The 288,358-nt window shown below is 36.5% G+C and overlaps 2 pseudogenes; both read right to left on the bottom strand.

The window, feature by feature from the left end:
• Positions 1-70,330: 70,330 nt before the first annotated feature.
• Positions 70,331-78,793, bottom strand: LOC149183790 (chromatin remodeling ATPase BRAHMA-like; annotated as a pseudogene).
• A 241-nt stretch (positions 78,794-79,034) lies between these two features.
• On the bottom strand, positions 79,035-186,249 carry LOC149183789 (uncharacterized; annotated as a pseudogene).
• Between the last annotated feature and the right edge of the window lie 102,109 nt (positions 186,250-288,358).

Here is a 288,358-nt window from a genome sequence, read left to right as displayed (position 1 = left end):
GCATACACTCAACATATACACATAGTGTAGCAAAACACCATCACAACTCCATAGAGTGCATGTCATGTTCTTTCACTCATTTTTTTTTGTGGACGCTTGTAAGCTCAGAGTGTTTTTTCTTCATTGTTACATATTTCTTGTTTGTTAGTTCACAGAGTTGTCTTGTTCATGAACCAAGCCATCACCAACATGGGTCTACCAACACGTCAATGGCTTCATTGGAAGTGTCACTTCATGTGAGATGACCCATGCACTGTGAGCTTAGGAGTAGGAATAGTGTTTGTTTCCATGAATGTTTTCTTCTTTCTTCATGTGTTTGTCTACTTGCTTGTTCATTTTCTTACTCTCTTCGCTTTTGTATTTGCTTCTTATTCTTGCTCTAAATAAGTCGGGATCCGTCTTCTTCTTATGAAATGAATAAGTGCTATGTAGAGTTATGAAATTGAAAAATGAAAAAATTGAAAAACTGAAAAATTTTGAAAACATGAAAATTGAATAAGGGGAGAGAAGAGACAGGCTTCCTGTGCAGAGAGGTGATGAAAGTAACTCCACCTGGGTATTGGCCAAGCTTTCTAGTAGCGGGGTGATGCTTGTGTTCTTTCATGACTCCATCGGGGTACTATCCAGGCCTACTGGCAGTGGAGCAACACCAGAGATGAAACCAAAACTCTGACAACTATACTGCTTGTGCACTAACATACCCCTCAACCCCAATTGGAACAACTGTGTTGGATTGTCTTGGAATGATTTTCGACCGTCCAAGGGCTTGGAAGATGCTACATCTTACAATCAAGCAAGTATGGAAACCAAGATGACCAAAGAACTAAACAATACTTCTGGAGGTGTTAGACTTGCTTTTCATGAACAAGGTCCATTGGGAGAGTTGGAGTTCTACTAGTGTGTTTCCAACTATTGTAGCAGCTACAACCACCCTCCAAATTTTTTCCTTAGCTTCATTTTGGACCCTCCCTACCGACCATCTTCAGCAGCATGTGTTGCATTATCAAGTACACAAGCTTCAATGGTTTTCTAGCAGATTTCCAGCCTATGCAAGATAGCTTGTTGCATTCCCCTTAGAGGTTGTTTCTCCGAACATGGTCCAGGTGTAGGATGAGCAGCTCCCTCAATAAATTGCACAATTCTGGAGGGGAACTAGCCCTCCCTCCAGAAATTGTGCAATCCTATCTGATAGTGTACTGGGCTTCAAAAATGCGTTATCGTGCCTATCAACCTTCACTGGAAAAACTACGCAATCCAGCTGAGCTAGACTGCTGAGGCCATAAATTGTGCAATTTTGGGTAGCAGTCAATTTCTCAGCCCAGAAATTGTGTAATCCCTTTGGGACAACCATCCTAGCAGCTAGAAAAAATGCGCAAATCGAGCCAGGTAGCCTGCTGGGCTCAGAAATTGTGCAACGAAGGCAAACAAGATTCCTTGACAAAATTGTCACGTATAACCCAGGACAGCTGCTTAGCCCAGAAATTGTGCAATCTCGGCAAACAACCACCTATTCCTCCCACAAATTATGTAATCCTTCTGGGGAAGCCATCTCTGCTGAGCCCAGAAACTGCGCATCTTTTCATCCTAGGCTCACAGATGAATGTATGTGCCTTCAGGTTGACCGGTTCCCCCAAGGACTGACAAAAATTGATTTGCATCCATGGAATCCTTCTCACAAGGCATCATGAAAAGTAATCCATTGATTCAAGGATCTATTTTTAGCAGTTGGAGGTTACATGCAAGGATCATTCTAGACACCTCCCACTGAGTGTCGCTTTTCCAAGATTTCTGGTATGCGCGTCCCAACACATATTTTGTCAAAACACATCAGTCAAATGTTGCAGAGCTCATTCCTCACATTGAACTTGCATCTCTAACATCCCACATTGCATCTAGGAGTCATTGACACATTCAGCTTAGTTGTTTCAGGGTAAGCCCACTTTTCATGTCTCTCACTATGTTTGTGTCGCTTTTTGTTTTTTGCTTCGTGTGAGTGTTGTCTGCTTGATTTCAGTGAGTGCTTGTTCATATTTTGATGTATGTTATCTTGTAGAACCACCCTTTCAGTTTTCATTCACATCTTACTGATGTCATATGCATGAAAATGTTTTTTCATAAACAGTCGTCATTGCGGCAACTTGCATCATGCATGCTTTCCCATTTTTTGAATCCTGCACTTGTTTTTTTCATGTTTGATCATTCACTCTTGTTTTCACTCATCTCATCATGCATTCACACTTCTCATGTTTCAGGTTGTCCGATGGCCAGCCTGGGTTGCCTTGGCCTAGACCGTGCCTTGCTCGGCTAGCACTGCGCATTTCCAGAAGTGAAGGCTCTACCTTCCCTCCAAAAATTGTGCAATTCTACCCCAGCACTAACCTACAGACTTACATTATCCAATTATTGGAGGCAATGTACTGTTGGCCCTAGAAAATACGCAATGCAGTTTGTTGGTTGCATGTCACTATTGACAGAAATTGCTCATTGTGTAGTTTCAGTCCTTAGCAGGCCATGTTGGAATGTGCATTGCACAGTTCCAACAGTTAGTCAACCTCCTAATAGCTTGGACTATGGCTTGCATAGTTTTGGTAGTTAGTGTCCTGACCTCTTGGCAGAAATTATGCGACCTTCATGATCAGTCACACAGGTATGTTGCATGTAAGTTCTCAAGTTTGTTTTGGCTTTTGATTGGTGGATTACTTGCCACAAGTATTTCCATTTCTCCAGGTATTGCAGGTGTTCATCTGCCTCTTAGCAACATAGGTACAATGGTTTCTAGGAGAGCAGAGTCGAAGACACCGTTCAGATCACACTTGGGGATGCAGTCAATCAAGTGTCTATGAACTTGCCTACCCACGAATACACAAAGTTTTTCATACACAAGGACATCAAGATATGATAGCAGCAACATCACAGTAAGGAGCACCATAGGAAACAACTGAAGGCAGTATACTAGATGCAATGAATGAAAGGAGAAGGTTTTTGACAACAAAGAAGCAGAACAAAGTTGTAAATTGAAGCAGATCCACTTGTGATGAAAGGAACTTCGGAGACTTAGTTTATGAGGTGAGGACGTGACATGGAGATCACACAAAGGCAAAAAATGCAATAGAAGGACTTTCATGTGTTGAAGCAACAACTCAAGGAAGAACATGAGCTGCATAGATGATAGAATGAGTTGTAGTGGGAACAAGTACACCAGGGGGTGCAACATGCAATCATGGATGAAACTACACCCATACAATTTATAAATCCATCCCAATAGCTGGCATAGAGCAAACAAGGTGAGAAGTAGTGTTTATCACATGCAAGGGAATGCAGTAGAATGCATGTCATTTTGCACATGCATGCAATCCCACCCATTCAACACATTCACCGAGGCTAAGACAAGAAGCAAGTTTGGCTGGAACTGAACATGCAATTGGCAATTGATTCACATGACCACTAGCACACACTGGAATATTAGAATGGACACTATGCATTAGTGCGTTATCGGTTCGGTCACACCCAAGAATACCATGTGCATGCTAGCAGATGATTTGGATGGATGATCCATACAATGCACCCCGATGCAATGGAAACAAGAGTTTAGTTCATCAATATGTCACCATGGAGCACATGCACACCATTACCGATGGCCAAGCTCGGCATTAGCTCACCACCTTTTACATCAAAAGCATGTGAAAGAGTTGGTCTCACCACAACAGACCAAGTGTCAGTGATGTCTTCCATGGCTTGCTCAAGCCATTTTGTCTCACATGGGCACATGTGCATTGTAATGTAACGCCTTGTCAAGTAGAAGTTCAAGTGTTGATAGTTCGATGTAACAGGCATATAGTAGATGAAGAGTCATGAGGTTAGATCAACTATCACAAAGGGGAATGTCAAGGGTCACCCCAACCTTTTATATAAATAGAACCTCATAACTGATTGTAAAGGCTTTTAGATAGCCAAGCTTCCTATAGGACTCTCTTAGAGAGAGCTTGGACAATACTGTAACGAGCCTTGGCTTCTCCACTACGCAGAGCTTGTACATATATTTGGAGGAGCAGGCGGTTGTGGCTATAACATTCCATTGTCTGAATTAGTGGTTGGACATGGATCCATTGTATGACTGGAACTGACACTTATTAATATAACAAGATCCAACACCTTTCATGCATATGTTCTATTGTATTTCAGGTATCTGTTTACTCTAAATGTTAAGGGATAGATTTGAAATCATAAGGTCTATGGTAACTCTAAATTGAAAGTACAAACTCGAGATCTAGAGTTTTCTAGACAATCTGAAGTATAGACTCTATGTTTAATCTAAATTCCGCTACATCTAGTATGAATATCTTGTAGTATCATTTGAAGTTTCCTATGGTAAATATTTCAATTCAAGGTGAGATTTGAACGTTCTATGATGTAATATTCGAAATTTTGTTCTTATGATGAAAAACATGTATAATTGACAATATATAAAAGGAAGATGATGTATGGCTTATTTAGGGATCATATTAACAAACTCTACAGAATTCGAGGATTGTATATAATCTATATACATATGCCTTGGATTTTGATTATAGTGGTTTGTTTACTGACACTATACCTTATGGTTCACTTTATATTCATTTTTTGGTTCATTGACTTGAGGTTAATGTGAACATCCTCCTTAAGGTATGATGCAAGTTATTACTATGACATAATGCTACTCTAACTATGACAAAAAATTAAAATAAGATTTCAATTGCGTTCTCTCAGCAAGACTATGTTAGTGATCTCTGGATTAACTTCATTAACATAATAGTGATGTGTATTATATGAATTCTTTATGAGTTTGAGGTGTAATTCATGTGGAGACCAAGCTTGAAGGTTGAGATGGATTTCTATAAAGGTCATAATATGATCCATCCCAGTGAAACTTCTCAAGAATACTACTAACCAAGGTGATCATGTTCTCAAGTAGCTAAGTTGGAGTAAAGGAGGGATATTTATTTTGTGATCTAGCCAAGATTGTAAAGGACTTGTCTATACATTGAATCTGCCTCTCAGTATTCATAAGTTGATTATTTTTGGAGAAAATGCCTAAACTACTACCAGAATTATCTCTATTGTGAATAAAGAAACGGGGGTGCAAGCTTATAGTTACAAAAGGAAGGACGAGGCACTTGGTTACTGGATAAATCAGTTGAGAATGCTATAATTTATATACACTAAAGGTGTAAGTAACCTTGGGAAACATTGAGGAAAAAAAGGGTCTATTGGACCATCAAAAGAGCTATCCTAAAATTTATCTTAAATCAGTCAAGAAAAGTGCATGGAATGGGAGGTTGAGACTCTAAGTGAAGTAATTAATGACTGCAATATTTGGAGGATATGTTGATCTTCAAAGGGGCCATATTTGTTCTCACAGAATGTATTAAAGTGACAGTAGATTGGTAGAAAAGAAGGGAAGGAATAAATATTAGGCTTTAGATAGAGAAGCAACCTATGTACAATAATTTCAGGACTGTTAGTGGTTCTTAAGGAAGCTCTATGTATTGTAGACCAGGGGAATAATTATCACAACAACTAGGTTTTACATTGATTCCCTGAGGATTAACTTTTAGATAAACTAAATATTAGTCAATTGGCTTGGTTATCATGCCCTCGATCAGTCAAGCATTGACTATAGTTGGAAAAATTTGGAATCACTAAGAATAATTGTTGTAGTGAAGTTGGAAGGATGTTTAGAGGACTAACTGTACAAATCCTATATGTAGCATTTTTTAATAGCAATACTGTTAACAAGATGGGAAGATATGAAATCCCCGAGGAAAGTGATAGTGGAGTTCACTTGTCATAGAGTCATAAGAGGGAAGATATGGATGATCACAAGAAGTGTACGATACATATAAGGAAGCATTGCAGGATGTAGCGTTGGATGTTTTAAGTACATCAAGAAAAAGATCATGAAAGAATGAATCATGGCCTGTTAGGAGGTATATTTGGATCCCTAGTTCAAGGGTTTCAGATGAACAAACATAGTGATAAACTGGTTGATTGAGGAAGCTACAATAAATATTCATGGAATAAATGGTAGTCGAGGTAAGGGAAGTATGAGTACTTCCAATAAAATTTGAAGCTTTTTGTTGTATTTTCCCTATTTGAGAGGGACGAAATATGGATTTCTCCTCTTATATTGAGAGGGAGTAAGGTTGGACACATGGTTCTCTTTAAGTTAGGTATAGCAACAATTTAGGATTAATATCCTAAGTCAAGTTCATGGACACGGATAAGGATAATGGTGGATTGGATAAGTATCATGGAAATACATTTTTGTATCATGTGGATTGACATCCTAAATAAAGTACATGGACTTGGATAAAGAATGGTCCAATGGATAGACATTTCCTTGAAGGAAATGGTCCAGTGAAGGAAATACCCTAGGTATCATAGGTGGAGTATATGAGCCTCATAGAGGCAATGGGTTGTTGTATGGAATTCCTCCTAGTAGTCTACTCTAATATGATGGAGAGATAGATTCTAGTTGTTAAGGTGATGGTAATGTGACAATGTTGGCTATGATGATACTATCATCATTGATTCTTATCAATCTAGATATGTTCTTATGCCATTATTTCAACTTGAGATGGACCTATTGAGTCATTTTGAATACCTCCCTAGTTAAGATAGAGTGTTGGAAAGGTAAATAGTTTTCATATTCATAATTATATTTGTACTTATATTAAAAATAGATGAAGAAAAAAGATACATTTATAATATTATTATTTCTTTAGTCAAGCATGTTCTTCATGCCTCTATGATTTTTAGAGTCAAATATTTGAAATTGATTCAAAGTCCATTTGGATTTTTTGTAAATAAAAACAAGAATTTTTTTTCTTAAGTCATAGAGAGTCAAATATTCTTCCACAATTCCAAGTCGACCCTTAGGATGGATAAGTTGGATTGCAAAAATGTTGTGACCCTTCATATAGATACACAACTATATATTGGCACATATTTTCTTTCATTTTGGAAATTGAAATTTGTGGAAGTTTTGTAATAAGATCGAAGGCATATGCATGTTTATTATGTGGAAACAAATGTGAAAAGGATGTGAATTTTTATTATATATAATGTAAAAAAGGATGTTATTTCATGAGGAGATATGCCAGCTACTAAGCTTTTCTCTATGATGTCATGCGAGATGTTGAAGGACTATAATTACTATGATATACAAGTTGATGAATGATTGTAATGGATATGTAATGTGAACTAATAGAGGACCTTAATGAATATCGCCAGTGAGCTAAAAGAAGACTACAAAGTCTGTAAAATACCAACTATAGGAAGGGCAAAGGATCATTATCGGACAAGTCATGTTGTGACAGATTATCCATTTTATTGAATATTAATCATGATAGAGGATGGAGGGATGACTTGGGGAACCTTTGGAGGTATTTTTCTTGGTCTTGGGTCTTGATATTGAAAATGATATCATTCTATAAGAACAATATTGCTTGATTTTTCCCCAATTGTGGGGATTTTCCTTGGCCTGGAGCCTAAACCTGTGTTCTTTGTGTTCTTGTGATCTTCGTGCATTTTATTTTTTTCTAATTTATTAATGAATAATAAATAATAAAATAACAAAAGGATATCAAATCTCACAACTAATTATCAAGAAAGGATAATCAAACTTTATCTATAATTTCATTGATTTGCCAACAAAATGCAGAATCAACATCAAGTTGTCATGGAGTGAGAAGGATTACATCAACATGAATACAATTAAGAAAAAAAATATATGGGATTCTAGAAAGGAGAATGTGGAATAAACAATACAATAAGATGGCAATGAAGCAACTTATTTCAGCAAAACAGTTACAACATAAAGTCTAAGATCTAGGAGGAATTTAATCATTTTATGGAAGCACATGGTTAAGAGACCATGAATAATTTTCACCTTGGGAGTACAATGTAAAAGCATCAAACATCCAAGTCAAATACAATTTTTACTAGACCTAAAGGTCTTTCAGAAAGTAGTTGTTTCCATAATTGTTAATTATTTGTAATTTTCTATGTTTTTAGGAAGATTGTAATATTTACCTAATTGATAAGGAATTAGATCTTCTACTAAGAAGAATTCTTGGGAGGTTGAGTGAGTTAGAGAGATACTGAGATAGGATATATTTCTTGACAGGATTCTTAGGAGTTTATTACTTGAGTGAATTATGGATCTAAAATAACTCTATTTTAGGATCCTTTTATATACTTTGTAAGACAAAATGCATTAGAAGATAACAATCACAAGGAGGAGAGAGCGCTGATGGTCACGAGGCCAATAAGGGCCAGGGCCTTCTATATATATAGACAGAGAAAGAGAGATTTGCTCACTAATAGAGGAAGGAATTTTCTTTGGGAATTGAATGCATGACGTTGGGCCTATACAAACCACTATGAATGTTTTTATGGAGTTGTTGTTAGTCATATGTGATGGAGATTGAATGCAATTAATTTCAGGAGGGATTTGAGTTTAGAAGTAACCTGTAAGAGTATACAAACATCATAGATCATGTGAACAATATAATTCTTCCTCGAATGAAGCTAGAGTAGTGCAGAAGTAATGTGGAGGGTAGAAATGGGTGAAAATAAGTCATGGAGAGAAGTGCGTGGGAGTCTGAAGAATATAACAAAGAAAGAGTGGACTACTTAGTTTAATTCGATCTCACGAAATTTTATCACATAAGAGAAGCCAGGAAAATAGAACTCAAGCTTTTATTAGAAAAATATCATTAAGAGACAACTCCAAGGTGACATGTCTCAAAAGGTCTTCCAGGAAGAACAAAGGAGAAGCATTCAAAGCAGTGCCAGGATGACTGGGCATCAGGCGGATATGGTAGTAAAATGATGTGTAAAGAGTTGGGATGATTTATAACCATTCTCTTAGATATAATGATGAACATCGACCCATGGGGAGTGTTGAATCCTCCCAGTAGTACAAGCCAATTGCACATTAATTAAAGGGGCAAGATAACGTGGAAGACATCCAACATGTAAAATGTCATGGTGATGCAAAGTTTATTTATTGGATGTGAAAATAATTGTCACGATGACTCAGTTTCGACATGACATGTACCACTGATGATGTGGAAGAATATAAAATGAAGTAGATCAATTGCATTGGATGTCAAACAAAAACAAAAAAGGTTACGTGGGAAAGGTTATGCATGCAAGGAAAGGAACCAGGTTGCGTCCACATTTTAACAAACTCAAGTGTTGTAAATAATATGAAATTTCACATCTCGAAGAGCATCTCCTTGAAGGTAAGTTATTGTGGACTTTTGGAGCATGCTCGGGTAATGTATGTCTGGGATGACGTGTCCTTATGGGTAAAAAATTGTGCGCTAAGGAAAAGGTCAAGGAAGAAGTCATGAGGTAGTCACATTGCATGAAGTTGAAGGAAAATTTTAAAGTGTAAGGACCTAATAGGAGTGAGGTTATGATGGTATATATAAATAGAGATTGAATCTAATGGTTTTTGAAAGGGTCTAGACTATACACTTTCATCTCGTCCTACTTGATTTTAAACAAATCTTAAAATGAGATTATTTTCTCTTAATGGGGATTAAGGAATCAACATTTGGCTTCTGTTTTTAACTGTAAGATTGGTTTTAAGATGACATATTTGCACAACCAGTTATATGTCTACATCAATGGATATTGTTAATATATAGATAGGGTTTGCTACAATACCATGGTTTATCAATAACACATACTCAAAAACCATAACACATTTCATATGATACTTGTTCATATGATTTCTTTTCAATTAATCAATTTAATTAAAATGGAAAATTGTGCATAACTACTTTTCAGAGAAATATTAAATTTTAATTTTTATACTACCAAGATTATTCTACAATATTCCATGGAAGTTAAATCCTAACCATCTGCCCAATAATTATTGCTAACTAAACTAAAATTCCAGAAGCCTTCATCCAAAATACACATGCCTATCTAAAATCTAGTTTAATTATCAATAATTATTATATGGATGGTAGGGATTTAACTTCTATGGAATATTCTTAGTCGTATTCACAAATAGAAATTTAAGATTTACCTTTCAATTAATTATAATAATTTTTTAATTGATTAATTAAATAAAATACAATTTGAACCAGTCCTATATGAAAGGTGTTATGTCTTTATGTCATTTTTCAGTTTCTCTGGTCCACTCAAAATTTAAAAATAGGTGTTACTTCTCATAGGTCTTCTTTTACCTCACTATCGCTCTCATTCATTTCCTACACCGAGCTTCTTAACAAATTTTGAAACAACAGGTCGTGGGCGTTGAGCAGGCAGTGATTTTACCAAGTTGGCTGCATAGCAAGCACCCTTTGCCGCACGCGCAGCAGCTCGAGCTCAGCAATCTTCAGGCTCGTTTTAGGTTTACTTTCTACTACTTTACTATGGCTAAGAAATTTGTATTATTTTGATGGGCCGTTGTTAGCTAACTTCTCTTTTGAGAAGATTTTCATTCAGATATTCTTCGAGTAGTTTTTCTGTGCTTAGGGTTACGATTAGTGGTCATTTCCATTAGATCCATGCATGTTTCGTTACTCTTTTACTCTTACGGGCTTGCACCCATCCCTTTTCATTATATGACTGGCAATATTTGATGTTATTATTGACGTCAAATAATTTATCACGAGGCTATATGTTTGTGATCTGTGATGAAGCTCATCATGATATCTAGTGGTTTTTAGTTTTAAATGAATGTTTTTAGTTTTAAATGAAAACCCAGAGCTTTCTATTTCTGCGAAAGATTCTAAAATGCTTTCCAAACATTTTTTTTATACAACACACACACATCAATAATTTTTGTTAGGCGTTCTACTACACATCTTTAATCATATGTAGATTGTGAAGGTTATGCCTAAATCCATTCCCATAAGTACACAAGCCTTTATACATTTTAATATATTATATCCTCTTATCCATTATTTAGGTTCTTCACACTTGGTCAGTTAGACTTCAGTACGGAATATCTATGAATAACACTCTATGGTTTATATGCAAACTAATATGCATGATAACATAAACTAATATATAATCTAGCCAATTGTATGTATGTATTAAATAGAAAAAATTGTTTGAATTTAAATATTGATAGGTAAGACTTTTGGGAATTTGAATCAGTGACTTATCACATGGAGTGCTTTAACAATGTACCCATTCACTGCCAATCCAAAACTCCATAGATTTTGTTGAAGCATACTTTCCAAAACTCCAAAAATTTTGTTGAACCATACTTTACTACAATGACTATTCTTCCTGTTACTTTTCTATGAATTTAGTCATCAAACTGTTCTTTCTCTCAAAATTAGATCAATAACCCTATTATATCTGAACCATTGTTTACTAGAAGTGTTGTTCCTGCTCTTATTTTTCTAAAAAATTAATTATCCAATAACTCTACTCTATCTGAACCATAGTTTACTACAAGGATTATTCTTGCTTTTAATTTTCCACATATTCAATCATCCCATCTCTCTCTCTCAATCAGTTCACTAACTCTACTCTATATCAGAATTTGCCTTAGAATGCATAAATACACTCAAACACATACAATTTACTTCCTGTAATATCTATATCCATCAAACAACAATTTCAATAAAAATCAATTTAGTTTACGAATTTAAAAAATAAAATATAATTACATTATCTAATCAACAACCGTACTATTTACTTCCTGTAATATCTATATCCATCAAACAACAATTTCAATAAAAATCAATTTAGTTTACGAATTTAAAAAATAAAATATAATTACATTATCTAATCAACAACCGTACTAGGGTTTGACAAAGAATCATCCCATGCAAAGAAGTGCCAACTCAAAAATCGGAATGCGCTTCTAAAGACTCGATGAGGATCAACAACACCGGAGATTACTGTGTGCTTTTCAGGCGAGCTGTTGCTAGGAGCAGCAGCAGGACGAGCGTTTTTAATAGTTATTTCAGGCAGTGGAATTTCATACATTACATGATCAGTGTTGCGAACGGCCCTAATTTTTGGCAAGATCCAATCAAAAGTATCGTCGCTCTTCAAACTGTTGCCTAATACGATAATCTTATTGAAATTGTCAGGCGTCCAGTTCGCCTGAAATAAATTTTCGTGGAGAGATACTGGGCAGTGAGGCATGAAAAATAGCGTGGGTCTGTCAACAGTTCGTCGGGCGTTTTCATTCACACGAAGAGATGTGCAGTTCGATTCATTTATGACTCTTCGCTCCAATGGCGACAGCACTGGATCGTACACCTCTATATCATTAACCCATGAAAATTTCTCTCTCAATAGAATCGCGAAAGCAAATTGCATCCGACTCTGCTCCACACGCAGGTGTCCAATGCCGTAGAGAACCAGTTGTAATTGTGAATGAAGGGGGTCTGTGCCTATCACCCTTTCTAATCGTGCCACCAACTCTGGGTTCTGCATTTGCCTCATAAATTCCTCAAAAAATAAAGATTTCTCTAACTTCTCCCTAGCTAGCTGTATATCTTCGCTAAATTTCTGAACCTTCACGTCGAATTCAGTTTGAACTCTTGCGGCTATTTCTGGGTTCTGCATGTGTTCATTAAACACTCCATAATATTGCAGACACTGATCGTAAGGGAGCTGTAATATTCTCATAATGTTCCGAACTTTTAATATAGTGATAAACTCCTGAATTTTTTCTTTGATTTCTGTATCACCAGAAGCACTCTCCATAATTTCCTGAACTTTTAATATATCGATAATCTCCTGAGCTTTTCCATTGATTTCGGCATCAGGAGCACTCTCCGCGATAACTTTTAATTTATCGGTAATCTCCTGAATTTTTGCTTTGATTTCTGCATCATCAGAGGCACTCTCCATAAACTCCTGGACTTTTAACATATCGATGATCTCCTGAGCTTTTCCATTGATTTCTTCATGAGAAGCACTCTCAATCTGGCTCTCCCTCTTAACTCTTATTTGATCGATAATCTCCTGAATTGTTCCATTGATTTCTGCATCAGATGCAGTCTCCATGATTACCAATCCAAACCACTTAGTATGTCGAGAATGAAAAAATGTGTAATCAAGTGCAGGTTGTTCTATTTCCTTTTGTAGTCAACTCTAATAATTTCGGAACGTGTACAGCATAGGTATCCGTCCATTCAATGTGACTCTTTTCCAAGTACACACAAAATATTGTCGGCCGATTAAATTAATATACAAAATATATATATTTATAAACCAAATAAATATATAAAAAATAATATATTAATTAAAAAAATATTTTATAAAAAATAATAATGGTTCATAAATACAATTTGATAAACATTTATTCTACACTAGTTGTATTAATTATTAACGTTATAAGTAAAATAAAACAATAAGCTACAAGATTAGGTATTAATTTTAAATTTTAATTAGATCAATAATATTATTGTAAGAAATTGAAATATATTACTGTAAATTTGATTACAAATATTATAAAAAAAAGTACTTGCAATATATTACGATATGTAGAATTTTTGTGAATAAAAATTGAAAAAATAATGGAAAATAAAAAGTTGGAGAAAGGAGTAGATAACATGTATTTAAGAAATATCATTAAAATATATTTTTCCAATATTAAAATTATTAATAATATTATCATAATTAATTTTAATGTTACAATAATATTAAACATTATTAACTTAATATTAAAATGGTTAATAATATTATCACAATTAATTTTAATGTTACAATAATATTAAAAATTATTAATTTATTATAAAAAGAATAGAAAAATATTAAGTTATTATAAAGAAAAATTTCACTAGAAAAATTGAAAATTAACTATATTTTATTGTTAATTATATATATATATGGGAGAGGTGAACAAGGGCTAAAATATTATGGTAGGATAAAATTTGTAAATTTTTTCGTTCTAAGAAAGTCTAAAAGGAAACACATTTTCTATTCAAATATTAGAACTTAAAGAAATTTAATTCATTTATTTTATTGGGAAAAAACATTCATTTTTTATCTTTATTTTTATTGAAGGTCTAGCAATCATTAGCATTGCAATATTGCAAATATTTTAAAAGTGATTCCTAGTATGCCAATGGTAAGGGAATTTTATGATTAAAATGATCTTGCTCTACTCCCTTAGTATCACAAAGATTGAAAAGATTTTTACTACCCCACTTTCACTCTCACGCAAGTGAATGTTCGTTTAAGTTGGAGAAAGGACTATACATAGTGAATATCTATTTAAGAAATATTGTTAAAAGATATTTTTTTAATATTAAAATCATAATAATATTATTACAATTATTTTTAATGTTACAATAATATTGAAAATAAGAAAAAAAATAATTTATTATAAAGAATATTTTTACTAAAAAATATATATATTATATAATAATAATTTTTTTACTCATATATTTTACAATAAAAGGGAAAGATGAACTAGGTCTAAAGTATTATGGTAAGATAAAATTTATAAATTTTCTCATTCCAAGAAGTTCCAAGAGGAAACACATTTTTTATTAAAATATTGGAATTTAGACAAACCTAATTCATTTGTTTTATTGGATAAAGCACTAATTTTTTATTTTTATTTTTATTGAGTGTCCACAATCATTAGCATTGAAAATATTGCAAATATTTTAGAAGTGAATCCTACTATGCTAATGGTAAGGGAATTTTAAGATTAAAGTGATCTTGATCATGCACTTCCTTAGTATCACAAAGATTGAAAAGATTTTTCCTACACCCACTTTCACTCTCAAGCAAGTGAATGTTCATCTATTTTTAATTAACTTTCTTTTATTCTCTATTTCTTGAAGGAACCATAATTTTTCTTTAAATGTAGCTATTATAATTCTTATGATCTAGCCATATTTTGGGGAGTGGAATCCTCCTCAACCCTTCCTATCCTCGCTTTCACTATTTTCATGCCCTAGAGTCAAGCGCACCATTAAATGAGGTGCCCACCATGGGCAACATCTCCAATGCACGATTTATGATGAAGGTATCATAATAAATGCAATGAAAGTGGATGTTAGACAAGAGTGCGCCAACACAAGGTGTCCAAGAACTCACTTAGGGCTTCCATGTGTCGCATGTAGGAAGCTTTGTTGCATGGTGGATGTGAGTGACTGAGTTCATGACATGGCCTAATGATGGGTGAAGAAGCCTAGGAAAACACAACGAGGAGCAATGTGGACACCCCTAAACATGGGTTGAAAAATAATAGACAAGTGACCAAATGTTATGTGAGGTCGACCCACATGAAGTTGGACTCAGGGGAAGAATCCATAGTGGAATGTATAGTGGGTCAAGTCCCTAAGATGAGACAAGTCGGGTTGAAATTTAGCATCGACCAAGTGGGAGAAGACAATTCGAGTCAAAATTCTGCATGGGGAGGGTGAGATGAGATAGGCGAGCTGAAATTTGACACCAATCAATTAGGACAAGTCATGCAAGACATGGGCATCGATGGAGACAAAATGGGTTTAACGATTCATATATATACATCGATTGCACAATGGAACAATGGGACAACTGAGCAAGGACAAAGAGAAGATAACAAGGAACAAGATGAGTAGGATCAAACAAAGAGAAGATGAGTAAGGGAGTCAAAGGGAAGTCACAACTAAGTCTTGCAGAAGTGAGGGGATCTAGAGCAAGCTCAGATATGCAGTCATGTAGGGCCTAAGGTCATCTTCAATGACCTAAAAACAATCACACCAACCTACCTTGGGAAATATGACTCACACAAGTGGTGGAACAAATAGTGGTAGGGTGGAAGAGTGACCTTGTGTGGTCCTAAGGCTATGAAGATAGGTTCTTTGAAACCACTTGGGATTTCTGGGTTCTGTAAATTTTTGGATGGAGCCTTTGTCTTAGGTAATTTTTGTTATCTATCGTTTTAAGGAAAGTAGAATGTTAAAGGGTCATTTCATTTAAAAATTTGTGCATGTGTATGATGTAATTGATGATGTATTAATGTCTTGCATATAATGCCCATGTATTTATGAATTAAAGAATTAATTGAAGTAAAAGTGATAGTAAGGTTGCTTGAACTATATCAACAAGTTGTAATTTTATTCAATGTAACTAATGGTATAGATATTACAGAGGTAAATTTACTAGGAGGCATAGTCTAAGTGAAGCAGCTCTATACTTCATGAGTCAGAGATGAAACACATGAGTTACACATGCTTAATGGATCGTGATTCACCCACAAAGGTGCCTTATCATTGTAGGAGACCCTCAACTACTCAGAGGTAGTAGTAGAGTTGATACCCACTTTATAGCAAGAGGTAGAGGAGCTAGCAAGATATTTCTTCTACCACCGAGAGGTGGTATCATAGTATACCACTCTACGTGTAGGATATACTAAGGGAAGTAAGGCTAAATGATGATTTCAAGGACATTTTCCTTATCTTACAAGTTATTGGGAGAAGGGGATTTTGTAGTCAATTGTCAAGTGGGTAAAGGGGATTTGGCTATTATCTCTTAATAGAAGCCAAGGATGGATGGTTCCTTGAGAGTGGCTCATGAAGGTTCATAATGGGAGAAGGATGTAGAAAAGTGATTGATGAGTATCCAAAGTATTTCACGAAGATGGTCCAAACAATTGGATAAGAAGAAAGGAATGGAATTAGACATATAGGATTTCTAGAAGGAAGTGGAGGAAAGGATGAAAGTGTCCCCTATTGTGTCAAGGGAGATAAAAAGTAGCAAGTGTTCAGTGGAACACATTGAGGAGTTTTACCCACACATTAAGGAAGTATTTGATAACTCTAGAAGAGTCTAAGTTAATGAAGAGAAATGAAATTTGAGCCATGCATAAGATGATTGGTTGAGTGTTGACCATAACTGGGAGGTTTGGGTCAACCAAGCAAGCCTTAAATCAAGCACCTACAAAATTATGCAAAGAAAGAAGTCATGTGAAGAGAAGATAACGAAGTTGAGTTATGTTATAAGCATAATTCGAAAGAAGGAATAATTAATAACAAGTAGTGAGGATATGTTCCCCATGGATCAACCAAAGAAGATAGTAGATAAGTAGTTGCATGAAACAATGATAATTATTGCAAAAACCATGAAGGTTAATGGAAGGATGAATGGCGGATCAGGTTTTCAATTATTTCAAGCAAAAAATAATGGAAGAAAGTTAGTAGCTCTTATGTATTCAAGAGAAACTCATAGCATTATGAGTGAGAGGAAATTCAAGTCCATATGACATCACTGAGATCCTGAAGAAGGTATGTTCAAGGTAGTTCATTTAGAAAAAAGTGGAAATACATGTCTTTAAATTAGTTCATGTTATAGTAGCACGTTAGTTTATAAAGATGGATGTAATGATAGTTCCATTAGATTATTGTGCCATGTATTGGGTCAAAATTTCTTCGAAGAAACCAAAGTAACACCTATGCTTCCTAAAGCAAAGTTGGTATTTCTAGCAGAAGGAGTAACCATACATGTTCCACTAATAAGGAAGAGCATGGTGGGCTATCGACCAAGCATGATATCCATCAAAGTATAGTGTCATCGATCATTTTCATCAATAATTCAACAAGAAATGGGTTATGACTTATTAAAATAGAGAAACCAAGTAGTAGAAGGTACCAAATATATTTCGAAAGGACTAGCCTTTCAACATAGAAGTGAATATTGATCCAAGTTTGGCTGTGACAAAGGAACCTTCCAAGACCTTTTACTTTCGTGATGTGTTAAATTGCATTTTTAAGACAACATAAATGAATACATCTGCATGTTATAAAGAAGAGGAACATGACAATCATTAGCAACATAAAACACAAGACATTGATAAGAGAGTTCGTCTAGGAGGGACTACGTCTCCGAGCCCCAATGTCAAGATGGTGTAGGCCACTACATTTAGTGTTGTCAATAATGATGATGTACATAAGAGGTGATGTCGCTATCATATAAGGAAAATACCCTCACGCAGGGGTGGATCCAAGAGATATTCCACTATTGGAACTCTTAGTCAAAAAAGACTCCTATCAATATGACATAAGTTCATGCATGATGACCATGAGCATCCTGCCAACATGGCATAAAAGGGATCTCAATGCAAACATAGATGGTGACAACATGAGTATCCCATCAACATACAACAAAGGGATCTCAAAACACAACACGACAAATCATGACAACAATTACATCACATAGATGATTATGCATCACATCAAATAGGAATCATGAAAATGAGTAAGAAACAAGGTCCCACATCAAGCATCAAATAGGGATCTGTGTAGCAAAATGCATAGAAAAAGAAGTACATGAATACACTGCATATACCTCACATCCAGGGGCCATCTGAAGAAGTGGATGTCAAACTGCTAAAGCTGTTCAGACCATCGATCTCATGGCATCAAATCGCATGGAAATGACTTCTTGCACATGAATGTTGACACCTGCATTCCATTTAGAAAAATGGCCAAAAAATATAATGAGCAAATAGAAAATCCGAACACAACATCAGATTTGTGGCATCGCGTAGTGTAGAATCAACTGTCAAATTTCTAAATTCTGATAAAGTGAGAATCTGGGGCTTAAGGAATATTTTAGAATTGCCCTAGATTAATCAAAGATTCCCTCCTTTGGGTCCTCTACAAATCTGTTGCTCAGATCAGGAAACTCACTACGCCATCGGGTTCATGTCATTAAGAGGCTAAGATCGAAATAAAATTTGTCCAATTTGGACACTGCAAAAATTTCACCTTCTTGGAAATTTCGCTGAGTGATGGTTCCACCTACATAAAAATTAAGTTAAAAGATTAACTCTGACTCATTTTTTGTGCCCTCTCCTGGATCCTTCATCCTGTCTCAGTGCACTAGTGAAACAAAGGCTTATATAAATGTTTAGGGTGAAGTTTATAAGAATGTTGTTTGGCACATTGGTAATTATAACAAGTTTTTGAGGAGGGGTCGGGGGATCAAATCTCGCCCCTCCTTTTTTTGATACATTATGGTTTTAAAATTTTTTAACCAAATGTATTTGGGGGTTGGGTCCACATTGGGCAGCCTGGCCCCACACCCTCCATAACCATTGGCATGACGTGCTGAGTTATTAACATGGTGCATTAAATCAAAGTTTTTGGTTATGTATTTTATGGTATGTACCACATGGGTTTATTGTGGGTGCATCATTTTATTTGTGTGGGTGCCCAAGTGGTGGGTTCGCGATTCTGGCCAGGCGGGTTTGAACCCTGCTACCCATGGCTTAACATGTGGTATCGTTTGGTGGGGTTTCGGCTGAGTCCACAATAGGTGGCCCGCCCAATGCCCGGAGTTATGTGTATTACAGGAGTTTGGAGGAGAGTTTGGCAGGGTCATGGTCGTCAGACCATTTAATGTTTATGGTTGTAGTATGGGGGGAAGGCCGACGGGGTTCATGGCCCATCGGGAAAATTAAAATTCAATTTGGTATTTTGGTTGAGCAGGGCTGGCGGGGGTGGTGGCCCACCACCTCATAATTTTTTTTTTTTTTGGTTTTGATTTATAATAGAGGTGTCTTTTCAAATCTTTAGAAAATAAGGGATATTGGACAAATTAATGAGCCCACCATTTCGACCGCTTTCAGAATCTAGGTTTCATGCCACGGGGTTGGTCAAATTGTAGTACACTTAAACCTCGCCCATAACCCAACTTTGACCATAACTTTGACTGGCTCATTCTCCCTCATATGAGCTCAAATTAACGAATAGTTCGCACGGTTGTGATCAAGACGACGACATATACACTTTGGTCCTGGTTTGAAATCATTCTAGTCACTTTGATTTTCGAGCTTCCATAAGCCCTTTTTGTCTTGTGTTATAGACATTTTTGTGCCTTACAGCTCCAAGCATGAAATGTCCATAAAATAAGGGCTCCTAAGTCCTTAAAAGTGTTTTTATAACTCCTAAAGGAACAAGGTCAACAAATTACAGCTTCTCCCAGAAGTTCTCCACCAGAAACTGCTCAGAACTAGTCAAATCAGGATCATTTCAGCTGCTCCACTAGCTACCTGCGTTGCAAAGCACCCAAATACACTAGCTAGGTGTGTTGCAACGCACCTAAATGCACTACCATGGTGCGTTGAGCAAGAAATGACAAGTGGCAGAGTCATTCCACGAGGTGGAGAGACAATGGAAGCTTCCAGAATCTTCTCCAATGACACTTGCCTCACTGAATTCGTCTAGGGATGAGTAAGAGGCTCTCAGTCTCCAAGTGGAAGCAAGAACTGACAAAGAGAAGCCACTAGTCAATTCATGAGCTGACTCATCCTCTTTCCATACATCTATATATGGATCCCTCACCAAGAGATCCAGAGGCTGGAATATTGTACATTGCAGAGAATTGCTGTTGGTTTTGAGATAGATATCAGAGTATTGGGTGATTTATGCTTTGTTGGAGGTGAAGAGGGGCTTCTCTGCTGGGAGGTTGATGCTGGATCAGGAATCATCGGTTGTAACTCCTCCTGGATCTTCTTGTTATATCAATAAAACTATTTGAGTTTCTCCTACATGCTTGTGTATCATTGATGTTTGTTACATTTGTATGTTTAGCTTAAATCTGATCCTAAGCTTTTTATGAGTATGAACCCATGTCTTTGTATAGTTTCCTTCTTCTGTGATCTTGCATGTATTTGGTGAAGCTGGGCAAGTAAGGGAGCAGGTAGCTGGGAGCTATCAAAGAGAAGAGAGATTGGATCAAAGGACTAGTGCAAGACACAGGTTGGTTCATCCTATTTCTCTTTGTTTATAGTTCATAAGGGAGAATACAAAAGTAGTTTTCTCTGTTTCTTTCTAAGGTCACTGTCACACCTTAGTGGGATAGGGTCGTTCTGAATAGAAACTTTTCCCGTTAACAAAAGGGCGACTCCACTGGGGACGATCGTCTAGTTGGTTTGTTTGTGTTTCTCTGGTTGTTTGTTTCATAAACTTAGAAGTAGCAAATCGAACTGCATTTGCGATTAACAAATGCAAAGTAGACATCTGCTGCTTCAATCCATTCACTGGATCTGTTTATGATTTGAACAGCTGATCCACAAATGATCTGATTGCCCTCTGTGATAGCTCTTAAACCTTCATTAAATCTACCCTCTGATTGTGCAGTACTGATTGCTTTTACTCGGCCAAAAACCATAGATTAAACTGCAAACTGTGACCCTGAACCCGGATAGAATTCTTGTTTCTACCCCAGCGCAGGTACTATGAAGAGTTCCTGCATTTCAGCGCAGTTCCCGAGAGGGAAACCTGCATTGCAATCTAGTTTCTCTGTGTAGCAGGTGCGTTGATCAGCTGACCTTGTGCAGCTAAGGTTCTTTGCTCAATTTTTTTAGTTTTGTCTCTGATTTTTGTTGCCTGTGATGAATGTGTGTGTCTGTTTAAAAACCCCTTTTCTTTGTTGATATTCCGCCTCAGTTGTATAAAAGAAACTGTAGATGTTTTTGTGTGTTTGTTACGTCATTTAGAGTTTTCCATTGCAAAAGTAGAAGAGTCATACTGTCGTCCTTTGATTTAGATCTGTCGCAAGTGTCGATTTTGATCATAGGAGGGAGTTTATTTGCTGTTGACAGTTGATTATGCTTTTAATTTTTCCTTTGGTTTGAATTTGTGACTTTCTAGTGTCAAAATGAGTGTTTATTTCAAAATCATAAAGTGTCGTAATCGTCTCTACCTTTTGATTTCGAAAAGAAGCTTGTTTGTGTTTTTCAATTGAAAGCGAATTCAGATTTGTACAACAAATTTCTTTTTAGGCATCAATATTAAGAAAGTGAAAAACAAAACACATGCATGTGCATGTGCATATTGACAGTCTGTTTGGCTCGATTTAGGAAAAGTGCATTTACAGTGTGCTCTTTGCTCTTTGCGAAAAGATTGTGTCTTTCTTTTCCCTTGTAGCTAGGATTTTCATTGCTGAAAAGAGATAAAATCTTGTTTATCATCTTTAGATTGCATTTTAGGAATTACATATACATCTCATGGTGATCCCAAAAGGCAAACTTCATAAGAAAGATCAACTTAAAATAAATTCAATGAACTTAACAACGCTTTGTAACTTAACACACAACATTTAGAGGTCTAGGCTAGAGACGTATTCCGGCGTCGTAAAGACTCGTAACTATTGTCCTCACTGATGGTTGGGTGATTCCTCCACTTTGAGACGATAAGTGCCAGTACGGACTTGTGCTCCCACGTACCGTCGAGTATATATTGGGAGACCCCTATAGGCTTAAAACCTTTTATCCATAGGAAGCCGTGTCGGCCGCCCTACTGATCGCAATGCACCGAACACAACATTCGGGAAGATTGACTGCCGTGCCGTAAAAAGTATTCTGTAGTTTTGCGATTGGTTTGGTACTCCCTCTACCTAGACCTCCAGAGCAGTCCCTTTCGTTCCTTTTCAGACTCCTTAACAAAAAAGGTCCATCTGAGCACTTGTCACTTCAGGCTCATTAAAAATCGAAGGAGACTAGAGTCATCTTTTGTTTTTTCTCGACTCTTTAAAACTGAAAAAACAAGTTGTGTCAAAGCGTGTTAAAATTTATTTTAAATGAAATATTCATCCCCTTTTGCTACGTTGATATTTGGGTTGAGAAAATGGAGCCTACCAACCAAGGAATTCCCCTTGGTGGAAATCCTAGTCCCTTCTCCTCTTGGGGAGATGTTGGTGCGCCCCATATGGCCACATTGTCGCTTCCAGGACTGACGATTGGCTTGCTAGTATGGCTCTTCTCAACCAATGTCGTTCAGAATACCACTATTCTTGAACAATCGAATCAGCAATTAGACGAGTCCAGAGTTACCCACCAGCCTTCTACTTCCTCTAATTCTTCCTCTCCTCCTTCCTCTTCGGTTGATGGAACTGGTAAAGCTAAAAGACAAGCTCCTAAGGAGAAGAAGGAAAAGAAGAAGAAAGGGAAAAAGAAGAAGGAGCCAAAGGCGGATGGGGGAAAACGAGTGTCGTCTAACGAAAATCCACACACAGCACCGACGAGGCCTAAATCGCCATGTGTCATTTACAAAGGAGACAAATTTCACAGAGATTGTCCTTGCATCCCCCGGATGCTAAGGGAATGGTCTCCTCGTTTGCACAATTCAGTGTCATCAACCTCTGGAGATCATGTTGAAAGCACACCGTCAACTAGTGAAAGTGAAGCCCCAGGACAAAAAGGGAAAACCAAATTTCCTTGTAAACTATGCAAATGTGACCATGCTCTCCACCGTTGTCCCTCCTTAGACGAGGCTAAAAGAGTTTTGGATGATCGTCCAGTTTCACTGTTACGACTTCCTCCTGGATATAAAAAACTCTTGCCGAGTCCGTCACGAGTTGAGAACCCAGCTGGCCCGATCAAGTGGTCGGCTGAAGCGCCTATCATTGAAGATAAACCAACTGAATCCATACCAGACGAAAGTGAAAGGGTCGAGGCGGCAGTTGACCCGGTCTTGCCTTCAGAGGTTTTATCTTCAGATGATACAGTCACTGAAGAGAACAAGGATGACACCATCCAAATTCTCTTCATCAACACAGACTCAGACGAACATGGGGCCAATCCACCCGTTCCTTTACCGCAGGAAGGAAGTTCGTCAGAGCCATACCCGACCGTCTACTCGGTCCCACCTCCAAGCAACCTAGTCGTCTCCTTCGAGTGGAATTAACTAGGCAAACCCCGCCTACCAGCAAGTGTACAATTCTGAATTATTGTTCAAATATATAGAATGGTCATGGATGGTACCATCATAGATGAGGGGGCTTCTGTGAGTATCATTTCCTCTATTGCTTGGAAAGCGCTTGGTTCACCATCGCTTTTTCCTGAGATGAGAAATCTGACAAGCTTTGATAAAGGAACGAGTCGACCTTTAGGGATCCTTCCCGATGTGCCCATAACATTGAGAGGGAAGACAGTTCGCATGAACTTCATGGTAGTTCAAGGACCCTTGGATTATAACCTACTCCTTGGACGAGACTATATTTATTACATGGGAGCCATCGTCTCCTCGCTCTTCAGAGTAATGTGTTTTCCGCACGAAGGAAGAGTGGTCAAGCTCGTGGACCAGCTTTCATTTCCCGGATCACGCATAGCAAATAGTCATATACCGTCCCTAAATGGTCTCTTCACGCAAGAAATGTCTCAATCCCCAGTCCGTCCTCCCGATGAGCACGAGTAATTCGGAGGGATATGACTGAAACCCAGGGGGCATGCGTCCTGGTCTGCTTCGGCAGGAAAACTTCGGGTATAGGGTAGGTTTCCGCGGGAGAATATGACTAGTTTGTACCCCGTCCGTCGGTGGAAAAGGGCTTAGTCTAGAATAAGATTCTCTTGTCAAAGTTATGTGAGTTGGCAGACGTCGTCACTCGCCTTTGTTTATCTCGGTAGACATCGCCGAAGAAGTGTTTTGTTTGCTGTGTGAATAGAACAATCTTTGGGTAACCTGTAAGAGGTAGGCCTCTCTTGATAGAACAAATGTTTTGTCTGCAAATTGAGGGGTAACCTTGAAACCATATTTTATACCTGGGGGCATGCAAACCTTTCGGAGTGCAAGCGAGGGGAGACTATTTATTTTTTAAATTTTTAGGTCCTCCCTTTAAACCCATAGGCTAACCCTTTAAACTCGTAGGATTAGTCATCACCAAACTTGCATAAAGAAAGGATGAGGGGAAGAAATCTAAAAGTTGTCGTTTTTATATGAGACATTATTATCATATGACTGGATTAATCGAGCAGTTTTAGCACATATTTCAAGCTCGTTAAAAAATAAACATAAGACTGAGCAAATGTTTCCACCCGCGTTTAAGCTCGTTAAAAAATGAACTATCCCCCTGGTAAATAACCACCATGAATGAAACATTTCAGCCATTAAAGCCTTGGTCGTGTTTGCACCGTCACCTCCACTTTTCGATTGGCCGATCATTCACCTCCATTTGATTGTTTACCCATTTTGAGGAACAACTGCAAAGAGTGATTTCACTAGCCATCCTTGTGACACTGCCGTGATTGGAAAATTCCAAACCTTACCTGGAATCAGCTACTACCGATTTTATCACTCATTCCTCAAAAGACGAGTCTTCTTTAAGCTCTTTTCATATGACTCGTAAAATATGAAAAGATTGTCGAGTTTTGGCCTTCCAGCTTGTTAAAGCGACAGGAAGTGCTATCCCTCCTCTAGATTTTAATCTTTTTGGACCTGAGGGATTATTGCACAAAAAGATCGGGTGCTTGTTTTGTTTGGCTCATTAAAACTATTGAAAATTCATCCCTTCTATATTGTTTTATACTTTTTCGGACTTAAGGGATTAGATGACGAAAAAGGAATTTTGGAGTTACCTTTACGTACCTCTTCAGACTCTCTAAAAATGAAAAGGACCGAGTTATCTTTGTCGTTAGACTCGTTAAAAGGATTAAATAGCGACAAACTTGTCTTTAGACGAGAATGAGTTTCACTATCGCTAGGCTCGTTAAAACATAGCGATGGGTTTGCTCGAAGGGAAAATTATAGAACAAGAATATGTTATCCTCCTCAAGCTTGACAAAAATAAAGCGGTACTGGTCAACAATGACTGGGGTAAAATTGGGAAGAAAACTCAAATAAACTTTGTTGGTAGCAAGTCGCTCTTGAACATGACACTTCCACTCCGTGCCTGAGTCAGGTTGGGTTGTTTCATTCACCGGTCACATCACCATGGTCACACCATACCATCCACATTTGGGGTAAATGCTACCAATCCATCACATAAGTGTCGCCGACATGTTCAAGAGAAGTCATCCAGAGAAGTCACCTGTGTCCCATCCACTACCATACATTATACTTCATTCTTTCATGACCGCCACCCTGAACCATATGTCATCAGATCGTTTTCACCTCCATCAAAATCGTTTGCTCCGTTCCATGTCATTGATGTGGGATTCATTAAGGCCCTCCTTTGACGGATCGCTTCTTGTCGACATCAGCTCATTATCCAAGAAGTTGATCTAGGAACACCCCATTCAGTACTTTGAAGCTTGCATGCCTCAATGGCAAGTTTCTCACTTCCGGCGACAGGTATACATCAATGACCTTCGACCGAACAATTTTGCGTGGTGTTCAATGCCAAGTCCTTTATTCACACCACGTGAATTGTACTGCAGTACCTTGAGGGTCATTATCATTATCGGTGATTCCTCTCGCGCTTGTTAACAGTTTACATCATTGACTGGTAATCAAGCGATGTATTTCCATGTTCGAACTCAAAACATTTCTCACATGGATCGACTTGTACTTCAAGTGAAGATCGGACGAGATTGAAGACCCCAGATCTAGTTTCATCCATTCGGGCTGCGATATATATTCAGGAAAAATAAAGACATTGAAATGTACAGCATTGCAGCACAGATAATCATCCTACCAAAAGGATGATGACTCCATCAGAATCATCAGTCTACCATCAGACGATTGTCTGTCCTATGTACATGAAAATGAATTTATAAAGCTGACCATGGGAATGCCCGCCTCAGCTAGATCATGAAAACAGTATGAAGATAATGTATTGTATTGTATCTTATTACAGGTCTCCTCCCAGCATTGAAAGAACTTTGGATCCTCCTAATAAAGCATTTCACCCGATAAACGGCCTCATACTTTAGGGGGAAACTGTTATAAACATTTTTGTGCCTTACATCTCCAAGCATGAAATGTCCATAAACTAAGGGCTCCTAAGTCCTTAAAAGTGTTGTTATAACTCCTAAAGGAACAAGGTCAACAAATTACAGCTTCTCCCAGAAGTTCTCCACCAGAAACTGCTCATAACTAGTCAAATCAGGATCATTTCAGCTGCTCCACTAGCTAGCTACGTTGCAAAGCACCCAAATACACTAGCTAGGTGCGTTGCAATGCACCTAAATTCACTACTAGGGTGCGCTGAGCGGGGTATGAGAAGTGGCAGAGTCATTCCACGAGGTGGAGAGACAATGGAAGCTTCCAGAATCTTCTCCAATGACACTTGCCTCACTGAATTCGACCAGGGATGAGTAAGAGGCTCTCAGTCTCCAAGTGGAAGCAAGAACTGACAGAGAGAAGCCACTAATCAATTCATGAGCTGACTCATCCTCTTTGCATACATCTATATATGGATCCCTCAGCAAGAGATCTAGAGGCTGGAATATTGTACATTGCAATGAATTGTTGTTGGTTTTGAGATAGATATCAGAGTATTGGGTGATTTATGCTTTGTTGGAGGTGAAGAGGGGCTTCTCTGCTGGGAGGTTGATGTTGGATAAGGAATCATTGGTTGTAACTCCTCCTAGATCTTCTTGTTATATCAATAAAACTATTTGAGTTTCTCCTACATGCTTGTGTATCATTGATGTTTGTTACATTTGTATGTTTAGCTTAAATCTTATCCTAAGCTTTTTATGAGTATGAACCCATGTCTTTGTATAGTTTCCTTCTTCTGTGATCTTGCAGGTATTTGGTGAAGCTGGGCAAGTAAGGGAGCAGCTAGCTGGGAGCTGTCAAAGAGAAGAGAGATTGGATCAAAGGACTAGCGCAAGACACAGGTTGGTTCATCCTATTTCTCTTTGTTTATAGTTCATAAAGGAGAATACAGAAGTAGTTTTCTCTGTTTGTTTCTAAGGTCACTGTCACACCTTAGTGGGATAGGGTCATTCTGAATAGACACTTTTCCCGTTAACACTTGTGTGTGTCTTTGGAGCCACCTAGATTAATCCCCCCCAATGAGGAGCCTCTAGTCCTCCAAAACCATGAAAAATAATCTGCAACCTTTTTGTACCTTGTCGACATCACAAGCATGCTGAAAGACCTCGCTTTCATCTCCTTCACCTTTGTTGTTCAGATCCTTAAGAAATGAGCTGAAACCTACAACCTCTGCAACCTGTAGTACATTATTTCACAAATTACATGCTTGACTTTCATGACCAAATATTGACCCGAGCATCCCATACTTGCCATGAGTTTATAACACATACTCGGTGGCCAAGTTTACATTAAGATGGACGAAATACCCCAGCTATGAGAACAAGGCCAACATATAATTGTTGCTCCAACAAGCGATGGAAAACACATCATCACTGCAAGACATGATTTACAAAGATAAGGACAAAAACCAATTTTGTTTTGACAAGTGAGGGAAACACGACATCACTTTCACAATTTATCATACAACTCAAAATAATACCAGACATCCTTGTTGTTGAACAATTGATGGAAAACGCATCATACTTTTACATTTTAAAATGCAACAAATGATTTACAAAAGCACAACCATGACAAGACAACATACTTAGAAACCATTTTTCACTTATCAAGGTGAATGGGTCACCTCCCTATGGTGGTTTTTCTTGTCGAACAACTACTTCACCTGGTTCCTACACCGACACATTGATTTTAAGACAATACTTTGGATGGAGCCTCCAACATGTGGCTCTTTGATGACCACTTCTATAGTAATGACTGCAATAGGTATTCTTCCTCCAGATATGTTTAAAATGTTTCTTTGCCTATTTTTGAGAGGGTGTTTCATGCCTCATCATTTTGTGTGCTTCCAATCTTTTCCAACACTTAGAAAATGTATGGTTAAGTAATCCATAAAAGGTACATGTTTTTCGATGCCATGTTTTACATTCATCATTAAAAACATGATTATAATCGAAATGAACATTCGAATGGCGAGACTGGTTATAACTTTCCTTGCTATCTCTGGTGTAATTATGGTGATGAGATCTTGCCTCACCCCTTTCCCTACAATGGAAACTGCCATTGGATGATGGGGATGTTTTCCCATCATTCTCTTTCCTTAATGATTTTGGTGATGTCTCGAAAGCATATGACACCTTCAAGCATTCTCCCTTGGTGTATCTCAAGCATGCAAATTGAGGACTCTTCACAATCTCCAATGGTTGAGTTTTTCCTTGGTTATTAACACCAAGTTCTTTTTCCTTCTTGTGCCTCATCCTTGTCAGGAGCCTCATTTTTATCCCCGTAATTGGGATCTCCACATCTCCAACAGAAATCATACTATGTGAAGATGAAACCGAAAGGAATTCAACATCTTTTACCTCCTCTGTCAATTTGGAAAGAACTAATGAGGGCTTCTCATCATTTGTTGTCGGTGGTTTGCTAGTTGTCTCGGTGCATTCCCCAACTTCCTTTCTGACATACCCAAGTCCTATCTCATGGGGTAATTCCTCCACTTTTATGTCGTTGACAATGCCTTGGCCATTAATGCCCCAACCTTTCACTTCATACCCCATTTTCTTCAACAATTTAGAGCCAATTCCTATTGTATAATTTTCAAAAATAGTGAAATCATCATCAAGACACATACATGAATCTAGAGAATTACTTTTTACCTCACATGGGTCATGCTTTAGTTTTTCCAAGGCCTCACCCTTTGCTTGCAACTTTCGTAGAAAACTATGTTTCTCCTCTTTCTCTTCATGTAGACGCATCTTCAATTTAGTTTTCTCTATTTGAATATCATGTTTATTGTGCTTCAACTCTTCCAGGGCCTACTTTGTGGCTTGCAACTGAATCTGCAATCACTCCTTTTCCTCTGTCTCTTTCTATAGAGTTTCATACATTTTCTCTACCCTTTGGGAAATTTTGAGCATGGTTTCGTACATAACTTTTTCATCCTTTGTCACTGCACGTTACATTGTTCACACCTGTAATTTACATCCACGCAAATACCACTCTAATACAACTTGATCGAGGTTCAGGTGTGATAAAGGACCCTTCTTACTTTCGTGATGCGTTAGATTGCATTTTTAAGATAACATAAATGAATACATCTGCATGTTATAAAGAAGAGGAACATGACAATCATCATCAACATAAAACTCAAGACATTGATAACGGAGTTCGTTCAGGAGGGACTACGTCTTTAGGCCCCGATGTCAAGATGGTGTATGCCACTACATTATGTGCTATCAATAGTGGTGATGTACATAAAAGGTGATGCTGCTGTCATACAAGTAAAATGCCCTCAAGCAGGAGTTGCTCCAAGAGATCTTCCGTTACAGGAACCCAGTCAAAAATGACTCCTATCAGTATGACATAAACTCATGCATGATGATCATGAGCATCCCCCCAACATGGCAGGAAATGGATCTCAATGCAAACATACATGGCGACAACATGACTATCCCATAAACATACGACAAATGGGTTTCAAAACACAACATGACGAATCATGACAACAAGTACATCACATAGATGATTCTGCATCACATGAAGCAAGAATCATGCAAATAAGTAAGAAGCAAGAACCCACGTGAAGCATCAAACAAGGATCTGTGTAGCACAATGCATAGAAAAGGAAGTACTTGAATACACTGCATATACCTCACATCCATGGGCATATAAAGAAGTGGATGTCAAACTGTTGAAGTTGTTCAGACCATCGATCTCACGACATCGAATAACATGGAAATTAATGCTCGCACATGAATGCTTACACTTACATTCCATTTAGAAAAGTGGATGAAAAATAGAATGAGAAAATAGAAAAGCTAAACACACCATCAGATTTATGGTGTCGAGTAGTGCAAAATCAACTATCGAATTTCTCAATTTTGAGAAATTGAGAATCTTGGGCTTAACGAATCTTTTAGATTCCCCCTAGATTCCTCAAAGATTTCCTCCTCTAGATCCTCTGCAAATCTGCTACTCAGATAAGGAAACTGATTACTCCATTGGGTTCTTGTAGCTGAGAGGTGTAAGATCGACATAAAATTTGTCGAATTTGGACACTGCAAGAATTTCACCCTCCTGGAAATTTTTCTGAGTCATGGTTCCACCCACACAAAAATTAATAAAGAAAAAAATCTGTCTCATTTCTGTGCCCACTCTTGGTTCCTCCATCCTGCCTTGGCGCACTGGTGAAATGAAGGCTTATATAAATGTTTACGGTGAAGTTTACAAGAATATTGTTTGGCATATTGGTAATTATAACAAGTTGTTGAGGAGGGTTTGGGGGATAAAATCCTGCCCTCCTTTTTTTAAAACATTATGGTTCATAAAGATTTTAACTGAAAGATATTTAGGGGCCGGGTCCACATTTGGCAGCATGTCCCCACACCCTCCATAACCATTTCCGCGTGGTGCTGAGTTATTAAAATGGCGCATTAAATGAAGGTTTTTTGTTACGTATTTTATGGTACGTATCAATGGGTTTACCATGGGTGCATCAAGGTATTTGTGTGGGCGCCCGAGTTGTGTGTTGGCCATTCCAACCGAGCAGGTTTGAACCCTGCTGCCCACGGCTTAACATGTGGTATCATTTGTTGGGGCGTGGGTCGGTTCCACCGGAGGTGGCCCTCCCACTGCCCGGAGTTATGTGTATTACGAGAGTTTGGAGGATGGTCCGTCGGTGTCATGGCCGCCAGCCCATTCAACATTTATGGATGTGGTTGGGAGGGGAGGCCGACAGGCCACCTGTCGGCCAAATTAAAATTCAATTTGGTATTTTGGTTGGGGGGTGGTGGGGATGGTGGCTCGCCACCTCATAATTTTTTATTTTTATTTTTTTGTTTTGATTTATAATAGAGATTTTTTTTCAAATCTTTAGAAAATAAGTGATATTGGGAAAATCAATCAACCCATAATTTCAACCGTTTTCAGAAGCTACGTTTCATCTAGCACACATAAGAGGTCATTTTTGGAAAAATAAAGTTGTTCTAATTACAACATAACCTCAAACCTAATTTCAATTCTATTGCTTCTTAATTACGCCAAATTTTTACATAACTCGCATTCTTAAGATTCCATGTAATCATATCTCTTTGAAATAATTTTTCAAACCTATCTTGTGCATCCTCCACACTTCACATTCTTAACATTTAATATACATGTCCACAAACTCATTTATCAACCAATCATATAGATCAAACTCATTCCTAAAGATATATTACGCTTGCTCTCATGAGCTTGAGAATTCTTTAAAGCTCCAAAATCTACACAAATCACATTATATCAACTCGGTTACAAAGGTTTTTATCTATGTTCTAGTAATTTAACAATGGAAATATTGTATATGTTTTTAATAAAAAATTTATTTAATTTAAAATTCCCAAATTTTCTTTTCAATTGCTAAAAAGGTATAATCTAATAAGCCATATCCATTCATACTAATAAGTCATAACAATTCATATGGATTTACCAAAGAAAAGATTAAAGGAAAAAATACTTTGGATGATTATCATAGCTAAATCAAACAAAATAAAAAAATAAAAAAATTGGTAAAAAAAAATAAAAATTGAATGATTATCATGACGAGAAAAAAATAAAAAATAGCACATCTACACTAATAAATGTGATTGATAAACTCTAATAGGATTATATCAACCACACTTACTATTATTAATTTATATATATTAGCATTAATAATTTATATTTAATAATTTTCAATTATTAATTACTAATAATAATAATAATCATTATTGTTGTTTGCTTCTGCTACTGTTTTTGTTGTTGTTGTTATTAGTTAATAATAGTTTATAATTATTAATAATTATTATAATTATTTGTATTTTATTAATAATTTTCTATATTTTTATTTATATTATTTTTATTTGTCATCGTCGTTGTCAGAATTAAAAAAAAAAAAAAATATTAATTAAAATAATAATAATTATTAATAGTTATAAACGTTTTGGTAACTTGTAATAATAATAGCAATTAAATAAATAAACAATAAAAATAAAAAATAATTATTAATAATTGTAATTATTATTAATAATTGTAATTATTATTAATAATTATAATTATCAATAATTATTATAGTTATTGTTTGTAACGTCATAAATATTATAAAATGTTATGAAACCACCTCACAAAAAGATAGAAAAGATAGTTTAATGCCTTAGAATTCAACCTCTTCGAGGGGGCAACCTCATTTACATTACACAAAAGAACAATTCTTCGATGACACAAATGAAAATACCTCCTTTCTATATATAGGAGTCTAAGGGGTCATAATATAATCAGAGCCGACATAAAAATAATAATGTAAGGGCATAATAATATTAATAGTGGGCTTCTATGGGGCACAATAGTAACGATATGGGCACTACATGGGTACATCAATATAATAAAGGGGTTGTACTAATAACAATAAGGGGTTATACTAGTAGTATAGGGCCCTAACATGCCCCTCTCCTTCAAAAAGTGTTGTCCTCAATGCTTGAGTAGTTCTTGATACTTTTGTATAAAATTCTTGTCCTCCCATGTGGAATCTTCAACGGGTAAGTTCTTCCACTTGATTAGGTACTTTGAAACTAATCAATTTCGTAGCTATCAGGTTCTTGTTTCTATGACTGCTCCAGGTTCTAATATGATTTTTCCTTCCTCTTCAATTTCTGGCAATATTGTTTGAATTGGCATCTTTGCAAATTTTGAATAAGTGACCATACTTCTTCATCCTTCTTCCATTCATCCCTTGCTTCGTTTATCCAATTTGCTTGGATAATTGAAATAGCACAAAACAATGCTTCCACATCCTCATCCTTTCTTGAGAGTGCATCTGCAACAAAATTTTACTTCTCTTTTCTATAGATGATATCAAAGTCATAACCCAACATATTTGTGACCCATTTTTTTTGTTCTTCTAAAGATAATAATTGTTCTAAAAAGTATTTAAGACTATCATGATCCATGTTTACCTTCAAGTGTCTTCCCATTCGGTTACGTCGCCATTTCTTAAGTGCATATAGTATTGCCAACATTTCCTTCTCATAAATAGCTTGCTTGAGATGTAGCAGTAAAGTACCTAATCACCTACATCAAAACACTTTTCACTACAATGTTGATCTACCTATTGTTTCATTCGATTTTGCACCAAAGTGGCATTATCCTTTAAAAGTTGGAGAACTTGTTGTTGATGCTCGATGTCATCTTTCACTACTTGAACCTTTTTCTTCTTGATATGTACTTCTATCTTTAGAGTTTGAGGAGTGGTAATTTCTTCCAATCCTTTACAAGATATGGTCAGATTCATTTCTTGATGCTCGATGTGATATTTCACTTCTTGAACATTTTTCTTATTGATATGCCCTTCTAACTTGATAGTTTGAGGAGTGGTAATTCCGACCAATGAATTACAAGATATGGTTGGATTCATTTCTTCTTTCTCAATGTGCCCTTTCACTTCTTGCACCCTTTTCTTCTCGATATGTCCTTCTATCTTGAGAGTTTTGAGGAGTGGTAATTCTTACCAATTCTTTACAAGATATGGTCTGATTAATTTCTTGTTTCTCTGGGGTTGGGTCCTGGCGTATATCCTCTTCTTTTGATGTTTCTTTATCCTTTTCTTCCTCCTCTTCATACTCTATGTAAAGTAATTTCTTCTCAGCACACTTATGACCTTTAGTGCATTTGATATCACAATTGTAACAAAGCCTTTTTTCTCTTTTTTCTTCCAATTGTTGTGGTGTAACCCTTGTAGGTTGTGGAAGGATAGAAGAAACAACACTTCCATCTTAATAGTTGTGAGGGTTAGACTTCCTTTTTTCCATAATTTTACTTTCCATTGTGTAACAAAGCCCTTTTACTCTTTCCAATTGTTGTGGTGTTGCTCTAAACAAGCTGTTGCTCTTTGTATCCTTATAATGTGCTATCATTTCCTCCATGAAAATTGACCACGTAACAAGTTGTTTACGAGAACAAAGCCCTTTATACCATAAAAATTGATCCTATTCTAAATACGAAGATGCAATACACACCTTTTGTAACAGTGGTCTGAAGTGTCCAATTTACTAGATCCTTGCCATCAAACTTCCTCATCTTGATTTTTCTTGATTTTAGGAGTTCAATATTGAAACAACTGTAACTGTGTACTTTTGGATCTTTAAGTTTTGAAATTGTGACTTGCAGTAGCCCTCTGCGTCCTCTTTCAAATGCCACCAGTCTGATCCAAATTGGATTCTTCAAGGAAGATTTATGCCAAATCTCCCACAGTGACCTTCTTACAAAATTTCATTCTGGTGCTCAGAGAGAAAGTTATGACGATTTTCCCCAAGTCACTTGTTTATAATGTAATTCAGGAGTCTGCAAAAAGACCAACTTCCTCATATCATATCTCTGCAAATATAGCACAAAAAGCCTTGAAATTCAGACCCGAGGTTCAGTGCAATTTTGTCTCAAATGGGTTTTTTTTCACTTCTAAAACGTTGCAGAAAAAAGTTATAGCGAAAATGCCACGATGACATATTAGGAGCAGCGAAACCCTAGAATCCAAAGCTTTGATACCAAATTTTATGAAACCAGCTCACAAAAAGATAGAACATATAGTTGAACACCTTAGAATTCAGCCTCTTTGAGAGGGCAACCTCCTTTACATTACATAAAAGAACAATTCTTGGATGATACAAATGAAAATACCTCCTTTATATATATACGAGTCTAAGGGGTCATAATATAATTAGAGCTGGCATAACAATAATAATGTAAGGGCATAATAATAACAATAGTAACAATATAGGCACTACATGGGCACATCAATATAATAAGGGGGTTCTACTAATAACAATAAGGGGTTACACTAGTAGTATAGGGTCCTAACATAAAACAATTGAATTGACACTATAAACAATGGTCATATTAATAATAATTAATTAATTATTAAAAATTAAAACTTATAATCAATAATAATTATTAATAATTATAATTATTGTTTGTAAAAGAGATAAATATTATAAAAAAATCAGTTGATACTATAAATCCAATAGGTTGATAAACCCAATTTATTATCAACCCAAGAGATTTAGATTGAATCATAGGATTAATATTATAAACCCAGGTGATATAAACCCTAAGGAAAATATTATAAACCCTATAAAAAAAATCAAATGCTAACGTTAATATTAAAAACATGAGGATTAACAATATAAGCATAAGCAATTAATAAACCCAAAGGATTAATATTCAAAACCCAAGGGATTTTAAACCCAAGAGAATAACATCAAACCCTAGGATTAATATTAAACCTAATAATAATATTACAAACCATGATTCTACAAATTGTAAAATCAATATTAAACTTTAATATTATAAACATTGTATTAAAAAACAAGTTTCGTAATGTAACAATGTCAAATTGAATAAATTACAATGTACTATAACATTGTGATAATGATTATTGGACTAATTTTGATATTAAAACAATGTTTCTGACAATGTGATGTTCGATGCATTTTTAAATTTTTTATATTATAAACCCAAGGGATTAATACTAAAAACAAAAAGGATTATAAACCTCAAGGGAATAACATTAAACCTAAGGGATTAATATTATAAACCTAAGGGCTAACACCCTAAGATAAATAATATAGAACATGAAATAAAAATTAAACCCTAATATTAATATCATTAAGCTTATCATTAATATTACAAATCCAAGGGATTAATATTAAAAACCCAAGGGCATAACATTAGACCCTAGGATGAATGCTAAACCTTAGGAATATAAACCCTAAAATTAGTAAAGCTAAGGGATTAATATTGCAAACCCTAGGTTTAGTATTAAACTTTAGGAATATAAACCATATTATCAATATTATAAGCCCAATGAATTTATATTATAAACCCAATGGATTATAAACCAAAGGGATCTATATTAAACCCTAGGATTAATATTATAAGCCGTGTGAATAATATTATACCCTAGGAATATGGACACTTATACTAATAAACCCAAGATATTGATATTATAAACCCAAGGCACTAATAAACACAATGGATTGATACTAAAAACCCAAATACCCACGTGATAAATATTGTAAACCCATGGTATATAAACCGTACGATAAATATTATAAACCATAAAACAAACATGGTTGACTATGGTTTATTTTCATATCGAGACAATATTTGTCACATGTGATATAGACAATGGTTGATTATGGTTGACCATGATTTATTTTCATATTGAGAGAATCTTTTCACAATGTGACATTGGACCATCATTGACCATGGTTGAATACTAAACCCTACGAGTATAAACTCTAAGGCTAACAAACCCAAGGGACTAATATTGTAAACCATATGATTAATATTAAACCCTAGGAATATAAACCCAATGATTGATATTATAAACCCAAGGAATTTATATTATAAACCCAATGGATTATAAGCCAAGGTTTAATATTATAAACCTATCAATAATATCATACGCTAGGAATATGAACCCTTAGATTAGTAAACCCAAGGAATTGATATTATAAACCCATGGAACTAATAAATGCAAGGGATTAATACAAAAAACCCAAAAACCTAAAGGATTAATATTTTAAATCCAAGGTATATAAACTCTAGATTATATATTATAACATTAAAACAAGCATGGTTGACCATGGTTAATTTTCATATAGAGAAAATATTTGTCATAACACAACATTGGACCATGGTTGAACATGATTTATTTTCACATTGAGAGAATATTTTTCACAATGCAACATTGGACCATAATTAAACATGGACTACCATAAAAATATTATAAACACTAAAATAAACATGTTTCACCATCGTTTACCATGGTTTATTTCATATTGACACAATCAACAATACAATGTTGGACCATGGTTGAACATGCTTGATTTTCATATTGAGATAATCTTTGTCACAATGTGACATTGGACCGTGATTGAGCATGATTGATTTTCATATTGAGATCATCTTTGTCACAATGTGATGCTCGACCATGGTCGACCATGGTTGATGATGGTTGACCATGGTTTTCATAATGCGACATTGGACTAAGAAAAAATATTCGTCACAATTTGACCATGATTATTAGCCATGGTTCACCATGGTTCAACATGGTTCACCATGATTAACCATACTAAAGCATGGTTGATTTTCATAGTGATGCAATATTTGTCATAGTACAATGTTGCATCATGGTTGGCAATGGTTGACCATTATTGATTTTCATATAAAGAGAATATTTGTCACAATTCAATGTTTGACCATCATTGACCATGCATAACCATGGTTTATTTTCATATTGAAAATATGTTTTACAATGTGACGATAAATCATGGTTGACCATCGTTGTCACAATGTGATGTTGGACCATCAGAAAATCATTGTCACAATGTGACCATGGTTATTAACAATGATTGACCATGATTGAGCATGGTTTATTTTCATATTGGGGGAATCTTTGTCGCAATGCGGCCTTGGACCATTTTCGACCATAATTGACAATGGCTGACAGTGATTGACCCTCTTTAATGATGGTTGATGATGATTGGGGATGGTTTATTTTCATATTGAAAAAATCCTTATCACAATGGGACGTTGGACCATGGTTAACCATGAATGACCATGGTTTATTTTTATATTAACCATGGTTGACCATGATTGATTTTCATATTGAGATAATATTTGTCACAATCACACATTTGAGCATGTTGACCACTGTTCAACATGGTTGACCATTGTTGATTTGAATATTGATAGAATATTTCTCACAATGAGAGGTTGGATGATGGTTGGCCATGAATGTAAATGGTTGATGATGGTTAACGATTGTTGAACATGCTTGATTTTCATGTTGAGAGAATATTTTTCACAATGGGACATTGGACCATGGTTATAAACTCAAAGGATTTGTATTAAGCCCTAGGATTAATATTATAAACCTAGGGGATTGATACTAAAAAAACCAAGGGATTATAATTCTAAGGGAATAATATTAAACCCAAGGTATACAAACCATAAAATAAATATTATAAACCCTAAAATAAACATGGTTGACCATCGTAGACCATGGTTGACCATGGTTGTCCATGGTTGATTTTCATATTGGGACAATCTTTGTAACAATGTGACACTAAACCATGGTTTATCATGATTGAACATGGTTGACAATGGTTGACAATCGTTAACCATGGTTGATTTTCACATTGAGACAATCTTTGTCTTAATGTGATGTTGGTCCATGGTTGAACACAATTTAGTTTCATATTTTGACAATCGTTGTCGTAATGAGATGTTGGACCATGGTTGACTATGGATGACAATGTTTGATTTTAATATTGAGACAATGTTTTTCATAATGTGACATTGGACCATGGTAGACCATGGTTGACCATGATTATAAACCCAAGGGATTTATACTAAACCATAGGATTAGAATTATAAGGCCTATCAATAATATTATAGCCTAGGAATATGAACCCTTAGATTAATAAAGACGAGGGATTTGTATTATAAACCTAAGGGGATAATAAACCATGGGGACTATAAACCCAACATAATTAAATATTAGACCTAAGAGATTAATATTATAAACATAATGTACATAAACCCTAACATAAATACTATAAACCCTAAAATAAACATGGTTTACTGTGGTTGATTTTCGTATTGAGATAATCTTTTCCATACTGCGATGTTGGACAATGGTTGACCATAATTGATTTTCATATTTAGAAAATCTTTCTCACAATGCAATGTTGGACCATGGTTGACCATGGTTGCGCATGATTAATTTCATAAGGAGACAATTTTTGTCACAAAACGACATTGGAATATTGTTGGTTTTCATGTTGTTAAAATGTTTTTCATAATGTGACGATGGAGCATGGTTGACAATGATTATAAACCCAATGGATTTATATTAAACCCAAGGATCAATATTTTAATCTCTATGAATAATATTATACCCTAGGAAAATGAATACTTAGATTAATAAACCCAAAGAACTGATATTATAAATCCAAGGGATTATAAATGCAAGGGAATAACATTAAACAAACAGGATTAATATTATAAACCAAAGGCATATAAACACTAGGATAAATATTATAAACCCTAAAATAAACATGCTTGACCATGTTAACCATGGTTAATTTTCATATTGAGACACTCTTTTTCCCAATGCAACGTTCGACCATGGTTGACCATGGTTGATCATGATTCACCATAATTCACCATGGTTGACTATGTTAGACCAATGATGACCATTATTCACCATGATTGGCCATGGTTTCCCATGGTTGATTTTCATATAGATAAAATCCTATGATAACCCCTAAGATAAATATTATAAGCCAAGGTATATAAACCCCATAAGAAATATTATAAATGGTAAAATAAACATGGTTGGCCATCGTTGGCCATGGTTCACCATGATTGATATTATAAACCCAAGGGAATAATGTAAACCAAAGGTATATCATTCCTAACATAAATGTTATAAACATTAACATAAATATTACAAACCATAAAATAAACATGGTTGACCATGGTTGACCTTGGTTGATTTTCATATTGCACAATTTGTGTCACAATGCAACATTGGACCATGCTTGACCATAGTCATAATGATTTATTTTTATATCAAGAAAATCATTGTCACAACAACACTTTCGACCATGGTTGAGCATGGTTCATTTTCATATTGAGACAAACTTTGTCACTATGTGACATTGGAGCATGGTTGACCATGGTTGTCACAATGCGATGCTGGATCATGGTTATTAACCATGGTTGACCATGTTTGACCAATGTCGACCTTGATTGACAATGGTTGATAGTGGTTGAAAATGGTTGAGAATTCTTTGATTACTAAATATTTATTATATTATATTTATCAATATTATTTAGTTATAATAATATTATTATTATTTTATTATAATAATAATGTTGTTATTTAGTTATAAAAATATTATTATTACTTGGTCTTCCATTCCAATTTATAGACATTATCTAATAATATTACTAGATAAATAATTATTATATTTAGTTATTAATATTGTATTCATAGTGTTATTAATGTTAATGTTGTGATATATTATTAATAATATTAATATTATATTTTTGATGTTATAAATTATTAATAATATTTTTATTTTATGAATATTATTAATGTCTAAAATAATAATCTTATCAATACTATTTATCAATATTTATTTTAATACATTTCATGTTAGCTATGTTTATTATTTATGTTAACTATGTCTATGTTAATATGCTAATAGTAAATATATTAATAAACCTAGGGATTATTAATATTAATAATCTTATAGGGTAGATAATATGGATTTACTATTCTACTAGTATTCATATTAATAAATATATAATTATTATAATAATATTATAAGAATAACTATTATTTTCTAAATTATACTAGTAAAAAACACATTATATTTTCATAGCATAAGTTTCAACAAAATACATCACTACTGCAACAAAATACAATGTCACAAGCTTAAGAGTTGGCACAAGACTTGATCCAAATAGTAAGAACCCTGAAGAGCAGCCAAAACAACTTGTGTCTTTGGTTATTACTGACATAAAAGAGAAAAATTACATGTCTCAGAATTACACATTAAGGAGGAGGATTGGGAGGAGATGCAGGAGGTGCAACAAAGAGAGCAGGACGTTCATGCATATGGTAATTAATGTGTTCCACTCGAATCTCAAGGGATGAAGATGGTCATTTGTGCGTCGGTTATGACGTCGAAGACCTTCCACAGAGTTCAAGGTCTCATTCTGCATATGTTGGAGGTCATTGAAATAAGCAACCAATTCATTCATGTCCTCGTACCTTTGCTCCCTCAGTGTACCAATGTTGAGCTATATGTTATGTAGTTGGGCCGCGATGGAATCCAAGTTGACCGAAGCTTCTACGTGTCTCGGGACTGACTTAGAGACATGGCCATATCCACAATGGAGTGGCAACTCTGAGTTGACTCAGAGTCTGAGCTAGGCTTTCCATGCTGTTGTCGTTCATCCATACTTTGGCTGGAACCCACCCTATAGGGATGTGCTCACTATCAAGGCATACAACCAACACCACCACCACTAACCACACCAACATGGGAAGTTTATTTCCTGATGAGAGAAGCACACCACGAAATACTCAGTTGACAATGGTGAAATAAAACTCCACTTACTATACCAGAGCAGTTGGACAACATTATGCAATTAGGAAAGAGCCTGAAGTCTTGAGAACTAGCACCATAACCATGGGTACCAAAGAAGTTGGAAGGCACGCGACAAGTATTGTGGTCTACAAATCTCATACCATGGAACCTAAATTCGCTCTCCACAACAAATTGATGATCAAGTGGAGAAAACTTGAACCAGGGATAGAGATAGCGTAAGGAAAACTTTGTCTCTTCTCCCGACCTACGCAATCCAGCCCTGAAACCAAATAATTTGTCATGCCCGATAGAGAAATCTTCTCCTGGATTCAATGGCCATGTTTGATGCATGTGCCACTTCCCCTGCCAACTGAATTTGACTGTCTCATCCTATTCTGATGCCGCAAGGGTAGCAAGCCACATCCTGAGCGAGGACGTAAACAAACCACACCTCATTCTCTCCCATCACTTTCTCCTCACTGCCTAATGCATGTGAATGACCTCCTCCATGTCCCTTTGTGGTATTGAACCCAGCTCACGGGCAGTGGGGTACGAGTTCCAACTCCTATTCATTACATACAAGTAGCGCATGGAGTTCCCTCTGGCTCCACGATCCAAGGCATCATAAAATGGCCCCTTAAATTATCACCCCATGGGGGATTATAAATTATACTATTATTATTATTAGTTCATCATATTCTTTAATAATAATATCTAACAATATAATGAAAAATTCAAATCTATCAATGACGAGCTTCTTTCTTGGATAATTACATAAGAACTATTCAATAATTTGGAGATCCTAGGTGTTATCACCAAAAAATTAATCATCTAACGTAATTTACTAGATGGATCGAAGTACACCATGTAAAGCCAATTTTACCATAGTAAAATTGATTTCACTATGAGAAATTACTTAATAAACCACCTTTGTTAAGTAATTTATAATCAAACCCATGAAGAATAATTAAATAAATCACTATTTATTTGATTTTCTTCTAGGAATAATTAATTAAACTATTGTTCAATTATTATTCCTTGTCATATTTGACCCAGTCATGAAAAATAAAGAGATAAATCATTAATTATCTTATTTTTCTCTAAGAATAATTAATTAATCACTAGTGAATTTTTTTTTTTTTCAAATTGGACTAAATCACTTAGGAATAATTAAATAAATCCTTATTTATTTACTATTCCTTAACCAGTTCCTTGAAATGACAAATAAATCATTTTTTTTTCTCAATAAAAGTTTAAATTCATTTTCCCTCCTAACCAAATATAATAAGATATTCGAAGTCGTTATTCCAAGAATGGGGTTGATAATATTTTATTATTACTCATTATTTTGTTATAAATAGAAGGGTTTTCCATTCATTATTCACTTTTGATCATTTTCATTGTTTCATTCACTGTTGTATCCCTGATTATTTTCATTGTTGCACACCATATTTGTGTTGGGTTTACACGTTGTAGAGGAGAGAGACTCTACACAAGCTGAAGACGTTTGAGGATAGCCAAGAACCCATCCCATAGAGGTGGACTAGTAACATTTATTTGTTCCCCTCATAGGTGTTATAATAAAACTATTATGTTTATATATTGTTTCCACTCGATGATTGGAGTTATTACTATTTCTTTTAAATTGTTGTTTAACTATGATTATTGCATAGATATAGACTTTGGAAGGTTTTGTTTATATCAGTTGCTACAGATCTACAATTTTTAGTAGCCAATTATATTTTTGAGATTGTTTTTCATCCATAATATTTAGTGGGTTCTTTTCGTACATCTTTGAGAAAAAAACACTACAACAAAATTGGAAACTCCACTTGGGATTTTCTGATTGGTAAACTGGTGACTCCGCTCAGTTTTATACTCTCGATCCAGAAACCTCGGTGACCTTCAATTCTCAGCTTAGGGTTTCTTCGTTATTCAGTTCTCTTAATGATTCCTAGTTTTTCAACCCTATCTGATGCGGGAGCATGTGGCTCAGAGGGGAAAATCTTCCAAATTATTCCAAAAATCCAAAAAAAATTACAGGCAAGGGAGTGGGGTCCTTTAGCCTGCAATTTCTATGCTTTCTTAGTTAAAAATAGAATAAATTCTAGCAATAAATCATGCTGTTTGTAACTGAGCTTTCAAGCTTTAAATCACCTGTAAAGCATGCTTTTCTTTGTATCGGATAAGGATGAGAGGGCCTATCCTTAGTTATAAATAAAATAGCAGCAAAGCTCTTGTCAGACAGAGGAGAGGGGCGAGTGCCTTAGTCTTACTTTGGGAATTTTTATTCTCTCGATGTCTCTTATTTAATGACTCTGTAAATTGCTTGCATAGTTTATTTTTATTACACCTTAATATTGTTGAACGATTCTGATTCCTCACGCTATAATACTATCTATTAATCAATGAAGGTTCCTTTCCTTTCACTCATAGCTATACAACTTTGATTCTTATTTCACTGTGGCGTATATATCTTCTTGGTATAGCAAAAACGCTTGTAGTTTTCATTAAGTAGCTGTAGCAGCGTTGAGAATTCATAACTGAAGTACTGACCATATCAGTCCAAGACCATATCGGCGTCAAGAAGTTCGTTGAACCTGTATTGAGTGCCGCTTTACAAAGCATTCTGGTCTGAACAGAGCATAACATGATTAAGGCGAATTCTGGATTTAGCGAATTGATATAAATTACAGTATATACTTATCGCTGAGTCCATCATTCGGAGGTGGAGAACTTATTAATTGAACCGACCAGTGACAAGCGGAACTGGCGATATATTAAGGCTGCGTAATAATGTATCGGGTCCGTTGAGAACCATCGTTTGAGCGATCGCCGGATGGTATATACATCGGCCAAACCCAACGAAAAGGACGGAGGTATATATAGCCGACTGATATATATATATATATATATATATATATATATATATATATATATATATATATATATATCGACCCTAAAATCGTATAAAGATAAGAGATATATGTAACCGTCGGTCATAATATAAGAGCCTTTGCCCATGGCAAAAGCTAGCGCCTAACCATCACCGGTGGAAAAGGAGGTAAGGAAATTCCGTGGGTATATATAACGAAGGCATATATATGTTGCGTGGGCAATTATAATGTATAGGTATATATAAATAGAAGTCCACGATATGTGGGTCTTTGCCTATTGTAATTTCCATTATGTATTGCGTGGGCATATAGATAAGTGGGTATATATACCGTATATGTAATCCACAGAAAAGGGATATCGCTTTTAAGCCGCCACAGAGAGCCACAGTTAATTAATACAGCATGATAGTGGGACTTTGGAAATGAAACATCAGTTTAATGGCTGATGCGCCCAGTTCAGAAGAAAGGGAAATTAACCAAGACATAGAGGAACTTGCTGACAGATTGGGGAAATTGACTCTAATGGCTACACCCACGCCATCATTAGTGGTATTAGAGCCAACAACTGACATTGAATTGAATCTCAGGAGCAGAAGAAGGATGGCTTTCAGAGTTGGAAGAGGACGAGGACGTGGTGGAAGAGGACGACCTGTTGCAAATGCTGAACTATTGGAAACAGTGGAAGAGCTGCGAGCTAGAGTGGATGCATTAACTTCAGATAGAAATATAGATGATGGAGATGTCAGTGAGCCCGAAATTGAAGTTGTTGAAGAGGAGGAAGCTATACAGGTTACTCCTGAGATGAGATTCTTTCAGTCAGTGTTGAAATCCACAGCCAGGCCATGGAACCAATTAGTACCAGTATATCAAGGAGGATTGAATCCAGAAGAATTGATCGACTGGATCAACAACATGGAAAAATTCTTCGATTACGAGGAAACAGAGGATGGCAAGAAAGTAAAGTTTGTTGTCACCAAGTTAAAAGGCCATGCAGCACTCTGGTGGGATGGTGTGCAGGCGGAAAGGAAGAGACTTGGTAAGCAGCCAATCAAGAACTGGAGCCAAATGGTAGCAAAGTTAAGAGGTAAGTTCTTGCCAAGTAATTATCAGCAAACGTTGTTTAGACAAATGCAAAATATTAGACAGAGAGCTTTAACAGTAAAAGAGTATACAGAAGAGTTTTATAAAGTAAACATAAGAGCGGGAGAAGCCCAAGACACATATGAGAATGTGGCTAGATATATGAATGGCCTCAGGATGAGATAAGCATGTTGTCTCCTAAAACAGTAGAGTAAGCTTATCAGATAGCGCTGAAAGCAGAGGAAAAGCTCATAAGGAAGCAGTCTGCCAAAGGGAGAGGGACTTTCAGAGGAAAAGGAAGTCAAGGTGGTAGAGGTAGATCTACAGCACCTAGAGATGGAGCTAGCAATAGCTCAACCCAACATGCACACAGAGAAGGTGATGCAAGAGGCAGAGGGAATTTTTCCAGAGGAAGAGGAGGCAGAGGAAGATGTAGAGAAATAAGATGTTACAGGTGTAACAAGCTGGGACACAGAGCTTTTGAGTGCCTAGAGAATACAGACACAAAGCAGAGGAATGCAATTTTTGCTCCAGCTAAGAAGAGGCACCAGCGGCAGCAGTAGCAGAAGAAGAAAATACACCAGAAAGAGGAGAATCTCTGGTGGCTAATAAAGTTTTACTTAAGCCAGTGAAAGAGGTGGCTGTTGAACCACCACAAAGGAAAACTTTGTTCAGGACAGTGTGCAAAGTCCAAGGGAAATGTTGCGAGATGATCATTGATAGTGGCAGCACTGATAATTTGGTCTCTATAGAAGTAGTGGAGAAATTGAAGCTGAAAACAATCAAGCATCCAACACCTTATAAGGTGTCATGGTTACAAAAGGGACATCAACTGTTGGTAAGTCAACAGTGTGAAGTGGAATTTCAAGTGGGCAAGTACAAGGATAAAATTGTTTGTGATGTGATGCCTATGGACGTGTGTCACATATTGCTTGGGAGGCCTTGGCAATATGATAGAGGAGCCATACATGACGGGAAGCGAAACACCTACAAGTTTGGAAAAGATGGTGTTAATCATACATTGTTGCCTTTGCAAGAGGAAGACGTACCGGAACGGAAGACTAAAAAAAAAACTCTGTTGCTTGGAGGGAAGGAATAGTTGAAGCAGATTGAAGAAAATGAGGTAAATTTTGCTGTAATTTGCAAGCCCAAGGTAATATTGACTTCTACTAAAATTTATGAATTACCCATTGAAATTCAAGAAATGCTGGAGAATTATTGTGATATTATTGTTGATGATTTGCCTAATGAATTACCGCCAATCCGAAAAATCAGTCATCATATAGACTTGATTCCTGGAGCAAGTCTACCTAACAAAGCAGCGTATAGAATGACTCCTGCAGAGAATGAAGAAGTTAAGAAACAGGTGCAAGAATTGCTTGACAAGGGGTTGATTAAAGAAAGCCTGAGTCCTTGTGCAGTGCCAACAGTGCTGAGCCCGAAGAAAGATGGAGGCTGGAGAATGTGTACAGATTCAAGAGCCATCAATAAGATTACAATCAGGTACAGATTTCCATTACCCAGAATTGAATATTTAATGGATTGTTTATCTGGCTCAAAATATTTTTCAAAGTTAGATCTTAAAAGTGGTTATCATCAGATAAGGATAAGAGAAGGGGATGAATGGAAAACCGCTTTTAAGACCAATGAGGGATTATATGAATGGAGAGTGATGCCTTTTGGGTTGTCCAATGCACCAAGTACATTTATGAGGCTTATGAATGAAGTCCTTAAAGAATTTATTGGTAAATTTGTAATAGTATATCTGGATGATATATTAGTCTATAACAGATCCAAGGAGGAACACTTGAGGCATTTAAATTATGTTCTACAGAAGTTGCAGCAAGAAAAATTATTGTTGAACCTGAAGAAGTGTTTATTTTTGAAAGAAGAGCTGGTGTACTTGGGATTTGTTATCTCAGCTGAAGGATTTAAAATGGATCGAGAAAATATCAAAGCAATTGTGGAGTGGCCTTCACCCAAGAGTATTTTTGAGGTAAGGAGTTTTCATGGTCTTGCTAGTTTTTACAGAAAATTCATTACGAATTTTAGTAAAATTAATGCACCTATTATTGAGACCATAAAGAAAGATAAATAGCCATTTAAGTGGACTGCTGAAGCAGAGAGAAATTTTCAGCTGTTAAAGAGGAAAATAACTGAAAAGCTTGTTTTGGTTCTTCCTGATTTTAACAAAACTTTTCAAGTTAAGTGTGATGCCAGAGCAGAAGCAATTGGAGGAGTTTTGAGTCAAGAAGATAGACCGATAGCTTACTTTAGTGAAAAGCTAAATGAGGAAAAAAGGAAGTATTCTTCTTATGATAAAGAGTTTTATGCAGTTGTACAGGCACTAAAGAAGTGGAGGAATTATTTAATGTCGAAAGAATTTATTCTTTACTCAGATAATCATGCATTGCAGTTTACAATGCAGCAGCCAAAACTCAGCCACAGACATGTTAAATGGGTAGAATATCTTCAAGGCTTTCATTTTGTGTTGAAACATATAACTGGACAGTCAAACAAAGTTGCAGATGCCTTAAGTAGGAGGAGTATATTGCTACAAGAAAGTCAAATCCAAGTGTTGGGTTTTGATTTTCTTAAGGAATTATATGAGACCGATTTAGATTTTAAGGAGGCATATGAGGCTTGTAAGAATCCTGTTTTGGCAGACAGGAGCAAGTGGCTGGATTATTTTATACAAGATGGACTGTTATTTAAGAAAAATCAGCTGTGCATACCCAACTGTTCAATGAGAGAAAATTTAATCAAAGAGAAGCATAGTGGAGGACTTGCAGGACATTTTGGTAGAGAGAAGACCTTTGAACAACTCAACAGATTTTACTTCTGGCCGAAAATGAAATCTGAAGTAGAGAAGTATGTAAGGAATTGTAAAGTCTGTCAGTATGCAAAAGGAAGGAGCCAGAACACAGGGTTGTATATTCCATTGCCAATTCCATATAGGCCTTGGGATATGGTAAGTATGGATTTTGTGCTAGGATTGCCAAAGACTCAAAGAGGCTATGATTCAATTTTTGTGGTAGTGGACAGATTTTCAAAAATGGCACACTTTATTCCACGTTATAAAACTAGTGATGCTTCTCATATTGCTAACTTGTTTTTTAAAGAAATTGTAAGATTACATGGATTGCCCAAAAGCATTGTTTCAGACAGGGATTCAAAGTTCGTTGGAAATTTCTGGAGAACACTATGGAAGAAGCTGGGAACTAAATTAAATTTCAGTTCTGCCTATCATCCACAAACCGATGGATAGACTGAAGTTGTGAATAGAAGTTTAGGAAATATTTTGAGGCGCTTTACTGCAGAGCATCCAAAGCAATGGGATCAAGTGTTACCACAAGTTGAATATGCATATAATGATTCACCGAACAGAAGCACGGGACAGAGCCCATTCCATATTGTTTATGGAATGCACCCAAGGGGAATATCTGAATTAAGGAATCTGGGAAAAGAAGAAATAAGAAGTGCAGAAGGTGAAGACTTTGCTTCAAGAATGCAGGCAATACATGAACAGGTGAAACAACAGTTACAAGACAACAACATTCAATATAAAACCAGAGCAGACATGAGGAGAAGAGAAATGAACTTTGAAGTTGGAGACTTGTTTTTAGCACACCTCAGAAAAGAGAGATTTCCAAAGGGAGAGTATAATAAATTAAAATCCAAGAAAATTGGACCATGCAGGATACTGAGGAAATTCTCTGCAAATGCTTACGAGATTGAATTACCACCTGGTGTGGGAATATCACCAATTTTTAATTTTGCAGACCTGTACAAGTATGAGAATGAAGCTGCAGATGATAAAGCACAAGATCAAGAGACTCCAGATATCGACTGGGTAAAACAGTTACCCACAGCCAAGAATTTACAGCCAGAAAGAATTCTGGACAATAAAGTGTATAAGAAAACAAGGGCACGAGAGTATTTCCAGTATCTGGTGAAGTGGAAGGAACAGCTGATTACTGAAGCTACTTGGGTTACAGAAGACATTCTACATAAATTGGGCAAGTCTGTAGATGAGCTCATGGACAGGAGCCCATGAAGAATTTTGTCCTCAGGAGTTTGATGCGGGAGCATGTGGCTCAGAGGGGAAAATCTTCCAAATTATTCCAAAAATCCAAAAAAAATTACAGGCAAGGGAGTGGGGTCCTTTAGCCTGCAATTTCTATGCTTTCTTAGTTAAAAATAGAATAAATTCTAGCAATAAATCATGCTATTTGTAACTGAGCATTCAAGCTTTAAATCACCTGTAAAGCATGCTTTTCTTTGTATCGGATAAGGATGAGAGGGCCTATCCTTAGTTATAAATAAAATGGCGCAAAGCTCTCGTCAGACAGAGGAGAGGGGCGAGTGCCTTAGTCTTACTTTGGGAATTTTTATTCTCTCGATGTCTCTTATTTAATGACTCTGTAAATTGCTTGCAGAGTTTATTTTTACTACGCCTTAATATTGTTGAACGATTCTGATTCCTCACGCTATAATAATGTCTATTAATCAATGAAGGTTCCTTTCCTTTCACTCATAGCTATACAACTTTGATTCTTATTTCACTTTGGCGTATATATCTTCTTGTTATAGCAAAAACGCTTGTAGTTTTCATTAAGTAGCTGTAGCAGCGTTGAGAATTCATAACTGAAGTATTGACCATATCAGTCCAAGACCATATCGGCGTCAAGAAGTTCGTTGAACCTATATTTAGTGCCGCTTTACAAAGCATTCTGGTCCGAACAGAGCATAGCATGATTAAGGCGAATTCCGGATTTAGCGAATTGATATAAATTACGATATATACTTATCGTTGAGACTGTCGTTCGGAGGTGGAGAACTTATTAATTGAACTGACCAGAGACAAGCGGAACTGGCGATATATTAAGGCTGCGTAATAATGTATCGGGTCCATTGAGAACCATCGTTTGAGCGATCGCCGGATGGTATATACATCGGCCAAACCGAACGAAAAGGACGGAGGTATATATAGCCGACTGATATATATATATATATATATATATATATATATATATATATATCAACCCTAAAATCGTATAAAGAGAAGAGATATATGTAACCGTCGGTCATAATATAAGAGCCTTTGCCCATGGTAAAAGCTAGCGCCTGACCATCGCTGGTGGAAAAGGAGGTAAGGAAATTCCGTGGGTATATATAACGAAGGCATATATATGTTGCGTGGGCAATTATAACGTGGAGGTATATATAAATAGAAGTCCACGATATGTGAGTCTTTGCCTATTGTAATTTCCATTATGTATTGCGTGGGCATATAGATAAGTGGGTATATATACCGTATATGTAATCCACAAAAAAGGGATATCGCTTTTAAGCTGCCACATAGAGCCACGGTTAATTAGTATAGCATGATAGTAAGACTTTGGAAATGAAACATCAGTTTAATGACTGATGCGCCCAGTTCAGAAGAAAGGGAAATTAACCAAGGCATAGAGGAACTTGCTGACAGATTGGGGAAATTGACTCTAACGCCTGCACCCACGCCATCACTATCTCTATTAACTTTCTGACATTCGCAAACTTTCTGGTAGTTTTCGCAAGTCATAGGAACTAGTCATGAAAAAGGTGACAGTTTTTTCCGAGATTTGTTGATCGAGATCCACGGAGTAGAAACTGCACATTTTGGCACAAAAAGTGTGATATGGAGGCCAGAGTGTACTTATTAGCCCAAAAGGTGTGATCCCACCTGAAAAAGAGGTCAATACCTTTGATTTCTTGGTTTTAGTGTTTTTCTCAGATCTCTTTATTGGTTTCACACAAAGCTATCTATTGGGTTGTTTGACGCCTGTCTCATCCCACTCAGGCCTTGATATACTTTGGTTTACTCGTGGAAGTGGAATTTATCCTCCCTAGGGCTCCTACTATGCTTCCACCTTTACAGGAGGAGTTTAGCTGAGTGAGTAGTCTGAGTTTCTACAGTGCTTTCAGCCACATTTTCCAAATATGTACCCTTCTATTTTATATCTATAAAGATAGGTTGTTACCATCCATAGTTTCACATTTAAACTTGTTTTTTCATTTGCCTTAGGGTCCCATCATTTGAACTAGGTGTTTCACCCATCTCCCTATCTTTTTGCAGCAATCTTCTCCTTTGGTTTTTTTTCTATTGGTGCACCATTTTCTAGTGGCTTAGTGTCACTTCATCCTAGTCACACAGACATTTAGATCTCTTGACCATTTTAGTGTCTTTTCTGTCGATTTAGCCACCAATCAACACAGTTTTTACAAACCCAGTGTATTTTTCGTGATGCTTGCTAAAGTGTTCCTTTCATATTTCCAGTTACCTCTCCAGTACGACAATGGTACGGAGATATTGATTTCATTCCATCTGTCCTCCGCCACTCACCTTTCCAACCATGTTCAAGAGTGGCATCAAAGGAGGAGCACATGTTGTGTCCCTCCTTTCAAGGACCATGTCTATCTAGATTGCTTTTTTTAAGAGCCTTTTATCTCCCATTGGAAAAGATGTTGTGTCACATTTTCCTAAGACCAAGGAAAAATATCTCCACACCGCTCTAAGATATGACTTGATTTATGCACAATCTGATTATTTCTATACAGTCATTCCAGACCTCCCTCATCCTGGAAGTGCCAATGCATCAGTGGCATCTCTTGTCGCCGACGGTATCACTGCAACCCTTTCATACCCTTCTCCATATACTCAACAAAGTTATGGATATCCATAGGGGGCACCAGTTTCTCCAAAACCTATGCCCCTCCTGCTAGAAACATGTTTTCAGGGTCCCAACCTATCTACCAAACCGTTTTTCCTTCTTATGCACTGTCAAGCGCTCTAGCCCCTCAAGCATTAGCACTGCAGCTTCCCATGCATCCTCAGCCCAAGTAGTCACCACCACCTTAGGGTCAATTTTTTGTATAGAAGAGTGCTACCAATCCCCAAATTTTGAAGAAAAGGAATGAGGGGAAGGGTAATAAGGGTAAGCAGGGTAATCAAGGTAATCAAGCCAGTGAACTCCAGGGTAACTAGCCTAACACCAACAACTAGTAATAGGGAAACCAAACCAAGCAGAACAAGGCTATTTGTATGAATAAGCCTTGTGGATGTTATGGTGTACATGGCCATTATACACATGAGTGTCCTCTCTTACCCCTGATGTGCCAAATGTGGGAAGCTCAAGTAGCTTCTAGAGGTCAATAATCACCTCAAAATCCTCTGCCATCTCAACCAGCAGTGCTGACAAATCCTTTCCCTCTGCAAGGATTTGTTGTTGCTCAACCTCAACTAGGTCACGTAGCCAATCTCACCCAACCTTCTGGTCATGGTGACTACCAGATCCTTATGATGAATTCTTATGAGGTTAATCCCTTTGATATAAACCTGCAGAATTGGTTGCATCAATATGATAAGCCATCGACTTCATCTGCCACTGAGTCCAAAACCAAAGCATCTTATGAAGCTCTTACGACACCAAATGGTTAGTTATAAATCCCTCAACCTAAACTTGAGACAATTCCTAAGATCCTTAAGGGACCATTATGCTTTAATGCATGTTCTAACCAGGTTGTCCATACATACAATATAGTAGATGACTTTTCCCAATCACCTATTGCCATGTCAATGTTAGAAGTACTCCAGTCATTCCCATCTCAGAATAAAGCTCTGCTAACTACATTGGGCATATTAGATCCTTCTGATGATCGTTGGTTATACTTCCCATTTGATACATCAGAACATCCCCCATTTCCTCTATCCACTTCTTTCTAGATACCAGTCCAAGTCTGCAATGCTGTCATCTCCTGATGCATTATTGATGAAGGTGCATCCACCTATGTGATGTCCGCTTCCATTTCGAAAAAGTCACCTAATCTATCCCCCTCCACCATAACTTTGTGTGCTTGGGACAAACAATCGTTCCAACTTCTTTGCATGTACTTTCTAGTGACCCTTGCAGGCAAGACTAACCATTTAGACATCGAGGTTATTGATTCCCCTTTAGATTACAACATTTTCTTAGTTCATAGTTACACATATTCCATGTCATCCATTGCATCCACGATGTTACAAAAGATGTTCTTCCCCCATGAAGGGAAGATCGTTACCACCGATTAGTTGACTTACTACAAGCCAACATCTATGACCTCCCCCTAGTCGATTATCTCGTCGGTGTCTGATAAACAATCTTCAACTCCTCTCACTAGTGTTAACCCAAAAGTTTATAAATACTCCTCATTGTTAGGTTATTTATCTCGTCCTCCCCCTCCTATATAATAGCATATCTCTATGAGTGTTTTCACGTTACAAGTGCCACATGCTTCTCTTAGATAGTCTCATAAATCCGATCAATATCGAGCTCCATAGCACCATTCTCATGCCATCCTAGTTGAACCCTCTAGATCCACCACCCCAGGACCTCCTCCATTTCTTGGTGTCGCTCCTATGTTTCCACCAGGTTTTGTTCCTCCAAGTCTCAACCATCTAGGAACTATTCTACCCTACAAGTCACATAGTGTTCCTATTTCCTCCTTCGGGAGTATTTTTTGTACCTGTCATGGCTTCGCTGGTCCTTCCTAACATGACTTTGGGGATCCCAGTATGGTACATTGATCCCCTTGCAAGCATTCCACCTAGTTAGCTGAGATCTTATCATGCTTTGACTGTGGTTCAACTAGTCCCTAAGACCCCTGCCATTGCTTCAACTCCATCACAACCTTAATAGGAACCAACTCCTGTTGTGAAAGCATCTAGATAGGTGGGTAAAGATAAGAGGAAATAACCTAAGGACAAGGCTCCCTAATCTACTCTAGCCCCTAAGGCCCCAAAGCCATCACCTCGGTGTGCTTTTTGTAAACTTGTTCAACATGCCACCAATAATTGTCCTAACCATCCTCAACTTAAAACTTTGGTTCATGAAATGTTCCTCGAGTGAAATATCCCTGAATTCCATGTTAACTTTCTGTGTCCACCCAAGAAAATCAAAATTTTGTGCACAAATCACCCTTGTAACCTGCATGATCATCGTGGTCACTATTGCCATTGTGACTCTCATCTCAATTAATTTCATGACTACCTTGAAGTGCTTCATGAATATGAGGCCACTCGTAGTGAAACACCTACTCCTCTACCCATGGATTCTGGAACCCCTAGTCAACTAGAATAGGGGGACTCTAGTCCCACCATTGTGATCCCTCCCACCGATGTCAAGATGATGGACACCACAAGCCATATCCTTTACCTATTGTCATCCTTGAGTTCCTCGTAGGAAAACCTTTCTAAGGTATCTGTGCGCACTTCTATCAAACCTCATTCGACATAATCCCAAGTCTCAACATCCTTAGATCCTCCATCTACCAGCTCATTGTAAACCATTGTGGATGATGCATATCTAAACCTTATTTCTCATGTTGATGCACCAGCTAATGCAGACACATCATGTACTCAACCTTCCTCTCATCCACACATATTTTGGTGTTATGAGGACATCATGAAAGTTATGTCTACCCCTGATTACCCTTGCACTTAGGAAAGGGGGCATATTTTGGAGGAATTTCAAGGCCATTTCCTTCCTAATTCTCCCAATGCACTCTACCTCAAGAAATTCCACACATATCACATCCATTTGATTTGTGTGTCTTTATTTGAGCCATGTTGTCACGTAGATTGCATCATCTCATCCATTATCTTTTTCAACTTTCAGATGGATCCATCATCCACATGGTATATTGGTCATGTTGATGGTACGAGTCGCTTTTCTAGGAATCTAACCTCAGCAGCCTGGGCCATTTTTACCCCCTTTCATACATTAGTACTTTCGAATAACGTGTGCATTGGATCTGCCACCAATAATCAAGCTAAATATGATGCAGTGATAGGTTTTCTAGTCGATGCCCCCGCTCATCGAATCCTTCATCTTCATGTTTATTTAGATTCCTTGCTATTTGTCATGCAATTGAATGGTGTGTATCATGTTCATAACCAAGGCCTATTTAGAAAATATCTATGAGTTAAGTTTTTAGTACATAAATTTGAAATCATTACGTTCAATTGTGTTCCTAAAGCCCAAAATAACTATGTAGATGTTATTGCAAATAACATTCTAGATTAGGATTTATCGCATGTATACCATAGTAGATAACCATAAACAAAACAAATGGTAAACGATCATTGTCATATAAAATGCATAATCATATTATGTATCATATAAATTTTTAGAGCCATAGCTCTAAATACATCTAACATGGCCATAACATGTTACAAAAATCAAAATCAAAGGGACCCACATGTCCCTACATCTAGTCACTCTCCGACAGATCTTGCACCAAAAGTGCTACTCCACATTCATGTAGAATTCGTACTGTTTGACCCGACTTCGACACGTGCTGCATGATATCTCGCTACTCTAAGGGAAGACCGATGCACTAATGTGTGTACTGATCCTCTAAATCGTGCCATTCACCCTCTGAAACTCCAGCTAAGAGTACATCAAACCTACAATGAAAATCATCAAGCAATGCAATATCCTCTATACCCTAATGTGATAATGATGTCCCCCGATCTACAACACCAGGCACTACGGCTCGACCTACATATGCTACTGGCTTTCTCTGTGCTATGTCTACATACAACATATTTTACGCTCAATACCATATACATGTGATAGGGATATGAAATGCACTAGAAAATTAGCAACTTAACACTTATGATCTGGTCCCCATGCTCACTCGGGAGGAAGTGGCAAGCCAGGATCTCCCTGATAGTTCATCCCGCTAAGGGTAGTCGTCAATGTAGAGGAGCATCTGATCCCCATGTGTGAAAAATTTTGGTTGGAACTCCTATCCGACTACCCCTCCTCCTCCTCTCCACAATAGTTTCCCCCAGCAGCGCATCCTAGGCTCCTCTGGGCCCCTATCTCGGATCTTTACATGAGGACAGATAATGGGTATATTTAAAGAAGAATGCACACAGTACTATACCAAACGTGCAGTCACAATTCACTTGCCTCCTGCAAGGACTTAACTACCGTTTCACCGACAACAACATCATCTGGGCCCACCCACAATAGGTCCCAACTAAAATAATCTCAACCAACATCATCTACCCACGAGTGATATGGTGGAACGTCTGGCTTCCCAGGACTCATAGCATAGGGGCGACAACAACCTGTTTCTCTAGCCTCTCTAGATCAATAGGTGGGATAGTCGTGCCCTTGAGACAAACACCCCATTTATAATGGCACTCCAAAAACTCAGTAATGTTCCTCTCATGAGCTAACACCCGATGAATATCCCCAACCAATCTAAGAGGAGGCAGTCCGGTCAAGAAATACATATCCTATAATGTGAGCTGAATCTTCTGCCCCTGCATGATAAAGACCTTCTATTCTAGATCCCAATAACTCACATTTCTCGATAGCAAGGGTTCACCTACCCTCATTAGTGGGTTCTCTACCAACTTGAGAACCCCATAATGAGCCAATGCCCCTTGAACCCCCTCGATCTCGGATCAAATAATATTGCATTCGCATTCATGCCAGATGATTTTCAGCTTTGCCATGCCTACAAAACACCACATTTCATGTTAGTTTAGAGAAGAAAACAAAGGTCTAGAATAATCAACCTACAGCCCCCACTAGGCCGACAGACCAACCCTCTCTCCAACGTCAAATCGCAGTTTTTAGGTTAGAAAGTACGAGCTCGCAGGTTTCTAGTTGTTTCTTCCAAGCTAGATCACATTTTTAGACGCAAAAGGTGTGATGCCACTGTGAGCAAGAGTAGGGGTCTCTCAAGGAACTGCGAGGTGCCAAAAATCAGGAAATAAACCACTAAAATTGAAGAGATGAATAAGGCCACCTACCCCATAGTTGCAGATCTAGATCCTGATGCTCAGTTTGTTTGCTATGATCTCCACAAGATTTACGGCCTTTTCCTCCTCCCCGAATTCACCACAGCTCACTTAGCAAATGAATCCAAATTGGAGGGAAAAGGTCCTTTCATAGAAAAATCCCCAGTTATTCTATCGCCCATTGTGGCCAGACTATATCTCAACTTGAGAAATCGTCACCACCATTGGAAAGCTCTCATCAAGTACTATAATGGGACTTCCTTAGTTTTTGATTTTTTGACACTTCACAACGAAGTCATTTTCCCAAGAAGGGTCATTTTTTCACCTCTCAAAATCATATTTCATCATAAAGAAACACTTGTAATTTGAGGTCCTCCTCCTATGATTACTTGTCATACCGGGCCTAGTCTGTGTGGCAGTGTCATCAAGTCACCCTCATTGAGAGCATCTGCGATGAGTCAAACTTTGCATTCATGGATTCTATTTCATGTCCCATTATATCATGTCACAATATTCCATCCATATTTTCATATTGTTCATCCCTTGTTGCTCATTTTGGCCTCCAGTCATATTGTCCACATCCCCTCTAGAGTTGATTTAGTTGCTCCGATGTCAACCATGCACTTTATGCTGTGACAAGGGAATTCATTTATTTGTCCCTCAGTCCCACTTTTTCCATTATCCCTGGTGTGAGTCCATTAGTCACATTATTATTTTCCCTCATGCCTTAGTTTAGGATCCTCATTACCTCATCTATCATGGGCCCTATTCTGTCAACATCACCTCATTTATTCCAGAAGAATAACCTAGAGGGTAGTGTATCTTGGTTCCAACTTCCATACTCGTTGGACGCTCACGATAAAGCAGAGGGACTCATTATTTCCCTTTGACTTGATTGTTTCATGTTCGTGATTCATACACTTAATGGTCCAGTGATGCAACAGATTGTACGAGTGATTCCCAGGTGTGTGTTATATGGTTCAGATCTCGTGAGGGGGTGTCCCTCATGGTAGCCCCCCACATGCCGAGATGCATTCCTACTATGATATAGCCTCAGATGCAGTTCCTTTGATTTGATGGGTTCGGTTCCCACTGATCGCAGTGTTCATAGCATGCATGTCTCCTTGAGCTAATACATTCAACTTTGCAGAGCCCTTCCCTATCCAAGAAGGCTTCTCAGGTTGTTCTATTCCCCCTCCCGCCCATTTTTTAGAGAAGGTTAGAACAATCGGAGAAGTTGTGCTAAACATCAATATTGTAAACTACTCTTTTATATTATTATTATTATTAATATGGTAAAAAATAAAATCTAAATAAAATTATTAAACCCTAATTATAATAACCCTAATGAATATTATATCTTGATTATTTATTTTAATGATTAATATTAACTACTTATAATTAATATCAAACAATAATTAATAATAATATTTAATCATATTATACATGCTAATTATTAATATCATTTCATAATTATTACTCTTAAACCTTAAAATTTAATATTAATAAAATCAACATGATAGTATTTAGGGAAGCCATTGAAATTGAAAAAGGTCCTAATAATTTTAATAGAAATGGGGGTTGGAAAATGAGTAGGTGCTGGATTACAACCCTGTGCTCTTAGCTTCCTTCCATTTTTCTAAATTTTCCCCATGAGGTTTGTTCATTTATCCCATTTTTTATCTATCTATTAACTAAAAAGCAATAGAATAATAAACAAGTAAAATTAAATAAAATTTGTTTTTTTTATTCTTCTTCTAGTAACTAAAAAACAATATAATCATAAACAAGTAAAATTAAACAAAATTTGATTATACATATCAAAGTATAACCAATTTAATAATTTTTTTCCCTTTATAACGAACTATTTTCTCCATATTCCATTTAAATTTAATGTTTAACCTTTTTAGTTATTTCTCTTTTTATTACTTATAAGTAATATTGTTTCCTTCTAATTTATATGTTTTCTTTGACTCATTGTTGTTTTATTTAATTATTTTCCTTTTTCCTATTATTTTATGGGTCGAGTTAGTTAGCTATTATTATATTTATTAGTGATTCGAATAAAATCAAATAAATAAATAAATAAGTGTATATAGTAATATTAATAATAATAAATTAATAAACAATATTATTATTTGGTCCTTTTTCCGGTGAATCAAAATTAGCCATTTTCTAGTGGTTTTTTCCCATAGTTGTTAAAAGGTTCTCGCTCCTTATTTATCCTACTGCTAAGATCTGATTTTTCATCTTGTCTTGGTGATTGACCACGCTGGTTGGTTAGAAAAGCATTGGCTTAAATATACCAATGGGATTTCTTCTTAAATTATTTTCAAATCAAAATATAAATCACAGAAGCTTGAATTTAAATTTGATTATGATAATTTTTTTATATTAATATTTAATTTTAACTTATTTAATAATATATAAAATATATTTAATAATATTAATTAAATATAATAATCATAATAATAATAATAATAATTGATCAGAGATGTTTCATTCAAACTTATAGACATGAGTATTATAAATTTCGTTATTATAAACTTTAATCTTTGACTTTAACATCTCTTGATATACTTTTACTGCATCTCCTATTTAAACTTATAATAAAAAGTATGGCAGTCTTTGTTTGAACTAATATTTGCCTTGCCATAAAATTACCAGTGCAGGATAATTACACAAGTAAATAACTGACCTGATTTTTATCTAAGATATCCAATTACATTGGAATATTGGAATTTCAGTACATTCCTTTTTAAGTGCAATCTTTAACAGCGAGAACACATTGATATCCAAAAGAAATTATTTATCATTTCAAAAGTATAACCAGATTTGGTTTCTTTTTATTTTCATTCAAGGAATCGTCAATGTGCACAGAAGCGTAAAACTTTGAAACTAGAAGAACATTATTATAACAATCTGAACCTTACTATAGAAAGCAGAAAATGTTTGATTTTCCATTTTTAATTTTCAAATCTAATTGCGACCTTTTTTTATTCCAATTTCGTTCGTTAATACGAAGCTTACATATCTTGATTTGAATGGTTTCAATAGATTAACTGTTTGCAGCAAACGCTTGGAAAAATAAACACATCTGAGTACATAGATCTATAGAATTCTACAGTTATGCAACTGAAATATATACATTACTTTATTTATTCCAAAGTTTTTCGTTAATACGAAACTTACATATCTTGATTTGAATGGTTTCATTAGACTAACTGTTTGCAGCAAACGGTTGGAAAAATAAACACATTTGAGTACATAGATCTATAGAATGCTATAGTTATGCAACTGAAATATATACATTTATTACTAAATGTATATATTTTAGTTGCATATCTATAGCATTGTATATATCTATTCATTCAGCGTGTTTATTTTTCCAAGCGTTTCACTAAAAATTGTTGACCTATTACAACCATTCAATGAAGATATGTAATCTTAGTTAAATTTCCGTAGGAAGTTGGAATCCTCGTTGTCATGCTCTTATATCTGAGCAGTTTCTTAACTCCAAGGCCTTCAATGGCAGAAGATTACAGATTTCTTTTCGTAACTGTCATATTTCCATTGAGAAAAAATTTCTACTTGTCATGGAAACTTTCCCCGTTCTTTTAGTTTCAAAGTTTTCAGTTGCATAACTATAGGATTCTATTGATCTATGTCCTCAAGCGTGTTTACTTTTCCAAGCGTGTGCTGCAAACAGTTAATTTATTGCAACCATTCAAATCAAGATAGGTAAGTTTCGTATTAACGAAGGAATTTGGAATCAGTAAATAAATAAATAAAGGCCACAATTAGATTTGAAAATTATAAATGCAAAATCAAAATTTGTATACTTGTTATGTTCTCATAGTTTTGCAAACTATCACTTCCAGGTGCGTTTGTACTTTATTTCGCTCCGTTTTGCAAACTATAGCTCACTTCCAGGTGCGTTTGTACTGTTGCTTTTTCAGGCTTTTGAATTTAGCTTTTTCTTTGATTCACTATTGTTTACATGTTATTTTTTCTGTCCCATGTGTTTCTTTCAGTGTTGTTGGCATATGACAAGTGTTGTTTGCACTTTTCTCGTCAGGTAGAAAGTGTCATTTTTTGGGTGGGAATTATAACTTATTGGATAAAATGAAATTCTAGCTTGCCTCACTGGGAAATCAAAATGAAATTCTAGCTTGCCTCAGTGGGAAATATTTATGATAATGATATGTTCTTATGATGTAGAGCATTTTCCTACTCACTTCCAAATATTCAAGCACTCTACTACAAGTGTAGTCACTTTTGTGGCAAAGTGTATCTTTTGTGTCACACTTGGTAGGACTCTTCTCAAAGTTGTTGCATTAAGGAGGCAATTTTTTCATATGTTCTAATTGTTCCTTATCACATCATTAAGTGATCTATGTGTGTGAATCATGCTCGAATTCTCCCTCCTTCTCATCTTCATCTCACTCATCCAACACTAGTCCAACTCCGAAAACTCCCCAACCAAGAAACTAAACCTCATTCTGTCATTGCATAGTCTCAACCCTCAAGCAACTCCTTTGTCTCTTGGCAACGTGTGCAACACATAGTCTCCACCTTTTAGGACTATGAAATTCACAATCACAATGCTCAATCTAGCCTCTCATCTCAAAAACTATATAATTTCTCTCTCTTTCCTAGTGAGTACTACAAAATGCACAATCTTAAGGCTCAAGCCTAAGCCGTGAGCTCTTGAACTATGAAATTTCACAATTACCTAGGCTCTTCTGCCTTCTAGAACTATAATCTAGGAGAAAACACTTCTTAAGCCCTCACCGTAGCTCAGTGAGCCCCCGAGTTGCCCTATATTTTTGCTCAATCCAAGCCTCAACAACACATTGTGCAGTCTCAAGGCTCAAGCCTCACCGTTGACTACTTGAGCTACACAATTGCATAGTTACTGAGCCTCTCCCTCATGGCGCCACCCGTTTCCGATTCCGTTAGTGGATCATCATGGAGCATCTTATACTAGGGGTTTATTAGAGTGATCTCCTCATGTCATGAGTGAATTGCAGATGTAGGTACTCTATCATATTATGAAAAGATGACATTGAAGGAGGTTGAGAAGGATACCATACTAGAAGACACTTTATTAACTACAAAGGCAAGTTGATCAATCAAGAGAAAGAAAAGGGACATCAAATTGAGACAGTAGTTGGAGATCAAGTTCCACCCAAGACTACTCATCTCTATACCATTTGGAGGACAAAGAAGAAGTTCATTACCCATATTTTAGAAGACACAAAGAAAAAAGTAACAAATAATGGCTTGACATTGCCATTTCATCATGCAAGTCCATGTCATGAGTGTCATGTCACGTGATGAGTAATCATATGGCACATTATTCTTGTGGATTATGTAATTATCTATTTGAAAATTTAATGTAAAGTGAAATTCCAAGAGTCATTCATGTAATGTAAAAAGGCATGTAGCAATTCAAATGGTCATAGAGAAGTCGAAGAGTCATGAGGGTAGTCCAAGATTCATAAGGGAGATGAAGGATCACTCCATTTGTTATATATACACCCTCATTGTATAAATAAAGGTAATTTCACCTTAGATTTTCCCACAAGGCATGAGAGAGACAAAGTTAGTTCTTTTGGGGAGTAAGTCATGGCTTCAATGCTCCAGTATTGGAGATAGTGACATTCGTTGTATTCATGTATCTTGGGACTTTTACGTAATACTGGAAGCCTGATAGTCGACACATTTGCATGCATGGAGTGTGAATATTTGTTAGACTTTTTTTTGAATGTTTATGATTCATGGTTTCTTTCACTTGTACTAAAGTAGTTGAATTATTTCATTTATTTTAGTTCTTATCTTGTTGAAAATGTGTTGCAATGTTTGTAACAATCGTCGCATCTATGTGGATTATTTTTCTTGATGTTAGATGATTCAATTTTTCCTGTGTGCCCCTCTACTAGTGTAGTACTATTACTTCTCTCTTAGAGGCTCATATTTCCTCCCTCTCTAGTAGAAGAAGCTTGATATACCTACAATCAAACATTCACGAGGCACACTTACTTGGTTTTTTGAAAGGCACATACACACTTCTCTCTCTTTCTCACAAGTGAAGCTAAGGAAAATCTATAAGAATATATGGAAACTAAGACGATACTCCAGATGGGGCTCCCATTCTAAATCGTGCAATTTAATCGGGACTTCACATTGGGGAGAACCCCTTGGATGACGTATTTCTAGCACCATTGACATGTTGAGAATATATATATTCGCATTAATGTTAATAGTAACACTATTAATACATTATTAATAACTAAATATCATAATTATTTATCTAATAATATTATTAGATAATATCCATAAATTTCAAATGGAAGAACGAGTAATAATAATATTATATAATTAAATAATAATAATATTATTATACTTAAATCATATTATTAAATAATTAAATAGTATTATTAAATATAATATAATTAAATATATATTAATGAAACCATGTCCAACCATCGTCAACCAATGGAAACCTTGGTCAATCTTGGTCGACATTGGTCAAACTGGTTGACCATGGTCAATTACGGTAAACCATGGTCCAATGCCACATTGTGACAAACATTCTCCCAATATGAAAATCAATCATGGTCAAGCATGGTCTAATGTCCCATTATGAATAATATTGTCTTAATATGAAAGTCAATCATGGTTATCCACAATTAATCATGGTCAACCATGGTCAATAACAATGGTCCAATGTCACATTTTGACAACCATGGTCAACCATGCACATATGTCACATAGTGATAAAGCTTGCCTCATTATGAAAATGAGCCATGGTCAACAATGTTACAATGTGTCGTTGTGAAAATGATTGTCTTAATATAAAAATAAATCATTGTGAACCATGGTTGAGCATGATCCAATTTTTCATTGTGACAGATATTGTCACAACATGAAAATCAACCAATATTAACCATGGTAACCCATGTTTAGTTTCATGTTTATAATATTTATGTTAAAGTTTATATATATTGGGTTTATATTATTCTCTTGGGTTTATAATCCCTTTGGTTTTAGTATTAATCCCTATGAGAAAATTATATATTACATAGTAATATAACACATAAAATATTGTGGAAACACAAACACAAAAAATGCACAAAATAAGAGAGACACAAATATATGTGGTTCACGTAATTTGGGTTATGTCCACACAGAAATAATGATTCCTTCATTTTATATCATCCAACAATATGAAGAGATACAACCTACAACAAATCCACTAAAATTTCCTCTTTGATCTCACATAGTCCCCTCTCTCTTTCTCCCTTGGAATAATAATAGATAGCTAATACAATTTTGCGATATAAACTAAGGGCTTCCTTCTAGCGAAAAAACCCTAAATTAACATAACTTATAACATTATATCATCTACCTAACGAACGACCGAGATTAGCTACGAAATTACAATATTTTTTAATGCAATAGTTCATATATGTTTAGCTTCCGGGGTACTTCCCCGAAATGCCTAGCAAGGGGGTGGAGGGTTTCATAAAATTCATCTTTGATCCACCATCCCCCCCTTAGACCCCCACGATAGTGATTAAATATGCGTATTTTTTGTCGCATTAGGAAATGGGATCCATACATGGGTGAAAGAAAAACCTCTTAGTCAGGAAGATAATTAGGCTCCACACCCAACAATCTCCCACTTGAAGATTGGTTATATAAACTCCATCATTGCTTCACTCACTTGACAATGATCCCACTTAGAGTAGTTATTTCTCATTTTCACCATCATACTTGAAGACCAATTGAAACTAAGCATAGTCTGAGTTTCTTCCTCGATATAACTTTTGTTAGCATATTCACAAGATTATGTATAGTGTATATCTTTCTGAACTTCAATTATCCATCTTCCAACAGTGACTGTATGAAATGGTACTTGAGTTGTATATGATTTTTCTTTGAATGAAATATTGAGCTCTTTTCAAGATGAATCGAATTATAGTTGTTACTATATAACTTTCCCATCTTCTTCTTCTTACCCATTTCATCTATCAAACTTTGTAACAAAATCATTTCTTTACTAGATTTGGTAACACAAACATACTCCACGTCTATTCGTTAGAAGTGAAACAACATTTTTCATTTTTGAAACTAAACTCATAGTTGTTCCACCTATTAGGTCTCCAATTTCTCATAATTTTGTTGATGAAACCATCCATTTTCACATCATTCCATTCACCCATTGTCATTATTTTTAACCATATTTCTTAATAAATAGACTAAATTCCCTCATACATGTTTACATGGTTTATTATTGTTATTTTCTTTATTTTTAATGAAATAAGAAGATTTTTCCATGATTTTACTAATGGCACTTTAGCAAGTTCAAGTTTTTGCAGTTTTGTCATGTTTTTGTAGCTATCTCCATGGTTGAGATATTAGCACCACTCTAGAAGGAAATATGGCACATGGAAATTGTTTCTAAAGTTTCCAATATGGATTTTTATTGGTAAAATTCCACCCAGCTTGCACGTGTGGACATTGAGTATCAATTCAAGGGAAAAATGGAGCAATTTTGACCAGTCAACGTAAAGCGCATTTTCTAACCAAATGAAAGTGAATTTCTGAAAATGAAAACATGGAATTTGTTGAGCTCTAACCCAATTAGGGGTTTTACAAGTTGTTGTGTCAAGTTTGTTACCATTTGAGATATTTTTGAAGTTCTTTGGATCTTTATTTCACAAATTACGTGGATAAACAATTTTTTAGTTTATAATTTAATGCACAATCAACAAAGAGGCCAGAATGAGGTTTTATTTAGAAAATTGATGGAAATAAGATCATTATGAACATATCTACGCTAATATTTTATCCTAAAATCCTTAAAAACATATTTGATTTTATACTCAAATTGATTTTTTGAGATCTCATGATCATAATTCATCACTAGTACAGAGAGGGGTGTTTTAAGAAAATATTCAAGAATTTTTTTTAGCAAATTATCTTAACTTGAGACAAAAGAAAACTTGTAAATTGTTTTAAATATTTTCTTTAAGGGTCTATCAAGTTATTGTCTTAAAAAATTGTCTCTCTAAGGACAATATACACTACTATACATAAAAGAGGTTTTAGGACAATATTTGAGACAATTTTTGAGGAAATTCTCTTCACTTGAGAGAAAAGAAAATTTTGTATTGTCTAAAATATTTTCTTTAAGAGAGTGTCTCAAATTATCGTCTCTATGAAGACAATAGATATCACAAACATTATTTTCTCTTAGAGACAATTTCATTTTTGTCTCTTGTGAGACAATACTTGAGATTAAAGAATATTTTCATTATAGATACAATATGTCATTAATCCCAACTATTCCCTCTCTAGAGACAATAAAAAATTATATTTAAAGAGAATAACATATTACGAGGAAAATATCTTACCATTGAAATAGATAATATCATAATTATTTAATTAAAAATAAACTACAATGCCATTGATTGATTAATGTTAGGGCACAGTGGAATCAAACTACCAACCTCCTGCTTATAAGATAAGTTCTCTTCCATTGAGCTATATCCCTTTAAAGAATTATGTGAGAAGTTATGGCATTCATTGAAATTGAATATATAAACATTCATTTAAAAATAATTCTTAACACATATTGGCATAATCTTTGTAAAGCATGTAATCATGCAACCCCTATTTTTAACTCAATAAAAAATAACTTATCAGATCCACAAATCAAAAACCAACAATCCAACACCATGTTGGAATTATGTTGTCCATTAATACTCACCTTTCTGATCCCTTTTTTTGTTAGAGACAAGTTGGTGCAAACACAAGGAATTAATTTTGATATCAATGTTTATTTGGAAATACGTAAGATTTGTTTGGAATTCGGCACCTTGTAAGTCACAAATGAACCTGAATAAATGGTCACCTATATAAATAGAAAACTTTATAAGCATTCAATTAAACAACATGAAAACATAATATGCAATTGGATTTACAGTTCATTGCAAGTTATCATCAATGACTATGGAATAAATAACAAATTATTCCTCTTTTTAGGGAAAGAGAGAAATTATATTCTTTTAGTGAACCATCTATACCAGTGTTGTATATATCTTCTATTTCTCTCGAGATTTTTAGGTAGATCATTTGTTTAATATTTTCAGATCTTCATGTCTAAGCTTTTTCATTTCCAATATTTTCCTACAATTTCTATCATCTCATTTTTTTTCTTATATTTCCTACAAGTTTCTTTCGATATCCTCTTTGATTTATTCCACAAAACAATATTTGTAACAATGATCTATACTACCATTATGTGATGTAACATTTCTAGGGTGGAATTCTTCCAACAAATGGAGTTTTCACCGAGTTTTTTGGGACGAAAGAGCCTTGGATGAAGGGGAAAAATGATATATACGAGTATTTCCTTTACATAGCTTGAACTTACTCAAATTAGTCAATGTCATAGCAGTGACAACACTTGCTACTATAACCGCAGTTTTTGCTACCAAAGAAACAACATGACATACTCATTTTTGAAATTTGTGTATGCTATGCCATAGAACTCTAAATCGTTTTCCTTTAACACTCTGTATGGTCATTTTTTATGCATAAATCAAGAACCACTCCCTTGCAAGTTAGGTTTTATAAACTAGAAAACATTTCTTCCTTGACCTCTTCTCTCCTTTCCAATGACTTGATGGCATCATTCTTCAATGAATGGTCCATATCTTCAATAGGATTTGGCATGTTCCTTATATCAGTGAGCAAATCATGCAAAAGTGTTGAGAAATAACAAAATAGTAAAAATAATGGAACCACACACTATGTATGTGTGAGGCTCAAGGGCCCAAATAGAGGAATGATTACAACGCTACACATGTCCTAATAGTATAAGAATCAAACGGAAATTTAAAAATAACATCTAGAGACTAAGAGAGGCTCTTACTAAGTCATAATTTTGGTAGAACGACCTTGCTCCATATGTCGATGGTAACTTCTCCCACAAGGTGATTCATTATGGAACCTTGAAAAACATAAACCATTTCTTCCTTGGCCTCTTCTCTCCATCCTAATGACTTGATGGCATCATTCTTGAATTAATGTTCCATATCATCATAGTATTTGGCACATTCCTTATTCGAGTGAGTGATGCATTTTTTGGCGAGAACATAGGGTTAGATGGTTGGTGTGAATTATCATTTTCATGCACCGTCTCCCATGAAAATGCAAGTGCCTCCTCCACAACGTCCCTTTCCAATCCTTGATGATGCCTTTACCCATTCCAAGACAATTTTTATTCTTTCCTCAAGAACAAGCATAGTTTCATCCCTATTAGCTTGGTATTGTTGTTGCAAAAACTAGAAAAACAACAAAATATATTATTTACATACCAAGGGAATAAACATAAACAACTAAAACCATATTTGATGAATAATTATGTGAGCACTTGTTGATACTAGTCCCCTATCCAATTTATTTAAAGCCCCTTCCAATGCTTTCTTTTATATAAAAAGAAAATATTTAAACCCACTTTACTTAGAAGGGTCTAATGAGTAAATGAAAAACTACATATATTCCTTCACATCTCTATCATGGTAGAAATTTGAACCAACTTCTTTGTTTGAATCATCCCATCTCTATAATAAGTATTTGATACAAATTTCTGCCATGATAGAAATTGGAAGTATTTGATTGGCAATGACTTCTCCCAATGCGCGAAGGAATCGAAGGGGCATGAAAAAGCATTGTGTCCTCAATCTAATGGTGATCGAATACATTTGGATGGTTATACTCTCTATTGTGAGAATAATAACTATTATATTCATGATGTTTGCCCTAGGGATTATGTTTATTGTGCTCCCACAAATTTCATTGATCCACAAACATTCCTTAAAGCGTGGAGGAGTTATCCACACATTCTGCCTAGTAATGGGATAAGGGTTGCACATTTTTTATAATGTTACATCATACTCTATGTTAAATTATGACACCATGCTCAACCATAACCAATTAATAACAACCCATTAGTATTAGTGTGTTAAAGCCCCACATGACCTCATGCTCTACATAATGACAGTCCAAAGAATTAAATATGTCAAGCATCATGTTAAGATGAGACAACTTTTATGTTTGTATATGAGTAGGCTGCAACACTACTTCATAAAATTCATTCATGCAAGTCTCGTAAAAATAATAAAGTCATAATTGGCATGACTCTTAGTCTAGTTAATGTTTATATATAAGTAGTCTTGCAACACTACTATGTCGAGCATATCTAAAAGCTCATTTTTGTTACGATATGGTTTTGTATCATCTTATGACTCTTGACAAATATCATATTTGAGTATTGACATTTGATGTACCAATTCACTTCCTATATATCAATTTTATTTTCATACTTATTAAGTAATGTGTTTGTTTGATGTTGATGTTTCTTTCCATGTTTAAAAAAAATATCTTTTTTTAAGTTTCACAATAATTTTCGATATTTTCCCAAGTATTGCCAATAATTAAAATCTCTAACCCTATTGATAAATTGCCAATAACTATAAATCTAACACTAGAAGAGATATCTATACAAGGTAAACAGAATATGGATATGTGATTGATGATCCCAAAGGTATACCAAATTAACAAAATTTAATTGACCTGTACAATCTTCCCAAGGCCCATTTCATTCGCAAGAATTCCATTTAATTTATTGTTATACAAGGAAATCATCCATTGCAACCCAACCTCCAATACTATTAGCTTAAATTACAAAATGAAAGATAATCAAGAGTTTTTGAATAATGCAAAAGAATAAATACAATAAAAAGAAGTTAAGAAATAATTGAAATTCAATCTACACTTAAAATCAAGTGGGAATGAGATGACTTTATCCATGAGAATGACCTAACAAATATAATGACACATTATTGTAATTTTTTATGGGATTCGATGTAAGTAATCTAAAAAATAAGCACCTACAAGATGATAACCTCTCAAAGTTCCGACCCACTGCATGGATGGTTGTCTAATGATATTCTCATTTACAACATGTGCCAAATTATAGTACCTAAATGTAAGAAAACAAATATATAACTCTTCCAAGTTTCATTATCATTGCAGAAAAATGCATAAACTTAAAAATAACCCTTCAAATAAAATTTTCTATTACAGAAGTGGCATATACTCACCTGTTTACTGACATGTTGTTATTAGAAGAAATCATTTCTTGGAAATTATTTTTTGTCATGACCACGTGTGCTCCACAAGTTTTCGTTGCTGCAACCTCTTCTTTTGATGGACACTGTAGAAACATATAATGTATATGGTAAAATATGAAAGAACAATGTTTTCCTTGTCAAATAATAGAAAATTAAAAGCACAAAATTTTTGCACCTAGGTAAATTCAACATGCCTGTGCTCTTTCCATTGCAATTGCAGTCATTTCTCCTTCTTCAACCTCTTGATTATTTTTTACAGCTATAATTTTTCCTCCAAGTTTGTGAAAATACTCTTTTGTTTGTGAAAAGAAGGAAGATTGAACCAAATAACGTTCTTGAGCATCAACAGTAATCTAATTTTGTTGTTCTAACAATATTTGATGATACCTGTCAACATCATTATTTTTCAAGGCATCCATTCTCCTATTCCGATCTTCATCTTTCCTTCCAGAAAAATCCTATAACATATTCTCATGATATTTAGCAACTCCTCTGTTGCAAGCATTTGTTGCATCAAAAATCACCCAATCTTCTTTAAGTAACCTTTTGCACCATTCAAACATGACTTTCAATTGCTTCTCTTTTATTTTATTTTTGGAAAGTTTAATTTGTCCTCTAGATCTACCCATTGGTATTCACAAAGGCGAACAAATTTATGATATGGACTATTAGACATCTCCAATATTTCCTATTGTTGTTGATCAAATTCATCTCTTACTCTAGCTTGGAGATCTAAAAGATGCAACTTCCACTCTTCTATTTGTATCTTAGATACAAGATCAGGTTTGATTCATTTCCTATCTAGTTTTACTACTGGTAATCACACTATCTTTCTGTTAAGTCCCTATACTACTAGTGTAGCCCTTATTGTTATTAGTGAAACCCCCTTACTATATTTTTATGACCATGTACTCCCCATATTGTTATTATTGTGCCCCATAGAAGCCCACTATTGTTATTTTTGTGCTCTTAGAATTTTATTGTTATGTCGGCTGTGATTATATTGTGACCCCTTAGACTCCTATATCTAGAAAGGAGGTATTTTCATTTGTATCATCCAAGAATTGTTAATTTGTGTAATTTAAAGTAGGTTTCCCCATCAAAGTGACTAATTTTGAAGTATTTGATCTATATTTTCTTCTATTTTGTGAGTTGGTTGCATAACATTTGGTATTAGAGGTTTTGATTCTATGGTTTCACTGCTCTAAATAGGTCATCATGGAGTTTTTGTTATAACGTGCTCTCTATGAAGTTTAAGAAGCTAAAATTAAAACCCATTTGATCTTAAATAATCATGAATGATAGGTCCAAATTGTAGGTATTGTCTCACTATATTATCGAAGATATGATCCATGGAAGTTAGGCTTTTTGTAGGCTCCCAAATTACATCTAAAATAGGTGACCTTGGGAAAATCATCATAACCTTCTCTCTAAGAATCAGATTGAAATTTCATAAGAATTTACAGAAAGAGGAAGGACTGTATTTTTCGTTGTATCATTTGAAAATCCAAAGGTAGAAATAGTGACACGTGGCATGTCATACAAGTCCTCTCTACTCAACCATTCTATAATTAGGTCATCATGGGAGATTTGACATAACTCTTTCTTCAAGAATCCGATAATGATCAGACTGGTGGGGTTAGAAAGATGCCTTAGACAGCTACCTTAGGGTGCAATCTTGGACCTCGGGTATTTGAAATTAAAGATATAAAATAGATTCATTGTTGAGGTCCTACAAAGTGAAAATAAGTGCGTAGTTGTTTTTTAAAATTTGCATAAGTTTGGTTTGAAAAAATAGTTTGAAGTGATTCAAAGGGTATGGTGAAGCATAATCATCATTAAATGATTCCCCAAAGAAAGAAAATGGAAACACCTAGTAATCAACCTAAAATCTCTACCATGACTCATGAAGAAGAGTAAGAAATGAAACATGATATATCGAACTTACGAGACCAAGTGAAACAAATTCCACTCTCACAAAACATAAAAGAAGCTAATATGGATGGTTTAAAGAAATGCATGGAAGCTAATATGGATGTAATGGAAGCTAATATGAAAGCTAAGATGGATGGTTTAGATAAAAAAACTAAAAGAAAACATTAAATATTTTAGGAAAGACATGGAAGGTTTGAAAGGAGGTTTGGCAAAGTTGCTACAAGAAATGCTTCCTAGTGGTGAAAAGGCAGTAGAGGAAACTCATGATGAGAACAAAAGTAATATTAATCATGATATCATAGAATCTAAAATTGGATTGAATACTCACGATGTTCCAAATATCAATGTGAGGAATTTTCATGGCAAGGGTCATGTAACAAGGATACTACATATGAAGAAATATTTTGATCTCCATAATGTCCAAAACACACAAAAGGTACACATTACAACTTTATATTTGGAACCCAATTAGTTTATATAGTATTGATGGCTTTTCTCTCATAAACAAATTGTCACTTGGTCAATTTTTAGGGAGGAAATGGTAACACATTATGATGATACAAAAACAAACACCTTCTTTAGCCAATTGATAAATATCAAACAAAAGGGTTCAATGATGGAGCATATTGTGGAGTTCCAAAATTAAATATAAGGGTAAAATATATTTTCAAGGAACATAGGATTGATGTGTTCAAAGGGACTTTAAAGGATAACATCCAAAATTAGGTTTACCTTTGGGAACCTGATTCATTGGAGAAGGCATTTAGGTTGGCAAGAAAAAATGAAAGAAAAATTATGGCAAAAAGGAAGCATACCACTCACAACTATAAAGATGTAAGTGTTTATGCCCCTAGTCTTCCAAAACCTACAAGGTTGACATCACAACAATTCGAAAAAAAAAGAAGAGAAAAATGGCTTTTTTATAGTTATGATAGAAAATACACTAAAGGTTATAAGTGTGCTCAGAAGGAATTATCTTACATAGATTGTGAGGAGGAGGAAGAAAAGGAACAAGAAACATCAAAAGAAGAGGATACCAAACCCAGAGAAAGAAAAAATGAATTCAACTATATCTTGTAATCCATTGGTAGGAATTACCACTCCTCAAACACTCAAGGTAGAAAGACATATCAAGAAGAAAAAGGAAATAGTGTTGATTTATTCAGGTAGTACCCATAATTTTATTCATTGTAAGATAGCCAAGGAATTTAATTTCTTCCTATATCTAGAACTAGAGTGTCAAGTGATGGATTCAAATGGAGGAACCATAAGTTTATTTGAAAAGTGCCATAATATAGGGATATCCATGGAAGAAAACGTTTTGAGTAGTTCGATGCTTTCCATTCCAATGGGTGGTGCTAACGTTGTAATAGGAGTCTAGTGGCTACAATCTTTGGGTACAATAGCTTTTAATTTTCAATAAATTTTCATGAATTTTTTTTGGGAAGGAAAGTAATTTGAATTAACGGGCATTGTAGGGAAACCAGGAAAGATAATAAGCTCTAACAGCATGACAAAGATTCTAAAATAAGAAAAATGGGGCATAATTTCATAACTATGTTCACTATAGGTTCCCACATTGAAATCATCTATTTATCTAGATCTCCAAAGGGTTTTGGACAATCATTCAAAGATATTTGAGACTCCCAAGGCCTTCCACCTATTCTTTATCATGATCATGCTATTCATTTGATTCCAGGAAGTGTACCTCCAAAGAGTAGGCCTTATAGATATCCATATGCCCAAAAGATTGAAATTGAATGTATGGTTACAGAAATGCTAGAGGATGGTATAATTAAACCTGGTCAAAGTTCTTTCTCTGCTCCCGTAGTATTGAATCACAAGAAGGATGGATCTTCGTGCATGTGTTTGGATTATAGGGAGCTCAACAAGCTCACTATTAAAGATAACTTTCATATTCCTATCATTGATGAATTATTGGATGAATTGCATGGAGAAATTTACTTCACCAAGTTGGATATTCAATTGGAATATCATCAAATCAGAATGAAGACTTAAGACATTCTGAAAACAACATTTAGAACTCATGAGGGTCATTATGAATTTTTGGTGATTCCTTTTGGCCTTTCCAATGCACCTTATACATTTCAAGTTTGATGAATTCCATTTTCAAACCATTCATTAGAAAAATTTTGTTAGTATTTTTTGATGATATAATAATATCCAATAAGTCTTGGAAGAATCATGTCCAACATGTTGACAGTGTGCTTGAACTATTGAACGAGAAACAATTATATCCAAAATCCTCCAAATGTTTCTCTGGAGTATGAGAGGTTGAATATATGGGTCATATTGTATCTCATGAAGGTGTTAAGGTAGACCCCAGAAAAATTAAAACCATTAAGGAATGGAAAATACTCACACACATGAAGAATCTCCGAGGATTTCTCAGTTTGACAGGATATTATGTCAAGTTTGTTAAGAATTATGGGAGAATAGAAGCACCACTAACAACATTACTAAAGAAAGATGCATTTTCTTTGACTCTCGAAGCAACGAAGGCCTTTGATCATCTTAAAGAGGCAATGTGTTAAGCATCGATCTTAGCTATGCCAGATTTAACAAAAAGCTTTATTGTGAAGTGTGCCTTAGGAAATATAATTGATGTTATTTTAATGCAAGAAGGAAGACCCATTTCTTTCGAAAGTCATCCAATCAAAGGAAAGTATTTGCATAAAGCTATTTATGAGAAGGAAATGTTGGAAATACTACATGCACTTAAGAATTGGCAACCTTACATAATGGGAAGACACTTCAAGGTAAAAATAGATCATGATAGTCAAATAATTTTTAGAGCAAAGATTATCTTTAGAAGAACAAGAAAAATGGGTCACAAAGATGTTGGGTTATGACTTTGAAATCATCTACAAAAAATGATGAAAATTGTTGTTACAGATGCACTCTCAAGAAAGGATGAGGATATGGAAGCATAGTTTTGTACCATTTCTATTATCCAACAAGGTTGGATAAACGAAGCAAGGGGTGAATGGAAGAATGACGAAGAAGTTTGGAAACACATTCAAAAGTTGTAGAAAGATCCTAGTACATTTGATACATTTAACTGGAAAAATTATTCGTTATGTTACAAAGACCACTTATACCTTTGTTAGAATTCACAACTCTAACAAAATATTCTTATGGAATTTCACACCTCTCCCTTAGGAGGGCACTGAGGATTTTCAAAAACTTACCATAGGGGTAAGAAGGAATTTTATCGTGATAGAATTAAATATGATATTCAACATTTTGTGGAGGAATTTTTGGTTTACCAACAAAATAAGGTTGAGACAATTAAGACCCCACACTTCTTGTAATATGTATCCATTCCAAGTCAACATTGGGAGGAGGTTTCAATGGATTTTATCACCAATTTTCCCAAGTTTGAAGGAAAGACGTCATCATGGTGGTAGTCGATGGAATTTATAGTATGCACACTTTTGTGCATATCTCATCCATTTAGAGACAGTACAGTTGCGACTACGTTTGTGGAGAAAATTCAAAAGCTACATGGAAACCCAAAGATTATTGTAAGCGACAAAGATTCCATTTTCACTAGAAATGTTTGGATATAATTATTTTCTTGTCTGGGTACTCAGTTAGATCATAGCTCATCTTATCAACCCCAATCTGATGGGAAAACTAAGATAGTGAACAAATGTTTGGAAGGATATCTTCCTTGCTTTGTATTTGATTAATAGACATAATGGATCAAGTGGTTGCCTCTAGCTGAATGGTGGTATAACAATTCCTTCCATAATGTAGCAAAAATGACCTGATTTATGGCATTTTATGGATAGCATCCATCATCCATCACATCATATTTAAGAAAAAATTATACGGTTCAAGAAGTGGAATATCGCATCAATAATTAACAACAAGTTATCCAATTATTAAAGGATAACCTCACTTTGGCCCAGAATATAATGAAACAACATGCAAGTCAACATTGCAGCGAAATATTTTTTGATCTAGGTGACGGCATATTTCTACGACTACAACCATCGAAAGAAATGTCCCTCAAGAAAGCTAAGAATAATAATAAATTATCACCAAAGTATTATGGTTCATAAAAGGTGTTACAAAATATTGGTACTATGGCATACATATTGGAGCTTCTTGCATCTTCACAAGTGCACCCAGTTTTCCATCTGTCATGCTTAAAGAAGGTTATAGGGGACAAGATCCCAATTCAAACAATATTGCCAAAACTTGAGGAGGGAAGAAAAATCATATTGGAACTTGAGGTAGTCACAAAAACAACAAATCGAAAATTATGAAATCGATCAATTTCAGAGTTTCTCATCAACTCGAAGAACTTATCCACTGAAGATTTCACATGGGAGGATGAAAATTTTATATATAATCATCCATAATTGTGCAAGCTTTGAGAACAACACCTTTTTGAAGGAGATGGGCATGTTAGGTCCCTATACAACTAGTGTATCCCTTATTGTTATTAGTGCAATCCCCTTATTGTATTGGTGTGCCAATGTAGTCCCCATATTCTTATTATTGTGCTCGATAGAAGGCCACTATTGTTATTGTTGTGCCCTTAGAATATTATTTATATGTCAGCTCTGATTATATGTGACCCCTTAGACTCCTATATATAGAAAGGAGGTATTGTCATTTATATCATCCAAGAATTGTTCATTTGTGTAATGTAAAGGGGGTTTCCCCCTCAAAGAGGCTGATTTTGAAGTCGTTGATGTATCTTTTCTTCTATTTTGTGAGATTGTTGCATAAAACATTTTCAGACACTCGGTCCATCTTTTGTTGAGAACATCCATTCCCTCCTAAAATAGCAAATATTTCACATAATATCCTATTAAAAATGAAGCTGCATTGTTGCCAAAATTGAACGTTGTTGACAAAAGAGAATTTGACTTCTACCCAAATGGAGGAAAGTCAAAACGAGGACCATGATACTTCCTTATAATGTTCATGTCCTTAGAAGGCTATCCAGCATTTTAAAGGTTGCTTCTTGACCTGGGCACATTATCTGGAGGATATTTTTAAGGAGAAATCTTATTATTGTCTGCAATCAAACCATTTGTTTCAGAAGGCTTAGCCTGTATGACTTCTTCAAATTCTTGTTCAATTTTTAGTACAACTTTATCGATTTTTTCTTCTTTTGCAGAAAACCAGCATTTGTGAACCTTCCTTTGCAGCAACTGGCATCCCTGGAAATGTGTTGGGCATTGGTTTCCTCTCTTCAACCATAGGGGACTCTTTCACATCTCTTTCCTCTTTAATCACAATTTTCCCTTTATTTGGAGGCACAAACTGTTGTACTCTGTCACTTCTCTCTACTGCCCTTGGTTGATCTACAACTTGTTGACCAAAATCCTTCTCATTAGAAGTGGCCTCCGGACCAACTTGACCTTGCTGAGAAAAAAGAGGAGGTGGAATAATTGCACGAATAACATCCGGAGGAAGTGAGCCTTCACCACACTATAAAAAATATATAAGTAAAAAGTTGCACGTGTATATTATAATAAAATTAAATATTTCCTACAAAGTTGTTTTCCTTAATCATTTGAGCCTGAGCATATTAATTTAAATATGCGGAGATAAAGAAAAGTTGAACTTGCAAGTAATGAGAGTCTCAAAGGGATTGCAAGCTTGACCAAGTTCTTACCTTTAGTCATCTAAAGGCCATTATTTGAGCTTTAGGAAGATGCAATTGCTTCCTTTTAAGTCCATATTTTTGATGTTTCACTAGTCCTGAATGATTGACTTGTGGATTTTCAATAAGCATTGATTTTGATACTTCATTTGAACCGTCTAGGTTTAAGGAAGGTTTGTTTGATTGGAGTTGTATGTAGTATTGCATCTGTAATGACTCTAGAGAAGCCTGCATGTTCTTTCCAATTGAAGCATCTCCTATCTAAGTCACAACAGTAGCTGAGGAGGAATTATCGTGCATAGAATCCATCGTACATACCAAATAGTTCTGATGCATGTATTCTTGATTAATGTGATAATCTCCACCTTGGTCAATGAGGTGTTGTTATAGGATTACTCATTTTTGAATATCTAGTTGTTGGTACTACTCCAGTTGTAACTCTTGGCCTTGGTTTTGTATACAAAACCCCGTGAACAACATTCCCTTTAGGAATAGAGTTTCCATGTACAAAATTTCCATTCTTTGGTCCTACATAATCCTGGACTAATGATCAAGAACCAATATGTGGCTTTGCTAGAAGCATATGTGATTAATGTGCAACATGATTACCATCATTAGCTTTCTACATTACTACTAAACAAGCTCAAATCTGGAGAAAAAGTTGAGGAATAAGATACGCATTAATAGGAGATGAAATATCAATATTCTTATCGAAGGCCCAAGATTGAAGAGTTTGTATATGATAAATATTAGCATACTAGTTGTTTGTAATATTTTGCATTCGATGTTGGTTTTGCAGCCCTTACCCTAGTCTTCCCATGTTACCTGATAACATGGGGGATTCACTCAATTAACCTTTGACATATCACGTGTGTTCATGGCATATTAAACAATACCCTTAATTTGACTACATATTAGAAAATCCCTCTAAAAATCACATTATTTAACCCCTTATCAATATGAACCCAATATAGTTTCCAAACTTAAAAAAACCCTTACTTTCACTAGATATTGTAGGTATCCATATTTTTCATTAACATTTTTTATATCCCCTTTATATTTTTTCATTAACTTTAAGCTCCATTTTTTATATTTTCCAATATAAAAACCGTTTACCCCCTATATATCCCCCAATATATTATGTCAATGTTTCCTCAATATATATCCCCCAATATGTTATTTCAACTTTTCCTCAATATATATCCCCCAATATATTATGTCAACTTTTCCTCAATATATATGCCCAAATATGAACCCAGCTCCAATATATTATGTCAACTTTTCCTCAATATATATCCCCCAATATGAACCCAGGTGGTATGATATTTCTCCCCTAATGAAGCCCCTTGTGCTTGATAACTGAGCCATCTATGCCTGTTGGGACTTCATTTCAGTTCTCAAGTCAATGTTAGTTTGTCATTTCTCCATATGCTTCTCCATCTATACAATATGATGAGGTGAATTCTTAAACATAGATGTTTCTACTTGGCTTATTGCTTGCATCCTCATAAGTTCTTGAAGCTTCAAATTATTAAGTTGATTTGGTTCTACTATAGTCAGACCAATCAAACCTCCTTTACCCTACTATTAAGATTGAATATTAGCATGAGACTTATGTTGGGATGCCTGAAGAGCATACTATAGGTAGGAGGCTTTAGCATGCATCTGATTTTGAGATTTTCCCTACCCTTCATCTTGAACTTGAGAAGAAACCTTTGGTTGTTTATCTATATCCATGAAACTTCTAGGTTGTTGGAGCAATTAAATTCAACCAGATGGCCCAAAAATACTACTACCACCCATAATACCTTCGAGGCCACCTACTTTAGAGCCCAGGAGAGCTTCATCTACTTGAGATATCCAGATAAGCTAGTGTTGTAGAGACTATAACAAGAATGTTATGAAACAATAAATTTGTACACAATCATAGATATTATGAAGGTATTTTTTTAGCTATATCAAAATCTCAAACCACCACATATAAAAGGCATTGAGAAGGCCATAGATAAAAATTAAATTGAAACCAACCCTGCTAGATATAAATACCAATTGCAATGACTTCTATTTCTTGCTCAAATAAATAATAAAATTAATAATATATCCCACAATTTAGTTTCTTGCTCCAATAAAAAATATTGATAGAATATGATGCAAAAGCATATGGTTATTAGACGATAAGTCACACTAACTGTCATTAGGGTTACACTCTATGCATGAAGATAATTTAAATACTATACTTGAATAAGCATACATAGATCATGGCATAATGTTATGAGTGAAAAAAATAACAATGCAATCTAAAGCTATAGAAAATGCATACAACTTATAGTTTTCTTATTTTCTATGGAAGAAACCAAAGTACATTTATACCCACTAATTCAACATCTTTTCTATGTTATATACTAATAGTTCGGTCGTCCATAAATAGTGTATCAGTAAGCTATGAGTTGTAGAGCATATAAATAAAATAAATAGTATTGTGTAGTCCTTGAGGAGTTCATATGAAAATAGAACAAAATAAATACTAGATCCATCAAGTGAGCTAACCATTGTGTAGTCCTTAATGAGGAAAGAGAATATTCACTAGTAACATCGATATTACAACATATTTTATGCAAGGAAGAACCAAGAACAAATTTATAATTGATCAAGGCCATCGCGTATGTGAACATGGTTCATATAAGATAATACCAGGAATAGTATTATGGTGTGCCACAGTCATTAGTATTTGTCAATTTGTGCATACATCAAGTTGTTTCCCTCTAGATGACTTTGGATTACTAGACATCCTTCTCATGAACTATGTTTGAAGCAACAAGGGTAGTTCTTTTCCTGATATTCATGGTACTTGGTGGCCCAATATTAAGGAGACATGAGGCTTTACATTATTGATCATTCCCTAAGAACAATACCTAATCCCTTACATCATATTGATCACTCCCTGAGAAAAATATTGTAACAGGGTGAATAAACTATCTAGCTTGTGGGTGTATCTTTAGCGTATGGGTTACTAGCAGTGCCGAAAGGTATTGAGCACCTCCTACCATGCCATTTAGTAAGTGTTGAAAACTTATAATACTGGTATATGATGATTTGTTTGGAGCGAGTAAGATACTTGAAAATGGGAATTGGGATAAGGCTCTTAAGTTTCCTCCCAACCATTGACAAGATTACAATGGGCAGATTCCACCACCTAACTTGTGAAACCTATCCCGATGTCCATACCAAGGATTCTAGAGGTATCCTTTATGCCCACGCCGCACATAGTTTCTTAATCATAGGCTTGTGCAGGGATTCCAAAGGTAATTTTTCCTCCATCCCTCAACTGATGATGGAATCTATAGGTGTAAGTTCCTAACCTTGCTTATTTTAGGGATTCCTAGGATATGCCTCCATTGTGAGGTTACTCAACAACTCCACTTAATGTTGGGAATTCAAAGCATACTAGCTCTGAGCATCCAACAAGAAGACTAGCATAGGGCAGTGAGAGGCCTCAACCCTTTAGCCAATGAGGGGCTTTAGAGATGAGATCTCCACCCTTAATCAATCATTGTGGCAATAGAAATAAGGAATTTATGACCCAACTATTTCCCACCAACTAGTTGGAAATTAATTGGGTCAAAATCTCATGACTACCAATTATGTTCTCTCAATGGCAATAATAGTCAAGCAAGAGTATTTCCACTAGTCTACATATAGAAAGGACATAGTTACATGTTTTCTGCCCTTGAAAGGGTAAGGAAACTCAATTAAATTCCTTACCATAGTGTATTGCATAGAGTAGGTATTAATGCTCATAACCCAAGTATAAAAGGTAATGCAAAATAGCAGTTGGGGTTGACTTCATAATATTGGATATATATCTTTGTTAACAAGACGTTTTCTATGGGAATACACCCTAGGATACAACATACATCTTAATTAACCCAGTTCTCGATTAATCATTGTTTGCAAAACTAAATCCTAGTCTTCAGACACTAAATAGGAAAAATAAATCACAAGAATCTAACCCCAAATTATTTGCAGGTTCCCGTGACTAACTTGTAGTGTTACAGGTCCCCCTACTATGGTCATGAAGCTCACCACATGATTTCAAATTTGTGTATCTTCTTCCTTAGCCACCAATTCTTTTCCTTGAGCTCTCCTGATGTTTATTCAATAATTATAGGTGGCCACCTTAAATAAGTACCACTATGTTAGTTGTTGAGGCCTCGTTAATGGAGGTTCAATCAATGATTAGGATTTTGATCAATTAGACACTATTTATTATTATATTTATAGGCATAGTATATTTATAATCTTCCGCATGTATACAAGGATATGAAGAAAGTGTTTACTATAATCATGTGAATGAAACTTCAATAAGTACACCAGGATAACAAAAAAATATTTACCATATCTATAAAAATGCAAGGTGGCTAGGGCGATAATTACATTATATACATGAATGTACTAAGAATGGGACCATTAGCACCATATCTACATATTTACAACATGACCAGGGTCATTATAGTTTATTTAATCTCTGGTTAGAATTGTTTACCCCCATAAATATTCAAATGTCTTCCTTTTTAATGTCAAAAAGTACCTTCCAATTGATGTCAAAAAATAAAAAAATTGTTTTCCAAAATGGTAGCCAAGGGAATAGATCCTTGGTGTCCCTTGTGCTACACAAAATACTTCACCGACACTCCTTGAATAACAAATTTGTTTGCTAAAATGGAAGTCAAGGGAATAGATCCTTGGTGTCCCTCATGATCCATAAAATACTTCACCAACTCTCCTTGAATTGAGAAGTAATAAGAAAAGAAAACAAAATAATTTTGAAACGGGTCCCAAAATAACAAGAAATATTAATTCATCCTATCTATATTATTAATTAGGAGGATTCCTTGGGCAGCGAAGAGACATGTTGGTCCTTCACAGCCAAGTAAAGATACATTGGAAGACTATAGCAACACATGGTTGCAAGGTACTATAGAAGGGGCATGTTTTGGAGATTGAGAGGTCTAATCAAATGAAGATCATCACCATTGGAAAGATGATGGACTAGGTTATTACAACACCAGATTTCATATCTTGAAGTGCTACAAGTGTTGAGAGAAAGGTTGTACAAGTTAGCTCTCTCGACATTGGGTCATTATTCAAAATATGGAAAAAAACTTTAAATGGACAATTTGCAAATGATCCTTTTAACATTTAAAGAGAACAATTTCAAGGAGGCACCATCATCCATTAGTACCTATCACAGAGCATTACTTCTAAATTCTAATCATAATGGAAATAATGCCCATGGTTCAAGTAATCAACTTAATACTCAACCATCTCACGTTGACAACATATTGGCCAATCAATTCTCCCCATTCTTATGAATATTAATGAGTACTCACAAGTATGATGACTATATCAAGTTCAAACAAGTATCAGTCTTCTGGTTTTCCATTGGCAGTTAGTTACCCGTGTTAGTGTTGATGTCCATTTAGTGTTAGCCCTTAGGTACTGGGTGCTTAGGCTATAAAATTATGTTATGGAAACATTTAGTGTTAACCTTTAGGTATTAGTTGCTTAGGCTATAAGATTACGTTATGGAAGCATTTAATGTTAATGTGATGTCCGTCATTAATTGAATGTGTTTATATAATATAGTCAATCAAGTTATCATTATTAGGTCAGCAGTTAAGAAAACCATAACATTAAGCAAATGAGTAGGAAACATTGTCATGTTTATGTATGCAATTCACAATTAATAAAAGAATCAAACAAGTATTCTCTTCCCCTTCAATATTCCTCTCTCCTGTCTTGTAAATCTTTCAATATTGTAAATTTACTTAACATGGTATCATAGCACAAAAAAATGAAATTCTAGGAAATTTGTACCACTGTGTATGACCTAAGATTTGAACATTGGCTAAAGAGAATTATAGAAACTAATAGAAGAAAAAACCTCTTGAAGACTGTGAAAAGTACAGATATTAGCAAGAAATCGTATACACATGTATGGCAACTCTGTATCCATGTGCATAATTGTGCTAAGAGGATGTTAATGCACTTATAAAAAAATATAGTGATCACAACACTCAAAATTGGCACTGATTTTGCTAGAGGAAATGGAAAAAAACACGAGTTTGTGAGGTGAAATAATGAGAGAAGGAAACCCAAAACTTATATGTTAGAAATGTGGATTTTTGTTGGTCCAACAGTTATGTCAATATCTATATATCAATTTTGAGGAAAGAAACCCTAGTTTAAAAAAAATATATATCAAACTTGCATCTAAATTTTGAAAGATAGATTTGTATGAAGTTATTTTGTAGCTTTCATCTCTCTACAATGAAGACAATAAAAGATACAAAAGTATGTCGATTGGGCTATCATCTAGTGGTAGATTGGTGAGAGAAACACAATTTCTCAGGTTTGATTGTCAGTGCACCCTTTCCAAACTCTACCAACAAAAAGGGTTCACTTATGAGAATAGAAAGAAGAAGAAAAGAGGCTAATCTCCAATGATAAGGAAGGATTCTTGATAATACCCAGGTTGAAAATTAGTCAGGAATTGTCATGTCTAAGTTGTCTCACTGATCTCGCAGTGGAAATTTTACCATGTTGAATCTTGCCATAGGAATTAATTTTGTAGTAGAATTTTACTCATGGGAATTTGTTGGCATTATGAAAAGGTTTGACGCTATGACATAGGTTTTGTCCTTGATGGCAACTCACTCAAATGACAGATCATAGTTTAGGCTCTCAAAATGAAAGAAAAAGAGATATACGCAGGTTCCTCTTAACCAACTTGCGTATACACGTGGGTTAGATGATCAAAAGGCACGTATACGTATGCACACACTTTCATGCAAGGAAAAGTGCGTACATGTGGGAAAACTTAATTTTGGTCAATGGTATTTATTCCTTGGTATTTGAACCTATGGTTTTGGACCATGGTATCTCGTCTGAAGTGTTGAACCCAGGTATTGGGTCCATGGTATTGATTCTCTATGGTTTTGGACCATGGTATTGAGTAAGTCCTAAGACTATGAAAGGGGGAAGAGATCATTAGGCAAAGGAATTCACTCAAGCATTGAATATCTTATGAAGAGAAAGATCTAGAATTGGGTTATGGTGCATAGCTGGATCTGAACCAAGGAGGAACCTGAGTGCTAGAAGAAGGATAAGTTCTATTGATGGGTCAAGATCATAAGGCTTGAATAGTAATATCTATATGTGATTTTGACTTGTTATATTTGGTGCATGATTTGATCTATAAATCTGATAATCTGGGTATAACTAATGTCTGAATAATTGAAAAGGGTAAATTATCTTTTATAGATTTGTACGTAGGTTTGGCACAGCAAAGGCACGTATACACGTTGGTTGAGTAAGTCAAAATAGCTTATACTCTGGTTGGCCTTAATACAGTAGCATATGCACGCGGTTTCTGCATATTGATGTAGTGTATGTCTCATGAAATATGTTTTAGCTACTTCTGTTTATTGTTGTAGTGTTCTGGGTTCAGGATTGGTTCTAGTTATAGTTATTGTATTCTAGTTAGAGCTTTTGGAGAAGTGATTAGATTGATTGAGTATTGGTTTGTACAAAGGATATTGGTTGATGCATATATACTTGCTGTTTGATTGATGTTATTCATGGATCCAGTCTGAAATTTTATGAAATGTGGTTCTTGGAAGAAAAGAGAAGGTTGTGGCCTTCTGTAGGTCATCATCAATGTACTAGTACCTCAGCTAGTACAAGAGCTAAGGGGGTTGTAGCTCCATTCGAGGAGAAGCTGGAGAATGAGAGAAGGTTGTAGCCTTCTACAGGTAGTAGCCTACGTACTGGTATAAGATTGCACCAGTACAAAAACATTGTAAAAAGAAGTTTCTAATTAAAAGAAGATAGAGATGAATTGTAGTAGGTGGTTTTCACCCACATTGGGTTTCCACCTTATATCTTGTGTTCTTATGTGTGACCGCCTGTTCTGCTTTATTGTTCCTGGTTACTATTTATATGGTTTGATGCACAGATTAATGATCAACATTTAAAAAATAAATTAAATTACAAGTCTGCAGGATATATGCTAGTTTCCTTAATTGCAGTTGCGTACATACGCAGTTTTTACTAACTGAAGTAGTGTATACAAATTTGATTGTGAAATGATAAATAATTGACTTGATAATACTTATTCACCCCCCCTTCTTAGTATTATTTCCAACAATTGGTATCAGAGTGAGTCCTTCAGAAGAAGCTTGATTGCCTGAAGGAAGATCTATCATCATGAGCAACCACGAAAAGGAGGAATCTATCAGGTCACCAATCTTTGATGGGAGAAACTTTGTCTATTGGAAGGTAAGAATCACAACCTATCTTCAATCTCTTGGTACAGAAGTTTGGGATATCGTGGAAGCAGGATACACATTTCCATTAGCAACTCCTACAGAGACAGCTAGTAAGAAGCAGTATGAAACAAATGCAAAGGTTATAAATACTCTATTAGGGAGTTTATCTCAATCAGAATTCGTCAAGGCTATGCAGCTCAAAACCAAAAAATAAATATGGGACAAGATCGTTCTAAGCTATGAAGGAGACAATCAGGTAAAACATGCAAAACTACAAACTCTTTGAATTCAATATGAAAATCTCAGAATGCACAATGATGAAAGTGTGGCTAATTGATTCTTACATATAGATGAGATTGTTAATCGTATGAAAAACTTGGGTGAAGAGATAAAAGAAGTTACTTTGGTTTAAAAGGTTATAAGATCGTTGTCTTCTAAGTTTGAAACAAAAGTTTCTGCCATAGAAGAAAAGCAGAATCTACATAGCATTACCAAGTGACAGTTGCACGAAATCCTAACTGCTTTTGAAATGAGAAAAGGGGGGCCATTAGACATGAGAGAAGATGCATTCAAAGCCTCAGGAAAAGGAGAATACAATGAGTCAGGACATATGTCAGAAGGAGAGGAAGAATCAAACTTTGTCAAGAGCCTTCAACGGGGCTCTAGAAAATTCTGAGGTAAGCTACCTTTTAAATGCTTTGCTTATGGAAGAGTCAGTCACTATGTAGCCAAGTGTCCTCATAAAGATAAGCTTGACAAAGGTAAGGAACCAGTTAGATGGAACAGAAAACAAAATGTAAGTAAGAAGAGCTATTATACACATGAAGACAGTGATGGATTTTCAAATAGTGATGAAGATGAACAATGTAATGATTATAGACTATTGATGGCTTTTGAAGACAATGATTTATTGGATGCTATAGATGAAGAACATGTTTATGAGGAAATTTCTAAACTTAAGATTTGTTTAGAAGAAAAGAATATGATTATAGATGCTTTGACATTCCAACTTGCTGAAAGGGAAAAACACAATGAAAAGTTAGAGTGTGAAATTGTGGGACGTAGAAAAGATATTGAGAAAAAAAAAGCTCTTAATCTAAGATTTGCTAAAGGATCTGAAACTTTATATGAGATTATCAAAGTGCAGCTTTCTCCTCTAATCAAGACAGGTCTTGGATATACTGAAGAAGCATCTACTGCACAAAAGCCTTCCACCTCCAAAAGTTATCTTGATGTAGCAAGAAGAAGTGAACAGGGTGAAAATCGATAGCAAAGGCATAATGCAGATAACCAGGTAAATCACGAACAATTTACGTCAAGGATGAACAGAGATCACCAAGTAAATCAGGGGCAATCTACTTCAAGAATGAACAAAAGCTACAACCAACTGCAGGTAAATCATTCTAAATTTGCCTCAAGAATGGATGTCAATGGAAGCTACAATCATTTGGTCGGTAGGTTTGATAATCACAGGAATTTCTTCAATGGCCTATGTTTCGCTTTTCATAACTTTGGACACAAAGATTCTCAATGTGGTGCCTACAAGACCATCATGACTAGAGAAGCACAAAAACAAAGGAGTATGACTGGGATCATGAAAAGGACCTACAATAACTTTTTTGCTCTTGAAAATGAAATAGAATGTTCTATTTGTAACAACTTTGGTCATGAATATTTTGAATGCAAGAGTAGGTTTCGACAAACAACTCAAAAGGAGTAAGCTTCATTGAGTCCCAAAACATGGAGAAAGAAAGAACTGCAACCAAAAAGATGTGGTATAGCCTTATATGTGGAAGGGTAGGAAAATCAGTGGTACATCGACAATGGATGCTCGAAACATAAGACAGGTGATAAAGAGAAACTTCAGTCATATAGTGCCTTAGAAAAGGAAAGGAAGGTCTCATTTGGAAATGACACCCTGCACTCATAAAAGGTAAAAGTTCTGTTCTTTTGAAAGAAAAGGTCAAAGTTGGAAATGTTATGTATGTTGATAGCTTAAGGCATAATTTATTGAGTGTCAGTCAAATGTGTGATCAAGGAAATGAGATAATATTTCGATGAAATGGATGTATTTTTCGTGAGCTTGATACAGGAGAAACAATGATCAAAGTCATAACAACTCCAAATAATTTATATGTACTCAAGGGAGGACAAAAACAATGCTATCTAAGCAAGAATGATGAACATTGACTATGGCATATAAGATTAGGGCATCTAAGCTTCTCTCAGATAAGGAAAGCATGAAAATATTAGGCGGTTCGTGATCTCCCTGACATCAAAATTCCAGACAATACAATATGTAAATCATGTCAGTTTGGCAAGCGAACCAGAACTAATTTCCCTGAGAAGGAAGGATCAACTGGTAAGCCACTTGAACTTGTCCATACTGATGTATGTGGTCCATACAGGAAAAGGTCACCTCAAGGAGAAGAATACTTCATATTGTTCATTGACAACTTTTCTAGGATGTGTTGGATAGGACTTCTGAAGCATAAAGATGAAGAGTTCGAAAAATTCAAAGCATTCAAAGCCTTGGTTGAAAACGAATCAGATTATAGAATCAAATGCCTTAGGTCTGACTGAGGAGGGGAATTTACCTAGGATGATTTTTTTTCTTTTGTGAAGAACATGGAATAAGAAGGGAATTCTCTACTGCAATGACTCCTCAGCAAAATGGAGTAGTAGAAAGGATGAATATAATGGTTCAACAAATGGATTGTGCTATGCTTGATGAGTCTGGAACTCCTGCAACCTTTTGGGGTGAAGCTGCATTTGTTGCCATTACTATTGTTAACAAGAAAAACCTCTGAGTGAACAATACTCAGACTCCTCATGAACTTTGGTATGGTAAGACTCCTACGGTAAAATACTTCAAATTTTTTGGAATAAAATGTTACATCAAAAGGACTGATGAAAACCTTGGCAAGTTTGAACCTAAAGTAGATGAATGCATTCTCCTTGGTTACTCTCCCCATAGCAAAGGATATAAGTGTTACAATAAAAGACTTGGAAAAATTGTTGAAAGTATTGATGTAGTGGTTGATGAAGAAGGAAGCAATCTAAGGCAGGTAAAATCTGAAGATTTCGAAGATGATGAGGACTATCCTTCTACATCAATCAGACTTATGATGAAGAAGAAACCTATGAGGCACCAGAATAATAGATAAGGATAGAAGAGAAGACTCCATCCAGTTACGTTCAGAAAAATCATCCAGAAACTCTAATTTTGGGGCAGAAAGGGGCAGGTGTACAAACAAGAATAACTATTTCAGAAGCTTCAAGCTATCTAGCATTGCTCTCCTCCACTGAACCACAAAATGTAAGTGAAGCATGCAAATATGAATGTTGGGTCAAGGCCATGAATGAAGAACTTGAGCAAATTGAAAAGAATAACACTTGGGAGTTGGTTCCTAGACCAAATGATATGAATGTCATAGGGACAAAATGGATATTCAAACAATATGAATGAAAATGGAGAGGTTATTAGAAAATGGGCCAAACTTGTTTGTAAAGGGTATGCTCAACAAGAAGGTATAGACTTTGAAGAAACCTTTGCACCAGTTGCCAGGCTTGAAGCCATAAGAATGTTCCTTGCTCTTTCTAGCTTTCAGAAGTTCAAAGTATTTCAAATGGATGTGAAATCTACCTTTCTGTTGACACCTAATCCGAAACGGATGAGGTGAAGCCAGACAGTCATCTAGAAGATGAATTGATCCATTTTGTATTTGTTTAAATAAAGTGCTAGCTAATGAATAAAATATCAATCAGTGTTTTCTCTCGTTCAATTGCTGGAGTTACCCTAGCCTGACATGGTATCAGAGCACAGGTCCCAAATTGGTTGTAACTCCTGGTCTGTTCTGTCCTGAACGCCTCTGAGACTGACACTGCCCTCTCATGAGACTGCGCCCTCTGTTCTATCATGAGACTGCGCCCTCTGTTCTGACATGAAGACTGCGCCCTCTGGTCTGACATGAAGACTGTTGATGCGTTTCTGCTCAAACCTATCTCATTCCAGCAAAATGGCATATGCGTTTCCACTGTTAGGTAAAACCTATCTCACTCCAAAATTTCGCTGGTGTCTGAGTTTGTTATGACTGTAATTTCGCTGCGTCATTGCTCTTCTGAAATCTGGAGCTGCGTTTTTTTTTGTAAGACTGAGACTGAGACTGCGTTTTTTGAGAAATACATTGGGAGACTGCGTTTTTAAAGAACTGTGGTTTGAAGTATGGTGACTGCGTCTTCTTATTAACACTGTGGGTATATGGTGACTGGTATATGGTGAATGGTGATTTGCTATCAACGCTGTGGGTATATTCATTGAAATATTCGCTATTCAATGATGAATGGAATACGGCCAACCTTCTGGCTCTTTGGCATTCCAGTGAAAGCCTGTAATGTATCGTATTGTAATGGTCACTGCTTTTTGTAATGGTCATCGAAGACTGCGTTTTGTAATGGTCATCGAAGACTGCGTATTGTAATGGTCATCGTTCTTGAAATATCTATTGAAGACTGTGTTGATAAGACTGCGTTGTATTAATTGAAGACTGTGTTTTGTAATGGTCATCGAAGACTGCGTATTGTAATGGTCATCGTTCTTGAAATATCTATTGAAGACTGTGTTGATAAGACTGCGTTGTATTAATTGAAGACTGCGTATTGTAATGGTCACTGCTTTTTTAAAAATGCGACTGCGTTTTTTTTTATTATTGAAGACTGACATTTTTTGCCAGAAACCAAGATGCCATGCGAAGGAAGGAAAGCTTGTAAAGTGATGCATAAGAATTCTTAAGGTAACCAAGCAGCGGAGTTTAAAATACAAATGCCATCTGACAGTGATGTAAACTTGGAGCGGAGTTTTATTACAAATGCCATCTGACAGTGATGTAAACTTGGAGCGGAGTTTTATTACAAATGCCATCTGATAGTATACTTGGAGCAGAGTTTTATTACGATGTTTTCTTAAACAGTCTTTTGCATTAATATATATATTGAAATGATATATGAGATCCCTTGAGCGCCTTCTTTTTTCAAACATAATGTTGTGGCATAAGATTTTTTTTCCAGCAGAAGACTTGCTGTGACATAAGGATTTTTTTCTCAGCAGAAATTTTTTTCTATCAACAGAAGTGTTTTTGGCAGAGATTTTTTTTACAGAATGCATTCAATCATTTCTATGGTCGGAATAGTTCTCACTGGCAAGGAGAACTATTCTGAATGGTCTCGGGTGGTGAAACACACCCTTATCTACAATGAACTGTGGAAAGGAGTGTGTGTTGGAGAAGAAGACAGAGACCCTGTGCAGCCCACATCAGACAAAGAACTCGCCATTTGGGAAAACAAGAACAGAAAAGCCTTTGCATTGATCGCAGCATCTGTAAATGAGGAAGTAAGTCATCATATTTCATCCTATTCCACTGCCTTTGAAGCTTTACAAAAGCTGAAAGAACTCTATGATACACATTCTGCACTTGAAGTTGTTCAGCTCATGATTAAACTCTTCACCCTTGAACTGAAAAATAATGATCCTCTTACTCTTGCTTCTGAAATAAAGTCTATAGTGCATGATATTAAATCCACTAAGGTTGAGATGGATATCTCTCTTATTGCCTTTCTCAAAGCACTCTATCCTACCTACTCTAACTATCTTGAGTCTTTACAAGCAAATGGAAATCTTAAAGATATAACCTTTGACACTCTTGTGAAAATGTTTGCTGAAAGAGAGAAAGCCTTTGGAAAGAAAACAGTCCCTGAATCTTCTGAAGAGACTGTTTGCCTTGCTCATAAAGAAAAGCAGCCTGCTCAAGATTCTACAAGAGGAAGAGGTGGACGAAGAGGAAGAGGAAGATACTTCAGAGGCAGGGGGGCAGACATCCTCAAGCAGAAAAGTCAGATCTGCATTGCATTCACTGCAAACGAAATGGATCACATGATGCTTCTACATGCAAGCTACCATGGGACAAGGTTGAGCAGAGAAGAAACCAGCAGAAAGGTAAAACTGATGACACAGACAAAGGTAAAGCACCTGAATCCGCTCACTATATTGAGGCACAACGTAACATTGGAGTAAATGAAGACTTGTTTAATGCTTCACTTGCTTCTTCGAAAAATGACTGGTTGCTTGATTCAGGAGCAACCTGTCATATGACTTATAGGAAAGAATTTTTTGAAGATTTCACTGAAAATGTTGATGGAGCAGTATACTTTGCAGATCAGTCAAAAATCAAGCCATCAGGGCTTGGCACAATCAGGCTTAAACTGCCTGGTCTTCCAGACTTTCTTCTGGATCATGTTCTATATCTCCCACAACTGAAGAGAAACTTGCTGTCCCTGGTCCACATCCGCCAGCAAGGTCACTCCATTCACATGTTTGATGGCAAGCTTGAGGTAAGAAAGGCATCTGACCACTCACTTGTCATGAGGGGTATAGAAGAAGAAAGACTCCTTAAACTGCAAGGAACCTCTGCTCATGCACAGCATTTCTCATATATTTCTCATCATGAAGAAGGTGCACTTCCATCAAGTTTATTATGGCATGCTAGATTTGGACATTTAAACTATGATAGTCTCCGCTTGTTGAAGAAAAATGGTGTTGCTGGTTTGCCTACAATTCCTAGAAAACATAAACAATGTGATGCTTGCATTCTAGGAAAGCACAGCAAACAGTCTTTTCATGATTCACATTCAAGAGCACATAGGAAGCTTGAACTTATTCATTCAGATTTATGTGGTCCAATGCCTGTTTCTTCTGCAAATGGAAATAAATATATCATGACATTTATTGATGATTACACCAGAATGTGTTGGGTTTACTTATTGAAGAACAAATCTGATGCTTTTCAAACATTCAAGAATTTTCATAAATGGATTGAAAATGATGCACAATCTCATATTGGGTCTATTCGCACTGATAATGGAAAAGAATATACATCAAATGAATTTGAACACTATCTTCGCCAACATGGGATTAAACATCAAACAACTGTGCCTTATAATCCTCAACAGAATGGTGTAGCTGAAAGAATGAACAGAACAATTTTGAATATGGTACGATCCATGCTTTTCTTCAAAAATGTAAAGACAATGTTTTGGGCTGATGCTGTTCTATGTGCTGCATATATAAAGAATAGATGTCCATCTAGTGCTATAAGAAACAAGACTCCTTATGAATTGTGGTATGGACATGTTCCTTCGGTAAAACATCTCAGGATATTTGGTTCCACCTGTTATGCTTTAATACCAAAGGTACAAAGAAACAAACTTGGTGCTAGAAGTCGTAAGTGTATCTTCCTGGGGTATTCAAACACATCTAAAGCATACCGCCTTTATGATGAAGTAAATAAAAAGTTTGTTTTATCTAGAGATGTCATTTTTCTTGAATCATCCAAATCTGACAGTGTTGTTGAGCGGCAACTTGATCGCTTGGATAGATTCACAAAACCGAAATCATTTCAAGAGTTTGATAATCAGATTCCACATCTTGAAGGGGGGATTCCTATACTAGATCAACATGTGGAATCTTCTTCTGAAGAACAATCTCCCCTGCATGACACTCCAACAACGGATGATGCTTTAAGTGATGTAATTGATAGAATTGGGAGACTCAATCTTGATTCAGACCCAACTCAATCAACAGAACAGCCTGGACCATCTCAGAAAGGTCCCCCAAAGTGGCTGACAAAGACACTTGAAAGTGTTCATCCTGATGAAATTGGAAAAACAGGAACCAGAAATTCAAACCGACAAGATGGAGGTGATGTAGATAACTCTAATTCACCTGTTGATATGGATGTTACTTATGATTGTGAAGTGAACTTGTCTACAGATTTTGAACCAACTTCCTTCAAAGAAGCTACTTCTCATGATGAATGGAAAGAAGCGATGCAGAAGGAGTATGATGCCCTCATAAAGAATGGCACTTGGAAGCTGGTTGATCCTCCATTTGGAACCAAACCAATTGGCTGCAAGTGGGTCTACAAGAACAAGTACAAAGTTGATGGCTCACTTGACAAGCACAAAGCCAGGCTTGTGGCAAAAGGTTTTGCATAGAAGGAAGGGGTCGATTATGAGGAAACTTTTGCTCCCACAGCAAAATGGGCCACCATCTGGACACTCTTTGCACTATCTGCTCAGAACGGTTGGAAAGTCCATCAAATGGATGTAAAAACTGCATTCTTGAATGGAGATCTAAAAGAGAATGTTTTTATGTCCCAGCCTGAAGGATTTGCTGTGAAAGGACATGAACACAAAGTATGCAAACTTGTGAAGTCCTTGTATGGCCTCAAACAAGCACCACGAGCCTGGTATGAAAAACTAACTGAGCATCTTCTGAAACTCAACTTCAATCATTTTGATCTTGATGATGCAACTTTATTTGTCAAGAAAGTTGGCAAAACAGTTGTATATCTTGTGGTATATGTAGATGATCTTTTAATGACAGGGAACAATGAAAGCTATATTGCATCCATAAAGAAAGAATTAGGAAAATTTTTTGAAATGACTGATTTGGGCTATGTTCATTACTATCTTGGCATTGAAGTAACCCAACATCCAAAGTCCATATTTCTTTCTCAAAAGAAATACATTGGAGATTTGTTATACAGATTTGGCATGACAGAGTGCAATCCCCTTTCTACTCCAATGGAACAAAACTTGAAGCTCACATCTACTGAAGGAAAGGAATTTGAGGATGCAACAAAGTATAGACAGCTTGTAGGAAGTCTCATCTACCTCACTACTACCAGACCAGACATTTCATTTGCTGTTGGAATCCTCTCCAGGTTTATGCAAAGGCCTTGTGAGGGACATTGGTCTGCTGCAAAAAGATTTCTAAGGTACTTGAAGGGAACTCAAGACCTTGGAATCAAGTATACACAAGTGGACGACTTCAACTTGATTGGATACTCTGATTCAGACTTCGATGGAGACAAAGAAACTGGGGTATCTACTTCAGGATATGATATGAGTCTTGGATCGGGAGCTATCTCCTGGAGATCACGCAAACAATCAGTACCAGCAGATTCCACAACAGAAGCAGAATATGTGGCAGCAGCTGAAGCAACGAAAGAAATTGTGTGGCTCAGGAAAATTCTTGAAGATTTGCAGGTAAAACAAACACAATCAACTCCACTCATGATTGATAACACATCTGCAATAAAGTTGGCCAAGAACCCAAAGTTCCATGATCGTACTAAGCACATCAATACTAAATATCATTTGATCCGACATCATGTTGAGGCCAAAACAATCCATCTTCGTCATTGTTCCACAAACGAGCAAATTGCAGACATCTTCACCAAAGCGCTTGGAAGAGAAAAACTTGAAAGATTCAGAATGATGCTTGGACTCACCAACATCCCTTCAGATTAAGGGGGGGAATGTTGACACCTAATCCGAAACGGATGAGGTGAAGCCGGACAGTCATCTAGAAGATGAACTGATCCGTTTTGTATTTGTATAAATAAAGTGCTAGCTAATGAATAAAATATCAATCAGTGTTTTCTCTCGTTCAATTGCTGGAGTTACCCTGGCCTGACACTTTCTAAATGGAAACTTAGAAGAAGAAGTGTATATTGAGCAACCATATGGATTCATCCTTGGAAATGATAAAAAACTTGTATGAAGACTTAAGAAGGCACTCTATGGTCTTAAACAGGCTCCAAGGGCTTGGTATCATCATCTGGACAAATACCTCCATCAACAAGGTTTTTCAAAAGGATCAGCAGATAGCAATTTATATATAAAAATTGATAACGATAAATTGCTAATACTTGTTGTGTATGTTGATGATATCATCTTTCGTAGCAATGAAGAATCCATGAGTCAAAACTTTGCTTTGGTGATGCAAAAAGAATTTGAAATTTCCCTGCTTGGTGAGCTGACATATTTTCTTGGTTTACAAGTCCAACAAAATAAAGACGGTATCTTTCTATCACAAACCAAGTACCTGAAGAAGATCTTGAAGAAATATGGCATGGAAGAGTCGAAACCAGTATGTACACCCATGGTAACAAGATGCAACCTCCGCGCAAATGATGATTCAGTAGCAGTACATCAACCAACCTATAGATCCATGATTGGTAGTCTGATCTATCTAACAAGTACCCGACCAGACATTACGCATGTAGTGGGAATAGTTCGAAGATTCCAGGCAAATCCAAAAGAAGCACACCTTCCGGTGATTAAAATGATTTTCAAATATATTCAAGGAACACAAAACTATGGCTTATAGTATCCTAGAGATACAGATCTCACACTTCATGCATATACAGATGTAGATTGGGCAGGAAGTGTGGATGACATAAAAAGCACTAGTGGTGGTGCATTCTTTATGGGTTCCAGATTAGTATCTTGGTTCAGTAAGAAACAAAGTCCAATTGCTTTATCTATAGCTGAAGCGGATTATATGTGGTTGTTGCATCTTGCTGCACACAACTTGATCCAGGTGGATGTTGGTGGCCACCCACCTATCCCATTTGGACCCCCATAACTCTCTTTCAACTTTTCTAGTTTCCTAAACTGTAGCACAGTTTACTATTTTTAGCAGTTTTTCGGGTCTTGAACTTTTGAAGCCATTTTGAGGCACTAAACGACGTTTTTTGGGAAATCTGGGGCAACATGTGGCCATGGACTAATTTTGCCTCCCAAAGTGGTAGTTCTCGGATAGATCTTTCTAACGAGCTATTGTATGCGTCAAATGGAGATCGTATGCCAAAGTTACGACCCCGACAAATTGATGTACCAATTTACCCAAACAAGGCCCACAATTTGGTGTTTCATCTTCTAGGGTTGGGTTTCGGGATGTGAAAGTTTTTCCATTGTTTCTCAACAATAAATAGGCCTTCGAGCCTGATTGTAACATAGTTCAGAGGCAAGTAGCCACCACATCTCTTCCCAGAGATAAGCTACCATCGCCCTAGCTGGTTTGTTTCCATTACTGTTTGTAAGCATATTTCAGTATTTTACATTAGTGAAATGAAGTATTATTTCCGCTGCATATCTGTGTTTATGGTTATCTCTGTAATTTGTTGCGTTCTTGTTTAAGTCTGGACCAGTGGTATCAGAGCGACCTGCTTGTTCTCTGTTTTTCTTTGCATGTCCCCAACGAGGTCAGGATATAAGGAGTTAGGGCTTGAACTGGTCGAACCTTTGCAAGACAAGCCTCGCAAATCCTGATGACCTCCCATGGCGGATGAGAAGAAAAGCGAGGGGGCAGGAGATCCTATAAAAATCTTGCTCGAAGAAGCCCTCGAGTGAGCATGGAACGCGATGATGGACAGCTTTTCCCAAATCCTTCAGCGACTACCCAGAAGCGATGCATCGGCTTCCAGCAGCTACTCTAGAAATGCCACGCCCTTTGAGGTACAAGTTAATTTTGAAATCCCCATATTCGAGGGTCAGATAGACGCAGATGCTGTAGATAAATGGTTAAATCTGCTAGAGGGTTATTTTTCTGTTCATGAATTTTCGAGACGGGAAAATATTGTTTTTGCTCTTCTCAAAGCAGCCCCCCACGTCAAGTACTGGTGGGAAACCTACTATGAGCAGAAGAATGAAAGTACAGGCTCACTATTTTCAGCCACACCCACTTGGAATGACTTTCGGGATGCCAACAAGGAGCAGTACTACCCTGTCAAACGCTATGAGGAAAAATACATCAAATGGACCACAATGTAGCAGGGACGATACCAAGATGTGCCGGAGTTCACAAACATTTTCCATACCCTTCGCGAATAGTTAGGTATCAAAGATTCTGAGCTGCATCTGGTACTCAAATACCGCGGCTGCCTACACAGATACATCCAAGAAGAGATGGAGTTCTTTAACATCTCCTCACTTGGCACAGCATACCGATATGCTATCAAAATCGAGCAAAAGTTCAAATAGAAGAAGCGAGACTTTGGATCTGCAAATCAGAAGCCCAAAGCCCAAAGGACAAAGTCAAGGTGGGGTGACCCAAGACAACCCATCGAAGCCGCAAGAAAAGAACAACACCACGAAGCCAAAGAAGGACATAGGAAAGTGGTGTGAGTTCCACAAGAGTCCCACTCATAACACAAGTGAGTGTCAGACCAAGCAGTCGTTGGTGGCCGAGTTGAAGGCTTCTGAATCAGATGCATGTTCTGACCCTGAGCCAGAACTCGACAAGGGGAATGGAAAAGGGAAGCGGATCATTGATGCAGATCCCAGCGCCACTGTTGCCACTACTAAAATCCAAAAAAATGAGCCCGAAAATCCAGAGGAAGGTGAGCATCTTTTCCACTCACAAATGTGGGTGAAGGGTTCACCACTGCATTTCATTGTCGACAGTGGCAGCCAAAAGAACCTCATTTCAGTAGAGGTCGTGAAGCGGTTGGGCCTACCGACTACACCACACCCACAACCGTACAGTATCAGGTGGCTTCATGGACGGGATCTCAAATTTTGCTAGCAGTGCCGCCTTCCCTACAACATCAAGCCCTTCACAGATGAGGTATTGTGTGTTGTTACACCTCTGGATGTCTCTGATGTATTACTAGGCCAACCATACTTGTGGAGGCGACATGCTGTGTATGAGTCAAGGCCTCGTGCTGTCAATATTTCTTTGAATAATTAATTATACAGGATATCGTAGGTAGCCCCACCTACTGCCACATCTTTGATCACCACTAAGAAAGGTACCAAGCTCATCTCCCAGACCAGGAAATTCATCTATCTGGTTCACTCCCAAAGTAAGGGGAAGATTGTCATCACATCCATGACCCCCACGAAGGGTTCCTCCATGCAGCAGCAACAGCAAAGGGATACAGTCATGACAAGACACAGGAACAACTTTTCCTCACCCACAAGGGTACCACACAAGTTTCAGGTGGGAGACAAAGTTTGGTTACATCTGCAGAGAGAACGCCTTACCAGAACCCATTAGAAACTCAGGTGACTCCGACATGGTCCTTACACGAGTACCAAGGCTACGGCCAATAATGCTTTGAAGCACAACATTCCTCCATTCCTTGGCTTGCACCGAGTGTTCAATGTGGACCATCGTCAACCATGCTTCCCACCATTTCTGGACACATCAAATATTGTAGAACAACTCACCAGAGACCCAACTCAGCAGAAGCTTCCTCATCTCAAGGAGGAACTCAATGCAATGGGGACCATTGCTTCCTATGGGGGGAGGAATGATCCAGGTGGATGTTGGTGGCCACCCACCTATCCCATTTGGACCCCCACAACTCTCTTTCAGCTTTTTCAGTTTCCTAAATTGTAGCATATTTTACTATTTTTAGCAGTTTTTCGGGCCCTGAACTTCTGGAGCCATTTTGAGGCCCTAAACGACATTTTTTGGGAAATATACGGCAACATTGGTCCATGGACCCATGTTGCCTCCCAAAGTGGTAGTTCTCGAATAGATCTTTCTAACGAGCTATTGTACGCGTCAAACGGAGATCGTATGCCAAAGTTATGACCCCGGGAAATTGATGTACCAATTTACCCAAACAGGGCCCACAATTTGGTTTCGGGATGTGAAAGGTTTTCCATTGTTTCTAAACAATAAATAGGCCTTCGAGCCTCATTGTAACACAGTTCAAAGGCATGTAGCTACCACATCTCTTCCCAGAGATAAGCTACCATTGCCCTAGCTGGTTTATTTCCATTACTGTTAGTAAGCATATTTCAGTATTTTACATTAATGAAATGAAGTATAATTTCCGCTGCATATCTATGTTTATGGTTATCTCTGTAATTTGTTGCGTTCCTCTTTAAATGCGGATCACAACTCCTTTGGATGATGCAAACTTTGCAAGACTTTCAAATCACTTGTACTCCACCTATCTCCATTTTATGTGATAATACAAGTGCAATCAATATTTCAAAGAATCTTGTCATGCATTCAAAGACCAAGCACATACTTATCAAATATCATTTTCTCTGGGAACAAGTGCTTGAACAAAAGGTCAAATTGGAGTATGTTCCCTCCAAGGAACAGGTTGCTGATATACTCACCAAACCACTGCCCAGGGAGACATTTGAACACCTCAGACAGAAGATGGGAGTAGTTGATGCATCATCTTTCTGTTGAAACTTATCTGTTTTAGAGAAAAGTTGTTGTACATGAGTTTCATGAGGAGCATCCACGTACATATGCCAGTCTCTGTGGATGAAATCGCGTATATGTTGGTTTGAAGACAATAGTGGGCCAGGCTCAGGATGAAAAGAGTCTGATATGGGTCTGACAGAGACCATCTGGCATAGGTCCAAGGGGAGCATATATAATTCTAATAATTCATTGTTGGCATTATCTTATAAGATCTTGGTTCACGTTCACTTTGTTTTTGGTTTCAGGTGGAACAGGTGCAGAAGGAGAACATGGTTGCTAGTCTGAATGATGATTAACAAATGCTCTTGATGATAGTTGTTGATGACTATCATAGTCTTGTTGTAGATATTTCATCTCTATGTCATGTATTTCTTTTCTTATCAAGGTCATGTAACAGCCTACTTTGGTTTCCCCACTATGCCTGGGATGGATGATGTAATGTTCTTGTTTTATCATGTGTAAACTTTTGGTGTATCCCCACTTGGTTGGGTGGATGAGTCAATATTGGTATATCCCCACTTGGTTGGGAGATGGATGTATGTATGAGTCTTTGGTGATGGGAAGGTCATTTATGATGTATAAAGTCATGTTTCTTCTTGTAGAACATCTTCTTGCAGACCTTGCCTACAGTCAGGGGGAGCATGGACACCATAACATAGCAGAGATCTCAACATGTACTTAGGGGGAGCATAACCCTTTGCACTTGATGACAAAGGGGGAGAATGACTTTGAGTGACTTGGGGTTGCCGTCAAGTCCAAAGGGGGAGATTGTTGGCATTATAACAAGGTTTGGAGCCATGACATAGGTGTTGTCCTTGATGGAAACTCACTCAAATGACAGATCACAGTTCAGGCTCTCAGAATGAAAGAAAAAGAGATATACATAGGTTCCTCTTAACCAAGTCTCGTATACACGCGGGTTAGACGATCAAAATGCGCGTATATGTATGCACACACTTTCATGCAAGGAAAAGCATGTACATGTGGGAAAACTTAATTTTGGTCCATGGTATTTAGTCCTTGGTATTTGAGCCTACATGGTTTTGGACCATGGTATGTCGTCCAAAGTGTTGAACCCAAGTATTGGGTCCATGGTATTGATTCTCTATGGTTTTGGACCATGGTATTGAGTAAGGACTAAGACTATAAAAGGGGGAACTGATCATTAGGCAAAGGCATTCACTCAAGCATTGAATATCTTATGAAGAGCAAGATCTAGAATTGGGTTATGGTGCATAGCTGGATCTGAATCGGGGAGGAACCTGAGTGCTAGAAGAAGGATAAGTTCTATTGATGGGTCAATATCTTAAGGCTTGAATTGTAATAACTATATGTGATTTTGATCTGTTATATTTGGCACATGACTTGATCTATAAAACTGATAATCTGGATATAACTAATCTCTGAATAAGTGAAAAGGGTAAATTATATTTTATAGATCTGTACACAGGTTCGGTACAGTAGAGGCACGTATACACACCGGTTCAGTAAGTCAAAACAATGTATACGCTGGTTGGCCTTAATACAGTTGTGTATGCACGTTGTTTCTGCATATTGAAGTAGTGTACGTCTCATGAAATATGTTTTAGATACTTTTGTTTATTGTTGTAGCGTTCTAGGTTCAGGATTGGTTTTGGTTATAGTTACTGTATTCTGGTTACAGCTTTAGGAGAAGTGATTCGATTGATTCAGTATTGGTTTGTACAAAGGAGATTGGTTGATGAAAATATACTTGATGTTTGATTGATGTTATTCATGGATCCAGTCTAAAAATTTATGAAACGTGGTCCCTGGAAGAAAAGAGAAGGTTGTAGCCTTCTGTAGGTCAGCACCTATGTACTAGTACCTCAGCTAGTACAAGAGATAAGGGGGTTGTAGCTCCCTTCCAGGAGAAGCTGGAGAACGAGATAAGGTTGTAGCCTCTTGTAGGTAGCAGCCTGCGTACTAGTATAAGACTGCACCTGTACAGAAACATTGTAAAAAGAAGTTTCTAAATAAAAGAAGATAGAGATGAATTGCACAGGTGGTTTTCACCCACATTGGGTTTCCACCTTATATCTTGTGTTCTTATGTGTGACTGCCTATTCTGTTTTACTATTCCTGGTTACTGTTTATATGGTTTGATGCACAGATTAATGATCAACATCTAAAGAATAAATTAAATTACAAGTCTACAGGATATATGCTAGTTTCCTTAACTGCAGTTGCGTACATACGCAGTTTTTACTAACTGAAGTAGCGTATACACATCTGATTGTGAAATGAAAAATAATTGACGTGATGATACTAATTCACCCCCCCTCTTAGTATTATTTCCAATAGAATTTGGTGACAAGAATCAGTGTAGGGATGTGATTAAAGGTTTTACATGGAGGGTTATAAAGGATATTTAGCTACTTGTATTCCCTAATATTAATTGATTACGAAATGGCAGGGCGAGTTCTTGAAATAATTCTTATTTTGACTGTAGATATTACAAATGTTTGAAAACCTTCCAAATCTGCATCCACTATATTTTTCCCACTTCGCTCATGGTTGACATTGCACACAACGTTAATATGACGCATAAAAATAAGAAACAAAACAAAAAAGAGCATACTGACCATAAGGGAAAATACAATAGAACAATGACCTAATTGAGGATTAGATTTCCTTAATGCAATATCCAACCACACAAAATAGGAAAGGAACTATGTTCAGATTATGAATCCCGACCACCATCAGAAAAATTGAAAATGCAAGAAGAAAAATATGAGAGAGGATACATGGATCTGGGATCTCAGACAACATACTTACCAGAGAAGTCTTTGTGGTGAAATTTTGACCTAGAAATAGCAGGAAAATGCCACAAATCCCCTGTTTTCTCTATTCTTTCGTCAATCTACTAACCTGAGCATGTGAGGCCTTCAGAAAGACTTTCATGGGGGCATTTGAAACCAACGGACTTATATAAATGGTTGTGACAAGACCTCCACAAACATAAACCATCCCTAAATTTTCTCTATAAAATCTCCAAGAACATGGGGCACAATGAACCAATCCTTGTATTCCTGAACCTAGAGACAGAGCACTCCATCATCAAGTAGAAAAATCATCATATCTTCATCTGAATGGGGGTGTAAGTTCATTCACCATATGTGGATGAAGGAAATGAGGTTAATAATTGATTCTCAGTCATAGAATGGATTCCTTGTTAAGGATTTGGATACAATTTGGGTACAGCCCCAAACCCTCAGAAAGAACCCAACAACTTTTCTCTAAGCCCCATTACCTCTTCCCCATATTTTTCATTTGGTTCCTTTCAAAGAGCATACAATAATGTATCAGAATGGATGCAAGCTCATTATAAAGGTTTCAAATATCTACTCTCTATGTGTATAGAGTTGTACCTGTATGTGGAAGGAGAAAAAGTGTTGGATTGTTTTAACCCAATCCAGGACCATTTCATCATCAAAGAACCAGTCATAACCTTCAAGCAAGTGAATACCAGGCCACATAGGGCACTTTTTTCATTTCTTGAACCCTATTCCTAGGATGCTTGGGCTATTTTTCTATGCAACATGTCTGGTAGTGGCTTTGATCCTTCGGCCATCTAGGTTTTTGCCACGAGGAGGGACTTCTTAAGCCATCATGTTTGATAAGAAAGCGAGATTCTTCGACAACCTACAATCGTTCTAGTCTATTTTTGAGTAATCCCTTAAGTTTATCAAACCTTTCATCAAACCCATATTGTGTGCGTTGTAAATACAGTAATCCCTTAAGTTTATCAACATTTTATCAAAACCCATATTGTATTATGTGTGTCTTAATAAATAATTTAAGGGGAAATAATTTCATCTTAAAAATTGTCTTAAAATACTTTTTTAGGTAGCGCTCATATTCAAAATTCTAAGACAAAATTAAAGACGAAATTAAAATATTTTTTTTAGGTAGCACTCATATTCAAAATTCTAAGAAGAAATTAAATGTTTGAGACAAAATAAATATTTTTCCTTAAAAAATTGTCTAAAATTCACCTTCGTGTAGTAGTGTTATGATGTGAGGAAGAAAACTAGAAATTAGCTTTAATAAAGAGGTTATCTTCAAAATCCCTTCTCTCATGTTTGAAGGAAAATTTATTGAAGTCATCGATAAACAATTGGATTTATTGTCTAGGAGTCTACCCAAGTTGCAGCGATTATGCCAATATCCTGTCTACGCAAATTGCAACCATTGTGGAAATATTCCATCCTTGTACCCTAATGAGTAGACTTGCATGTACATGGAACCTTTAAAACTATCCCAAATGTTGATCAAAGATTGGTGGGCAGTTGTGAGGAGCTAGTTGGGAGTTTGTCACCATGTAAGGGCTTGTTCTTCAACATGCACCTCAACTATAAGGATCTTCTAAAGATTTGTCAAAGTCGAATGAGTTTAAATAAGGCTTCCAAACTATGAATTCAAGCATCAAGCTCATGACCATTTAGGGATCTATTAGAATTAGGAACAAAAGATTTTTGTGTCCAACATAAAATAAAGTTGAGCAATAGGGGTACCTATGGAAATATTGGATTGTGATTGTGTTGTAGGGTTTGGTGGAGGGTATGCTCTAAGGCTTGTTGTTTAATGGTTATAATTCACTGAAACATAATCAACATATCTTCAAACATTTTTTCCTGCAACTCCTATTGTTGTTGGGCATGTTGTCATTGTTGAATAGCCAGGGTTTCCAACAAGAAACATCATTGCTCCTAAATTTGATCTACCATAAGTTGCACAAAATTGGAAATTGTAGAATCTCATAGTTAATAGGGTATTTATGGGGAAATTTAGCAAAATAAATGGCGTGATTATCACTTTTGAAATTAGATGCAGTGATCTATAGAGTGGGGAAATCAGAAAAACACAAGTGAGGGGTCATTCCACTAGTTTTTTGCAACAAAAATAGGTTAAAAACTAGTAGAATGGTAAAATGAAATATACAAAATCTATATAGACATTGGGGGATTTGTGGGGAGCCTTGGAAGAATAAAGGGTGTCAAGATTCATCACTTTTTCAATTAGGAGTAGTGACCCATCAAGTGGGTAATTCAAGAAGAATTCAAGAAAAAAATCTAACATGGGGGACCATTCCACAAGTTTTTTCCAACAAAACTAAGCTAAAAAAAAGTTGAATGATTTGAAAACTAACAATTCAAAGTATCATAACCAAGACCCATGAAAACAGACTATAGAAATCAGATCTGAAAGTACACATTAAGCATGTTGAATCAGTGTACATTCAACCTAGATGTTCATCACATCAACATGATAATATGGATACCTATTAAGCCTAGTAATTACCATGGAAATTATGACCTGTAAGTGAGGAGAAGATCTGAGATGGAAGTCAGAGTGTGCACCAGAAACCCAAATGGGAGCTTCTCTAAAGGTCCAAGGGGTTCGAACAACAAGAGTGGAAAGGTACCTACAAAGAAAAGGGGAAAAAGAAAACTAAGTTAGATATTAAAAAAAATTAATAATAATTTCAATGTTAAGCTAGAACCATTACAGACTAGGGAAAATAATTACCTATGGTAAATGAAGAAAGGTGAATCCATTATTTACCTGAAAGAACAACCAACAAAATACATTGTTAATTATAGCTAGACAATGGAGTATGAGGTCTAAAAGCAATTATAATCCAAAGCACTAAACAAAATACCTCAAAAAAATGTCAGGAGCTGAGGTGCCACGTCAAGAAGGGAAACAAAGCTAATCCTTAGTAAACTTTGACAAACTCTATAGGGTGAGAAAACCCCAACCATATACTACACGTGACACAAGTTGGTAGACCTGTCCAAATGAGAAAAGGTTAGCTACATAAAAGAGTGAAACCTTGAAATTGACAAAATAAATCGATTGCATGCAGGTGATACCTAAGAGGGAGGTGAAGTTAGTGGCCAAATAGTCATGAGGTAGAGACTAGAAAGCCCAATTGCTAATGACCCAAACATTATTGTTGGTTGTGAGTGTCCTAGCATTGCTTGTTGCTTTTCCATAGGAAAACTCTTGGCAGAGTTAAGCCAATTAAAGTAATAGGAAAATACCATAAGCTTAAATATTATAAAGAAAAACAAATGTAGAATGAAACCCAATAGAAGACAAATACTTACCTTTATCCACTAGTCACAACTGTATCTTAATGCCATACAAACAATTAGAGAGTCTGGAAGGACACAAGAAATGATTTGGGAAAAACAAGGTCAAAGGTCATAAGTTTTTCAATTTATGAGCATGGTTTAGATATACAGAGTGTGTTCTCCTCCTTTCAGTCTAATTCTCATAGCCATGCCAGTGAAGTAGTGGTGTCCGAATAAAAGTATGGGATCGAGTACCTTTTAATGGATAAAGGGCTCAATGGGATAGGAATTGGTCTCGATTAAACCCAGATTACACTTGTAGTATCTCATGACTATGACTATCTTCTTGCAACTGAAGCACTTAATGGAATCCATTGCCACCATTGTTGAATGCTTAATTCCTAATGATCCTCTCTGTCGATTTCTCTTTGGCTTTCCTATGACCTTCAACACTCACAAAACTCCAATCCCATGCGAAACATTTTGCAAATATAGAAGAAAAAGCTAGGCTAAGTAACTTGATATTTTGAAGCCTTGAACCTAGAAACTATAACACTCACACCACGAGAGCTCGAGTTCTTTATTAACCTACGTTTAGGGTGGGGTGAAAATGACATCAAAATTATGGCTTATGCTACCATGCAAACCCTCAATTCAAAATAGCATCATGATTTTGGCTTTTGCTATCATCGAAACCCTCAATCGATTTGTCTCAGAGAATAAAATAACATATCAATTTGTCTCCCCAATGTCCGTTTCCATCGAAATCTTCAATTGATTTCTCATGGAGAATGAAGGGATTATGTCTGAGGGAAAACACAACACAAATATCATTCGATATAACACATGTTTTATATTCTCATGTTTGATACTCTATATGCACCATAGCAACTCCCTACGCCACTCCTTTCATAAAACAATTTTCACTTAGTTTACTCGCTTAGTTTAAGACCTTTTTTTCTAAGACAATTTAAATTTTAAGACCAAAATATTAATTTATCTTAAAAAATGTTTTAAACTACTCTTGCTATAGTAGTGAGTTCACAAAAAAATTAATATATACTTATGATTTTCATGTATTACCATTTTTTATGGATAATAATATGACAAAAACTATCCTATAGTATAGTAGTGAGTTCACAAAATTTTTAATGTATTATCATTTGTTATGGATAATAATATGACGAGTGACAAGTCAAATTGTATGCATATAAACTTAAAACATTGTGTATAATTCTCAACTTATATTTTCCTTTAGTTTATACATGTAAATTGTGTAAATTTTAAGCTGGTGTATTCAAAGGAGATTTTTGATCATTTATATGAAGCATATGTAATTTCTTTAATATTGATAATTGTCATTCAAAAAGTATATTAATGTAAAAACTTACATTTTAAAATTTATTTAAATAGAAAACATTTATATAAACTTTGTATGAAAATAAAAAATTAAAATTATTTTTTAATGTAATTTTTTAATTATGACATTTTGAAATATGCTTTAAAAATATAAATAAATTATTTATTATATATTTTTGATTAAAAATTAATTTTATATTAAGTTTATAAGGAAATTATTTTAATATATACTTTTAATAAAACATTAATTTTAAAGGGGACGATCTCAAGAGGAGTGAGTGTTTATGAGTAGATATGCTTAGGGTTCGGCGTTGATGGTGTTTAGAGGGGGAGGGAATGTGGCTCCCTCTTATCGGAATGTGGTAACAGACAATGGAAAGGGGTTCAAGGCAGGATTTTGGGTCCCAGAAAAGGGTGTGTTACGAAATGTCCAAGGTACGACTAGATTAGGTGGGACTAGTCAGAAAAGAGATGAGGACAAAAGTAAATCAAGGAATCAAGGAGACTAGCAGAAACAAAAAATCGAAAGGAACTACATGACCATGCAAGGAAAAAAGACATAGTCATCCCAATGAAATTAATCATTAAACCCAAGACACAAGTCTTAAGGTATCTCATGATATCATATGTAGTCATATGCAAGTTTATGGGTCTCTAGCCCACAAAAATAATTTGTGTGATTAGATCAAATACCATGACAAACCAAGAGGGAGGATAGAGCTACATCTAGGTTCTAATGGATTTTTTATGGTGGTCTAACATGAAGGATAGAGACTGAATCTTTAATGGTGGAACCTACTTCTTTGTGTCAACGGGTTTATTCATGTGACCATGGATGGAAAATTTTACGCCATAGAAGGAGGCCTTTACTAGAGTCCCAATCAAATTCTTGGAATTAAGGATGAGAGAGAGAAAAGCTACGAACAGAATTAGGACATTGAACAAGTATTGGTTCACATGAGTTTCATAGTAAGCTCAGATGAATATTGTGGACGTTAGGATGTTAGAAGGATTTGAGGACCAGATAAGTGAATAGACGACATACTAATTGTGTGATGAGGTGCATTTGCAACCTTAGTATAGGAATACCAAAGAGGAATTTAGATTGAGAACAAATATTATTGGGGGTGAGTCACCATACAATATTAAGTGGATTGTGTAGGAGTTTGATGGAAAAATTGGTTCCAATGTGCCTCTCCTCATGTATTTGGTGGGGAGGTATGATAGAGCTTCCCAAATTGTGGTGGACCAACTTGAGCATGGATGCGATGATGCATGTAACCATCTCACTTCATATTCATAATGCATAACAACATGGTTTCTTGTGACCACAAAGGTAAGAATGAGGCTATCTGAGGTGTCTTTAAGGGGAGGTGTTACAATGAGTTTTATATATTATAGATTAAGGATTTGTGAGCATTGACCTAATGTGGAGAGGAAGAAGTGTGTTTGTATGGCAATGTCAATTCTTATGAACTTTGGTGTGTTGGAATTATCGCTCTAGTGGTGTATTTGCTAAAAACCTACTATGATGTCTACCCTATCTTGATGATCTCTCATATATTATATGAGTTAATGTCCATAGTGCATGTCTGATGTACCTGTTTAGAGCAAGATAGTATAGTTGAAGGAACATAATATTCACCATGAGACGTATTAGAGAGTTAAAAAATGTTTTCATGAAAAGTTGAGTAATGTATGCTCATTTTCTTCCACATAAATTTCCTAAACCTTAAGTATTATTACATCAGTAGTATACCACTGACAAGCCAGATTTCCATAACCATGGTTAGGTGCGACTGTTGCATGGGGAAAAGTAATAACCACATGTGAAATGGAATAGGAATCATATTTTTGACTATACAAGGTGCCAATGTCTTAGTAAGTAATGAAAATTGCTATATAAATGAATTGCATATTCTAGGACTTATGGGTAACCAATAACAATATATGTCTAAGGAAATTTTTGGTGGGGTACTACTCATCTCCCTTTTAATTCCTATTTAAATACAATGGTATCGTAGGGTGGAAATGTAATTCGATACAACTATAGAAAACAAAAATTGCAATATAGGAACAATGAAAAATTTAAAAGAGGTTATGTACTTGTGAGACTATTGTTTTTTCAAAAAAAATTGGTAGTGGTGTGCCTATGTGTACAACAGTAGCTTTAAGAAATCGAATTGTTTACTAGAGGGTGACATCACACTCATATTCCTAGCAAGATCTATAAAAATAACAAGCATAATTATTGGAAAGTGCTGAAAAAAATAAACCCAATTAATTTAAAAAGCATCATGTATTTCTCAATGTTGACATGTATTACCATTTGCACATTTTGATATCTAATGAAACCTGTATATGTCAATGTTCACGTGTCATAAAAAATATAATAATAACGATAAAAGTTGAAATTTATTCAATGGAACATTATTGTGTAAAAAGAGAAAAATAATCCTCTCAAACATCAAAGGAATGCCTCTCCAATGTGACAAGAATGACTCTCTAGCAGGGAAAATTTCAGATCCAAGGAAAACACATTGAAAATCAACTACAAATGGGATTTCTTATCTCTAGAGCAATTCCAAAAACCAAGTTATTTCTGAACACCAACAAACACTGAGAAATGGTGAAAGTGATTTTACTTAGGGTTTGCACATATTTTAATATAGGGAAGACGACATGTAAGACCCCACAACAAATGGATGGGACCCAGTAGAGGTTTTTGGATTTTTGGCATGATGTGAAACTATAGGTAGGGGAGGCATAGACATCCCCTCATCTAGCATGGTACTTCCAAGAATCCAAAATAGGCCTTACCTAGTAATATTTAGGATGTATCCATGTTTCCACCACTCCATGACCATCCATGATATGTACCCAAGGTACAAGTATGTGTCCCAATGTAAATTTATGTGTCCCAGACATGCCATAATAGGGTCGTGATAGAAGAAACAAAAGAAAAAATTGTGTTTGATACAAGGTCCAGGCAAGGGTAAAACAAAAGAGTGTGCTCGACTGAGAGAGTTGACTTTGTTAGAGACTAGTTGGGCTTGTATCTGTAATTGGAAATTCCATAGATAGACCAACCCATAGGAAACCCCACTGTGCTACAATTGTATAAGAAAAAAATTTAGCCATGTGGATGGGATTGAAACAAAATTTAAAATGAAAACATGGAGTCAAAAATCATAGTTCTATCAATAATTACAATGCCAAATGAAGGCCATCATAGGTTACGTGTATATATATCTATATCTATATCTATATCTATATATATAGTATAGAAAGGATGTCCATATCCATGGTTGGACTATATTTTTGCACCCCATGCCCATATACGACCATATTTGGTAACTATATTGCAAACATCATTGGCTGACATAGAAAACCATTCAAAATTCATGCTATAAATGTTTTTGTTAGACTTACAATAGAAACAAAATCTACAACAACAAATCATAACATTTTTCATCTATGGTGGACATTAAAAATAAGGACAAAAAATGAAAACAAAAATAATATGACCATAACTATTCTCAAAACAAACATGCTTAGTCAAAATTCTATTCTTAGCAAATTTCTAGTCAAATATTTTGGTAAATATATAAAATAAAATCTAGCAAAAATACTCTATATGTTAAAAAAGGAGATAAAAATGCCATAAATTCCATTTCTCTAGAATGAGAGCTTGAACCATGGCATGTAGGAGGTATGCTAACATTGATATCTATGTCAATGTCATGAGATGCTTCTTACTATTATCCTTCTTCCTCTCTAGGTTTCTCTCTCCCTTTCCCTAGTGTTAAAACCCACACTATTACATATTTCTCTATAATTTGTGTTATAATTTTAGCCTCTACAATTTCAGTTGTATCTTCCCCTATTTGTGCTATAGTTATTGTTTTCTCTGACATTAGACTCTCTTCCCTGTCTTCCAACTTTTATAGAAATGTGGGAATGCCTACAGGGTCACCCCAAATGTGACCCACATACTCTAATTCTTGCATGACAAGAGGTAAAACATTGTACATTTGGACACTCAATACCATCTACTACAACATTTTCCAGAAAAAGAAGGGTGATTTTACCAACCTATGGTGTTGTAAATGGTTCAATAGCTTGAAGTGGTATAAGAAAATAAAGTCATGTTTCCCTTTGCAAGTGAATTAATTTTGAATGAAGTATGTTATATTGGTCCATGGTAAGGGTAGGGACTTCTGTCAAACCCATTTATTTTCTACACCAGCGCCTCCCCAACCTACAAAACTTCATTCTTCACTTCTAGTAGAAACAACTTCCTAGAAAACAAATATTATCCATAATGAGGCAATCCTTTTAGTATTGATCTTCATCCACTATAATTACGAGTTCTTCAAGTGAGATTTATCTTGAATTTAATTAGGAAATTTGGAAAAGGATTGCAATATGTGTCTCATTTGCATACTTTCCTTGAGATACAAACAATTTCCCATCGCCTTTCCATACTTCCAACCCAAGGAAGTGTTGCATGAGACTCATGTCCTTCATTTCAAATTCCCTTGTAAGGTCCTCCTTGCAAGACCTCATCAATTACTCATCACTAGTTAAGATAAAATCATCAATATATAAGACAAAAATAAGAAATTTACCTTCTACAAAGCTGTCATATAGGTTTTCATCAGTTTCACTTTTGGTGAAGCCCAAACTAGTGAGATTGATATCAATCCTGGTGTACCAAGCACGAGACTCTTGTTTGAGACCATACAATGCTTGCTTGAGTCTACACACATGAGACTCTCGATCAAATGTCTCAAAACCTTATGGTTTCTTGATGTACACCTCCTCCTAAATAACCCCATTGAGAAATGTTCTTTTTACATCCATCCGGTGGATCTTCCACCCCATCTTCATAGTGAAAGCAAGAATTTATGTAATAGATAAGTACATATCTATAGTAGAAAATGTCTCCTCACAGTAAATTCCCTTGACTTGAGAGTACCCCTTAGCCATAATTATGGCCTTATACTTCTCTATGCTTCCATCGGTTGCCTACTTCACCTTGAAGATCCATCTTGAACCCACTATTTATTTATCTATTGGTCTTGGGATGACTTCCCAAAGATTGTTCTTTACAATATATTCGTATTTCTCCACCATTTCATAAACCATATAGGTTTCTTCATTTCTTCCTCAAAAGAGGATAATTTAGTCCCTATAAACTCATTCATTAGTTCCATGTAGCCAATGTACCACTCAAGTGACCTACTTTCCCTCCACAAATATGAAGGAGCTCCCACATTGTCCCTTGCATCCTGCACAAGTCTATCAACATCCTTGGTTATTTTTCTACTTTCTCTGGATGGTTTTGTTTGATTGAATTTTTCCACTCTCTACCCCTCAATTTTTGGTTGTTCCACAACTTCCTGAGGCTCCTCCTTTGGAGATAAAATATCCTCTTTTGGTGGGATCTAAATATCCTTCTCAAGAAAGCACCACATCTCTTTATTCTCATCAAACTTTACATCCCTTCGTAGCACTATCATTTTAAGGGATGGAAATTACACATGGTAGTTGTAGGGAGTTTCTGTGAAACCCAAAAATACCCCCAATTCTACTGACGAATCAAAATTATTCCTTTATTATTTGGAGACATTGCATTAAATAGAATCTCCTAAATTTCTGAAGTGCAACACATCTCACTTTCTCCTTGAGAAAGCCTCCTCTAATGTAATCATGCCAAGAATTCACTGAGGACTCGTGCTCTACAAATTGACTGTTCTGTTGCATTCCTCATCCCACAAATGTAGAGTTAGACCTTAGTCATGCAACATCAACCTCATTACTCCCAAAATATTACAATTATTTCTCTAAGCCACCCCATTCTATTATGGGTTGTGTGATGCTATCAGCTCTCGTCGAACGTCTTCTTTCACACATTAAATTTTAAATTCATTCAACATGTACTCACATCCATTTTCACTCCTAAGACCCTTCACCTTTTTGTCGGTTTATTTCTCAACCAGTGCCTTCAATTCTATGAACTCGAATAATTTCTCATCTTTCTTCTGCGTGAAGAAGATCCAATACTCCCATGAGAAGTCATTAATAAATATGGAAAAATATTTGTGTTTGGCAGTGAAGGCTGTCGAGAAAGGTCCACGGACATCAAAGTGAATCCTTTCTAGGACTACATGTGCTTTGTTGTCCTAATCATGGAATGTGGATTTTGTGTACTTCTCCAACGTACATCCTTTGCATACATCCTACTACTTAAGTGCTCCTTTAGGGAGACCAATTTTTATTTGTTGTATAATCTTCAAGGTGCCATGATGAAAATGACCATGCCTTTTGTGCCAAATTTCACTAACATTGCAGCCCTACACTTTCTCTGCCTTAGTGCTTAATGCATAATGGTCTTCCACATCTAGCTTATATAGGTTCTTCACATGAACCCCAATATCTTTCACGTATATTGTGGCAATGAGTCTCAGGAATGATTTTCCTTTGATGAAGATCACATCATAACCATAGTCTTCCAAAACTACAAGAGAGATGAGATTTTTCTTGAGGTCTAGAACAAACATGTCATCCTTGAGCCTGCGAGGGGAGCTTGACTCCCTCTGAAAGGTGATTGTACCAATAATGGTCACATTATACCTTGTTTCATCCCTTAGATTGATGTGCATCTGGAGATATTTATCCTCCAAGTCACTAAACAAATATCTACACCTTGTCATGTGGAACGATGCACCTGAGTCCAAGTACCACATGCTCCCCATATTTTTTCTAGACATGCATGTGATAAGGATAAATTGAAGACCAAACATTGAGGCCAAGGATTCACCTGTTTCTCCTACTATGGTATTATTTATTTCCTTTTTTGTGTTGACACCTCATGGAATAATGGTCAAATTCATGACAATGGAAGCATTTAATTTTTTACAGATATTTATTCTTTCCCCCTTAGCTAGATTTTGGTTTTGTTTGAGATTTCCTTCCTTTTCCCTTCTCTCCCTTTCCAACCAATGTAATATTTTCTTAATCCTTACCGTTGGATGAGGTCCCATTTCTAGTATTCCACCTTTTTCCTCCTGTACCAAATCATACCATAAGTGTTCTGAATTCGGTAGTTTCTCCCTCCCATTCATTGAATCTTGATAGTTATACTAGCTCTTGGGAAGGCTTAGATGGGCTACGCATACCAAGTCATCCTATGAAAAAATAACACCAACTCCTAAAATTTGATCATGAACTTGTGTGAAGCTTCCTAGATATTGTGGGATATTTTCATTCTTCAACATCTTGACATTTTAAAGTTTATCCTTTAGTGCCAACTTCCTGTGGTCACTACTATTCTGGAATAGATCTGTTAGTGCCAACCACATTGCATAAGGATTTTCTTCCCCATGTATATTGGTGACAAAGTGGTCTCATACTCCCTCCAATAGGTCAAGTAATCCCTCTAATATTATTTTCCTCATCTTGGCTACATCATTCTTCCACCGAGTAAGGTTCTAGTCATCAGATTCCACTGGTTTTGCAACATCTCTCTTAATGTAGTCTAGCAATCCATTGTCATCAAATACCTCCTCCATGTGATGAAACTAGAGCTACCTTCTAAGGAATACTCTATCGTTAGTGCGTTGAAGGTCATATTCTCAACTTTGAAGAGATTCTGCTACACCGAACTACAAATTTGAACCTCTAGAGAAGCAACTTTGAAATTTTCTCTAATGTGAATCCTTCTGTGATACCATGTAGAAATTATGTTGTATATTTGCAAAAACTCATGAATTTTTAATTAAAATCATAAGACACAAACCTACTCTAGTTCTCTGTAGAAGTTAATTCACAACTTAGAACAAAACTTTCAGACATCCAATAAGAAATAACACACATGCACACATTATTTTTCCTGGGGAAATCGAGTTGCTAAAAAACCTAATGCATGCTTATATTAATATGATGAATACAAATGTATTATAATTTATTTTCTCAACTGAGCACAATCTGCAAGAGAATAACCTATCTCTCTACTCAACATGAAGCTCTAGCCCTAACTTAGTCAATCTCTTCGTCTGCTATTAAAAATAGCAACAAGAAATTCCAATTTAATTTGTCCTTGAATTAAATTGTGAATTAAATTGAAATTATATTCTCATAGCAACTTGTAATAATTAATTAAGTTAAATTGACTTAATTGACTTATGAAATTCGAGTTGGGAGTCTATCCAGAGTCATGTAATGTGATTCCTAAATCCTAGCGGTCTAGGTTGAGTTATTTTGAGTTGTAACTAGATAACTCAGTCTTGCTGAGTTATAGTCAATTAAACTAGTTCTAACTATTTGAGGAACTAGTAGGAGGTCTAGTAGTGTTGGAGTGCAGTAGTGCATCCTCAGTGCCACACCAGTTAGCTAAATATTAAGTCATAAATAATTCATGCATGTCAATTCAAAGGAATACCCAATTGAGTTTAGAGTTCAGGGAAAATGCACTATCAGTTGTATAATTTTCTGAGGTGTACTGATGGTGCATGCAATCAGAGGAAGGGCTATGGATGGATTGCATCGTTATGGAGATTGGATTTCCCAATTAGTTATGCAATAATTCTCTCATGAATTGCACAAGGAAGTATGGGCTTGGTAGGCAACAAAATTTTCGAAGTGTTGGGATGAGCTAGCTTGTGAGGCAAAGAGATAGACTGTACTTATGCAGGAATTGTTCTGGTTGAACAAGAATTGTATTTTATTCTTCGATATTCTAGTTAATGCAATATAAGTAGTCGCGGTTTTTAGCAGTTTCTTTCCCTAGATAAACAGTGTGTTATGTGCGATTGATATTCTTCCTTTTTTTCTTGTTGTTTTCATCGATCAATTTTGGTTTCTGCTGAAGAGTAGAGTAGATTATTGTCTTATGTTCTAGCATATCACATAACCTATTGAATCTAAAAGTAAAATTATACACGGTATCATAGCTGAAGATATTATAGAATAAGAGAATTGGAGTTTTTTGTGCAGGTCAAAATCCAATTTGTAGTTCATACTTCAGAGGCAGTAATGTGGATTTCTATGGTTTGAGACTTCAGTATGCCTTGGAAGGCATCTCAAATCACATAGCCTAGAAGGAAATGATGGAACCAGTGCTATAATAAAATGGCCTCAAGGAATTCATAGATCATGACATTCCTAAGCCTCCAGCATTGGATGCTAACAATCGGGCTAAATGGAGAAAGTGTGTGGAAAAGGTAATGACGATTATCCTGGTAGGAGTTTGAGACCACATTGGCTTAAGTCTCCAAGCTAAATGAAATCCATATGTAATGTGGAAGGAATTGACCATAGTAAATTATCACTAAAGGAAAAACTCAGAAAGATCAAAATGGAGAAGGGTGAGTCTATTCCAAAGTACTTAACCAAGTTCACCCATTGTTGGGATGAGGTTGGAAGTGTTAGGATTACTCTTACCTAAGATGATATGGTGAGCCTAGCTCTTCTAGGAATTCCCAAGAGTTGACACAGTTATCAGGCCTCTATCAATGGGAGGTAGAAGCTACTAGATTGGGAGTAGTTATGCTTAAATTTCCTATAGGAAGAGATTCAGAGGAATACTAGAGACAAATCCTCATCAAAGACTGGTGATGAGGAAAATTGTTCCTTAGTGGGTAACGAAAAGAAAGGGAAGGGGAAGTCAACCCATTCCAAATCATATTATTGTTAGGGTGGCAAGAAGAAGGACATGTTCAAAGTCAAGTGATTTCACTGTCATGAGCTAGGACATTTTTTGACAAAGTTTTGCTCAAGAAGGTCAGTAAGAAGCTCTTAGGAGCAGCAGTAGGTGAGGCTCTTGCCTCACAATTTGAACTATACTTTACCCTAATCATTTCTATGGTGTCTTAGATGATGTGAGGTGTATGGTACCTAGATAGTGGAGCTTCCTTCCACACGATTGCTAACAAAGAGCTATTTAGTAACTTGGAGGAGAAGGATCTCCAAATGCATATTGAGATGGGTGATGATGAGAGGTATAATGCTACCAGTATCAGTATAGTTACCTTTCAGAGGGAGTCAGGTTCCTCCCTCACTTTTAGAGATGTTATGTATGCTCCTGGTTTGAAGAAGAACTTCGTATCTATTGCCATGTTGGAGGATAAAGGATATGATGTGATATTTAGTAAGAGAAAGGTGTTCCTTCATCACATAGACACAAGATAGGTGATGAAGATAGGGTTGTGAGTGAAGAATCTCTACAAGATGGAGTTAGAAGGTTGTACTGCCTTGAGCACAAAAGAAGAGAAGGTACAAAGCCAAGACATTGGTGAGTTGTGGCATAGGAGGTTGGTTCACTTGCACCATGGCGTTTTGAAAATCATGCAGAAATTTCTACTAGTCTTCCCAAAGGTACACTTGAGTAGGTTGACACGTGCAAAGGGTGTACTTTGGAAAAGTACACCAAAGATTCCTTTCATGAAAAATCCAGTCGAGCATAAACAATCCTTGATCAAGTCCACGCAGATGTGTGTGGTCCATTATAAACAACATCCACATCCAAGCACATGTATTATGTGATATTTATTGATGATTTTTCTCATAAGTGTTGGATCTTTTTCATGTGGAAGAAAGATAATACTTTTGCAAAGTTTTGTGAATTTAAAGTATTGGTCGAGAAAGATACTAGCTAGAAGGTTAAAGCTCTATAGAGCAATAATAGTGGAGAGTATGTGACAAATGAGTTTAAAAATTTCTACGCATCAAAAGGAATTCAATGAGAGTTGATAGCACCTCATAATCCACAATAGAATGGGAGGGCTAAGAGGAAGAACATGAGTAGTATGGGAGTTGCATGTGTGGTGTTGCATGATTATATCCTACCACTACACTTGTGCATTGAGGCACACAACACAACTATTTATTTGCAGAAAATAAGCCCTCATCTAATTCTTGGGATGAGTACACCAAAAGAGAAATTTTTAGGGAAGAAACTAGATGTGGGTCACTTCATGATTTTTGGTTCATCTATATATTTCCATGTAACCAAATATGCATGAAAGAAGCTTAATCTAAAAGAAGAATTGTTGTAGCGCCCACCTCCCACATCCACCTAAGTGACCATGAAAATCCAGGTAAACATGAGACAAGAGGCTAACATCGTCAGATTCAACCTCCTAGGCGACCTTAAGGAAGTGGAATTGATGGAACGTCACACAAGGTCACCAAACATCATCAGCATAACCTTTACAAGACAAGTTAGCCACTTAGACAAACTGTCCCTCGGTCTCACTACTATTTTAACCGGCTTAGGTCAGGGTAATGCATCGTAGCAACAACCTAGGATAGTTATAGTGCTCCACAACCTTTAGCCAAATGCATTAGTCATGTGTTAGTCTCTAGGCTAATGCTTTTTTGGCTAGAATCCTAGGCTTCGAGCCACATTTTATGGCACAGAGTCGAGTACACTTCCCTGAATGGAATGATAACTTAAAATTAGCAAAAATAATGGGGAAATAAGGATGCAAAATCAATAAGCTGAACAAGACCATAGCGAGACCCGTACTAGCTATGGAAGTCATTTCATCAAACATATCATCAACATGTAATCTGCAGGTGTAAAAAACATAATTAGGTATAGGGATCTCATATTTATCTGACAATCACCATGAAAAATAGTTTCCTCATGTCATTTGTTGCCTTATCATTTATTAGATCATAGATACATTCTCCATTCACATACAAGTAAAAACATGTTGAGATCCATACATAGTTGTTGTCACAAAATAAACATATAACCAACATAATAGGAATAAGAATACCATAAACATATCAACCATCAAAATCCACATATATATTAGTACATTTGGACATTAAAATTAATGGAATGAATTTCTCATTAATGAATGTGATGAACCAACCAGAGACGAAACTGCCACAATCCACCCGACCATACATTGGTTGAGCCGAGTCTCTTTTCAGCCAATCACCCTAGTGCCATATTGTAAGAATGAATGTAGGACTCACAAAATAGATCAAAAACACCAATCAACATGGATGCCACTAGAGTTCTTCACCTACACCGTGAGGAATTTCAGTGCCTCCTAGTCTCTCAAGCTTTACTATGCATCCACAGTTTGATCCAGGAATCACTCGACCCTAGACCGAGGCATACTCTCCAGGCTTTACCATGCATCCCATCATGGGATCACTAGGCTCAGTAGAGAGAAAATCCACCTCTTGGCTTTACTGTATATCCCTTCATTCAGCAGTAAGGATTCCTAGGCCCACCAAGGAAGACAATATGGCATTACCACAACCCACAGTTTGTTTCAGGGGTTGCTAGGCTAATGGGTTCATGAAACTCAGTCTGGCTCAGGGACCATTTAGACCATGTGTTTTTCAATTTGGAGATTCACTGCACTTAGCTTCGAATCCAATCTAGCCATCCCACATAAACTGAATGAGCGAACCGATGGCAAGGCTAGGTTGAAAATACTATCACACATAAAAAAACCCATGGCATGGCAGAAAATAAACGCATGCAATCCCATGCATTCCAAATATAGCAATGAAAATACACATACAAGTCGATCCCTGCAATGAAGCCTAACTTAGCTACTTGATCTTGCCTTTCTCTACTCAATCTTTGCTTTCTCTTGCCTAATTTTCCTTTCTCTCTTCAATGCAAATGTGCTCCAATAAAATGTTAGGATATTACAACACATAGGAAATTGTTAAGTATAACTTGGTCTAGTGTAGAGTTAGGTAAAGTGAGTTTCTTTACTTTGTACATTTGTAACTTACAATCCGATAGTCACGATATGTTCTAGACATGAAGTGATCTAACGGTTCACTCTCTCTTCGGTATTACCGACACTTGATCTGTGGCTTAACACCCAATTGGTCCATGATCTCTATTTAAAGATCATGGAGGGTCATTTGTAGGGTAACCATTCATGAGAGAAGCTTATGTAAATTTTCATTCTTTTATTAATAAATTGCCTGAGGTGGCCACGTTGGCTCAAGCTGTGGACTGTTTCCCTCTTTGAGGGTTTTAACCATGTCAAGAATATTGGTGTATTGATCTGTGATCTATTTGTTAGTGGTGTCCTTTGATGTTCTATCTAAGGAGCTTACCTTGTAAATTCCTACATGGTATTAAAGCTATTTGAGGGGCACATTTTTTGATGATCCAAATCTGAAGCCGGTAGAACTGCATCTGACAGTTGTTTCCTAGATCTACTATTTCTGACTCCTTTCGGGCTGCTTTATTTTGTTAGGAGCATTTGTGCCAGTGAGGAACCCCTTTTGTTTGATGTGAAAAGGTTTCTGGTAGCCCTAGCTACGTCATTTTTAAGAACTGGAGGTATACAGTGTTTATTTGCAGTTTTTAGTTATTCTCTCTCTGTTTATTTCGGTTTATTTAGCTTTTCATTTTTTTTATTACCAAATCTATACATTTCATTTTTGCATATGCTCTTTGTTCCACGACTCTGTGTGATTTGGGAAAATCAGAAACAGAAAGGAAGGATTTTTCTCATGCATATGCACTTTTCCGTTGCACCTTAGTGTGATCTCAGAAAATCAGAAACATTGAGGAAAATATTTAGTTTCGAGCTAAAGTTGACCTCAAGCCGTAAGGTTTGATTTTTGTATGTCCGTGTTGGGTTTTGTGTTTTTTTTTTGTAAGCAAAATTGAGCTTTGTCAAGTAATCATACACCACAAAGCTTTAGTGACCAACAAAAGAAGAAAAAATCCCCCCTTCCTCTTTTCAAAAAATTACTAACCTTTTAAACTAGCTCACTTGGTCCAAAGTTACTTTATTAGAATAGAGGTCTTCAATTCAAGTCTTTCTTTTTGTTGAGTTAATTTTTCAAGAAGAACATGTAACTTATGTTTTAAAGTTACTTTATGTAAAAGTGTTCTCACTCATTAGAAAAAGTGAGTCACCTATAATTCTAAACTCTCTTTATCTTTTATTTAAGTTATAATTTAGTGGGTGGCTCATAAAATACCATTGTAAAAGTGACTTTCACTTATTTATAGAAGTGAGTCACATAAAACCTTTTTTTAAGTGAGATAATTATATTAAGTTTGGAAAAGAGGGGATTTTTTTAAATATAGCATTATCATTCATTTCCACACATTCACACACTTCATCGGCATCTTCAACAACATTTATTCAAAAAGCCATAACTTCTTCATCTAGAAGCCATTTTTAGAGCCATTTTTAGAAACTATGATCCTCTTCAAACAGTTGAAAACATTGAAAACCAAACACATTCCCAAGATAAAGCATAGCAGTGTATTTTGTCCATTCACCTTGATTCATTTAGTTTTAGAAGAGAAATATGGTTTTGGATACATATAAAACATAAAAAAAACTCATTACAAAGAAGAAACAATACATAAACTCATTATCACAAGAATCCCACAAAAATAGTTGTGAAACCTGGTTTTATTTCTTGCCAAACTACTGATACAAGTATACAATGAGTGAACCACTTCCAAAAGAGTCCAACCTTTACAAATGACTAAGAGAAAACATAGTATAGGCATCAAAAAACTCATGCTAGTCATCAGGGGTCGAATCCATGAGTCAAGGCACTGTTTCAACAACATCTAAACTAGGAACAAGAAAATAGGCAGTGGAATAGCTTGCCACTAAAACTAAGGAAACTGATACATTCAGTCTAAAACCACTTTTGATTTGATGTATCTACCCCATCAAGTGTTTTCCATCAATATTTACATCATATTACATCATTTACCATGCAAAATTTACCAAGAAAAGAAGAAGAAGTCAACTGCTGAAGAGACTAGGTGAAATTTGACTTTTAGGCAAAATTAACAAAATTTGCCTAATGCGCAGCGCCCTGAGCCTGATGCGCAATGTCACTTCAAGGCTACTTTTAGAGGCCTTCCACTCATCCAAAATCAGGCCCAAGATAGCTTGTTGGGAAGCCTTTCCTGTCTAGTTTCTGGAACACTTTTAGTTTTCTAATTTCAAGGTCATTTGCCCCTCAAAAGTGGATTCTCTGAAGACTATTTCCTGTGTGTCCAAAGAGTGGCAGAGAGGGCACTTTTGAGTGTCTTTTTTTCCATTTTGGTGACCAAGATCTTGTCCAAAATTGATGAAACTTTCTGGGTTTGCTTATTTTTTTATGTTGAATCCAAATCTACAAGCCATTTGTCAAGAGGATGCACCAATTCAATGCTCAGCACTGGTGGAACTACACATTAGCCGTAATTTCTTATGTTGCGTAATTCAAAAATTGGAAAATGACAAAAAAATTTCAAAATTTGCCCAATTTTGGCTCAAAGCTGCATCGTGGGTTACTTTGTTGGGAAAGTGTAACATCAGCCAATATCTCAAGTTTGTCACCCTTCTTTTTGCTTCTTAAGGCCCTCCTTAATATTTCCTTAAGGTGCTTAATTCTCATGTTACCTATCGTATTCTGGGTCAAGTAATGGTAGGCCATATGCCTAAGCCTCTTTTTGTCTCTGTTGGATTTCTTTAGAAGACCCTAAAAGTGGATATTTACCCTCTCAAGACATATTTCTCTCTCATTAACCACTTATTGTTCAACTGGAGACTAGGGAACCAGATGCTTCTCTACCATTTCAGAAAAATCAAAACATGACTGATGTCTGAAGCGTGAGGTGGTTAATGGGCAAGCAAGCAGTTCACTCATACTAATGGGCTCCTCCTTGATAATCTTGCCACCTTTTTTAGGCTTCCTCTACTGCAAAATCCTTTCCCTAGAGCTATCACTAAGGGTGTCCTCCTCAAAATCAGGCTCCCTGTCCCTCTCCATGCTTGTCTCTTTGGGATGGTTTGATGAATGATGGATAATAGGTGGGAACAAAAAGGTGAGTATGAAGAGATTTTGTAAATGGAACAATAGTAATGAGATGAGGTAGGGGAATGAAGGGAAGGATTTGGGGAGCTAGGGTTTTATGGAGGGAGTTTAGGGTTTGATAAAGGGGTTAATTTTAATAGGGAAAAGGGGAAAGGGAATATGAGTGAAGTGAGATAGGATTAAAAGGGTAGGTTTAGGGCAAGTGAAAATGGGAATATTGAAACAAGGAAGAAGATTTTGTAGTGGTGACAAATAAGATAGGAAAACACACTAGGATTTTGAGTCTTAGAAGATAAAAATATAATTGAAGCATAAAAAACCCTACCTAGGCTCCAAAGTGAGTGTACTTACTTGTTAAGAAGGAAAATGAAGCATTTGGGAGGATTTGAGATGAATTTGTTTGGTTTTGAAGCCTCACTTGCCAGTGCACAGTGCAATGAGCCCAATGCACAGGGCTTGCCTAACACAAAGCGCACTGAGCCCAATGCGTAGGGCCTACCTGACGCACAGTGTCAGTGTATTTTTACATAGGAAAAAGCTGCCTAATGTGCAACGCCCCTTTGATGTGCAGTGCCACTATTCCTATGCGCAGCACCAACTTCAATGTGAGTTTGGAGTCTGGACTGCCTTACTAATGCTGAAATTGGGTGTGTGATAGCTTGTTGGAAAGAATGTTGAGTCTAATTTCCAAAAAATCTTGAATTTTTCAATTTGGAGCTCATTTTCCCTGTCAAAGTCAAATCTCCCAAGACTTGTCAAAATGTGCAGAAGGCGACTGCCTGAATGCAGACTGCTATTGTAGTCCACTTTTGAAGGTCTTCCTCAACTGCAAACTGAGCTCATGATAGCTCTTTAGAAATATATCTCTATCTAGATATCATTTAAATCATCAAGAAATTAATTTGAACATCCTAGCTAGGTGAAATATTTATTTTTCCAAGGTCGCTCCAGAAGTGCATCAATCCTCATAAGGCGAATGATGTTTTCGACATTTCTCCCAAACCATGAAACCTATGTAAAAACTGAAAGAGGTTTCTCTTCTTGGGTCAATTATGGACAAAAATATCTCTAATTTTTTTTCAAATTCATCTTTTCTTTCTTAGAAAAATCATTTTAATAAAACCTATCCCAATGTGTGGAATAGGGGAGTTGTGGAAATGAAGGGAAACAAAGGGGATAAGAGGCTTCTAAATTCTTGAGAAAATCTTAGGAAGTAGGGTAGGATGTTAGGAATAAGGGGAAAGTGAAATTTCAAAGATTGAATGATGGGAAGGGGTCCAAAAGGTCAAAACATAGGCCTAGCCTAGAAAATTGTCAAATTGTAGCAATAAACTAGGGTTTGTGGGAAAATGATGAATTTGAGGGATATGAGTGATGGGAAGTGTTTAAGAAGGTATATTAAGGATAGGGGAAGGTGTATGAGCATCATGATACAAGTTTTGTTGATTATTTGACCATCCAAGAAAAATTACCTTCAAAACCCTAGGACAGGGAAATGAGGCTTACCCAAGTACAACTGAAGCATGAACAAGGTGTAAAATGACCCATTAGAACCTGAAATGATGATGACAACTCTTTGAATGATGGTACACTAAGCTGAATGGTGACATGGATGAATACTTGGAAGAATTTTGAAGGAGTGAAAACAACCCTAGACCTAATACCTAGTAACCAAATTTTACTTGAAGGCTCACTGAAATGAAAAAATTTGACTTTGACACCCTGAGACCACTTTGTAAGAGAATGTTTGATCATTGGTGGAAGGCTTCAAAGAATGACACTAACATCTACAACTTCAGTTTCTATTAAAATTTAAATTCCATTCCAAGCTATTCTAGACAACACCAACTACTTCTAATGGTGGTCCTACATTGTGGATTTAATTGGAAGTAAAGGTCTTTACAGAATAGCCTTAGGCCAAGAAACAAAACCTAAAGATGAAGACAAGGCAACCAAATGGGAAAATAGGCAAGATCAAGCATGTCGGTTGATAGAGATGTCTATTTCTCCATACCTTAGATTCCATATCGCAGAACTTGATACCCCTAATGAAGGAATGAAGCAACTCACTAAAGTTTTTGGAATTAAAAATGAAATTAGAGCCCATCAACTTGAAAATGAGTTTCTTTTTTCTTCTATTGAAGATTTTTTGTCCAAGTTCAAGACCCTTAGACTTCTCTTGGAAGGTGTTAAGGTTAAGAAAGAAGATGGTAGCCTTATCTATTCCATTGTTACTAAGTTGGGACCACCCTACTGAGTGTTTGTTTCCACCTTCCATTCTACAAGAGAAACCTTCATTTCTCAAGAACAAGACTACAAGTCCCCTTCCTTTGATGCCTTTTGTGATTCTTTAATAAGAGAACAAGAAAAACTCTTACATCTTGGTTTTCTTAATCTTGGAAAGTCTTCTAAGAAAGCCCTAATTTCCCAACAACAACCAAACTCAAAGAATCCTAAGAAGTTGTATCCTAAAAAGAATGGTCCTAAACCAAACAAGGATCCTAAGTAATTTTTAGTCTCAAAATGAAATATCATTTCAAAAAAATGATAAGGAAAATAGAAACAAAGGGAAGAAGACTAATAGACATTGCCTTTTGTAATCGAGATGGCCACTTAGAATCCAAGTGACTTAAGAAGATGGAAGCCTTGGAAGCAACAATGGAGAAGCATAACATCCATTTGGAGCACTCTTCAACTTCAACTTCATCTTCAGGAATAACACTTTCTGCATGTGGTTATCAAGCATCTTAGTCTGGATATGCACTAAATGTATCTTCTTCTTCTCATTCTCATGAGTGGCTCATTGATTCTGGAGCTTCTTATCACATGGCCAAAAACAAAGGCATGTTTTCTTCTTTAAATGATTGTAACAACAAAAATATATATGTTGGTGATGATAGATCTCTTAGTGTTGTAGGGACTAGAACTGTTCATATAGACAATGATCAATTTAATGATGTATTATGTGCTGCAATCTTATCCTACACCCTTCTATCTGTATATCAGATATCACATTCAAGTGAAGGTAAAATCGTTGAGTTTTCACCTCACGATGTTGTAATTAAGGACCTAAGAGATCCTAGACATATTTTAGCTACTGGCATTGCTCATGATTCTACAAGGCTGTATAAGTTTAACAACTTTGGGTCATCAAATCTTCCCTCGGTATTTGTTGCTCATAATGATGAAGTGAAAAAACTTTGGCATGAGCGATTCGGTCACTTAAATTATCGCTCCCTTCAAAATATATGTAAATAAAATATGGTGACAGGCCTTCCAATGGTATCTTGCAGAGATGGTGTTTGTTCTGGATGTGTACTCAGAAAACATCATCGGGATAGTTTTAAAAAATGTGCCTCTTGGCACACCTTAGCCCCTTTACAGCTTATGCATAGTGATTTATGTGGTCCACTTCCAGTTGTTTCATTCTTTGGCTACAAGTATTTCTTAACTTTCATTGATGATTTCTCTAGATGCATTTGTGTATACTTCTTAAAACTCAAGAGTGAAGTATTTAACATGTTCTTGGCCTTTAAGGCCTTTGTTGAAGAACAATCTGGACATCAAATTCTTAAGCTAATATCTGACAATGGAAGAGAATATGTTAACAACAAATTCATAAACTTTTTCACTAAGAATGGAATTCAAACGCAAAAGATTGTTCCATATACTCCACAAAAAAATGGTGTAGCTGAAAGGAAGAATCGTACCTTAAAGGAAATGGCTAATTGTATGCTTCAATCTAAAGGACCTAGTCTTAATTTTTGGGTAGAAGCAATTAACTATGAAAATTACATAGTAAATCGTACTCCTACTAAGGCTTTAAAGAATATCATTGCAGAAGAAGCATGGAGCTCAATTAAACTAGATGTAAGTCACTTTCGTTTTTGGGAGTGAAGCATGGGCCCATATTCCAGATGAGAAACATAAAGCTTTAGAACCTAAGAATGAAAAATGTATTTTTGTTGGATATTCTGAAGATGTCAAAGGATATATACTTATTCCACTTAAGTCCAAAAATGTTATCATTAGAAGAGATGTAAAGTTCAATAAAAATATATCAGCCTACAAGCCTAGTTCGGCAGATGTTCCACCTCTCTCTATCCCTTCTACTTCTGAAAATATTTCTTGTTCAAATGATGACAGTGAGGATGACAATCCTCCCCCACCTTCTCAGGATCCTCCTTCAGCTCCTCAGCTTCCAAAATCGGTCCATGGTACTCTGGATGTAGCAGGTGCTCTTGCTGATCCTACACGTCAGCAACGTACATGTTCTCAGTTCGATAAAGCCTCTTCTTTACTGGGTCAAGATTCAATGAATTATGATCCTAACACCTTTGCAGAAGCTTCAAGCCATTTAGATTGGGACACAGCTACCAATGAAGAATATCATTCATTATTGGCAAATGATATATGGGATCTTGTTCCTCTACCAAAGGGACAAAAACTTGTTAGATGCAAATGGGTTTAGAGAACCAAGTATGAACCCGATGGAAAAGTTGATCAACATAAAGCTTGTCTTGTTTCTAAGGGTTTTTCACAAGTAGAAGGCATTGACTATACTGAAACCTTCTCCCCTATTGCCAAAATGAACTCTATACACCTTGTTCTTTCCCTTGGTACCTCTTTCAAATGGGAAGTCCATCAGATGGATGTTAAATCTACCTTCTTGCATGGGGACTTGCATGAATAAATCTATATGGAAAAATATACTGGCTTCATACAAACAGACTCTAGCCTTGTAGGTCGGCTTAAGAAATCCCTTTATGGTCTCAAGCAACCCACTAGGGCTTGGTATGCCAAAATGGATAGCTTTCTTTTAGAAACTGGCTTTTCTAGGTGTCATTCTGGCCCTGATGATTGGATGTCTACTTCAGGTTATGTGTTCACTATTGGTTCAAGACCTATTACATGGGCTTGCAAGAAACAAAGTGCCATTTATCTTTCTTCAATAGAAGCAGAGTACCATGGTGTTGTGGAAGCTATTAAGGAATCCTTGTGGATTCATCAAACCAATAACATATGACTACACTTTGGTGTGATTTTTAAAGTACCATTCAACTATGCAAATATCCAGTCCAACATCAACACAGAAAACACATTGAACTGCACATGCACTTCATCAGAAATCTCATTCATGACCATGTCCTTGAAGTGCAATATTTTTCAACAGATGATCAAGTTGCAGAGATCTTTACAAAGGCTCTCACAGAGGCGAAGTTTACTAAACTTCGATTTATGATTGGAGTTTAGGAAGTTGTCACTAAGGGGGGCTAGGCTCTAATGCCTCCTTCCTTCTCCTATTGTGTCATATTTGTACATCCTTCAATCCTATCCCAAGTTGTTCTTAAGGTTGGATGTTAGGATATTCTGACACATAGGAAATAGTTAAGTATAACTTGGTCTACTGTAGAGTTAGGTAAAGTGTGTTTCTTTACTATGTACATTTGTAACATATAATCTGACAATCATGATATGTTCTAGACATGAAGTGATCCAACACTTCACTCTCTCTTCAGTATTACCAACACTTGATCTATGGCTTAACACCCGATTGGTCCATGATCTCTATTTAAAGAGCATGAAGGGTCATTTGTACAGTAATTGTTCATGGGAGAAGCTTATGTAAATTTTCATTCTTTTATTAATAAATTACCTGAAGTTGTCATGTTAGCTTAGGCCAGGGACTATTTCCCTCTTTGAAGGTTTTAACCACGTCAAGAATACTGGTTTATTGATATGTGATCTGTTTGTGAGCGTTGTCCTTTGGTGTTCTGTGTAAGGAACTTACCTTATAAATTCCTACAAAAAAATCTAAGTGTCCAAGAGTAAGAGAGAGAGAGAGTAATGAGAGAGATCCAAATCTAAATTGAAAAAAGGTTACCAACTGATCCTCATAAGAATTATTATGAATGGGGCCCATATTTTGTTTATTTTCCTCTTCACATGCAATATGTCACATTTCACCTCCTTTTTCTCCTAATTTCAATTATTTTTATAAATAATTGTGCCAAAATTCGATTTTGCCTTTCCAAAGCCTTATCGTTTGTCGTTGCTAATTTCCTTAGCCATTAACAACCTAATGATAACCCCCTAGGATGTCTTGCCCAATATTCAACTTGGAATAAGTGTCCCATCAACTGTGGTTGTTATTTTTATCTTTTATTACATGGAATTTTCACCATGGTTTTTATATTTGGGGATATTTGTGGGGTACATTGATACACCTCAGAACTATTGAGTGTACCTTCCTACCAACAGGGTGAGAGTGATTCTCAAAGATGTAAAATTCGATGAAGATAAGGCCATGAGAAGTTCCCTTAAGAGGAAGCTACAACTCCATGTGATTGAAGAGCTTTTAGATCCTAAGGAGGAACCTCAAGATGATGTGGAGTAGCCACATGTATAGGAGAATGAGGCGGAGACACCACTCTTGAAAATTCTTCTAAAGGCGCACTAGAGAGGCTCATAGGTTATTATATGATTCTTAAGAGAATGTGATATCACTCACATCATAGCATAGGCAGAGGAGGTTACTTTAGATATACACTAACTACATGGCCTTGATGAGAAGTAGTGTACACATCCAAACATACACTTTCATGGAATCAGTGCAACAACCAATTTAGGTTGATGCCATGGTGGAGGATTATGACTCCATTATTTGAAACAGTTTTTGGGATGTGGTCCCGAGATCAGTAGAAAACTCAGTGGTGAGTTCCCAATGGTTTTTCAAGGTAAAGGAAGCCACAGATGATAGTTTGGAGAAACATAAGGCCAATTTTTGTGGCCCAAATATTTTCAAAGGTGGAGGGATTGATTATGATGAGACTTTTGTTTTTGTTGCAAGATAATCATCAATCAGATCCATTTTAGCACTACAGCACAAATGGGATGGAGTATACATCAGATGGATGTAAAGACAACATTCCTCAATGATATGATTGATGAAGAGGTGTATATTGAGCAAACTAATGGATTTGATACCTTCAACCAAGATTTTCGTGTGTGCTAACTAAAGTGAGCATTGTATGTATGGAAACAAGCACCCTATACTTGGTACACCAAAATCGATAACTATTACACTGGGTTAGGTGTCACAAAAAGTGAAGCAGATGCAAACCTTTACCATATTGTTGTTTAAGGGAAATCATTGATTATTGTTTTATATGTCAATGATTTGATTCTAATAGGTAGTGATAAGTTAATCAAGTGTTGCAAAGAGGAACTTACAAGAAAATTCGAAGTAAAGGACTTTGGGCTCATGCAGTACTTTCTAGGCATGGAAGTATGGAAAAGTGATGAGGAATTTTTTGTCTCTTATGGAAACTATGCCAAAGAGATACTCAAGAAGTTCAATATGGAGAGAAGTAAACTCATAAAGACTCCTCTAGCATGTAACTAGAGGAAGGAGGATACTACTTTCAGTGAAGTTGTGGAGGCTATTGTTTACAGGCAGCTTATGGGTTCACTCACATATTTGGTGAAAACATGACAAGACATGTGTTATGCAGTTAACTAACTTAGTCAAGTGATGGTTAAGCCGAATAAACTGTATTCGAAGGAAACCAAACATGTCTTGAGATATATCAGAGTCACCACTCAGTATGGATTGTGGTACAAACAGACAAAGGGAGTGAAGATTCAAGGCTTCACCAATGCATATTGGGTAAGGAGTCCATCTGACAAGAAAATCAAATCAAGTGCGATCTTTAGTATTGGGTCAAGGGTTGTTTCTTGGTACAACATGAAATAGAGATCAATTCCACTCAGCTCAATAGAGGTAGAGTACATGGTTACTAGTCAAACAACTTGTACAACTATTTGGATGAGGAAGATTATTGTTGGTTTGTTTAGTAAGTAGATGGATGAAACTATTATTTATTATGACAATAATAGATGTATCAAACTCTTTGAAAATCTAGTTTTTCATGATAGGTTCAATCATATTAATATGCAATATCATCATCTTCGAGACTGTGTGCAGAGGATAATCATGTTCTTGGAGTACATTCCCACAGAGGAGAAGGATGCAAATATTTTGACAAAGGGATTTATCAAAATGAAAATTTGAGTTTCACAGAGGCAAGATTAGGGCAGCTAATAATCCCTTTCTTGTTGAGAGGGAGTGTTAAAACTAGCAGCAAGAAATTTCAATTTAATTTGTCCTTGAATTAAATTGTGATTAAATCGAAATTGTATTCTCATAGCAACTTGTAATAGTTATTAAGTTAAATTAAATTAATTGACTTAGGAAATTTGAGCTGGAAGTCTATCTAGAGTCATGTAGAGATTCCTAAATTTTAGGGGTCCAGGATGAGTTATTTTGAGTTGTAACTAGATAACTTAATCTCACTAAGTTATAGTCACTTAAACTAGTAATAAATGTTTGAGGAACTAGTAGGAGGTCCAGTAGTGGGGGAGTGCAGTAGTGCATCTTCACTGCCACACTGTTTAACTGAATATTTATTGATAAATAATTCATGCATGTAAGTTTTGAGGAGTAACTAGTTGAGTTTAGAGTTTAAGGTAAGTGTACTATCAGTTGTGTAACTTTTCGAGTTGTACAGATGGTGCATGCAATCAGAGGAAGGCCTATGGATATATTGCGCATTTATGGAGAATGTATTTCCTAATTAAATATGGGCTAATTCTCTTAGGAATTGCACAAGGAATTAGGGGCTTGGTAGGCAGTAGAATTGGAAAAGTATTGGCTTGAGCTAGCTTGTGAGGTAGAGAGATATATTTTACTTGTGCAAGAATTGTTCGAGTTGAACAATGATTGTATTTTCTTCTCAGATTTTCTAGTTAATGCAATATAGATAGTTTGGGATTTTAGCAGTTTTTTCCTGAGAGAAATATTGTCTTATGTGTGATTGATATTCTTCCTTTTTTGCTTATTTTTTTCATCAACCAATTTTGGTTTTCACTGAATATTAGAATAGATTCTTGTATTATGTTTTATCATATCACATAAGTTGTTGAATATACAAGTGAAAATATACATCTACTTAAGCCCCTATATCCTTGCATAATTCCTTGAGAAATTAGGCCCCTATTATTTAGGAATTTTCCAAAATGGATTGCGTAATTCCCAAGGTTGACCATCTGACTGCATGCAACACCTGTACACTCAAGACTAGTCTACAACTAATATTATACTGCCTTGGAATATCCACCACAACTAGTGAACTCGAATTCTTTGTATGAACTAGATATATTGGGTTGATTGATATGTTAACTAGATGATCACTCAATTTGACTAAAGTGTGACTACACAACTAACCTTCCACTAGTTCCTCCAACAAGTAGACCTAGTTTAACCAAAAACAATTGGAGATAACTGACTTTGATTGCTACAAATTAGTAATCACACATGCTTAACTGAACTCTACCTCCTCCAACTCAAATATACTGAGTAAACTGGGTGACACAAGACATGTCACCCAAGTTAATTGCATCCAAGTTGTCAGCTAACATGAAAATTAAAATGTTTTTAGTATAATTAAGGCAAATTCAAATTAAGAATTTCTTGCTACATTTTTGAACAGTCCTTCAAGTCAATCTAATCTATGTTTTTGATGACAGGTAGGAGTTCCAACACAAAAATGTGCCGATAACATCAAACAACATATAGAATTAGCATACAAAATAAATAAAACGGTGAAAAAGATATATTTAAACACAATCGATGGAGACCTTGAAAAGTACTCCAACTATGTTATTGTCTATCCATGTTTAGTGAAAATTCTTGCATCACTCCTCTCATGAAGCACACCACTGTTGTTGACCTCCATCACCCTAAATCCCATAAGTTGTTGGTAGCCTCCATCACTTCACATCCTAAAGAACCCATCAACAATGTAAAGGTGGGTCCATAATCCTTTACCTTTACCTTTTTTAGTAGCACCTCATATTGAAAATTTTAAGGATAAATATTTATTTTGCCTTAAAAAATTGTTTTAATACCCCCCTCCATGTCGTAATGTTGAATGCAATGACAAACAAGTTGTCTCTAATCATATCAGCAGAGATCGAATGGACAAAAGAGGAATTGAAGTTTGGGAAATCTTGCCAGGAAAATTTTTCTTGTTCTTTACAGTCGGCTACTGTTACACTAAAAAATGTCACCATGACTATTTACAGTTGGTATGGCTCTATCAACAGTCATGCTATCCTCCTGGGCAAGTCTTATGCCTCTACTCTCCATGTCAAACTCCAAAAAGAGAGAAAGTCTTTGTAAATGTGTTTATCTTTGGGTACGCAGATTCTCTCGGCCTTACTTGCGTATACGCACCTAATGTTCACAAAAGCCGCGTACTTGTACGCTCTGTATGTAAAGGGGCAGGTGCGTACCCCTGTAAAGGTCAAAAAGCGCAAGTTTCACTCCAAAAAAGTTACTTGTGGTCATTTCTAGAGGCTTCTAGAAGTATGTTTGACGTGTATGAAGCGCCTCCAGATGGTTCATGTACCCCTACCAAAGAGGAACTTATCCCATCAATACGGGAGCTATCCCATCCAAATAGGGGCTTATCCCATTGATGGTGGACCTGAATAACTTCCTCTAGAACACTATAAATACAGGCATTGGGCCAAAAGGAGGAGAGGTTGAAAGCTAAACATTTCTAAGGGTAGATGCTGCTGGAATTAGGACTCCCATTTAGAAGCTTGTGAGGAGAGATTGCCATCTTTGCTTGTTCTATTTGGAAGTGGGTGAGCTTTGTCAAAGTAAAGGAGAACTCTTGATGGACCCTGGGAGGAACTTGCACAACACCAAGGCTCAGGTTGTAATTTTTCCTTTTGTTTCCTATTAATGCAAATGAGTCCATTCTTCTCAATAACTTGTTATTTATGAGTTGTTTCATGTACTCCTTGGTCTATGTGTTAAATATGTTTTATTTTATGAGATTATCAAGTGCTATTTAATCGTTTGATTGTTAGTGAACGCAGGTTTCGAAGTGAAGGAGGAGCTCATCCGGATCAGCGAGGCTGGACTGCTGCAACAGCGTTGGACTACAGGTAGGATCTAAACACTTGATTTCTCGTATAGTAAATGCATGTTTAGAGAAGGATTGCTCTTGTTTGTCTTGTTTGTCACTAGAGAGTCTTAGGCTCCTAGGGAGGTTGGTTGTGTCCGCACTATCGAGTTCTTTCCGCCTGACAAAATGGCGACTCCACTGGGGACTCCATTAGTGTGTTTGAGTTCTTTTTGATTTGATATTTTGATCTGAGAAAAATTGCTTGTTTTCTGATTTTTGGTTGTCTAGCTGTGTATTTGGGTGGGTTAGCTTAGAGTCACTTTAGTTTTTTATTTTTCTTAGTCTTGCCAGCAGTACGCAGTCTCTGGGTTTAACACAGTGCGTACTTGTACGCACTGCGTCTTTGTGCACAGTGCGTACCCGCGCCTGTGTGAACAGATGACCTGCGTACCCCTGTCAATTTTGAGAAAATTTCAATTTTTGCTTTTTGCTCTTTTAGATTTTGCTTTTACTTTGTTTTTACTGCCCAGATCCATCAGTTTACTGTCAGAGATCCTCATCTAAGCTTGTTTCATTGGCATTCCTACTTTAAGCTTTCATCAATTGGGTGTTTTGAGTCTCTTTTTTGAGAAATTCTTAATTTGATTTCCTTTGGTCATTACTTGGAGGTTTGTCTCAGTCTTTTCACAATTTTGCATCTTTTTGCTCTTGTTTTTGCAAAAAAAAATTCCCCCTCATTCGCCGGGGGGGGGGGGCTAAATTGTGTATGAGTGTTAATCGCCTTTGAGTGTTTTTATTTTTTAATCTTTGGAACTCTCACCCAATTTTCTCGTCTTGCACTTGATTGGTTCTTAGATCACAATAGAATCATCTTGTGTTTGAGAATTCTCTTGCATAGATCACATTTGCATAATTAGAATTCTCATTTTCAGAATATGAATGAAAAATGTGCATAGATTACATTTGCATACTTTTCAAGTGAATTGTGCATAGATTACAATTGCATAGTTTACATTCTGAAAAATCAATTGTAGATTTAGATCAGTTTTCTTTGATTTGAATTTACACAAAAATAAAAAAAAAACTATTTGGAATTGATTTGCATTAGTTTTTCTTGATAAAATTAGTGCATTAGAGAATTTGTTATATTTTCTCTTAGTGATCAATTTTTTGCATTGTCGGAAGTGAATGGAAACTCTCTCCTTACTTTAATTAGGATTCATCGAATTGAAAGGATTGCATTATCATTGCATTCAGTTGAGTCGGGTCATAACACCATTGGTTTCGTATCCATTTACCCATTTGAGTAAAAACAGCCTTAATAACACAGCGCTTAATTAAAATTCATCTAGTAATTTTTACATTTCCAGGGCTCTGATACACCAACATAGCTTAGGCTAGTGTCTTGAAGTAGGGGAGTAATTAACTCTCCAAGACAACAAAACCAAACAAGTAGCTCATCTTGTGGTAGGATAAATCCAACTGTTTCATTTGTACTCTGGGAAAGCTCCTCTTAAAGGAGAAGCACGAGCTCGTGTCCGAACCAGTGAGGGGATCAATCCTCCCTCGTTGGGAAAGACGCCAGACACGCACGTATTACAAACGGTAAACCTCGGATTAACCATTGTCGAGGAGCCAGGGGTCACTTGTCGGTAAACCTTGGATTATTGTCAAGGAACTGACAAGGGGATTGAGCTTGATACTCTGCCCTTGCGTGCTGTCAGAGTGTAGACTGTTCCCCCAGGTGCATTTGTTGCTATTGGTAACCTTAGTGACCATTATCTTTAGGGTTCTACCCAAGGTGACGGTCGAGGGAAGATCCCACTGTACCTGGAGCAGACGTCGGCTAGACTCACTTGGATTTTCTGGGGGGTTCACTTCACTCAAGACGGTTAAAGTGGAGGAATTTGGTCCAGTCTATTCATTAAGCAGGTTGCCGGGGTAACTGTTCCACCCGCCACTTCTGTACTGAATTCTGTGATGTTGGATTTCATCCCCAACTAGTGTTTTCGGTCCGGAAGGTTACTGTTTGTGTATGGTTTGACTCCTAGATTTGATAGCGCGTGTTAATTTGTTTGTTTTTAATTTTAGAGACCATAGGTGTGAATTGTGAATTTTAATTGTTAGGTGTGAATTGTGAATTGTTAATTTTAGTTTTAAATTGTTAATAAAATTCACTGAAGTTGAATATAATGGCAAATGTTCCGGAATTTACCAACCTAGGAACCCCTCCTAATGAGAATCCTAGTACTTTTCCTTACTTTGGAAATGTTGGTCCTCCTTATATGGCTACTTTGTCATTACCTGGATTTACAATAGGTTTACCGATATGGTTATTTTCAACTTCGTTGGCCCAAAATAATCCAATTGTTCCATCTCAACCGGATGCTTCACCTCAACAGAGTTCACCATCTCAACATCATCAACCTTCTGTTGACCCTTTACCTTCTTTGCCTAATTTTTCTTCCTCCATTTCTTCCTCTTCGCCTGGTAAAAGCCTGGATGCTAGTAACCAGGAGGCTAAGAAGAAGAAGAAAGGGAAGAATAAGAAGAAGAAGAAGAAGCAAGATAAGAAAGAAGTCAACCAACCAACCGTGGTTGTAAGTGTTAGTGGTGTTGAGGCAAATTCCGACATGCACCGTAAACCCAAATACCCTTGCAGGCTTTGTAAGGGTGACCACTTCCTTGTCAATTGTCCTGGTATACCAAAGGTCTTGGAAGTATGGTCAGAAAAATCTCATCAACTTTCCGTTGATCCATCAACCAGTGATAGTCAGGTTCTTGGGAAAAAGGGTAAAGTTAGGTTTCCTTGTAAGTTATGCAAAGGGAGTCATCAAACTCACATTTGCCCTCACATGGATGAAGCCTCAACATTGTTGGAAAACCTTACTGTTCCACAGCAAGAATTTCCAACTAGTTACCGTAAACTTTCTCCCAACCTACCGTCAACTGACGGGGTGATTGATCTAATTTCAAGAACAGTCAATCACACTCTTCCATTGGAGAGTGAAATTCATGTCACTCAGGTTGATAATCCATTAGTTGATCAAGTGGTCGACTCAATTTCACATTCGGTCGATCCCACTTTCCCTTTAGAAAGTGAACTTCATACCGTTCAGGTTCTCCTTGTTACATCAGATTCTTCTATGCCGGGGGGCTTTTCACCTGTTTCTACAGAACCCCCTCCAAGTACTGAGGTCTTTTCCTTTGATTGGAATAGACTGACAGAACCTCATCTTCCTTCCTCCATCCCTTTCCAAATCATTGTCAAGGCTAGTGGTAGGGAAATTCATCGTACACAGGTAGATGAAGGTGCTTTTGTTAGTATTTTATCCTCAACTTTTTGGAAATCTTTGGGTTCCCCTCAGCTTGCGCCTATTACGCAGAATCTGACAGCTTTTAACAGAACCATTAGTGAACCTTTAGGGATCCTTCCTAGGTTTTCTATTACCTTGGAAGATAAAACTGTATGTATTGATCTTATGGTAGTTCGAGGTCCCTTGGATTTCAATTTACTCCTTGGGCGAGACTATGTTTATGCAATGAAAGTTGTCGTATCGACACTCTTTCACGTCATGTCTTTCCCTCACAATGGCAGTATTGTGACTGTAGACCAGCTTTCGTTCCCTAGTCTTGTTTCAACTACCAATAATATGACATCCCTAAATGTTCCTGATTCTAAAGTGGTATCTACCCTGCCACGGGTTAATTATGTGGCAACTGGTCCTATGTTTTCAGTTACCGATGTAAGTGAGCCTCTCACTGATTGCTCATCTTCCTTTGATTTAGATCCGGTAATTGACATGGAAAACTCTATGGGATTTCTTGAACACGATGTTCTTATCCCTTTTGAGTCCCTTGACATGTGTTCCTTCCAGAGAAGTATTCTTCCTTCTGATGAAGACCTTTTGGAAGCCATGATCAAGGTGTGTCCATTGACATAATCAGTGTGTGAGGATAGTTTCTTCTAATCTCAACCTCGTTAAAAAATGAAACTGGAAGTCATGAGCATAGTTCCTTGTCTTGTGTCAAGCTCATTAAAAAATGAAACAAGGAGGTATGAGGAAAATTCCTTTTACTGTGTCAACCTTGTTAAAAAATGAATCAGTGTGTGCGAGGATAGTTTGTTCCCGTCTCAACCTCGTTAAAAAATGAAACTGGATGTAACGAGGATAGTTTTTTTTTTCCTGTATCAACCTCGTTAAAAAATGAAACAGGCTAGCATGAGGAAAGTTCCTTTTACTGTGTCAACCTCATTAAAAAATGAATCAGTTAAACGAGGAAAGTTCCTTTTACTGTGTCGACCTCGTTAAAAAATGAATCAGTGAGTGAGGAAAGTTCCTTTTACTGTGTCAACCTCGTTAAAAAATGAATCAGTGTGTACGAGGATAGTTTTTTCCTGTATCAACCTCGTTAAAAAATGAAACGGGCTAGTATGAGGATAGTTCTTTTACTAAGTCAACCTCATTAAAAAATGAATCAGGTAGATTTTAGGTTATGTAGGTAGATTGTAGAAAGTAGGGTTTTGAGGATAGTTCCTGTTACTGAGTCGACCTCATTAAAAAATGAATCAGGTGTGAGGAACGTTCCTTTTACTGTGTCAACCTCGTTAAAAAATGAATCAGTGAGCATGAGGACAGTTCTTTTCTTGTGTCAACCTCCTTAAAAATGAAACAACCCCCTTTTCAGAACTTGAAAGTAAACCTTCATTCCATCCATCTGGTTGAATGCAATGAAGCCTGGGGGGCGTGTACCTCACTTTGCATCATTATACTGGGGGCATGCGAACTTTTTGAGCATAGTTCCTTGTCCTGTGTCAAGCTCGTTAAAAAATGAAACAAGGGTAGGTTAAGTAGGTAGATTGTAGAGAGTAGTCATGAGCATAGTTCCTTGTCTTGTGTCAAGCTCATTAAAAAATGAATCAAGGATTTTAGAGCATAGTTCCGTGTCTTGTGTCAAGCTCGTTAAAAAATGAATCACGGATTTTAGAGTAGAGTTTTTGTTAGGTAGATTGTAGAGAGTAGTTACGAGCATAGTTCCTTATCTTGTGTCAAGCTCGTTTAAAAAATGAAACAAGGGTTTTGAGGATAGTTCTTTTCCTGTGTCAACCTCACTAAAAAATGAAACAACTCCCACAAGTCTTTCCAAGATCTTGAAAGTAAAGCTTCATTCCATCCACCTCATTGAATGCAATGAAGCTTGGGGGGCATGTACCTCATTTTGCGTCATTATGTTGGGGGCATGTGAACTGTAACAAGCATAGTTTTTCATTTCAAGCTTGCGTAAACATGAAACCGAATCCGAGCATAGTTCTTTTCCTGTGTCAAGCTCGTTAAAAAATGAAACAAATCCTCCTCTACTTGAATCGAGAGTTTGAATAGATCTCGTAAATGTTAAGTTGTATATTTAGGTTAGTTGTTTCAGTGTTTTGCATAATTTTCTTACAGTTTTAGGTCGAGTCTTTCAAATGATCTCGTACATGAACCTTCATTCCATCACAGTTGAATGAAATGAAGCTGGGGGGCATGCGCTCTAACAGTTATGCTTAGGGGGCATCAAGCACAGTTTTCTCTCTGTTTCAAGCTTGTGAAAAAATGAAACTACTTTGAAGCATAGTTTTTTTTCTATTTCAAGCTTTTGTAAAAATGAAACCTATTTCGAGTCACTTTCAGTTATTTTCAAGACTCGTTAAACTCATGAAAATCACGAGATTATTTTGCTATCTTTCATTCTCGTAAAACAAATGAAAATTCCGAGTTCTTTCCGTCTTTTCCTGCTCGTAAATTAAATTGAAAGTCGGCTATATGAGTGCATTTTTATCATTTTTTTAAACTCATTAAAACTTACGAAAAAATGAAAACCATGAGTACATTTTTATCCCTTTTTCGAACTCATTAAAACTTACGAAAAAGTTACACCTCAGAGTCATCTTTTAAGCCCTTTTCTGACTCCTAAAACATGAAAATATTGCTGAGCGTTTCTTTTACACTCGTTAAAACGGAATTAAAAGATGGTCCCCTTATAGCTCTTTTCTGACCGAAAAAACAGGAAAAGATTGCCGGGTTTTTGTCGTTTCAAACTCGATACGGAAATAAAACGACGTGTCCTTGATCGCTTTTTACTTTTCAGGTCAGAGACACTAATCATGAAAGTACTCCTTGGTCGCGAGATCAAGCAGTTCTCCCAGGTATTATTTTACACTTTTTCGGGCTTGGGGGACACAAATTTACGAAAAAGTTCAACCTGGAGTCTTCTTAAGTTTTTCAGACTCTCTAAAATTGAAAAACGCTGAGTTTCTCCTATACTGGGCTCGTTAAAATTTCACAGTAAAGGATCTGTTCAATTACAAACAGGAACGAACCACTCCTTCCTAGGGTTCGAATCAAAACTAGGTTGGACTCATCCGAATGATGAGCTTATAATCAAGCATATGTTATCCTCCTCAAGCTTGTAAAAAATAAAGAGGTACTTGCCAGAAATGGTGGGGGAAAAGAGAGAAGAATGAGCCTATTTGTTATCCTTTGTTACAGAAGAACCTTATCACCGCTCTTGAACACGACACTTTTCGTTCATCTGGGTTGGGAAATCCTTTGCCTTAAAAGTTGATCAAACCACTATGAAAGTCTTCAACCGTTTCTGGGTATTAACTTTGGGTCAATCGTAACCAAACCATCTGTTGTGTCGTTATGTGTTCAAGAAGTCTCTGCAAATAAACTTTCATCTGCAAAATACTTGTCATCCATTTGACCATCCCTGAGTCAGTCCTTACAGCAACATTTCTTCAACTTGAACAATGATTTCGTGTTGTGGGCTTGCCTGCAACGGGTCGCTTTCTATCGACATCAGCACATTATCTAGAGAGATGACTTAGAAATCGTCAGTACCTTGAATTCTGCATGCATCAATGGCAGGTTTCTCGCCTTTGACGTCAGTTTACATCATTGACTTTCGATCGAAGGATTCCGTGAAATGTTCGACATCAACTCATTTATTCATATTTCATGGATTGTACTGGGTACTTTGAGAACCATTGACATTACTGGTGGTCTCTCTCACACTTGTTAACAGTTTACATCATTGACTAGTAATCAAGTGGTTTCTACCATGTTCGACATCAACTCATTTATTTGCATGGTTAGAATCGTACCAATTCGGGAAGTAGAAATGAAGACCCTGGATCTAGTTTCCACCATCCAGGCTGCGAGGAGTTTTGTATTCATTATCTAGTAGACTAATCATAAACAGATGGCTGCGCCCATACTGTGTCTACAAAAGTCTATGATTATGATGTACTACAAGATCATTCCTGTATCAGAGTAGTTAGTCCGTTAGTTAAAGTTTTGATCTGAGTATGGGAATGCCTACCTCAGTGATGATATAATCTTATACATGTATTTTGTGTTGAAAATTGCAGGTTCTAACCAGGCTCTCCACGAGATAATCCTTGAAATGATAAAGCGCTTCACCCTTCCTAGATAATACAAAACCCTAATCTACAACAGGCTTCGCACTTTAGGGGGCAATCTGTTACACTAAAAAATGTCACCATGACTATTTACAGTTGGTATGGCTCTATCAACAGTCATGCTATCCTCCTGGGCAAGTCTTATGCCTCTGCTCTCCATGTCAAACTCCAAAAAGAGAGAAAGTCTTTGTAAATGTGTTTATCTCTGGGTACGCAGATTCTCTCGGCCTTACCTGCGTATACGCACCTAATGTTCACAAAAGCTGCGTACTTGTATGCTCTGTATGTAAAGGGGCAGGTGCGTACCCCTGTAAAGGTCAAAAAGCGCAAGTTTCACTCCAAAAAAATTACTTGTGGTCATTTCTAGAGGCTTCTAGAAGTATGTTTGACGTGTATGAAGCGCCTCCAGATGGTTCATGTACCCCTACCAAAGAGGAACTTATCCCATCAATAAGGGAGCTATCCCATCCAAAGAGGGGCTTATCCCATTGATGGTGGACCTGAATAACTTCCTCTAGAACACTATAAATACAGGCATTGGGCCAAAAGGAGGAGAGGTTGAAAGCTAAACATTTCTAAGGGTAGATGCTACTGGAATTAGGACTCCCATTTAGAAGCTTGTGAGGAGAGATTGCCATCTTTGCTTGTTCTATTTGGAAGTGGGTGAGCTTTATCAAAGTAAAGGAGAACTCTTGATGGACCCTGGGAGGAACTTGCACAACACCAAGGCTCAGGTTGTAATTGTTCCTTTTGTTTCCTATTAATGCAAATGAGTCCATTCTTCTCAATAACTTGTTATTTATGAGTTGTTTCATGTACTCCTTGGTCTATGTGTTAAATATGTTTTATTTTATGAGATTATCAAGTGCTATTTAATCGTTTGATTGTTAGTGAACGCAGGTTTCGAAGTGAAGGAGGAGCTCATCCGGATCAGCGAGGCTGGACTGCTACAACAGCGTTGGACTACAGGTAGGATCTAAACACTTGATTTCTCATATAGTAAATGCATGTTTAGAGAAGGATTGCTCTTGTTTGTCTTGTTTGTCACTAGAGAGTCTTAGGCTCCTAGGGAGGTTGGTTGTGTCCGCACTATCGACTCTTTCCGCCTGACAGCTACCCACACAAGATGTAGAGCCCAACAAACCATTGTCTTTATATAAGATAACGTGAATCGTAAGTGAAATAGCAACCCTGGTATAGGTGCGAGACAGTAGTAGCATACAAGCTAGAAGACTTAGGGTGCATTGTTAGAGTAAATTTTGCAGTTGTTAGATAATATCGTAACAAATTGATATGTTTTTGTCTGAATTGTTAATTGTCTTAAATAGGTTTCATCTTAAGTCATCATTGTATTAAATATAAAATTTTGTCTTAAAATATTTTTGTCTCAAACACTTTTTGTATTTAATTTAAAGTTTTCTCTTAAAATGTTTTTGTCTTAAACCAATTTTGTCTTAAATATAAAATATTCTCTTAAAATATTTTTGTCTGAAATGGATTTTGTCTTAAATTTTCTATTTAAGACAATTCAATTGATATTAAATTTTAACGTAATAATAACCAAAATAAAAAGTGACCTTTTATGAAAGAAAAATCTTTTGTCTCAAAAAAATAGCTTAAAATTTCTCTTAGTGTAGTAGTTCATGCAATGAAATTATGAGTTTTTAGTTGCTTCAGAGATCTATAAAACATGGTAATGTATTTGATGAAGCGGAATTTATTTTTTGGAAAACTTTGTTATTGAAAATATAAACTCCTTTTTTATTTCATTCCTTTGTTGTGTTTGGTATTGATGTGTATATAGTCTTGTAGAGGAATCATGCTATTTCCTACATCTCACATGAGGGCCCGCTCGATTTGTAAGGTTTTCATTTTTTTAATTAGCATATTTAATTCCGCATTTTATACAGTATTTTACTAACGGGTTAGCTTTTATTTTTAATGAATGTTGAGATGGAGTTTGAAGCTTTATTATTTAATCATTTTTGTTGTAGGAAGAATGAGTGAATCCAAGCCCTCTTATGCAAATGAAAGCAGTTTCATAGAGTGTGGATTGATATAGATTTGTAGTGTAGTTTGAGTTAATTAGTGAAGAATATTTCAATTTCTAATTGGTGTGCATGTAGAGTTACTTTACTTTTGATTTATTTAAATTTCATTTCATTTTCCATAAGAAAATATGATTAAAAAAAATCTGCAAGTGTGATATTTCTTTCAAGAAAAGTGTGATCTTGATTTTGAGCCAATGTCATAATTTTAGTGTGATATTTCTTTTAAGAAAGTCTGGTTTTATTATCTTGATCAAACTATAGTGATTTTAGTTTGCAATTAATTTATTTTAGGAAGAGCCACACAACCACATCATAAATACTTATTTGCAGGTAGAAGAAGAGGTAAAAAAAAAGTTTCAATAAATAGATGGAGATGATGACAATGAGGAATATCCTTTTGGATTTCCCATTTAGGAAATTTATATCAATGTTCATATGAAGAACATCCCTCCATCTATACTTGCTAACTTCAAACGTATGAGATCAGAAGACATGGAAACCTTTCTTTTTGAATTTGAAATAATTTGTAGTTGTTATGGCTACTCATTACACACTCAAAAAATTAATTTGTTTCTATCAAGATTGAAGGATAACGCTCTTAAATGGTTCGTGAATTTAGGAAAAAATTCTATAAGGAAATGAGATGATATGAAAAGAGATTTTTTGAAAAACTATAAACATTATTGTATACACCATGACCTAAGAAATGAAGCCTTTAACATGAACCAAAAATAGGATGAAAGCCTAGAAGATTTAGTGGAGAGATTTACTTATAATAGCAAAAGATTTAAACTACATAATTTAGGGTCATACACCTTATAAACTCTCCTACTAAATGTTATAAGCGATGAGTGGATTGATCTTATTAACCTGGTGGGAAAAGGAGATGTCTCTCAATTTTCATTTCAAGAGATTTGTGAATTGTACAAGAACATATCAAGAGGAAAAGAAAAGTATGGAAGATCCCCTCAGGATACTGTTATGGAAAGAGTAAGTATACTTCATTATGTTTAATTCAAACTGAACATAACAATTTGCTAGACAGTTTTGGTAATTCAAATGAACAAGTTGATGTTCTAAGAATGAAAAACAAGAAAAAAGTTGAGAATGTTGCTTCATTTATATTTTTCCCTAAATGTAGAAAGAAACGTGCTTTTCATGAATTTCCACTTGATAACATTAAAATTTGTGAAATCTGTGTAGGATCACATACTACTAAAAATTGTCCATCATTACTATGGTTAAACATATATTACCAGGGAGAAAATAAAACACTCGAAAAATCTTGTTATGTAGCTCCAAGAATACTATGGAAGCCTCATCAACCTAGTATGATCAAAGATCTTATTTCATAATTTCAGGGTTATGCACAACAATATGAAAGTAATAGGAAAACATTCTTGCCTTCACAACCTTGGAAATATCAATCCTAGCCTTAAAACCAGCCTTGGAAACCTTGGCCATCTCAATCCAAGTCTGAAAACCAATCTTGGGAACAAGGTTGGTAAGGGCCTTACAAATGAAATCCATTATATCATCAATCTTTCCCTCACTATCCTCAATACTAATATCAATGATATCCATACCATTCACCTCCATCATAACACTAGCTTCACCCCAGTTAAATTCGATTCAACATTTCTCATTACGAACCACACAAGAACCCCAAACATCCATTCCAACTCAAATATGTGCACATACATTTCAGATTGATAATAATAAAATACCTCAATCCAATTACAATGTTTAGGTATTGCAAAATGATTCACCAATTGTGATTGAAGAACAACAATCAGAAGAAGAACATTTAGATAAGGTCCAAGAATCATGGATTCCCATTGAAGAAGAGAACTTATTATAACCTAAGAATGAAAACTTTCATTCATTTCTATCACCAAATTCTATGAATGGGGATTAGATCTCTAAAGAATTGCATGACATGATAGAAAAAAGGAAAGGAAGAAAAGATTACATTAAATCTAGGTTCAAGACAGTCATTGGATCCCAGTACTATATTCTCCAGTATCTTTTAACATCATCTCAATCAAGGTTGTTGATCTCTGATATATTGGTACATATCAAAGAGCATATTTCAAACCTACATATGAGTTTACCTATCATCTTGTTACACACATGGTTCCATTGGAATTATTCATATACTTGAACGAGATTTATTTTTCAAGTATATTAGGACATATAAAAAATTAAATAAATAAAATTAAAGAGAATAATAAGTCCTATTGTGAAAACTAACTTGTTAGCACAATTGGACATGAAATTTTCTTCAAAACTAGGCAACTAGTGAGCAATGTTCACTAGAAGTTCTGCAATTTCATGATGGTTTCAATATTTCATTATGGTTCTTCAAATCAGTTTTGGTTATATGCTCATGTTGGTTTATGTGGGATTCATTAAGGCCCATATTTGAACAGATCTTGTCCCATCGACCTTAACACCTTATCTGGCATCAAGATCCTAGATTATTTGGAGTGCCTTGTAACTTTCATACATCAATGACAAACCTCATCGTTGACAACAATGGGAATACAACAATGTCTCTTAGTTGTTAGATCTTGCAGGTGATTTGGCTTCGACACATTCGTTCATCCCTGTCAAGATGCATACAGGTACGTTGAAAATCATTTATATTATTAGTGATTTGTCTTTCATTAATTAACGATTCTCATCAGTGATTGATAATCCAATGATTTCTTTCCATGCTCGACTTCGGTACACTCATTCAAATGGTAACAATTGTATCATGAATTTTGGTTTTGATGAAGACTATATGGGTTTATGGAATCAACAACAACCTGCAGCAGTATATTTTATTGGTTTCCTGTAGCAACATGTTCATCTTATTGTCACTCAACAACAACATGATACCACCACTACAACTCATTTTCAAAGGAAATGAATAAAATTGGGCCTATTTTAGCCAATATGCATTATGTTTCATGGTTTCTACTTCAACATGCAGTACACAATCTGAATCACCAGTTCAAACTTGGAGAGAACAACTTTCTCCGAAAATTGATATTTTCTGCAACAACCACAGAAAGTTGCAGTTTCTGTAGCTATTGCTATAACAACTTGTTTTTTTTTTTATGTAGAAACTTTTTCCAGAGGCATTTTTGGCACAAATATTGTAATATATTCGAGTAGAAATAAAAAATTATGAGCTACTGGGTTTTCTCAGGATATGGTAAATTGAGTAAAATGTGGGCATAATTCAAAAAATGTAAAATTTTCTAGGACTTTTCAGTGGTTTTTTAAGGCGGATTTTCATTTTTCACAATTGTGCACAGATTATGCCATGTTTTGGTATTTTTTCATAGCGATGTATTTTGTTCATAAAAATGTGATTCTAAAGAGATGTGGTATTAAAATAGGTAAAAATACACCATTTCCCTTTTGAAAAACTCAAGTGGGCCTTAAAATGAGCATGTGGCATATGTTGTTTTTTCAATGTTAGGTAGCATGATGGGTGAAACAAGTCGGAAATTGATCTGACCATATCTTTCAAATCATGCATGCACTGTTCCTAAAATTTTTATGGTGAATGCATTGAAGTAGGGTAAATAAGTGCACAAAATTTCAATAAATTCCAGTGTGTATTTTTCAAGAAATTGGTCACTTTGATCTAGATAAATTTCTCACTTTTCATGAGATCCGTGCACCCATTGGCTGAGATATTTTGTAGGAAGATGAATAATATAAATGATAAAAGCCTCAGAAAATTTAAGAAAAATATTACTTACCATTTTAGACAAATTGAAAAAGAAAGTCTACTACATGAAAATGATGCATTATGTGGAGCAAGGTTAAAGTGATGGTCAACGCATCATGGAGCAGAGTACCTAAACCAAATAAGCCATCAAATAGTGTTTTATTCTTCAAATCTAACAAGAAAACTTGAGGTAAAACTAGCCTTAAATTTCTTTGTTTTTATTTTTAAATTGGAAATTGCAATAAGAAATCTATTATAAAACATGTGATCTATGTATTCCACCCTATCATATCCACATTCTTTAAACCATTTTCTCAATCCTTCATTCATATTATAATTTTCGTACATAATGAATCCCAATAATTGTTTCTAGCCTTCATACCTTATTGGATACTATGAAAACCTTGTTATGGTTGAACCCCATACCATGATTGCATAATCTTTTCCTTCATAAGGTCTTATTATTTCCCTAGTAATAATGTTGTCTCCCACCATTATCTTGTTTAAATTTATTTTCTTGTTGCAATATAAATTGATTCATACTTGATGAACAATTTGACCTTTTTGACCTTAGTATGAGACTAATTCAAAATATGGAGATGATTCTCTTAACAAACCATCCTAGTAAATGTTTGTAGCACGTGATAAAAAAATACATGGAGCACTTCAATTATGTGTTATATTGTTCATCTTCATATTTTTAATGGAAGCCAAGAAATGATGAGTACAAAGCCACAAGAAGAAGAAGGTTGCAACAAGGCTTTTCTCTCACACTCTTGAAATCATTTGGAAGAATTTTTAGGCTTTGATAAGTTGTAGAACGCTCACCAAAAATTCTTATTTTGTGTTATGTGCAACTCATCTTTTCAAATATTAACAATGGAAAATCTGCTTGCATGAACAAAAAATCACTCTTGTTTCACATGAAGATCATTCATTAGTTAGTGAGCTCTTGAAGAAAATATTTAACAACACAATTGAAGTAGGACTAGCTACTATGAAAATATTTCTATGCATGGATGATAAGAAGACAAGCATTATGGGTTGTAATTTATTATGATTTCTATCCATGCTAATGGGATGCATTTCACAAGGATGGAGAGCACATTCTATGGATTTGTTAAGAGTCTTGATGTGTTCTTCACAATATGGAATTCTACCTAGGATTGAACAAAATATGCGTAATTGAGTAATGACAAGAACCTCATAAATAGTTTCCATGTTATTGAAAGAGATATACTACAAAAAAAACATGAAATTGCAAAGGCTTTGACAACAATGAAAAACTACTTGGATGTTCTAGTTTCTGGGAACCCTTTCCCTTCACACAATTGTATATGATAATATTCAAGGGACTAATAAGTAATGTAGGTATGTTTATTTTATTAGGGAAGGAAAAATCAGCAGGCATCGCTTCTACCCTCATAGCATCCACGAGCAACCTAATATGTGAAGACCTCAATTTGTTTGACTTTCAAAGCAGGATGGGTAACTCTTATTTATTACTCTAATGACAAAATAAGAAAGTGAAGAACCAAAGATTTATGCTACCATATTAGTAATCTTGAGAAACTTAGAGAGAAAAGTGCATCTTATTGTGATAGAGGGTCAGTATTGCTCACTTGGAGCTTTGGCCACTGATTTAGTTGAATGACAGAATAAAGGAACAAAAGGAACTGGTTGAGTTATGAAACTTTGCAATTCTTTGTTTGCATGAGGAAATGTAAAATCTCTGGTGTGGGGGAATGTTGGGCATCCAATTTGTCATAACTTTGTTGATGAAGCCATCCATTTTCACATCATTCCATTCACCCATTGTTGTCATTTTTAACCATATTTCTTGATAACTGCACCAAATTCCTGCATACATGTTCCCATGGTTTATTATTATTATTATTTCAATTATTTTTAATGAATTAAGAATATTTTTTCATGGTTTTACTAATAAAATTTTAGCATGTTCAAGTTTTCATAGTTTTGTCAAATTTCTGTAGATATCTCCATGATTGATGTAGTAGCACCACTCTATAATGAAATTCAACACATGAAAATTATTTCTAAAGGTTCCAGTATGGACTTATATTGTTTAACTTCCACCCAGCTCACACGTGTGGACCTCCAACATCAAATCAAGGGAAAAATGTATCATTTTTTAACACTCAACTTAAAATGTGTTTTCTGAGCAAATGAAATCAAATTTTGGAAAATGAAAACATGGATATCGTTCAGGACAGACCTAGTTAGGTTCTCGAAGAGAAATTTTATAAACTTTGTAACCATTTGAGATATTTTTTAAGTTCTTTGGAGACTTATTTTGTAGATTACATGGATAAATGAATTTTCAATTTGTTATTTAATGCATTGTCAACAATTAGGCCAGAATGAGTTGTTCTTTAGAAAATTTATAGAAATAAGGTCATTATGAACAGATCTGGGTTCATATTTTATCCTAAAATCTTTCAAAACATATTTTATTTTATTCTCAACTTCATTTATTGACATCTCATGGTCAGAACTCATGCAATGAAATTATGAGTTTCTAGTTGCTTCACAGACCTATAAAACATTGTAATCTATTTTATCAAAAGGATTTTATTGTTTCAAAAACTCCATTTTTGCAAATACAAACTCCGTTTTTTTTCATTCCTTTGTTGTGTGTGGTATCGATGTGTATGTAGTCTTGGATAGGAGTCATGTTATTGCCTACATCTCACACAGGGGCCCCCTCGATTTGTAAGGTTTTCATTATTTTAATAAGCATCCTTAATTCTGCATTCTGTATAATATTTTACTAATAGGTTACCTTTAATTTTGAATGAATGTTTAGATTGAATTTGAAGCAAGATTTCTTAATCATTTTTGTTGAAGGAAGAATGAGTGAAGTATAGACCTATTATGCACATGAAAGTAGTTTGATAGAGTGTGGATTGTTGTAGATTTGTAGTGTAGGTTTAGTTATTTAGTGAAGAAGATTTAAATTTTTAATTGGTGTGATTGTAGAGTTAGTTTCCTTTTGAGCGATTTAAATTTAATTTCATTTTCCATAAGAAAATGTGATAATTTCCTTTTTGCAAGAGTGATCTATCTTTCACGCAAAGTGTGATCTTTATTTTGAGCCAATCTGATCATTTTAGTGTGATCTTTCTTTTAAGCAAGTGTGGTTTTATTCTTTTGAGAAAAGTATAGCAGTTTTTGTTTGCAATTAATTTATTTTAAGAAAGTGTCATCTATTTCATTTGCGTTAAAGTGTGACATATTTACTTTCATGTAAAAGAAATAGTTATTAACAAAAAATGTGCATAATGATATCTCAATTTAATCACTTGAATAATCAAGACTTCTAGCACATACTATGCAGACACACTTCATCAGTATACTAGGCCTTATTAACAAGTTATGTAATTAATTTAAAATCAATTAAAATTACCAAGCACCATCTACAGTAAACACATACCTTGTTGTTCTTCAACTATTATCTCTATCACCTTCCATATGTGCATCAACATATCACTAGAGACCAATGTTCAAACCACCAAAGAATACTTATTGATTTGTGGTAGCTCTCAAATACCTGAGAATCGAATTCAGTGCCATACAATGTTCTTTTCCTGGATTTTTCATGTACCTTCTTACAACTCCCACTGCATGTGCAATATCAAGCCTTGTCTAGTCCATTTCATACATGAACCTTCCAACTACTGATGCATATGGAACTTTAAGAATATAACCCATCTCTTCTTGCGCTTTGGGACACATATCCTTAGTTTTAAATGGCTTTCCAAAGATATACAAAGTGTTTTTGCATTATGAATATTAAATATTTCCAACACCATTTGTATGTACTCACTCTGATACAATGTTAATTTGTGATATTTCCTATCTCTAGTTATTCTCATACCAATGATTTTTTTTAAAGCACTTAAATCCTTCATTGTATATGGAATTGCCAATTTTCCTTTGAGCACATTTATTTCCTACATGTTAGGCCCTGCAAAAATCATGTCATCTAGATACAACAACAATATAATGTATATGTTGTTATCACCTAGATTTACCTCGGACTGAAGGAAGGAAACTTCCAGGGTAACCACAAACCAAGCTTAGCCTTGTAGCTAGCCCTATAAGGCCAGGAGAGGGCTCTCTCATTTAGAATCTCAGTCGAAATGACTGGATCGAGTAAGGATTTTAGGCTAGGTATAGTAGCACGGGAGTTTGGATTGGGTTTTCTTGATGTTTCGCTAGATCAGATGGAACTATGTAGTTTAGGTCCAGAAAATTAGGTCAGAAATATAGGGTGTTCTATGGGGCAAGGTAGGCATAGGCTTTAGCACTTTAGGCTTAATGGTGTGAGGTGTTTAAGACTGATGAGGAGCTGAGAAGGGCACACGACAATCATGGATCCTTCTCAAGCAATAGAAAACATGTAATATTGAATGATTTCCCAAGGTAGAGCATTGTTACAATGGATTCTACCTATCAAACTTGATAACATTAAATAAGAAGCAATGAAATGGATTATGGCATGCATAAAACATGTAAACAAATGATTACAAAAGAAGAAACTGTGTTAAAAATCTATACCACAAGGATCCCATAAAAATAGCTAAAAATCTTAATAATCTCTTTGCCAAACTGCTTACAATGATGTACAATGAAGCTCTGAGCATCCAAGTGAGTCCAACCTCTCACAAAGAGAAAGAAGAAGAATATATAGACAAGCATTCAACCTCCTCCCATCTTTAGGGGTCGAATCCCTAAGATGAAGAGCTGATCTAACTAATACTAAACAAGGAACATGAATATAGGAATTATCAACAACTGGCCTCCAAAAGTGAAAAACAGATTCATTTGACTTCAAACTAAATCCTAAAGCAATGAATCTACCATATACAACTTTTGAACCATTATATTGACAAGCCATGGCATCATTTACAATAGTAAATCATTCACCAGGAGAGAGAATCCATGATCATAGTCAAAAACTAGAAAAATAGGCATCCTAAGAAAAATTTGCTCTACACGCAGTGCCACTGGCTCAACGAGTAGTGCCACTGGCTCAACGAGTAGTGCCACTTTCAAGTCCCTTTTAAAGGCCTTCCCCGCATCCAAATTGAGTCTATGATAGCTCATTGTAAAGGTCTACAAGTCAACTTTATAGAACACCTAAAATGGATGAATTTGGAGCTCATTTGACTGCTAAAAAATTGATTCTCCCAAGGTTTCTTTTGTGTGTCCAAAACGTGGTAGAAAGGTCCTTTTTAGGTTGATTTTGGACCTTTTGGTGGACCAGATCTTCTCCAAAACTTTTGAAACTTGTTAGGGTGCATGTCTTCACCGCTCTAGATCCAAAAATGTAAACAATATTTTTATTGGGTGCACCTAGGAAAAGCGCAGCACCAGTGGCACTACGCTTTTGGGCAGTTTTCCTCTGTATTAAAATTCAAAATTTAAAAATGGCAAAATTTTCCGAAAATTTGGCCAAAGTTTGTGTGAAGCACCACCATCATGTACCTTGATGAGCCAAGGAAGCCTCAGCCAACATTCTAAGTCTATCCTCTTCTTTCTTTCCCTTCAAGGCCCGCCTTAACCTAGCTTTTAGCTTCTTGATTCTTATGTTGCTAATCCTATTGCCAGTCCTGTAATGATTGGCCATGTGTCTGAGGAACTAATTATCTTTTTTGGCCTCCTCACTTGTTTTCACTTGACTAGAAGGTCCCACTATTTCTTGAGACACTAGTGGAGGAATTTGAGGACCCTTGAATATGTCATGAGCAATAAATGTCCCCCAAGGGATGTTGAGGATACTGAAATGATGAAGAACAATGATCTTGATCAGGGAGTAGAATGAAGGAGTAGGAAATGAGAGGGAGGGCTTGTTTTGAGAAATTTCACTTGGGGAAAAGGGATAAAAGGGATGGGTAATATGGAACAGGGATAAAGGGACAAAGGGATAGGGGATAGGGCAATAGGGATACGTTTTAGAGCTATAATGAGTGATAGAAGGAACAATGATAGGTTAGGGGTTTTAGGCATACATGGGAGATTTTAGGGTTTCATGTTTCTCAAGGAAAATGATGCTTATGATGTGGATATGCAAACAAAAACCAATCTATGGGATGTCAACTTACTTGTAGGCAGGTGAGAGAAAGAAAATTTCAAGTTTGTTGGAAGTTTTGAGGCTTTTCTAGCCTTCCTGCTTAACACATTGTGCCAATTCCAAGACGCGTAGCGTGAGTGTAAAATTGCACTGGAAAATTTTTCTAGACGTGCAGCACCACTCCCTGAACACATAATGATTTTTGCAGGCCACTTTTGAATGCCTTCCCGGTGTCCAAATTGGGTGCAGGATATCTCGTTGGAAAACTTGTTAAGTGTAATTTCTACAACATCTTGCATTTTTTAGTTTGGAGCTCATTTTGTTTATCAAAAGCTCAATCTCCCAAGATTGGTCAAAATGTGCAAAATGAGGCTACCGAAATTTAGAGTTCTTTTACAGTCAACGTTTGGAGGTCTTATTCAACTCCAAATTACAATTATGATAGCTCATTGGAAATCTCGCTATGTCTAGTTATCATTTGTCTCATCACGTAAGTCATTTGGTTAGTCTAGCTAGGTGAAATCTTGATTTTCCCAAAGTAACTCCAGAAGTGCAGCAACTCTCCTGAGGCAAATGACGTTTTGGACATTTCTCCCAAACCATGAACCCTGTGTAAAAACTAAAGGAGATTTTTCTTCTTGGGTCTATTATGGAAAAAAAACTCTCTAGTTTTTTTCAAATTCATCTTTTATTGCTCAGAAACATCATTTGAATAAAACCTATCCTGATGTGAGGAACAGGGGATTTGTAGAAATGAAGGGAAATGAAGGGAATGATCAACTTATAAATTCTTGAATTTTTTTTGGGAAATATGGAGGGATCTTAAGAAGAAGGGGAAAGTGTAATTTCAAGGATCGTGTGAGGGGAAAGGGTTCAAAAGGGAAAAACACAGGCCTAACCTAGAAAATTGTCAAATTGTAGCAATAGGCTAAGGTTCTGGGAAAATGATGAATTTGAGGGATATAAGTGATGGGAAGTGTTTAAGAAGATATTTTAAGGGTAGGTGAAGGTGTATGAGCATCACGATATAAGTTTTGTTGATGATTTTACCATCCAAGAAAAATTACCTTCAAAACACTAGGAGAGGGAAATGAGCTTAATTTAAGCACAATTGAAGCAGAAACAAGGTGTAAAATGACCCATTGGAACCTGAAATATGATGACAACTCTTTGAATGATGGTACACTCAGCCGAATGGTGACATGGACCAATACTCGGAAAAATTTGGGAGGAGTAGAAATAATCATAGACCTAATACCTAGTGACCAAATTTTACTTGAAGACTCATTGAAATGACAAAATGTTGACGTTGACACCCCAAGACCACTTTATCAAAGCATATTTTGATCACTAGTGAAAGGCTGCAAATATTTATGCTAACATTGGCTCCATTGGGGATGGTAACTCCTTCGAGGTGCTAAGAACATTGGAGACCAAGTAGCCTTATCCATTGGGCATGGAGTGAAAAAAACTCAATCTGAAATACATGACTGAACATTGATGACTCAAAGACACAAAATGACTTTTACTCAACTGAAAACTGACTCAATACTAAAACAAAACTGACAAACTGGAAAAGATGCTCAAAATGGAGGTTATTCAATAAAACCTACTCTAACTATTCCATTCTTCACCTCATCATGTGAAATGAAACAACCAATGCAACCAAGTAAGCATTATGGCTGCTATTTTAATTCTCTGCAAGTGCTCACTTATGAACAACATGAGAGAACTACTAAAAGGAAACTCCCATGAAAACTTGTAAATAGATCCAAATTTACCTAGATTGAATAATATGGATTCTCTATCTGACTGCACAAATACTGCATAAGGATCTTGAAATTCATGTCCACTGGGAATTAGCTCATCTAATGGATTACATTTCTTCTCCTCATACCATGAATGAAAAATTTCATCTGAGCTTTGTGACGAGACTCCTGCTGAAAATGACAAAGAAAACGGCTTTTGGATCAGGTTTGTATCAATACTTTTTCCAATCTCATATTTAGCTAATGGAGAAGGACTTTGACTATATACATCATCCAACACATCAATTATTGGATCGTGAAAATTTTGAAAAGACTGTTGCGACCCATTTTCTATTGGTTCCAATGAGACTGCATGACTTTCTATAGCCTGCTCATTTGAATATATACTATGCAAAATTTCCTTCAAAAATTGAAATGATTCGAAACATAATGGTACGAAATCATCTAACGTCATTTGATCATATGTTCTAGCTCCCAAGCCTTCATCTACAACCTGGCATTCAATGGAACTCGAGGGCTGCAAATATAGATATGAGAAGTCTTGAACAAGGATTTCATTGCCCTCTAGATGGTCCAGATCAAAACTTATCAACAGTTTATTTTTGGTTGCATGAAAGTTGTCTCTAATGAATTGAAGAGAAGTAAAACAAAAAGGCAAAGATCCTTCACTTACATCAACATTTTCTGCACCTTCCTCCTCACTTCCATAGCTGATATGCATCAGTTGATCATTGTATTTGAGTTGCTGAAAGTGAACTTTGTCCTTCCACAAACCAGCTGCTGATTTGTCTACAATATTAGCTTCTATTTGGATAACATAATCATCAGAATACTGATCAAAATTAGGGAAATCATCAATATAAAACATGCCATCAAGCATACATGTCATATCAACATATCTCTCTTCTCCAAGATGATCTATAAGACAATCATGATCATATCTATGACAACTGGGATAAGAAAGAAAATCTTTTGGATCAGCCACTTGTTCTTCTTCAATCAGAAATCCATGGTCTTGAACATCATACTCTTTCCTTTTTGTGATTTTTTTCATCATCTCTTCCACTACACTTACCAGAATGTCGAACTTTACCTCTAAAGATGTCGATTCCTCCATATCTATGTTCTTCATCTTTTCTTCCTTCAATTTTGCCCTTCTGATCAGCAGATTAGCCTCTACATCTACTCCACTATTTTGCATCTCTTCTAGTGTTGCATGGTTCCTTTCCTTTAGATGAAACTCCATTTCCAAATCAAAGGCATCCAGGTAGTGCAAGAGAGCTGAATCAAGTGGATGTCTTAAATTAATAGGCATCGAACAATAGACTTGGTTAAATCTGGCAGAAAATTGTTGTACTGTCTGCCCTGGCTGTCTTTTCAGCTGGTTATACTCTTCTAGAATCAAGAAAGGGTTTTTTCTGACCACCCAGTTGTCGAGGAAAATTTTGACGAACTGCTGGAAATCTAAGATGCTCGCATCAGGTAGGGTTTTGAAACAACACTTGACTTTGCCTTGCAAAGAAAGAGAAAAAAGACTAATACTGACATCCTCATCATCAACCTCAAAAAGGTCAAGAAAAGACTCAAAATTTAGTACATGTCTCTCAGCAATGATGTTGTCATAGTCACCATCAAATCTTGGTAGATATAGTTAATGATTTTTAGGGAAAACATGGGAGATAGGAGGTACAATTAGAGGCTTGTATCTATCAAGAATTTTACAAGGTATACGTGTATATAAAAAAGATGTAGAATTATTCTTGATCTCTTGACGCTCATTAGTTTGAAGATGGTCATCATAAGATTCAAAAGAAAGGTCTTGATCAAGATCAAAGGCATGTGAATATTTTGTATCCACAATCTTCAAAGGGAAAGAATCACATGCAGGTCTAGGATCTTTTCTCAAATACAGTATACTTTGTAAAGCCTTCTTGACATTCTTGGGAAATGAGAAGAAATAATTTATAACAAAGAACGTAATGTCTTGGAAGAAATGCCAACTTGAATACCTAATCTTTCCATATTGTCGTTTCATGTTTCTGCTGGTCAAGTTCATCCTCCAGTGGAGTTTGTGGATCTAATCTCCAAACTGATTTGGAGTGGACAGGTGAATGATTTCAACCTTCTTGTGTTTGATTGTTGTCCACCATCACATTTTGTTGAGGAACATAAAACTATGTTCCCCAATATGGTTGATACTATGTTATCACCTAGATTTACCTCAGGCTGAAGGGAGGCAACGTCCAAGGTAACCACAAAGCAAGCTTAGCCTTGTAGCTAGCCATACAAGGCTAGGAGAGGGCTCTCTCCTTTAGAATCTCAGTTGAAATGACTAGATCAGGTAAGTATTTTAGGATAGGTATAGTAGAACGGGAGTTGTGATTGGGTTTTGTTGATGTTTAGCTGGATCAGATGGAGCTAGGCAGTGTAGGTCTAGGAAATTAAGTCAGAAATGCAGGGTGTTTTATGGGGCAAGGTAGGCATAGGCTTTAGAACTTTAGGCTTAATGGTGTGAGGTGTTTAAGACTGATGACAAGCTGAGGTGGGCATGTGACAATCATGGATCCTTCTCAAACAATAGAATACATGGAATATTGAATGATTTCCCAAGGTAGAGCACTCTTACAATGGATTTTACCTATCAAACTCGATAGCATTCAATAAGAAGCAATGAGATGGATTAAGGCATACATAAAACATGTAAACAAATTATTACAAAAGAAGAAACTTCACTAAATCTCCATACCACAGGGATCCCATAAAAATAACTGCAAATCTTATTAATCTCCTTGCGAAACTGCTTATAATGATATACAATCAAGCTCTGAGCATCCAAGTGAGTCCAACCTCTCACAAAGAGAAAGAAGAAGAAGATATAGAAAATCATTTAATCTCCTCCCATCTTGAGAGGTCGAATCCCTGAGATGAGGAGCTGATCTAATTGATACTAAACAAGGAACATGAATATAGGCATTACCAACAACTTGCCTCCAAAAGTGAAAAACTGATTCGTTTGACTTCAAACTAACTCCTAAAGCATTTAATCTACCCTCTACAACTTTTTAGCCATCATATTGACAATCCATGACATCATTTACAATAGTAAATTATTCACCATGAGAGATAATCCATGATCATAGTCAAAAACTAGAAAAATAGGCATCCTGAGCAAAATTTGCTCTACGTGCAGCGACAGTGGCTCGACGCGTAACGCCACTTTCAGTTTCTTTTTGAAGGCCTTCTTAACATGGAAATTGACCCGGGATAGCACATTGGAAAGGTATTCAAGTCTACTTTCTAGAGCACCTAGAATTTATGCATTTGGAACTCATTTGTCCTCTCAAAACTTGATTCTCCCAAGATTTCTTCTGTGTGTCTAAAAAGTGGAAAAAATGTCATTTTTAGGGTGTTTTTGGACCTTTTGGTGGACTAGTTCTTCTCCAAAACTTTTGAAACTTGCTAGGGTGCATGTACTCACCACTCTGAATTCAAAAATTCAAACCATTTTTTTCATTGGGTGCCCCTAGGAAAATCGCAGCGCCACCGGGCAATTTTCCTGTGTATTAAAATTCAAAATATGCAAATGACAAAATTTTCCAAAAACTTGCCCAAAATTTGTGTGAAGCACCACCATAATGTGCCTTGGTGAGCCAAGGAAGCCATAACCAACATTCTAAGTATATCCTCTTCTTTCTTTCCCTTCAAGGCCTTCCTTAACCTAGCTTTCAGCTTCTTGATTCTTCTGTTGCTAATCCTATTTCCAATCCTGTAATGATAGGCCATGTGTCTGAGCAACTGATTATATTTGTTGGCCTCCTCACTTGTTTTCACTTGAATAGAAGGTCCCCTATTTATTAAGACACTAGTGGAGGAATTTGAGGACCCCTGAATATGTCATGAGCAATAAATGTCTCCCAAGGGATGTTGAGGATACTAAGATGATGAAGAACAATGATCTTGATTAAGGAGTACAATGAAGGAGTAGGAAATGAGAGGGAGGGCTTGTTTTGAGAAATTTCCCTTGGGGAAAAGGGATAAAAGCGTTGGGTAATATGAAATAGGGATAAAGGGACAAAGGGAAAGGGGATAGGGCAATAGGGATAGGTTTTAGAGCTATAGTGAGTGATAGGAGGAAAAATGGCAGTTTATGGTTTTTAGGCATACATGGGAGATTTTAGGGTTTCATGTTTCGCAAGGAAAATGATGCTTATGATGTGGATATGAAAACAAAAACCAATGTGAGGGATGTCAACTTACTTGTAGGCAGGTGAGAGAAAGAAAATTTGGAGTTTGTTGGAAGTTTTGAGGCTTTTCTAGCCTTCCTACTCAACACACAACACCAATGCCCAGATGCGTAGCGCCAATGTAAAAGTACAGTGGGAAAATTTTCCAGACGCGCAACGTCGGCCTCAACGCGCAGTACCACTCCCTCAACACGTATCACTTTTTGCGGTCCACTTGTGATGGTCTTCCCATTGTCCAAATTGAGCATGGGATAGTTCATTGGAATACTTTTCAAGTCTACTTTTAATCAAATCTTGTATTTTTCAATTTGAAGCTCATTTTCCCTGTCAAAAGTGCAATCTCCAAGGACTAGTCAAAATGTGCAGAATGAGGCTGCCAAAATGCAGAGTTCTTTTGTAGTCAACGTTTGGACATCTTCTTAAACTCTAATTTGAGCTCATGATAGTGCATTGTAAATATTACTATTTCTAGTTGTCATTTGACTCATCAAGCAAGTCATTTGGTCAATCCAACTAGGAGAAATCTTTATTTTCACAAAGTCACTCCAAAAGTGCAGCAACTCTCCTAAGGCAAATGATGTTTTGGACATTTCTCCCAAACCATGAGACCTGTGTAAAAACTGAAGGAGGGTTTTCTTCTTGGGTATATTATGGACAAAAATCTCTATCATTTTTTTCAAATTCATTTTTTCTTTCTCAGAAACATCATTTGAATAAAACCTATCGTGATGTGAGGAACAAGGGATTTGTAGAAATGAAGGGAAATGAGGGGGATGAGGGTATTAAAAATTCTTGAGAAACTTTTAAGAAGTATGGAGGGATGTAAAGAAGCAAGGAAAAGTGGAATTTCAAGGATCGAGTGAGGGGAAGGGGTTCAAAAGGGCAAAACACATGCCCAACCTAGACAACTGTCAAATTGTAGCAATAGGATAGGATTTCTGGGGAAATGATGAATTTGAGGGATATAAGTGATGGAAACTATTTAAGAAGATATTTTAAGGGTAGGTGAAGGTGTATGAGCATCATGATACATGTTTTGTTGATGATTTGACCATCCAAGAAAAATTACCTTCAAAACCCTAGGAGAGGGAAATGAGCTTTACCTAAGCACAACTGAAGCATAAACAAGGTGTAAAATGACCCGTTGGAACATTAAATATGATGAAAACTCTTTGAATGATGGTGAATTCAGCCAAATGGTGACATGGACCAATACTCGAAGAACTTTGGAAGGAGTAAAAACAATCCTAGACCTAATACCTAGTGAGCAGATTTTACTTGAAGACTCACTGAAATGACAAAATATTGACTTTGACACCCCAAAACCACTTTATAAGAGCATATTTTGATCACTGGTGAAAGGCTGCAAGACTGATGCTAACATTGGCTCCATTGGGGATGGTAGCTCCTTGGAGGTGCTAAGAACACCGTAGACCAAGTAGTCTTATCCATTGGGCATGGAGTAAAAAAGAACTCAATCTGAAATACATGACTGAATATTGACGACTCAAAGACACAAACTGACTTTTACTCATCTAAAAACTAACTCAACACTAAAACACAACTGATAAACTGGAAAAGATGCTCAAAATGGAGCTTATTCAATAAAACCCACTCTAATTGTTCCATTCGTCACCTAATCAGGTGAAATGAAACAACCAATGCAACCAAGTTAGCATTCTAGCTGCTATTTGAATTCTCTGCAATTTCTCACTTATGAACAACAAGAGAGAACTACTGAAAGGAAAATCCCATGAAAACTTGTAAACAGATCGAAATTTTCCCAGATTGAATAATATGGATTCTCTATGTAACTCCACAAATACTACATAAGGATATTGAAATTCATGTGCATTGGGACTTAGCTCATCCAATGGATTACTTTGCTTCTCCTCATACCATGAATGCAGACTTTCATATGAGCTTTGTGGCAAGACTCCTACTAAGAATGAAAAGAAACTGGCTTTCAGATCAAGTTTGTATCAATACTTTTTCCAAGCTCAGAGTTAGCTAATGCAGAAGGATTTTGACTGCAAACATCATCCAAAACATCGGCTATTGGATCGCGAAAAACTTAAAGAGACAGTTGCGACCCATTTTCTATTGGTTCCAATGAGATTCCATGATTTTCTACAGGATGCTCATTTGAATATATGCTATGCAAAATTCCCTTCAAAAATTGAAATGATTCAAAACATAATGGTACAGAATCATCTTGCATCATTTGATCATATGTTACAGCTTCAAATTCTTCATCTACAACCTGACATTCAATGGCATTCGGGGGCTGAAAATCTAGATATGAGAAGTCTTGAACAAGTATTTCATTGCCGTCTAGATGGTCCAGATAACTTATCGATGGTTGATTTCTGATTGCACGAAAGTTGTCTCTGATGAACTGGAATGAAGTAAAACAAAAAGGCAAAGATCCTTCACTTACTTCAAAATTTGCTGCACTTTCCTCCTCACTTCCATAGTTGATATGCATCAGCTGATCACTGTATTCGAGCTGTTGAAAGTGAACTTCATCCTTCCACAAACCAGCTGTTGATTTATCTACAAGATTAACTTTTGTTTGGAGAAAACAATCATCATCATGTTGATCAAACTTAGGGAAGTCATCAGTATAAAACACGTCATCAAGCATACATGTCATATCAATAGATCTCTCTTCTCCAAGATGATCTATAAAACAATCATTTTCAGATCTATGACAAATGGGATAAGAAAGAATTTTTTTTGGATCAACCACTTATTCTTCTTCAATAACCGAGCCATGGTCTTAAACATCATACTCTTTCCTTGTGGTGATTTTTTGCATCATCTCTTCCACTGCACTTACAAAAATGTCGAGCTTTACCTCTAAAGATGTCGATTCCTCTAGATCTATGTTCTTCACCTTTTCTTTCTTGAACTTTTCCCTTATGATCAGCAAATTAGCCTCTAAATCTACTGCACTATTTTGCATCTCTTCAAGTGTTGCATGGTTCCTTTCCCTCAGCTGAAACTCCATTTCTAGATCAAAGGCATCCGTGTAGTGCAAGAGAGCTAAATCAAGAGGAGGTCTTATATTAATAGGCATTGAACAATAAACTTGGTTAAATCTAGCAGAAAATTGTTGCACTGCCTCCCCTAGTTGTCTTTTCAGTTGGTTATACTCTTCTAGAATTATGAAAGGGTTTTGTTTGACCACCCACTTTTCGAGGAAAACTTTGATGAACTACTCGAAATCTGAGATGCTTGCATCTGGTAGGGTTTTGAACCAACTCTTGACTTTGCCTTGCAAAGAAAGCGCAAAAAGCCTAATACTGACATCCTCTTCATCAATTTCAAAAAGGTCAAGAAAAGACTCAAAATTCAATACATGTCTCTCGACAGTGATGTTGTCACATTCACCATCAAATCGTGGTAGATATAGGTAATGATTTTTAGGGAAACCATGGGATATTGGAGGTAAAATAAGAGGCTTGTAACTATCCAAAATTTTACAAGTTATAGGTGTATATACAAAAGCTTTAGAATTATTCTTCATCTCTTGGGGCTCATCAGTTTGAAGAGGGTCATCATAAGATTCAGAAGAAGGGTATTTATCAAGATCAAAGGCATGTGAATATTTTGTATCCACAATCCTCAAAGGGAAGGAATCACATGCAGGTCTAGAATGTATTCTCAAATACAGTATAATTTGTAAAGCCTTCTTGACATTCTCGAGAAATGAGAAGAAATAATTTATAACAAATAATGTAATGTCTTGGATGAAATTCCAACTTGAATACCTGATCTTTTCATATTGTCTTTTCATGTTTATGCTGGTCAAGTTCATCGTCCAGTGGAGTCCACGGATCTGATCTCGAAACTGATTTGGAGCTGCCAGGTGAATGATTTCAACCTTCCTGTTTCTAATCGTTGTCCACCATCAACAATCAGATCTGAACTTGATACATTTTTCTGAGGAACATAAAACTACGTTCCTCAGTATGGTCTCCACTATGTTATCACCTAGATTTAACTTAGGATGAAGGGAGACAACTTCCAGGGTAACTACAAACCAAGCTTAGCCTTGTAGCTTTTCCTACAAGGTCGGGATATGGTTCTCTCCTTTAGAATCTCAGTCAAAATGACTAGATCAAGTAAGGATTTTATGCTAGCTATAGTAGCACGGGAGTGTTGATTGGGTTTTGTTGATGTTTCGCTGGATGAGATGGAGTTGGGCAGTTTAGGTCTGGGAAATTAGGTCAGAAATGCAGGATGTTCTACGAGGCAAGGTAGCCATAGGTTTTAGCACTTTAGGCTTCATGGTGTGAGGTGTTTAAGACTAATGAGGAGCTGAGGAGGGCATGTGACAATCACGGATCCTTCTCAAATAGTAGAAAACATGGAATATTGAATGATTTTCCAAGGCAGAGCACTCATACAATGGATTCTACCTATCAAACTTGATAACATTGAATAAGAAGAAATTAAATTGATGATGACATAGATAAAACATGTAAACAAATTCTTACAAAAGAAGAAACTTTTCTAAAACTCCATAGCACAAGGATCCCATAAAAATAGCTGCAAATCTTACTAATCTCCTTGCCAAACTTCTTACAATGATGTACAATCAAGCTCTGAGCATCTAAGCGAGTCCAGCCTCTCACAAAGAGAAAGAAGAAGAAGATATAGACAAGCATTCAACCTCCTCCCATCTTCAAGGGTCGAATCCTTAAGATGAGGATCCGATCTCACTGATACTAAACAAGGAACAGGAATATAGGCATTATCAACAACTTGCCTCCAAAAGTGAAAAACTAATTCATTTCACTTCAAACAAACTCCTAAAGCAATGAATCTACCCTCTACAACTTTTTAACCATCATATTGACAAGCCATGACATCATTTACAATAGTAAATCATTCACGATGAGAGAGAATCCATGATCATAGTCAAAAACTGGAAAAATAGGCATCCTAAGCAAAATTTGCTCTACGCGCAGCGTCAGAAAGGTCATTTTTAGGGTGTTTATGGAACTTTTGGTGTACCATTTCTGCTCCAAAACTTTTGAAACTTGCTAAGTTACATGTACTCATCGCTCTAAATCCAAAAATGAAAACCATTTTTTCATTGGGTGCCCCTAGGAAAAGCGCAACACCGGTTGGCATGCGCTTCTAGGCAGTTTTCCTGTGTATTAAAATTCAAAATTTGCAAATGACAACATTTTCCCAAAACTTGCCCAAAATTTGTGTGAAGCACCACCATCATGTGCTTTGATGAGCCAAGGAAGCCTTAGCCAACATTCTAAGTCTATATTCTTCTTTCTTCCCCTTCAAGACCCACCTTAATCTAGCTTTCAGCTTCTTGCTTCTTATGTTGTAAATCCTATTGTGAGTCCTGTAATGATAGGCCATGTGTCTGAGCAACTGATTATCTATTTTGGCATCCTCATCTATTTTCACTTGACTATAAGGTCCCCCTGTTTCTTGAGACACTGGTGGAGGAATTTGAGGACCCCTGAATATGTCATGAGCAATAAATTTCTCCCAAGGGAGGTTGAGGATACTCAGATGATCAAGAAAAATGATCTTGATGAGGGAGTAAATGAAGGAGTAGGAAATGAGAGGAAGGGCTTGTTTTGAGAAATTTTCCTTCGGGAAAATGGATAAAAGGGATGGGTAATATGAAATAGGGATAAAGGGACAAATGGATAGGGGATAGAGAAATAGGGATAGGTTTTAGAGTTGTAGTGAGTGATAGGAGGAACAATGATAGTTTAGGGTTTTTGGGCATACATGCAATATTTTAGTGTTTCATGTTTCTCAAGGAAAATGATGCTTATGATGTGGATATGCAAACAAAAACCAATGTGAGTGATGTCAACTTACTTGTAGGCGGATGAGAGAAAGAAAATTTGGATTTTGTTGGAAGTTTTCAGACTTTTCTAGCCTTCCTGTTCAATGCAGAGCGTTGATGCCCAGATGTGCAGTGCCACCCTCTACGTGCAGCGCCAGTGTAAAATTACAGTAGGAAAATTTTCCAGTTGCACAGCACTAACCTCAATGCACAATGCCACTCCCTCAATGCATAGCTCTTTCTGTCGGCCACTTTTGAAGTCCTTCCCAGTCTCCACATTGCATGCAGGATAGGTCATTGGAACACTTTTCGAGTCTACTTTGCATAACATCTTGAATTTTTTAATTTGGATATCATTTTCCCTGTCAAAATCTCAATCTCCCAAGATGGTGAAAATGTGCAGAATGAGGCTGCCAATTATTGTTCGTTTCAAGATAAACACGGTGATTAGAGTGGCATCTAGTATAACCTTGTTTGAACATAAACCTGTCAAATTTTAGATACCACTTCCTTGGAACCTGTTTTTGGGCATACAATATGTTTTCAAACCTCCACACTAGTTTCTCCTTCCCTTTTAACTCACACCCTTGTGGTTGTCGCATGTATATCCCTTCCTCCAAATCCCCACAGAGAAAGGTTTTCTTTACATCTCATTGTTCATGATGTGAATCTTCTATTGCCACTAGTCTTAAAATCATTCTGGTTGAACTCATTTTAACAATAAGAGAAAAAAATTCATCAATTTATGTATCTTTCTCTTGTGTGAACCCCTTTAGAACTAGTATAGTCTTGTATCTCTTTCTACTTCCATCTTCTTCCTTCGACATGTAAATCAATTTATTTTGCAATGTCATTTTACCTGCATGCAACCTCACTAAGTCCCAAGCATGAAAATGTTTCCTATCAGGTTTCGCATATAATGAGGTCCCTGAATCTACTAGGCAAGCATTAATAACATTTTCTAATGAAAGAATCAAATCATCTTGAAACACAACACTCATCACATTTGCTTCAGGATTATTCTCTTGTTGCACATCTCCTTCCTTTCCATTTTGAGACTTATAGTATTTCTTCAAGTGTCCTTTCTTCTTGCATTCCTAGTATGCTATCCATAATATGGACTTTGATTTTCCTTTCATTGACTTACTACAATGTCTTAACTTATTTTATCTTTCAATTTTTCTTCACCTAGTCTTTATAGTCAAAGCATTACCTGATGTCTCACCAAATATTTTCTGTCACATTTCCTCGCTAAGGATAACACCAAAAAAATAATGAAACTTTGATGTAATAGATTCAGATATAGATTTACTAATGGCCATAACAAAGCCATTTCGAATTTTTGGCTATGAGAACAGAAATAACAAATCTCTAACTTCATCATTAAAAATTACCTCTACCAAACTTAATTGGCTAATAATTGTATTCAATTCATTTAAATGATTAGCAACAGATACACCTTCTGACATCTTCATATAAAATAAATGCTTCATAAGAAATACCTTATTTGAGGTGAGGGATTTTCATATAGTGTGGATAATGTCAACATTAGATCCCTTATTGTCATTTCATTTGAAATGTTGAATGACACTCACACTGCCAAAGACAACTGTATTGTTCCAAGTGCCTTTTTGTCAAGAATCTCCTTTTATGCGGTTTTCATACATGTTGGCTTCTTTATTTTTCCCCTTAATGGTAGGTATAGATATTTTTGATACAAATAATCTTTAATTTTCATCTTTGACAACTAATAGTTTTGGTCATTCAATTTCTCAACCCTAAACCTACCATCTTTTGCCATTGCTCACACTCAAACTAGGAACCCTTCTTTCCTGCCAATGTATTAGCCAAATATACCTTCACCATTGATACCAATTGTTGGAAAAATATAATACAGAGAAATAGAACATATAAAATATTGCAGAAAAATAAACACAAATAATACATAAAATATGAGAGACATATATATACATGGTGTACGCAATTAGAGCTACGTCCACGGAGAAACAACTAGTCCTTACTTTTATATTATCCAACAAAATGAAGAGATATAACCTACAAAAAATCCATTGTAATTTGTTCTTCACTCTAACATAATCCCCTGTGTCATTCTTGCTCAAAATAACAATACAAATCTGTAGTACAATTCCCTCATATAAATAAAGAGTTTCCTTAAAGGGGAAAAAACCCATAAATTAATATCTCATACCATCATATCATCTTCCTAATGAATGGGCCAGATTGACTACGAAATTACAATATTTTAAAAGAAAAAATATCATATATTTTTAGCTTGGGGGGTGTTGCACCCAAACCCTACAGGGGGCGTCTTATCTATGGAACCCCCCTCATGATGATTAAATAGGTGGTTTTTCCACCTAGTTAGGAACTGGGATCCAAACACAATTGAAACAAAACCTCTGAGTCGAGAATATAATCAGGCTCCACATCCAATAATCCCTACAGTTTATTATTCCCTTGGACTTACAATATCATTCATGGTTAACAAAGGTAAATCATGTTCAACCATGGTCAACCATGGTTAATCATGTTACACCATGGTCAAACATGTTTTATAAAATCAATCATGGTAAACAATGGTCAATCATGGTCAACAATGGTCAAATGTTCCATTATGACAAAGCTTGTCTGAATAGAAAAATTAACCATCGTCAACCATATTTATTTTAGGGTTTACAGTATTATCTTAGGGTTTTATACCTTCAATTTAATACTAATACCTAGGGTTTAATATTATTTCCTTAATTTTTTATTCCTTGTGTTTTTAGTATTAATCCCTGAGGTTTATAATATCAATCATCGTGAACAATGGCTAGCCATGGCCAACCATGGCTAACCATATTTATTTTATTGTTTATAATATTTTTCATAGGGTTTATATACATTGGTTTATAATATTTATCTTATGGTTTATCATAGGATTTTATCTATATGAAAATAACCCATGGCCAATCATGGTGAATCATGGTCAACATTGGTCTAACATGGTCAACTATGGTCAGTTATGGTGAATCATGATCGACCATTGTCAACACTACATTGTGACAAACATTGTCTCAATATGAAAACTAGCCATGGTAAACAATGGCCAAGAATTTTTATTTTAGGGTTTATAATATTTATCGTAAGGTTTATATTTATTGGTTTTATAATATTAATCCTTTTGATTTAATTTTATTCCCTTGGGTTTTTAGTATTAATCCCTTGGGTTTATAATATCAATCCCTTGGGTTTATTAATCTAAGGATTCATTTTCCTACAATATAATATTATTCATAGGGGTTATAGTATTAATACATAGGTCTATAATCATAGTCAACCATACTTTGTTGTCACATTATGACAAATATTTTCTCGACATGAAAATCAATCATAGTACAATGTCGCGTTGTGACAAATATTGTCTCGATATGAAATTAATCATGCTCAACCATAGCCAACCATGTTCCAACATCACATTGTGACAAATATTGTCCCAATATGAAAATCAACCATGGTCAACCATAGTCCAATGTGGCATTATAACAAAAGATTGTCTCAATATGAAAATAAACCATGGTAAACCATGTTTATTTTAGGGCCTATGGTATTTATCATAGGGCTTATATACTTTAGGTTTATAATATTAATCCCTTGGGTTTAATATTTAATTTCGATGGGCTAATAATCTATTGGGTTTTTACTATTAATCCCTTGTGTTTATAATATAAGTTCCTTGTGTTTATTAATATAAGGGTTCATATTCCTAGGGTATAATATTATTCATAGGATTTATAATACTAATCCTATGGTTTAATATAAATCCATTGGGTTTATAATCATGGTCAACCTTGGTCTACCATTTTAAAATGTCACATTGTGTTAGGCCCCTATACTACTAGTGTAACCCCTTATTGCTATTAGTATAACCCACTTATTATATTGATGTACCCATGTAGTGCCCATATTGTTACTATTGTGCCCCATAGAAACCCACTATTGTTATTATTGTGCCCTTACATTATTATTGTTATGTCGGCTCTGATTATGTTATGACCCCTTAGACTCCTATATATAGAAAGGAGGTCTTTTCGTTTGTATCATCCAATAATTGTTCATTTATGTAATGTAAAGTAGGTTTTCCCCTCGAAGAGGTTGAATTCTAAGGCGTTGATCTATCTTTTCTATCTTTTCTTGAGTTGGATTCATAACATTTGGTATCAGAGCTTTGGATTCTAGGGTTTCGTTGCTCCAAACAGATCATCGTGGCATTTTCGCTATAACATGTTTTCTGTGATGTTCAGAAGCCGCAAAAAAAACCCATTTGAGAAGAAATCACGCTGAACCTTGGGTCCAAATTTCAGAGCTTTTCGCGCAATATTTGCGGAGATATGATCTGAGGAAGTTGGTCTTTTTCCAGACTCCTGAATTACATTCAAAACAATTGACCTGGGGAAAATCGTCATAACATTCTCTCTGGGGATCGAATTGAAATTTCGTAAGAAGGTACAGAAAGAGGACGGACTGTAGTTTCTTGTGTGCATTTTTCAGATCCAAAGGTTGAAACAGTGACTCGTGGAACATCGTACAAGTTCGCTCTACTGAACTAGTCTATAATGAGGTCATCTTGGGAGATTGTGCATAACTCTTTCTTGGAGAATCCAATTTGGATCAGACTGGTGGCATTGGAAAGAGGACACAGAGTGCTACTACAGGTCACAATTTTAGAACTTAAAGATCTGAAAGTACAGAGTTACAGTCGTTTCAAGGTAGAGCTCCTAAAATCAAGAAAAAGCAAGATGAGGAAGTTTGATGGCAAGGATCCGATAAATTGGATACTTCAGATGGAGCAATATTTTGATATACATGGTGTACAAATGTTACAAAAGGTATGTATTGCATCTTCATATTTAGAACCAGATCAATTTTTATGGTACAAAGGGCTTTGTTCTCGTAAACAACTTGTTACCTGGTCAATTTTCACAGAGGAAATGATAGCACATTATGAGGATACAAAGAGCAACACCCTCTTTAGAGAAACACCACAACAATTGGAAAGAGTAAAAGGGCTTTGTGACATAGTGGAAAGCAAAATTATGGAAACCAGGAAGTGTACCCCTCACAACTATAAAGATGGAAGTGTTGTTTCTCCTAACCTTCCACAACCTACAAGGGTTACACCACAACAATTGGAAGAAAAAAGAGAGAAAGGGCTTTGTTACAATTGTGATAGAAAATGCACTAAAGGTCATAAGTGTGCTAAGAAGAAATTATTTTACATAGAATATGAAGAGGAGGAAGAAAAGGATCAAGAAACAACAAAAGAAGAAGATATACGCCAGGACCCCACCCCAGAGAAAGAAGAAATGAATCAGACCATATATTGTAAAGCATTGGCAAGAATTACCACTCCTAAAACTCTCAAGATAGAAGGACATATCAAGAAGAAAAAGGTGCAAGAAGTGAAAGATCACATCGAGAAAGAAGAAATGAATCCAACCATATCTTGTAATTCATTGTTCGAAATTACCACTCCTCAAACTATCAAGATAGAAGGACATATAAAGAAGAAAAATGTTCAAGAGGTGAAAGATCACATCGAACATCAAGAAATAAATCCGACCATATCTTGTAAAGGATTGGAAGAAATTACCACTCCTCAAACTCTAGAGGTAGAAGGACATATCAAGAAGAAAAAGGTTCAAGCAGTGAAAGATCACATCGTGCATCAATAACAAATTCTCCAACTTTTAAAGGATAATGCCACTTCGGTGCAAAATCAAACGAAACAACAGGTACTTAAAAAATGGCGACCTTACCGAATGGGAAGACTCTTCAAGGATGAGGATGTGGAAGCATTGTTTTGTGCTATTTATATTATCCAACCAGATTGGATAAACGAAGCAAGGGATGAATGGAAGAAGGACGAAGAAGTATGGCCACTTATTCAAAAGTTGCAAAAGATCCCAATTCAAACAATATTGCCAGAAATTAAAGAGGAAGGAAAAATCATATTGGAACCTGGAGCAGTCACAGAAACAAGAACCCGACAGCTACGAAATCGATCAATTTCAGAGTATCTCATCAAGTGGAAGAACTTACCCGCTGAATATTCCACATGGGAGGACAAGAATTTTATACAGAAGCATCAAGAACTACTCAAGCGTTGATAACAACGCTTGTTGAAGGAGAGGGGCATGTTAGGCCCCTATACTGCTAGTGTAACCCCTTATTGTTATTAGTATAACCCACTTATTATATTGATGTACCCATGTAGTGTCCATATTGTTACTATTGTGCCCCATAGAAACCCACTATTGTTATTATTGTGCCCTTACATTATTATTGTTATGTCGGCTCTGATTATGTTATGACCCCTTAGACTCCTATATATAGAAAGTAGGTCTTTTCATTTGTATCATCCAATAATTGTTCATTTATGTAATGTAAAGGAGGTTGCCCCTCGAAGAGGCTGAATTCTAAGGCGTTGATGTATCTTTTCTATCTTTTCTTGAGCTTGTTTCGTAACACTAGAGCTCAAGCTATGGCCGATGAGAGGATTGATAGCCTTGAATCACAATTGAAAGATGTCATGTTGCAACTGAAGAACTTAAATGAAACACTCTCAAAGGGCTTCTTGCTTAGGAATACTGCAATAGCCGAATCCAAAAAATGTCAATGCTGCCCAAAGTCCTACGAAAATCACTCACAAGTATAGGGACCCACATAATTAGTCAGATCTAAATAGCATATCTGATTGTTGTGATGGCTACAGAGCCCAAATTGCTAGGTTTGGATGGCAGATCTAATGGATCTGATAGATTTGAATGGATGAGCTGATAGATTTGAACGGCGGAATTGATTGTTGTTGTGGATCTTGATGGATCTGATAGATCTGAATGGCTGATCTGATAGATCTGAATAGAGGAATGGATTGTTGTTGATGTGACAAAACCCCACATACGAGATCTGATCTGGAAAAGATTATGCGTGATCCAGAGATAGAGAAGGGAACTATGGTCTTTAGGAGTGTCAGGTGCTACAGATCGTAATATACATAAGGGTCTGATAGTAGTACTCAGCCCAATTTTTTAGGGCACTAACCAAGGAGGATCAACCGTACCCTTAGTTGTACAACCTAACTACCCTATTGTACGCGTGAGTAATCTCTCTGAGTGTTGTTCTTGGTGTATTGTAGTAGCAAGATAGCTGACGGTTTATCTATGGCAAGGTTTCAAGGGAGCTAGGGGGCTTCTAATATACCCAGAGGGTACTTGGAAGAGAGTCCATGCATGGTTTTGTCTAATGCGCTACTACTCAAAGGGATACCCACAGGGGTTACAAGAGATTCCAACAAGCGTGACCGCCTCTTGTATTTCCTGCATGCATGCCACCCCAAATCCACAAGTTTATGCACTCAACAATAGATCCCATGGTTTAAAGACGCTGGAACACGTCTCTAGCCAAAAAAAAATTTGCTAAAAATTGGAGATCCCACCGGCCTTGGAAAGTGCTTTGATACCACTTATTATGATCTTAACCTGCAAGACGATAGCAAAATACCAAATATGTGAAGGAATATACCCAGAACATAGAAGAAATAAGAGCAAGTATTTTATTATTTAGAAAGCAATGTTCACTTGCTTCTTCAAGGGGGAAACCTCCAATAGAGCTAAGCTCAATTACAAAATAAGACATGATGCTCCTCGAGGGGAGTCTCTATCCTTTATATAGGATTCATACATGCAATACCATGGGGAAATACCATGGTTCTTATTAATACCATCTATCTAATATCATGGCTCATTTGCATCTGTTGTCCCTACATTAAATGCAGGTTAACCACTTACAATTATTAATATGGGCTTGATTGACTCTTTACTTAACTATAACTATGACTTGATCCTATTACATAAATAAGGGGGTTAGGGTTGGACCCTAACAAAACAGGAAAGTTGTTAGAAAACTATCACACAAAACCATGTTGTACAAAAATGAATCACACACTAATGTACATAAGTATCCATGCAAGATGACTTAAGCATAGTACTTTTTGAGAGAAATCCCATTTCGAGGCTTATCGAGAGGATTTCCTTCATAATCCATAAGCTCATAGGCACCCTTTTGCAAAACCGATTTTACAATATAGGGCCCATGCCACATAGGTTCGAACTTGCCTACCCCTAGCTTATCGTTAGCTTGGTCATATAGTACGACTAATTCACCCTAAGAGAAAGCACGAGGGGGAACCAACTGATCGAAATGGGATTTTACCCAATTCTTTTGTGCTTTGATGACCAAGGAAGTGAGATGGCGAGTCTCATCCAGTCGTTCTAAATATAAGAGGCGTTACACTTGAGGTGATGTTTCGGGGAGGAGTTCAATAGCTAGCTTGAGTGAAGGAATCTCACATTTGATCGGCAATGTTTCTTCCAGACTATAGACTAGACGGAAAGATGTGAAACTAGTTGCGTATTTGGTTGAAGTTCGGTAGGCCCACAGAGTTGAAAAAAGAATAAGATGCCAAATTAAATTGTGCATCCCAATGTTACGTTGAAGCATGGTGACCAAAACCTTATTCATGGCTTCAACTTGGCCATTGACCTGAGGGTAATATGGGGTTGAGCCATCATGGCTTAAACCCAATATAGATGTCAATTCTGCCATCATGTAATCTTTGAATGGGATCCATGGTCTGTGATAATGGCTTGGGGTACGCTAAACCTAGAAATAACATGGTTAAAAAGAAATTGAGTTACTGTCTTACCATCTGCATAATATGTAGGCATCGCTTCGACCCATTTGGTGAAATAATCCACAACAACAATAATATAGCCATGCCCCCCAGCTGAAAAAGGGTTACATGTCATATAATCATTACCCGATTTGGAAAAGGGACCAAGGGTAATGACATGGTGTAGGTGAATGAGTGGGGTGCACATATTGCATTGGTAAATTTGGCATTCGTGGCACTCACGGACAACAAGAATGTAGTCTTTGAAGATAGTTGGACAGAAATAACCAACACGAAGGATTTTCTAAGTTGTAGCATAACCATACATATGACCACCACATGCCCTAGAGCAGCAATCATTAAGATCTCTTTGAGCTTCCTCAATCATGAGGCATCAGCGAAGAACAGAATGGACATCAACATGATATAAAGTATTACCAATAATAAAGTATGGTTGGGAATGATGTCGAATCCTTTGATGATCATCCTTGGTTAACACAAACCGAAACATGAGGTTTGGAGATACACAATGATATCACTGTACCATGGATCAAGGGTGATAATCAAGAAAAGGGTCTCATCTGGAAGTTGTTCATGTGCACCAGCCGGGAGAGCTTTGCAAGGAAGGGAACAAATCAATTCAGCAAAAAAAAGTGACTTCTTAGATTTGGCTGTAGTGAACAAATCAAATTTTTGCAGGCTAACGGTCCATTTAGAATACTTCCCCCCCCCCCCCCACCCGGATCCAGGTGGATATTGGCGGCCACCCACCTATCCCACTTGGACCCCCACAACTATCTCTCTCAGCTTTTCAGTTTCCATAATTGTAGCACAATTTACTATTTTTAGAAGTTTTTCGAGTCTTGAACTTCCGGAGCCGTTTTGAGGCCCTAAACGATGTTTTCTGGGAAATCCGGGAGTAACATGGGTCCATGGACCAACCAATGCTTCTCTTCCCAAAGGTATAGTTTTCGGATAGATCTTTCTAACGAGCTATTGTATGCGTCAAACGGAGATTAGGTGCCAAAGTTACGACCCCAGGAAGTTGATGTACCAACTTACCCAAAACAAGGCCCACAATTTGGTGTTTCAACTTCTAGGGTTAGGTTTTGGGATTTTAAGGGTTTTTCATTGTTTATCAACAATAAATAGGCATTCAAGCCTCATTGTAACATAGTTCAGAGGCATGTAGCCACCACATCTCTTCTCAGAGATAAGCTACCAACACCCTAGCTGTTTATTTCCATTTTTTGTTTGTAAGCATATCTCAGTATTTTACATTAATGAAATGAAGTACTATTTTTGTTGAATCTTTGTGTTTATGGTTATCTTTGTAATTTGTTGTGTTCCTGTTTAAATCCAGATCAATGGTATCAAAGCGGTCTGTTTTTATCTATTTTTCTTTGGATGTCCCCAATGAGGTCGAGATATAAGGAGTTAGGGCTTAAACTAGTTGAACATTTGCAAGACCAGCCTAGCAAAACCCGACGATCGCCCATGGTGGATGAAAAGAAAGATGAGAGGGCAGGAGATCTTATCAAAATATTGCTCAAAACAGCCCTCAAGTGACAAAGGAATGCGATGATGGACAACTTTGCACAGATCCTTCAGCAGCTACCCAGAGGCGACGCATCGGCTTCCAACAGCTACTCTGGAAATGCCACACCGTTTAAGGTACAAGTTAATTTTGAAATCCCCATATTTAAGGGTAAAATAGATGCAGATGTCGTAGATAAATGGTAAATATACTAGATGGGTATTTTTCTGTTCATGAATTTTCGAGTCGGGAAAAGATTGCTTTCACTATTCTCAAAGCAGCCCCCCACGTCAAGGATTGGTGGGAAACCTACTGCGAGTAGCAGAATGAAAGTACAGGCTCACTATTTCATCCACACCCACTTGGGATTCATTCCAGGATGCCATCAAGGAGCAGTACTACCCTATCAAAATCTTTGAGGACAAATACATCAAATGGACCACACTGCGACAGGGAAGGGACTAAGATGTGCTAGAGTTCACAAACATTTTTCATACCCTTTTCACACAGTTAGGTATCAAGGACTCTGAGCTACATTTGGTACTAAAATACTGCAGCTGTCTACATAGATACATCTAAGAAGAGATTGAATTCCTGAACATCTCCTCGCTCCGCATGGCATACTAATACACTGTCAAAATCGAGCAAAAGTTCAAACAGAAGAAGTGAGACTTTGGATCTGCAAATCTGAAGACCAAAGGACAAAGCCAAGGCTAGGTGACCCAACACAACCCATCGAAGCCGCAAGAAAATAACAACACCACGAAGTCGAAAAAGGACACAAGAAAATGGTGTGAGTTCCACAAGAGCCCCACTCACAACACAAGTGAGTGTCGGACCAAGCAGTCACTGGTGGCCGAGTTGAAGGCTTCTGAATCAGATGCATGTTCTGAGCCTGAGCTAGAAACCGACAAGGGGAATGGCAAAGGGAAGTAGATCATTGATGTGGATCCCAGTGCCACTGTTGCCACTGCCAAGATCCAACAAAATGAGCCCGAAGATCCAAAGGAGGGGGAACGTCTTTTCCACTCACAGATGTGGGTGAAGGGTTTGTTGCTGCAATTCATTGTCGACAGTGGCAGCCAAAAGAACCTCATTTCAGCAGAGGTCATGAAGCGATTGGACCTACCGACTACACCACACCCATAGCCGTACAGTATCGGGTGGCTTCATGAAGGATGAGATCTCAAAGTTCGTCAGCAGTGTCGCCTTCCCTACAACATCAAGCCCTTCACAAACGAGGTATTGTGTGATTTTACACTTCTAGATGTTTGTGATGTACTATTAGGCTATCCATACTTGTGGAGGTGACATGCTATGTATGATTCAAGGCCTGGTGTTGTCATTATTTCTTTGAATAATTCATTATATAGGATACCAGAGGTAGCCCCACCTACTGTCACTTCTCTGATCTCTACTAAGAAAGGCAGCAAGCTCATCTCCTAGACTAGGAAATTCATTTTCTGTCTGATTGACTCCTAAAGTAAGGGGAAGATCGTCACCACATCCATGACCCCCGCGAAGAGTTCCTCCACATAGCAGTAGCAGCAAAGGAATACGGTCATGACATAACACAAGAACAACTTCTCCTCACCCACAGGCGTACCACACAAGCCTCAAGTTGGCAACAAAGTCTGGTTGCATTTGCAGAAAGAATGCCTTACAAGAGCCCATCAGAGATAAGCTACCATTGCCCTAGCTGTTTATTTCCATTTTCTGTTTGTAAGCATATCTCAGTATTTTAAATTAATGAAATGAAGTATTATTTTCACTGCATCTTTGTGTTGATGGTTATCTTTGTAATTTGTTGCATTCCTATTTAAATCCGGATCACCCCCAGTGACTAACAAGTCAGGATATAGTTCATAGGGTTGCATTTAGAAATCACTGTAGTCATACATAAAAGGATATAGTGCTGAAAGTGTTGAACAGCCTGAACGACAGCCAAATCAAACTTCTCAACATGCGCATAACATGTTTTGGTGTTGAGGAGATTCCGACTAAGGTAGTAGATCACATGTTCACTACCTTCATCGTCATCTTGGACCAACACCGTATCAATGGTACTAGGGGTTGTGGCTAGGTAAAGGAAGTAATCTCGATAATAGCCTGGTGGATGCAACAGAGGAACATTTATGAGGATGGCCTTAGGATCATCAAAATATTTTTGGGCCACCTCATCCCATGCAAAGGGCATTCCTTGTTTGAGCAACTGGGTAAATCCTATGGCTAACCTGGCGTAGTTGGGTATAAAACGATGGAGAAAGCTGGCCTTTCCTTGTAGGCTCTGGAGTTGGTGCAGTGAAGATGGAGGGGGGAAATTTAAAATGGCCTCAAATTTTAGCGGGTCTAGGTGAATCCCATCCTTGGGAATGATGAAGCCAAGGAGTCATCCTGATTGCATGAAAAAAACGCATTTGTGCAGATTTAACCGAATGTTATAGTGGTTGTAGTGTAGAAAAATTTGTCAAAGATGGTTTGGGTGATATCGGTGCTTACAAGAATGTGCAGGAAGGTCATCCAAGTAAGGCTAGACAATGTTGCCAATATCATGAAACGCATAAGACATTGCCCATTGAAATGTGGCTCCAACATGTTTGAGGCTGAAAGGGAGCTTCTTGTACACGAACGTACCCCATGGGCAGATAAAGGTTATCTTTTCTTGGTTAGCTAGTGCAGTATTAATCTGGTTATAACCAAAAAAAACATCCATAAATGAAAAGATCTCACTGTCGGCACATTCTTCAATGATTTGATCAATAAAGGGAGTAGGATAGTTGTCTTTAGGATAGGCATTATTAAGATCTCGATAATCCACGCAAATGCGGGTCGTGCCTTGTTTTTTAGTCATCAGTACAATATTGGACACCCTGTCTGTAAGGGGGATGGGATAGATGAACCCAGATTTGAGAAGCTTTTTGACTTCACCCTTAATAACATCGGCCTTCCTAGGGTGAACCGGGTGAAGCTGTTGGCGAATGGGCTTCACGTGTGGATATGTTGGTATTTCATGCACCACAATTCTAGGATTGATGCCAGGCATTTATTCATAAGACCATGCAAACACATCATGGAATTCTTGGAATAGACAAGTATATGTATTGATCTCATCCAGAGAACAAGGTACCCCAATATGAACATGTTCAATGACACCAGGTTTGATAAATATGTCAATCGGTATTGTTTGGGTAATATTACCAAAATTTCCTTCCAACCATACTTCATGAGTAACATTCGGTGGCGGAAATGGAGAAGAGGACTCTTCGAAAATGGTAGACATGACTACTAGGCGAGGCAGGAACGAGGATCAATGATAAATATCAATCCATGGTGGTTCCTAGAAAGACATGATTTCCATGATACCTTCATCAATGAGGAAGGTCTCGGGTAAGGAATTAGATGATTCCAAATTGCCAAGACAGGGGGATTGAGATTACATATCGAGAGAGGTCTTCAACATATGAGAATTAGAGGATGCAGAGTTCGGAGCTGAAACAATTTCCATGTAATTGACTTCGATGGGACTAAGCAGCATAACCTCACCCCAAGCATCAACAAGATCTGGTGCAGCTATAACTGAGGGATCATATTTGACCGAGACCATGTTGATAGAGGAAGCATGAGGAGGTGGGAGTGGAAACATTCCCATTAAGGTAGAATCTTTGAAGAGACCTGCCCCTGCACTATCATAGCGAGCACCAGAGTGCTTGACGTACAGAACATTGCCATCGAAGGAGGAAGAGGCAAAGAAAGACAACTGATCGATGGTGAAAATATTCCCTTGATGGGGAAAACAGATCATGCAAAACCAAGAGGAGGCCATAGCATGCATGGCATGAGTCCAACTTCGACCGAGTAGAAGATTATAATTCAGATGAGCGTCAACAATCTCTGTTTTGACTTATACTGTCTTGCCCTTCAGGGTGATGGCAAGGTTAGGTAAGACACCGAAGGGTCACGAATCACACCCATCGAAAGCTTCCAATGTGTTTGGAGACTAGTTTAGTGCATGGGAACTGATAGCCTTCCAACATGTAGTTGACATGATGCAGGTGGAAGTACCTTCATCGATGATAGTGTGGTGGATGGTCTTCTCGTTAATGATTACCTGAATAAGAAAGGCAATCTAATGAGGGAGTCATGGAACATGGTTCTCCATATCAAAATAGTTCATATTAGAATCGGTGGGATCGATGCCCCTGATAGCTGACGTCAAAGATTTCTTCTGCAATGGGCAACTTTGGAGTACCTCAAGAGTCGACATGGCTGATGGTGCCTGAGACAAATCTTCAACAATATTGTAGTGCTTAGTAGCTCGGGCGTTGGGATTATATGAGGGTTTCCACAACACACCTCAAGAGGGTGGCCACATAGCGGAATCAGGGTTAGGGCACTTGATTTGCAGAAAGCCAAAACTTGGGCTAGAAGAAGAAGGTGTATCTTCTTTTTCTTTCCCAGCTATCGGAGCTGGATTTTGATAATATTTCGATTGGGTAGCCACATTAATGGGCATTCTCATCATGAACACTTGAGATCCCGAGGAAGAATATCGGGGTTGGTCTATCATTTGAGTTTGCTGAGATGGAAAAGGATCTTTAAGGATAGCCGGGGTCCCTTTGAGCAGGAAACTAACTTCGGATCACATGGACAATCCTTAGTATAGTGATCCTCCTCGCAAATGAGGTAGGGATACTTAGGTTTCCATTGTGAAGATTCGCCAACAGATAATTTGGGAGGACCCTGTTTTGCGGCATCGGTTTTAGCTTTGCCTTTGGCATTTTCTTTTGCTTTTAAGGATTTTTCCACTGCGGTAGACTGGAAAGCGTGGACCTTTGAGGTTTTTCTAGGGCCTGGTGCATTATGAGATGAACTATTAGGAGCAGCATTCAAGACTAACTTCTTTTTGGAAGAATTTTTAATAGTGGTTTGGGATACTCAACCAATAACTCCATCAACGGGAAGAAAAATTGGTGACTTTGATGCTACTGGATTGGGTGGTGGCCACGGAGCATTGGGTAACAACTCATATAAGGCGCTAGACTTAGAGTAGACCAGATCCAAGTACTGGGCACGGGCAATGTCTTACTCTTCAGTGACGCATCCACCTATAGCTATATCGCAAGAAATTGGGGATATGAATGATTTGGTAAACCATTTAGTGAGCAACTGATCAGTTATCTCGAACTTGAATGGGCGACATATATGTCTCCATTCATGGATATGATCAAAGATGTGCATCATAGTGTCTTGCTTAAGTGATGTGAGCAAATAGGTGCTAGTTTCATAATGAACCAGCAGCTGAAAATGCGTGAGGAAATCCATGGATAACGAATTGAAGTCATGGAAAGTACTTCGAGGTAGCTCGATGTAACATTTCACTGCGGCAACCATGAGGGTCCATTGGAAAAGGCGAAGACGAATGGAATCATCCACGAATGAGTTCGATGAGCACTAGAGGTGATATGTCATCACGTGGTCCTGAGGATCTTCTTTAGATTTTCCATCCAACTTTGGTAAATCACTTGGTATCTTGGACGACATCGGAGGCGAGTACAATGAATCAAGGATAGGATCATTCGTAAGGCACGATACATCTAGCAACTCAAGTGTAGCCATGAAAGGTAATTGAGCATTAAAAGCCATGGGAGGTCGATAAGTGGGCCCACAGGGAGGAGCCCATCCCTGTTGCTAAGGATTTTGGCCCCACAATGGGGGATTTTGGCCATACGACATCTGAGGTTACCCCCATTGTGGATTACCTTGACCATAGGGAGTATTTGGACCTTGAATACCTTCAAACTGTCCAGGCACAGGTTGCTGATAGTTAAAGTATGGGTTAAAAGGTTGTTGAGCATGTTGACCTTAAACATATGGATATGGGACCTTTTGTCCTGGAACATAGGGCTATTGAGCCTGTTTTCCCTGAACAAGAGGGTTATCTACCTATGGTTCTTGGGCATAAGGTTGATACACTTATTTCCCTTGGACGTAGGGTTTTTATACCTGGTACTCTTGGCCAGTAGGATTCTGAACCTATTGACGTAGGACAAGAGGATTCTATGCCTACTGTTGTAGGACTTGACCTTGACCCCGTCCCTGCAAGGGTTGACCTTGTTGATATTTATACAAGGGTTGTTGCTGCCCTAGTTGGTTTTACTGCTGCAAGGGCTGACCTTGCAGTTGCAAAATTTGTCCATGGGTTTGCAGAGGTTGGGCCTGCAAGGGTATGGTTTTAGAGGTATGTGGAGTATATTGCATCTACTGTTGTGTGGCCTACTGCAACTGTTGGAAGGATTGACCTTGTTGTTATTGCAGGTTACCTTGCTGCTAAATAATCTGCCCTTGTTGTTGCACAGAAAACACTTGCTACAACAAAGGTTACCCTTGTGGTAACAAAGGTTTCACTGGTTGTTGTAAAGGTTGTCCTTGCTATTACAAGGGTACCTGAATAGTGCCCGGGAAATTACCGAACTGAATCTCGCTGTAGCGAGGCTTGATGTACTGCCTAGATTGGAGGGTGTAAAGTTGATTAACTAATCCTTCAGAACCATATGGAACATAAGGATTTTGGTATTGGACTTGAGCCCCATAGGGCTGCTGATACTGAACATTGCATGATCCATACGGACCACCAAGATATTGAACCTTTTGGTACTGGACATTGCCTGATCTAGTAGGGTCAACAGGGTTATAAATAATATTAGAAGAGGATTGTTTTATACCAAGCATGTGAGTTTGTGAGACGCTCACACTAGTGGCACTTGACACCATAGAGACATTCAGGCTCTACCCCCTAGGCTGTGACACAATCTGGCCACTGACTAATGGGACAAAAGAATTGATGGAGACAATCTTTGAAACCACCGGTTGTGATTGATGTGCAATTAGGATTGATGATACAAGAGAATTTGGAACGATGGGTTGCACCAAGACTAAAGTAACAGCTAGTTGTGAAGTCATGTTCTTAGCGAATGAACCTGATGTAGGCCTAACACCTGACACTCAAACAGGATTATGGTAGAGTGATGAGGCACTAGCTATGCCTCAGACTAAGTGCCCCAAAGACATATAGCCAGGTGGCAAGCTGGCGGGAATACCTTCCAAATAAGGGAAACCCTCAGGAGGAAATTGCAATTGCAATTCTTCCCCCTCAATAGTGCGTGGAGTAGAAACTTCTAACTCACCCGGAGCAGTTACTAGAGCATTGTCTTCAGGTTCCATGTTTGAAAAAAAAATGATGACGAATGCTCAAACGTGTACTAGGGGATAGTTCCAAAATAACACCTGGTTGGTCATATGGAATGTAAGGACGTTGCGGTGATATTTCAACAACGTCAAACAAAGGTTTTGGAGGATAATTAACCAGTCCAAGCTAACCTTCAGTGGTCAACGAGTTCTATGGTGTTCGAACAAGGCTATCTGGAGATTCTAGGGCAAGATCAGTAGATGATCCTGAATCAAATAGGCAGAGGATGAGATGACAAAGGTTGAACACTCAAAACAATTGTCAGTTCAACATTTTGGTCCTCAAATGGATCTGATAACTTAGGAAACAGCTCCTCAGACAATCTTTTAGATGGTGGAGAAGAAGAGGAATTGGGTGAACCAGATGGTTCATTCACGATGATCTTGTCTTAGTCAACAGAACAAATGACTTCAAGGATTTAAAATTTTCTTTTAAGGGAACTCACGATTTGGTCAAAAAGATTAACATGATATTTTGGATCATGGATAATCAATTATTAAGATGCATAAAAGAATAATTTTCTTTCATTTTCTAAGAGTCAAGAAAGAAACAAAGTTGAATTTATCACTTTCGATTAGAAACGAGCTCGAAAGAACAAGTGCTCGAATGATATTTTAAGTTTAATGAGTCAAAAAGATCAAATGACTACTCTTGATGATCTAGGTAAATAGGATTACTAGGGAACCATGAACTGTATAATACCTCCTGGCAGACCAAGAATTACGAGTAGGAAATCTTCCTGAATGCTATGTTCGGGGTATCACATTCGCAAGGTAGCCGACTCGGCTTCCTAAGGATAAAATGACTGCAGCTCTCGATGATACAAGGAGCACAAATCTATGCTAGTCTAGTCTAATGCCGAAGCTAATGACAACTGCTAGGTTTAAAGACGCCGGAACACATCTCTAGCCTAGACCTTGTAGTTATGATCGTTAATGTCAAATACACCTTAGATTAATTGAATTCATTTTACAGTTGATCTTGAGTTAATTTTTAGTTTTCAAGTCTTAGCGATGCTACTCGAAAAACCTAAAATGCTACTAAATGGGACAATACCCTTTCAATTCGATGAAATGCGTACACTAGAGAGGGTAAAAACTACTCAATAAAATGCAAATAATCAAGCAACTGCAAGCGAAATGATCTTTCACTACTTCACTTTTTCAAAAAATAAACCAATGGAAAATGCATTCCAATTCGTAATTTCCTCACAAGCACTTATCTATCAGTCCTTTCAAATTGAAAAAAATTATCTTCCCCTTTCAAATGCTAATGCAATTCTAGTTTTTAAGAGATGCAAATCATAATGATGCAACAAGCTAGAATTTCATACTTTCTCATGAAACAAAGAAACAAACTTTTCACATACAATCTTTCAATAAAAACTTTTCGAGACTATGAGCTCTTCAAGCAGATGAAAACATGAAAAGAGAAGTTCATTCAGATCAATGAAACATCGACTTTACCAAACGCAAGACCAACAATGAAATCTATGCATAAAAAATATGTTCAAGCTAGTAAACGGAACCTTTTTCAAACTTGTGCAAAAGGAGGTCGAAGTCATAAAAGGACCAAAAAAAAAATGCAAGGAGCAAACACACCCACACCCAGACTTAATGAGTCCACAAGCTACTAAATGGGTTACTAACTAGATGTTCTAGTCTCCCTGACCACTCAATGAATCAATCAATCAAATAGGAAGATGTCAAGCCAACAAGCAAGAAAAAACCAAATGAAAATTTGTTGCCTAATCAGGGAGAAAATAGTCAAAAAGGCTCACGAGGTCGAAAACACAAGAGTAGAAGACACTAGCCAAGATTGGGGTCAAGTCCTAATCTTCACTTACAGGCATCGGCATGATTGCCTAACTAACAACAAGCGCCAGAGCGGATTAAACGCATTGGCTAAGGCAACTAAGGAAAAAAAATGAAAACAGGGACCATATATGCTACTATGAATTTTAGACTTAGGCCAGTAACCAGGAGAAAAGAAATAGAACCAAAGGGAAAACATGAAAGTAACAAAGTTCTGACGAAATCATGGAATCGAAAACAAAAAAGAGATGGGATCTCCCCTGTTGGACACCTAATCCTAAAGGGTTAGTGTGGAAGCCGAAAAGACTAAGCAGTCCAAGAGACCTTGGGATCTGAATCCCAAGAGTCACATATGTGTACTATAAATGTATATCTATTGCTAATAAAAAATGTACTCACTGATTTATCTTTCCTATTGTTTTCTGATTGCCCATGTGTGTTTAACATGGTATCAGAGCCACTTGTTTTTCTGTGGCCTGTTATGTGCTCAGACCTGCCATCTCTGCCCCAGCAAGAACGTATCTCTGACTGCAATGCATTCCTGACCATGGCCTCTACGCATTCCTGAATTTGTAACGCTGGTCCTTTGATTTAAACATTGAAGTGTTATCTGCCATCGTCTGAGCCATTGTCTGCCTGAAACGTTAGTCTCTGCGCATTGATTGTCTGCCTGAAACGCATTGATTGTCTGCGCTTATGCCTGAACGTGTGCATTCTCCTTGAAGTCGTCCACCTGACCACCATAGCATTCAAACTAAACGTGAATACATGAGATTTATCAAAGCGTTATCAGCACGATTCATCATTGTCCACAGAATTCAGAATTCCGCAGGCGTTATCAGCACGATTCATCATTGTCCACAGAATTCAGAATTCCGCAGGCGTTATCAGCACGATTCATCATTGTCCACAGAATTCAGAATTCCGCAGGCGTTATCAGCACGATTCATCATTGTCCACAGAATTCAGAATTCCGCAGAGATACAACTAAACCAGAAAACGGATGCGTCTGCAATCTTAGAATCCGACGTAGCCATTTTCCCAGTGTGAGCTAGAATACCAGTCTAGCGATAATTGTTCGTTGTATTTTTTGGCTTGACTGCCATGGAAGGTAGTGGCTATCTTTGTTGACTAATATGTTTAAAATTGTGCCACATGATTCTTACATTTAAACTATGCATTTGAACTGTATATGCAATGTTTAATGGTGGAATGGAAATGGTTGTTCTATTGCGATGTCTGCTTGGACTGTGCTCCGCTCTATATGCTATTCGTTATTTAAATCATGTTCTGTGCACTGGAGTGTTGTTTATGCATCGAAACCTGACCTGAATCACATCAAAGCTCAGAAACGCCCCTTGGAAACAATGAGCGTGCCACTCTGGACTCATTGGTTGTGCAATATTTGAAGCATCAGCATCGACAGTGCCCTGCTCCTATTACCACTCTTCCTCCATTATCTTTGTTGCATCCACATTTATATACGTATAGCTACTGCAAGTCCTCTAACTAGTGCTTCTTACAGAAGCGGGATCCTCTTCACTAATCAACGTGGTCTGGTTGAAAACTGATGTGAGTGTGAAGCATATGTGGGAATGAAACATACCTCTCGCAACTGATGGCTATGGCATCCCCGGCTTGGTACCTCATCTTATCGAATCCGTAATTTTCTGCAACTGATGAATTGGTCTGCATTAACCATATTCACATCCAGAAGCTTGGCTTCTTCTCTGCTGATGAATTTGTATATTGTGAAACTATCGGAATTGGGCTGATCTTGAAAGTATAGGCTGCACTTATGGAGGTTGAGGAGTTGCAGAAGGAGAACAAGAATTACAAGAAAGAAATGGAGGAATGAATCTGCAGTGTCATTCTCGGTGAAATCAAGCCAGGCATCGTGGAGATTGTTTCAGCGAGGGGAGTATAGAGTTCCTGGGTTCGATTCGATGTCCACCAGTTGCCTGTGCAGCGTTATGTGAATGGCGGAAGCTCCAATACTTCTTTATATTATTGTAAGTGATGAAGATAGCGCAACGAGCCATTGGCTTCATTCAATAACTGGAGATAAGAAAGGTTTTACATAAAGTTAAAAGGGACTGTGTATGAAATTCATGTAAAACTGATGAATTCAATAAATTAAATTGTCAAAAAATATGAGAATGGGATCACAGTGGACGATGCCCCCTTCTTCTTGCTTGCTTAAGCTACATTGGATATGAAATCAATTTTATGGTGTGAGACAATTCAGAATAATGATTTCCAGACTCCATGATCCTCCTCTGCTTGCGCAATCATAAATAGTACTAGTGCATCTAGCCGAAGATAAGTTTGAGGCAAAGTCCCCACTGAGATTGATGTGATGAGCAGGGCTCTGAGACTTGTGTTCATTACTGTAAGGTGATTCAGTTCTACCGTCCGTCCTCCTGTAGCGGCTTTTGACATAATCCTCTGGAATGAAAACGTCTGTAGCCAAATCCATACTGTACTTTCCTGATATCAATCCCAAATAATGAGAAATTTATCTCAAATAATGTTAAATTTTGAGTTCCAAAGCAAGATGAACAGAGATCAAATTTAAGGACCAATAGAGAGGAAGGTGTCCACTTAGTTGGCTGGTTGGCCATAACAAATTTTTTATGCCTGCCGCTTGCATCTAGAAGGTATTTAACAGTGATGATGCACATTGATCGTGGATTGAAGGTATTTAGCAGCTGATAGTTTTTTGCAGCAGTCGAAGGATTTTTTTCAAAATATTAAAGGATTTGGGCTCGGTGATATTTGTATAATTTTCATAGTTTCAAGATATCTCTGGTTGTTTTTTTTTCTTTTAAGCTACAGGGCTTTCTTGTGTAAACTTGAAGATATTTAGCAGCTTACATTTTTCTGTGGGATTTGGAGGATTTTTAAGAAATGGCTAAGCCTGAAAGAATATTAGAGTTATTGAGAACTCTAATCATATCCTCTACTGACAGCGTAATCATAATCAATAAAGACATTATTGCTGACATTCAGACATGTCTACAAAATGCACAGGAAAATATTGAGTTTTTGCAGCTAGAAACAAAGCTACAACAAGAAGAATTACAGCTGTGGAGTCATCATTCTGAACCTGTTTCTGTTCAGAAAATTGAAACAGACTCCCATAAACAGCAAGACACTAATGTTGCAAATTTTGTGCCTAATACAACAACAGATTTACATGCAGATGTTGAAACTCAGTCTGCACTTCCCAAGCCCATCATCAGACCTTGGGAACAGCTTGTCCACAACAAGCACAGAACTGGTCTTGGATATGATAAGGACTTGTCCTTTCATATTCCAGACTATGCCAAGCCCATTCAGTTTCAGAGTGCTGGATTCATTTATGACAGTTCACCTGCTCCTCATGACAGTTCAGCTTCAGCTGTTCCAGACTCTGCCCCTCTTCCACAGCAACACCAACAGCAACAACAACAACAAAAACAACAGATCGTGAAATGCCAACACTGTGACCGAGTTGGCCATCTGAAAGATCACTGTTTTGATCTTCATCCATGTAAGCACTGTCATAAAACCAGCCATTCTTCACACAGGTGCTTCAAAAACAAACGTCCTGCAAGAACAAATATTCATCTTGGATGGATCGCTTCTTGGCAATGGGCATCAACAGCTAAGAAGATATTCCAAACACATGTCAGAACTTGTTCCAGAGTATTGAACAGTCTTGCAGTTGAGTTTTCTCCATCTTATCACCTTGTATCTGACAGGGGGGGAAATGATGGTCATCTACAAGCTTCAAAGTCACATCAAGCGAGCCTGAGCCACAACCTACCACACCAGTTTCAGAGTTGTAGCCAGAGACAAAGATGCCCCTGAACATGCCTTCAGTTGGCAATCTCGGACACTTCCTCTAGCAGAAGACTCCAGCTTCTTGCCAGTTTTGGAAGAGTTCCAGGAATCGCAGAGTTGTTGGTCATCCTTAAACCATCACAGATTAAGAACACTTCCTCTAGCAGAAGACACCAGCTTCTTGCCAGTTTTGGAAGAGTTCCAGGAATTGCATTAAGCATTCCAGAGTTGTTGGTCATCCTTAAACCATCACAGATTGAGAACACTTCCTCTAGCAGAAAACTTCAGTTTCTTGCCAGTTTTGGAAGAGTTCCGGGAACTGCACTAAGCGTTCCAGTGTTGGTGGTCATCCTTAAACCACCGCCCTTTTATACCAACATATCATAGAGCACATTCAGCCTAGTGCTGCCATGCATTCTTTGCACATTTTGTATTACAGCTCTTTTCTTGGACTCATACATAACCCTTCAGATTAAGGGGGGGAATGTTGGACACCTAATCCTAAAGGGTTAGTGTGGAAGCCGAAAAGACTAAGCAGTCCAAGAGACCTTGGGATCTGAATCCCAAGAGTCACATATGTGTACTATAAATGTATATCTATTGCTAATAAAAAATGTACTCACTGATTTATCTTTCCTATTGTTTTCTGATTGCCCATGTGTGTTTAACATCCCCAGTGGAGTCTCCAATTTGTGGTGAAGTAAAATTATAAGTGTGGACACGAATGAATTCCTCTAGCTCGATAATGGGCCTAGCCACAACAGATAAATTCTATGGAATATTTCCTTACGTTAGAATCAATCAAGAGGGCCTACCTCTTGGTCACTTATCCTGCTTGATGATGTCCTCACTTGCTTGCTCTAGCAATCTCTCGCTTCCTTCTTCAAGCTCCTAAAACAAGTAAACAACAACAATACACAAACATAATAATAGAATAATTCCAATTCAACCTACTTAATGAGTCAAGAAGCATTAAGACACGAATATTTAATATTACAAAACATGTATGAAATCAATCAATAGTTGCATATATTAATATCAAAGAGAGATTACAATCATTCGTCTTGATGTCGTAGTATTCCTTTGACAAGATTGAGTTCCCACACACTTCTGCTAGCACTCCATGATGGCTTCAAACAGCAATAGTTTAAATGCTCTTCCGTTTAGACTTCACTCCATACCAAACACACTTCTCCCTCACACAACTAGATGGCTACAACTAGTAATAGCTTGCTTGTCTAATCAAAAAAGTGTACTCACACTCAGCCAACACTCTAACTAGCTTGTGCTTGGGAAGAAGGGAGGTTTATATAGGAAAGATGGACGGGAGATGGATCCTCTTCTCATTGGAGAAGGACTTATTCCTTGAGGTAGTTCCATCATTATGGGGGAAAGGAGCCCAAACTGTCATCCTCGACCCCATCTGGCCAAACCATTTACCAGACTTCCATTATGGAGCTTTTAGAGCTAGAAGCTTTGGCTCTAATTTAAAAAAATTTCCACAACAGGACCAATGTGACTGGAACACAGCTCAGTTGCACCAGTCAGTGCAGGAAATAGTGTTAATCTCTACACATCAGCATGGGGGAGACAAAGTCCATTAGCTTCGATCTTGTAAACTGGGAAAAACAAAAGTTTCAGGGGAAATGGTGCAAAAGGGAAATCATCTGCTCATGAAGAGGGACATAATAGGAGTTTCTCCATGAAGGAAAAGCATGCAAGGTTCACTATAGAGGTCCTACAGGGTCAAGGAACGAGGGGTACAGGGACAGTGACAAAATGTTGTGTAATAGTCACATTATAGAATTCTAGTGTGTGGTGCAGCTAGGTGTTCCAGTCCAGTTGGGTCCATTCCATAAGTTCCTTCAGTGTTATGAATATAACCTCTTTAATCTCTTGCAGTGCTCCATTGATATTTTCAAAGTTGTCTTCAAAGCTCAAAGTCAATAAGAAACCTTCCTTCAATACATCCCACTGCACAGTGCCATGGCGGAGCTCCGTTTCCATATACTAGTTCATGGGAATTGTATCCAAGGTATGGCAAAATATGTGTACCCATTCTAGCTATGGTTTTGTCCCCAATGCCTTAGTCCATTTTGTTAGGTGATCGTGTCGATCATACCTCCCATTATACTTCTTAGTAATTTTGGTAGTAGTGCGCCCAAACCATAGCTTCATCATTCTTCTGTAATATAGCTATCCAAAAAAGCTATCCTTATGCATACCCCACCATCGTGCAGGTGTACCACGAAATGCCAACTCCAATGCTTGAAATCGGTGGTCCTCAGGGACTTCACACTCAAATTCATCTAAAAAGAGATCCACATTATTTAGCCCACCATAATAAGGTAATTTTCTTGCCTCCAACGAAACAAAACGTAATGACTTTGTCATCATATTGCATCACAATGTAGAAATTTCATGTAAGAGATTTTACCAATGCTCTAATTCCTCATCTGAGATAGAGGTGTAGGAACTCTCCCAATCCCATCAAATCTGTCCATCAATCGTGGATTGATCCAGTCCTAATCCCACGTTATTATCTTGTAAATCATATCTAGTTCATCATCACTTTCTTCATAATCGTGGACTGGTTCAGTATAGTGCACCCCTTTTGTAGGGTCTAGTGGAACTATAACCCATAGTGACTTCCTCTCAAACAACATTGTCCTCTTCTTCAAATTGATGACCCCATTCATATCAATATCCCAGTCAATTCCCAGGGGTGTGGGGTACGAATTATTGTCATCAACAATTTCTATAACCTCAAAGTCTGCCATCGCACTCACACCTTCAATATCAACTGTTACTCCATATGACCACCCTATGGGGATGATTTTCTGTTATTTTTCCATCTTGATCTGAATCGAAGACCACTACAACACAGGTCTCCCCATCCTTTCCCATGTTCGTTTTAGTAAAACATTTGCATCAGAACCCAGATCCAATATGACTTGGTCCATTTCATAATCACCTATTTGTGTGGTTAGCCATGTCTCTCGCCCTATTCGTGCCTTATGCTTGCCAATATTTCTGACCACACAGTGTCCATCAAGGGCTTTCTCTTTGCTGGCACATTTATTTATTAATTCCTACAGGCCTTCTTGAGCCTTTTTATCACACAGTAGTTTCATGCAAGTCTCCAAAAACATAGTGAGTACAGAAGGATCAAACTTTATAGGCATGCTAATTTCTTGCATCTTGTCCTAGATTCTTGAGGTGGAGGCCTGAGTGAAGCTTTTGTTTGCTTCCATAAATTTCTCCTTAACACAATCTAGATCAAAGTTGACTTATTTATCTAGAGCTTTGTGAACCCATCCTTATTCTTCAAGTTGTTTACCTTTATCAGTGCTAGTCGTCATTCCACTTCTCAGCATAATATCAACACTTTGATCTTCTTCATGGGGCTCAGCCCTTATCATTTTTAAATTCTACGTAGGTTGCTGACGCTAAATTTTCTTCTCTTGTATGTTAGCTATTAAAATCGGGAATTCTTCTATGGTATGGTCGAACTGCCTACAATATTGACACGATGGATGTGTAGGATTCTGGCATTCTCATGCATATTTCCCTGGCTTTCCGTAGTTGTAGCAGATAATTTGACCGCAACCTCTCCCAGGTCCTCCTCCTCCTCAACCCCATCCTCAAACCTGATAACCTTCGTGAGCTTTCCTGGCACCTTGATCTGGAGGCTGAGTCTTTGCTTGCATACGGTCCATAGAGGTTCTTTCCATCATCAGCTCATAGCTTCGAGAGTGGTGCTCATTGTGGCCCACCGATTTTTAGAAATTACGAAACAATTGTTGGGGTATCTGAATGAATTTCTGAAGTAAATGGAAAATATTCGTCACATGTTGCACAGTAACTTGACAAATGGCACACCATAGCGTATTCTCGAGGCTCGGCCCTACTGAGGCATACGCCATTAGGGGAATTGGCCCCCCTCTTGTAATATAATTTGTGTACATGGGACAATGATCTTTATCGTGCTCGTGGCCCTTACATTTCAAACACAAGAATTCTGCCTACATTTCTAGCTTAATCTCCTTGTCTTTTTTCAAACTCTGTAACTCTAGGTGTAGGCTTTCCAACTGTGAGTGGATCTGCTATACTCCTAGGTTCGTATCCCAAATAGGTGATGTGTGCAGCCTCATCACAATTTCTAGGGCTTATGGCTATGTTCCTAACCTTTTTTTGTGACAAAGCGATTCTCAAATGGGGCAAAAGTAATGCAATAAACAAGTCGTGATGCTGGCTATGTATGATCTACATGTTAGCCTGTCTGATCTGGCACTTCAACCTCTAATCAAAGTCCCAAGGCATCTCCTCCACCTTCATCATGATCTCTTTAAGCTCAATCACTGACTAAGAGTCAAATTTAGGCTTACTAAATTCTTTGTTCAAAGTCGTCTTAGTCTCTGCTAGCGTTGCAAAAGGATTATCAGTGTAATACTTAATGTAACAGTTAGTATGTGAACCTGCAAAATAGCAACCAACTATGCCTTCTTTATATTATCATTAGTGACTTGTTGCGATGTCCATACAACGTTCACAACAAACCAAAATTTCTATGTCTTCACTTCCTATTCCTTTCAAAATCGGCATCTCCATTGTGTTCGCCATGTTGAATGGTGATGGTGGAGGTGGAGGTGTCGGCGAAGGTGTATGTAGTGGAGGTGGAGGTGGAGTGGATGATTGATTTATTCTAGGAATCCCATGAGTGGTTCGTTGAATAGAGCTTTGTGGCATAGTCTACCCCTCCCCTTCATTGTCACTTGAAGGAGTTCCAATCAATGGAATATACTCTAGTCCTGATCCTTCGTGGTTTCTAAATAATCTTCCACTTCACGTAGCTCTGAACATCAAGGTAACGAAATCACATTTTTTTTACATAATAGGATTTTAATCCAAGTATTAAATGATCCTAAATACTTACGTCATAGTCCTTTGAATAATCTTCGCTCCACTTCATTATAGCTGACTGAGATATCAACTGCAAATTCTGTAACAAATCCTCCCAGAATTCAATCGAAGCAATGATCGACAACCCATGCAATATTTTTTGTCAGAAGCTTCTAGTCGTCACACTAATTCTGGAGTCCACACTATATTACTATCGAGCTTCCACCTTCCTTGACTATCTGTTAATTTAGCTAACTACTCATACATTTCAATTGGGAAGGTGCAGAACAAGATCTCATGTATCTCTGTGTACAAATACCTATTCAACCAATCCTCCTTCGACATGTGCATATTCATGTTTTCTTGTGTTGCAAACTCATGAATCTTTTGATCCAACCGCTTTTCAATTTCTTTCTTAGTTGGATTCCAATGGTGCAACATCACACATATCTTTAAGCAGATCTTGGTCCCGCAACAAAACCATTTGTTGGCTTAGGGGGTCCTGACCCAGGTTCGGAGTTAGTTGTGCCAACCAAAAAAAACCTACACTACTAGCCCTCTCAGCAGCAACTCACATAGCATGGGCTGAAGTCTCACCCAAAGTAGTATGGGGGAATGCAAGAACCAAGTTTCTACATCCAGAGACTAGTGTGATGTCTTCCAGTGACTTGGATCTGCCTTCATGTAAATCGATACACTCCTAAGACATCTCACTGTAGCTTATCTAAATCATCCTTCAGACCTTTGCGAAGGTCCACGATCAGCCCTTGTGGACCTTCAACATTCGATTTACCTAATTATGCTCATCAGAAAGCAATCCTAAATTGGACTTCTCGCATATCTACTTAGTTCATCAGAAAACATAAGAGAAATCACTAGAAACTTCACAGAAGTGTGTAAGAATTCATTATGTAGATCATTAAGATAGATTTGAGATAATCGTGTAGCATTCAATTAGTATTTCATAAGACATGTCATTCATCAACAACATATAACATTAATAGATATAAACAGAATTACTGAATAATGCTTCAGAAAATTGTCTTTATTGATCTAAATTTACTAATTACAGACTCAAAGTACCCTGTGCACACAGCTGCAGGGGTCCATGCACTCAGCTGCGGACTCTACCTAGGCATCCATACACTCAACTACGAGCCTTCCCTTATCTACCTAAGCGAAGGAAGCAGATCTTCCTGCCATGGCTCTTGCCCAAGATGTCTTAATGAATGTAATCATCCATCTTCTTTTACTTCGCTCCCCCCTTAGACTCGCTAAGACCCATATATTTATAATATTTCTATATATAATACCATGGTCTAGGGACCATGGGATAATCCAAAAGCTGACAAAAAACAAGGGGCTAAGGCCCCTTTGACTCTATATAACTACGCACTCCACATCCACAGATCATGTAGACTTTACATCTTTTACAAAATTTGTTACAAAAATTAACTAATTAATTCCATTCTGCCCCTAGGGACCCCATCCCAACAATTTACTATTGGGCTTAGATTTTATGTTTCATTTATATGTGAGACAAATTCGATAGAAAATTTTCCTTCAACTCAAGCTTGATGACACTCCTAGTATAATAATTTTTTTTTTTTAAATATGAATATGTTCTTATTAATTGGAACTATAACAATGAATAATTTAGACTTCTATCATTCCCTTACTCAAGAGACCTTAATCATTCCATGGTTGTAAAATTGTTTTCCTGGATGTAATTTGTGGCTTTCTATACTCATCAACATAGAAATCACAATAATAATAGTTGCACACAGTCGTAATTGTGACAAAAAAGGGTGTGGTAGCAACTACTTTTTTGTTTTTTGAAATACATTTATGCACATCCTCTAATGACATAAAGAAAATTTATCAATTACTGGAAAGTAAAACCATCATAACAATACAAAGAGGATTTAGCTTAGAATTTATACAATAAATATGCTAGGTTCAAATCCTAGATGAAGTATTTTTTAATTGTTTATGCAAACAAGAGGGTTATTATATTTTTTCAAATCTAATGTAATAGGATCATTGAATAGTATACTTACATATATTCATGTTGATGAATCCACTAATGAATCTTGTCAAAGACCATTTTTATTTGTATCTTATTATAGAATTAATCCAATTTAGGGATTTACCAAAGGATTTCATATACATATATCACATATGTTTTTCCTTTTAATTTTATATTTGTTTCAACTTGATTTCATGGTAAAATTCAACTTCTATCATTCACAAAAGTTGATTGGCATATAAATGATTGAAAATGATTCCTTTGTATATCAACCACATTTTCTAATGTGGTTTTTATATTTGTACTTATATTTATCTTATTTCTTCCACTTCATTGTAGGGAGTCTATTTTGTTTTCTAAAAATTTGACAATCAATATGTATAAGTACCCACACCGTAACTACCCACTTATTTGTATCATTGGTTCTACACTTCTTCTAAATTGACAGATAATTTTGTTATCAGAAAGATAGTAATATGAATCTTATTCTTGTATTTATAAGTTTGGACAATTTATCAGCCTGATGGGCCCAAATATTTCATTAAGGATGCTGCAATCCCCAAGGTTTTTCAACTTCAATTATCAACCCAAGGTTCATACAAACTTAGAGGTGATAGTGCTATATGCACAGTAGGTTAAGTTCTACTCATGAAACCCTCATTTCTTAGGTCATATCAAGGCATATAGAGACCACTCCTCCATCTAACAACAAATAAATTTTATATGAAATCATATCATGGTTGCAAGGGAATGAAAATGATTCTAACTACATAAATGAAAATACCATTCATTAAATATGAGGACTAATTGCAATTGCATGAAAGGAACAAACTATACTCGTTGCACAAATAGCCTATGGTACTCTATTTTCACACTTAATCAAATAAATTTTCTACTTGCATCAATCATTAGCCTAATTGAAACTTTCCTGAGAAGGAGGAGCTCAATCTACTACACAACTATGGAATTCAAAAAAACTAAGTCTAATCTACTTGTTGTTTTGTTGCAGTGTAGGAGAGATAAGGTTGGAGTGGTAATGGAGTCTCCCGAATCATGAAATAAAAGGACGAGGGCCATTATTTAACTTCAAAATGAAAGATTCAAGGTCCTAAGTAAAATATGGTTGAATTTAAGTAGTGCTACAAGACTGCTAGAGGGTCCTACAGGAAACCCTGTTTTGCTAGAGGATTGCCCTGTTTTTCTACATGAGTGGTTCTAAGAGATTTCTGAGAGAAATGATGGTGTCATGAAGGTGGAGGAAGTTGTATGAATGTGAAAATAGGATGTTTGAGGCCTTCTTCCAAGCCTAGCACCCCTTGGAGCCCTACCTTGCACAAACTTTCATGCTCACAGTCTCCTTCATTGGCCTTGGAAGGATGATCTTAGTGGCAGAGCTTTAGAGCAGTATGAGATGTTTAGAAGGAGGGTGGAAATTCCGAAGTGGATGTGTATGAGTGTGAAAACTCATCCAAGTAACTTGGATTCCCCTATAGATGAATAATCATAACATGCATCTACTGATCAATATTGCACCAAGATAAATCATGGTGGAAAAGATGAGTTGAATTGGATTTCTTCAAGATATACTCTATCCTAAAACATGCATATAATCTTATTTCCAAATCAATGTCTCTAACCTCTAAGTTAGAGAAACAAATAATGAAAAATAATTTTAATCCAAAACTTAGTAATTTCCAAGAAATCATAAACACATATTTCTGGTTTGTTGTTGCAGACCCTTCAACCACACTTCCCACAAGAGAGGTGGTGACTAATCCTGCAACTACAATTTTTACAATATAATTACTACTTAAGCAAGGAAATAAATAAAATGACTTGAAAAAGAACAAGAAAATGATACAAGAGAGAGGCTACAACCTCTGGCTTGGGCCCAAACCGAAGGGTTTATTCCCTCCAAAGTTAACTCAGATATAAGCTAACAGTAATCTTTCCATTAACAGAAAATAAGAGTCACATACATCGTAACAAAGATGAAAATAATAGTGTCAATATCTTGGCTCTCAATATCCATTCCTATATCCAACAAGAATATGAATCCTAATGTGCCCTTGTGCTTGTTTATTTAGAAAAAATGTTGTCGAGGGTCAGCTCCCTTGAGAGGAGGATTGCTTCGCTCCAAAATCTCAAAATTGGTGGATTTGGTTCCCTTGGATATTCACATGTACTTGATTTCATCAATTTTCAAAGGAATTTGAGTTGTTGGTGAGTAATATTTGGTCTCAAATAGAGTTGGAGAATTAATGTAGCAGACAAGCCTCCTACATTCTCTGTAGATTCCTACAATGAGCCCGTGCATAGTATATATCCAAAAATGCCTCTATTGCCAGCATATTAATCACATTAGGCCATCAAATATGAAAATCACCCTTTAATATCCCTACCAATAACATTATGGCTAAAAATTAAAATTAATGTGAGAAAAAGAGAGTTTAACTGTTAGAGGATAGCACAATGGGCCTCAAAATATACCTATTGATGAGATGCATCATCACCCCCTAGTGAAGGTGTTGCTCACACTTCTTCTAAATTGACAAATAATTTTATTATACAAAAAATAGTAATATAAATCTTATTCTAGTATTTATAAGGTTTGTTACATAGTATTTTGTCACCAACCTTGCGTCCCGTAATCTTAGATAGAGTCGTTCCCTGAATGACATCTACTCTTTTTCAAGTACCAAACTATGTGTCCAAATCTTCCATATTACTCAAGAAGATTGCCTAAACTCATTAATCCTGAAGTTGACCCCTTTTTACCCATGTTTCAAAATTGTCATAGGTCATCAATATCCTGCCTGCAACAATAGCCCAAAATGAACTAATGCCTTGCGATGTCATCTTTGAGTCTCAGTGTTTGACCTGTGACAACCCATATATGGCGAATTAGTTCAAACAAAATTCTTCTAGGTGGTTTTGGAGCTGGTTGTTGGGTCAAAGAAGTTTGCCTCTCCTCATTTGAGATGGTGGTTCTGCCTTCTGAGTAACCTCCCATGAAGATAAGCTTCCTCTCCCCTCATTTATGGAGGCTCCTCCTCTTATAAAAGCAACCTCCTTGGCTATGATTAGCTAGTTCTTAGTTAGCTAGCTCTTGGTTTTTTATATTGATAGCTTATAGTTTGGATTGTTGATAGCCTAGCAATAGCTTGTGAGGTATGAGAATAGCCTTTCATGTTGTGGACTGATAGTGTGAAATGGTTTTGTAAGAAGGAAGCCTTGTTGTGATTGCCTTAGTTTCATACTTGTGCTTTTTGGTGAGAGAGAGTCATCAATCTTTCTGGGAGACATTTGAGAGTGAATTCTTATGGAGACATACTGATCAGACCCTTCAAGGAAGCTTACGACATCAAGGCATGGTTGTAAGATTTATTGTTGTTTATATTAATACAAACAATGGTTACTTCCTATGTCATCTATGAAATGTATGTTGATAGCTTATGGTTCCTTAACTCTGTAAGTAGATAGTTCATTGTTGTGCTCTATTATGTGTTCTTTCATTTTCATATGTTGTTTCAGGTGAATCATTCACTAAGGAAAAGAAAGGGATAGCTGAAGCGATGTGACGAAGACTTCATCAAACACAGATATAAGCTAGGCCTCTTTAATGATAACTATTTAAGGAATTAGTTATTGCCTTTGTCTTGTTGTGACTAGACCCACTCTAGGGCTAGAGGGGTTGTCTTTTTCTGCATAGGGAACATACCTGCTTCACAAGGTTGAACTATGTATGAACTTGATGGGCCCTGGTATTGCTTCAAGGATGTTGCAACTCCCAAGGCTTCTCAACTTAAATTATCAACCTAAGATTCATACAAACTTAGGGATAACAATGCTATATGCACAGTAGGTTAAGTTCTACTCATGTCACCCTTAGTCATTACATCATATCAAGTCATACAAAGATCAGTCCTCCAACTAACAACATAGATAATTTAGAAGAAACCATATCATGGTTGCAAGGAAATGAGCTTGATTCTAAATGCATAAATTAAAATACCATTCGTTAAATGTAAACACTAATTTCAATTAAATGGAAGGAACAGGCTATACTAGTTTCATAAATAACCTATAATACTCTATTTCACACTTAATAAAATAAATGTTCTATTTTCAAGGATGATCAATCTAATTGCAACTTCCTTGAGAAGGAGGAATTCAATCTACAACACAACTATGGAAGTCAAAAAAAGTAAGCCTAATATACCTTTTGTTTTATTCTAGTGGTGGATGGATAGCGTTGTAGTGGTCTTCGAGTCTCCTTAATCATGAAATAAAAGGTTGGGAAGAATTATTTATCTTCAAAATGAAAGATTCAATGTCCTAGGTAAAATCTAGTTGAATCTAGGTAGTGCTACAAGACTGCTACAGGGTGCTATAGGAAGGCATGTTTTGTTATAAGGCTACCCTATTTTGTGATGGTATCCTAAATGTGGAGTAAGTTTGATGAAGGTGTATGAAGGATGTGTGAGGCCTTTTTCTAAGCCTAGCACCCCTTGGAGGCATATCTTGCAAAAACGTTCATGTCGATAGTGTCCTTCATTGGCCTTAGAAGGATCATCTCAATGGTAGAGCTTGAGAGAAGTATGAGATGTCCAAGAGGAGGGTAGAAATGCCGAAATAGATGTGGATGAGTGTGTAAACCCCTACAAGTCACTAGGTATATGATGAGGCTCATCAATGGGTATATTATATGGACCTTAATACAACTCTCTAGCTTACTAAAATCAACTTTTCTCATAATTCTTTACATGTTTTGTTATATTTTTCTTAATGAGAAGGGTAAAGATGAGATGTCATGTCTGGTGGTCTAATGTGCATTGATTCCAGTTTTTGGAGCAAATTTTGGCTAGTTAAAGTGCAGGAACTTGAAGGCGACAAGCAACAGGGATTTTAGGAGATGGGGTCTCCCTCCTTAACTCCTCACTCACTCGAAGATTCCTCTATCGAATCTCATCAACTCAGAGTTGAAAGGAGTCGAGCCATTGAGATCATTAGCAAACAAGCCAGTGATATTTGAAGACTAGTTGATCTCAAGATTGGGAGCCAAGCCTCCCTAAAGTTTAGGAAGTTATTGGTAACTTTAGTTTTATAAATAATAAGGCCTAGAGCCTCATTAGGATACGATTTTTGTTCATCATAACCAAGAAGGGTTTTCGAGTTGAAACATTGTGACTGATCACTCTTGTGTATTTTTTATATTTTAATGAAAATGAGAAGCATTCCTTTGATCCAGAACTAAGTTGACTCAAAGGGCTGAAGCTCTTAGGTTAGGGCCCAACCCTAGCAGCAGAGGTTCCTATTTTTCTAGGTGTATGCTTAGATTACATTCATAGTTAGATTTTGAACTGGTTTTGGTGTTGTTAGTTTGCAAATATTGGTATGATTAGTTAGTTTGCTTCCATTTGTGGATAGTTAGAAGAGTGGTATCATAGTGACAGAAGACATTTCAGAAAAGCTGGTGATAGTGGTTTTCACCTCATCTCTCTATTTCGGGATCATGACTTGAGGGACACTTTCATACAACCCAAAAATAGAATTATTGTTTTCCTGCATAATCTAGGGTTTCTTTGATGAGTAGGTCATTAAATTTAAGTTTCCTAGGATAAGTTGCAATTGTCATTTCTGATCTCTTAGGTCCTCTATTGATTTCAAATCAATTCCATTCATGCACTTAACCACTAGATGGTAATATATCTATTTTTTTCCATTTAATAAATATTTCCTATATATAGATGAATTTGTGTATAGATGCAGACAAGAATGTGTGTTGTTGAAGGCGCTTCTACATTGCAGGAAGACCCCATCTCCATTAGGGGAATTTTGAGGTCTAAAATGGGCCTTCTAAGAAAAATCTACAAAAAATATAAACTTTATAAGAACCAATAAGATTCAAGATGATGATGTCAACCATGGGGGATGATTCACCATTTTTGGAGTAAAAACGTAAAAATAATAAAACAATAAAGCTACTTTTTAACCTCATATTTTTAACTTATCTCCCTAAGGTTTTACTCAAATTTTGAGAAGGAGTACTCTTTCGATGCAAATTTAATTCTTCATCCAAGGAGTACCCACAATTCATACTTTCAATAGACCCTACTACCCAATAAATGAGAAATACATGAAAAAATGTGATTGTAATCACATTTTTCATGTATTTCTGATTTTTCATGTAGCAGGGTCCATCAAAAGTATGCAACATGGGTACTCCTTAGATGAGGAATCAAATTATACATCCAATGAGTGTTACTGCTCGAAATTTTAGTAAAGCCATAGGGAGATAAGTTGAAAACACGAGTTGAAAAAATAACTTTTTCTTTTTTCCCTCTAAAATTTGATAATGTAATCTAATCTTATTTTATTATTTTAAACTATTATTTTATAATTTCCTTAGGTGTCCCATTTTATACCTCAAAACTACCCTAATGTATTTGCCTCATCCAAGCCTTATCCACCCATGTCGCCAAAATCCACTAAAATCTCAATCCAAAGTCTTGTTTTATAAGCAAAAATTGTCATTTCCATTGAACAAATGCAACCATCTTGAAGCACTTGATTGAGCTCTAGATAGTGTTCATCCTCTCCATGCCCTACTCCCCCATTCTATACCTTTCCCAAGCTTCATTCAACCTTCTAAACCACTTCCTAAGCTTTCGACCTATTACTGTAGTAAAACAAGAGATCCTATAGGAGAACTAGGACATCATGTAGTTTTCCTGTAGGAAATCCTATAGCAGCCTGTTTTCAGCTCAAATTTGGCAAAATCATCTTTGAATCTAGGATTAGGCCTCTACTCGACCTCCATACCATTAATACCATTCTAACCATCTTCCTCCATACATGTCTCCCTTGCCAAAGAACAAGTGAATATTCGCATTTACATTAAAAAAACGAAAAGATAAAAGAAAGAGTTCTTTTATTTCTTAATTAGCACATGCATGCAAAAATTGATATTCCCTCGATCAAATTCCATACTCAGTAGTTTTAATCATCACATGTGATAAATAGGGTTAACCTAGAGTTCTTTTGCAAGAAAAATGTGCCAATAAGTAGATACAAGATTTCATGTTACTTTATAATAATCTTCCAATTTAGTCCTTCATTCTTTAAAATAGGTAGTATTTCTTTTCTTTCATGTAGGATAATTTTCCCTTATCAAATTGTTAGTCATACTTCTTCTAGTCAATAGAAGACTAGTTTGAGAAACCCTAGTGGTCTATCGCCCCAGTTGAACAGTGACAAGAGTAGACCATTACATTTATTTGTGTATGCAGCACTGTCACCTCCAAGTTTGTATGAACCCCAGCTTGATGAAGTAAAGTGGGTAGCCCAAAGACTTGCACCATTCTTGCTGCAATACTGGCTCTCATCACTTTTTGATGGCGTTGCCTGGGAGGTGTCTGAGTAGATATGATTTCTTCTTTCTTTCTTTCTTTCCTTATTTATTTTTCATTTTGCAAGTATTTCCATTCATCAAGTAGTTGCAATTTGGTTTTTCTTTCTTTCCATTCTGCAAATAGTTCCATTCAGCAAGTAGTTGCATTTGCCTTCTTTCCATTCTGCAAGTAGTTCAAAAAAAAAAAACTTGAAACAAAAAACAAACAAACACCTTTCATGCCTCGTAGGAGTAGAGACAACTTAGGAATTTTTTTGCAAAATACCCCCACCACATCAAACAACCAACCTACCCTCTTCTCTGGTGGTTGTGAGCTAGAGGACCAATCAGGAAAACAACCCAATATTTTTGAAGAGCATATCGGGGAAGAAGAAGAGACCATTCCATAAACTTACACCATGGCTGAAAATAGAAATGAAAGGGGAGATAGAGATAGAGTTGAGGGTGATTTTCCCATCAAAGAAACTAATGGATATGATAAGATGAAAAACATAAGCCAATATTCTCTTCCTCACTTCCATGGCCTCACGTTAGAGGACCCGAATACCTTTTTGTTCGAGTTTGTTGTCATATGAAAAACTTATGATTACACCATTGATGATCAAAATTTGAAATTATTCCCATCCACTCTCAAAGATGCATCCCTGCACCAGTTCATGGGTTTAGCTCGGGATAGTATCATCACCTAGGCTCAGATGCAAATAGCCTTCAAAAACGAGTGTAGGGACCACTGCAGGTCCAAAGATACCAAAGAGGAATTTTTTAGGATGACCTTAGGACATGATGAACTTTAGAAAATTATGAGGAAAGATTCCAACTCACCTACAAAAGGGCCAGGTGAACCCTTGATACGAAATCGCTTAAGTTTGTCCTTCTTAGGGGGGATCAGGGAAGATCTCCTAGAAACCCTAAACTTGTCAAAAGGTGACATCTACCAGTTACCCTATGATGATATCAAGACATTTTTTAGGAATCATTCTAGAGTAGCTAGAAATAAGGTTAGGGCTAGTCATGTTGTGGTCAGTTCGTCCTCTTCCAACACATCCATAAAAAGTGAAATTGGGTACATGTTTGAAGACTTTAAGAGTGAAATGTTCCATACCCTTGCTTTGTAGATGGACACCATGCAAATCAAAAGGAATTCGAAGAAATCAGAGAGAGCCTTATCTGTCTTCTGCCCTAAATGCACCAGGAGGCACCTTAGGAATGAATGTCTATTGAATCTCAAAGAAATTTGCTCAATCTGTGAGGATAACCACTCCATAGACAAGCACCCTTCTCTTCCTAGATTAAAATTTGTGTATCAGGGAACCAAAGGGGTGACTGAACAACTCTACGGCATCAATCAAAGGAGGCCTCAAGGACCTTGACCATACCTACAAGGCATGAAAGGGGCATCCTATTCATATTAAAACCCTAATAAGAATACATTCATTCCCCCTTTTGCCCTCCTGCTCATCCTTCATGGTCCACACCTTCTCCCTGGCCTTTTGCACCTCAATACCATTCCTAATCTTCCAACCAACCATTTTAGCCATATGCTCCTCCACAACCTCTATGGAATGCATTATCCCAAGGGTGGAGGCCCCCATGCAACCAAGTCGTAGCTCTATTGCCTCTAATTCTATCTCAACCATAGCTCCTACACCCTACTCCACCTACACAACCTCAAATGCCTGCCCAAACAAATCTGAACTCAAACAACAGACAGACAAAAAGTGTCTATAGTGGAGAAACATCCTACCCTGCCTATGCTATGGAAATTCATGCAATTAACCTCAGGTCTAGAAGAGTGCTTCTGGATAACCAACCTCCATCTCCACCTGAGGAGCTTGAAGAGGAAAAAGAGGAAATTTTCCCTCAAGGAAATCCCCCTCCTTTTCTTGAGAGATTAACACATCCTATTCAGCACAACCTAGAAGAGATTGAACTTTTGTGTGAGTTGAAAAATCTGTGTTGAAACCTCGCTTCTTGAAGCTATCAAAGATGTCCCAATATACAACAATTTAATCAAGGAGAATTTTTTGAAACATCTAGGAGGGCGAAAGAAAAACACCCCTACCATTAATGTCATTAGACAATTTTATGACTTAATGTTGGGGTGGGTAATTTTCCCAAAGTATCTAGATCCTGAATGTCTGTAATAGATGTACACATCGATGGCACCATTTTCCCCCATACCTTGATCAACCATAGGGCTGCCTTCAATGTGATGACTAAGGATATTATGCTTAGACTAAATCTCTAGGGATCATTAAGAAAGATCACAAGAGTCTTGCAGCTTGCGGATAGATCCCCAATAACTCCTGAGAGAATATTTTAGGATGTGATGTTTTCCATTGATTCCTAGGAATACCCTGCTAACTTGTTAGTTATCAACCTAAGACCAAGTTCAATGGTTATCCTTTCATCCTTGGGAGGCCATGGTTAGCCACTTTTGATGCTTACTTAAGTTGCAGGGCTAGGAATATGACCATTAAAAATAGCCATTTGTCTAATAAAATGGTCTTGTACCCTCCTACTTAACCATCTCTAGAGCATAACTTACATTTATGGTTAGAAGAGGAGGAAGAATATGAAGTCTACTCTTCCCCAATCTATACCCTATATTCTACTATAGGAAGGGGGAAACTTGATGAAGATGACCTGATTCAACACATCCTCCAAAATCAATCCCCCAACACCATGTTTCTTGAGGAGTTGGTAAAGGAAGCCAAAGACGACCCTTGCATTGACCTATTCTTAGCTGACTCAAACCCTACTCATGTCAAGATGATATAGTTCATCCCTAAAAGTGCATTGAAATTCAACCCCTTTCTCTCTCTATACACCAAGAAGAGGAGTTATGTGACATGCTAAGAAAGCATTTGGATGCATTTTCTTGGAGTTACATGGAAATGAAGGGAGTGCACCCTTTGATGTGTACTCACCATATTTACATCAAGGAAGGTTGAAAGCCAGTTTGCCAACCTCAGAGGAGAATGAACCTAGCCCTCAAGGATATAGTTAAGGAAGAACTGTAGAAGTTGTTGGATGCAGTGTTCATTTACCCCATCTCAGATACTGAGTGGGTGTTTCCTCTAGTTCTAGTTCTAAAGAAAAATGGGAAGTGGAGGATCTATGTGGATTACCGAGAGATAAACAAAGCCACAAAAAAGGAATTTTCCCTCTACATTTCATTGACTAAGTATTAGATGGTCTGGTAGGAAAGAAGTTCTTCTCTTTCGTCGATGGATTCAGTGGTTACAATCAAATCCAGATCAGCCCAAAAGACCAAGATAAAACCAACTTCACTTGTCCCTAGGGTACATTTGCTTATAGGGTCCTTCCTTTCGGTTTATGCAATGCCCCTTCCACTTTCTAGAGAGAATTCCTAAGCATATTTGCAGAGCTAGTGCATGTTTTTGTGGAAATTTATATGGATGATTTCACCCCCTATGGGTGTGGTTTCCTAGAGTCTCTCTAACTTGGAAAAGGTGTTAAAAAAATGCATTGAAATAAACTGATCCCTTAGACCCAAGAAGTGTGAATTCTTAATTTCTAAATGGATTGTTCTAGGTCACTCAATATCCCAAGAAGGGTCGTAAGTAGACCTAAATAAGATAGATATCGTAAACAGGGTTTATACTCCTTAGAAGCAGTAAGATGTCAAAAGTTTCTTAGGCTTGTTTGGATATATAGGAGATTCATAAGGTAGCCTCACCCTTGTTTGGTCTATTTGAATTTTTATGGTCGAAAACCTTCCAAGTGGCCCTAAAAACCTTAAAGGACAAGTTGACTACTACACCTATTCTCCAAGGCCCAAATTGAGTTCTTCATTTTCATATACATGTTGATGCCTCTCACAAAGCTATAGGAGCATATATGTGCCAGATAGATGACAAGCTACCTTATGCCATTTACTTCATAAAAAAAAAAAAAAAAAACAAAAACAAAAACAAAAACAAAAAACAAAAAACAAAAAAAAACTAAAAACAAAAACAAAAACAAAAACAAAAACAAAAACAAAAACAAAAACAAAAAACAAAAAACAAAAAAAAACTAAAAACAAAAAAAAAACAAAAAACAAAAAAACAAAACAAAACAAAACAAAACAAAACAAAACAAAAAACAAAAAACAAAAACAAAAAACAAAAACAATAAAAAAAAAAAAAAAAACAAAAAACAAAAAACAAAAAACAAAAAACAAAAAAAAAAAAAAAAAAAAAAAAACAAAACAAAACAAACAAAACAAAACAAAACAAAAAACAAAAAAAACAAAACAAAAAACAAAACAAAACAAAAAACAAAACAAAACAAAAAAAAAAAAATTGTCCAAAGTCTAGTTAAACTACACAGTGACTGAAAAAATCTCCTAGTTGTTGTCCATTCATTGAATAAATTTAGACATTACATTACTGGTTACCAGACATTTGTACATATCGACCATGCTCCCATTAAATATTTGATGAACAAACCTAATGTGAATGCTCAAGTTATTAGATGGCTACTTTTGTTTCAACAATTTTATCTAACTATTATTGATAAGCTTGGTAGAGAAAATGTAGTTGCATATTTTTTGTCCATATTGACTTTGTTGCATGTGAGGAAGGAATGGTTTATGATCAGTTGCTAGATGATATTTTATTCGCCATTTAAGTTCTCTCTCCGTGTTTTTCTGACATATTCAACTACTTAGTAGCTTCACAGTTCTCTCCAAATCTGTGCTCCAAGGAGAAGAGAAGAATTATAAGGAAAAGTGCTTCATTCATGTGGATTGGGGGAAATCTCTTCAAGATGGGACCTAATAAAATTCTAAGAAGCTATGTCAGGGAGGAGGAAGTTTTTGAAATCCTTCTGGCCTGTCATGACGGGCCTTGTGGAGGTCACTTTGTAGCCAAAAGGACATCATTCAAGTTACTACAAGCTAGCTATTACTGGCCCACTCTCCACCAGGATGCAAGAAGATATACCAGCCAGTGTGATCGGTGCCAAAGGATGGGAAACCTACTCCTAGGGATGAAATGACTTTGCAACCTCAAGTGAATTTCAAGCCATTTGACAAGTGGGACATGGATTTCATTGGGCCCATTGATCCTCCATCTAGACAGAAAAATTACATCATTGTGCGCATCGACTAATTAACAAAGTTGGCTAAAACCAAAGAGGTCAAGGTACCCACAGAAGAAAAAGTGGTTGAGTTCTTAAGGGAGAATCTATTTTATAATTTTGGATACCCTAGAGAGATGGTCATTGATCATGGAAGTCATTTCACCTCACACATGATTGAGAATTTGTTAATGTAGCATAAGATCAATCATAGAAATTCCACTCCTTACCACCCTCAGGCTAATGGACAAGTAGAAGTCACGAACAAAGCATTGGAAATCATTCCAACCGAAGTGGTTAGTAGCAGTAGAAAGGATTGGGCACACAGACTAGTGGAGGCCACTTGGGCCTACAATAAAACTTGGAAGACCACCACTAGCTTCACTCATTATGATTTGGTCTATGGGAAGAAGGCTCTGTTGTCCATTGAATTTGAGTACAACACCTTAAGGATGGCAACAAAATTGGATCTAGATGTCACAAGGGCATAACAAGAGACATTTTTGCAACTAAATGGGTTAGATGAATACAGGATGTAATCCCTCCTAAACATAGAAGTGAGTCAAGTACAAAGAAAAATTTTCCATGAAAATAATATCAAAGATAAACTGTTTCAAGAAGGCAATTGGGCCATTTTGTATGACTCTTGGTACAAATATTTCAAAGGAAAGTTGATGACCAGATGGTTGGGACCATATGTGATAGAAAAGTGCCATGATAACGGCAATGTTCTGATAAGAACCATCAATGAAGAAGGTATCCCTTTGCTTGTCAATGGGTACAGGTTGAAAGTCTAAAAAAATCATTTGTCAAAGAAGGAGTTCATCAATAGCATAAACAAGGCAGTTATGGTGAGTGAAGTAGTCTCGACTTCCACCTCACCAGGCTCTTGAGGTCTATTGAAGTTTTGAAAAGGGAAAAAGAAAAAATTAAAGAGATGCAGGTTAAAACCTCCATGAGTCACCTGAGTTCCACTGTTAGGTTGAAAACCTCTTTGAGGCAACCCAAGAGTGTTAAAAAAAAGGAAAAATAAAAGACCTCTGGGTGAAAACCTTTTTTTGAGGTGCCTATGGTAGGCCACCGGTATGAAAACCTCCTTTGAGGTAACCTGGTTGTCTTTCAAAAAAAAAAAAAGATAAAAGGCACAAAAATAATGGTAGGGACCTCAAAGCAAGCCACTCATAACAATTTTGGTTTTTGTAGGTTTTCAAAGAAGATAATGGATATAGAGATCAGAGGGAAGGAATACCTACAAAACCTCACGCTTTTCTTCATCCATTTCATCTAATCCATAATTCCCATGTTCATTCATACATACTCATCACCAGTAGTAGGAAAATTCAAATTTTAGGAAATTTTGTGCTTTCTACATGATTTCTTGAAATTACTACAGAAGTTTCCTCTAGTACTACAGGAAGTCTTGAAAATCTATAGGAAAGATAGTCTGATGGAGAAATTATGATGCAGGCCTATTTTGCGATAAAATAATAAGGCCATTGACTTCACCACACCTCATCCAACCTTGTTCATGACCATGTCACCCCCTGTGTCCATAAAAAACATCAAGTTAGAAAAAAAAGAAAAACAAATAGCAAAAAAAAATGGAGAAAAAAGAAAGAAGAACATAAAATAAGCATTCCGCCAGCAACCTACGTCACCTACCACTCCATGGCCACACCTTCTACTCATTCCAATACCTATTCTCCCTCCAAGCAGAGAAATGATACAAAAATTCAAAAAAAAGGCAACTAGAGGACTTCCTGTAGTAGTATTACAGGAAACCGTGTAGCAACCTATTATGAAGAAAGAACAACTCTAGTCCTAACCTTCAACACCATGAATGAGGAGAAGCATAACTGCAGGCACAATGAAACTCCTCCATAGCTCAGCAATAACAAAGGAAACCAACACTTGCACATCAACAACAAGACAACCCATCAACAAAATAAGATCAACAAAAAAGAAAAGGTCAATCAAGAAGATGTACCTAGGTCATGAGCAGCACAACAACACCACTCTCTAGCATGCATCATCCAGGCAAAGGACCAATAGGTATGTTACCTCATTAATACTCCCTCATAAGTACCAATATTATTAAACTATAGGAATATGTAGAAAGTTTATTTTATAAGCGAAGGTAGTTAGTTAACTTGGTCACCTTCAGTTTGATAACAAAAAGTAAAGTCTTAGTCAACTAGTCATGTGGAAAGGTCACATCAAGGGGAATAAATCTGAAAGGTGGTCAAGTTACGGTGAACATAAGTGGGCGATGATTACAAGGAAGGGTGGCATGTTAACTAGTAGTGGGACCAACAGTCTAAATGGAGAAATACATATTGGGCCAGCCAATAGATCACTCAATAAAATCATCCATAAATAGAAATATTACCTGAATTTCAAGCAAATTATTTTTCATTTCGATAATTTGAGAGTAGAGATAACCTCGAGGAGCCACCGAAAGGAAAATTTAATCTCGGCTTACCTATAGTGAGCACCTACAGGAAACAGAGAAATTATAGGAAACAGTGAGCACCTACAGGAAACTACAAGTAAGCTACAGGAAATAGGGAGAATTGCCACAGATGTTGTAAATGGGTGCCTAGGGTCATCAATTGAAGAGTTCTCATCACCAATGAATTGTAGAGAAAAGTAGGTTCCACATCCTCTATGTTTTCATTTGTAAAGAGGAAAAGGAAAGAAATTGTCATTTCTTTAAAGTATTTACAGTGTGCATAGAGATAGAGAAGATTATGTGGAAGATTGTGTAGAGTAAACTCTAGACATTCATCACCTAGAGAAGCTTTTAAGTTGTAGCCACCCAAACCTCATAAAAAAGGATTGATAGAGAGAAAATATGACAAGGGGTTTCAATAAAAGGGATCCCACCAGAACAACTAGAATACACCAACATCCTCCTGTGGTAGAAATGTTTACAAGGAATCAATGGTTGAGATTCTTCGAGCTACTTAGGGGATATGATGATGATGCAGCTAGGAAATTTGCAATGTCACTCATACCTCTAACTAGAGCTAGTGCCACTGCTAAGGTGAGGGGTTTGTTAGTAACAATTTCTCCTGAGAGCATTAGTAGGATCACCACACTTCCTCTAGGGTTACAATGGAGGAAATAGGAAAAAACTAGCAGAACTCTTGCAAGAAGAGAATTTTCTTGGAAGGAGAAGAACCAATTGAATACAAAAATGGGGTTAGAATGGCAAGCATTCCATATCTTTGGAATGAAGTAAGCTATCACATCATCAACTATATTTCTTGTGAGGGTAGACTCAGTATAGTATATGGGTACCAGTTTAGAATCCTCCATGAGCTGAGATTTGGAGAAGTGATACATCCTCATAGAAGACTTAGTGTGCCTTACTTTTTGTTACAATCAATGATAGACATGAGCATCAAGGTATAAGAGGGAAAGCATTAGCAGTTGACACATCATGGATCGATCAAACTCATACTAGAAGATTCCCTAAACAACTTGAGAATCCATATTATGTGGTCAACATTGTAGGTTTTAACACTGTACAGAAATTACCTGCATACAAATTCTAAAGCATAAAAAATAAAAAATGCAAGAGCATAACAATTAAAACACATATACATAGAGATTTCCCCTGGATCCCAAAACTAGGACTACTAGCTTGATTTTTCATTAGTTTCCTTTCAATGTTACAATACATATTTATACATGCCGAAGCATCCAATACCATGAACTGAAAACCATTGTGTTCAAAACCATGGATCAAAACCATCGCGTTCAAAACCGTGTGAAAAAACCATGCACAAAACCATAGGTAGGTTCCCCCAACCTAATATTCTCCCACTTGTTGTTTTCTTTCCACAAGGGGACACAGGAGAGCTTAGTCATTTATCCAACCCTACAATGCCCATTGTTTCTCTACACCAAGAGAGCTTCTCAAAGCTCACAGATTTTTTCAATCCATCTACAGTATTCTTCAAAGTTTCCACCTTTACCAGCACCACCTTTTTGTCTTCTATCATATCCCTCACCAAGTGATACTAAACATCAATGTGTTTTGTCTTTGAATGATAAGTAGGGTTCTTTGCAAAGAAAATTGCACTTTGGCTGTCACAGTCTATCCTTATAGCTTCCTGTACTAACCCCATACTTGAACACAATCTCTACAACCAAACTGCTTCCTTGCTTGCATGAGTGGCTGCCATGTATTCTGCCTCTGTAGTTGATAGTGCCACTACAAATTGTTTCTTACTCATCCAACTGACTGCACCTCCAAATAGGTGAAACACATACCCACTTGTAGATCTTCTCTTATCTAGATCTTCAGACTAGTATGCATTAACAAAGCCATGAATATCCAACACTCTGTCTAATCCTGGTCTTCCTTGGTAGCACAAACCATAATCACTAGTGCCATGCAAATACCTGAAAACCCACTTCATTGTTGTCCAATGCTCCTTCCCTGGTCTTGACATAAACCTGCTCAATACTCCCACTGCATGTGCAATGTCTGGTCTCGTATAGACCATCGCATAAATCAGGCTACTGACTACACTTACATATGCAACACAAGACATGTCCTCTTCCTCTTCTTGTGTCTTGGGACACTATTTAGCATATAACTTTATACCTATAGGAATAGGAACCTTCACCGATTTACTAGCCTGCATATTAAACCTCTGCAATATTGTCTCATCACACTTCCTCTAGTTTAACAATAGCTTCCTCTATTCCCAATATCTTTTAATTTCCATGCCCAAAATATAGTTTGTAGCACCAAGATCTTTCATGTCAAATTTGGAGGAAAATTGGGTCTTCAAATCCTGGATAATTTCTTTGTCATTTCCAACCAGCAACATGTCATTCACATACAAGACCAGATAAATAACACGGTCACCAATTAATTTGAAATACACACAATGATCTTCTTTGCTTCTGGTGAAGCCAAGTCCCCGTACAAATGTATCAAATTTCTAATACCACATCCTTGGTGACTATTTTAACCCATATAGAGACTTCTTTAACTTGCATACTGGTTATTTCTTACCCTTCACGGCAAAGCCTTTATGTTGCTTCATGTAGATATCCTCTTCTAGATCCCCGTGAAGAAATTTTGTCTTCACATCCATTTGTTCTACCTCAAAATCAAAAGTAGTAGCAAGAGATAAAAGTAATATAATAGAAGCTACCTTGGCAACAGGAGAAAAAAATATCACCAAAATAAATTCCCAACACCTGGGAATAACCTTTTACTACCAACCGAGCTCTATATTATCCACCTTTCCTTTTTCTTTTGTCTTCTTCTTGGACACCAATTTGATGCCAATAGCTTTCCTTTTAGTGGGCAACTCTACTAGATCCCAAGCTTCATTTTTGTGCAAAGATGCCATTTCATCAACCATGGCCTCTTTCCAGAGTTTGTCATCCTCTAAATCTATGGCTTCCTTCACAGTTTTGGGATCATCATCAGTAACAGATAAATAAAAATTTGAACAAAAAGTAGATGGAATATACCTTTCTAGCTGCCTTCTTTATCGAACTGATCTTCTCACACCCGGAGTTTGTCGCTCTTCATCTTTTGATTCCTCCTCTTATGTAGAGTCTAATTCTTCCTCCTTGAGCTCAAACTCTATCTTCTTAGGTTCCTTTGGTTGGACTTCATGTTTAATAACATCTTTCACCTCTCTGAAAACCACATCTTGGTTGTACACAACCTTCCTTGTTACAGGGATCTAAAGCTTATAACCCTTTAAACCATCCTTATACCCAATAAAGATGCACTTTTCAGATTTACTATCCAACTTGGTTCTTTCCTGCTTTGGAACATGTACATATGCATCACATCCAAATACCCTCAAATGTGAAAGAGAGGGTTTCTTACCAGTCCATACCTCTTGTGGAGTCTTATCCTCCAACACTGATGAAGGTGATTTGCTGACCAGGTAACATGCTATCTCCACTGCCTTTCCCTAGAATTCCTGTCCTAACCTGGCACCACTGAGCATGATTCTTGCCCTTTCCATCAACCTCTTGTTCATTCTTTCTGCAAATCCATTTTTCTCAGGTGTGTATGGAGTAGTCTTCTGCCATGCTATACCACACTTCTTACAGAATTCTTTAAATTCCTTGCTACAAAACTCTCCACTGTTATCTATCCTCAACACCTTTATCTTCTTCTCTGTTTGGTTTTCCACCAGAGCCTTAAATTCTTTAAACCTGTCAAAGACTTCAGATTTCTTCTTAAGAAAATATATCCATGTATTCCTTGAGAATTCATCTATAAATGATACATAGTACACAGACTTACCTAGTGATGGACCCTTCACAGGTCCAAACAGATCACTGTGCACAAGTTCTAATATATGTTTCGCCCTCTTACCACCAGAGGGGAAACTCACCCGATTCTACTTCCCATATACACAACTTTCATAGAAATCAAAATCCAGAGAGATATTACTCATACCTTCTACCATACATTTACCATGAAGTATTCAAAGGCCCTTCTCTCCAATATGTCCAAGCCTTTGATGCCACAGCATGGTCTTCTCTCCAGAGACCACTAGATTTTTTTGCTCCACTTTCAGGAACCATGGAGCTATTGCACCCATCAACAACAGTGATACATTACAGCTTGTACAGAGTTCCAATCCAAACTCCCCGCAACAATACTAGTGCTCCCTGAACCATCTTGCAGGTATCCTTCTCGAACCGCGTTTTTACACATGCATCATCTAGCTTGCTTACAAAAATCAGATTTTTTGGCCAATGCAGGAATATGCAGAACACTCGAAAGTGTTCTAACCCTTCCACCTTGCAACTTCAACTTTAATTTTCTGTGACCAATGATTCTAGCCTTCCTATCATTCCCTAATAAGACATCACCAACACCATATTTCTCATACTCGCAAAACCACTCTCTATGGGGAGTGAAGTGAAAGGATGCACCTGAGTCAATCAACCATGCCTCATGATCTACATGTGTGCTTGAAGAAGCCAAGTACACATAGCCACCTTCATCTGTGGTGGCTTTCGCCTCTGTAGAAGGAGCATCATCAGATCCCTTTCCTTTATCAGGAGCTTTAGATTTATAGTCCCTTTTGTATTGCCCTTCCTTTCCGCATTTCTAGCACACCACCTTTACAGGTTTTCCTGGAGATTCAGATCTCCCTCTAGATTTATATCTCCCACTCGATGACTTATTTTTGTTTCTGTTCTGGGACTGTCCTCTTAAAAACAAGGCATCACCATTCTGGCTCTCCATATTTTTCCATCTCATCTCCTCCATTAGCAAGGATGATACTATTTCATCAAACTGCAAGGCACTTATATTGCTACCTATTGCAATAACTAGACTATCCCACGAATCTAGTAGAGATCACAAAAAATTGATGCACTTATCTTCATCTGAAATTTTAATATCAACAGATAATAGCTAACTTACCACAGTATTAAATGCGTTTAGATGTTCTGTCACCAAGTCTCCATCTTTCATCCTCATGTTATACAACTTTTTCTGCATGAAGAGTTTATTCACCAAAGACATACATTGGTACAAAGTCCCTAACTTGTCCCACAAAGCCTTCGTCATAGCTTCCCCTGATACATTCAGGAATACTGAATATAAGACACACAATCATATTGTGCTCTTTTCCTTCCGATCCAACTTCTTCCATTCTTCATTGGACACTCTCATTGGTTTAGTACCTAGAGCTACCGTGATCCACTGATATTTATCCACCAACAGATCCTCCATATTGAGTTTCCACAACTCAAAACTTTGACCATTAAATTTCTTGATCTCTATCTTTCCACTACTCGCCAACTTCTTTCACCACCAGAATCGATCTCGCAGATCTCCCATTGAACAGGGTCTACCACAAGCTTGAGCGAAACCCTCAGCAACAAAGGCGTCCACTTGAAGCCAAAACAACTCTGATACCAAATGTAGGTTTTAACCCTGTACAGAAATTACCTACATACGAATTCTAAATCATAGAAAATAAACAATGTGAGAGCATAACACATAAAACACATACACACAGAAATTTTCCCCTGGATCCCAAAACCAAGACTACTAGATTGATTTTTCATTATTTTCTTTTCAATGTTACAATACATATTTATACATGTTTTAGTATCCAATACCATGGACCGAAAACCATCGCGTCCAAAACCATGTGCAAAAACCATGCACAAAACCATAGGTAGGTTCAACCAACCTAATATAGGGTCCAAAAAAAAATATTCCGGGGCATTGACCCAGACCCCGTAGAGGGGGCTACCCACCCCCCTCAAACCCCATGTGACCCCCCCATTGTGCAATCGACACAATGAAGGGGGGGTGGTCTAGCCCCCTAGTTTGTTAAGAAATTTACTGCATGACATAAATAATTACCGAGAGGAATAAATATAAAAATAACTAGCAACAACCATAAACACATAAATACAAATGTTTATTCGAGAAAACCCTAAATCCAGGGAAAAACCTAACCTAATAAGATCTCATTAGCATTGGCCAAAACCCTGGCCAATCTGACTAAGTGAGCCTTCACGCTCACCTCCAGGTCTTGTGTTACAATGAAGTCCTTCTAGCCTTTTATAAGCTCCATTACATATAATACCACGGGCAAAATACTATGGGTGCACAATACCATGTGCCACAAAACCATCATTGTTTAACCTAGTCAACTTTGACTCTATCCTAAGTCAATTTTACCTAACAATTCCCCCCTTAAACTTGACTTGGGGTTCCTTGACTAACTCCAGCCAAACCTGCTAAGTGAGACAATCCCGCTCACTCTAGCTCTTACCCCCCTCAAAGTTTTTACTCGGGGTATTATTAACCCGACATCCCCCCTATCACCTAGGTCTAACCCAGACTTTACCGATGATCACCGAGGGGTACACATGCCTTACCAGGTCTTATAGTAGTATGCCCATTTACATGCAATAATTTTGACTTCATTATTTTTTTCTGTTTATTTTGATGCAATTTTGATCCATCCTTTCTCAATTTGATTTGCTCAAAAGCTTCTATCAAACCGCTCCAACTACGAGCCCAACGAGAACCTCGTAGATTCCAGCACCGGTGGCCTCACGTAGAAGAAAACGAACAATTTTTGAAGCCGCATGAACAATTTTCTTATGCTGACCTTCTTTAAATAGCTTCATGAATCCCGAACAATTCGTCAGCATGTTCCAAACCAGTAAATATCGCAAATGCACTGTGATCCCTGGCAATTACGGCATTATCTTCTGTTCATTCTCCTCGCGGTTCTTCCGCATACAATTGTTCCACCATCATTTTCAAACCCAAATCTGTAAAACTGCTACATTGATCTCATCAGGCACTATAAACCCTTGGCATCAAAGAATCCTTTGAAGCCAATATCTGGCTCTGATACTAGTTGTTAAGAAATTTACTGCATAACATAAATAATTACCGAGAGGAATAAATATAAAAATAACCAGCAACAACCATAAACACATAAACACAAATGTTTATCCGGGAAAACCCCAAATCCGGGGAAAAATCCAACCTAATAAGATCTCATTAGCATTGGTCAAAACCCTGGCCAATCAGACCAAGTGAGCCTTCACCGCTCACCTCCACGTCTTGCATTACAGTGAAGTCCTTCCAGCCTTTTATAAGCTCCATTACATATAATACCACGGGCAGAATACTATGGGTGCACAATACCATGTGCCAAAAAACCATCATTGTTTAACCTGGTCAACTTTGACTCTATCCTGAGTCAATTTTACCTAACACAGTTCACTACGTAGGCTAGTCGTGGAAAGAATATAACACAAACCAACAAACATTTGCACACATGAATGAAGGAGATGAAATCCAAACCATTGAGTATGAAAGAGACCCTACTTCTAGTGATAAAGAAGAGGGAGAAGAGCCTGTAAAAGAAGAACATGAAGAAGAGGAAGAAGAACCTGAAGAAGAGAAGGAAAACTGAAACAAAGGATGAAAATAAAGCAGGGAATAACTACAAAAGGATGATTCAGGTCCTGAAATATAGAGAAAAGAAGAAGAGTAATCTCCAAGGTGTCTCTGTAGGCCACATAGAAGGAGGCAATTGTTGCCTTAACTTCTTTAAGTACACCTATCAAATCAAAAAGAAAGAGGTATAGGTAGATTCCCTTATACTTCAGAACAAGGAAGATCACTAGCATAAAACAAGGGAGACCTTAAACCCCTACCAAGATTCCCATTATCATAGAGGACTCACTAAAATAACAAGAGAAGTTAGTCCCTCTAAGAAAGTGAGGTGAAGAAGGCACATCACAAAACGCTTCCCCAAGGTCACCAATCACATATGTTAGGAGGCATGTCACCAGGTCAACCTTAGCAAAAACAGTCCTATAGGAAACCCTATCAAAACTACAGGAAACACAGAAACAATATAAGGAAGGAGTGCAAGGGAAAAGGGAAGGAAAAGAGGTAGAAAATACTCAAGAAATAGTATAGGGAGAGTCCCAGGAGCTGAAGGAACGTAGCCCATAGCCAAACCTTAGCTCCTATTACAGATTGATTTAGGGGGGCAGAGTGATACTACAAAAAATTTCCATCCCTCTATTCTTTGAACTTTAAAAGGAGAGATCAATGACACATCGTTGGATGGAAATTGATAAATCAAAAAGTGAATAGGATGCAAGCCATATGGAAGAAAAGATGCCAGAAATGGGTAGAGAGTTGAGTAGCATAAACAAAAGGGAAAGATTGTTGAAATCTCAACTAGAGGTTGAGAACACATGGCTAAGCAGGAAACTACAGGAGAAGGAGGGTTAATTGGAAATTATGGCAAGTTTATCCATGGAGGCACTCCAATGTAGGATTCTAGAAAAATCATATGCCGTATACCTCAAAGAACAATTGATGCAGTTTTAGATAAAAAACCTTGCACAAAGAGGAATTATGCCTTTCCAATACTATAGGCAATTCATTGACCTCTGTGACCAAATCACCTTGGAGGACAAAGCCAAGATATCTGAATTCTATCTACATAACTTGGCCCTAATAGATTTGAATGTGTGGGATGCTAATCCAAAGCTAGGGGACTTACAACCGATGGCCTTAGCATCATGGATGAATAATGAGGAGGACAGTGCTACATAACTAAAAAGGGTATTGCCAAGAGAAGAAACATAACCACTTTTCATCACGGTAGAACTACCCTACTCCATGGCTATCATTAGCACCCACAACCTCATTGTCGGTGATCCCCATCTTGCACCAAGATACTTAGTTGCACAAGAGAAAGTAGTCACTCATTTTGAGGACATGTTGGGATTTCTAGCGGATGAAAGCCAACAAGCTTTCCAAAGGGGGTGGAATACCTTTCCCTACAGCATAAATATTAGGGAGTATCATTCTCCTTACATAAAGAGGGATGCACTAGAAAGGATCCCAATGTATAAGTAAGCACTACAGATACTCAAAGTCAAATGGATTGGCTTGAAACTCAGTCCACCATTTCTTTTGGGTATGTTAGAAGGGAGAAATGAGGAAGAAGAAAGAAAGTAGTGAGAGGTAATAGAGAAGCATCCAAGGTTTTATCCACAAGAGGAGAAGACTACAACAAAATCCTGGAATATTAGGGAGGCCACCAAAGCAATGAAAAACATGGACATAGATTGAGTTTCTCATAGGATGAGAAACACTTTCAGTAGGGAGTGATGATGATGCTCATAAATGGGTAAATTAGATGGACCTTAATATAACTCTCCAGCCTACTAAAATAAACTTTTCTCATAATTCTTTACATGTTTTGTTATATTTTTCTTAATGAGGGATAAACATGAGATGTCATGTCGAGTGGTTTAATGTGCATTGATTATAGGTTTTGGAGAACATTTTGGCTAGTTAAAGTGCAGGAACTCGAAGGAGACAAGAAAGATGGATTTTACGAGATGGTATCTCCCTCCTTAACTCCTCACTCACTCAAATATTCCTCCATTAAATCTCATTAGCTTGAAGTTGCAAGCAGCCGAGCCGTAAAGATCATTGATAGACAAGCCAGTGATAGTTGAAGACCAGTTGATCTCGAGATTGGGAGCCAAGGCTCCCTAAATTTAAGGAAGTTGTTGGTAACTCCATTTATATAAATAAGAAGGACTAGAGCCTTGTTAGGATTCCATTTTTGTTCATTGTAGCTAAGAAGCATTTTTGAGTTGAAATGTTGTGACTAATCACTCTTATGTATTTTTTATATTTTAATGAAAATGAGAAGCATTCCCTTGATCTAGCACTAATTTGACTCAGAGGGTTGAATCTCTTGGGTTAGGGCCCAACCCTAGCAGCATAGGTTCCTCTTTTTGTAGATGTATGCTTAGGTTACATTCATAGTTAGCTGTTGAACTGATTTTGGTGTTGTTAGTTCGAAAATATTGGTATGATTAATTAGTTTTGTTCCATTTGTGGATAGTTAGAACAGTGGTATCATAGTGACAAAAGACATTTCATAAAACCTTATGATATTGGTTTTCACCTCATCTCTCTCTTTTCAGATCATGACTTGAGGAACACTTTCATACAGGCCAAAAACAAAATTCTTGCTTTGCTACATAATCTAGGGTTTCTTGATGAGTAGGTCATTATCTTTAAGTTTCCTAGGATAAGTTGCAATTTTCATTTTTGATCTCTTAGGTCTTTTATTTATTTCAAATCACTTACATTCATGCACTTAGCGAAAGTATGCAACATGGGTACTCCTTGGATGAGGAATTAAGTTTTGCATCCAACGAGTACTCCCACTCAAAATTTGAGTAAAACCTTAGGGATAATTTGAAAATACAATTTGAGAAAATATTTTTATTATTTTATTATTTTTAAATATTTTTACTTTTTTACTCCAAAAATGGTGAATCACCTCCCATGGTTGACATCATCATCTTCAATCCTATTGGTTCTTATAAATTTTATTTTGGTTGTACATTTTTCTTAGGAGGCCCATTTTAGACCTCAAAAATCCCCTAATGTCTATGTGGGTGATCGTTTCCTTGCCCAGAATGTAATGCTTGCATTGATGGAAAACCTACACAATGGAATACATTTCTTTGTTGTAAGTGGGGTACTTTCAGATTGTCTTTGAAAGTGTCTCACTGTGGTAAGCCACTAGATGCACATGTTGAGCAAGAATTGCACCAATAACATAGTCGCAGGCATCTGTCTCATTCTCAAATGGTTGTTGTAGGTTTGGTAATGTGAGAACTCATGCAGAAGAAAGGCAATTCTTCAACTCAGAGAATGCTTATTGTTAGGTTTTAGACCAAAAAAAAATTCTTTGGCTCTACCCTTCATGACATGACTTAAAGGCCAAGTGATATGAGAGAAACCCAACACAAACCTATGATAGAAGTTCGCAAGACCCAAAAATTTGCGGAACTCTATTAGAGTGGTTGGGGTTGGCCACTCCCGAATAACTTGTATCTTGGATGGGTGCACAGGTACACCCTGGTCATCAATGATGTGCCCCAAATATTGAACCTAGGTTAATCCAAAGGTGTATTTTTCCAAGTTAGCACATAACTTGTGTTTTTATAGGGTTTGAAAGACCTATCGAATATGGTGGAGGTGCTCTTCCCAACTCTGGCTGAAGATCATGATGTCATCTAAATATACCACCATGAATGCATTGTTGAAGCATTGCAAAATTTCATCCATTAGTCTCATGAATGTTGTAGTGGCATTTGTTATTCCGAATGGTATGATTAACCATTTAGAAAGGACCTCCTTGAATTTGAAGTCATTCTTCCACACATCGGAGGGTTTGACAAGCACCTAGTGATAACCTAACTTCAAGCCAATATTACTGAAATATTTGGTCCCCTTGAGTTGGTAAAGAAGGTCATCAATCCATGGGATTAGGAACCTATTCCTGATAGTGATCTTGTTTAGCACCTGATAGTCAATACATAGCCTCCAAGTCCCATCCTTCTTATGTACCAAGACAATGAGGTCCCACAGGGTGATGAGCTTGGCTTGATGTGGCCTTTCTCCAATAGTTCTTGAATCTGCCTCTTGATCTCATCATTTCTAGAACAAGGAAATAGTAGATCAGGCCATTGGGTAATGGCACACCTGGGATTATATGAGTGCTTGACCTGACAGTGCAAAGGTACCCCTATAGGTGAGGCAAAAGTATCCTCGTACTCCTCCACAACCTTGTGCATCTGTTGCTGCTTGCAAAGGATCCCTACCTAAAAACCATCGCCAAAACCTTCTTTCCATGAGGGTGAATCATAAGGAAAACAAATTTCCTAGTTTTGGAAATTATCTTGCTGCGTTTCTTTATAGTGATCAAAGAGATGGTGATAGGCGGGGCTACCTCTTGTATCGTGTAGAAATTATTGGCCAAAGTAATAATTATAGAGAGAGGTCTAGACTCATATACATCATGTCGCTTCAATAATTATGGTTGTCCTAACAATACATCACAAACCTCAAGAAGAGCAACATTACATAGTACCTCATCTGTGAAGGGCTTGATGTTGTAGGGAAGGTGACACTGATGGCTAATGCGAAGATCTCATCCTTGGTGAAGCCACGCGATGGTGTACGACTATGGATGTGTTGTAGTCTTTAGGCCTAGTCAATTCATGGCCTCTACTGAAGTTAGGTTCCTTTAGCATTCGTTGTCAACAATGAACTGTAGCAAAGAACCCTTCACCCACATTTGTGAGTGGAAGAGGCTTTCCCACTCCTCTCAATCTTCATGCTCAATCTTCTGGATCTTGGTGGTGGCCACAGTGGCACTGAGCACTGCATCAATAATTTTCTTACCTTTGTCAGTTCCCTTATTTGGTTCTGATACAAAGCCAGAACATGCGTCTGATTCGGAACCCTTCAGCTCAGTCGACAATGATTGTTCGGACTGACACTCACTTGTATTATGAGTGGATCAATTTTGGAACTCGCATCATTTTCCTGTCTCATTTTTTATCTTGATGGTGTTGTTCTTTTCTTGTGGCTTCAGTGGGTTGTCTTAGATAGCCCCACCTTGGCTTGGTCCTTTTTTATGTGGTTTGGGGGCACCTTTTCCTTGCTTTGGATTTGCATGCCTAAAGTCCCACTTCTTCTATTTAAACTTCTTCTCAATCTTGACATCGTACCATTACATCATGCCAAGCAAGGAAATGTGCATGAACTCCATCTCATCTTGGATGTACTTGTGAAAATAGTCATGGTACTTGAGAACAAAATTCCACTTAGTATCCATGATACCCAGCTTCATGCAAAGGGTATGGAAAATATTTGTAAACTCTGGCACATCATGGTACCTTCCCTATCATAGTGTGGTCCACTATATATATTTACCTTCATAGCTCCCGACAGGGTAATATTGTTCCTTGATGGCATCTCAGAAAGAATCCTAAGTGGGTGCGGCTGAAAACAATGAGGGTTCAATCTCACCCTTTTGTTCATAGTAGGTTTCCCACTAATCCTTGATGCATGGGGTAGTTTTTAGAAGTGAAAAAGTAATCGTTTCCCGATTGGAAAACTCATGATCTGAAAAATATCCTTCCAACAAATTTAACTATTTATCTACAGTGTCTGCATCTATTAAGCCTTAAAATATGGGAATATTGAAGTTAACTTGTACCTTAAAAGGATTGGTGCCTCCAGAGTGACTACTAGATGAGCATGCATTGTCTATGGGTAGGCATCGAAGGATCTAGGCAAAGTTATCCATCATCGCATCCCTTTGTTTCTCAAGGGCTTCCTTGAGCAATATTTTAAGAGGATCTCCTACCCCATCATCTTTATTTTCTTCCACCATGGGAGGTCATCGGGTTTTGTGAGGCTGATCTTGTAGTGGTTCAACTAGATCAAGCCCTAACTCCTTATACCTTAACCTCATTCGGGACATGAAAATAAAAAAAGAGAAAGAATATACTGCTCTGATACAATTGATCCGAACTTAAAAAATAATGCAACAACTTATAGATATAATCGTAAATACAGAGATGCAGCAGAAAAACACTTCATTCCATTAATAGAAAAATACTTAACTATGCTTACAAATAGAATGGAAATAAGATAGCTCAGGTGATGGTAGCTTATCTCTAAGAAGAGATGTGGTGGCTATATGCCAACTGAAATGTGTTACAATGAGGCTCAAGGGCCTATTTATTATTGAAAAACATGAGAAAACCCTAAAAAACCAAAACCTTAACCCTAGGAGATGTAACACCAAGTGTTTGTGGGCCCCATTGGGGTTAGTTGGGCAACCAACTTCCCTAGGTCATAACTTGGTCATATTATCTTTCTTTAGTGTGTATGATACCTTGTTGGAAAGGTATCTCTGAGTATTATAGGTTTCACCACAGGCCCCTACCAAACATGATGGGCCTACTATGGACCCCAAGAAAATGTTGTTTAGGGGCTCAAAACTACTCTGGAAGTTTAGGACATGAAAAAATGCTAAAAATAGTAAATGTTGAAATAAACTAGAAATAGATGAAACTAACTGGGGGGTCTAGGTGGAATACGCGGTTGGCCACCAATATCCACATGGATTAGTTTAAGGGTCGAAGTATAGCACAACGAGCCTCAAAATATACCTATTTATGTGACCCATCATTACCCTAAGCTAAAGGTGTTTCTCACCCTCTAAGAAACTCTATCATTGATGTGAACTTTGGGCCTAATGGCCTCTCTAAAATCCCAAGGCATCTCAAATGGTGTTCTTTCCTAGGGATAGAACCATGTATTTGTTGCATGATTTTCCACCCCTTTTGTTCTTATCCCTAGTCTCTTCTCTCTTGTAGGCCCAATAGTAAGGGAGGACTGAGTTTGTGACCTATCTAATTGATATTTAACCTTTTCATGATCCTTTTTCACAATGGGGTTCTCTCTATAGAATTCCTTCATCTTTCAAGAGAGTGATACTCCATGATTTGCAAATTCTGAGGCAGAGCATGTCATCTCCTTTGGCATACCTGCAATCTTTCAATCCCCAACAACCTAAAGGTGTCCTCGAAGTGGAGGATATCTTGTTCCTGCATTTCCATCTCTAGATGGGCCAATTTGGGATCGATGGAGATGATGTTGTGGTTATCGTGACAACCTTGGGGCTCACTAACCCCACTCTATACAAAGGCCCCTTCTAATCTTTTCTCATCGCCCTCTTCACTTCTTCATCTCTTATTTCTTCATGGGTCAACCAAGAGGCTAGTGCCATTAGTTGTATCTCCTCCAATCTTCATTTGGGGTCCCAAAATTTCATGTCTATGAGGATCATATTATGCATATAAAACTCAGCCATTTTGGATTTGTCCAATGAACTCACCCATTTTTTCTCTATCCAATGAAGTTATTGTAGTCTTGTAATAGTAGAGATCCATACTGTGCTAATGTCTTTATCTTGAATTGTAGTCACTTCTCCTTGAGGAAGATGCCATAAGACTTGGATGGTTGTTTTCATTATATGGATTCCATGGACAAACTTTCCATGGTGGCAAGTTCTACCTCCTTCCTCCTTTTCCTGCAACTTCTCCCTTAGCCTCTTGTTTTTTTACTATGGTTTATTCTTCATGACTGACTCCCTTAGCCTTAAGTCACTCAATTCCTTGTTATCTTCATGAATTGTTTCCTCCATGAGTCCCATGTCTTCCACCTTCATGGATCTTGCAATTTGGATCCATCAATGAGTTATGCCTTTTTCCCGTTCCAACTCAAAGAAGAGTGGTATTTCAAAATTGGTGGGTATAATTCTCCCATCCTCAATGAATTTGTAGTAGGATACTAGACCAGATTGTGGATTAGGCTCCTAGACTTCATGGAGGTATTCATCTTCCACTTTTGATGTGGTTTTCCCTTCTTGTATAATTTCTTGTTGCTCATCTAACAGTTGTTATTGCTCTTGTCGTAGTTATTTCTCTTCTTGTAGTAGCCCCATTTTTGTCTGTAGCTCCTATGTTTTCTCCTGTAGCAAAATAGCTTGTTCTTTCAACCTCTTGTATGTGGCTTCTCTAGTGACAGGCCTCCCTATGGGTGGAAAAGGATATTTAACCTTGGCATAGGGGAGGTAACCTCCTCAATTTTTCCTTCATGACATCCTAATTCTTCTTCTTGACTAGATGACTCATTAATTGTGATGGGACCTGTTGAAGGAGCCTAAGGCTTCCCTTGCTTCATCCTAGTGATCTTTATCCTCTTGTATTACAAGGTGCCTTGCTTGAGTTTCCTTCTTTTGGGATCATTGGGTCTGTTCATTGTGACGAAAATAGCAACCATCCCTTGTTTTGTATTTCCTAGTAAGAAACTTATTTGCTTCCCTTGTTTTCTTGTCCTTTGAGATCTAAAGGGAACTTAAGGGTTCTCTTCCTTTGTTTTATGTTCCTCTACCTCTTCTTCCTATGTTATTTCTTTCTCTTCCTCCTTTGTCTTGTCTTCCCTACCCCCAATACTAGATGTTGGTGTCTCTTCTTGTTGTGTGGAGTTAAGGGTGTGTGTCTCAATGAAGGCCTCCATATCCATGTCCATAAATTCATCCCAAAACATGAGACTTTTGAGATGGCTTAAGGCATTCGTGATAATGAGCTTGATTAAGTCGTGATGGGAAAAGTGTTGGTGCTTCCCTTCCATTACTCTCTGGCTCATTTCAATGATGGATAGAAAGAGGAAATGTGGAACATTGACGCTTCTTGGAATTGGTAACTCTATCTGGAACCTGAGCTGATGGAGCAACCTAAATTGATAGTTATTCACAAAAATCAACCTCCCCTCGCAATATATGTACTTGAGGTTGTTATAGGCTAATTCATCCCAAGGATAAGGGATGATCTCCCTTATAACTCCATTTTTATCTTCAACAAACTCCTCTTTAGGAAGGAAGAAGTTTTTCTTGGCTATGACATTTAGTGTCCTATCCTATTTGCTCCCTCGAACTCCTAAGGGTATGTTGGTTAGTCTATTAATGAGATTTTCTTTCAAATGGATGGAAATTCCTCTAAAAATAGTAGTAGAACTGTCTTCTCCCTCGGAATTGATGACCGTGCAAAATTCATGGGTTACCTCATCATCATACCCCTTTAATTTCTCAAAGAACCCCATCCAATGATGTCTCAGAAAAATATCACTAACAAGAGGATATTGATGGGTTCTTTTTGCTTTTGTGTGTTCTCTACGATTGAAACATCCCCCCATGTCTCCTAATGCTCCTACCTTAAGTTACTTCAGGGGAATTTTTCAAGGTTTCCCTTTGAGTAGTCTTAGATGCATAGGTAGGGATAGAGTGGATAATTCTTTTTCTTTTTGTGTCAGAGATGAAGAAGGGTAAGCCTCTTTACAGTAGTGAGAAAGTACTTTTACTCTTCTCCTACCTTGATTTTATTATGCAATAAAATAATTTTTCAAAGAAATTTGCTTAAACAAGGGTTTGGTACAGGATGAATGTAGAAAAAATAATTTTTTTTATGAAATTGTATGGAAAGTGAGGAGGAAGGAGGCCACTTACCATTTTTTAGGATGATTTATTTATATTCACAGGGGCTTAAGGAAATTTCTTGGTAGTTTGGTTTCCTTTTCTCCTCTTAATTTAGTTGTGTAGCACCTCTTTTATGCTGTTGTACAAACCCAGGTGCTCCTGTAGTAGTGGTATCCAATCCTATATCATGTGCAAACTTAGCCTGTAACAACTCTCTAACACCCTAGGAAAACTCTGGTAGCATCTAGCTCATCCTTCGGTGCCTTGATGGGCCTCTCCAATCATTTGTTAGGAATGATAAATTTAAGTGGAATCGAGCCTCGTAATTTTATTCACTTTTGTGGTAATGGGCTCCGAGCACTTTGGTGATCAGTCCCTTGCACAAATTTCCTCTATTAGCCATTATCCCCACTCCTCATAATTATCACTCCCCCTATTTGATGTTTCCATGTTGCATGGGTGGATGAGTAAGATGAATTTTACTAATCAAAGGTGGCCAAGTTTACTAGCCTCATCCATCCCATAAAAACTTGATTCTCATTCATTAAACACATTTTTTTACCATTATGTGTATCGAGAAGACATGAGGGGCGTCATGGCTAAGCCTACCTATGATATTTAATTGTTAGAGATGCATGCATGTTGCTGAGTTGATCATCGATCAAATGTCATCTTGAGGTGTTGACTTACTTTGTTTTTCTTATGGAAAGTTCTTCCAAACAAGATGATGTAGTTGACTAATGATGTCTTCCCTTCCATGCAAGTCTCTCTCCATTATTCGATATGCTATTGTTGGAGTGGATAGGTAACATTACAATTTCTCCTTAGGAATGGTGTTACTTCTCTAGGCCTCGGGAATGGCCTCTTGAGGCCTCAAGGTGGCTAAATTTTCATTATGGTGCTACAATAATCCTTTTTCTATGGTGTTGTTGGATCTATTCAAGCTACTACAGATTGGTCTCCTTCGTGTATGACTCTTCGGTAAGAGTTGATGTCATTACCTCAGTGAGATTGACATAATACATGTAACAAGCCAGTTAGTGTTAATCTTCATACTATATATTCCTAGTAATGATACCAATCTAATCATAGAGAAGCTTCATAATTAGTTTGATATGTTGTAGATACAAGTTATGTTTAACATATGTTAAGTGATTGGTCCCGTCATCTCTTGATAAGTCGAGTGGAGTCTAGTTAAGCTAGTTTCATATCTCCATAATTTTTTTGTCTTGTTTCTATCAATCTTAATATTTTTTAAAATTATATAATATAATATAGAAATGTTAACAAATGAGCAACATGTAGCCTCATATTTGTTCCTATTCCTATCGTTTTCTTATGTAAAACCACTTTAACAATTAAAAAACAAGAGTGAAGGAAATCGTCACAGAGAGGAGCATCTATCTATTTTCTTTCCTCACTGGTTCTCGATCATAGTCAATGATGGAAGAACTAATCTCCATCAGCTCGTAGATGAAAAATTATAGTGTAGGAATTTATGTTATCACACGCATGGACTTGCTCCATAAACTTCTTTCATCAATAGGGGTTCTTTTTATTCCACAAGTGCAACAAATATCCATGGATACTACTAGAAGACTATAAGAAAGGGAGAAAACTATCATATGAAAGAAGGGTACTACTTGAAGTGAAAAGATAACCATACCATTAAGTAGTGGATCAAGCTACCACTATTCTGAAAACTCCATTGATAGCCACTTTGTCTATATGTCAATGGCCACTGCATCAATAACTAATAAAAAGAACAATAAAAAAAATCATAATTAAAGTAAAATTTTTGTACTAATTAAATAATGATAGCATTATATCCACTTTAGAAATAATAGTGGTGCAAACCCTTTTAACTTAAAGAATATAAAGAATGTGGTATAATAAAGTCGTCAAATATTCTGATTAATTGTACTATATGATAATTTCACATAAAAAATATATATTGAAATAACAAATGAAAACTTTACTTCAAAAAGTTTTATTTATACATGAAATAATACAAGGAATTAAAAATCAATTACTAATAGTATATGATGTGACAACAAGGACTAATAATATCTAACCCATCCACTATGCCAAACTTTGATCGGCCCATATATTGCATACGTAGAAGTAGGAATGTTCACCAATTCATTGTTAATAAACTTGGTGGAAGTTCTTTATGTGAATTATAGGCATTGTAGATCTATTTTATATTCGCCCACCTATTATTCATGGAAAGGAAATACCTAGGTCACGCCAAGGGATCATGTGACTTCACATGGCTATGCTAGATAGCTCACCATCAATCATCTAGGGGGATCATATGACTTCACATGGATATGCTAGCTAGCCCACAATCAACAATCTAAATTTAGTGTGGTCAATTATTTAGGGTTTTGAATGGAACATAAAACCTTCTGTCTCTGTCGTTTGGTCATTTGTGCCTTTGGTTGTAGCAATTAGATCATTGCTCCCCCCTCTTCGACTTTTCTTGTCAACTTGTGATGAATTGAATCTACATGTATTTTCTTTGGGTATTGACAGGAGTTGTAGGCTTCCCTTCCAACAGTGTTCAGGCCGACACATTACAACATTGGAGCTACCATGGCTGTATATAGTTGTAATTTAATTAACCCTTGGTGAGTTTTATATTTACTACTACTACACATTTGACTTCTTATGCTAATATCAATCACACTTAGACTTGCAGACACACTAGCTTTCAACTCCAAATTGCTCCATTGATTGCCAAAAATTGAAGGGAACAAAACATGGAGTAGAGAACAGCTCTTATGAGTATTATGAATCAGTAAAATAAGATTACATTAGAAACATCAGTAATAAATGACTGGAATTAAACTCGACTTAAACTGGACTAAGTGAAACTGAACTAGGACACTTGGAGGGATAGTTTTGACACCTGACAGGTCGTTGGAATCAAATTTTCCAACACTCGCCCTTAATTACAACCAATAAAAATTCAATTAAGATACATGTTGGTATATGTCTCAGCTAGGCTTACAATTTAAAATATTGACTTCAACTACATTTACTTTTCTTCTTTTCTTCTTCCAGATTCTATAGCATCTAAATTATTTCAGATTTTTCTCTTTGTTCTATCCTTCAAACCTCAGTTTCTTCAATTGGTGGTGCAGATCTTCCATTCTTCCAGGTTGTCTAAGCATATCCTCAACTTCTTCAAAAAATGACTTATATGTGGGTTGTTGCCACATATTATCTTCTGTAGTGCGCTTTTCATTATCAATCTTCTACAACATAAGACCATAATATAATTTCATATCTTTAAGCTCCAATACCTGAACTTTTCATTAATTTATTCATCATGCGTGTTGTCTTCAACTTTCATTTCTTCAACTTCTATACAGACTTCATCTAGACATGGTGTTGTAAGACATGCTTCAAGGAAATTTAACTATTCTTCAACATCATTTTATGTACTTGCACACTGGAAATCCATATTAGAATTAAAAATATTTGGAGAACCACATTTCTTATGTTCCTTCAGCTCTGCATGAGAGCTTTTTCCTGTTGCGCTTCTTTCTCTGCCTCTTTTTTTGTCTATGTTTTTTCTTTGTGGAATTCCTTATATGTCTCTACATCTATATCTGTCTTTGTCTTTGTCTCTTCCACTTGGTTTTCGTATTCAAGTGGGATTATCTCACGAAATAGAATCATGTCAATATGATGTTTTTTTGCATCACCTGCAACCATTCATCATTAGCCAATAATTCTTCATCAAAATTTATATCAACAATATTCATTGTTGGCTTCACCATAGCATTTACTGCTATAATGGCAGCTTCACTTTCATCAACAAGCTCTGTTATTGTATTCACCAAAATTTCATCAGCAAACTTGTTGCTAGATTCACCAAATTTTCATCAGCAAGCTTTGTTGCTGGAATAATCATATTTCGATTAGCCAGCTCCATTGCAAGAATCACCAAGTTTTCATCAGCCAGCTCTATTGCTGGATTCACCAAATTTTCATCAACAATCTCTACTGCTAGAATCATCAAATTTTTGTCCACTTATGGCTGAGCATAGTGGGATTCAATGAACATTTCATCTGGATGTAAATATGAAACTATAAATCCACCTTCAACTTCAACTTCAATACTCCCCTCTACACTAAAACTCATCTCAAGGGTATCCAAAGCCTCCTTGGTTGTCTTGGCATCTAAAATCACGGGAAGAATGTTGTCATCAACATATTCTTTTATTTATTTCAATGCAAAGGTGTCCTTTTTCCTCTTCACTTCCAAATTTAGAAAGATCTCAAACATGTCGTGTTGTCACTTTGACCTTCTTAGCATCGTGGATTTTCCCATTTGTTCATGATCTTCTCACACAGGTTGGACACTACAAGTCCAACTCTCTTTACTCTATCCTGGCTTTCATCTTTAAAAAAAAAAAAAAAACTTTGCTTATCTATAGATAAAATCCCTCCTCTTATTTCTATTTTAAAAACAATATTTCAATGCTCAATTGATTTCATAAGATCCTCTTCTAAAACAAAGTTGAATGTCTTTTGTGTTTGAAAAGAACAATCAACATTTTAATGAATTCCCCTTTTTAAAAAATTACATAAGCATTTTTAAAACACTTTTGAGTTCTAGCGAAGACCTCGAAGTCTTTTCTGATAAGCAACAAAAGTGTTCACATGTGGAAGCCCTTTTAAAACCAAATACATGAACACTTTTAAAACAAGGGGAGTTGTAAAGCAACAAGTCCCTGCCAATGTCAAGTAAAAGTTACAACTCATTCTTAAATGAAAAAATCTTGAAATATTGAGAAAGTAAAAGCTATGGTTTATATGTAACCACAAAAATCTAGAAAAGATGGGTATTGGACATGAAAAGGGATGTTAGCAAGCAACAAGTTTATATGGCATAGACTTTATGTTTCCAAGTAGCAAGTAACAAGTTTATATGGCATAGACTTTTATGTTTTGGCCCTTGATGATAGTTCCTGGCAAGGCTGGGGATCTCTTTGACGTTCAGACTCGAGACTGGAAGCTCTGTCCTGCCTTGAAGGTTGAATGAAATTTAGCCAACATAGGCGATATAATTATTTAGTGGATAAAAGAGCTTATTACAGATGATTTGTTTCTTATATGATCAAGGCTTGTCCCCAATTACAAAATACTAGATATTCGACCCTTGAGCTGAGATAGATACTACTAATGTCTGATTGTGGAATATTAGTTTTCTATGGTAAGATCATCATCAGAATACAAAAATCTGCTTGAGGTTTGTACTCCAAAATAGCAAGTAAAAACATGAGTTTTTATGTGTGTTTTCTTAAGTTAATTTCATGAAAAGATTTAAATATGAAATCAAAACACTGAATGGAAGCATGCATCAATTAGTAATACACAAGCCATTGTTATAGGAGCTCACCCCTCTAGGGCTACATCTCCTTGGATCAACTCTAATGGCATGAACCCTTCTCATTATGATCAATTTTTAGAAAAGGAAGAGTACATAAAGTGTTGAAATGGAATGGTTAGTTCTACTTCAAAGAAACAAACTTCTGTAAGATTTAGCACTCCATATACATGTTAACCTACAATTAAACATGTAAACTTTCAACAAACAAAGGCATCTTGCACCAAGACCCCATACTCCAACTTCCAAGAGCATCAATAGTACCACAATCCACTTGAAGTACATAAACAATTCTCTCCTCCAAAAGACATAGGGAAAAGAGAAATACAAGATAAAACACTGATGTAATAGCTCTTGCACAAAGTATGTTGAGGCTAGAAAACACCTGCAAGGTCATATCCATCTTCTAACTTCTCCATAAACTGATTCAATGCTCTGGCTGACCATGACACCCATAGAATTCAACCTGAGAAAATCCTATCTAGAAGTGCTCCTTTGATTCTAAAACCTACTCCAATGAGTCCCGAATGTCCAAAAATGGCTACCCAACCTCTCTTTCTTACCCAATTTTGTTATGAAACCAGCTCAAGAAAAGATAGGAAAGATAGATCAACGCCTTAGATTTTAGCCTCTTCGAGGGGGCAACCTCCTTTACATTACATAAATGAACAATTCTTGGATGATACAAATGAAAAGACCTCCTTTCTATATATGGGAGTCTAAGGGGTCATAACATAAGCAAAGCCGACATAACAATAATAATGTAAGGGCACAATAATAACAATAGTGGGCTTCTATGTGGCACAATAGTAACAATATGGGCACTACATGGGTACATCAATATAATAAGTGGGTTGTACTAATAACAATAAGGGGTTACACTAGTAGTATAGGGGCCTAACATGCCCCTCTCCTTCAAAAAGCGTTGTCCTCAATGCTTGAGTAGTTCTTGATGCTTCTGTATAAAATTCTTGTCCTCCCATGTGGAATCTTCAGTGGGTAAGTTCTTCCACTTGATGAGAGACTCTGAAATTGATCGATTTCGTAGCTGTCAGGTTCTTGTTTCTGTGATTGCTCCAGGTTCCAATATCATTTTTCCTTCCTCTTCAATTTCTGGTAATATTGTTTGAATTGGGATCTTTTGCAGCTTTTGAATAAGTGGCCATACTTCTTTGTCATTCTTCCATTCATCCCTTGCTTCGTTTATCCAATTTGGTTGGATAATATGAATAGCACAAAACAATGCTTCCACATCCTCATCCTTGAAGAGTCTTCCCATTCGGTAAGGTCGCCATTTTTTAAGTGCATGTAGTATTGCCAACATTTCCTTCTCATAAATAGCTTGCTTGAGATGTAGCAGTAAAAATACCCAATCACCTACATCAAAACATTTTTCACTACGATGTTGATCTACCTGTTGTTTCATTTGATTTTGCACCGAAGTGGCGTTATCCTTTAAAAGTTGGAGAACTTGTTGTTGATGCTCGATGTGATCTTTCTCTGCTTGAACCTTTTTCTTCTTGATATGTCCTTATATCTCTAGAGTTTGAGGAGTTGTAATTTCTTCCAATCCTTTACAAGATATGGTCGGATTCACTTCTTGATGCTCGATGTGATCTTTCACTTCTTGAACATTTTTCTTCTTGATATGTCCTTCTATCTTGATAGTTTGAGAAGTGGTAATTTCGACCAATGAATTACAAGATATGGTTGGATTCATTTCTTCTTTCTCGATGGTGGGGTCCTGGGGTATACCCTCTTCTTTTGATGTTTCTTGATCCTTTTATTTCTCCTCTTCATATTATATGTAAAATAATTTCTTCTCAGCACACTTATGACCTTTAGTGCATTTTCTATCACAATTGTAACAAAGCCCTTTTTCTCTTTTTTCTTCCAATTGTTGTGGCGTAACCCTTGTAGGTTGTGGAAGGCTGGCAGAAACAACACTTCCATCTTTATAGTTGTGAGGGGTATGCTTCTTGGTTTCCATAATTTTGCTTTTCACTATGTCACAAAGCCCTTTTATTCTTTCCAATTGTTGTGGTGTTGCTCTAAAGAAGGTGTTTCTCTTTGTATCCTCATAATGTGCTATCATTTCCTCCGTGAAAATTTACCACGTAAAAAGTTGTTTACAAGAACAAAGCCCTTCATACCATAAAAATTGATCCGGTTCTAAATATGAAGATGCAATACATACCTTTTGTAATAGTGGTACACCATATAGATCAAAATATTGCTCCATCTGAAGTATCCAATTTACCGGATCCTTGCCATCAAACTTCCTCATCTTGCTTTTTCTTAATTTTAGGAGCTCGATCTCAAAACCATTGTAACTCTGTACTTTCAGATCTTTAAGTTTTGAAATTTTTATCTGTAGTAGCCCTCTACGTCCTCTTTCCAATGCCACCAGTTTGATCCAAATTGGATTCTCCAAGGACGAGTTATGCCAAATCTCCCATATTGACCTGATTATAGACTAGTTCAGTAGAACGAACTTGTACGACTTGCCACGTGTCCCTATTTCAACCTTTGGCTATGAAAAATATATACAAGAAACTAAAGTCCATCCTCTTTCTATACCTTCTTACGAAATTTCAATCCGATTCTCAGAGAGAAAGTTATGACGATTTTCCCCAGGTCACCTGTTTGGAATGTAGTTCAGGAGTCTGCAAAAATACCAACGTCCTCAGATCATATCTCTGAAACTATAGCACAAAAAGCTCTGAAATTAGGACCCGAGATTCATCATGATGTCTTCTCAAATGGGTTTTTTTTTAGCTTTTGAAACGTCATAGAAAAAGAGTTATAGCAAAAATTCCACAATGACCTGTTTGGAGAAGCGAAACCCTAGAATCCAAAGCCTCTAATACCAAATGTTATGAAACCAGCTCAAGAAAAGATAGGAAAGATAGATCAACGCCTTAGAATTCAGCCTCTTTTAGGGAGCAACCTCCTTTACATTACATAAATGAACAATTCTTGGATGATACAAATGAAAAGACCTCCTTTCTATATATAGGAGTCTAAGGGGTCATAACATAATCAGAGCCGACATAACAATAATAATGTAAGGGCACAATGATAACAATAGTGGGCTTCTATGTGGCACAATAGTAACAATATGGGCACTACATGGGTACATAAATATAATAAGTGGGTTGTACTAATAACAATAAGGGGTTACACTAGTAGTATAGGGGCCTAACAAATTTCATCGAAAACTGGAGAAGTTATGACCTCTCCTAGTTTCTCCACTATTCACTCTACAAATTGCACAAAATCCGGCATCATCTTACAATTTCTCCTACCAAGCACTCTAATGGAGCGAGAATTTTTCCGAAAACCAAGTGAAATTGTCAAATCATTAAAAAGACCTCTAATGCTTAACTTCTGAAAATTTTGGCCACGTGGGGTGACCACATGCCCCAGGGCTAAGGCCAATGGCCCACCCCCGCTAGCCAAGCCCCCCACTCCACCTCAGTCATAGTGTTCACATGGGAGATTTATAAACCCCATGGGATGGCCCCACACGGGCTGGCCCTCTTCCCAAATTGTGCATGTATGCCATTTAAATATAAACCAAAATGCATAAGGTTAAGAAACATAGCATAAGGTCTGTTGGTAAGGCATTTGTATTAGCATGGGGAAGTCATGGGTTTGACCCCCGCTGCCTATGCCCGGTCTATACAACCATTTTGGTGTCCTCCGAGACTGCCACATGGCAGCCTTCGGCTGGGCCACATGTCAGCCCATGGTTGGCCACCACAAAAACACATGAACCACAATATACTTGCCCTTTGGACCACTACCAAGGTGCCACTTAGTGCCACCTAATTTGCAAAAGAATGTGTTGACCAAGTCAAACTTCCAACTCACCTACCTAGTTAGTGCCACATCAACAATACAGACTGCTAACTGGGCTGTCCCTTTTTTTAAATTTGCTTTTTTGGCTAAATGATCAGAACGTGATAACTTGAGAATATGATATCGTTTTTCATTAAACGAGTTGCAACTGGAATTAGGAAGAAAAGATATATGTGGTCATTCGGGTTCCACAATATTCTAATAGCTTCGAATTTTTGGAAAATTTTGAGCTCCTGATCATACTGCCTAAATATAGAAATTGTTCAAGCTTCAGAACAGATTTTGAAATCCAAAAAATGTAAAAACACACTGCTCTTCCATGGATTTTGAATTGATCAATCTATGCCCTGGGTAGAAGTCGCTAGAATGTTTTCCTCCATCAGACAAAGAAGGTTTAGAAGGTTTTTTCGAGAGACCCTCATGGTATAGACATGGTACAAACATGACAGTTCTACTAATTTTTTTGTTTCTATCTAGACTATTGTTGGCATTGTACCTAGAACATGGCATTTGATGCTTGAATGGATTGAATGGACATATGTTTGTACTCCTACCCCCTTGATTTTGTTGTTCACCTACCCAGGAAGCTTTTAGATATATATTATTACAGTTAAACATAACACATGCATCGACCCTTGACCCTTTAGCTTGGTTTTTTCTATTAACATAGCGTGGTTGATGGTTGAACTTTACCAACAATTTCCCCTTGCAATTACCCCACCTTCAATCAGACATATGCTTCGAACCTTCATTGAGCTGGACAGAATAGTTACCCTTGCGGTTACCTTGATTCAACAAGACATATGCTTTGACCCTTGCCCTTTGCACACTACAAGAAAAAATAACATATCTAGATTTTGAATGATAAGGATGTGGGAAACAAAGAATTAGAATCATATGCTCCTATATAATTCTAGTTACCCTATAACTTGATTGGGAGTTTGATACATACCATATCTACACTATTTGGAGTAGGCAACAATTCTCCTTGAATAAAATTTCACAAAACACTCTAAATTGACATTCTTATTTAATGAAATATTGTTTTAAGCTTGTCCAAGGACTCATCGGTGGTAATAAAATGAGTTTCTTATTTATCAAATTTGGCATTTAATGAAGTGTCTATATAATCTCCCATGATTGATTCATACGCTTTGTTAGGCTACTCAACTTAGCTACTTAGCTTTGGGGAGATATTCAGATGGAGGAAGGAATGAAAAAGATGTGAGGAGGATGCTCTAGATTTAGCATTGGTTTGGCACAGACATAATTTTTTCTTGGTGTTGAATTAGGAAAACCTTAAACATGACAGCTCTACTAATATTTTTGTTACTATCTAGACTATTGTTGGCACTGTTCCTGGGACATGGCATTGGCACAAAATTAGGTGTGAAGAGAGTCAATACAATCTATTACACAAAAACTTTCGAGAGAAAGCAAACAAACAATATCGATCCGCAATCCCCTTTGTTTCACAATGAAACCAATTTCCAATCAATTAGTTTACACAGTCAAATAAACCAACCTTACAAACATTTTCCAATCAAAATCCAAATGTTATAACTGCAAAACAAAACAAGTTAGGTTTCAATAAATAATGTACAAATAGAAATACAAGAACTCGCCCAGGTTTTCAAAGAGATTTATAAAAACATAAGAGATATTTCTATGCCAAAACATGTAGTTCATGTTCATGTATGTCAAGTTGTTGATTGACGTGCTAGAAAAGAAAATACTAAAGGTTATTCCATCCCTTAAATGTGATTTTATCTTTTCACATTATTTTAGTTTATGTTTAGTAAGGATATTTTGTTTCAAAGACAAATGCGAAATTGTGTTAATTGAATCCTCATGTTGTTGATAATTGCAGGCTTGGTGTTAAACCATTGGTGCTTGAGGAAGCAGATTCCCTAAGAACAGATGGAACTTCTTTTACTTTTTTCAAGAATGGATGGCAGGTGTTGGATGTTTTGGGGGTGGTCGAGGACCTTTGAAAAGAGAACAAGGAAATAATTGGGTGTGTTTCTAGATTAAAATAATCAAATAAAATCATTTATTCGAGTTCAATAGATTTAACATTGATCTTTACTTGGATGCTCAAAATTGACAGCTCACCTTTTCCTTTAGGTTTGGTTCTCATAGTTTGTAAATAGTGTAAGGAAAGGTACAATCATGAGATATTCATAAACAATACTAATCCCAATGTGTCATAATGAGGATAGCTAAGAAAGTAGTTAGAAGAAAACTTATAATTGTCAAACTAGGGATGAAAAGAGTATTGAAATTTCTAAGGCCTTCTATTAGAGATTGTGCCACAACTTAGTTGCAATGAAACCTGTGCCACAACAAAGCTACAATAAATAGAAGTTATGGGAATAACTCCATCGAAACAAAATAATCTCAATGATGAGTCCAAACCCTTGAATTTCATGCAATTTGGGAGTTGTTAGGTTGGCCAAAATGTCCTCTCTACCAATTGAAATTCAAAACTATTAATCCAATAAATGTTGGGTGAGGAATGAGGTTCTCCTTTGTCATTTATTAGCACTACTATTGTTCTTGTTTTCCTTGTTTTTCATTATGGGCAACTAAAAAAGACTGGATAATTGAATTTCTAGCTCACCTATCAAATTCAATGAGAGTGTTGATTCCTACAAGTTACTCCAATGAGCGGAAAAATGCTACTGATAATGCCTTATTTCTATGTGACTATATTGTCAAAACTCAACTGCAACTAGAACAAAAACTTATGCATATATAGATTCTCTGCTAGATTATTAGATATCACGTTTGCATCAAATGTGTCAATATAGGCACTTTTTGTTAGAGGTTAATTATCTTGAGTCTCGACTCTTCAAAGAAAGTTACAAAAGCATCTATATGACCCATATGCTAATCGTATAAGTTAATTTCTTACTCATTCTCGTGTGTAGATATAACATGGAAAGGAAAGAAACAAATACCAATTAGATAATTCCACTAATACATATAAACCACTAAGAATATTAAAGAGCAAGAAAACCAAGGAATGAAAACTAAATACACCACAAAAGTACATATATTAGGATTACCTTAATTTGTACTGACTAAGATTCACTAATGTGATTCCCTGTCAATTCATTAGGACAACCCAGCTTCCTGTAGACAACACACAAGAAAAGAAAAAACAAAAGTATAACTTGATACCATGCAAAAAAGCTCTTAAAAATTATTAGACCTCTCTCCCTACCTTCACATAGACGGTAGATAAGAAAAAACATGAGAACTCTTTGATACCATGCCAAAAGGATCTTTAAAATATTATTGAATATCTCTCTCTCTCTCTCTCTCTCTCTGTGTGTGTGTGTGTGTATAACAAAATAGTTGGACAAAGGCCAAGCAACATTCAGACCAAATAAGGCTTCACTCTAAGTGGAATGGTAAAGAAAATGTGGAATGGCAAAGACATAATTTTGATGGTTTGTATAGTTCAAGAAAGAACTGAACATTAGTTCCAAGGTTAAAATTATGGGAAAGGCTCTTGGAGTTAGAAGTCCTAGCAAAATGGAGAGTAGATGTAAACATATTGTATGAGCAGGTCAAGGCTGAAGAAAATACCCGAGGAATATAATTACCTAGGCATAAAGTTCAAAAAATGCTCAATTTAGAGAAATACTCAGAAAGAGGTTGCAACGCAGTTGGAAGGAAACATTTCTCCCATAAATTAGATGTAAGAGAACGAAGAATTTAGACTGGGATGTATTCCAAAAACTAATCACACTGATTCTTCTATAGTTTGAGAAAGAAAATATCAACACCATACTAGATTTTGCTAGTTGAAACAAGTTTGCACTCATGGCAACTGAAGGGAAGGCCATATGAAGTTTGATACTATACGTAAAGGAGTTGAAATGACCTGCAAGAGAATGCCCAGTCAAATTTGCAAGAAGATATGACAACAAAAGAACAATTATCGGAAACTTCAATACAAAATATGGTTTTCAAGCTAGAATATATCAGGAAAATATTGACCACTTGATAAAATAGAGATGAGACAACATTTAGAGGACCAACACAGATAGAGTAGGTAAATGTGAAGCATATCGTTATTACAAAAAAACACAAAGCACTGCATCAAGTCCAAACGACATAAGTAAATCCACATATTACATCCTTGTTTATAGAAGCTGGAGATATATGTTACCATGTCTATGTAAAGTCATACTAGCACTCTCAAAACCTCACGAGGTTGAATCTATGTCGACTCAATTTTCAATCCCACAACTCTATTGACTATGCACTTGTTAAAGGGGTCCCTGAATCATTGACAAAGAAAATCTTTCAGTGTCTACGATTGGACAGAAAGCAAGACACACAGAAATAAATAATTCTGAGCATTCCCCAGAATTTCTTAACAGTAGTTCTCACACCTCTCGAAATCTGTAAAATATTACTAAGAAAAAAAATGAGCTAGAAATATTAAATATATTAATAGAATATTAATTATATTAATAAAAATATTAGTTTGTATTTCAATTTTTCTTGGTATAATTGAATCCGCCTGCATGCATTACACGTGCTATTGCTCTATATAGTTCAAAATGGTCTACAAGATACTCACAAGCCATCCATAGTCATATTCCTAAGCACCAGTGTTGAAAAACCTACTAGTAAGTCCCATTATCTTAGCTACAAGTCCCAATATCTTAGCTACAGGTCAGATACTTTTTTACGAAGCTTATGTCGATGGGTAAACTAGGGAAACTATTAGAACATTAATCACGACTACAGTCTATGGAAAACAGCGCCGCCCACTGTTCCCACCTCATGTAATTTAATGTGATTCAGTGAGAGTGGCTAAGACATCATTTCAAGATGACAGAGATCGGCGAAGGTCATTATTGATTCTCCTTCATATGTATCTATAAATAATTATGTTTAGTAATGAAATACCAAGCTCATTCTATGAGTCTTCAGTGCTTTTGATATGGTATCAAAACTCAAGTGACCTGTTGTGAGTTTGCTAAGGGTGTACCTGGAGCTTTGTGAAGTTTTTTGTTGCAATGCATTATACAGAAAGCATTGTTGGCTATTCGATCCCTTGAAAAAAAAATTGGATGAGCCATGGTGGATCATAGAAGCTGATTAGAGTAGCCACTAGGGTAGAGTGTGAGAAGCAGCAGAGTTCGACATAGGTGGGGTTATCTGTGTGTGGTGGGGCATTGTGGTTCCCATCATGGGGCAAGTTTTCCTATTGTTAGCGTTGTTGAAGAGCGTTGTGAAAGGAGTTGTGTGGAGGAGTAGTCAAAAGTGTGGGAATGTTGTGGAGCTGTGTGCCAGTGGTTGGCTCAACCAGTTGCAATTTTCTCTTGCCACCCAGAAAACTGACCATTGGTGAAGTCAATCAGATCACTATGAAGGGCCTGCTGCTTTGAACAGGTCTGATTGTGGTCCTTTTTTTTGGTGCGACCTATCTGAGCATTGAGGTGTGCTGCAGAGAGGCAGTAGAAGAGGCGTTATGTTTCAAGTGTGATAGCTCACTGCCTAATGCGAAGGATCCTAAAGGCCGAGGAGTGGAGAAACCTGTGAAGGTCTCATGAAATGATCTGTGTGTGAATAGTGGTGGATTGTGTGCCACTGGAGAGCATTGTGAAGCTGTCTCATCCCTTTGAAGAAATTGTTGGAAAATGGTGATCAGTGAAAGTGTGGTGCCCATCCGGGGAAGTGAGTGGTAGAGGTAAAGTGGAACCGAGCTAATATGTCTATCTTTTTAGATTTTTTTGACAATGACCCTTTCGATGATCATTTTCTCAGGAACCCATTTGGAAAACATTTTGGGTCTCGCAGTATTTTTGAGTCCGAAGAAATCTTTGACAAACAATGTGATGTTATTGAGGATTATGTTATTGATGATCATGAGCTAAAGTCCATTCCACATCAGAGCTTGTCCTTGAACCTAATTGATAGTATTGTGATTGGATCCACTCCTAGGATTTCTGTGAAAGTGGAGGATACTACCATAGATGTTGTTTGGAGGCTGCTCATGCTCGAAGATGAGTGCATTTTGGTGTCTCCTCATGGAAAGTAGGGAGAACATGAATTAGATTACCTTGTTTGGGATCTTGCTTTACATCTCAATATGGAAAAAGTCATTGTGTTAAGTACATAAGCAAGGAGCAGAGGAAGCTCATAAGCAAACCCAAAAAGGTGAAGATGAAACTGCACTAGCTAATACACAAGCATGGACCCTGTAGCAAGAAGGAAAAAATGAAATATTTTGTTGTAAGCCTAGCCGAGACTTAGACCAGCAAGAAAGTTAAATTTTAGGTCGTTGTGATTAAGGAGAGAAGTTAGAACATTAATCATGACTAAGGTCTATAGAAAATAGCACTGCCCACTGTTCCCACCTCATGTAATTTAATGTGAATCGACGAGAGTGGCTAAGACATCATTTCAAGACAGCAGAGATCAACAGAGGTCATTATTGATTCTCCTTCATATGTATCTATAAATAATTATGTTTAGTAATGAAATATCAAGCCCATTCTATGAGTCTAGAAACCACTATTTTTTCTTATATTTTTCACATAGCCAATAAACGTTTCATAGATTTTGCCAACTTTTCATAGTTTTTTCCTCTCATTTATACCCCCAATCGAGATTTAATTGCATATATATAACCAGTAGCAGCACAAGTAGCAGAGGAACGAGTAACAATTCTTTACCGTATTAGTGTGCGTCAGAGTCTAAACTCCAGGCTAGGCCAAGCACCAACCAAAGGATATTGCATAGGCAGCAGTAGACAAAGGAATGTATTTTTATCTCATTAAGTGAGTGTAGATTTGTGTGTCGAGCCCAGCGAAGCAACTTCATGAGGGATGGGAAACAGAGCTGAGCCTTTCAAATATTTGTGGGATAACCATAACCTTACCTTCCTCACCTGTCTTATGACATATATACCATAAGATATTGTTGCTCTTTGAATCTCACCCCACCACTCTTGCCCTTTCCTCTTAAGCTGGAAACGATGAACGTATGAGAATATGAACATGCACAAGTGATCATGATGAAAACCAAACAGTGGAAATACAGAGACACTTGGATTCGAACCGAGACAAAGAAATAAAACCAAGTATCATCTCTTGGAATGGAAGCCAACTCAAAAGAAGTATTATGGGTTCTACTAATATGAAGCCATCTAGTTTTAGTTGCCGCAAGAAAAGCAGTAACAAATGGGATGAATCTTTTTCCAAAAATTCTTTCCATATTTAGATCCATAGCCCAGTCCAAATTCAGCTTATGATGCGAGTAAGCTCCATGATTAAGTACCTAAGGTTGCAAATCTCATCACAAATCTATCAACATCTCTATCTCTATATAAAGCACAAGAAGTTTCATAGCACGAGAAGCTCCAAGACAAAAGTCACTCCATACCTGGTGATTAATTTCGTTATAGGCAGACTTATTTGTTAGTGTCTTCATTCATCATGTCGTAAATGATTATTTAACTAAGAGTCATACACTGCTATACATGCTTATTTTCACAATATCGACTACGAGTTGTCTTCTCCATGGAGTCACTTTGTGGTGAAGAAGAAAGTGAATTCCTTTGAAGAAACCGAATTCCTCTTTGAAGATAGGAGGAAAAGAGGAAGGCTGAGGAAGGTTGCATTACATAGGTATACAAATGGCAGTTTTGCAAGGTTGTACTGTGGCAGTTGTACAATATTCAAGTATTCATGCAAACATTTAATGTAATTAGCATTAGTTTCACCGAAAAAAATAACAAAAAAATAACAACTAAACAATGAAACATATCCAATATTATATAGTTATAGCCATTATAAAACTATAATTTATAGCCTAATTACGAACCATCAAATCTGATTACTATAATCCCATACCACATAGAAAAGACTAATAATAAGCTCAAAACCATTTTAATTAATCACATACCATGCCAAAAGGATCTTTAAAATATTATTAAATCTCTCTCTCTCTCTCTCTGTATAACAAAATAGTTGGCCAAAGGCCAAGCAACATTCAAACCAAATGCGGCTTCACTCTAAGAGGAATGGCAAAGAAAATGTGGAATGGCAAAGACATAATTTTGATGGTATGTATAGTTCAAGAAAGAACTGAACATTAGTTCCAAGGTTAAAACTATGGGAAAGGCTCTTGGAGTTAGAAGTCCTAGCAGAATGGAGAGTAGATGTAAACATATTATATGAGCAGGTCAAGGCTGAAGCAAATACCCAATGAGGAATATAATTACCTAAGCATAAAGTTCAAAAAATGCTCAATTTGGAGCAATACTCAGAAAGAGGTTGCAACGCAGTTGGAAGGAAACATTTCTCCCATAAAATAGATGTAAGAGAACGAAGAATTTAGACTGGGATATATTCCAAAAACTAATCACAATGATTCTTCTATAGTTTGAGAAAGAAAATATCAACACCATACTAGATTTTGCTAGTTGAAACAAGTTTGCACTCATGGCAACTGAAGGGAAGGCCATATGAAGGTTGATACTATACATAAAGGAGTTGAAATGACCTGCAAGAGAATGCCCAGTCGAATTTGCAAGAAGATATGACAAGAAAAGAACAATTATCAGAAACTTTGTGCGTCGAGCCCAGCGAAGCAACTTCATGAGGGATGGGAATCAGAGCTGAGCCTTTCAAATATGTGTGGGATAATCATAACCTTACCTTCCTCGCCTGTCTTATGACATATATACCATAAGATATTGTTGCTCTTTGAATCTCACCGCGCCCCTGCTGCCCTTTTCTTTCAAGTTGGAAACAATGAAGGTATGAGAATATGAACACGCACAAGTGAGCGTGATGAAAACCACATAGTGGAAATACAGAGACGCTTGGATTCGAACCGAGACAAAGAAATAAAACCAAGTATCGTCTCTTGGAATGGGAACCAACTCAAAAGAAGTATTATGGGTTCTACTAATATGATGCCATCTGGTTTTAGTTGCCGCAGGAAAATCAGTAACAAATGGGATGACTCTTTCGCCTAAAATTCTTTCCACCTTTAGATCCATAGCCGAGTCCAAATTCAGCTTATGATGCGAGTAAGCTCCATGATTAAGTACCTAAGTTGCAGATCTCATTGCAAATCTATCAACATCTCTATCTCTAGAAGTTTCATAGCATGAGCAGCTCCAAGACAAAAGTCACTCCATACCTGGTGATTAATTTCGTTAGTGCCTTCATTCGTCATGTCGTACATGATTATTTACCTGAGAGTCGTGCGCTGCGATACATGCTTATTTTCACAATATGGACTACGAGCTGTCTTCTCCATGGAGTCACTTCGTGGCGAAGAAGAAAGTGAAGTCCTTTGAAGAAAGCGAATTCCTCTTTGAAGATAGGAGGAAAAGAGGAAGGGTGAGGAAGGTTGCATTGCATAGCTATACAAATGGCAGTTTTGCAAGGGTGTACCATGGCAGTTGTACAATATTCAAGTATCCATGCAAACATTTAATGTAATTAGCATTAGTTTCACTAAAAAAATAACGACTAAACAAGGAAACATATCCAATATTATATAAGTATAGCCATTATAAAACTAAAATTTATAACCTAATTACTAACCATCAAATCACATACCACATAGAAAAGATTAATAATACGGTCAAAACCCTTTTAAGTAATCACATAAACCTCTTTTTTAAGATAACAAAATATGACCTTACAATCATGAATTTTGGTGGCTCTATCCCGCGTCAATTGGGAAACGGTGTAAGGAATGTTGACTACTGCGATCTTTTAAATTGGAGCGAGCGTTAGTAACAGTAACGCTTAATGCAACACTTAATACTTTTCAACTGGTTAATAACTCAATGTTCCCAAATAATAAAGAGTGTTATCACAAGAGTTATGTTTTGTTTTAATCTGATTTTGAGTTGAACTTTTTTTCAATCCCTTTAGCCTTCGCCTTCACCTTAGCTTTTTCGCAGGTTTCTTTAAACTTCTGCGGCTCTCTCAAAGAGTCTTATGCGCAATTGGTCTCTTACTGAAAAGGGAGTCTTATTCAAACCAGCCTATTTTTTATCAGAACTCTTATACCATGACAATAGAACAAAACATGGAGCAGAGAACTGCTCTTCTAAATATTACCAATCAGTTAAATAAAATTACATTACAAACATGAGTATTACTAATAAATTAAATAACATTAGATTATAACAATTACATTACAAACATGAGTATTACTAATAAATTAAATAACATTAGATTATAACATTACATTAGAAACATTTAGAAACATGACTAATAAATTAGACTAAATAAAGCTTAACTAAAATGGCATCACCAAATTTTAAAATCAATGTGGAATGTTTTTTTACAGAAATTCGCTGCTTTTCAGTGTACTTTACTAAAATTTACATGACTTTCCACTAATCTATATCTTCGATTTTATAAGTGGAGAAGCATTTTATGTTCAAAGTGTATGCAATGGTTCCATTTAGCGTCGGGAAATTCAAAGGTAATATGTTTACCATGTTAGAATTTCTAAAGTTTCAACAATGATTCTTCATGCGGAATAAACTCAAAGAATCATTAAATCTTAATGCCCAGGGATACGAGTTACCTCCAGCCATTGGTGATGTTCTGATGGAGGCTACAATCCACTTGCTTCTTCTTCAGCACTCCAGCTTCAATCCAAGCAAAAGGAAAAGAACACAAAAATTCTGAAGGCACTTCCAAGCTCTGCTATCTTAGCTACATGGTGTAAAACTGAAGGGGGTTGAGAGAGGAGCTTGGGGACCAAACAGATGAACATATAGCTAAGCTTCCATCAAGCTTCTCATAGCTATGTGTTAGATGTCCACAAATCAAGGCAGAGAACTCGAATCAAAGTGATGGACCACTTTAGTAGCTCCTAATTACAAAATTAGTAATTGCAGTTGACTTTTCTTAACTTATGGAAACTACTGCAGTTGGTTTCCATAAGTTAAGGAAAGACTGCAACTCCATAATTGTAGGCAGCAATTTGTGCAAAATTAATGGAGCTAACATTCTCCCACTTGGTCCATTCTTCCAAACTTAATGTCTCAACTTAAAAACCATTGATAATCTGTATTAAGTAATAGATACATGAATCATGGTGATAAGTCCTCTAATGACGAATATTATCTTCCATGTATTACTATGCATTTATCCTTATTATAATTTATGTGGCAACAATTTCTTAATGAATAAACCTTATGTTTATTCTTGGTCCTTCTTAAATGAATTTTCTCAAATCAACTTAAGGTGCACATAAATATGAGAAAAAACATCACAATAATTAAGAATTTCATCAAAATAACATTGTCCATACAATGAAAAACTTCATAATGGAACCAAGTCCCATATTCAATACATGATCCTTGAATTTAAACGGTGGCATGCCCTTAGTCAAAGGATCAGCGATCATTATCTCAGTGCTGACGTGCTCAATGACCACTTTCTTTTCTTTAGCACGTTCCCTTATAGCTAAATACTTAATGTCGATGTGTTTATTTCGACTCCCACTTTTTTAGCCATAAAAACAACAGCTGAATTATCACAATATATTCTCAATGGCTTAGAGATAGAATCCATAATTCTAAGCCCAGAAATGAAATTCCTAAGCCATACACCATGTAAAGTAGCCTCAAAACAGGAGACGAACTCGGCTTCCATAGTGGAAGTGGCAATGATACAGCTCCACTGGCCATCATAAAAATGTAACCTGATGTTGATTTACGTGAATCAACACATCCAGCGAAGTCAGAATCTGAGTAGCCAATTACTTTCCAAGTTGTCCGTCCGTCTATACATAAGCATGTAGTCTTTGGTTCCTTGAAGGTACCTCATAACTTTCTTTGCAGCTCTCCAGTGGTCTAAACCTGGATCACTCTGATATCGTCCCAACATTCCCACAACAAATGCAATGTCAGGTCTTGTGCAGACTTGAGCATACATTAGGCTTCCGACAGCAGAAGCATATGGAATGTTCTTCATTTGTTCCCTTTCAAATTCGTTCTTCGGGCATTGGTTCAAATTGAACGTATCACCCTTCACAATGGGAGCTACACTTGGTGAACAATCCTTCATCCGAAATCTCTCTAAAATTTTATTAATATAGGTTTCCTGGGACAGACCCAAGATGCCTCGAAATCTGTCTCTATGGATCTTAATGCCAATGACATAAGATGCCTCACCCATATCCTTCATATCAAAATTTTTAGAGAGGAATTGTTTCACCTCATGTAGCAAACCCTTATCATTGGTTGCTAGCAAAAGATCATCCACATATAAAACAAGAAAACAAATTTTACTCCCACTAACCTTCAGGTATATACATTGATCCATAATGTTTTCTACAAAACCAAAAGAAGAAATTACATTATGGAATTTCAAATATCATTGGCGGGATGCTTGTTTTAAACCATATAATGACTTCTTGAGCTTGCAAACCAATTGCTCACCATCACTAGAGGGGAATCAATGAAGATGTGTTATTAATGAAGAAGTGTTATCAATCATTAATGAAGAAGTGTTATTAATGAAGAAGTGTTAATAACCATCATCTTTTAGTGCCAGTGTGAACATGCATTGAATCATATGTGACATTGTTTTGTAAATTAATGCAGTAAAGACCATTAGACAAAATACCATTCCCAACATAATCAGATTTATTGAATAGACTGAAAGATTTTTCTGAAAAGTTTAAGGAATATCCAAAAGGTACAAGCCTTGAAACTGAGATCAAGTTTCTAGAAAAACTTGGAACATAAAAGGTCTTTTCTAACTCCAAAACAAAACCACTACTTAAAGTTAAATAACATGTTCCTATAGCTTCCACATGCGAGCCCATCTTGTTTCCTAATAAGATGCTTTGCTCACTTCCCACTGGCTTCCTTAGGTTTTGCAAACCCTTTGTCTGCAAGCCATTTCTGAAATTTGGCGCATTCCTTCTTCACGTGTCCCTTCTTCCTACAGAAAAAACACTTGGAAACCTTCTGGATATCGGCTTGGGGAGGTACTTTACCTTTCCCTTTCCGATTGGCTTGAGATTTGCCTTTTCCACGCGTTGCCAACATTGCACTCTCTCCCAGTTCCATCACCAGTCTCTCTTCCTCTTGAACACACATGGTCATGAGTTCATTAATTGACCATTTATCCTTATGTGTGTTGTATGAGATTTTGAAAGGTCCATATTGGTGCGGAAGGGTGTTCAGGATGTAGTGCACTAGGAAAGACTCCGATATTTCAACCTCGAGTTTCTTCAATTGAGCCACAGTGTCCCTCATCTGCATGATGTGTTCGCGCACACCTTTCACACTGGTGAGCCTCAGGGATGAGAACTTCATGATTAGGGTGCTTGCTAGTGCCTTGTCTAAAGAGACGAATTGTTCATCAATGGCCTTCAACAAGTCTCGGACCTTATCATGCTGATCAACGGAACCTCAAATACTAGCTGAAATTTTGGTCTTAATGAACATCATGCTTAGACGATTAGATCGCTCCCATCGTTCATAAAGCATGATGTCCGCTGCAGTGCTGGTATTAGTGAGTGCCGATGGTTCATCTTTCCTGATAGCATAATCTATGTCCATCCACCCTAGATGAAGGAGAATCCTCTCCTTCCAAATCTTGTAGTTATCTCCCTTAAGTTCGGGAATGTCACAACGAATTTCAGAGAAATTTGCAGGTTGTACTACTGCATCAAAATAAAGAATCACGTGCTTATGTTAAAATTGAGGCTTAATAAACTTTCATGTTTTACCAATGTAAATCATGCTAAAAAGAACTGAATCAAATGACATAAAAATTGCCTGTGGGCTAAATTTTTAATTCAAACAGATTCAATAAAACTTTATGATAAAACTTATTAATTCATAACTCCTTTGGGTAGGTTATGAAATTTTATCCTAATTAATTACATAAATATAATAAAGATTCCTGTGGGATAAAATTCATTATATTTAGTGTAAATCATGCTAAAAAAGAATTGAATCAAATGACATAAAAATTGCCTGTGGGCTAAATTTTTAATTCAAACAGATTCAATAAAACTTTATGATAAAACTTATTAATTCATAACTCCTGTGGGTAGGTTATGAAATTTTATCCTAATTAATTACATAAATATAATAAAGATTCCTGTGGGATAAAATTTATTATATTCAGTGTAATTAATTACAATTTAATGTCTAAATAATCTTTATGTGATCTTATCAAACAAAATATATAATTTTATTTAATTAAAGATGCTGTGACTATTCTCTAATTAATTAAAATTATATGGATCACTAGACATTATTTGCTGCATAAACAAAACTGAACCAGAGAGAAAAATAATGTTTACTGAAAGGAGTAAGTCAAAATGACATTTTAATAAATTCCATATAACTGTAATATTTTTCCAGCAAAATCAAAATTAAGGTTAAAGCAGTCAGCATTACCGAAAATGACTACAAATTGATTGTTCAATTTATAAACTTAACCCGGAGATTGACTGAAGCAACGTTGATCTACTTTGCACTTGTATAGCAAATGCAGTTCGAAGGCTAGCTGGCTTGACTTCAGGCTCCGTCCTTAAGTTTATAAAACAACAAAAAATGACCAGCAAACAAGCTATTTTGGTCACAAGATAAAATTAAAATCAAATTTACATTCCTTAGTCTAACTGTCCCATAATTTATTTAAGACTAATTCTTAAATTAATTACAAAAATGGACTCTAAACAATTTGCAAACAAACTGCAAATTTGAAATATTATTTATATATATTTATATAAAATTTCATGTGAGCCTCCATAATTAAATATAACTTCAAAATAATAAAATAAAAATTGAACCAATATGGATTTCAACCTATTGTCATTACATTGGATATTCATTAGTAAATGAACTAATGTTCATTTCAGCATTATGGGAATTATTTGCAAGCAAATCCAATTAATAACAATTTATAAATTTATAATTGATGTAATTATAGGCCCTCCTTTCACGAATAACAATAGATCATAATGCCAACATAATTTATTTCCCATGACCTGATATACATCACTTCCAATAACCACATGCAAGCGCAATATACGTCCATTCTAATATATAACCAACATGCCCAAAGAATTATTCAATATCAAAAATCAAAATACGATTTACCACCATTCCTTTATGACCTGGTTAATAATGTGCTTCAAACAATATTACAATACTTCCATACATTTCTCTCACATTATATATTGCGTATATATTGTATACGGTCAAGATATGCACGTTAATGGTAAATGAAGCACTTAATATAAAGTTCTTGGAATTCTGGTTGTATTGCTTTTGTTTCAGTTAAGATTTAAAATATGACTCTGATTACTTTCATTTACGCTTAAAGAACGCTTAATTCCAAGAGCATACTGACTCTCTTCGAATATTTGTGGTCGTAAAAAGGACGAGATGACACAATCTTTCGGTGATATGACATGCTAATATATATATCACATTTCTGAACAACGTTTAACCAATATTCTTAGTCATCGTTCAACCAGAGTATTTCTTTTGATAATCATTTTATGCAGGTTAATACATTGTTAATATTCTCAACGCACTATCTAATAAATAAAATTACAAGAGTAATTATATTAAATAAACAAGTTGAGAATATCTAATTATGTTATCCTACATTGTTAATATTCTCAACGCACTATCTAATAAATAAAATTACAAGAGTAATTATATTAAATAAGCAAGTTGAGAATATCTAATTATGTTATCCTACATTGTTAATATTCTCAACGCACTATCTAATAAATAAAATTAATAAAATTTTATTAATTACAAACGCTGTTTTTTATCTTGAAATTTCAAAATAAAAAATCATAACAGATTTGAGAAGAAGAAAGCTCCAGACCTCGGCAGAGAAAGCCCCTTTCACGTCCCCCGACACTGAAAATGCCCTGGCTTTGTGTTGGCAAATGCACAGAGATCAAGACATAGCATGCGAAATGGCCACAAATGACTCCTAGGCTTCACATGGATAACCGACCAGCGTAAAGATGGCAGAGTTGAGGACAGAAATGTATGGGCCATGAGAGAAGTAAATTTTTAATTCGTCTTGCTTTTCAGGAAAGTATACTTTTCATCTTCACTGTTTTATAAGGCGAGAGCCAGAGAACGGCTTTGGGTATTCATTGCTTTCAGATATTCTAACAGTCTTTTAGTTTTAGACGATACTTGGTATTAAAGCTATGTACGAAAAAAAAAAGCCATAATGCAGGTCGTTGAAACTTGAGATGGTTGTTGGTTAGAGGCGGCCATTCATGTCATGCAATGTATGTAACGGGTTCAGTGATTGCAAGTGGATAAGCTGAAATACTCTCAGAAAATAAACCAAAAAATAACACCACTCACATCAAAAACCTCACGAATGCCATGCATAACCCAATCATATAATACACTAATGGCCGCCACCAATAAAATCGAGAAACTGAAAATATGGCAAGCCCTATTGAAATTTCAATCGAGAAAGAAAATTACGAATCGAAAAGTGTGAAGCAAAAACAGGGTACTCTTTGAAGTAATTATTTATAAGTAAATCTCACACCAAGACAGAGGTAAAATTTTGCTCCCATACCAAATGTTAGAATTTCTACAGTTTCAACAATGATTCTTCTTGCGGAATAAACTCAAAGAATCATTAAATCTTAATGCCCAGGGATACGAGTTACCTCCAGCGATTGGTGATGTTCTGATGGAGGCCACAGTCCACTTGATTCTTCTTCAGCACTCCAGCTTCAATCCAAGCAAAAGGAAAAGAACACAAAAATTCTGAAGGCACTTCCAAGCTCTGTTATCTCAGCTACATGGTGTAAAACTGAAGGGGGTTGAGAGAAGAGCTTGGGGACCAAACAGATGAACATATAGCTAATCTTCCATCAAGCTTCTCATAGCAGCGTCTCATAGCTATGTGTTAGATGTCCACAAATCAAGATAGAGAACTCAAATCAAAGTGATGGACCACTTTAGTAGCTCCTAATTACAAAATTAGTAATTGCAGTTGACTTTTCTTAAGGAAACCACTGTATTGTTTTCCATAAGTTAAAGAAAGACTGCAACTCCATAATTGTAGGCAGCAATTTGTGCAAAATTAATGGAGCTAACATACCATGCCACTACTGTACTGTGCCGAAGAAAAGAAATTTGTATTATTTTGATGGGCCGTTGTCAGCTAACTTCTCTTTTGAGCAGATTTTCGTTCGGATATTCTTCAAGTAGTTTTTATGTGATTAGGGTTATAGTCTTTAATCACTAATTGCATGTGTATGGTTATTTTCTGGAATCATTCCGTTAGGGTCTCAACCCAGTTTTTGCTAATTATTTAATTATGATCAGTGGCCATTTCCCTTAAAATTCATGCACGTTTCGTCGCTCTTAATTCTATTCAATATTACTAGAAACAAAACAGCGAGGGAAAACTTATACGACTTATACATTAAAGGGTTTGCACAACCCTCTTCATTATCATGGAATTTCTATACATATATTCGTGTAAGAGTATATTTACTAACTCATAATGAGAGATACATATAGAGATAGAATTAATTGGTACACAAACTAGTTATGTATTCAATACAACTAGAAACAAAACAGTGAGGGAAGACTTATACTCTTACGGGTTTGCACAACCCTCTTCATTATTATGGAATTTTTATAAATATATTCATATAAGAGTATATTTACTAACTCATATGGAATTGAAAGTTAAGTTAAATATAGAGATGGAATTAATTGGTACACAAACTTCTCTGGTTAAGATGGACTTGCTCTTAATAAAACTGCATGGACTGTTTACAATTGTATGTTTTTCTATATGGATTACGAGATATATCAGGCTTGATTATGTAATATGCTTTTCTTTTCCTTAGGAACTAGACTTGCTCTTAATAAAATTGCATGGACTGTTTACAAGGGTATGTTTTTGCATATCGATTACAAGATATATCAGGTTTGATTATGCAATATGCTTCCTTTTTTTTGGGAACTTTAATTATGCTTATATCAGGTTTGATTATGCAATATGCTTCCTTTTTTTTGGAACTTTAATTATGCTTAGTTCGATTCCTCTTGATAGATATTTATAAATTATTTTTAATATTTTTTTATATAATAATGTATTATTTTCATTATTATTCATATAATTTTCTAATCAATATTGGTTTTTATCTTTAGTAGAACTTAAAATTCAACTAATAATTAAAAATTTTCCTTAAATTTCAATAATGCTATTACCATATGGACTAACACAGTGGTTACATGGGACCATATAAGCTAGCTTGGTCTCCATGGTCTCTGCCTCTAGATATTATGTAGGAAGACAAATGAAAATCAGACAAATATATTCCTAAATGCCAATTCTTCATGGTGATCTGAGCTTTGTTCTCAAAGATTTAGGCCTGGATAGAGAATGGTCTTTGAAACGCAGATTTGTCTCTATTTTCATCATATGGGATATATGGCATGCAAGAAATAAAATATATTTTATTACAAGAAATTGGGCATCAACTATACTTCTTCTCACATCTTTGTTGTCTATTTCCAATATGCTAAAAAGTATCGGACTCTAGAGACCTCTAATTTGATTCCACAAAGATTAATAGATAATAGTATATATGTAGCTAAAGCTATAAATTGAAATTAGAATAGTTAGATGACAACCATTTAAAAATAGCACACTCAGCATTATATAACTATGACAATATTTGATGTGAAAAACTTTATCACGAGGCTAGATGCTTTTGACTTCTGATGTTTTGATTCAAACTAATCAAACTAATCACTAAATGTACCTATTTTTTGGCTTAAATGAAAAGCCAAATTTTTTTTGTTACTTGGAAAACTTCTAAAATGCTTTCCACAGCTTTTTTTTATATATGTGGAATGCACACATCAATAGAAATGTCTGCTTATATATATGTTACGTGTTCTACAACACATTCTAATCATATGCAATTATGAAGATTATGCCTAAATCCATTCCCATTCCAAAAAAACACAAGCCTCCCTGCATTAAAGATTTTATCTCTTCTTATCCATTATTTAGGTTCTTCACCCTGCTCTCTTAGAATTCACTAGGGAATCTGTATAAATAAAACTAATAAAATTTACATTTTTTTGGGTCAAAGCCAAATCAAAAACTAAATAAAATATTCTTCAAAAAAAAATTGCAATTTAAACAAACACATTAATTTATTTATTTTTTAAATTAAAAAAAAAAAAAATAAGATTAATTAAAAATCAATCAAAAATTTATTTATATTAAATTTAAAAATTAAAATGTAGTGTGGAGGAAGGATGAAATGTGATATCGCTACACAACTTCAGCATGAGATTTGTGGAATCTCTATTAATCTGCAGTAGGGAGATCAGCATGAGATGTGTGGAATCTCTATTAATCTGCAGTAGGGAGATTAAAAAAAGAAACATCCCATGCAAAGAAATGCCAACTCAAACGATTGAATGCGTCTCTAAAGACATCACGAGAGATTACTTTGTGTGTTCCAAGTGAGCTGTTGCTAGGAGCAGCAGGACAAGCTTTTTTAATGGTTGTTTCAGGCAGTGGAATTTCATATAGTACATTATCAGTGTTGCGAACGGCCCTCATTTTTGGCAAGGCCCAATCAAAAGTATCTTCGCGCTTGAAACTATTGCCTAATATGATAATCTTACTCAAATTGTCAGGCGTCCAGTTCGCCTCCAATGCAAATTCATGGAGTTGTACAGGGCAGTGAGCCGTGAAAAATAGCGTGGGTCTGTCCACAGTTCGTCTAGCTTGTTCATCCACATGAAGACTAGTGCAGTTAAGTTCATTTATGACTCTTCGCTCTAGTGGCGACAGAATTGGATCGTAAACCTCTATATCATTAACCCATGTAAATTTCTCTCTCAATAAAAGGGCAAACGCTAACTGCATCTGACTATGTCCCACATCCAGGTATCCCAACCTAGGATTGAAACTTCCAACGCCGTAGAGAACCAGTTGCAAGTGTGAATGATGGGGGTCTGTGCCAATTACCCTTTCTATTCCGGCCACCAGCTCTGGGCTCTGCATTTGTCTCATAAATTCCACAAAAAAAACAGATTTCTCTAACTTTTCCTGAGCGAGGCGTATATCTTTGGTTATTTTCTGAACTTTCGCATCAAATTGTGTTTGAACACCTGCGGCTATTCCTGGGAGCTGAATGAGTTCATTAAACACTCTATAATGTTGTAAACACTTTTCGTAAGGGAGCTGTAATATTGTCATAATGTTCTGAATTTTTAATATATCCATAATCTCCTGCATTTTTGATTGGATTTCTGCATCATCAAAAGAGGCACTCTCTTGAACTTCTAATATATCGATAATCTCCTGAGCTTTTCCAGTCATTTCTGCACCAGAAGCACTGTCAGTCATCACTTTTAATTTATCGATAAGCTCGTCAATTTTTCCAGTCATTTCTGCATCAGAAGCACTCTGCCTGATAACTTTTAATTTTTCGATAGGCTCGTCAACTTTTCCAGTCATTTCTGCATCAGAAGCACTCACCGTGATAACTTTTAATTTATCCATAACCTCCTGAACTTTCCCATTGGTTTCTGTATCAGAGGCCCTCTCCATGATTACCAATCCAAACTTCTTAGCATGTGAGAATGAGAAATGTAATCTGCGGCTAGTGGTTCTATTTATTTATGCATTATGGATCGTTTATCAACGTTGTACCGTGTAACTGTACGTCCATTCAATGTGACTTTTTTTTGCAACGACAAACAAAATGGTGTCGGCCAATTAATTAATTATTAAAAATCAATGTTTTTTATAAATATAATTTAATAAACATTTATTCTAAACCAATTCTATTAAAAAAATTCTATTAAGTAAAAAAATAAAAATTTAGATACGTTGATGTGTAATGAAGATGTTGATCGATAATATAATGTAAGAAAATGAAATATATTATTATTATAAGTTTGATTTCAAATGTTATAAACAAACTACATGTAATATATATATAGAAATATATTTTTATTATAAGTTTGATTTCAAATGTTATAAAGAAACTACATGTAATATATATAGAATTTTTATGAATAAAAATGGATAAAAAATAAAAAATTGGAGAAAGGATAATACATTTTTAATCTCCATTTAGTGAAGGAAGTTAGAGAATGTTCTTTTAATATTAAAATCATTAATAGTATTATCACAATTATTTTAATGTTATTATAATATTGAAAATAAGAAAGAATTTAATTTATTATAAATAAATTTTTCTCAAAAAAATCAAAAATATTTCTATTTCATTCTTAATTTTATAAATAATGAAAGGGAAAGGTGAACAAGGCCTAAAACATTATGGTCACATAAAATTTGTAAATTTTGTCATTCCAAGAACACCTAAGAGGAAAGGCAATTTTTGTTGGAATATTAAAACTTAATGAAACCTAATTCATTTGTTTTATTGGAAAAAAAACATTCATTTTTATTTTTTATTTTTATAAATGTCCGAATCATTAACATTGCAAATATTTTAAACCTGAGTCCTAGTATGCTGCCGATAGTAACAGCTTTTTAAGGTGAATCCTAGTATTACAATATTAAGGGAATTTTAAGATTAAAGTGATATTGATCTTGTACTTCTTTAGTATTACAAAGATTCAAAAGATTTTTAGGATGCCCCCTTTCACTCTCAAGCAGGTGATTGTTTATCTAATTTTAATTAACTTTCTTTTATTCTCTATTTCTTCATGGCCCCATAGATTTTCTTAATTATTATAATGCGTCTGTTGGGTGATTTAATTGTTTGTTAAATCCCTCGGGGTTTAGTAAACTTAGAAGAAAACCAAAATATATGGGACCTCACATAAAATTGGTGTAGGAAGTTTGTTTAGAGTGGAAATGCATATTACAAATCTAAATTATCAGATCTATTTTATGAAAGCATAAAAATGTTTGATCAATGGAATTATTTTACTTTAGAAGATAGAGAAGAGTCTCTTGTTCAAGAGTTCTGATTGTCCTTCTACAATTTTTCTATAATAACATTGTCAAACATCTAAGAAAGTAAGAAAGAAATAAAAGCAAGTAAATATTGTTTTCAGTTCAGTTCTTAGCTCATGGAAAAGAGTCTTCTAGCTTAGGAGGAATTGGTTGTCCTTCTCACATAAAAACTAGCTACCTAAAGGAAATCAATCTTCACATAAATGTAATCTAAGAAAGCATATAAGAAAGTAAATCTTGTTTCAGTTCAGTCTAGCTCATGGAGAAGAGGCTCCTAACTTAGGAGTTCCTGGTTGTCTTTCTCACATAAAAACTAGCTACTGAAAGGAGATCAACCTTCACAGAACAAAACATGGCCATAACATGAATTCATACTGAAATTATCTACAAGTATTTACAACAAAGAAATAAATGAACATCAAAATTAAAATTAGTATATTCACAACATTACTGTACAACAAAGTGTACTTATCTCGGTATGGGGATCCTTCCATTCCTCAATGAGCACACATGAATAACTATCACACCTTAAGAATCAAAAAACACTCATAATTCATGATTTGGAGAAAATAATATTATTCATAATAACTCATAAATGTTATCTTTATTTTTAAGGATGCTCCTCTTATTTATACATGAATTAGGGATATCTACTCAATAAATGTAGATCCCTTAAATATCTACTAAATCCATATTTGTATCAACTTATCCCTAAATACTAGATACAAATCCTATGACACATCAAGATCTCCACGATCTTTCTCCTTGGAATATGGTCCACCTCTTGAGTTTAAATTCGAATTTGACCTTGGGAGGCCACATAAGGGTGCCTTGGAAGCTTCCAAATGATCTACACATGTCATCAAACTCAAGCCACTTTTAGGTATAAGAAAATACATTCTATTTCTCTAACTTTTAATCATAAATTCACTCTAAATACATAAAATTAATAACTTTGGAAAATGTAAATGTGAACTCATGTAGTAATGATAATGTAGGTTTATGTAATGATAATGTGATGGAATGAGGTGACAAAATGAGGATAAAGGTGAAAAATAGAGTGAAAGTGAATGTTAATTTGGCGGCCCAACATACCACCCAACTTAAGTTATTGCATGTCCTCATGAAATCTATTGCATTCATTCTCTTAATCATGATTTAATATTTTTGCACTATCTTGCTTTTATATCGACTTTGACTTATATCGACTTTGGGTGATATCCTATTTTGCAAAGTCTTCTTTCTAATGCAACCTATTATTTTGTTTGGTTCTTGTGTGACAACCAAAATTTGATTAGTATTGGTTCGTGTGTAACAATACTTTTTGTGTTGCATCAAAAGACTTTGAAAACATTTAATCAACCATTCATTCTTTGATCATTATTTGCAAAACATGTAACGTTTGAATCATAATGCAATAATAGTTGCTTGGAAAAAGTATGTTGGTTAGGATGACATGTGTATAAAGGACATATATGACATATGAAAGGTGATAATGGAGTTTGAATGTGAATATGAGGTATGAAAATGAACATGGTGAAACATTTTCCAATTATAATTTCAGCATTAAAGGAATTGTATGATAAAAATCTAGAAAAGAACATACCTTTACTTACCTAGGTGGACAAACTGTGTATATGTAGAAAAGTGTAGATCCTGCTACTGAATCATGGAATGAAGAATACAAGAATGTGATATATGTCTTGGTTGCATACATGATGGATGAAGTTGTGAAGGAAAGAAAATGGGTATCCCTCCTCTGATTTCTTTTGCTGTCTTCAAAAAAAAAAAAAAAAAAAAAAAAAAAAAAAAACAACCTTATTGCTCACATTAATTTTTCCATGATATAACTTGTCCACCATTTCAAAGCACCTGAGCAGAGGATCCCTGAGGTTCCGTCAATTTTACCCTCTCCAGTAAACTGGAATCCTTGACAAGATCGACCATTATTTTGTCCCTCCTTGGGAAAGGGACTTTCAACTTGAACCCCATAGTAGCTATGGTTGCAAGAATTCTTCAAACTTGAGCAGCTGAAGTTCTTGGATTGCAGTGACACTCTTCGAGTTTCAACCGCAAAACCGACGAAAGCACTGGAACGTTGTATCGATCCTCCTGATGGTGAACTGGACAATTTCTGGTGCAAAACTAGAGGATTGATCGAGGGATTTACATAGGAACAAAAGCTTGTGCAGGCTCCCGCACTACACATTCCGAAAAAGGTAAAGAAGCTGAAACAGAACATGACAGCACAAAACGAGGAGAGAATTTCCATACCATTGGAGTTTCATTACTCTTTTGTTGAGCATGTTACAAGGTGGCGTGGAAAAGCATGCTGCCAATGGCGAGTGCCATGTTGGATAAATGCATAACACTAGTTTTTTCAAACCTTTGCCTTAATGAGTACACGTCTGTTGAGACTCCTGTTGCACTTTCCGTGGTCCAACAACTGCATCAACAGCTCTATGTGCTATAGCACTTCTAATTCCAAAGGCCACACCTTGAGCTATGGTAGAACCGATTCCACTAAGCATAGACCCACCACCACTAGGTTCAACAGGTGTTGGAGGAGGAGCATGGGAAACTAGCTCAGGAGGACTATGAAATGGTGCATGAGGTGGTGCACGAGGAGCAGACCTTCCTTCTCCACCACGATGATCCATGATTTCAAGTACGATGATGAGAGAGAAGTTAGTAACGCTTGAACAACGTCCAATCACAAACCAAGAAACGTTGACAAGAAAACTCATTGTGTGGAGTAAATATATAGATGTAGATGTATGCAAGTTCAAAACCTATTAGACAGGCCCCAAATAAATACTTTTCTGTAAAGATTGCATGGGAATTGGCATGACCTCTTCCATATTTTGCTAACAGAAACCTGATTTTCATCACTGGTGAGTTCGACTTCTAAATATATTGCTCAATGTAATCACACCTTTGCATGAATGTTGGGCTAGGTAGTCGAGATGCGATGAAATCTAATTTGGAGATCACAGGAAATCCAAGAGGCCGACTTTACAGTGAAAAATGAGGATTTTTCTCAACCATACACGAACTCCATGCTTCGTCGAATCCCTTATCTCCGATGCGTATTTTCCCACGGATGCTTCCTCACTCCTCTATAATGCATTTCACTCCCTTTCGAGACCGATCATTGTAAAACCGAAGCCATGGGCACACTCAAATTTCCACTGCAGCTTGCGCATGAGCTTGAGTGCCGACTCCAATATTTCAATTATAGTTAACAAGAGTTCGTTAGGGCTCTCACAGATAAGATGTGCACATGCATATTAGCACGATGGTCAGCCTGTTACATATCATCAGGTCCATGTCCATTTACGACCTGAGGTATTTGACATTATTGGGCATTAAGCGTATACGAACCAGCTATTATAGAATTTCCACACCTAGAACACCATGTGATTATAACTCCTCATATTTCTTTTGATGGTGATATTTTTTTACCAGCGAGCAGTGATGCCTCTATATGTGTCGACAATCGGACTCGAAACTATGACGTCGCTTCCCCACCATGACAAACTCTGCCTCGTTTCCTTCATCAAAAGCATTCTTTGCTTCTTCTCCTCGTTGTCGAAAAGAACAGCTAAATGATCTCATCCCTGATCTCGATCTCTCCATGCCTATGCATTGTCCTCATCTCATCCAATTTATTGTGCATAGGAAGAATGTCAAATGGTCTTGGGTCCTTCTTCCTACAACTTACTTCATCTTACAAACTACATTCATGTGTATTCATGGGTTTTTTTCCATACAGCAAGATCACTCTTTTGGCAACATCTTCAATAACATCTTGCTCTTGTTTCAAGTCCTCAAAGGTTCTTTCCAATCCTTTATTATTATTAATTTTTTTAATTACAAAAAATTAAAAAGAAATGAAATTTATTTCTAATGATTTTTTTTTAATGTTATTTTACAAGTCTTTAAAAACAAACTGAATTTCATTTCTAAATTTCTTTTTAATTTTTTTAAATTAAATTTAAAAAAAAAAAAAAAAATTATTCTAATTTATTTATTGACTTTTTATTAAAATCAAAATCTTAAAAAAAAAAAAAGAAATTGAATTTTATTCTAAATATTTTATGTGGTTACAAAAAATAAATAAATAAAAATAAAAAGCAATTAAATTTATTCCTAAGATTTTTTATGTTGTTGTTGTTTTTTTTTAAATCTTTAAAAATAATTTAAATTTTATTCTAATTCTAAAACAATCTAGAAAAATTATTGATTTAGGATGAAGAATTTTTTTAGCAAACGGAGACAAGAATATTGCAAACCTTCATAATGCTTATAAACATTCTACTTTCTGATCCTCGAGATCGTGCAAAGATGGAGGAGGAGAGCATACTTATTCGAGATTGAAAATATCATCCTACCTACTCTATGCTAATTGAAATTTACAAACCATTACATGTAACTAAGTTTCCAATGTAACCACTCACGTAACAGTAGTAAAATATGTTCATTTTAAATTTTGCAATTTTAAAATGAAAATATATAAGGATGATTGAATCTAGTTTTTGTGTGTGATTTAATGAAATAAAAACAAAATTGGTCTAACCTCGTACTTGTTTGAAACCATCGAAACCCACCTGTCGATAAGGCTTTCATAGGCATGATTTCCACTCTAATTCAGATCATGTTGCAACTTCTCTTTGTCCTCCTCAATCTCCTGTTCAAATAATTGTTCATCGTGAGATATACAGGGTTATTTGAATGTTAATTCATTGTTTTCTTCTAGAGGAGTAGTTAAGCTTTAGGCTGCTATCAAGATCTCTTCTTCACAAGAAGAGGAGATATTGACACTTGTTAGGATTTGAGTGAGTTGTTCCAAAATTATGCTCATTGTTCTTCCATATATACATATGGATTTTTATTGTGTTTTTGTTTTTTTTAGTGAATGGGGGTTTTTGATTTGTGTTCTATTTCTATGTTTTTTATATGAGGATAAATGTAAATGAAAATTCCTAAATGCAATTAACCCTAAATAAAAATGATCCTATATAAAAATGCTTCCTAAAAAATCCCCCTAACTAGCTTACATCTAAGTTTGCTTCCCTGGCAACAATGCCAAAATGTTGGGCAATTTAATTGTCTGTTAAACTGTTGTCATTTAATTTGTCAACCCAGGGATTTCGTAAACTTAGAAGCAAACCAAAATATATGGGACCTCAAATAAAACCGGTGTAGGAAGTTTGTTTAGAGTGGAAATGCATATTACAAATCTAAATTATCAAATCTATTTTATGAAAGCATAGAAATCTCTTATCAATGGAATTATTTTACTTTAGAAGATGGAGAAGAGTCTTGTTCAAGAGTCCTGATTATCCTTCTAAAATCCTTCTATAATAACATTTTCAAACATCTAAGAAAGTAAGAAAGAAATAAAAGCAAGTAAATATTATTTTCAGTTCAGTTCTTAGCTCATGGAGAAGAGTCTTCTAGTTTAGGAGGAATTGGTTGTCCTTCTCACATAAAAACTAGCTACTTAAAGGAAATCAATCTTCACATAAATTTAATCTAAGAAAGCATATAAGAAAGTAAATCTTGTTTCAGTTCAGTCTAGCTCATGGAGAAGAGGCTCCTAACTTAGGAGTTCCTGGTTGTCTTTCTCACATAAAAACTAGCTACTGAAAGGAGATCAACCTTCACAGAACAAAACATGGCCATAACATGAATTCATACTGAAATTATCTACAAGTATTTACAACAAAGAAATAAATGAACATCAAAATTAAAATTAGTATATTCACAACATTACTCTACAACAAAGTGTACTTATCTCGGTGTGGGGATCCTTCCATTCCTCAATGAGCACACATGAATAACTATCACACCTTAAGAATCAAATAACACTCATAACTCATGATTTGGAGAAAATGATATTATTCATGTTGAATGAACATAAATCTGATGCTAATGAATAACTGATAATTGTTCTCTTTATTTTTAAGGATGCTCCTCTTATTTATACATGAATTAGGGATATCTACTCAATAAATGTAGATCCCTTAAATATCTACTAAATCCATATTTGTATCAACTTATCCCTAAATACTAGATACAAATCCTATGACACATCAAGATCTCCATGATCTTTCTCCTTGGAATATGGTCCACCTCTTGAGTTGAAATTCGAATTTGATCTTGGGAGGCCACATAAGGGTGCCTTGGAAGCTTCCAAATGATCTACACATGTCATCAAACTCAAGCCACTTTTAGGTATAAGCAAATACGTTCTATTTCTCTAACTTTTAATCATAAATTCACTCTAAATACATAAAATTAATAACTTTGGAAAATGTAAATGTGAACTCATGTAGTAATGATAATGTAGGTTTATGTAATGATAATGTGATGGAATGAGGTGACAAAATGAGGATAAAGGTGAAAAATAGAGTGAAAGTGAATGTTAATTTGGCGGCCCAACATACCACCCAACTTAAGTTATTGCATGTCCTCATGAAATCTATTGCATTCATTCACTTAATCATGATTTAATATTTTTTCATTATCTTGCTTTTATATCGACTTTAGGTGATATCCTTTTTTGCAAAGTCTTCTTTCTAATGCAACCTATTATTTTGTTTGGTTCTTGTGTGACAACCAAAATTTGATTAGTATTGGTTCGTGTGTAACAATACTTTTTGTGTTGCATCAAAATACTTCGAAAAAATTTAATCAACCATTCATTCTTTGATCATTATTTGCAAAACATGTAATGTTTGAATCATAATGCAATAGTAGTTGCTTGGAAAAAGCATGTTGGTTAGGATGACATGTGTATAAAGGACATATATGACATATGAAAGGTGATAATGGAGTTTGAATGTGAACATGAGGTATGAAAATGAACATGGTGAAACATTTTCCAATTATAATTTCAGCATTAAAGGAATTGTATGATAAAAAGCTAGAAAAGAACATACCTTTACTTACCTAGGTGGACAAACTGTGTATATGTAGAAAAGTGTAGCTCCTGCTACTGAATCACGGAATGAAGAATACAAGAATGTGATCTATGTCTTGGTTGCATAGATGATGGATGAAGTTGTGAAGGAAAGAAAATGGGTATCCCTCCTCTGATTTCTTTTGGTGTCTTAAAAAAAAAAGAAAAAAAACCTTATTGCTCACATTAATTTTTCCATGATATAACTTGTCCAGCATATAAAAGCACCTGAGCACAGGATCCCTGAGGTTCCGTCAATTTTACCCTCTCCAGTAAACTGGAATCCTTGACGAGATCGACCATTATTTTGTCCCTCCTTGGGAAAGGGACTTTCAACTTGAACCCCGTAGTAGCTATGGTTTCAAGAATTCTTCAAACTTGAGCAGCTAAAGTTCTTGGATTGCAATGACACTCTTCAAGTTTCGACTGCGAAATCGACGAAAGCACTTGAACGTTGTATCGATCCTCCCGATGATGAACTGGATGATTTCTGGTGCAAAACTAGAGGATCGATCGAGGGATTTACATAGGAACAAAAACTTGTGCAGGCTCTCACACTACACATTCTGAAAAAGGTAAAGTAGCTGAAATGGAACATGACACGACAGAACGAGGAGATCATTTCCATAGCATTGGAGTTTCATTACCCTTTTGTTGAGCATGTTGCAAGGTGGCGTGGAAAAGCATGCTGCCAATGGCGAGTGCCATGTTGGATAAATGCATAACACTAATTTTTTCAAACCTTTTCCTGAATCAGTACACGTCTTCTGAAACTCCTGTTGCACTTTCCGTGGTCCAACAACTGCATCAACAGCTCTGTGTGCTATAACACTTCTAGTTCCAAAGGCCACACCTTGAGCTATGGTAGAACCGATTCCAATAAACATAGACCCACCACCACTAGGTTGAGCAGGCGTTGGAGGAGGAGCATGGGCAACTAGCTCAGGAGGACTATGAACTGGTGCACAAGGTGGTGCACTAGGAGCAGACCTTCCTCCTCCACTATGACCTTCCATGACTGCAAGTACGATGATGAGGGAGAAGTTAGTAACACTTGAACAATGTCCAATCACAAACCAAGAAACGTTGACAAGAAAACTCATTGTGTGGAGTAAATATATGGATGTAGATGTATGCGAGTTCAAAACCTAATAGACAGACCCCAAATAAATACTTTTCTGTAAAGATTGTATGGGAATTGGCACGACCTCTTCCATATTTTGCTAACAGAAACCTGATTTTCCTCACTGGCGAGTTTGACTTCTAAATATATTGCTCAATGTAATCACACCTTTGCTTGAATGTTGGACTAGGTAATCGAGATGTGATGAAATCTGATTTGGAGATCACAGGAAATCCAAGACGCCGACTTTACAGTGAAAAATGAGGATTTTTCTCAACCATACACGGACTCTATGCTTCGTCGAATCCCTTATCTTCGGTGCGTATTTTCCCACAGACGCTTCCTCACTCCTCTATAATGCATTTCACTCCCTTTCGAGACCGATCATTGTAAAACCGAAGCCATGGGCACACTCAAATTTCCACTGCAGCTTGCGCATGAGCTTGAGTGCCAAATCCAATATTTCAATTGTAGTTAACAAGAGTTCGCTAGGGCTCTCACAGATAAGACGTGCACATGAATATTAGCACAATGGTCAACCTGTTACATATCATCAGGTCCATGTCCATTTATGACCTGAGGTATTTGACATTGTTGGGCGTTAAGCGTATACGAACCAGCTACTACAAAATTGCCACACCTAGAACACCACGTGATTATAACTCCTCATCTTTCTTTTGATGGTGATATTTCTTTACCAGGGAGCAGTGATGCCTCTATATGTGTCGACAATCAGACTCGAAACTATGACGTCACTTCCCCACCATGACAAACTCTGCCTCATTTCCTTCATCAAAAGCATTCTTTGCTTCTTCTCCTTGTTGTCAAAAAGGACAGCTAAATGATCTCATCCTCGATCTCGATCTCTCCATGTCTACGCATTGTCCTCATCTCATCCAATTTATTGTGCATAGGAAGAATGTCAAATGGTCTCAGGTCCTTCTTCCTGCAGCTTACTTCATCTTACAAATTGCATTCATGTGTATTCATGGGTTTTTTTCCATACAATAAGATCACAGCATCTTCAATAACATCTTGCTTTTGTTTCAAGTCCTCAGAAGTTCTTTCCAATCCTTTCTTATTATTAATTTTTTTTACTTGTTTATTTTGTTATTGTGTTAAAAACTAAAAATAAAAATAAAAATTAAAAAAAATAAAAATAAACCCTAAATTATTTTTTTTTAATTAAAATCTTCTAAAAAGAATAATTTTTTTTTTTTGTAATTTGATTTATTTTCTAAATTAAAATTGATTTTTTATAAAAAATTAAAAATAAATACTATTTGCAAAAAATTAAAAAGAAATGAAATTTATTTCTAATGATTTTTTTAATGTTATTTTACAAATCTTTAAAAACAAACTGAATTTCATTTCTAAATTTCTTTTTAATTTTTTTAAATTAAATTTTAAAAAAAAATTATCTAATTTATCTATTTATTTTTTATTAAAATCATAATCTTTAAAAAAAATAAAAAAATTGAATTTTATTCTAAATTTTTTATGTGGCTACAAAAAATAAATAAATAAAAATAAAAAGAAATTAAATTTATTCCTAAGATTTTTTATGTTGTTGTTGTTTTTTTCTTTAAATCTTTAAAAATAAATTAAATTTTATTCCTAATTCTCTTTTTAATTTTTTTTAATTAAAATTAAAATCATTAAAAATAATTTAAATTTTATTCTAATCCTAAAACAATCCAGAAAATTTATTGATTTAGGATGAAGAATTTTTTTAGCAAATGGAGGCAAGAATATTGCAAACCTTGATAATGTTTAAAAACATTCTACTTTTTGATCCTCAAGATCATGCAAAGATGGAGGAGGAGAGCATACTTATTTGCGATTGAAAATATCATCCTACCTACTCTATGCTAATTGAAAATTACAAACCATTACGGTGTAACTAAATTTCCAATGTAACCACTGACGTAACAGTAGTAAAAATATGTTCATTTTAAATTTTGCAATTTTAAAATGAAAATCTTTAAGGATGATTGAATCTAGTTTTTATGAGTGTGATTTAATGAAATAAAAACAAAATTAATCTAACCTCGTACTTGTTTGAAACCATCGAAATCCACCTATCAATAAGGCTTTCATAGGCATGATTTCCACTCTAATTCAGATCATGCTGCAACTTCTCTTTGTCCTCCTCAATCTCTTGTTCAAATAATTGTTCATCGTGAGTTATACAGGGTTCTTTGAATTTTAATTCATAGTTTTCTTCTGGAGGAGTAGTTAAGCTTTAGGATGTTGTCAAGATCTCTTCTTCACAAGAAGAGGAGATCCTGACACTTGTTAGGATTTGAGTGAGTTATTCCAAAATTATACTCATCGTTATTCCATATATACATATGGATTTTTATTGTGTTTTTGTTTTTTTTTTAGTGAATGAGGGTTTTTGATTTGTGTTCTATTTCTATGTTTTTTATATGACGATAAATGTAAATGAAAATTCCTAAATGCAACTACCCTTAATAAAAAAGATCCTATATAAAAATGCTTCCTAAACAATCCCCCTAACTAGCTTACATCTAAGTTTTCTTCCCTAGCAATGGTGCCAAAATGTTGGGCGATTTAATTGTCTGTTAAATCCCTGTCCTTTAATTTTTCAACCCAGGGATTTCATAAACTTAGAAGCAAACAAAAATATATGGGAACTCAGATAAAACTGGTGTAGGAAGTTTGTTTAGAGTGGAAATGCATATTTGCTAATCTAAATTATCAGATCTATTTTATGAAAGCATAAAAATGTTTGATCAATGGAATTATTTTACTTTAGAAGATAGAGAAGAGTCTTGTTCAAGAATCCTGATTATCCTTCTAAAATCCTTCTATAATAACATTGTCAAACATCTAAGAAAGCAAGAAAGAAAAAAAAACAAGTAAATATTTTTTTCAGTTTAGTTCTTAGCTCATGGAAAAGAGTATCCTAACTTAGGAGGAACTAGTTGTCCTTCTCACATAAAAACTAGTTACTGAAAAGAAATCAATCTTCACATAAATGTAATCTAGGAAGGCATATAAGAAAGTAAATCTTGTTTTAGTTCAGTCTAGCTCATGGAGAAGAGGCTCCTAACTTAGGAGTTCCCGGTTCTCCTAAGTTAGGAGCCTATTCTCCATAGGTTCTCACCATAGGTGACATCTCCAATGCATGATTTCTGATGAAGACATCACAACAAATGCAATGAAAGTGGATGTTAGACAAGAGTGCACCAACACAAGGTGTCAAAAAACTAACTCGAGGCATCCATTGGTCACATGTAGGAAGCTTTGTTGCATGGTGAATGTGAGTGACCGAGTTCCCTCCATGGCCTAATGGTGGGTGAGGAAGCCTAGGAAAACACCATGAAGAGTAGCATGGACACCTGAAGACATGGGATGAAAAACCCTAGACAAATGACTAAGTGGTATATGAGGTTGACCCACGTGAAGTTGGACTGAGTGAAGATTCTGTAGTGGAATGGATGGTGGGTCAAGTCCCCAAGATGAGACAAGTCGAGCTAAAATTTATAATCATTTGAGTGATACGAGACAATTAGAGTCAAAATTTGGCATCGACACAACGAGATGAGATAGTTGAGACAAAATTTTGTATCAACCAATTAGGACAAGTCAGGCAAGCCATGGGTGTTGATCGAGACATAATGGGTGGAATGATTCATATATATACATGACTTGCACAATGAAACAATCGCACAAGATAAGTAGGATCAAACAAAGAGAAGATGAGTAAGGGAGTCGAAGGGAAGTCACATCCAAGTCTTGGAAAAGTGAGGGGAGATAGAACAAACTCAGGCATGTGTCATGTAGGGAATGAGGTCATGTAGTGTGGTAGGGTGGAAGAGTGACCTCATGGGGTCCTAAGGCTGTGAAGACAAGTTCTTTGTAATCACTTTGTATTTCTAGGTTTCGTAAATTTGTGGAACAAGCATTTGTCTTAGGGAATTTTCATTATCTATATATTTAAGAAAATTAGAAGGTTATAGGGACATTTCTGATCCGGATTTAAACAGGGACACAAAAAAGTACAGAAATAACCATAAACACAGAGACATGGTGGCTACATGCCTCTGAACTGTGTTACAATGAGGCTCGAAGGCCTATTTATTGTTGAGAAACAATGGAAAACCCTTAACATCCCAAAACCTAACCCTAGAAGATGAAACGCTAAATTATGGGCCCCATTTGGGTAAATTGGTACATCAATTTCCCGGGGTCGTAAGTTTGGCATACGATCTCTGTTTGACACATATAATAGCTCGTTAGAAAGATCTATCTGAGAATTATAACTTTAGGAAGAGCAACATCAGTCCATGGACCCATGTTGCTCCTAGATTTCCCAAAAAACGTCGTTTAGGGCCTCAAAACAACTTCGGAAGTTCAGGACCTGGAAAAACTGCTAAAAATAGTAAATTGTGCTACAATTAATGAAACTGAAAAAGTTGAAAGAGACAGTTGTGGGGGTCTAAATGGAATAGGTGGGTGGCCACCAACATCCACCTGGATCAAGTTCATTTATAAATGTGTGCACGTTTATGATGTTATTGATTATGTACTAATGTCTTTCATATAATGCCCACATATTTACGAATGAAAGAATTAATTGAAGTAAAAGTGATAATAAAGTTGCTTGGACTATAACAAAGAGTTGTAATTTTCTTCTATATAACTAATGATATAGATATTATATAAGTAAACTTACTAGTAGGCATACTCTAAGTGAAGCAAATTTATACTCCATAAGGCAAAGATGAAGCACATCAGTGTCACATTCTTCATGGACCGTGATGGACCCAAAAAGGTGCCTTATGACTACATGAAACCCTCGAGTGGTCACCAGTGGTAATAGATTTGATAACCACTTTATACCCAGAGGTAGAGAAGCTAGCATCATATCTCTTCTACCACCCAAAGGTGGTATCATAATATACCACTCTACATGTCGGCTATACTAAGGGAAGTAAGGTTAAAGGATGATTGCAAGGACATTTTCCTTACATTACAAGTTGTTGTGAGAAGGGCCTTCTATAATCGATTGTGAGGAGGGAAGAGGGGTTTTGACTATTATCTCTTAGTACAAGCTAAGGATGGATGGTCCCTTCAGAGTGGCTCATGAAGGTTCATCATCAGAGAAGGATGTAGAAATGTGCCTAATAAGTATCCAAATTATTTCAGGAAGATGGGCTAAGTAATTGGACAAGATGAAAGAATTCTCCAAAGAAATATCGTATTTCTAGAAGTAAGTGGAGGAAGGGATGAAAGTGTCCCCCACTATGTCAAGGGTTATAAAGTGCAACATATTTTCAGAGAAGCACATTGAGGAGTTTTTCCCACAGATTAAGGAAGTTTGTGATAACTCTAAAAGAGTCCAAGTTGATGAAGATAAAAGGAAAGTAAGCCATCCACATGATGATTGGTTGATTGTTGACCGCAAGAAGAAGGTTTCGGTCAACCAAGCAAGCCTTGAGATCAAGCACCTACACAATTATAAAAATAAGGAAGTCCCATCAAGAGAACATAAGGGAGTTGAGTTGTGTTATTAGCACAATTTAGAACAATGAATAATTAATAACAAGTAGTGAGGAGATGGTCCCATCGATCAACCAAATAATATAGTAGATAATGTGTTGCACGAAACAATGATAATGCTTGAAAAATCCATGAAGGATAATGGGAGGATGAGTGGTGGATTGGGTCTTCAAATTTTTCAAGAAACAATTAATGGAAGGAAGCTAGTAGCTCTTATGGATTCAAGAGATACTCATAGCATCATAAGTCAGAAGACAATCAAGTCCATATGACATCATTGAGATCATGAACAAGGTATGATCAAGGTAGTTAATTTAGCAGAAAGAGGAAATACAAATGTATTTAAAGCAGTTCAACTTAGAGTGACACATTTGTTTGGAAATATGGATCTAAGGATCACTCCAATAGATGATTGTGCCACAGTATCGGGTCAATATTTCTTGGAAGAAACCAAAGCAACACCTATGCTTTCTAAAGGAGAGTTGGTATTTCTAGGAGAAGGAACAAACATACATGTTCCACTAACAAGGAAGAGCAACGTGGGATATCGACTGGGGATAAAATTCATCAAATTATAGAGAGAGGGATTATTTGCATCAATAATTCAACAGGAAATGGGTTATTAATTATTCAAATAGAGAAACCAAGTAGTAGCAAGGACCAAAAATATTTCCAAAGGACTGCCCTTTGAAAATAGAAGTGAAAGTCCTTCTTGAATATGTGTCATGTACAACATGGATGAAAGCTACAAGAAGAAAGTAATTGGGAAGAGGAAGAAGAAGAAGGCATGGATCCCACCTCCTTTGTATAATATTGCAATTATTGTATGAGCATATATGTATTCCAGCTGACACTAGGAAGGTTGAAGAATATGGAATGCACCAATAAAGAAGTTGAAGTGTTGACGTGAAATTTCTTGGAAGGTGTACCAAAAACACTTCACCTAAGTCGCTAGGTGACAAGTGACCCTAACAACAAGTTGATGGCTTCTAGCGATTCAGATATGCAATAAAAATAGAAAACCTGCAACAAAAGTATAAACAATCTAGAATAGAAAGGAGCAATGAAAAATATCCAATGAAATATCCCAAATGGAAAGAATTTAATCAAATAATTTATTTATTAAAAACACCTTGTGAAGGAGATCTACAAATGAGTCTATAAGTCCCCCTCTATGGGATGCGTCCTTTGATGTCCTTCATGCTTCAGAAAATGATCTTCTCTCTCAAAATGTGAAAACTCGAGACAAAATGTGGAGAACTCAAATGGGAGCTCAAGAAAAGAAGATGATAATGGTAACGATGATTATGATCATGGTGAAGAATGAATTAAAAACCCTCCAATTTATAACAAAATATCGAGTTAATATAAAAAAATGGAGGATAATAAAATAATATTCATCAAATCAAGATCTAACCATTTGGAATAATTTGTTATATTTATTCGAGAGGGGAAATATATTTAAAATGGCTAAATATATTTATTTAGAAATAATTAACAAATAAAATGATGTATTAATTATTTCTCGAGAATTAAGAATGGTGTGAAGTCAAAATAATTATTAAATAGTGATTTAATATTTATTATAATAACATAAATAAGGAAAATTAAATGAATAGTGATTTATTTAAATATTCCTAAGGGATTTAGTCAAATGTGAGAAGGAATTATTTAAATAATGATATTATAAGTATTCCTAGAGAAAATGAAATAAATAATGATTTATCTAATTATTCTCATGAGGCTTTTTTATTTAAATAAGAAAAAAAATTAATAAAAGTGGTTTACTAAATTATTTTCCACAGTGAAAGTGATTTTACTATGGGAAAAATAAATCTACACGGTGTATTTTGATTCACCTAGTTAGAAATGGCTAGGTGATCATTTTTGGTGATAACAGATTTCCCCCACATGTTTGGGTGTTATGAAAAAATTGTATGCCCAAAATACGTTGTAGATTATACTTCCATGAGACACCAAAAGGGGAGTAAAAGGGGGAGAGAGAGAGAGAGAGAGAGAGAGAGAGAGAGAGAGAGAATTGAAGCAAGTCAAGGATAAACAAATTGTTATGTAGAATTCTTTTCAAAGGTGTACGAAAAGAAACCACTTTAGGTTGTGGATGAGAAACAACCCTAATTGTCAAAATGGTTGTTAAACAGTGTGGAACTGCAACAAATGATAGAAACAAAACTTCCCAAGCCTGATCTATGTAATAGAAATAGTAAAATAAGTAAAATGAAGTAAACGCAAGTAACTCCAATAATCCAATGGAAACCAGATATATAAAGAATATATTTTATTAAATAACACCTATGAAGGGAACAAATAATGTTACCAGTCCTCCTCTATGAGATGGGTTCTTGGCTATCGTCAATGTGTTCAGCTTTTGCAGAGTCTCTCTCCTTTATAATGTGTAAAACCCAGCAAACAAAATGTTTGGGCTCAATGAGAACTCAAATGGAAACGAAAATGGTGTGTGAAAGTGATAATAATCAGAGTTATAATAATGAGTGCAATAATAAAATGATCAAATTGAAGAATGAATGTAAAACCCTTCTATTTATAACAAAATATTAGGTTATCCTGGAATAATGAGCAATAATAAAACAATATTAACCCCATTCTAGAATTAACCATTTGGAATATTTTATTATATTTGGTTTGGAGGGAAAACGTATTTAAACTTTTATTTAAAAATAATAAATAAATAAATGATTTATTTATTATCTCAAGAAATATGGTTAAGGAATAATAAACAAATAATTATTTATTTAATTATTCCTTATGGATTTAGTCAAACTTGACAAGGAATAATAATTAATTAGTGATTAATGAATTTTTCTTAGAGAAAAATAAGATAATTAATGATTTATCTATTTATTTCTCATAATTGGGTCAAATGTGATAAGGAATATTAATTAAACAATGGTTTAATTAATTATTCCTAGAAGATAATTAAATAAATAGTGATTTATTTAATTATTCTTCATGGGTTTAATTATAAATGACTTAACAAATGTGGTTTATTAAGTAATTTTTCATAGTGGAAGAAATTTGACTATAGTAAAATTGTTCGTACATGGTGTACTTCGATCCATCTAGTAAATTATGGCTAGATGATCATTTTTTTGTGATAACATATTGCCCCCCAACATACGAGTGTTAGGATAAAAACGTATGACCAAAGTACGTTATAAGGACACAATCACTAGAAAACGAAGTGGAGTGAGAGAGAGAGAGAGAGATAGAGAGAGACCAATGGAGCTGAAGCAAAAGAGGATAGTGACAGAGGGGGTGAGACCAATGCAAGTCTCCTTTTATGTTTTGGTATCAAATCTCAGTAAGGCGGGGGAGGCATACCTATACCCGCCAAGATAACTTAGTACAAAAATAATGATGCACCCAAAACATGAAACTGACCAATAAAATACATGTTGATTGGTACATGACATGCTGGTACAAATGAGCCAGAAAATAATACAATGTGTCCCATATACATAATGCACCTAAGAAAAACATGAGCCACGACTAAATACAATAACATCTAAGTACATGAGATATAATGGCCCTTCCCTAAAAAAATGGGTGGGAGGGAGGGTAGAACAACCAAAGAAGCCATGCTAAATAGGTTAGGGTTCTGCAAACTGAATGGATCATATGAAGGAGATACGTATGTCATGAGTGCTTCAAGTGGAAGGAACCAAACCCATCAAATCTGTGAAACTTCATCTGAGGTTGTAGCATAATAGGAAGGTATCTGTGCATGTGGGGGCTACCTGAAGGGGAACCCCCTCATGTGGTCTGAAACATCTCACACATACTTGGGAATCATTGGTACAATATGTTACATCACTGGACCATCAAGTGTATGAATCATGAGCATGAAACAACCAAGTCAAAGGGAAATGATGATTCCCTTTTCTTGATATGAGGCACTGAACAAGAGTGGAAGTTGGAACCAAGATACACCGCCCTCTAGGCCATTCCTTTGGAATAGATGTGTTGATGTCAACAGAATAGGGTCTGCCGTAAGTGAGGCAATGAGGATCTTCAAGTAAGGCATGAGGGAAAATAGTAATGTTACTGATAGAATGACACCAATGAAAATGGAGAAACTAGGACTGAGGGACAAACAAATGACTTCCCTTGTTAGAGCATAAAGTGCATAATTAACATGGCATCAATTGACTCAACTCGAGAGGGGATGGTGGATAGTATGTTTGAAGGCCAAAATGGGAAATGCGAGATGAATGGTATGAAATGATGGATGGAATAGTGTGACATAGCACAATGGGACATGAAACAGACTCCATGGATGCAAAGGTGACTCGTCGTAGATGACCTGAACAAGGGTAACTCGATGATGCTGGCACATAGAATAGGCCCAGTGGGGACCATGAAAACATGAGCAAATGATGGTTACTCATTAAGAAAATTGACACATGAGACAACAAGAACTAAGGGTAGGTGGTCCCAAAGGTACAAGTGTCGCATATGAAGAACTTTGATTTTAAGAAGTGACGAAGTGATCCTTCTTAACAAAATGGCTTTTGTATGAAGTGTCAAATAATCAAAAACTAAGAAATACCCATTATATTACTTGATGAAAGATTTCCAATGGTGCTAATAGTTCATCAAACTGAGGTACGGTTTGGTCGCAGTGTGTGATAGAAAAAACTCTAGGTTTTCCTATAAAAGGGCATTTCCCTTCCAATTTGAGAGGAGGAGAAATCCCTAAATCTTGTGGAGATCATAGTGGAGAAACCGACCATTGGAATCAGGATCTGCAACTTTCAAGAAAGTGGCCTTACTTGTCTAAATATGGCCTTAATACTTCTTGGAATGATGGTTCCTAGTGTTGAATTAAGAGAAGAAGAAAACGAGAATGAACTACTTAAGGAGGTCTAGAATCATCCTCACCCACTAAGTCAAACATGGGGACTATGTGGTAAAGGTGGTATGACATAATATTTGAAGATATGGTATCAAATGTCTACAATATGCAATGTGAATATGGCTCGCCGAAGAGGCTGGTAGGGTAAACCATCCAAGGAAAGGGAGGATAATCGACCATACCTAGATCCAATGGGGTCTAGGCTGAGACTTATGTTAACCAATATGTGATGGAGGGGACTAATCTATTTGTACATGTGGGAATGATGCCCCCCTAGCAGGAGAAGTTTGTGGAGCACCATTGTGTTTCGAGTGCTTGAAAAAGGGATTCAAGCATCTCGAACCAACTTTCCATGAGATCCTCCATAGGATGATAAGGAACAAGGAATCTAAACAAATCAACTTCACCATGGATGAATTCTTTTGATTCCACAACATATTGTTCATGAGATTGCCATGGGAGGAAGTACGCACGATGGTGCATATCATCCCAAGGGTAATCATGGGTAGACATAGCTTCCATGATGTCCTCATCAGAATGGAAGATGGCCAAATGGGAGGAAGACTGACTACATGATGCGGCGGTGGGACCTGGTGCATAATCCTGAGAAATAATGTTCACATACGCATCATCTGGAATGGTAGACTACAAGCTAGTAGATGAAAAATATGCCGGTGTTGATACTTGGGTTTTCGACGAGGGAAGTTCGATAGAAGCATGTGCAGGAACCTCGGAGAGGTTTTACTGTGAAGATCTCAAGTATGAAAATAGGTAAAGGATATAGTTCATGGTGTCTGCCATCTCGACATTTGGGGGAGGGATCACAATGGTGGGACAAAATTCTCCATAATCTGGTGTACTAGTGGTACCAGAATCCTCAAGTAGAGGAGTAGATGATCCACTATGAGTGGCCTCGAATTCATGAAGAACATGGAGGCATTCAGGAAATTTGTCAAGATGAGGGAGACAATGGGAATAATGACCATAATGATCACACAAGGCACAAGGGTGATTTGTGCACAACATTTTAAGTCTCTTGGCTGAATCTGGTAAGGTAACTTGGACCTCATGGATATTAGACTCAGGAAATGTTTCATGAACCAAATGTTTGAGATGAGGAAGTTCAGGATAGTTATTGGTGGCATGCCCAACAACCTCACGCAAAGCACATGAGGGTGTCTTCTATGGAGCTTTGAGGGCTAGAGGAGCTTGGGGAGGCTTGTCCTTAGGTTCTTTCCTCCTGGATTTGCCCCCTTGTCCAGATATTTTCGCAACAGAAGTGGGTTCTTGTTGAGGTTGTAGTGGAACTGAAGCAGTTTCACGGGCCATAGGGATTGGTTGAACTTGGGTCAAAGAATGATAAGGTCTAAGATGACCAGTCCGAGCATTCCTAGGGGATCAACGTACCAGACTGGGATCCCAAAATTCATATTAGGGAGAGTCAATGAAGCCATGACAGGGGCAAAAAATATTCCAGGAGGAGGAAACAAAAAAGGTATTTGTCCTGCAGGGTAATGTCTCGGTGGAACAACTCTTAGATGGTTAAGACCTGGAGAAATAGTTCCTAGTGGGAACAAAGGAGAGGCACCCATAAAAGGAGGAGGTCCTTGGGGGGTGGATCTGGATGGCTCAGCTGAGATGGTAATAACATGGTGCTGAGGAGCTGACTATTTTCCAGATGTACCATACTACTTTTGAGCAGCCCATGATGCTTTTAACATGCAAACACTCAAAGAGATACGCTTAAAGATGGGAGGGGGAGGACCAGGGAAATCACCCAATGAGGAACCTTTGTCGACTCTGGGTGAAAAACCGGTGGGAGGGGTGGAAGACTTCTTGTTGGTCATCAATGAGATAATGGACTCAAGGGAGGTTAAGGATGACAGCTCATAGTATGTCAACTAATAGGGGAAGCACATATTGTAGAAAACCGCAAACGCGACGACAGACATGGCATAAGTGTAACTACAACCCAAGAGAATGTTGTAATATACAGGGGCATTAATAACCTCGATGTCAACATGGATAGTCTTGCTCGCAAGAGTCACTAGACAATTGCAGTACATTTCAAGAGGCTAGGAGGAATGATCATCCCAAGAACACAAAGTTATGGTGGATGGGGATAGCTCAGGTGACTTGAGTTACTTCAAAATAGCAACGGACATCACACAGGTGCATGCACCTTCATCAATAATACATTGGAAGATGATGGAATTATGGACTCAGAATGGTATCCAGAAAGAAACGGATGGAGGTAATTGAGGATATTTTGATGTATCAATAGGAAAGACAATCAAATGATCATCTGAAGGATCTATTACACCCAAAGTAGTTAGTAGAGATTTATTTTGAGATGAGCACAACTGGAGCACCTCCATCATCGGTATGGCAGTAGGTGATTGTGCTAAGTCATCTACTATACTGTATGTATGGGAAGCTCAATTAGAAGTCACATTATGGTGCAATGGTTCCTTGGGGATATTAGAAATTGACATAACTAGATTGAGCATAAATCAAGTCATATCTCAGAGCAGTCTTGAGAGCCTTTTCCTCAGTTTGAGGAAAGTGAGACACAACATCTTCAGCAATAGGAGCTAAAAGAGTCCTAAGAAACCAATGAAGGTAGACACAGTGTTCAAATAGTGGAGCAGGACACATGCTCCTCCTTCTACACCATTCCTAAACATGATCGGAAAGACGGGTAGCAGAGGACTGACGGAATGTGGTCAAGAGCTTTGTACCAGTGTCGTATCAAAGAGGTAACTGAAAATATGAAAGGAACGCTTTAGCAAGCATCGCAAAAGTGGAATGAGAGGGGGCAGACTAGTCAAAATACCACTTCATAACATCTCCAGTGAGTGTGCGTTGGAACAACCGAAGACAGATGGAATCATTAGTGATGGATTTGGATGAACACCACATATGGAAGGAGGGGACATGATTTGTATGGTCCTCTCCAGAATTACCCTCAAACTTGGGAATGTTGGAGGGAATCGTAGTCGGCATAGTTGGCCAAATAGAATCATGGAGTATAGGTTCATTAATCAACTGGCCAAAATCTGGGAGGCTTAACTCAACCATGAAAGGTAGCATTGGAGCTGCCATAATGTTCATGTAACGGTTCCACTAGATGTGACTACCGGGATAGAAACCGATCCAACAGTGGGTTGGTTCCCTGCACCTACAGTGGGTCCTGACATGATGATGGTATGCAGTGAAGGAGGCTTAGAATTGAATAAGGAATCAGATGAACTAGAAGAGAAGTTAGTATGGGGGCTCGAGGGACTATGAACTTGAACCTTGTGGGGAGGAGTAATATGCCCAAGCAGAAACTGGGCATGAAGTTATAAGATTCTTCACGACAAACTCCTTGGTGGCGCAATGATTGTAAGACATAAGTGATATGGGAATGGTGAAGGGAGATCAACAAGATGTTTTTGTCTCTGTGTGGGGACATAAATTACTTAAGTTAAGTCTTGGATTGGCAATGTAAACCAAGTGCCCTTCTATTAAGGTGCACTTGTTTGTGCAAGTGTGTTTATTAATTAAGGCCATATTGTGTTTGAAAAAAAAAAAGATTGTTGAAATAAACTGAAATTAAAAATAGAGAATAAACAGCAAATCAACTATCTAAACCTCACCCAAACTAGGTTTGCAAACATTGTGCTGGTTGGTGGTGAAATCAACTTAAAACGCATGAAAAAGGCCAAGATATCTAAGCGTCAATGTGACTGGGATCAAATGACACTATGCTGCTCAAAAGTAGTGCAACAACAACAAAATACCAGGGAGGAAAATTGTTGCAAAAAGATAGGGAGATGGGTGTGAAGCCTATGGAAAATAGTTGCACCATAAGGAAAATGACCAAACAAGGTTCAAGATGTAACTTTGGATGGAAACAACCTATCTGTGATGATCTGAAAAAGGAAGCTATAGATCTGGAAAATATGGCTGACAACTCTGCCGAAACTCAAACTTCTTACTCAACTAAACTCCTCCTATCAAGGTGGAAGCGTACTAGAAGCCCTAAGGGGCTAAATTCCACTTCAACGAGCGAAACAGAGTAGATCAAGGCCTAAGCGAATTGAGATAGTGGTCAACCAACCTAGTAGACAACTCTCAGCAAAACCCAAAAAAATATCAGAAAAAAATACCAGAAACCCTAAAATCGCAGATACTTACCTACTTAGGGGGATATCACACTTTTTGGCCCAGAAAGTGTGCTCTATACCTCCATATCACACTTTTGGGGAAGAAAAGTTTGATTTATGCTCCTTAGTTCTCAGGCAGCAAGTGTCAGAAAAATTCACTATCTCTGTCGCGATTGGTTCCTGTGACCTGCGAAAATGACCAGAAAACTTACGAAAGTTAGAGATTTGACTAATATAGAGTTAGAATGCTAGTAAACAACATTAAGAGATTGAAAAACATAAAACCCTAAGCTGAAAACTGAAGGTCACGTAGGTTTCTGAATCAGAATTAAAAACGCAGTGGAGTCGCCAATTTGTTATGTAGAATTCTTCTCGAAGGTGTATGAAAAGAAACCACTTTAGGTTGTGGATGAAAAACAAACCTAACAATAAATATGGTTGTTAAATAGTGTGGATATGGAACAAATGATAGAAACAAAATCTTCCAAAGCCCTGATCTATGCAAAAAAAATAGTTAAATAGAAAAATGAAGTGTAACTCCATTAATCCAATGGAAACCAGATATATAAAGAATATATTTTATTAAACAACACCTCTGAAGGGAACAATTAATGTTACCAATCCTCTTATATGGGATGGGTTCTTGGCTATCCTCAATGCATTCAGCTTTTGTAGAGTCTCTCTCCTCTATAATGTGTAAAACCTAGCAAACAAAATGTTTGAGCTCAATGAGAACTCAAAAGGAAAAGAAAATGGTGTGTGACAGTGATAATAATCAGAGTTACAGCGATGAGTGGAACAACGAAAATTATCAAAAGTGAAGAATAAATGTAAAACCCTTCTATTTATAACAAAATATTAGGTTATCCTCGAATAATGAGAATTAATAAAATATTATTAACCTCATTATAGAATTAACCATTTGGAATATTTTATTATATTTGGTTTGGAGGGAAAAAGTATTTAACCTTTTATTTAGAATTAATAAATAAATAATTTTTTTTTTAATCTCAAGAAATATGGTTAAGGAATAATAATTAAATAATGATTTATTTAATTATTCGTAAGGGATTTAGCCAAACTTGAGAAGGAATGATAACTAATTAGTGATTAATTAATTATTCTTAGAGAAAAATAAGATAATTAATGATTTATCTATTTATTTCTCATAACTCGGTCAAATGTGGCAAGGAATATTAATTAAACAATTCTTTAATTAATCATTCCTAGAAGATAATTAGCTAAATAGTGATTTATTTAATTATTCTTCAGGGGTTTAATTATAAATGACTTAAGAAATATTGTTTATTAAGTAATTTCTCACAGTGAAAGAAATTTTACTACGTTAAAATTGGCCCTACATGGTGTACTTCAATCCCTCCAATAAATTATGGCTAAATGATCAATTTTTTCTAATAACACAAATAATGGAGGGGGCGAGACCTATTAAACTGATAACAGCCTCCTTTTATGTGGTAGTACATGATCTCAAATGACACAGGGGAGGCCTACCCATACCCATTGAGATAACTACATATAAAGAATAAGGATGAGCCCAACAATGTGGGACTGAGCTACAAACTACATGACACATGATACATGATACACGATACATGATACACTAGCATCAATGGGTCAAAAAATAATACAATGGATCGCATATACATAATGCATCTAGAAAAAACATAGGCCAAGACTAAATACAATAACATATGAGTATGTGAGACATTATTCCCCTCAAGCTAACATGGTGAGGGGGGATCGCAACCAAAGAATCCCTACTAAACAAGAAAGGGCTCTGAATATCTGAATGGATCATATGAAGGAGACATGCATGTTGTGGGCACTACAAGTAGTGGAAACCAAACCCATCACATATACGGAACTGAATCTGAGGCTAGATCGATATCTATGGTCATCTGAGCATGTGGGGACCCTAAAGAGCCACCCCCTCATGAGGTTTGAAACATCTCACACACCCAAGAATCACTAGTACAATCATCTGGATCGCCGAACCATCAAGTGTACGAATATCAAGCATGTGATGAAGAGTTGGTGTCGAGCACGAGTAATAACCAAGTCAAAGGGCAATGATGAGTCCCTTTTCTTGATCTAAGGCACTGGACAATATGGAAGTTGGAACCAATGTACACCACCCTCTAGACCACTCTCCTGGAATAAATCTGTTGAGGTCAACATAAGATGGCCCGCCAAAGTTAGGGCAATAAGGAATCCTTAGTAAAGGCATGAGGAATCATAGTAGAGTGAATGATGGAATGACACCAGGGATGATGATGGAAGGAAACAAGATGGGTGGTGGACTAATGACTTCCCTTGTCAAAGCATAATAAGAATGGATGACATAGAAACGACTGACTCAATTCAAGAGGGGATGGTCAATGACTCAAATGAGGTTTCGACAAAGATGGAGAAGAATAACTGGAGGCCAAATATGAAAAACGGGATGGATGCAACATGGCGATGTATGGAACATTGTAACTAGACTCAAGGGGATTTAGAACAAACTCCATAAATACAAGGTTGACTCATCTCTGATGATCTAAACAAGGGTGACTCAATGATGCTGCCATGTGGGGGAGGCTCGGAGGGGAGCATGAAAACATGAATAAATGATGGTTATTATTGAAAAAAATGACACGTGAGTTAACTAGTGCAAAGGTAAAGTGGTACCAGATTACAGGTGGCCCAAATGAAGACATTCAATTTTGATAGGCGGCAAAGTGAGACCTCATGGAAAAAATGGCTTCCGGGTGAAGTGTCAAATTACCAAAAAAGGATAGACCCATTATATAACTCAATGAGATATTCCCAACGGTGTTGATGGTTCATCAAACAAATTACGGTTTGGTTGCAATGGGCGATGGAAAAACTAGGGATTTTCCTATAAAAGGGCTTTTTTCCCCCAATCCAATTCATTTGCGTAGTGAGCTGTGGAGAATTTAGAGAGGAGGAGAAGGCCCTAAATCTTGGGGAGATTGTAACAGACAAACCAACCATTAGAATATAGATCTGTGAATATTAGGTAGGTGACCTTACTTATCTAAAAATGGCCCTAATGCTTCTCGGAAGAATGGTTCCTGATGAAGAATCAACGTAAGAAAACATGAGGGAATGAGCTACTAGAATGAGGTCTAGAATCATCCCCTCCCACCAAGTCAAACATGGGGACTAAGTGGTAATGGTGGCATCACATAGAGGAGAATGGTTGAATATATGGTATTAAGGATATACAATATGTGATGTGTATATGGCTCGCTAGAGAGACCAGTAGGACAAACTATGCAAGGAATGAAAGTATAATCGACCACACTGAGGTCATTGGGGTCTAGGTCGATACTTATGTTAATCAAGTGAGAAGGTGGCTAGGGCAGGTCATTATGCCCCTAAGCATGGGATAATGCCCCCAACCATATGTGATAGAGGGGACTGATCTGGTATGCAAGGGTGGGAATGATGCCCCTAGTTGGATGAGTTTGTGGAGTGCCATGGTGTTCAAAGTGCTCAAAAATTGGATTCAAGAATTCGACCTTGTTGGCAAAAGATCCTACAGATGATAATGAATAAATGTAGGGGAATATGTTCCCCCTAGTTTGGTAGGGATAGATGGAGTATTCTTATGCACATACCAGATGTATTTAGAGTAGTGGACTCCAAACAACATAGTTATCGATCAAACAAGAAAATGAGCTGGTACCTATTTTCTTGAGGTAGCAAAAAATCCCTGATTTTGAAAAGTGGTGAGGAGTCCCAGGAATGGGTAATTATATGGGCTTCTAGAGTGAGATGGGTTGGTTATTATGCCATGGAGTCTAATGTGTGTTTAATGCAGATTTTTGTTGAATTTTGGAGAAAAATTCAAAGATTTAATGGACAATTGGCAGAAATAATTCGAAGTAGACAAGGGAGACGATTTATAGGAGAGTATCACCCCTCATTTATGACTCCCCACTTCGAATTCTCCATCATGCAACTCAGAGCACAAATAGCCACATTAATGCACTAGGAGGCAGTCGAGCAAGTAGAGGATAACTTCGGTTTATCTCAAGTTTTGGGAGCCAAGCCTCCCTGATTTTAAGGAAGATATTGGGAGCTTCAGTTGTATAAGTAGAAAGTCCTAGGGCCTCATTAGGAATTTAGTCAAATTTTTGAATTTTTGTTGCAGCTTTTCTCTGCTCAACTTCAAGCTTACTTTTGTTGACAGTTTCATGTAATCCTATTATTATTTCGATAATAAAGATGAGATCATTTTTTAGCTAGCACTGAGTTACCTCAGAGGGCTAAAGCTCTTGGGTTAGGGCCCAATCCAAGCAGCCAAACTCCTCTTGTTTGTATTTATATGCTTTGTTTCAGTTTATGAATTAGTTGCAGTTATATAAATTTATTTCTTGGTTAAGAATAGATTTCTTTTGGTGATTTAGAAGGTTGTTTCCATTTCAGTTCTCTGTAGCAGGTTGAACAGTGATAGAAAGAAGATACAAAAAGGCCATCAACATAGCCTTGGCTTCCTTTCATCCCTTTGGGACCATGAACTAAGGCCAAGACCCTCTTGTTGCCACAAAAACAAAGATTTTCCTTCTCCATAAGATTTCTAGTGTTGCAGTTTGTTAGAAGGTTAATGCTTTTCTTTAGATCTATTTCACCATGCTCATTTCTATCTTTGCAATAAATTCCCTTCCATGTTTTCTTTCCATGTAGCACTTTTTAGCATTTACTTTCCTAGATCAAAGTTTAGATTAGCTTAATGAAAATTCTGTTTTTTTTTATGTATCTAGTTTCTTTGCTTGCTTAATTTCATTGTTTGATTTTCAGTTCTCTTGTAGCAAATATCTTCTCACAATAATTCAGCCAATCAACCATCACCATCTCTCTTTGATTTATGTTCCACAGGTCACCCAAAGCCCCTCGCAAATCTACCTTAGTTTTCTGCACTTTCCCATAAACTTTCCTCTCTTTCCTTGGACAAATCTGACCACCTTTCTCTCTCCTAAACATTCTTGATGAACCCTAGAAACCTTAACACATCATCCTAGCCTTCAGCTACCCTTTCCACCCACTTTCCCACCTTCAAAACCTCCAAAACTACTCTCGACATCCTCTTGTAGACCTCTTGTAGACCTCTTGTAGATCCCCTGCAGCCTCCTGTAGGTTTTCCTGTAGGCTTCTTTTTGAAGTCGAATTACGGGAAAAGGCTCCAGAAGGCCTCCTAAGACCTCCTAGGACCCATCCACACCATCCTACATCTTCTCAAGTCCCAAAACCACCCTCCATTGCCACCAAATCACTGCCACATTCACAATCAAATAAATGACGTGCATGACAATTTCACATAAAAATACATAAAAATCCGAAAAGATGTTTTTTCTCATTTACTTCTATAAATAGCATGAGTAGATGTTGTTTACTTCCTGAGTAGGTAATGGCATTCATTTCATGGTTTTTCATCTCTCTTTCTACAAAAGTAGGATTAGTTGGTTAAGTAGGGTTTGTTAGGTTTACTTTACATTTTAGTCTGCTTTTCCTTTCTGCAAGTAGAGTAGCCTCTGTAGAGTAAGCTTTCCTTTCTTTTATCACATATAGAGCTTCTTCTGGAATTCATAGAGGTTGGCTTCAACTCCTAGTGATATTGCGCCAGCTGACCAAGTGACAGCCTACATTAAGAACTAGTACTTGTGCATATGGCACCATTGCTTCCAAGTTTGTTACGAAGTACCGGGTTGATAAAAGTAAAGTAGGAAGCCTAGGAGTTGCAACATTATTACTGCAATATTAGTGCTCACCATCTTTTTGGCATCATTGTTGGGGAAGTGTCAGAGTATTTTATGATTACTGCTTTCTTCTATTTTCTACTACAACATTCTGCTATGTAGTTATTTCAGCAAAAGTAGATTAGTCATTTCCTTGCTTTCCTTTCAATTTTGCAATTTCCATTTCAGCAAAATTAGATTAGTCATTTCTTTGCTTTCCTTTCAATTCTGGAATTTCCATTTCAGCAAAAGTAGATTAGTCATTTCTTT

The sequence above is a fragment of the Pinus tabuliformis genome, chromosome 3_2, assembly GCF_031772625.1.
Source record: "Pinus tabuliformis cultivar Carrire ecotype Pingquan chromosome 3_2, CPIR1, whole genome shotgun sequence".
Taxonomy (NCBI): domain Eukaryota; kingdom Viridiplantae; phylum Streptophyta; class Pinopsida; order Pinales; family Pinaceae; genus Pinus; species Pinus tabuliformis.
Note: the sequence above shows the minus strand (reverse complement) of the source record. Positions and strands in the feature narration are given on the sequence as shown.